At 33.4% G+C, this 288,358-nt stretch overlaps 21 protein-coding genes across 29 annotated transcripts; 7 read left to right on the forward strand and 14 right to left on the reverse strand.

Moving 5' to 3' along the window:
* Positions 1-17,566: 17,566 nt before the first annotated feature.
* LOC124544250 (cysteine--tRNA ligase, cytoplasmic) lies at positions 17,567-23,456 on the reverse strand. Its single transcript, XM_047122723.1, has 12 exons — positions 23,303-23,456; positions 22,997-23,194; positions 22,541-22,807; positions 22,240-22,456; positions 21,696-21,906; positions 21,122-21,354; positions 20,535-20,768; positions 20,294-20,429; positions 19,688-19,893; positions 19,098-19,275; positions 18,437-18,633; positions 17,567-18,257 (listed from the first exon to the last, which is right to left on the reverse strand). Exons 2-12 carry the CDS (start codon positions 23,176-23,178, stop codon positions 18,132-18,134), a joined length of 2,187 nt encoding a protein of 728 aa, XP_046978679.1. The 5' UTR covers positions 23,179-23,194; positions 23,303-23,456; the 3' UTR covers positions 17,567-18,131.
* A 630-nt stretch (positions 23,457-24,086) lies between these two features.
* Positions 24,087-30,681, forward strand: LOC124544179. The gene is made up of 7 exons (XM_047122639.1): positions 24,087-24,333; positions 24,923-25,093; positions 25,252-25,565; positions 25,748-25,901; positions 26,223-26,340; positions 27,114-27,247; positions 29,722-30,681. Exons 1-7 carry the CDS (start codon positions 24,211-24,213, stop codon positions 29,821-29,823), a joined length of 1,116 nt encoding a protein of 371 aa, XP_046978595.1. The 5' UTR covers positions 24,087-24,210; the 3' UTR covers positions 29,824-30,681.
* Positions 30,682-31,652: 971 nt separating this feature from the next.
* LOC124544465 (intraflagellar transport protein 88 homolog) lies at positions 31,653-43,179 on the forward strand. The gene is made up of 19 exons (XM_047123031.1): positions 31,653-32,117; positions 32,498-32,637; positions 33,428-33,554; positions 33,635-33,739; positions 33,825-33,938; positions 34,008-34,111; positions 34,194-34,303; positions 34,508-34,626; positions 34,917-35,077; positions 35,235-35,490; positions 35,574-35,814; positions 35,905-36,070; positions 36,155-36,257; positions 36,528-36,638; positions 36,952-37,060; positions 37,620-37,715; positions 40,105-40,176; positions 41,674-41,716; positions 42,954-43,179. The coding sequence occupies exons 1-19, from the start codon at positions 31,905-31,907 to the stop codon at positions 43,075-43,077; spliced, it is 2,514 nt and encodes an 837-aa protein (XP_046978987.1). The 5' UTR covers positions 31,653-31,904; the 3' UTR covers positions 43,078-43,179.
* Positions 43,180-43,487: 308 nt separating this feature from the next.
* LOC124544069 (branched-chain-amino-acid aminotransferase, cytosolic) lies at positions 43,488-52,620 on the reverse strand. Its single transcript, XM_047122487.1, has 8 exons — positions 52,435-52,620; positions 48,877-49,047; positions 48,289-48,498; positions 47,768-47,998; positions 46,396-46,579; positions 46,145-46,267; positions 45,585-45,739; positions 43,488-45,230 (listed from the first exon to the last, which is right to left on the reverse strand). Exons 1-8 carry the CDS (start codon positions 52,453-52,455, stop codon positions 45,042-45,044), a joined length of 1,284 nt encoding a protein of 427 aa, XP_046978443.1. The 5' UTR covers positions 52,456-52,620; the 3' UTR covers positions 43,488-45,041.
* A 1,123-nt stretch (positions 52,621-53,743) lies between these two features.
* LOC124544070 (succinate dehydrogenase assembly factor 2-A, mitochondrial-like) lies at positions 53,744-55,315 on the reverse strand. The gene is made up of 3 exons (XM_047122488.1): positions 55,106-55,315; positions 54,895-55,028; positions 53,744-54,482 (listed from the first exon to the last, which is right to left on the reverse strand). The coding sequence occupies exons 1-3, from the start codon at positions 55,121-55,123 to the stop codon at positions 54,212-54,214; spliced, it is 423 nt and encodes a 140-aa protein (XP_046978444.1). The 5' UTR covers positions 55,124-55,315; the 3' UTR covers positions 53,744-54,211.
* Positions 55,316-55,561: 246 nt separating this feature from the next.
* Positions 55,562-116,665, forward strand: LOC124544223 (cytoplasmic dynein 2 heavy chain 1). Its single transcript, XM_047122688.1, has 77 exons — positions 55,562-55,692; positions 56,182-56,318; positions 56,549-56,713; positions 56,874-56,973; positions 57,068-57,197; positions 58,030-58,163; positions 58,475-58,719; positions 59,176-59,275; positions 59,389-59,528; positions 59,633-59,854; positions 61,141-61,284; positions 61,621-61,839; positions 62,476-62,661; positions 63,071-63,199; positions 63,574-63,719; positions 64,081-64,233; positions 64,721-64,933; positions 65,338-65,590; positions 65,836-65,979; positions 66,101-66,282; positions 66,364-66,479; positions 66,792-66,937; positions 67,258-67,425; positions 67,796-67,954; positions 69,238-69,350; positions 84,782-84,995; positions 85,116-85,361; positions 85,460-85,830; positions 86,191-86,332; positions 87,611-87,730; positions 88,079-88,273; positions 88,649-88,881; positions 89,391-89,567; positions 89,870-89,993; positions 90,082-90,189; positions 90,524-90,680; positions 91,488-91,695; positions 95,887-96,061; positions 96,152-96,304; positions 96,917-97,098; positions 97,375-97,477; positions 97,719-97,835; positions 98,304-98,443; positions 98,779-98,902; positions 98,988-99,101; positions 99,431-99,638; positions 99,834-99,919; positions 100,606-100,743; positions 101,321-101,498; positions 102,029-102,194; positions 102,861-103,059; positions 103,135-103,349; positions 103,426-103,522; positions 103,869-104,005; positions 104,437-104,646; positions 105,056-105,269; positions 105,788-105,888; positions 106,076-106,232; positions 106,884-107,029; positions 107,258-107,451; positions 107,544-107,653; positions 107,761-108,033; positions 108,401-108,553; positions 108,900-109,019; positions 109,104-109,296; positions 109,996-110,138; positions 110,563-110,703; positions 111,158-111,256; positions 111,442-111,586; positions 111,651-111,874; positions 112,133-112,256; positions 112,502-112,626; positions 113,631-113,747; positions 114,458-114,593; positions 115,125-115,250; positions 115,466-115,605; positions 116,442-116,665. Exons 1-77 carry the CDS (start codon positions 55,656-55,658, stop codon positions 116,607-116,609), a joined length of 12,267 nt encoding a protein of 4,088 aa, XP_046978644.1. The 5' UTR covers positions 55,562-55,655; the 3' UTR covers positions 116,610-116,665.
* LOC124544489 (laminin subunit beta-1) lies at positions 75,684-82,109 on the forward strand. The gene has a single exon (XM_047123073.1). The coding sequence runs from the start codon at positions 75,736-75,738 to the stop codon at positions 81,085-81,087; it is 5,352 nt and encodes a 1,783-aa protein (XP_046979029.1). The 5' UTR covers positions 75,684-75,735; the 3' UTR covers positions 81,088-82,109.
* A 2,395-nt stretch (positions 116,666-119,060) lies between the features above and the next one.
* Positions 119,061-134,461, reverse strand: LOC124544077. The gene is made up of 8 exons (XM_047122495.1): positions 133,958-134,461; positions 126,083-126,304; positions 125,571-125,758; positions 124,971-125,138; positions 123,236-123,365; positions 122,791-122,925; positions 122,547-122,652; positions 119,061-122,180 (listed from the first exon to the last, which is right to left on the reverse strand). Exons 1-8 carry the CDS (start codon positions 133,963-133,965, stop codon positions 122,022-122,024), a joined length of 1,116 nt encoding a protein of 371 aa, XP_046978451.1. The 5' UTR covers positions 133,966-134,461; the 3' UTR covers positions 119,061-122,021.
* A 602-nt stretch (positions 134,462-135,063) lies between these two features.
* LOC124544273 (transmembrane reductase CYB561D2-like) lies at positions 135,064-140,103 on the forward strand. Its single transcript, XM_047122748.1, has 2 exons — positions 135,064-135,497; positions 139,432-140,103. Exons 1-2 carry the CDS (start codon positions 135,273-135,275, stop codon positions 139,945-139,947), a joined length of 741 nt encoding a protein of 246 aa, XP_046978704.1. The 5' UTR covers positions 135,064-135,272; the 3' UTR covers positions 139,948-140,103.
* A 3,795-nt stretch (positions 140,104-143,898) lies between these two features.
* On the forward strand, positions 143,899-145,078 carry LOC124544172 (S-phase kinase-associated protein 1). The gene is made up of 2 exons (XM_047122628.1): positions 143,899-144,130; positions 144,210-145,078. Exon 2 carries the CDS (start codon positions 144,210-144,212, stop codon positions 144,696-144,698), a length of 489 nt encoding a protein of 162 aa, XP_046978584.1. The 5' UTR covers positions 143,899-144,130; the 3' UTR covers positions 144,699-145,078.
* A 1,192-nt stretch (positions 145,079-146,270) lies between these two features.
* Positions 146,271-147,890, reverse strand: LOC124544173. The gene is made up of 2 exons (XM_047122629.1): positions 147,485-147,890; positions 146,271-146,606 (listed from the first exon to the last, which is right to left on the reverse strand). Exons 1-2 carry the CDS (start codon positions 147,799-147,801, stop codon positions 146,372-146,374), a joined length of 552 nt encoding a protein of 183 aa, XP_046978585.1. The 5' UTR covers positions 147,802-147,890; the 3' UTR covers positions 146,271-146,371.
* Positions 147,891-151,329: 3,439 nt separating this feature from the next.
* On the reverse strand, positions 151,330-154,536 carry LOC124544420 (mitochondrial ornithine transporter 1). Of its 2 annotated transcripts, XM_047122953.1 has the most exons (7): positions 154,329-154,536; positions 153,691-153,771; positions 153,355-153,599; positions 153,125-153,271; positions 152,439-152,571; positions 152,000-152,197; positions 151,330-151,913 (listed from the first exon to the last, which is right to left on the reverse strand). In XM_047122953.1, the coding sequence occupies exons 2-7, from the start codon at positions 153,758-153,760 to the stop codon at positions 151,792-151,794; spliced, it is 915 nt and encodes a 304-aa protein (XP_046978909.1). In that variant the 5' UTR covers positions 153,761-153,771; positions 154,329-154,536; the 3' UTR covers positions 151,330-151,791. The 2 variants fall into 2 exon arrangements, with proteins under 2 accessions (XP_046978909.1, XP_046978910.1); XM_047122954.1 differs by lacking the exon at positions 153,125-153,271 and having other exon boundaries at positions 154,329-154,530.
* A 1,393-nt stretch (positions 154,537-155,929) lies between these two features.
* LOC124543994 (histone-lysine N-methyltransferase Suv4-20) lies at positions 155,930-160,945 on the forward strand. 2 transcript variants are annotated; one of them, XM_047122314.1, is made up of 3 exons: positions 155,930-156,403; positions 156,499-156,828; positions 156,906-160,945. In XM_047122314.1, the coding sequence occupies exons 2-3, from the start codon at positions 156,508-156,510 to the stop codon at positions 158,679-158,681; spliced, it is 2,097 nt and encodes a 698-aa protein (XP_046978270.1). In that variant the 5' UTR covers positions 155,930-156,403; positions 156,499-156,507; the 3' UTR covers positions 158,682-160,945. The 2 variants fall into 2 exon arrangements, with proteins under 2 accessions (XP_046978270.1, XP_046978271.1); XM_047122315.1 differs by having other exon boundaries at positions 155,930-156,157.
* Positions 160,946-161,900: 955 nt separating this feature from the next.
* Positions 161,901-162,887, reverse strand: LOC124543996 (RING-box protein 1A). The gene is made up of 5 exons (XM_047122316.1): positions 162,657-162,887; positions 162,512-162,539; positions 162,253-162,374; positions 162,088-162,173; positions 161,901-162,012 (listed from the first exon to the last, which is right to left on the reverse strand). Exons 1-5 carry the CDS (start codon positions 162,747-162,749, stop codon positions 162,000-162,002), a joined length of 342 nt encoding a protein of 113 aa, XP_046978272.1. The 5' UTR covers positions 162,750-162,887; the 3' UTR covers positions 161,901-161,999.
* A 1,909-nt stretch (positions 162,888-164,796) lies between these two features.
* On the reverse strand, positions 164,797-172,831 carry LOC124544473 (proton channel OtopLc-like). Of its 3 annotated transcripts, XM_047123044.1 has the most exons (12): positions 172,662-172,831; positions 172,141-172,269; positions 169,932-169,986; positions 169,554-169,667; positions 168,868-168,985; positions 168,707-168,794; positions 167,852-168,060; positions 166,562-166,996; positions 166,028-166,240; positions 165,700-165,923; positions 165,228-165,423; positions 164,797-164,981 (listed from the first exon to the last, which is right to left on the reverse strand). In XM_047123044.1, exons 2-12 carry the CDS (start codon positions 172,262-172,264, stop codon positions 164,799-164,801), a joined length of 1,959 nt encoding a protein of 652 aa, XP_046979000.1. In that variant the 5' UTR covers positions 172,265-172,269; positions 172,662-172,831; the 3' UTR covers positions 164,797-164,798. The 3 variants fall into 3 exon arrangements, with proteins under 3 accessions (XP_046979000.1, XP_046979001.1, XP_046979002.1); XM_047123045.1 differs by lacking the exon at positions 169,932-169,986 and having other exon boundaries at positions 172,662-172,829; XM_047123046.1 differs by lacking the exons at positions 172,141-172,269; positions 172,662-172,831 and having other exon boundaries at positions 169,932-171,361.
* Positions 172,832-173,454: 623 nt separating this feature from the next.
* LOC124544476 (proton channel OtopLc-like) lies at positions 173,455-185,371 on the reverse strand. 5 transcript variants are annotated; one of them, XM_047123050.1, is made up of 14 exons: positions 185,347-185,371; positions 180,148-180,251; positions 178,528-178,689; positions 178,294-178,455; positions 176,849-176,963; positions 176,463-176,565; positions 176,011-176,127; positions 175,468-175,919; positions 175,290-175,389; positions 174,768-174,940; positions 174,575-174,689; positions 174,342-174,496; positions 173,890-174,036; positions 173,455-173,681 (listed from the first exon to the last, which is right to left on the reverse strand). In XM_047123050.1, exons 2-14 carry the CDS (start codon positions 180,249-180,251, stop codon positions 173,508-173,510), a joined length of 2,079 nt encoding a protein of 692 aa, XP_046979006.1. In that variant the 5' UTR covers positions 185,347-185,371; the 3' UTR covers positions 173,455-173,507. The 5 variants fall into 5 exon arrangements, with proteins under 5 accessions (XP_046979006.1, XP_046979008.1, XP_046979007.1 ...); XM_047123052.1 differs by lacking the exon at positions 185,347-185,371 and adding an exon at positions 180,649-180,738; XM_047123051.1 differs by lacking the exon at positions 185,347-185,371 and adding an exon at positions 180,645-180,729.
* Positions 185,372-241,682: 56,311 nt separating this feature from the next.
* LOC124544400 (proton channel OtopLc-like) lies at positions 241,683-258,392 on the reverse strand. Its single transcript, XM_047122932.1, has 15 exons — positions 257,995-258,392; positions 257,079-257,246; positions 251,102-251,174; positions 250,773-250,820; positions 249,999-250,149; positions 249,419-249,524; positions 248,554-248,703; positions 247,398-247,551; positions 246,579-246,775; positions 245,642-245,807; positions 245,031-245,162; positions 244,844-244,940; positions 244,135-244,290; positions 243,345-243,594; positions 241,683-242,878 (listed from the first exon to the last, which is right to left on the reverse strand). Exons 1-15 carry the CDS (start codon positions 258,145-258,147, stop codon positions 242,558-242,560), a joined length of 2,322 nt encoding a protein of 773 aa, XP_046978888.1. The 5' UTR covers positions 258,148-258,392; the 3' UTR covers positions 241,683-242,557.
* An 811-nt stretch (positions 258,393-259,203) lies between these two features.
* Positions 259,204-265,583, reverse strand: LOC124544375. Its single transcript, XM_047122895.1, has 8 exons — positions 265,411-265,583; positions 263,792-263,962; positions 262,953-263,290; positions 262,128-262,299; positions 261,146-261,241; positions 260,970-261,068; positions 260,539-260,750; positions 259,204-259,862 (listed from the first exon to the last, which is right to left on the reverse strand). The coding sequence occupies exons 1-8, from the start codon at positions 265,564-265,566 to the stop codon at positions 259,634-259,636; spliced, it is 1,473 nt and encodes a 490-aa protein (XP_046978851.1). The 5' UTR covers positions 265,567-265,583; the 3' UTR covers positions 259,204-259,633.
* A 6-nt stretch (positions 265,584-265,589) lies between these two features.
* Positions 265,590-268,100, reverse strand: LOC124544374 (solute carrier family 22 member 3-like). The gene is made up of 2 exons (XM_047122894.1): positions 266,442-268,100; positions 265,590-265,763 (listed from the first exon to the last, which is right to left on the reverse strand). The coding sequence occupies exon 1, from the start codon at positions 268,084-268,086 to the stop codon at positions 266,473-266,475; it is 1,614 nt and encodes a 537-aa protein (XP_046978850.1). The 5' UTR covers positions 268,087-268,100; the 3' UTR covers positions 265,590-265,763; positions 266,442-266,472.
* A 733-nt stretch (positions 268,101-268,833) lies between these two features.
* LOC124544376 lies at positions 268,834-273,712 on the reverse strand. The gene is made up of 6 exons (XM_047122896.1): positions 273,191-273,712; positions 271,578-271,725; positions 269,969-270,061; positions 269,767-269,865; positions 269,477-269,691; positions 268,834-269,116 (listed from the first exon to the last, which is right to left on the reverse strand). The coding sequence occupies exons 1-6, from the start codon at positions 273,262-273,264 to the stop codon at positions 268,885-268,887; spliced, it is 861 nt and encodes a 286-aa protein (XP_046978852.1). The 5' UTR covers positions 273,265-273,712; the 3' UTR covers positions 268,834-268,884.
* Positions 273,713-279,172: 5,460 nt separating this feature from the next.
* On the reverse strand, positions 279,173-281,155 carry LOC124544433. The gene has a single exon (XM_047122973.1). It carries the CDS (start codon positions 281,115-281,117, stop codon positions 279,180-279,182), a length of 1,938 nt encoding a protein of 645 aa, XP_046978929.1. The 5' UTR covers positions 281,118-281,155; the 3' UTR covers positions 279,173-279,179.
* Between the last annotated feature and the right edge of the window lie 7,203 nt (positions 281,156-288,358).

Raw genomic sequence — 288,358 nt, forward strand, 5'->3', positions numbered from 1 at the left:
ATGTAACGCCAAAGACGAATATACTATTTTATCAAAGATTTATTTACCAGAACCTACATATGAACAATTATACTTAACTAAGAGACAATTACGGCGGTATTTTTCATTATTTTTTACATACAACGTTTATACATTTTATAGGTATGTACTACGTTATTAATTTACTTACTTATTTTGTTAATAATCTTTTAAAATGGGAGCTAAATATGATAAGCTGACGACATATGAGGCTATGGAAATGTTTACTACTTGTAATGCCTTAGTCGTATTAAGTATGTTTTAGTAGCTTTTAAATGCGTAATTTTTAAACAAAAGTTATTAACATGTTTTAACCGATTTTTAGTCTTGATCGTGCCCTATGCGTTATAAATACAGAAATATATTATTGAATGTGAAACACGCTATAACATAATATCAAAAATGGAAATAATTTTAATTAAAATATTATAAATAAAATGAGTTTCGACACGTGACATTATATTTATGTTCACACTTAAAAAGCCCGAGTAAACTATGTCAATATGTCAGACACATATGTTGGACGACCTTGACTAATGCACGAAAGTTGAATAGCAAATCGGCGTATCGTGATTTATAGTTGGAGTCAGAACAAATATTAGCTGGGCGAGCGCTGAGCGCCAGGCGCCGAGCGCGCCGAGCGTGGCCGATGCAACAGCCCACGCATTTTTTAAATCTCGTCACATCTACTTAAGTAAAACGACTTTAAAATCAGCGATTCCCCGTTGAAAAAAAGAGTTAATATTGATCGTAGATTTCTCGTCGTGGGGTGCAGCGGCCGGCTGAGTCACCCCACGGTTTTTTAACTCACCCTAAGTTATATTTTTTGTAAAGCCCCCCTCACCCTCCCGGCCCGCTTTAAAGGATGAGTAGTCTCTATGGAAACGGCTCGATCTAATTTATAGCCGGGAGAAAGTACGAATTGCTTAATTAAGAATTTAAAATGTGTCTACTAAGCAATTAATTAAAATTTTCGAGTCTGCAAATTTCGAGCCTACGACATTTATCTTCGCCTCGTAATAAAACTCAATTCTTACTGTTGAAACTGGAACTTAATTAAAAATAGGAGCGCTTCTTGTATATTAACACCAAATAAAATACACTTATAATATAACGGTCGGTACATGAAATAGATGCGAAGATCAATTTTAGGGATATAATTAATTTCGTGCAAATATTTTTGAAGATAGATATTTTAATATGTTTCAAGTTTTTATCGCTGGATTAATCGAGTGACGTAGACGGTTTATGAATACGCAAGGGTTGTTTAGCGTGGGTGAGCTCGCAGCGGTGAGGGCACGCGCGGATACACTGTGGGTCACGAGTCTCACGAGTGCGCTGGGAGCCGGGGGCAGACGCAGCGCGGGCGCGCTCGGCAGTTGGCGTGTTTTAGTGAGATTCCTACTGGAAACGCCTGCGCAGATACTATGTCCAATTTTGGTGAGTTCATTTTTATTATGTTTTAAAAAAAGGTATTAAGCACCTTCCACTAAATCAACATAATATTCATACGGATATTTGTACAGTAATCATCGATTGCATAAACAACATTAAAATTTGTTCACAGTTGGTTCTTAATTTTTATTCAATATAATTTTTTACTTTTTACTTAATAACAAAGATACAAAATGCTTTTCAGGTCAACGGTGAGTCCACATACGATTTATTTTTATTTTTAATCATCTAAGTAACCACATTAATCAATTATATCCATTTTCATCGCATTATAATTTAATTTATTCCTTTATGTTTTTCATTGTCGGTTACTATAGTTTTATATGAACTACACGTTTCTGTCAGTTTTGATAAATGATAGGAAACCTAAATTGTTTTATCTGTAGTTGTTTTATGTTTAATACACTATTGTTTAAATAAAATATTTTAAGTATAAATTTAAAAAGAATTATACCGAAAGTAAAACTATGACCTTATGACCTTATTAATATTACAGGCATTTCTTTGTTTTTTATTCCAAATTAAGCTTTGCTTAAGTTTTAGGCTTACAACCCACCTACAAACCTACTGGCGACATGTTACAAAAGATAATTCTGAATATGCTAAAACTAAATATGAAAATTGTACCTACATTTGTAACGTCCAAACGACGACCGAAAAGTGCGCAATGGCATGCTATGATTTATGAGATTTGTAGTATATAGGTATACTACAAATCTCATAAGTAGCATATTTTGCGTTCCGATCCCTTAGTATTGCATTTCATTATTTAAGCTTAAATGGATTCTTGTAATTTTGATTATATAAGTTGTGAGCCAGTTAAAAAAAATAGCTGGGTCAGATAAACATTTAAATGAAAGTAGTAACACCAAATATAAGGAAAAAATGGAGAAGGAGTTCATTTTTTTCGGTTGACTTTTAATTTAATGACATGTTCTAGGTACCTATACAATTTTTAGAAAAAAAGAACTCAATCCGTTAACTTTTATCTCAAAAACGAAACTGACATACACAAATAGCCAATAATATAGTCAAGCCAGCGTATAAGTTATAGCCTTAATAGTTTATGGGTCATGACTGCGACATTTTTGCTGGTTTTGCCGATCTTGATAATTAGATAGTGTGGGTAAGGCGAAAAAAAACAATGGCGACGATGATGCCTAATGAGCCATAAAGAAGAAAACGATACGTAGAGCAAGGCGTAGACAAAAAGGGCGCGGCAAGGGTGAGGAAATCGTGCAGGGGAGGCGCGAGGAAATGGCGGGAGAGCTAAATTAATTTGCGCGCTCCCGCCAAACAAAGGCACGCTAATGGAACGCGGCGAATGGAAAAAATGCCACCGTCCGCTCTCTGGCGACTTATTTTTTTTTCAAACACAACCTTTGACTTTCCCAAATGAATAACATTACACCCGTCGAAGTTTGTCAATGGGTGCTTTGTTTAGATTTAATGATGAACATTAAGCTATATTGGTTTGAAAAAAATGCTTATCATTTTTTCTTTGTGAAACTTTGATTTTGAATTTTCATTTACCAGCAAGTATTTTAAATACAGATTTGATTTATTTATTTTAATTTCGATAAAAGTTTTGTTCGAAATAGCTGTTACGACTTTATACTAACTGAATATTCATTGTAATTAATAATCAGAAAACTATTTATTATATGACTGATGTCATTCATGATCATTAGTAACTACTACATTAAAAGTTTTAAGTTGTGCGTTGAATAAGTATAGTCATTACGGTAAGTCCCGAGGTTCATGCATTATCTCGCTATCGGAGGAGTCGCCAGCTACCAAAGTAATGAGCGATGTTCATCTAAATGTACTAAGTCACGGCTCTCCATTTTGTCGCGAAATGATATTAATGCGTCCCCATTAGCTATGCTCGTGCGATTTATGAGTGCCCAATTAAAAGTTGAGAGCGCTGAAGACTTAAAATTAGTGGAAATTTCGAAGATTTATCAAGACATCAGCGTTGCCTCGCGCAACGCGAAACTTCCCAAATTTAAATTAGAGACGATTTTTACAGCTACCTCCCGAAGGAGGTAGGGGGGTACTACCCTTTCCTTATAACGAGGAAGGCCTCATGCATTTTTATGTGCTTCTTTTTTCGCCGGCGTTTTAAACAAGGGGGTGAGCATGGGGAGGCTGAGGGTGAACTTTTTTATTCGCGTCTTGATAAGTTAGGGTTGAAATTAGACGTTCGAGTTTCGCTCGCGGAATTCATAATGACTAAAATTAATAAGTTTTCCTTGGAGGGTTCTTGGAACTGCGATACGATCGAACATGATTTTCTACTTGCGAATTGGTTTGCGAACTGAGAAGCCTGCTCGGGGTAACTAAAATATCAATAATCAGCAAACAGTGGGATGTTAGTTATGTTAATGAATGATACTGTGTAAAAATATTCTGTGTGACGAAAAGAATCGTGATTGGAATCCCTAAAATGTACTGCACAATAGACATAATATTTTAGCTGTTGGCGCATTGACGTTAAAAGACATGATTTCTTTCAGTGCAAAGGTCTGTGGGCATTGATGACCACTTACCACCCCGTGGTCCATTTGTCAGTCGGCCTACCTATTTATATACACTGAAATTGTTTATGTTAATTAAATCGTTGGCGTAAGCACAAAATAAACATAAATAATAAATACTTATTTTATACAATAATTTATAACCAATACAGGAATTACAATTAAAACAGTATGAAAAATAAAAGAATAAACATATTACCTTGGAATATAGACATATATTCGCGTTGTTTGCTTATAAAAGCACGGTAAAGGTGTTTACTTCAAACCAAGGATGCATGAAATCTCGGACACTAAAGAACTGGCGGATAGCGTACAGGAGAGTGAGCACATGGTGACACTTGTTGATTGTGTGGCTGTGTGCGGGCATGCGCGTTCACACACGCTCACACGTTCCTAACTCACACTATAATTCAACTGTCGTTAGTCGAGATTTGTAAGTACCTAGTTGTTTTCGTTTTAGTTAATTTAACAATGCGACCCGCCTTGATACTAAATATACTACAGAATTTGTTTATTTAATATATCACATTATAACTTCAAAAATTTTCAGTGTTTCTTTACTATATTTTCCATGTATTGTATACAAAAACCTTCCTCTGAATCTCTCTATATATAAAAACAACCGAAAACAATCGAAATTCGTTAAGTTATTTTAAAAATCTAAGCATAGATAGGGAAAGACAGCGGTAAGCGACTTAGTTTTATAATTAATGATGATAATGATTACCCTGTAAGTAGTGTTACTTCAATTGCGTAAATAATAATCATTTTTTAATCATGTGTACTTATATAATTGATTCTAAATTACATTTTATGATCTATACGTATAGTAAAATTAGAGTGTTTGTATATAGCATTCAAATAGCCCTTTTTACTCAATGCATATATACACGGTACATATACCAAAAAAAACATTATTTTACCATTTTTGTCTGTTTGTCGGTCTGTTTGTTCCGGCTAATCTCTGGAACGGCTGGACCGATTTTGACGACACTTTCACTGACAGACAACTGATATAATAAGGAGTAATTTAGGCTACAATAATATATATTTTTTTATCCAAACGCGTACAAGGTCGCAAGCACAGATTGTCACAAATAAGTAGATATCTGTTTATAGTAGCTTTTACAGCTGAACCACTCAATCGATTTTGATGCAATTAAAGCTTGCACCTCAATGAAGGCATTTTTAACTAACCTTTAAAATTTTGTAATCGATAATATGTTGATAAGGAGTTTTTGGAGTTTAATCATATTAATTTGACATAAAATTATCACCATTATTTGACAAACTATGACCCCATACAGTGTTGGCATACTTTGTCAAATAATGGCAATTTATAATTTTTAAGTTATTTGCTACAAATTTACGGATTATTTTATTGATTTCTTATAAGTTATTATTAGAAATAATATGACATTGCATTGAGTTTTATGCCAAATTGATCCCAAAATGATTTAAATAGGGATTGAAAGTGGAAATCCCCTTCATTTATTAAAGATGCTATGATGATGTATGATTTACAATTTACTCTTAGAAACAATAATAAAATGTATCTTTATGTATGTATTAATTATTAAAAACAATACAAAACAAATAAACATACTTGTAGCTCCAATGACACTATGGCATCAGAGCTAATTACGTTACTATTTAATAACAATATTCTCAGTCCTATGTACAAAGAGACTGATGACTTACAGAACAGGCCTGTTCTAATGGTCACCTATAACCCGAATAAGGCCAGTGAAAAATTACTAATTAATAAGCTCATAATAAATCGAAAAGAGAGAGATGCGTGTCATGGAATCGAAAATTTGTGTTGCGATCTGTACACAAGACTATTATAATCTAATCATTTGAATAATTATTTTTTTATAATTTAAAATTACTTTAATTCTCGTCAAAAACCGCATGTCACACGGGCGAAACCGCAGCATCAACTAGTAATACATTAACTGCAATCATATGATCACCGTGACATTTAGTCATTATTATCAACAAATTAATTGCGACTTATCGATGTATACTATGTATAGACTTCGAGTAGGATTTCAGCAATAGCCGAGCAAAGGAAGTTCATTAGGACAATCAATCCGGGCCGAAGCTGCGCGAAGGAAGGGCCGCGCGGCCTATTATAATTCGCGTCTAATAACGTCGTTAACAACGCACATTAAAACAAAACAAACAGTGGAGAAGCGCGGGCGCGGGCGGGCGCCATCCTTCCTCGAATCCGTGTCATTAATTTACGTAATGCGTAGGTACGCGCTATCCCCAAATATTTAAGAAGCCTCCTTCGGGAGCGCCCGCTCCTCCACTATTCCTCCCGTGCCCCCGTCCTCCTCCCACAACTCGCCTGCCGAGAATTATGGCGGCCGCCTTGTAATTATATTTTTTAATTTATCTTCCTTAGCGAATACAATGGAGGCGCCACCCCGCCACCGAAGCGCTTCCTTCTCATGCTGAATATTGTATCAGGCCGCTGAAAAAAGGAAAGAAAGCTTTAATTACAAGCGAGAGCGCGGCCGACACTACGCGTTAAATATTTGATGTTGTCTCTTTCTTGTCCTCTCGCCGCCGGCCGCTCCGCGGTCCGTCGTCAATAATTAAAACACCTATCAACTCATTCCTCCTTCACTGACCCGTCATTATCTACTTCCTGAATGGAAAAAACTGTACAAATAAAATGGATACCCAGATATCATATTTATTAATTTACTATCGTTTATAATTAACAGTTACCGTTAGTTATCATATCCCTACTGTTAGCTTATATACGGTTTAGTTACAGGTAAAAAGAACTTACAAGTATTTAATTGTATAAATTAGAAATATAATTTAAAATTTAATATATGTCTCGATTATACAATAATTATTGTAAACATTTGGTAAAAAAAGCATCTTGACAAAATAAGTCTAGGTACTTAGAATCAAAATACTGCTTATAGAGTATAAAAATAATTTGAAAGAGTTATAACTGAGGTTATATAGACGCGACGCAAGAAATCTTGTAAACTGATTTATGTCTAAACAACAGTCACAAATTAAGGCGGATTCCGTAGCGCGGACACCGGGAGCTGCGAATACTTAACGCGAGGAGACAAAGTATAAAGTAGCGACCCCCATCCACCCACTGAAAAACGTCTCTAATATTCTTTTAGAAACGGTGGCATTTACGGGCTATATTTTATCCTGAATTTGCATACGCTCCTTTTTTCTTTACCCGTCCTCTATTTTATGGGTGAGTATTTTTTCATCCGAGGGTTAAGATACAAAAGGGTAAAGCGCGGGAGCCGCTACGATAATTAAATTGCACCGCCGAGTGTGCGAGTGCCATTAACATCTCTGCGAAGCGTTCGGATTTCAGGCCTTACTACCATATGAAAAGAAATGCTTAAAATAATTGGTTACAATTTTACTATAAAAATAATTATATTTTAGAAATGTTATTAATAAACCAACGTGAAATTAAAGTAATGTGAAAAATACAACTTGTAAAGTCTTGATGACTTGTAATATGAACTTAGTTACATGTAACGTCGTCATAATATTTAGAATTGATATATTTTAACCCGAATCAATACTATTCGACATAAACGTGCTATATGAATGCTCCAATTACCAAATATGTTACAGCAACTGTTGTTGCTAAAATAAACTCACACATTCGATGTAAATCACTTATGAGTATAATGTAAATGACACACTAGATAATAAATTTAATTAGATGAATGTCGCTGAAAAAAAAATACAGACGAATTGATAACCTCCTCCTTTTGGAAGTCGGTTGAAAATATCACTTTTTATCTTCAATAAAATATAACTCTTGATGAAATTGACTTACAAATGCTTTATGTTAATTGCTGACCAGTTCCAACAAAATAAGCTGAACAAGGCTTTACCTGGTTGATCTATATGATGAACTCATATTTTATTAATAGATTTGCTTGGCCTTCCTTTGCCCGGGACTGGATTTGGAAAAATGAATATCCTTATAATTTTTACTTTGACATGATTAAAATATAATTTCGAAGTCTAATGAAAATAACCGACAATTACGGGTTCAAACGGATTAAGTAGGTAATGCATTCAAGATACCAAAGTTATCATGCCAATTATTAAATGTCATAGTTTATTGGTCTTTGCTCCTCATGTTATTGGAATCAGGGCTATTCCTGTATGCCCTGGACAGTTGTTTCATAACGCGCCAAACTCATATGTTTGAAGAAATATGTATTGTTTCACAAAGCACGATCCAGTGTACCTACGTTGTGTATCTGAGTGCATCCCAATTAAGTTTTGAACACATCCATTGAATGAGAGAAGACTATCACGTTCCTGTGCTGGTTCGGAATATCGTAAATCCGTGGCCGAATGGAAATTAAACGTTTACAGTTACAATATAATAAATAGTTTACTAAAGAGAAGACTATTAGGTAGGTAGGTACATAATTTTATAATTAGGGAAAAGGAAAGCAACTTTAAGTAATCAAAAATTACTAAAAATTCTAATTAGTAAATTGTTCTTTTTAAGAAGGAATTGTTTCATAAAATTAGTAATAAATTTAAGTGTTAGATTTAACTTCGGAAGGAAATTATGTATTCTGTCAGTCGCGATAATAATTTAACTAACAAATTAGGAGAAATCTTACCCTGCTCTAAGTCAAATTACCATAATTGCTAATCAAATGTTGTAGGAGCGGCCGCGGCGTTGCTTCGTACTAATTACGAATTCTAATTTTCTCTCTTGTTTCACAGGCCTTTTGAATTTGTAAAATATTGCTGTTGCTTCGGGCTATTAAATTAATTTCAATCTTTTGGGGAACTTTAAGCAAGAATATTTATTAATTAAAAGTAATCACAAAGTTTACTTAAGTATTCACTATTCTTTAAACTTAATTAATGTACCTAAATAATTAAAAACAATTGTTTCGGGAATTTGAAGTAATAATAGTAAGCGCTAATTTCATCAAAGAAAGGGTAATAGTAAACGTTAATTTACTAATATGCAGAAATTCACTTCAATGCAACAGTTTTTGTGTCTTAAAACATATTAGTCTAAGAGCCAGTGATCGGTAGACTTACGGTATAGTAGCTAACTCCTTATTACTGTAAGGTATACTGCTTCACCTGGGAAATTGAGGTTCACTATTTCCATCGAGGGCTCTTTTGAGTGCACCTAGGAGTCGAAAGGCATTAAAATTGACTTTTAAAACGTGATCGCAGCTTGTCTGCCGATTTGATATCTTAAAATATATTAGACAAAATGTAGAAAAAATGAATGTGTCTACAATTATTCTTATTCCAGTTCCTACTACATATTTTATATGCCGACCACTGGCTCTCAGTCTTTATGTAAAACATGAAACGAACAAAGTCGAGAATATGAGAATATTTCACACCGCTTCAATTTCGTTTTAATTAGCCCTATCAACAAAGAAGAATAATACATTATCTAATATCTTACACATATTATTCACATAGTAGTAATGAATTACTTACTGTTTAATTATCAAATTCTTAGCACCCCCCATAGTATCATGATGATGTATGTGATGTAATTATCAAATATTGCCTTTTTGAAGTTTCTTACATACCAATTATCGGGTTACGGTTAATATGTATTAATGTATTCTCCGATAAAGATTCACATGTATCAATCACTGCGCCATTTCAGTTTTTAGCCGTTTTTATTATTACGGATTCATCAAACAATGCATACATGTTATGCATGCTGTGATCTTAAGCAACTCACTGAAGTTGTTGTTAAAAATAGGAAGTAAAGTATATTTAAAGTGAAATGCATAGTTAAAAGGAATAGTGTTGTATTCACTAGATGAGTATCTAAAATTCACATATTCTTGCTACTGATCAAATATTCTTCCGCCAAACGGTAATAAGTAGTATTGTAGTGTAATAACAGGAACAAGAAACATCACAGCTTCGAAGGTAAGTGGCACATAGGTTACGACGTGAGGAATGTTTTATTATATGTATCTTACAGTGTCAAAATGCTTCAAATGCCACTTGTAAATAATAAAAAAAAAAATCAAAACTGTTTGGTGATTTTAATAGCTAATTGCATTAAATATGTAAACGATCTCTTTTTTAATATTATTATGTTTGTATCTTGGAGTCGTAGATTTCAGACTTCATTGAGTCGAAATGTGCCCTTGTTCTTGTATCGGTTATTTCTCTACATAAGATTCTAGATTCTTTGCCGGTTAGTTTAGATCATCTCTACTTTGATTCAATTTTAGGTTCCCATCCAGACTCTCTTTGGTAGTTACCATCGGTGAACTCTTCACCAGTATTACCAACGCGCCTTTTGCTGTCGTCAGCATAAAATACAAAGTATTTCATTTTACGCGATATTGCAACAAGAGCAGAGATGGCCCAGTGGTTAGAACGCGTGCATCTTAATTGATGATTGCGGGTTCAAACCCAGGCAAGCACCGCTGATTCATGTGCTTAATTTGTCTTTATAATTCATCTCGTGCTCAGCGGTGAAGGAAAACATCGTGAGGAAACCTGCATGTGACAAATTTCATAGAAATTCTGCCACATGTGTATTCCCCAACCCGCATTGGAACAGCGTGGTGGAATATGTTCCAAACCTTCTCCTTAAAGGGAGAGGAGGTCTTTGGCCCAGCAGTGGGAATTTACAGGCTGTTGTTGTTGTTCATATTGCAACCATTGCATAGGATACGCTATCGTGCAACTGTAGCTCTAAGATACGTTTATCTTCTTTTATTGGAATAAAGAATATCAATGGAATGATTTAAAAATAGTTTGAAAAATAGATGAGCGAAATAGGACCCAATTATTTAAAGGTAAAGCAAATATTAGACGCTATAGTACAGTAGTAGTTTGACTATGTTTTTTAAATAAGTGGTTCCAGTTATTTATGAGATCCTGTACAGGTTATAGTGTGTTTAGAAGTAGTAAAATTGAGGTCTGTCAGCACACCAACCCTTGATCTGCCTCAGGGATTTACATTCGTCCCTACAGACCGGAATACCAAAGCTTGGTTTTCGTTGGCGACAGGCAAGCAGCATGCTGAATAGTCTGCCAAATCCGTCCCATTCAGTGTACAAATCGGAGAATAGTAAGTGAGAATAGAAGGATAATTATGGTGTATATGATGAGTTGCAGTAGCCGCAAATCATTTCGAAGTCTATCCTTAATCTAGATAATCAGATTCAGATCAGATAATAAAATTTTAAACATAGGAATATAATAAATATTTTTATCGTAAATACAAACACGTATTTAGAATTACTGATCTTAAATTTCTTTGAAGTTTTACAAGACATATTTCCATAAGATCTTTGAAATTTAATAACATTAAGAGTATTCGAACCCAGTGTTGCGTGATTTTTTAATACTCTCACAAGCCTACTTACACAACACCGGCTCCAATTAAAAGCGCGACAGGTTTAAAAGCAAAGTAAAGAAAAATATGAGTAGATGGGGAAACATGCTCGTGTTTACGGAAACCTCCTCCGGCAAATATTATCGCGAGACGAGCGCGATCAAATATTCAGAGGACGCGCAGAGGCGGCGGCGGTGCGGGACGCAACCCTCTCTAACTTTCAAGCCCTTCCCTTAGCACGCCCTACACTAATTACGTTTAGAGTTCTTAAGCGAAATTACTTAGGCCCCTCGCCACCCGCGCTCGCCTCGCGACCCCCTTCCGGAAATGAGGCGCGCTGGAAAAACAAGAGGAAAGCGTTATACTTATAATGCGCTCGCTGTCTCTGTGAACGTCCCAAATCTGGGCTATCTCTAAGAGATGTTGATGTAATGATTTTTTCATTGCGGTTGCTAAGTGAAAAGCAATTAAAGCACGGGCGAGTGATCTCCACCCCCCTCCCTGCATCTGGGGGCCGGTATCCCGTCCCATCTTGAGACTTACACAATCAACAAAAAAGGAAATTATATTAAACTTGATTTTCTGTACTTAGCATTTTAATCGTCGTCTTTAAATTAAATTTTACTACTCAATGCTTAATCTCTCTCAATCTAAGTTTAGCTTTCCTGGTAATTAATTTACTCTTAAGGTAGGTTCTTATAAGTTTTTATATAGTTTTTTACTCTAGTATCGATAATAATAAGTAATAATGAGACGACACGATATCTACTATTTAACTGACTCTACTTAACATTCTAGGACATCCAACTGAACGATATTGCTGGCAACTGTCATTCAAGGGAGATTAATACCGTAGGATGTATTACAATGAGAGTGCATTGGTTCTCTCTACCTCTACACTTTTATAAAGCATTATGAACAGAATCGTGGAGTCAAGATGTAGGGTTTCGTACGATTTCTGAGAAAGAGAAGTGTAAATACTGCCAACTTTCTAATCTAAGCTCTTATTGCGAATTTCTTGAGAGAAAAAAGGAAAAAGGTTTTATTAACCCAACCGTTGGAACCTAGGACCTCGAGATCTGCTAGCATTTAATTTCACATCCAGACCTATGTTATTTAAACAAAAGAATACTGTACATTAATGTTAAGTTAAATATCCGACATATGATTTAATTTAATATATCATAATAACGTTAGGAAGTAACAAATCGGTAACTCTTGTAAAACCTTAAACATTTGTTAAATTAATAAGAAATAAATTGACAATTCGTTTTTAATGTTATTTTAAACATAATTATAATTACATATTGTATTACAATTATAGTTTTATCATATAATCGATTTTGTACTTTCAAAATCTCACTACCCTGTGAGCATACGCTTCCGCACCTTTTATCTGACAGATTCACTTTAATTTTGTAATTTTCATATTTGCCTCAAGACAAGAAAGCCAGGCAGTATTCATTATCTAATCGGAAGCAAGCGTCAACGTGAACATTGGAGTGTTTGTCATAGATTCAAAAGCGCTATATAATTTCCTGTTTAACTTTAATGGCTTTGATGTTACATATATAAACAAATTTTAATTTTACGGAAAAATAATCAATTTTATATTATTTAACAATTATATCATGTTACAAAATGTAAAAGAGCATTAAGTCAAGCTCAACTTTTAGCATTGCCACTGTTTAATGAGATTTAAATAATTAATAAACGAGCTAAATTTCTTTTTTCAGCAAACGGCAGGCGGTAGGGGTCGCGATGAAAAACAAGTCATAATTGCAACCCTGCCCGCGAGGAATACTGCTGATTTAGCGTCTCCTCGCTTTAAGCGCGCACAAAAGCAAAGGGAGACGAACATAATTCATAAATAAAGACATAAAAATTGTCGTTATGAATCTTGATACGAATATTAATTGGTGCTTAATTTTCTATTTAATAAGGTATCATTGAGAAACTTTTGTCGAAGTATTTTTAATGGCAGTTAAAAAGTCGCTAAAAAAACTACTTGTCAAAGATGTGTTATCGAAACGACCGTTACATTAAAATTCACATGATTGCTTCTGAATTAATTCAATTTGAAATGTTAATAACGAATGATTCCGCAACTTGAATTCCCGTAAATTCAGTTCGGTGCTTCCTTAAAGAAAAATAACATTATCGCAAAATCGGTACAAAATTTGAAAAAGGAACAATTTAGATATTCAAATGATTGACATCTCGCCAGGCGGTCAACCGCTACGCGCCTCGAATTTTTGTAAACTTCGCCCCTCTTCATGCCAGCTTCCGCAATCCATTGTTGGCAAGTCTGACCGCGATCGATTTGATTGTGATCACATCTAAAACTATTTAAATTATTTTCCGTTTTTAATATATTTTTTGCGATTCCTTGGGAACTTCCGTTATTATAATTATACGTTCAACGAAGTCGATTTGGTTGTTTTTGCTTGAGTAATTTCATTGTACTAAATTCAGTTACTTTTGGATAATAACGCCAACTGCATAAGGTTTAATTATTATTCATGCCATAAACCAGTGTATTATATACAACTGTACATAATATTGTTAAATAAGTAGTTTCATATAGTTTTAATTTACAAATATTAAACTTATTATAATACTTATTTGTAGGTTGTTTTTTGTATTCTGAATAGGTACATCAGTAGGTATACCGAAATTATAATTGAGCAATAGCGTTATTTATTTAAACGTCATCGTGAAAATTAAACGTTCTCTTTCAGAGTACATCAATTTATATAATAATGGATCGCCAATGATCGATAATTTGTTTCACAATTCTATAGGCACATGCAGCTTTCATTAGCTTGTTTTGCACCGGCGCCTAACGAGACTAATTGTAAGAAACGCAATGCAGCACAATTTAAGCACTGTTAAAATTAACGTGTTCACTAACTGAGCTATTACGGCTCTTTTACTTAACCTTCCCGAGGGTTTTTAATATGTCACATAAATAAGTGCCATTCAAAAAGATTGAAGCAAATAAAATAAATAATAATAACAACGTTAGGTGATCTTTTTCATTGACAATTTTTATTTATTAATTTATACTTTTATAAGTTCGATTCCTAATGACTCCAAAAATAAAAATCTCGATTTTGCAAATCAATCAGTATTTAATATGTAAAAGATGTACAAATTTGGTAAATAATTATCCTATCAATTAGATCATACGAAAAAAGTGACATATTAATCCCATTCCTAATAAGCTCTAAAATAGAGGCATGCGCTAGTTGCAGATGGCGGCCAGCGCCGCAGCTCGCGTGCGCTACTTGTGCCACCCTACCAAAACACTATTGTCGTTCCCCACTTACAAAAAACTCACCCAGATTGTTTACTTCACTTTTTACCTTTTTTTAAACTTCTGTTCACCTTTTTATGAGTATTTTCGTCGCGGCGCACGCGGCTACCGCCTTTATACTTTCCTCGATGAAGCGTTATGCGTCTCTATTGTGATCAGATATGTCGAAGTAATTCATTTTTAATGTTTTGTTAATACAGATAATCGACGGATTTGTCGAATCCACTTTATCAATTACTTGTTAATTTATTGTATTTTAATGTTCATTATTATTTTTTTTCACGTTTAGTGGGATAATATATGTATCTACCTAATTCATAGTATGAAGGAAGAAGGCATTATTGTTTATGATTTGGTCATGCATTGATAACTTTAGGATTCGACAAGATCAATGGTAAATGCACTTTTATTTCAAAGGTATGTGTATACATACAATACAGCTACTGGTTTAATTAGATTTTACCAAAAATTACCGCCTGTGAAATTAAATGAATCTTTAAAACTATATCCCTACTTATATTTTTTTTGTTTGTAAAATTTTAATTGCTATAGATCTTATTTAAATTTTGTAAAGATCTGATGATGAGTTGAGGAGACAGACAACAGAAATGTTCAATACCTAATCGTCAGCATATCCATACAATTTGAAACTTGCACAAGTATAGACAATTGATATTTTGTATTCCGAAACTTGACTCATATGCTTCCATAATTGTATGTTGATGAGCGAACACAATATGGACAGACTACAAGTGAAGTCGTATAATTATGGTCAGACCAAATTATCGATGACTTCGTCGATGCCTGACAGGTATTTTGCCTGCCTAATATATTTGCAAATAGATCAGAAGAAAAACAAAGATTTATCGCACTATATTGATGGAATGTTATGAAGTTTTTTGTCATTTGTGTTTTAGTAAATAGTTTTTATAGATGCGACGCTATTACTCTACCCTACAAAGGATGCCCAAATGGATCCCTCCTGAATTCGGACGTCGATCACATTCGTTTCACCCAGCCCACTTCACAGAAGACATTATAGAAAGGATTTACGTGGTCTCCGAGTCACTAGAGCAGCAAAACACTGCGAACTATAATAACTAATTATAATTGCAATTAATTTAATTTTAATGTGTTTCAGTGTTTTATATATTATGTCATAAGTACTGTAATGACTATTGTATGTTCTAAAAAATACTTTAAAAAAAAAAACAAAATCTGACTTACTACTGTAAATAAAAAAATTATATTATTTTAAGGGCCTAGGGTTAATCACAAACTACTTACCAGTAAAGTAAAGTAACAGCCAGTAAATGTACTACTGAGATAAAGCCTCCTTTTCCATTAAGGAGAGGGTTTGGAACATATTACTGGGTTTGAACCCGCAATTATCGGTTAAGATGCACGCGTTCTAACCACTGGGCCATCTCAGCTTCAGCTTCACTTCAGCTCAATCACAAACTACTTACCAGAGAAACTTACTTTGGCAGCGCAGCAACCACTAACTTTAATTTATACGTAAGTGTTTTAAATTTCACAACATCTCATGTTCGTATTTCGATCAATTGTTTTGATTAAAAAGGAATAATATGTTATTTATGTTTTAACATTTCGTGAATAAAAAAAAATAGAATATTTAAAACTGGTATAATGATAAAATTACGAAAATATATTTTGTATCTATTTTTAATATGAAAACAGTTGTACCTAAGTATTATGTTATTACTGTCATTAAACAATAAAAATGGAAATAAGTTTCTATTTCAAGTTTTTTTTATAATTTTATAAAGTATATAATTTGTTAATGCAAATAAATAAAGTATAAAAATAAGCAATATAGTTAATTTATTTTCAATACAAAAAAAAAAAAAACAATCTGATATTTCTCTAAAACACTATTTAGTTTAAATAATAGTTGTGTATAATATAAAAGCATATAATATGTTGTATTTTTTATTCAGATACTTAAAAGTACATATTTAAATATACACTGTAAAGAGACCACTCCCAGCTTCGCACGTGTGCAATGCTGATACAAAATGCTGCTTTTTTAAATCTGTAATATCTCCGAAAACATTTATTTAAATTACTTGGTTGAAGTCCATATTGTTTAATATTAAATGCACAATGTATTTAAGGTACGTAGTTGAATAAGGAATAACAGTGTATCACTTAAAATCGCTTCATAAATAAGCTTTTATTTTTCGTAAAAAGGATAAGAAATGGTTATTGTGGGTGTCCCTAAGAGATAGACATATACTATATCTTTATTGTATACCTTTTGAAAATGTACAATACTGTAGAACATTGTTGTGATCTATCTCTTAGGGCCTGCGTTTACAATTAGAGCCCAAAAAATGTGTTTATTTACATCACATAAAAAATCTCTAAAATGATCAGTGTTTCTCTACTATATTATGTATGTATTACACATATAAACCATCCTCTTACAGCACTCTATATCTTTAAAAAGTCCGCGTCAAAATCCATTGCGTAGTTTTAAAGATGATAGACACCAGGAAGCGACTTTGTTTTACATCTTGTATTGATATCGAAAATTTGTTTTAATCACTTAGAAATAAAATATTATGGTGAAATATTTATCTTCGTAAGAAACAGGTAAACAGTCTTAAGTACCATTAAGTTTTTTTTAAGTAACTATTTTGCTATATTTTGTAAAAAGTATTAATATTTATTTCTGATGATCATAGGTATTGTAGACGATAACAAGAGTATGACAAAATTGTTTACATAAAAAAGACCTAATGGTCGAAAACTTAACTCCTTGAACTTCTTTATATATTATTAAGTTAGTAATCCAATTCTCTTTTTTTTTAATATTATTTAAAAAAAAGAGAATTGGATTGAACTATTGACAACAGGATGCTTTATTAATTTCGCAGTAATAATAATAATTTATTGAAAGTATTGTTAGATTTAAATCAATTTTACAAATATAATCCAATCAGACGAGTAAAATAGCACCTCATTTCAAAATAAATGCAATATATATTTTTTTGAAAGTATGAAAAAAAGTTAAAATCATATTACTATTATAATTACAAAGCCGAGATAGTTCTGAGGATACAAACGGATATTAACTTTTAATTAATAAAAAACGGAAAATTTGTGAGTAAGTTTTAGGGGCTTCTTTGCATTTTTTTTAATTAAACGTAAACAACCATGGCTCAGATATAAGTTATTCTGCAATATAGTATGATGAAACAAAATAAAAAAAAATTCATTAAAAATCCTTTCAATAGCCCAGCGGTGGAATTGCCACAAGTAATTACTAATATAAAAAAAGTAATGTTCATAATACAGTCTACACATCAGTAATAACTGACGGCAACATAAATAAATATTAATCATAGTATTTTAGTTTAGATCATTGGCAGTGCATCCCCAATGGCCGGTCCGGTCGTCAGCAGGCTTTGACTGATGCAAGGTATTCATTGTACTTCTTTTCTTGAGCTTGTTGTATTTTTTGCAATTTCTTAACTAAGCCCTTACTTAGTTCTTTGCCTTCAATGTCGTGTGTCGGCAAGCCCTAGTAAAAAAAGATTTCATAAGTTCAGAAACCATTGCAAACCAAATCTTCAAGAATAATCAGTTCTTCATTAGGCATCATACATTAACTTTTAAATTATATAAATATTTATTGTTTCTATTGAAAAAAATAATGTAGTTCTTTTGTAAAATTATCTGAATCCAGATTTAATTTCTCACCTTGTCATCGAACTTCGAATACTTGTCGGTTTCCTTCTTAAACATTTCCGAAGGCGGTATTTTCTTCAGCTCCTCCTTTGCCCTTTGAGCCTCCAATAACTCCTGCTTTTTTCTCAGTTTTTCCGCCTCCTGTTTCTTTTTCTCCTCCCTTTCTTTCATCAATTCCTCCTTACTCACGAGTTTCACGACTGTTCTATCTGAAACAGAATATATTACACATTCAGATACAAATGTTACGGCTAGCGTTGTTTGCATATTCAACTGAAGGGTGTCTCGTTGGGGGTTGTCCATTAATCACGTGAGGCTTGAAAGGGGGGGGAGGGGTTTGATAAAAATCACGAAAATAACACAAGGAGGAGGGGGGTGTAGTAAGATATCTCGTGTATTTATTTTTTCATCTAATGCGCGATTTTTAAACAAATATGGTCCTTTACTTCAGAATAAAATAAGATTATAGTTTATACCTGTATTTAAATTAAGATAATATTCAGAAAATTTTAAGATTCGTTGTAGGTACTAAAAATACACGTGATGTTGAGAAAGGGGGAGGGGGGGTGGTCCTAAACCTCACTACGTATCACCAATGGGGGAGGGGGGGTTAAAAAATGCTAAAAAAAGATCACGTGATTAATGGACAACCCCTTGGCCGCTCGCCACTGACCCGGCTTGTCCTCCAGGCGCACGCCCAGTTCGGGTAGCACGTCGTCGCGCAGCGCGTCGCACAGCGCCAGCACGCCGCCCGCGCCCCCCGCGCCCCCCGCACCACCCCGCGCCGCGTCACGCACTTGCGCGCGGAACGTGCTCAGAGCCTCCAGATACGGCATCACAACCTCCTCCAGCTGAAATACGATTCGTTCGTTTCATAATCGTCGAGAGGTATAGTACGACACAAATTAGATGTAGCATCGGAAAATGCAATGGAATGAAAATAAAACCGATTACATACTGCCGATTTACACAACCAATAGAAATAGCTCCCTATCGCGCCATTCGACGCTATTCGTCGCTATAGATTCACACGTCAGAGAAAGCAAGTGCATGTACATCGACGCGTCAAATTGACGAATATATTGGGTCATATGATATTACAAGTTATTACGTTTACGCAAAGATCATATTCGCGTGAGAAATAAATATTGAAAATTTGAGGGTAGAGTACTCAATTCGGATGTGATCGGTTTTACGAATTTTGCCGATGCGACATCTAATTTGTGTCGTACTATACAATCGAAACCAGAACGCAATACTCACGCATACGTCGCCGGCGTCGTAGACCGGGAAGCCGATGAGGCCGCGCGGGCCCTCCACGGCGCCGAACACGTGCAGCACGTCGGTGACGTAGCGCGCCGCCGCCGCCAGGAGAGGCGCGCTGCGCGGCGCCGTGCTGCGCAGGAACACGTGCGCAGCGCCCACAACCTCGCGCAACGCGTCCAGCGCGGCGCGAGTGTCGATGTTGTCTGGACACATCGTTCATCATTGCACGTTCGTTCAAGAGTATGGATTATTGATTTGAGTCGAGATGGCCCAGTGGTTAGAACGCGTGCATCTTAACCGATGATTGCGGGTTCAAACCCAGGCAGGCACCGCTGATTCATGTGCTTAATTTGTCTTTATAATTCATCTCGTGCTCAGCGGTGAAGGAAAACATCGTGAGGAGACCTGCATGTGACAAATTTCATAGAAATCCTGCCACATGTATATTCCACCAACCCGCATTGGAACAGCGTGGTGGAATATGTTCCAAACCTTCTCCTCAAAGGGACAGGAGGCCTTTAGCCCAGCAGTGGGAATTTACAGGCTGTTGTTGTTGTTGTTGTTGTTGTATTGATTATTTATTTGTCGTGTTAAATGACTTACCGCACAGGGCTCTATGAACTTGCTCCTTCGCGTTGCTGAGTTTGGCCGAAAGGAGCTGCTCTTCGGGACCCCACGGGCCGCCGCTGCCCTCGTCATAGCCGCTTCGAAGGGCATCTTTTACCGTCAAGAAGAACTCCTGGAAATAAAAAATTACATTGGATATTAATTTTATATATAATTCTGTAACATATTCGTTTATTACTTAATTGTTCAGATAATGAGATGTATTGATAATCCTTACATTAAACAATTTCTCAGTCTGTATAGCCATCTCCATTGTATTTTCTGAGTAGTCTAGAGTCTCCTTCCATCCATGCAGGAGAAAAGCAAACCGTAATTGTCTGGCGGTGTGACGTTTTAATGCTTCAGAGATGGTTACGAAGTTCTTTAATGATTTCGACATCTTGCAGCCGGCTATTGTAAGATGTCCCGTGTGAAGAAAGTACTTAACCCAGCCGGGTTGGTCGAAATGAGCCTGAAAAATTGGAAATTGAGAAATCCATAATCGAGATATACAATTCAAACTGACACATTATAAACACTCATATGATGATGAATCTCATGTTACAAATCCAAATATAACAAATACTTTATTTTTAGAAAATAATCATATCTCTGATATTTATGATCACTATTAAATAATTTAGCTGGAAATGAATGCTGATATGAATGCCTAAAGTTTGTTATAGATTGGTTGATATTCCTAACTTCATAGATTTGTAGCCTGAATTTTAACCTTCCCCAATAATGAGGCTATTATTATATTTATGTCCTCTTTATTAGGGAAGTGTAAATATTAGTAAACATTACATTTACAGAAATACATACCTCACTTTGAGCTAATTCATTGTCATGATGCGGAAATTTAAGATCAACTCCGCCTGTATGTATGTCCAAGCTTGAACCGCACACATCCGATGCCATAGCTGAACATTCAATATGCCAGCCTGGCCTACCTGCACCCCATGGAGAATCCCATGATGGTTCACCAGCTTTACTACGCTTCCAGAGGGCAAAATCATTTGGGGATTTTTTTTCAGCTGTATCATCACTGAGATCACCTGAATTACACAATTATTAATGCTTAAATTATATAGCTCATTTCATCATTAAGAAAGTTCTTTTTTTATATATATTTAGACAATTGGTAAAAAAGGCAACCTTATGGTAAAAGGTCACCAATGCTCACAGATATTGGTATAGTAAGAAATATTAATAAATTCTCACATTGCCAATACCCCTCTAACACTGAGAACTGTTATATCCCTTGGCCTTGCATCTACAATAGTTCACTCACCTAATCACTCAGCACTATTGCTTGGTGTAAGAATATATGATTTGAAAGTTTTACCCACAGTTTGCACAAAGCACTACCAAATAAATAATAAAATCGATACCTTACCTTCACCTTCCTGCAAGGATTTTGTGTCTCCATAAGCTTCAGGTACTAATCGGGCATAGTGATGCTTATCCTTACTGTCAAACTCACTAACATTGAAATAAACAGAACCATTTGATTCATAAGCTAGACCATTGTCAATTATCTTCTGAATAAATGAAACTATTTGTGGAATATACTCGCTAACTCTTGTTAAGACATCTGGAGGTAAAATCTGAAATATGAATGAAACCATATTTGTAAAATTAACATACCAAAAACTTTTATATATCTATATGAAAGTAACCCATATAGATGTTTGATAATATATGAAGGTATTTCTACACTAAAGCCTATCCTTAATAAAAGAGATTTATACATATTTTTACACCTGATGTCTTCATAGGATCACCTCCTAAGACAGTCAGGTCATATATTTTCTAATTCAAAATAGTTTGTATAACAGAGTATACATTGCAATGATTTATTAAGAATATTATAAGGATATAGATTTATTAGGGATACATTTTAATATTATCAACTCAATAATATAGGGATTACAACTCACATTAAGTGCTTTCATATCTTTATGAAATTCATTCTCCCAGTACTTAGGTAGTGCAGTAAAAATTGCATTATCTTTAACCGTTGAACCATACTTATTATCCAACCACTCAGATATTGGATCTTTTGCTGATTTCAACATTTCACATTTTGCTGAGTTAATTTTTTCGCTGTCATTCAATTCCACAGCCTCTTTTAGTACCTTCACAGAAGAGGCAATGCTGTAAATAAATATTAATCATCAAAACTGCCATATTTTAGTGGAAGTAAAACAAACTAGAAATATTTTTAAAATTCTTTCTTACTTATCTAGCATTTTTTGCATTGTATTTTTCTTATCTGGATCTGCAGTTTTCTTTACTACATCTTCATAAAAGTTAACAACTGCAGTTGCATCATCTATGGTATCATTCAAGTTTTTGATTTCTTTCAGATATTTCTCATACAAATAATTTTGCCTTGCTCTTCTTATTATTTTGTCATCAATATCAGTGATATTCATAACATATAAGATATCATACCCAAAATAATTTGACATAACACGTCTCAAAATGTCAAAAGAAATATATGACCTGCAAGAATAAATACCTATAAATAATTTTAACACTACAGCTACTCAGTATTTATGACTATTTTAAATTAATAAAAGCAAAAGGAATACTCCTCAAGTTATAGAAACTCTGTATCTCTGTATCTCTGTAACTCTGATCAGAAAATAAGACTACAATAATGAATACATGAGGCGCTATCTTTCAGCTCACCTTGCGTGTCCCATGTGGGAGGCATCATAGACGGTAGGACCGCAACTGTACCAGTTTACACGATTGCCATTTGAACTCACAAATTTCTCTTTCTGCCGTGTCAGACTGTTGAACAATTTTAACACAGGTCTTTCTTCCCCAGTGGAAGGAGGCGACCAACTTGGCTGAGTTCTTTTCGACATTTTAAATAATAACCACCTAAAAATTACACAAACATATGACAAAAAAAACCTGAATTTTAACAGAAAAAAATAGAATTAATAGTACCGTAACTTAGTATGCACTAATTAAAAATATGCCACGTACTTAAATTTACTTAAAAATCAACCACATCAGAATTTCACACCGATAGTCCGATATCTATCCAAGACCAATATGAAATTAAGATGAATAATGAATATATGATAGCTTTAATATTTGTCACTTGTCAGTTGTCAGACGAACAATTGAAATGTCAATTCGGAAGACACGTTTTGTAATTTCGGTTCGGAATGATTACTACAAAAATGCTGTAGGGCATTGTATAATATGTACAAAATAAATATTTTTTTTTATATCTTGAATGTGAATTTTGAACTGAAAGTTCAAATGTAGCAATTGAATTTTTATGACTAATATATTCCCTATCAATTAAAATATGTAGTAATTATGGTTTTTTTAAATATAATATCATCATCAGTATTATTTAATCATATATTTTATTTCTTTAATGATATTTCGAATATTAATTTTTTATACTTATATGTATTTGACAAAATGAGAGACTACTTACTACTGTTTTTGCACTCTGCATAGCTTGCTTATTGCTTAGTGCTACTGTTGGCTGGATATTCATTCGTATTTACGTATTATAGATGTGTGCTGGTTGATTGTTGTTTCTCTTTCTGTTTGAGCGTATTTTATATGGTAGCAAAAGGGATAGAGTGTTCGATCACTGTACATACATTTATATCATAATTATTATTTTATTTTTAACCTTATGACGACGGTATATAATTCATATTTCAGTGTAACATAACTTTGAGCAAAGTTTTTAGTCTACAATTTACAGGTGTGTGTATGATAATAGTTATATACATATGTGTATATACTAGGTACGATTTTATAACATAAATAACAAACGCGTTTATCCACTGAACTACTTTGTATAATTTTACTACGTTCTTGTATATTTTAGTTTTTTAATAATCTCATACTAATTTACATCTTATAAAATGGCTCTCTGTGTTTGCAAATGCTTAAATGTATCTTTAGAAAGTGATAATATTGAAGAAATTATTGATATCGGAAAACTGGATTTATCTTTGACGGAACAAAGGGATATTTTTTTCAGTGAGGTACGGTCGGTAAACATGATTTAGCCTTGACTTCATGATGGGCTTTTGCTTCTTATAGTTAAATAATAAAGAGTTTTCGTGTTTATTAATATATATGTAAGCATCTAGACTCTATACTAACAATAAAGTAAGTATATATTTCAAAGAAACATGAAGTTGCATTCATAAAACTAATTTTATTTTAGTAAATGATTGATTCCGTTTAGTATTTATAAAATATGATTGTAGGCATGTTATGTAACATTTGGATTGTTTACAAGATTCGATCTATGATATTTATGAATGCCACTTTATATCTTTAAATGATATAAAAAGTGCATATATTTTCTAGACACCTACAACGCATTTATTTATTTATTTGAAAAATAAAGCTGATTATATATGAGAACAGTATGCATTTTTTTTCTTTATTAACAAATTAAATAATGTACTCAAAAGGAGAAAAGGCTAGTTGTATGAATCAATTTTATATTATGCATTATTTAACAAAATTTAAAATTAACATATGAATTGCTTTGTATTGTTAATACTACGATTATGAGATGTATGATATGATAAATATAATAAATTATTAATATTCATGTTTCAGAAGTTACTATCATGCACTTCCCAATCACTAAAAAGCCATGTGGTTCAGCCGGCTTTGATTGGACACCGCATTGTTGGTCGCTACAATATAGAATCATGTCTTGCATGTGGGCAGACTACACATGCAATATTACATGAAAAGAATACAGTTCTAATTTTAAAATCAATTCAAGTTAGTATAAAACATATTGGTACAATAGATAATAGAGTAGTAACAACTCTTTGACATTTATGCTGAGCTCAATAATTAAGTTAAACATTTGTTTTGTTAAATGAATTATGTTAATTAACAACATTTTACTTTATCTAATGCTTAAATTTATTTTGTAGACTTCAATGGAAAACATAAACAACTTAAAAAAGTCAGAGAATTTCTCACCAGTATTTAATTTATTAGTGCCAGAAGTAACAAACGATATTGAAATGAAAGAGAATGTCGATACAAATAATCAACTAATTAGTGATAAAAATGGCTGCTCTCCATCTATACAAGTGATTGGAACACTTAGGAAACAACTTAATCAAACACTGCAATCACAATTAGAAGCTATAGAAGAAACTGTAAGGCAATTCAGAGATCAGAAATATGCAGAATATGAAGCTTACAGGGAAAGGGCTCAGAGAGATCATAAAATTTTGTCTAGGTAAACAGATAAAATATATTATATACAAAACTAGGTCATTAATTTAACATTATTTTTATCTCTAATGATTTATGAAACTGGTGGTTTGGTTTTAAATATAATGTTAACAATGTTGATTTATTTCGGAAATCAAATTGTTTATAATTATTACTCTAACATTTGCTTATCTTTGTATATTACAGTATTGTAAGTAAATCACGCAGCAATGCTGAAAAAGATAGTTGGGCAAATAATTCTAACTTAGACAACGGACCACCCTCACCTCTTCTACCACCACTGCAAAGAAGGAGATTATCCTCAATTAAAGATGCTAAAAAGTTTAATCAAAATGTGAAGGTATATGATGAACATAAAATCTCTTTTAAGTACTTGTCATCAGTGATTTTATATTTTATTAGCTTTTTATATTTTATTTGGCATTAGCATTGTAAGGAATAATTCTTGTAGTATTCATTTGTATGTGTTACAATGTCACTTGAAATTATTAACACCTTACCTAAGCACTATACTTATACAATTATTATTATTGTCTCAAAAAAGACTTTAATAATCAGAACTATGATGTTAAATCTATATGGAACAAAAATTCTTCAAAATTATGCTGTTAAATCTATATGCAACAAAAATTTTTCAAATTAGTATTTTTATTTATTTCAGACTTCCATTCAAGTCCCTCACGAAGAAGATTCATTAGATGCTGAGGATATTTTTGATTTAGAAGGAATGGATTCTAGAAACTATATGGCCTCTGACCAGGATGATTATGATTCTGACCGTAAGTCTCAAAATATATTCCTCTTACTATTCATAATCTCGTAATGTGTTCAAACTTATAGTACTTTACTAACAGTAGAAAGCTAGGTTTCATCTATCAAAAAATCCACTCATCACAGCTTGAAACTTTAGTTAAATTTTGTTTCCAAATTTAGCTGAAAATCAGGAAATAGTGTCTTGGCTTGAGTAGGAGGGTTATTTTAAAATGGGTATCTTGGTGAATTATTAGCTTTTTATGCAAATTCTAAAAATAGCATACTGATTCCATGATCCAATATTTGACTATATTAAGATAACTACATGTTTAGTTCTATAAAATATTTTACTAATTTTAATACTGGAAAACTGGGGGCACCATTAAAAAAGTAAATTTTCCGAGATGAATTAAGTTTGTTTGAAATTTTTAATTTTATTTAAATATGTACTAATGGCAACAACAGCCTGTAAAATTCCCACTGCTGGGCTAAAGGCCTGCTCCCCCTTCGAGGAGAAGGTTTGAAACATATTCCACCACTCTGTTCCAATGCGGGTTGGTGGAATACACATGTGGTAGAATTTCTATGAAATTTGTCACATGCAGGTTCCCTCACGATGTTTTCCTTCACCGCTGAGCACGAGATAATTATAAAGACAAATTAAGCACATGAAACAGCGGTGCTTGCCTGGGTTTTAACCCACAATCATCGGTTAAGATGCACGCGTTCTAACCACAGGGCCATCTCGACTCTAATGGCAAAACAAAGTTTAAATTGAAGCATCTCACCTAACTTTCAGAAGGAAGTAATGACGAGGGCATACACATTGTGCGATCTCGCGGCATCCCCGACGCCGACATCGCCCGCTCGCTTCCTATTAATATGCCCAAATTTCCAACGGAACGACCGTCAGTGAGGGAAGTCGACGACTTTGTGAGTGCCATTGAACTATTATAACAATCAACGAACAAACGATTCTGTATATTCAATGCAGCAATATATATATCATACTTCGAGTTTCTGTAATGCTCAAAGTCAGGCTTTAATTGGAATGGCCACTACTACCAATCTGTAACCATTCGGATAATGCAATTAATGATCAATGGAAGTTTAGATACATGTAGAATTACTTAAATTAACTTCGTTCAGTCAGAAACTGGAGGTTACTTCTTATTTTTTTTTTGTTATTGTGTTTATAGAGTTGTAGTCAAATAAAATACATATTAGCAAAGATTTAAATCGTTAGATGCGCCCTCACCTTAAAAAACTGTGGAATAATTTTTACAATACGTGTGTTGAGAAGTCGCTTACGATGGCTTACGCACTCACACGAATACGCGCGAAGTACGGTCAACAAATTCATCAAATTGTAAAATGTAAGAAATTAGGTTGTTAAAGGAAATAATTTGTAAAAATTACAAAAATGTATTTTTTGCAATTTTAACGTTATTAAGAAACACTTTTCATTTTAACAAAAAAAAAAAAATTATAATTGTACTATAAAAAAATGTATTATAATTTTATTGTTATTGCATAATATTTATTCTCCATGAAATAAAATCAATTTATTATACTTTTGACTGTTTGTTCTCTTAACATTTTTATGAATCTGATGAAGGCGTACATCAGCGTAGCATTTAATTACAGACTTTATTAATTGTATTTTATGGTTCCAAGTTGCTGGTTGGTCTAGGCAGAACAAACTTGACTAAATTTCGTAGCTAACGTTCGTGTATCTTGCGGAAATCTAAATAATAAAAACGTAATTTGAGAAAGGTATTTTCAATTATTTAAATTTTATTCCAGCACCAAATAAGTTACTCTTGATTGAACAACTGAACCATTTTTAATAAAACGTCCATAATTTACTAAGCTACTAGATTTCTAAGAGCAAAAATATATTTTGACGGATTAATATTACAAAATATATTACGGTGCAATTTAAAACATTTTTTGTAATATAATATTTATAAAACATAAAATGCCGACGCTACCACAGGATTGCCGCGGTAAATGTCCATTTATAGATGATCCCTTTCCAAGCCGCTTCCGTACTACTTCCGTGTATCTAGTTATATTAGTTAATAGAATGGTACTGAGACAATAGTTTCATCTCTGTTAATTACATAAATTATGCCATACTACTTTCTCTGTCGCACAATTTCTTTCATTTCGTGGTCTTGTCGGACATCGGAATAAAATAAATTCAATATTAAAATAAATAGTTACGAGTGAAATGTTACGCCCTGGGCTTTATTAGTATTTCTTGAGTTGTGATTGCACTTTCGAAAGGCACATGACGGCATTTTGCTATTTTTTTTGGATTATAATTAGCGCATTAATTACAATGGATGACGTCTGACTGTCACTACGTATAAATGAACACTGATTGCGAATGAGTGAGCTGACTCATTTGAGTATTGACACATTTTACAGCGGTTATACTATGGCAGGGGCGCATCTAACGATTTAAATCTTTGCATATTAGGTAATGCCGAGCTATTTAAACGATTACGTATTGTCTTAAGAGAGGGGGTGAATGACATATAATATTTAAAAGTAAACTAATGACATGTAATGTCTTTTTAAATGTGTCTTATTTTATTCGTAATAAATTGATATAAATAAATAAGCAACACCATAGAATTATGGTTTTATTACGAATAAAATTAGACACATTTAAAAAGACATTACATGTCATTAGTTTACTTTTAAATATTATATGTCAGGTAAGACATAAATAGTGACTTTACGTGGGCCCATAACGACCCACAGTCGCCAAGGTTACGTATCGATGTCTATCGGAATGATTGAATGTTTGAACAATAATTAAATTATTTTAATTAAATTTAAAGATAAAATTTGTAACCTCCTTAAATTAACTTAACTATATACTTTTAATATTGTCAAATTTTTTTTTTATTTTTCTTATTTTGTTAAAATATTTGAGTGCATTATATGTTTTATCAATCGGTGGAAACTTCGCTGGATAATGTGATATCTATTTATTTATTTTTTTATGGTATAGGTTGGCGTACGAGCATATGGGCCACCTGATGGTAAGTGGTCACCATCGCCCATAGACATTAACGCTGTAAGAATTATTAACTATTCCTTACATCGTCAATGTGCCACCAACCTTGGGAACTAAGATGTTATGTCCCTTGTGCCTGTAGTTACACTGGCTCACTCACCCTTCAGACCGGAACACAACAATACTGAGTACTGTTGTTTGGCGGTAGAATAACTGATGAGTGGGTGGTACCTACCCAGACGGGCTTGCACAAAGCCCTACCACCAAGTAAATCTAAACTGTATTATGTAATTTGATTATATGTTATATCTGTTTGTTTCCCAAATATTAAATAAATAAATAAATAATAACAAGAGTTTTGTGGTGTGCGCAGGAGGAGCCGGGCGACATCGCTGCGAGCATCAAGGCGCTGGCGCGCTCGGTGCACGGCGACGTGTTCGAGTTGCCGCGCCCGCGCTTCTCCACGCAGATCTAGCGCCGCCGCCCGCCGCAGCCGCGCTCGTGAGGACGGCCATACTGCCATACTGCCCACGCATTGGTGCTTTTGATGTGATGAGTGAATGTGAAATGTGATCAGTGACCCTAATATGGACAGCTATGCTAGTATGACTTGACGCCGGACGGCTGAATTATTTCGATGATCGATGTCAGTAATCGTTTGCGATCGACGTGCCATGCGCTGTGGACGGCCCGGTTACGTTCATTTCTAGCTTTATATTTCATCCTAGATGTGTAGTTTTATTCGTGCGACAGATCCAGATTTTATGATAATAATAAAATTTATTCGTGGTTGTAATCTTGTAAACTTCCATAGTACATATGTAAGGACTAATGTAGCGTGTAAGCAAGAGGCTATGAATGTTGTTAAAAACAGAATAGATAACATATAAACCAAATAATTTGTTACATACCGACGGGGACGCGACGTCCTCGCTAGAAAGAACTGATTTGTTTAAGTATATTTTGAAAACTCATTTGTAAATTACAATAAATATGTTATTTGTCATTTTATATATAAAAATAATTAACCCTAGCTCTCAGCTTTATAATGTAGACGAACAAAAGTCAATGCTGTAACAAGGTTAATCAAAATTGACTACATGACACAACTAGTTTAATGTTTCCATTAATTATTATGAGATCTCTTAGAAATGTCGGTTTAATGAATCGAAAAGTACAGTAACATGTGATAAGTAACTAGTTGTATGTAAATGTAATTTGTAACACTTATTACATTTATTTTTCAACAAATCAATGTAAAGATTTGTTCTAGCGATTATGTACCATCCATTTAAAATATTTCTTATAATTAATTATTTTAATAACTAAGAATGAAGAAAATTCATTAAATTTATAAATACAATATGAATTTTTCAGTCATGTAAAAGAGAGTACTTGAATATAAAAATGTATCGGGATTAACCTTGTTACGTGGTAATGTGTATGAATCCTACGTGACCTTGGCGATACAATCTTTGTCCCGTTGGCACAGCTAAGGATTGAATGCACAGCCATCGAGCAAAGGATTGAATGTGTATGAAAGTGTATGTCGATGAACTTGTTGAAAATAATATCTATGTGTATTAAAATTAACATCTAAGTCATATCTCTGTTATAGAATTCAGAGTTTTTTTATTAATTTTTACGTCGTGTTATCTTAATGATAAGTGAAAAGTGTACAAAAATATTAATACTTGCATTTCTTACTAGTCTTTTAGGGTCACGAAATAAATCATAGTTGAAAATTGTTTACAATACCCGAATTGTTTATACAGTAAATATAGTCGTTCTGTCATCATGCTTACTTAAAAATTTGTAATAAGTTTATTTTTATATTCGATATATTGAATGAGTACAATAGGACAGGAACGAAACGAGTTAGCGTCGGCGTTGTGTATTAGTTTGTGTACGCTTCGTTTGTATGAGCAGTTACAGTGTATGTTTTATGATCAGTGTCTTCCAGTAGCACTGTACTATTTAATCATTTTCTCTAGTATTTTTTAATGTAATAGTGTTTCAGTCTTTGTCAATTGTTTTACTTTCTATATAATTTTTTGTTTCTTTGGAGTGACGATAACGAGATGGACTTTGAATGTAAGGAATAGTAGTGATCATGTAATAAAAATGACAGAATAAAAACGTCTTTTCTTTATAATTATAGTGGTAAAATAATCTAACTTTTCACAAAAAAATAGCGATTTGTTTGAAATAAAACAAATAAGTATGTTTTTAATAAAAAATATAAAAACACATTATTTGAACATTAAAAATGAGCCATAATAATAATAAGAAAAACATTAACTTAGATAAATAATTTATTTTTCACAATGCTCGATGAGTTTTCTTTTTTTGACAAATGGAATGGACATTTCTCGAATATGTGGTCGTGCGAAGCTGTTGCCATGTCTTTTTCACGACTCGTTGCTATGGTTACGGCGTCACAACAATAAAGACGAACACTGCCCCATGTGCACGACACGAGTTCAGAACTCATTGTGCACAGAGAACATAGTGTGAAAACTTCAAATTGTTGCAACATTTAAGCTGGTATTTATAATGTTAGGATCAAGATACAGTGCGTCGAGGCCTGGCCTCGACAAACCGCCGCGTACGGCTGTGGTGATCGACGACGAAGATGAGTTGTACACAGGATTCAACGACGTATCTCCAGCATTGGACACGCGAAGTCTTCGTGAAGATCAAGCATTTCAACAAACGATAAGAACTCCTGGAATCGGCCGGCAGATGACAAGTCGAATGGGCACTGGGGTTAGTTATATTTCTGTGCTATAAATGATTTTGACTTACTATCTTCAAACGACTAAATATATTTCAGCCTAAAATAAACTTTAGAATGATTTACGCAACTATACGTTTTTTTTTTTCTACATATCTTCGAATTTGCTTCTAAAATTGAGTCGCGTTCTCCTAAATTCAATCAGTAGTTTTATATGATACGTGCACAGATAAACATTTTTACCTATGTTATGTGTTATGTTACTGTGTAAACTTTTGTTTTATTGTATATGCACTAAATGAAATATTTACTGTTTATGTTGCATTTTTATTTACTGATCACAGACTGATGTTTCTTCATTTTTCAAAATAAATTCTATGATTTCGTTTCAATCGTTCTGACGATCGTCCAGGTGTTCCGGCTGGGCACGGTGAGCATGCGGGGCGGCTCCCGCGCGGGCACGGCTTCGGCGCGGCCCGTCACCGCCGTGCGCGCCGCCGGATACACGTCCACGCGAGACGCTCCCGTCAGGGACGACAAAAAGGAGGATAGGTGAAGATAGCTTCGCCGAATGTTAATGACATATTAATATGGCATGAATTTATACTTTCACATGCCTATGTCTAGGAAGCTGTCAAGCTCACCTTTCAAATCCACAGCAATAGAGTAATTTCGGTGATGAAATATATATAGTCTTAAAAGCATATTATTATTTTATTATACTAAAATAAAAAGTCGTAATTTTTTAATCTACATCTCTCGTGATCTAAAAACACGAACCGCCATGGTGTGACGTAAGTACGGCAAATCAGGGTTAAGTTATTAACAGGTAAACTCTATCTATCAACTTTAACTTCAAGGATTTACTCTAACATTAAATTAAAAAAAATCAAAGTGAATTTTATTTGTACGTATTTATTTATTAAAATGCAAACCGCATTTGTTAAAGCAGAATACCGGTCGTATTTATGAATATGGACTGTTATTTATACAGGTGTGACGTCACCAAAATGACTAACACCGTTTTTTGCGGGCATAAAAAGGTTTAAATTTTAATTTCATTTTCGGGCACGAAAAGGTGTTTATGTTGCCAAAATATTTTTTTTGTGGATTTTTATGAGGATATACAACATTTTGAAGTACTATTTTAAACACCGTAGAATACCCTATTAAAATTTAAAATGGTGATAGAGCGTTGGATTGTCCTTAAAAAGTTCTTATTGCTCTCTTGTCAATATTAATAACGTTTGCCACTCGAACAGTGAGCAGACCATTTATTACAGACCAGAAATTCCGCCAGCTCTCTAGCTACTACAATAATGATTTGTTTGATTTTTTATAGCATTGAAGATAAAATAAGGCAAATGGAAGCTAAAATAATGACTTTGGTAGAGGAGTCGTGTGTGCTAAGCGCGCGTCCCAACTCTGAAGACGAAACTGACACTCAAAGAGAACAAAATATGAGTCAGGTAAGTTAAGTGATATAACAAATAAATAAACAAATTAATTTATTATATTTGTAACTATATATATAATTTTCCATTTACAGGCATTAGCCAAAGCTCAAGAGGCATCTACACTCGAAAGACAGTTGATACGAATACAGGAACAAGCCAACCTTGGCGATTCTCATAATTTAGATTTAACTTTCGCTGTATGTAACTACTATTATAACCCATAGGTATAGGGCGTGTATGTGAAGATAGTATATAATATAGTGAACTTTTCATTAATTCCAGGTGCTCTGTAATTTAGCCGACCAATATGCTCTAAACGAAATGTACACAGAAGCTCTCAACACCTATCAACTTCTCACCAGGAATAAGGTGTTTCCACACGCGAACAGACTAAAGGTAGTTTATAAAATTCCGTGATGTTATCTGAATGTCTGATCCATATTTTGAATTTTATTCAATTTTAAGGTAAATATGGGAAATATATACTTCAAAATGGGCGAACACCCTAAGGCGCTGAAACTTTACAGAATGGCTCTCGATCAAACGCCTACAGCAGAAAAAGATCTAAGGTATACACATGCTTATTCATATTGTTTGTACCAAATATATATAAAGTAAGTCTTCGTACAATATATACATTTTTGACTTTAGAATGAAAGTGATGCACAATATAGGATTACTACTGGTGCGAATGGGCAAGTTTCGTGATGCTGTAACCAATTTTCAACATATAATGCATGAACAGGGTGATTTTCAAACAGGTAACCAACGATTTTCCACATTTTTAGTGCTAAGTGATAATCTCTAACAATATAAATAAAATATATTCGTTATCTTTTCCACCAACCCGCATTGGAACAGCGTGTTGGAATATGTTCCAAACCTTCTCCTCAAAAGGAGAGGAGCCCTTTAGCCCAGCAGTGGGAATTTACAGGCTGTTGTTGTATATTCGTTATCGTTTTTAGGCTTACATCTCGTATTATGTTCGGTGGCACTAGATGACGCCGAAGGTGGCAAGGCGGCGTTTCATGCAATGCTCGACGTTGAGCCGCCCACTTATCACCATGATATTGCTATCGACGATGTGAGTTTCATATAAACGTTCACTTTTATGGTTAACACCTTGTGGTATGTTTAACAATGGTTAATACCTAGTGATACTATAATTAATTTTAAACAAAACTTGTAAACATATAACGCTCATTAAAAAATACAGCTTACCTACTATACATTGTATCACTTTTCTTTCTTCTGTCAAAAGCTTTACTTCTTTCGTGTAGTAAATAATCAATTAAGGCGATAGCACAGTTTGCTATTATATGTGTATATTTAAAAATGAAGACTCGAGCAGCGCCTTAATTATGCTCATCGCAGGAGAACGACGCGTACGAGTGCGTGGTCCGCGACGTGGTGCGCGGCGACCGGCTGTCGCGGTGGTCGCGCGTGGCCGCCGCGCACGCCGAGCGCTGCCTCGCGCTGGCCGCCGCCGCGCTCATGCGCCCGCTCGCACGCACGCACCGCGATGACGACTCTGGGTTTGATTGACTACTCATTATTTAATTCCTTTGAAAATCCTCTAATCTGTTAAATATTATCTGTGTTTAGATTTCAACTTAAAACATATATGTATTATAAAAAATATCAGAACTTTTGGATTTTTTAATTATTGAATTCCTTAAACCAACTCAACAGAAGCGCCTCATGGTGTGTGGAAGCTTTACGCGGCTATTCCGGCGGAGGCGCCGGTTCTCGCTTAGAACTGGGCAGTGCCTTGGCAGCACTGAGGAGCGCCGCCGGAGCTACTGGAAGTAGTGGTTCCGGTTCGACGGGTGCGATAGCGGCCGGGACGCGCGCATTGCAACGATTGAAAGCTGTCGCCCGTGCACATCCCAACGACCGAGTTCTACGCGCCGAAGCCAACACCGATGCGGCGTTCGTTGCCTATGCGGTAAATAATTCATCTTCAAGTTGGATTAAAATGTACACCGTATGTCTCATTCAACAGTTTCATCAGTAGAACTTGTTATCTAGCTGGGCAAATTTTCTGAGGCGCACGCGCTAAGTGAGGCGGCCTCCCGCGACGACCCGTACAGCTGCGCGGCGCGCGTGTGCAGCGTGCTGTCGGGGCTGGCGGCGGCCCGCCTCGCCTCGCCCGCCTCGCCCGCCTCGCCCTCCGCCTCGAGCGACTCGAGCGCCGCGCGCGCGGCCGCCACCAACCTCGTCGCTGCTACTCATCTTGATCCCACTGACTTGATAGCTATGCACAATTCGGGTGAGTAGATTTGAGTTACTAAATGATTCATATTTTATTTAACAAATTCGGTAACATGGGCATAGCAAATTTATTTTCATTACAATTTAGCCCTTGCGCTTGAGCTGTCCGAGGAGGTGGAGGGCGCGCAGGCGCGCTGGCAGCGCGTGCGCAACTCCACGGACGCGGGCGCCACGCTGCGCGCGCTGGCCGCCGCCGGCCTGGCGCGCACCGCCCGCGCGCACGCCGAGCACGGGGACCTGGCCGCCGAGCACTGGTAGGCCGCGCTAACTGATCGAAGGAGCTCCATACGTCCAAAACATATGTGCAAAAACGTCAGCTACGTTTAACATTGTTATAGGTACAGTATAATAGGGAACTGGGACGTCGGCGTGTCCTGTGCGTTGGCCGAACTGCACAGCGAGATGGGGGACACGCAAACTGCTAAACATCATTACCAAGATGTAAGTTATTTCGCAATACCTCGCTCACTAGTGAGTTCAGCCACATTATTTTTTATAATCTATGTATATACCTACTATAACATTTTGAGATTACTCACACGTACTCACACAGTACTCACACGAGCGAGACAACAGTGTACATATACACACTGTTGTCTCGTTCGTGTGAGTACACATAGTATTTACGTATGAAATATAACAATTGAACAACACTGAGTCGGCTGAGTAAAAGCCGACGCGTGCAGCAGCCTGACGCGCGGAGTGCCGCAGGTGGAGGCGGCGTGGGCGAGCACGGCGGCGCTGCGCTGGCTGGCGGCGGACGCGGCGCCCGAGCCCGCGCTGCGCCTGGCGCGCCGCGCCGCGCGCCTGCAGCCCGCCAACGTCGGTGCCCTCACTCGAACACCTGATATAAAACCTTTTTTTTAACTACACAGCTTGCACCTCGAGGCCCTAATGCCAGAGCTTCGGGTCTGAGCATGTCGAATCGTTCCTAGTGGGTTGTGTAACTATATAACAATAATAAACATAACTTCTTAATTGCTGCTTTACAAATATGTCGCTATTTAGTCATCTTATTTTTAAAAACAATGGTGATGATTTGTATGATTTCGCTGTCTTCTCAGTAACTATTCAATAATCTTCATTTAACAGCGTTCGCTTTCAAATGATCTTAGGTTTATCTGATTCCTTGCAGCCAGAATGGGGTCTTCTAATGGGCAGCTGTCTACGCGCCAGCGGGCGTTATCAGGAGGCTCTTGCCGTGTATAAGAAACTGAACGCTAGGTTTCCGGACAATATTCAATGTAAGTTATCTTTTATCTGATGAACCATGCCAATTTTTAGCCATGTGATAATATTAGTTAAAAATCTTATGATTCTTTTATTTTATTTTTTAAATAAATAAATATGAGACAACATCACGTAGATTACTCTGATCCCAAAATAAGTAGCTAAAGCACTTGTTTTATGGAAAATCAGAAGTAACGACGGTACCACAAACACCCAAACCCAAGACAACATTAAAAACTAATGATAATCTACATTGACTCGGCCGGGAATCGAACCCGGGACCTCGGAGTGGCGTACCCATGAAAACCGGTACACACCACTCGACTACGGAGGTCGTCGTTCTTCTTCTTTTATTAAAATGTAGCTCCTGATAAAACATAGCTAGCGATAACATATTCTTTTAGATAATTGCGATATAAAAGTCCTAATTTTCTCATTTTATAATATAAAAGAAATCTTACAGATATCTAAATCTGAATCAAAAAACTTTATCTTGAAATCAGTCTTATTTCTTGAAGTTTGTTAAGTTTTCTTAATTTGGTAAAATACTTCGAAAGGCGAAATTTTCCTTAGGCTTGAAGTTAATTGTGAAGCTGTGCGGAGACCAGGGGTTGGCCGAGACAAGCGCCTGGAGCCGGGAGCTGCAGCGACGCAAACAACAAGAGAGAGGTCAGACTCACACACATGCACATGCTTACAAATCTACCATACAACAATATCCTATCCATTTCACCCTGGATCTTCCCATTATTACGATATATTTATCTCTTAGATTTCATTTATACAACAAAATATGCTTTATTCAAAGACCACACTACAAGCAATAGGCTTTTTGATTGCTTTTTAAAATCCATTTTATATTATTTAGTAGAAGTTAAAGAACCCAGTAAAAGTTGTTTTTTTTTTTATTTCTAGTACATATTTTCCGAAAAATACAATATTAAAAATTCTATATTTAAATAGCGCGCAAAAACGCTACTTGGATAATATGGCGCTGCAATGGGGTCGGGACGTCACTTTCCTGTATTTTAATCCGTGGTACATATAGTAGAAAAGCAAGGTTTACAAGAAAGTGACTTCATTATAAGCCCGGCCAATCAGGATCGTTTTGTGTCACATGACAAACGTTTGGAAAAAGGCATTTTTATTTATGAATTTTTGAATAAATTAAGTATTATTTTCAAGTTTCGTTTGTAAATAACCATTTTTAAAGTTATAATATACACTGATTACAATAATTCACAATTTATTTTTCGCATTGTCAAATAGCCTATTATGATTCGCCATCAACCAATGTCTGTAATGTAAGGTATCCTACTTATTATACATATATCTTAAATATCTGTTTTGTTAAATTTTATCATGTTAATGTACTTCAAAAATATTTGACAAAACCCAATTTATATATTTACATCTAAGATTTAAAAGTATAATGTAATATTACATACAAAAACGTTGTTCAATATTTATTTAGTTGCCATGTTACACATTAAACATACGTACGAGTTATCAATAAATCCGTCATGTTATAATATTTACATCTCGCAGATTCTATCGGCGATGTTATAAAACGATGTTTTGTTAAAGCGATGTAAACCAGCAGTTGTTTTTGTTTAAATGGTACAATGGCATCAAAAGTGAGAACACTATCTCCAACTTTGAACCTCGATAACATTAATTTATGCTTATGTGACGTAAATGGACTCCACTAAATGTTCGCAAAATTAGGATGTTGTTTAATGACGTGCTAATATTTTATTGTAAACTTTACGCTTTATATAATAACTGTAACATATATAATAAAATATGTTTTTAGAAACAAATGCTCGTATGTAAACATAATATTATAAAATTTGTATTATTCTAGTATATGCGATGTGACTCGTTTGAGTTTAGTGGTATTTATATTTATGAAAGAAATCTTGTTTAGACACAGTGAGTTGTTATGTTTGTGTTGTTGTTGATAAGTGTTTACCAAATTATATTTCAAGATCTAATTTCAGTGCAACGGTAGTACGGTAGTAACGGTATAGTACCGTTCGAAGAAAACGTATTTGAGGCAAAATTATTTCACTGCTACTAGTACTTCAGCTGGCGTAACGTGTTGAAGTTATAATAAAGTATTTTAGGTAATTGTTTATTTTTCAAATGAGTAATTTAAGAGACTCTTTCAACTACGTCGCGTTCACGCATTGTGTAGATGTTGATAGCTAATACAGACCGTTTACATAACAATTTATATTTTCAGCGATATTATGCATGTCCGCGAAATAAACATTTTTTTTTTAATTATAAATGATAACGAATGTTATACAAACAGAAAAAAATATAAGATTGGATGTTTGTGTCGGTAATAGATCGTACGACATGGAAATCCGATTTCTTAAGTAATTAATATTATTAGTAAAAATAAAATATCCTAAATATTAAAATTATAAATGTGAATGATGTGTGTTCGACTGCTTTTCATGCTCGAAGCATTAGACAGACACGAGGGGTCGAAGGTTGGACAGACTCCAATAAAATTTAAAATATATGTCATTTATGTACTTACGTCATATTTTTAACCGACTTCTAAAAAAGGAGGTTATCAGTTCGACATGTATGTATATTGTTTTTTTTTCGAATTTAATTATATTTAATATGATGATCCTATTAGGTTTCCAAGCACGTGTGCTTAATATCATAAGTGTATGTTTTTATGTTTGTCCACGAATTTCTCGAAAAATAAAAGTCGTATTGAGATCCTTTTTAATCTAAGTTGAAGTGTACCTACACTTCAACTAAGAAAACAGTGTAAGTTTCATAAAAATCGGTCTAGTAGTTTCATAGATGTATTTTTTTATTCTAAGTTCACTAGCTGTTTGTAATGTTAAAGTCGGTTTCATTTTGTCTATATATATGTCATAGTATACTAAAATTAAATTCTTAGGCCGAACAATGCGAGCAGTAGCATATTATATTTAAAAAATAAAATAATTTAGAGCAGGTGTTTATACATAGACTTTAAATAATTATAAGTGACACACGAGTTTGATTGCTTTTTACAATTTCACAGTGCCCCTGGCGTCGGCGGACAGTGCCTCGTCACGGGCGAGCCAGTCGCCTGTTCTGCAGACACAGCTTCAAGGTTCAATCATTATGACAACTTTTATTTATCTGCTCATAATGTCAATTAGGGAAGTGCCAATATTAAAAAAAAAATAATGCCCCCAGACGTGGACAGCACTAATGGGCGGATATTATCTATAATTCGGTTATCTTTTTTAGAGGCAATACTCTGCTAGCCTTATAAAAATTTAGCAATTTTTGGTCAAACAATTAACTTAGTAATAAATGAACACCTAGACTCTGCCTAGTTAACCATGCCAGCTATTAAGTTATCTCAATTATGTAGAAAACATTGATGAACTGATTTTTATCAAGAATATAAGTATTTCCAATTTCATCGAACATAATTTTCTATGTTAGCAAAGTTAAAACATTTAATAAGTTATCCTGAATCGATTTGTTTATATTTTAAGCAAAGACGTTGCGTCTGATATCAGAAAGTAATTACAGATGTTTAATGTGCTCATAACTAACCATAAATAAATAAATAACCAGAAATACAATATATGGGACACGAACCCTAATATAGATAGATAAATCGAACTGGATATAACCAGTTTCTTGTTTCCTTAACGTTGCTATGATAAATTGCTTTAAAATCAATAAAATTGTTATTATTTACGTAGATAATGTGTAACAATCTTAAAAACACTTTGTGGATTTTTAATATTTACTAAAACGTAATACAAGGAAATGGAAAAGAATAACGTATAATTTAATATTTATTTGATTGAAAAGAATATGCTTGCGCTGATTAGAGTGTGGTCCGGTTACATCTGGTACGCGGACCTGAGATAAACGTAACTCGTTGTTATCAGTTACTAATAAATATGGCTTGTCTTCTAGCAGAACAATAACCGATAAAACAGGTCACCTTTTCATTCTAATGTATTATTCACATATCTTCTGCTAACTCGGACTTGGTCGTGTAATACTAACGCTTACTGTTTTTTTATATGTTATTAAAAAAAAATAGACAATCGTTTTTTATGATTCTTTCACTTTTATCTGTGTAATTATGGACATCTGTTAAAAGTGTCCGTTACATTAAAAGTAACTTCTCCATCTGCCAATATTTGATGAGTAGTTCAGAAAGCGTGTAAAGCAATTGGTACTGTGCCTAAGCTTTTTCCGATTGTGTTCGATTCCGATCGTCTACTTCCACTAAATTATTTCTGACTCAAACAAGTGTCCTATTTTAAATAGCACGTCGTGACCGAAATCGATCAGATAGAAATAAGCAGTGAAATGAAATGTACCATAAAACTTTTAAAATGGTACGATAGTGTTCGATGATGACTTATAATCATATAAATTATTCAAGGGATATATTTTAATTTTTTTTTGATACTTTCCGGGTGAACACTCCTGATCGTTAGTGGAAGTGGAGTCCAAACGCGAAGACGACCAGTCAGTAAGAATGTGCTGCGCTAGTCGCCCTTGTCATGCCAGCCATCAAGATGCCTCTTCATGATAATAAGATGGAATAATATTAATGCGAAGCGTTCGTCCGCAGGAGCAGCGCGGGCGGAGGGCGGCGCCGCGCGGCGCGCGCGCGCGTGAGTGTGCGGGTTGTTTTCTTCTGACGATCTTTACGATATATTTTGCGTCAGTTTGCATTATGGGGCGTTTCATGATAACAGAGACGTGCCTTGTTGACTTTTACTGGCGTGTTTCTACCTATTTATGATAGCGAAATTGTAAGACTATGTAGATAGCTCATGGTCGTAAATGGAGAGCCCAAAAGCTTTCATTTGATTATACAACAAAAATGCCTTGAATTTTGATATTCGAATCATATGATCTGTCGTACCACAGGTATATAATATATTAGTTAATTAGCACTGCACGCATATTCACGATTAACAATTGTTGTATAAAATAAAGTTTATAATTTCAAAAATACAATATAAAGTTATAGGTCATTTTTCAGTATATTTTCAAACTCATTGCATAATTTTTAAAATCTAATTCGAAATGACATTTTGTTATTGACACGAACATTACATGAGCACCAGTGATAATATTTTACCTACTGACCCTTAATGTTTATTAATATACAATTTCTAACTAATGTGCAAAACACGGATAACTCTCACTTAGAGCGTGTATCTAATGTATTGCGTAATCTATACTAATATTATAAATCTGACATTTTTTTTTGTGTTTGTGCGCGTACAAAAGAACCTTCGAGAACGTTTAAAAAAATCTTTTAGGATAGGTTACTTATATCTATCTATCCACGGAAGAAAGATATCGTCATACCTTTAACCGACGTAATATGAAAGTCGGAAGCAAACAATATAATATGAACATTATCCTTTTACTTTACTATTTATTTCTAGTATCCACACATTCGACGGTTAGATAGAACTCTCGCTGGAATCAACCATAGCACAATACCTACTTCGGCTGGGTCAAACCTAATTAATATTAAACATTTTCATTCACTTAACAATACCTAACTATGAATTTGAATAATTACTTTATATCGTAAATTTAATTAATTAAATAAATGCGCAGTTAGGGACTTGCGCAGCTTGACTGAACGTGATCGTAAATTACCAACTACGTCTTGTTATAAAAGAATAAATGATTTTTTCGTCACAAAATAAATGTTAAATAATATTCATTGTTTTGCTTTTTCATTGCACCATTGCTGTATAAAATACTTTTATTTACTCGACTACAGTATTATAATTGCTAAGTAAGTCCTTGAGGGAAGAATAAAATTAGTAAACAACTTCACTGATAAATAAAGCGACTATAATGATTTTGATGTAACATTACTTGCAGTAATATAAACGAATCGTACGGTCAGGAGAGCATGCAGCCGCTGACACGGTCCCTCACTCGTACCGACAGCAAGAAGAAAACTCTGGAAGATTTTGATGACGACCTTCCTCTACCCCCCGAGTGAGCACGGCATCGCATCACACAAATTTATATACGAATTTTATAACTTTACATACGTATGAATAAAACATTATTACACATAAATCGTTTAAATTATGGCTTCCCAGACATTATATTACAAATTAATTGTGTAATCAAGACAATAATAATGATCTACATAATAGATATATACTTATACGAAATGTCTCAAGATGATACATCTCTAAACAGCAATATTTTGGCTTAAACGATGACTGGTGGAAATGCCTGTGTCAGTTGTGATTTTTATCAGTGTCAATCTGGGCGATGGTGACCAACTACCACCACGTGGCATATTCGTTCTATTGATTACCTTAAAATAACGATAAGGATTTATTTTTTAATTACGTTTGCTTTTTACTTGACTTAGTTCGATGAAATAATAAAATAAAAGGCTGCAAGTATACATTCATATATTTATAAATATACAATAAAAATGTACAGATTCTTAGACTAGATAAAAAACAACTATAAATGAAAAATACAACTATTATTACTTTCTAACGACCTATGAGGCCACTCTTTAAAACATAATCATAATACTTACATACCTTAAACAAATATTTAAAATTGTATGTTATAATAAAATTATCCACATGAAAAGCTTACAAAGGAGTATAAGGTATTAAACTCCCTTGGGTGGTTCAACAATGATGATTTTTATAAACTTCAAAATTGTTGTCTTAGTTTAGTAATATATTTCATATTTATAATTGAAAAGGCTTATTCTATTTCCAATACTAGATGACCATAACCGTCCCGGAAGATCGAAAAATAAAATTATATTTTTATATGAAAATATCATTAAACCAGGTCAATTGTTTGAGTAAGATTACCATACAATACGTTAAAAAATACAACAGTATATATAGGTATTGCAAATGACACTACAAAACTGTAATCGTATAATCATTCGATTACAATTTATTAGTGAAACTTTTTTTAAAGAAGTAGGTAATAAGTGTTCGAGAACTGAATTATCAATTCATATTGTTTTTTTCTAATATTTGAATATGGAATTGATAATACTTTACAAATTGTTTACTAATTTTCTCGAATGTGAACAAAATACGATCGAGTTAATGAATCGAACTCGACGCCCCGATAACAATAATATTAATATTTATTAAACGGGAAAGTTAAGATTATTTGACGTGTTGTTTATTGAAATACGAGATATAATTGTTTTTGTTTAACGTTCTTATTATTTTAATAACAGCATATTATAATTTTGCCTTAACCCGAAAACGAATAACATGTAAAAACAATTGCGTAATATAAAATGCTTTCACAAATTAATTTTAAGACTTTAATGTATGAAGAATATGTTTCGTCTTCACACATAAACCAAAATGACTTTCAGTGACTATCACATAACTTGGGTAATTACCGCATTCAGTATAGGTATTCGAGAATCGCACACGCACACTAAGCGAATCTCATTGTTCTAAAATCCAGATTTTCCTAGCTCTCATATTATTTTCATTCTTTTGCTAAGTTACTCTTAGTAATGCTAACTTAATGGTAACATGTTTGAACGTAGGTAATATTGTTTTAGAGTCTATGTTAGTCGAAATTTTAACATAAGTTCACCCGCTGACCCGTAGACGTAAAAACAAGTAACTCATATACAATACAACATAATTAAATAATATTATAGTTGAATTATTAATGAAGCAAATATTTACAGAATAATGATAAATAATGGAGTTTCACAGTACAGCACGCAGATATCATTCCACTTCTTCACGTTCTCTATCCTCTCGCCAAAACGACCTTCAAAGTTATCTTAAGGTTACATAATATACGAATGGTTCTCGCAAAACGTATTACTTATAGTTTTACGAAGTTCGACACAATTCGATCACTGTTTATTTCACTAATGATGAAAACGATCACTCAAGTTAGTTCGAAGTGAGAGTGCACAACGTTTTCGTGACTTTCCTCGTACTATGATATAATTTTAGCGTACGGATGGTCTATGTGGCCATACTGAATAGCAAGAAGCGTGTCCTTGAGCCGTTGGAACACAGGTTGAGACTGCTTCATGGTGGGGATAGGGATGTTGTCGTCGAGGTAGCCCACGTTGCTGATGGGAGTCACCACCACCGCCGTACCCGCGCCGAACATCTCCAGCAACTGTTTCATATGACAAAGAATTCAACTATATTATAATGTTAATACATATCTGTCATAAATATAAGCTACGCCAATAGCCAATAGCCCACTACGGACCTATCCGGTGGCCCGTGTATCGTTTCGAAATCGAGGCTATATAATATCTGATAATATTCTTACCATGGTTTGAGATTGTAAGTAACATATCGTACGGAGTCGTTAATTTATGTAAAAATATCAAATTATTTACATTGACGGACTAAATTATCAAAACATTTAAAATTATTTATTTTTAATAATTTGCTAAAATAAATTTTAAAAAATCGAAATACAAGTATTAATTATTTAAAAAAAACACATATTACGAAAACTTACCCGTCCTTTGCTATTGAGTTCGATAAGCCGTTCCATCGTGATTACCTCTTCCTTTACAGTCAAGTCTTCCCATTGGCTTGCCAGCTCTAAAATCGACCGCCGAGTGACTCCGGGTAAGATGAGTCCATTTAAAGGCGGTGTACTTAATTGTTTATCTATATAAAAACATATGATATTGTATTATAGTCACTATAAGGATAGGTACTAGTTTTATGTAACTATTTATCAAAAAAAAAACAGTGATCAAATAATTAAAGATAATGAAAATTTAGACTTTTTAATTATTTATTATATTCCTAAGAGATCAGTCTAGAAAAATAAAATGATGTTAGCGACCACGTTTATTGCTTCAGATATGTAGCGAGAATATACTGGTCATAAGGTCAGCGTGCTATCGTTACGATAACATGACAATATGTAGCGTCTTACACGGATAATCGATTGTTGACAGTTTGACTCGTTCCGTTAAATGAAATGATATTAACATCATCGGTATTCTAATAACATTAAATTATTATTGCAGATAAAAAGTAAAAGGTGAAATATGAATGATAAATTACCTCCTTGTTCATTTATATAGACTATAAATATATTCATGGCTCCAACTTCTGTTAGTTCTTTATCCGGCCCAAATAGCCATAACACTTGTTGATGACCTAACTTAGCCGCGCGCGATGTCACCGCTGCAACAAAATAAATCGCTGTTATATCAAGCACTACAATCATAAGTACAAAAGTAAATCGATACAGTAACCAGATATAAAGCTGTAGATCCTCAGTTCTACTACGTTGGTTTGTCGAATATAATTACCTATAGTAGGTCCATAGTTTGATCCAACTTTTCTATTGCCCACTCCGCCAGGAAATGCTCGGACGACATTCGGGTCCGCGTAAATAGAGACCGCTCCATCGCTGCTAGTTTTGTAGTAAGCGCTGACCGGACTCAGAATTGCAAATAGCATGGCCGAATCTGGCTCCATTACCCCGAAGGTAGGCTTCAAAGAACAATACACACTTCAAATTTGCATTAGTATTTGACCAGCTTTGGCCTTTCAATGTGAATTTAAGTATTTTAATAAGACCAATTTGAGTATTTGCAATTATTTCCATTAAATTATTATTGATAGGTATCAGTATATTTATTCTGGTAGGTAACAAAAACTATTTATTTAACAATCAAATAATGAAAAATATTAAAATACAAAAGGTATTTTTTCCACACAATATGGAAGAACGAGTACGACTAATATACATATTAGGTGAATGCAGTCGGGCGGGCGGGTAGCAAAGTCATACGCAGCAGTTATTTTATAATCTATCCATAAACATGAATATTGCTAACCAGAATATATGGAAGCATATCAAATCTAAATAATTGCACTACCTTAAAGTAATATCAAATATTGTGTAATTGTAATTTGCGTAATCATATAATATTTGCGTTTGTTAGCTCCCGTGGGCGTTGTTATAAAATCATAACGTAAGTAAAAGTACAAATATTAAGCCCATGATTTAGAATCGAGATGATAAGGCAAAAAAATATTAGCCTGACTTTTATATAAACACGAGCAAGGTCATATGCCAAAATGATGAGAAGAATGGCATATTTTGCTGTTTTTATCTTTCATTAAGATAAGAGAAAATCTTGGAATGAAAATGATAACTTTATTTGCCACCTTTATTGTATTTATGTTACAAATTGTGTACTTATATAATTCATTCTGATAAGAATTTGGCTAAATAAACGAAAGATATTTTACGCAGTCATAAACTATTCCTTTTTTAATAATGAATGAACAAATACTTAGTTATAGAGCATGGGATGATCGTCTGGCAGATAGAACAAATACATTGCTGATTGTGACGACGATTTCCAATAATAATTTGAAGCGTGTCGATAAATGAAAACATCACAATACCAACTGCATTTTTGAAGAAAATTGTGAGAAAGATGTCGACTAATCTAGCATGTGCAAGTTTGGTGGATTTGGCGGATGTCGCTCCTAAACCTTTCACTATAATGCCTTTTGTATTATATTTCAAACCCGACTTGTATGAATGAATAAAGTAGGACTTATTTACTGAGATATTTGCTTTGTTTTCAATAATATTGTCTAACAATTAGTCCGACTGTAGGTTGCAAACGCTTGCTCGGTAGAAAAAGTAATATAAATGAGTCTCACCTCTGTTCCTATTAACGTGGGACGTAAATACAGAGTGGACGATTCGGAGTGTGGTACCCACTCTTGGTCAATTTGAATAAGACGGACTAAACATTTAATTAGTTCCTCGCCGTCGAACATCGGTAAGCCAGATCGCTGAGCGGCTAAATTCATACGTTCCATGTTTAAGTCTGGTCGAAACAATCGTATTTTATCATCAACGCCTCGATACGCCTTTAGTCCTTCAAATAACTGAAACATTCAAATAAATTAATAATACTAAATAATCAGCATTTTTATTAATTATATGTGAAATAATAAATTAAAATGAATTTCGGACGTAACAAATATTATATTATTATTTACATTGCATGACTGACGGATTTTACATTAATCATGCACTTTCTGTTACAAGTATTATAATCACATATTTAATAAACAAGCGTTATAATATTGAGATTGAGTTCATATGAAGATTACAAATAAACATGTTTGTTCGCTCGATAAAATGATCTCTATGTATACCGGAGATCCCCACGTACTTGTATAGCATAATGTAGAGCTTTCGCTGCGGGATGTATTGACAAGTTTTCGAAAGGCATAATTTCCGGTTTCTGCCATCCGCCCAGTTCCTTAAAGTAGTTTATTTTGAGCATGTGATCTGTGAAATATTTTCCAAAACCTAATTCACTCGCTTCCGGCTTCGGTTGTAATTGGTATGGAGCTGCTAGTCTCACTTGAAGATCGTCATACTGCAATAATACAAAAAAGTTTTTTTACCGATTTATTTTTATATTTACATCAATTGATTTTCGAGTTTTAAATAATATACAAGTGTTTATATGACGCTTGGATTATAAGTAAATAACGTACATATAAAAATCAATCGATTTTTTTACGTCGTAGACCACATATTTTTATATTTCAGAATTATGTAATTTATGTTATAAGTTAGTGAAGTTACTTAATTAAACAATCATTTATAAGTGGAAACACAAAACATGTGTATGAATATGTTATTTCTATTAACGTAAGTACCTACGAATTTATATGTTTGCATATAAATAACATATCAATCACTTAGTAATCAGACTGTTCACGTAATGCATGAGTAGGCATGTTCTATATACCTTGAAAGAAAATTCTGGTGTTATTTGAGGGCGAGGTGTAGTTTGCGGGGCTGTTACTGCTTCGGGCTCTATTTGCGCGCTCTCTTCCAACTCCTTGTAGCGCAGCAAAGAACTACAGTATCTTACTGTTTGTATTTTGTGCTGGTTTTCGTAAATCCATTTTACTAATACCTGAAAGAGATTTTATCTATATATTTAGAAAACTTAAAAAGTGTTGATAATAATATTTATTGTCAATGTTTTTTTTATTATCTATTCATAATGAACAGTTTTATGTAATCAGAACATTAAGACTCTCTGTGTACATATATTAGAATTATATTATTTATTGAATACTTCCGTATTTGAAAAAGGTTAAAAAAATTTTAAACAGTATTAAAATCCAATTAATACTAATATCCGATAATACCTATATCCGAAAAGACAGACGAAAGATATAAGGAGAGATTAAAAAAAATCATCACTTAAATGTTTGCATTGTGTGTATATTACCTTAATTAGTAGTATATTTAATTATAAAACTTGAATCATATCTCTGGTTAATATGTGTTAAATATAATCTGCAAGGTACTAACACTAGCTTATATTTGTAAATGTAAGAAGCTGTTACCGTGCTATAAATAATCCTACTAGGAAAACCCCGCTATATTAGATATCTGCCACTCATGAAAGATTTTTATCAACCTGATGGTACCTGATCAAAACTGTTGTAGTTCGTAATAATTTTTTTTTTTAATTAAAAATGATGATATGTGTGGTTTGCGACTATAAAGACATAAACAATGGCAATGTTCTATTTTAGTGTTACCATACTTACTGTAAAAAAGAAACAATTACTGTTGGAATATAGCAATTAAAAAAAAGGAGTAAAATTGACAAAATTTCATTGTCTTTCGACAGAACTCCAGATGGCTGATGATGTATAAATGTGCCAAAGAATTCAGTTTAAACATGAAGTACTTAGTTTGACAATAACTTTATAGGGATCGCAAAACGCTTTCTAAAACTGATTTGAGCACGCAAGTACTCAAACTAAAATCTTTGTTCTTCTTTAATAATAATACTTAGTATTTTTTAATTAGCGTTGTATATTTTATTACTACAAATAAAAAATCTTTTCAGAGCTTTAACGATCATTTTAGTAGGTATATATAAAGTCAAAATTTTCATGAACGCTGGAATAACTTAAGAAATTCATAAAATTAACTTAAGAATATTTTTCTTTGTTGCATAATTTGTTATAGACATTCTCTTCTTAGTTTCATCAGTTACATGATTCATAAAGGACAAAAAATTCAAATTCAGCGTTAATACTATGTAAATAGTGCGACTAAATTTATGTTTTTAGTACGTGAATTTATTTAACCTAAATTTTGTATAATTATCACTAATTTCAACTCATGGAGTATAATATATAAATTATTACGTAATAGTCCTACTCCAACATTTTACATATACATGTTACTGCTAGCACCCAATACAGCCTTGTGACGTACATATACATAATATACTAACTAATCAATGACAATTTCGACACACTTACAACTCTACTTATTGTTATAGTAAAAAATTTACTTGTTGTGAATTATATAATTAATTTAAATTATATAAATTTAATTAAGTATAATTGATAACTTTAATACAAAATTACAAATATTTTTTGTAATTTCAAATTTAGTTTGTACTATTTTTTTCTCTATAAAGCATTTCTTATCTACTTTTGACTTATTAAGCTAGGTAAAAGCTTTATATAATATTCGTATACCTACATCTTGTTAATCTTCATCCATATCATTGACTTTTATGCACATCTTCAATATACATATATTTTCTAATAGGACGAAAACTCAGTTTTTAATTATTGCATAATCTTATAAAAAAGATTAGTGACGACGTAACTCGAAAGGTTGTACATATCGCACTTAGCCTGATATGACAAGTAAAAAGATCAAATTTCATCATTGGCTTTCTGGCGGTGCCATCAATTTTAGATAATGTTAATGTTAAGTATCTAATTATTATATAACCTACAAAAGCCAAATTAGTCATAATGTCCTAATTTCGAACTTCAAGATGAGTCCACGCACACTTGCTTTATTTGATTTATTAAATTATCCTGTCATCACAACGTCTTGAGACGAAGGCACATGCTTCGTAAGTAGTCTATAGGTATCTCAAAACTTTTCCCATCCAAAAAATCATCCAAATCAATTTTAATATTATCGTTAAATTTTCAAATGATAATTATTTATAGTCGAATTTTGAATATTGGGCGAAGAACTTATAGTGTTTACAAAATTAAGTTTAACCATTTTATTTAAAACAAATATTTTGCAGATTCAAACGTCCGTTTTTATTAAGGCTATACCTATTAAGTCAGTACTAACTAATAACTATCAATATTTCTTTTCAGCAGATAATAACGTTGTGTTCCCGTATCAGTTCAATTAATCAATCCACATTATAATGACGATCACTCTTATTTTGTTTGATAATTTGCATTTCTATGATATAATAAAAAAACTTTTTAAATAAAGGTATTTATTATTAATTTTTTTCAATTTTCTGTAAACTGTAAACAACTAAAATTAAATTGGTATTAAAATCATTCCCCTATCAAAAACTTAGGTTTATTACTATGTATGATAGAAATGTAACAAAGTTAAAAACATCACATAATAATACATTTCTATTACGTCTATAAATACTGAAATCGAGTTGCAGTTGCGAACTATGAATTCACATATGATTACTATTCGTAATTGAAAACGGAATGGTTTATAAAGGCTAGTTTATAAGGCTACAGTTTTATAAGACTCTACATATATTAAGGAAAGCTCAGTCGCAGAGCCCGGAGATTCGGATTCTCAGAAAACCAGTAGGAAAAGCTATCGGTTCTAACTCTTTCCGCATTTATTTTTATCGAATTACAAGAGAGCGAGGGAGAGAGAGAGAGATTGACTATATCAGTGAATATGTAGTGCACTTTAGTGCCTATGTCGAAGTCAGCATTAAAATTTCGTTTTTATATACTTAAATTTAAAAAAAAACTACTTTTCCTCCATCGTTCTACCACTACGAATGTTTAAATTGAATCTTAGCCTCGATCATTCCTTAAAGTCTAGTCCTAGACGATATTTAACGGGTTTATTTAAAAACGGTAAGTAATCGAAATGTTTTAAGACCAAAACAAATTTATAAAGCCACCTATACCTAAGTTCTAGCTCTTAGAATTGGTAAAAAGCAATGTTTATATAGGCTCATAGGTGCATAATACTAAGAATGCGGGTAGTGAAAAACTGTGGGTGTCGTGCGTTTGGGCCTAGGGGTGTTAGTAATAAATTAGTAAGGCGCCCCAGGTCTTTCAAAATCTTTTTGATAGGAGGGGATATCGTCAGAACACAATTTACACCCCCGTTCTTGTTGTGCTAATGGCTACTTAATATTTATATGATTTTTTTAATTATTTCATCTAATTTTTCTCATCGTTTAAAGAAATTGTATTACTTTTAATATCGCATTATATCTAAAATTATTTTACAAAAAAGAGTTTCATACCTTGCTACGACGAATAGGCATTGTATTAATCACAATTGTTATTGTTCACTTAAAATTGTCACGCTTTATCAATACTGTAACACCAAAATTGACAGTCAAATTCCAGAAAGAAATTTTATTAATAACTTTTCACACCGTTTAACTTTGTAATTTCATTAACAGTTCTCAGTTAACTGACTTCACTTGATCCACAACGCTAATATATAAAGAGCAAAAGATAAGATTGCGGGCTGACCTTTGACGTAGTCATTCACAATCAACACAAATTATAAGACATCACTTGATAGCTCAGCAAAACTCATCAAAATAAAGATTATGCACCAAGTTATTTATTCAAGGGAATAATGTGCGCACAAATGATTACTGAACCGCACCAAGCCCGACTGCGTACTTGCGTAGGTCCTATAGGTGCCGACGAGGGGTCGAGCGAAATGTCTGTATTAGGTCATCGATGTTCATACACATTTTAATGAATATGTTAATATTTTTAGCGAAACAAGGTTCATTTGCGTTTTACATAAGAAAATTCGGGGGCCAAATCAATCGAACGAAGTTTGTTACTGAAAATCGTATTGTTATTCAATTATTACGTGAATATGGTAATTGTGACATTTCCAATTGGTTCTAAATTATACATTGAACATAAGTCCAAACATTTAATAATAAATAGTGATGGTTTTAACAACTGACGAAGCAGGCTTGAAGAAGAAAATGTAGGTACTATTTTTTTAACAAGGACTACAAAAATTCAAAAGCCTGAATTTTTTTCCTTTTATCCGTCACTGGTAATAAATATTTGTGAATTTAATGAAATGAAACTGATTTGGATCCTATGTACAAACAATATATTTAACAAAAGCTAGGATTAAGCCAATATTTTTAGGACATTCACAGTGACAACAGTAAGTCAGGTAAGTAAATTGTTATGAAGATAAATTTACTGACTTTTCCGTTGTATTCAAATACTACTTTTAAGTTGTATTTTGCGATTTTAAGTACATACGTTATTGCATCAGTTCAATGTTAAAAGTTGTTTTTTTATAATTTTTTCTTGAAATTGGAATGGGCTATAGTTTTATGTGCTACACACACTAACAGCAAATATCCAATCACCGATAATTTGTTATTGTGCTGTGTCCCAATGTGTCGATTGATTAAATTTATATAAGAAAATACATATTTCCAATATGCACAATTATGAAGATGCACAAAATGCGCACAAGTATCCTATTATATATAAAACCAACTATATAGTAGTTAAGTATTATTGGTTTTATGCCTATATTTTATAATCAATAAAAAATAGACATACAATTTTATCTTTATGTTTTTATTATTCTAGAGTTCTAATTACATTGTACTTTAATTAACATTTTTAACTATGATTGTTATATATTATTATTTGTCATTCTTCAAATTGACTAACAAATATGCTTAAATAATTTAATTTGCCCTGAAACCAAAGAGTATACAAACTATTTATAGAAGTATAAATAATGTCACAAGTTAATAAAACAGTTAAAAAGAAACCTTTTAAGATAATTGTTGATATTTGTGCCCTTAAGTTGCACAAAAATATCAACTATTATATATATAACAATAATTTGCTTCACATTTTCAAGAAAATCCACTGCTTCTATTCTATTTAATGATAATACTTTATAAACATTATTAAAGCAATTAATTTAAAATTCAACATTTACTAATATGTAATTAATTGATTTCTAAACATAATCTAAGTCTAAATACTATTCAAGTATTTTCAAATAAAATATTATTAATAAAGAGGTGGTTGTGAAAGAGCATTTCTATTTTCGTTCTTTGCATGTTTCTTTAGAAGATCCATGACTTCATTATCAAACTCTTTTGGTGTTGGCTTCTTTTCAATGATCCAGTAAAATATATCCCAATCATTGCTGGGAGAATTGATGAGACGATCATACATCATCGTTTGGTTCTCTGTAAATCCATCCAAATGCTTTTTAGCAAAAGTACTCAGAAGAAGATCATTCTCCAACATTCCTCTTTTACGTGACTGGTAGTGAAGTCTGAAAAAAGAAATATAACCATATATATATATATATATATATATATATATACGTATATAACCACTAGAAACAAAAAGACATTGTAGATGTGCTACCCTATGAAAAAATAGTATACCAATAGACAGTAACACTGGTAAAAAATATTTACCATCCCTTATCAATTTCTAGGATCTATATATATCTATATGTTATGCCTTTAGTTCCACTGGCCCTGCTTAGTAGGTTGTATGATGAGTGTGTAATACCTATCCTATCTCGACAAACTCCTACCACAAAAGTTTAATATTTTAACAGACATATTATATTCATGTGTAAATCTGAGTATAGTATATACGAAGTATAAAACTTCGTACAAAATGACGACGTGCGTAATAAATAGTTATTTGTAAAATAAATAAATAGATATTAGTACCTGGCCTTCCTTTTTTCTAATGTTTGTGGTTTTTCAACATCATAAACAGGAATTTCCATGTAAGTCGTGTCTACATGTTGTGTGGTATCGCTTGAAAGTGTAAAAGCTTGTAATTTACGAATAGCGTTAATAACCTGAAAATAATTATGCAGAAAAAAAAGGTTAAAAGAAAATAGTAAGGTACCAAATTAATATATTTTAATATACATACTGATCGACCGCGCAACATAGTGGAATAATGTAATCACGACAAATTATAGTTCTATAATTGATGCAATATGGATATTGGATACCAGGCAAAGAAAATCTTTAGAAAATAGAACTAAGAGAACTGTAATTTTCACTTTGACTTTGACGTTAAATTTATATTTGTTATTGACTTTTGACTTTATTTGTTTTTTGCTTTATTGCCAAAGCAAAAAAAAATGTACTGACCACTGACGACGAATACATTCCATTTCACTCTATTTTTAAACATATATCATATATGTTCCAAAGAAGAGATATTACATCCTTTTATTTTAAATTATTTATTTCAGATTAGGATAAATAACAAGTTTAACCAGCATATGTATCTAAGTAAAAATTTACTGAATTTGGACACAGTAACTTTGGAGGATGTCAATTGTCATTATGAAAGCTTAAACGTCAAACAACCTTTATTTATAAGCCGGTTGCTATGACAACAAAGTAAAAACATTTAACTTTTAAGCATTAATGTAATGGATTTGTGATCGATCGGCTTCTATTTTTGAGATAAAATGAGCCTTGTTCGTGAATTTATATTAAATGCAACAGGTACATAGTATTTTGTATCGCTAAACTTTATATTACAATTAATAAGAGCACTGTTATATTAGAATAATGCCTTTATTTCTGATATTACTCTATTGCGTCATAAATTTATAATTACCAAAGGTTAATTTCATTATTAGTTTAAGGTCTGTTGAAGAGATGTCGAAATTAAATATAGTTTAAAGTAAACTCTGGAGTTTTATAGGAAGGATTTGACTTCGTGGTAGCTCTTTCTGCGAGCCCATCTACCCAGAAGTGAGCCACAGTAAATACAGGCATCAAGTACTTAAACATTTCAAATTTCAAGGTTGATGTCGTAGGAGTGGACAGTGGTGACCACTTGCCATGAGGTGGCCTACGTGCCCTTGCAACTCCAATGCTATTAAAAAATACAGTATTAATACCAAACCGGTACTAAAACTATATAAAAAAAGGAACTAAGCAATATATCATATTTGAATGTTATTCAACTATTTGAATTATATTTTTCAGAAAAATTCTTTTGCGTACCAACCCAAGAAGTTAAGGAGAAAAATGAAGAAGCTCTAATGAATTTCATTCATAACTCTCAATCACTTGTACTACAGATATTTATTAATAATGGAGAATCACTATTATTTTTCACCACGGTTAGTTATATAACCATTTTCTTAATATATATATGAGTTTATGGCTATTTATGTTTTACAGGGTTCAACTTCAATTCAGTAATTTAGTCATAAAACTGTAACAGACAGATAACTGACATATTTATAATATGAATGTAAAATATATATATATATATATATATATATATATATATATATATATATATATATATATTTGTTCTGTAATAAATATGCATACTACCTTTTTGCAGATTCAAGATGGTATGAAAAAATCTATAATATTTTATAAAACATCTGCACAAGAATTAACTGGTCCAGATTCTCTTAACAATATAAATATTATCACTCTAACTACTGGTGCAGCAGAGTCGTTGTATCAAATTTTGAGACAAATCTACAGCCCTCTACTTGCTGTGGTAAGTATTGCTTAAGACATTAATATTTAATTTATCTTTAATGATTATAAAAAATTGTATCTTACTCTTGAGAAATGAAGAAAATACAAATAGAATATAAGTATTGATTCTTGTCTTAATATATTTTTTTAATCACTGTATAATTCATATGTTTAATCAGGGAGAAGATCTGTATTCAAATAAACTTCAAAAAAACCTCTCAGATTTGCAGGACAATTTGAGAGTTCTAACTCATGGCAAAGAACATGAAAATACAAAAGGTAGGTAGGGAAGATAATTTTTTGTGCAATTAGAATCTATTGATATCATAATTATGAATACAGATCTATTAATTTTGTAATATTCACATTACAGTAATTTTGTCTATTGAAGATGAAATAGACTATTGGAAAACAATGGGACAAAAAAGAGATGCCAATAGGACAGAAAGAGAAGCAGCATCATCATTTTGTGTACTCTTTGAAGATGTTTTTGAGGAAATTAGGTGAGCAATGTTTTTACTAATTAAATTTCTGATTCGACTTCAAAAAATACTTTATAGGAGGCATCTAATTCTTCTATCTTCCAACACCAGCTTGCTGCAATCCAAATGCAATTTGATAAATTTTCCGTGCCTATCAAGAGCATACATTTTCTGTACGCAAGATATAAGAGAAGAAAGAAAACAAGAATGTTAAAACTATACTAAATAAGTTTAATACATTTTTGTAATTTCTCCATATTATTTGTAAAGGCATTTAGTGACTCCAAATTCTTGTTAGATCTATGTTTGTCTTTTAAAACTATAAGGCATAAGTTATGCTTAGTCCTCTTATTTATTTTAATTATATTCACAAATCTATGCAAACAAACTTCAGCTCTTTATTATAGCACAAACCTTGTTTATACTTCCATTTTTCCCATTGGCAACACCTCGTGAAGTATCCGTTTTATTGCCTGTGGACTATACGAAAAATCAACTAACGTGCACAATTTAAAATCCAAATTTCAAATTATAAAAATAACTCGAGTCAACTTTCGTTTTTATGGGTTTATAACCTTGTTTTACCACCTTCTAGACTATTTTTTTAAAAACTCTTTAGTACTCTGTAAAAAAAATTAAAAATAAAAGCCTAGGCTATAATTTTCGCCTTAAATAATTAAACGAGAGAATTTTTTAAATATCCTTTCTTAGCGATCACATATGCTATGGAACCACTAACTAACTAACTAACTAACCTTACGAATGCATTGGTTTTAATATGTAATTAAGTAATATATATTTTATTAAGGAGGTTTTATTTTAATTCATTTCTGGTAATTTAATCTGTGCCTAGATCCTTACAAACCAGTATTATGCAAGAAGTTAAGGATTCCGCTGAGAATATTGCTGGAATATTAGACGATGTTTGGAGGTATACGGTGCATCCATATTCTGAGGATAGAATGATTCATATTTTTGATATTATTGGTAAGCATAGAAATTGTAAATCCATTATCACAGTTTGCCAACGAATGCCAAAAAATATATTTTATAAAATACTTTGTTTTGATGTATTTCAGAAATATATAAAAAAATTAATGCGATCAAACTTCATTAAGTTCTTTTTTTTTCATTTATTTGTGATGAATTGTTATTGTAATAATATTGATGTACCTTAAACTAAGATTTTCAGTGTTATTCGTTCATTAGGTATTGATAGTCTACATGTGAATATATGTATAAACAGAGTTATAATTTTAAAATGGATACAATTTTATAATAATCCTCTTTATTTTAAGGGCATGTTATTTGCTCGGTTATTCAAAAAGCTGTATCGCAAATAGACCCGTGGAAGATTTATGATGGGTTTAAAGATAATGAAATCCTTGTGCTCATGACGGAAGGACTTAACGTTGTACAAACGTGGATCAGTGCTTGTAAATCACTCACCGATACGTATTGGCCGAACTATGCCTTACACCCCTGGAAAGGAAACGCGTACATACCAAATTTCTGCGTTAATTTTGAAACAAGACTAAAAGAGGTAAGGTATAAACCGTACGACAATGATGTTCTAGTAAACAGATATGTTATTAACGCGCAAAAAGTGAAGACTAGAAAACGTCTCAATTAGGACGTTTGCCTTTAGTCGTTATACGCAGTAATACATCATAATTACGTAGTAATACGTTTTGCATAATTAAAACATTTAGTTATCCCTTTTACTTATTGTTTTTATCAAGCTATACTTTTTTCTTGTAACGAAATGTAAAATAAAGAGTCCCCGGCGCGGCACACTTTTTTCTGTTGTTTAGTATGGATACAACATATCTGTTTTTTAGAATATCATTGCCGTACGATGTAAAAATAAAAAGTATTTAAGGCCGGTAAAGCTTAGTCAATGGTAGAAAATCTGACGTGTTATTTTCTCTGAAGTAGTGGTGTTTCAAGACAGTTACAATAAAAAAAAATACTACACAAATATAATTTAATTTTTCAGGTACATAATATTAGATCTACTTACAACCAATTGGTTAAATTACTAACTGAGAATGAGAAAATTGAATTAAATAGTCATCAATTTTTAGAGCCTTTCAAAAGTAAGTTATCATTTCTGTTTTATTTTTTCATAGATTTTTTACATTTTTTATGTTATATATATTAAATTAAATAATATACATGTAATTTTTTAATGTCATTTTTTTATTATTAGATATTAACGTTTGGATTTATAACGGTCCGAATCAGTCGTGGGAAACAGCGGTTGCAAAATTTTCGGCCAAAATAAGACCCGCGGAATCTAAAATAACGGAAAAACTGAAACCGCGCATGAACAATACTTCTACTAAACAGGTAACATTAAACTATAAATGTGACCTGTTATAAATTATTTTTTGCTAAATTATTTGGCACTTGATTTATATATATGGGTACATCAGTTGCTGTCTAATTTGCAGATGCTGTACGAGTTTATTCGATACAAAACGCTCATAAACAGGCCTCTAGTGAAACACGCTCTCAGCAATGAGCTTGACATGTTCGTCAGCTCCCTCCTAGCGATGCTCAAAACGATCCAGAGCCAGATGGACTCGGACGAAGTAAATGTGCCGATGTATCAGCCGGCGGAGATGTCGCCTCTCGTGCAGCGAGTGCAGTGGGCTAAGCAAATGGAGGCGAAGGTTTCTTTCTCTTATTTTTTTCCTCCATTCAGTTTGCATTCGAAACAAATTTGAAATTAAAAATTAAGACGTTGAATAAAAGTCTATTCGATATTTAAAATTACATTTCATTTACTCTATTTTGTAATCAAAACATGTCCAATAATAAAGGAGAATGCCCAAAATACTATGGACTTTAGTATCGCCACAAAATTTTTTGTGTCAACTTTAATTCATGTTTATTTTATAGTGATAATGCTACAGAAACATATAAAAATAAAACAACATGGCTAAAACTCCGGAATTAATAAATATAAAAGTATTATTAATAAAATAAAAGTAGTTGTTAAATCTATATTAAGGTATGCTATGGTTTAAAAATAAGCCCAGCAGTGACAGCTGTTGAAAGAATGAAAGAGAAAGAGTCAGATGGAGAGAGAGAGAGAGAGAAATAAAACAATTAGGCAATATACAAAAATTATTTTATTTCATATTAATCATTTATATTCTTCAAAAATATAACTATATTCTTCAAAAATGTTATCTAAAAATTGGGCTGGTGCATTTACATCATTAAACGTACGCGCCTGCTGATCTCTTGGTTTAATAGCCGTTTCTCTGATGAAGTGACAGGTGGGTTTTCACGTCGTTCACAATCACTGTGGTTAAATTATAAGTCACAAGGTAAACTCTGCAAGGATTAAAAGTATAACTAAAGCAAAGGAGTCTCAGCCTCACAATCACTTTAGCTTATACTAACACCAATGCTGTTATACACGTACTAAAATATTACCACGAGCTTAAAACCACAACAACAACTACAAACAATGAAAACAGTTACTGAGTGACATATTACTCGTGCTGCCAGACAGAAGTAAAAGTTATTATCGATTTAGTTATCGATTATTTATTTATTATCTGTTTATAAATTGTATCTAAATAAACAAAAAGTCTTTTTAATGCATATTGCATATATTATAATAGTGTTATGCATATTTTAAGTATTTTTAGATAAAATGTAAAAAATTCTATTATATGTATATTGGAAATTAATTTTAAAAATAAGAATCGAAACTCGCAACGTCATCATAATCGGACTGAGTTGATCGATTTTATAAATATACAATGTAGACGAAACAACTACTTTTTTTTTGGTTTGAAGTTATCCGGAGATATTATAATGTCATCATATTTAAAATAATTTGTTTAATTTTACTTTATAATAACTAAGTTTATAAAAAAGAGACACAAGAAGATTTTTTGCGATACTATTATTGGGCATTCTCCTTTACTATGTGTTGTGTCAGGTGAAGGAGGTAGTGATTTGTATCGAAAATTATCTCGGCGAATTCGAAAACAGCGAGGAGGTGCTGAAGCTCGCATCTCAACTTCTGAGAGATCTCAAAGCTACATACACTCAGCTGCACGAGGACTGGTCCAGGGATATCCAGGTAAACTTATCTATGGATTCGACTACCTCCATGGTCGAGTGGTGTGTACACCGGTTTTCATGGGTACGCCACTCTGAGGTCCCGGGTTCGATTCCCGGCCTAATCGATATAGCATTAGTTTTTTATTTAGTTCATTACCATTAGTTTTCTATGTTGCCTTGGGTCTGGGTGTTTGGGGTACCGTCGATACTTCTGATTTCCATAACACAAGTGCTTCAGCTACTTACATTGGGATCAGAGTAATGTATGTGATGTTGTCTCATATCTATGGATACCATCGAGGAGACCAGAGTTGGGCAATAGATGCAAGCGTACCCACGTTCGGGCTCTCGGCAGGCGCTCGTGCGGGACGAGTCGGCATCGGCGGGCGACGGGCCCGTGGTGCGCTTCTCGCGGGAGGAGCGCCTCATGGAGGTGCGCTTCGAGCCGCGCCTGCTGCGCGCCGAGAGCGAGGCGCGCGCGCTGGCCGCGCTGGCGCTGCCGCCGCCCGCCGCCCTGCGCGCCGCGCTCGCCGCGCTCACCGCGCCGCTGGCGCACGCGCGCGCGCTGCACCAGGCACGTATAGTACGACACAAATTAGATGTAGCATCGGAAAATGCAATGGAATGAAAATAAAACCGATTACTGCCGATTTACACAACCAATAGAAGTAGTTCCCTATCGCGCCATTCGACGCTATTCGTCGCTATAGATTCACGCGTCAGAGAAAGCGAGTGCATGTAAATCGGCGTGTCAAATTGACGAATATATTAGGTCATATGATATTACAAGTTATTACGTTTGTACCTACAAAGATCATATTCGCATGGGAAATAAATATTGTTAATTTGGGATAGCGTACTTAATTCGGATGTGATCGGTTTTGCGAATTTTGCCGATGCTACATTTAAGTTGTGTCGTACTATACTGTAATCAGTCAGTGGTACCCGGGCTATTTGCGAGCCAATCTGTTCGAGTCCACAGACAAACAAACAGTGTATTCTTTGCTGCTTTTCGGTTCGGAGGGTAAGTGAGCCAGTCTAACTCCGAGGGACCTTAGAACCTTGGTTGGCGACACATTGGCTGGATAATTTAGGGATTACATTTGGTATCGTCAATATCTTTGGGCTATCCTGATTGTCAACCGTCGAGGAGTGCATTTACCATCTACTATACATATATACTTACTATTATAACCTAAAATAAATCCAGGTGGCGTCTTTCCATAATACGTTGGGGGAACGCATGATCCCGTCGACGCGGCCCATGATGCTCCAGGCGGCTCTGGAGCTGGCGGCGCTCGTGCAGGATGACCAGCCGCTGTACTGGCACGACGAAGAGAAATTGGCCGACTACACTGAACGATTGAAACGAGTGGTCCTTAAACTGGAGGGCCAGGTACGTGGTGCTCAAAATTGTACAAGCAAATGTTGCATATTGATTCAATCAGAAAGGCAATCAATTTGATTGCCTTAAAATAATTCGTATTGTAAAGGTATTCCTAGTCATACACTACTATGTTTTGTATATGTGTTAGTGTATTACTATGTAACTTATATGTTATATTATACACTTATATGTATTAGTATGTAAGCCTTAATTTAGAAATAAAATTTATTATATATTTATAATTTATTTCTATTTTAAAACATTTTAAAATGGTTTGTTTTTTTTTTAATTAAACATATATATTCCTTAAAATAAAACCTTGAATAGTTACTACTCTATTACTTTTCTTATTGAAACAATTAGTTGTAAAGGTTAGCTTTTAACAGTAAGATGTTTGAAGTCGTCTTTTTAATTTCAGAACACATATTTAACGGGACAACATTTATCTATCAGAAATATAATAGTAAAACTTATGGATACTGATCTTCTCGCCAGGCAAAGTGAATGGAAGAAAGGGATAAAAGATATCAGGGATATTATCGAAAAGGTACTTGTTTTACCCCATTGGTGACTGTTTTATTGTTATATGAATTAATTTCTTTTTAGAGTCGAGATGGCCCAGTGGTTAGAACGCGTGCGTCTGAACCGATGATTGCGGGTTCAAACCCAGGCAAGCACCGCTGATTCGTACTCGTACTCGGCGGTGAAGGAAACCATCGTGAGGAAACCTGCATGTGACAAATTTCATAGGAATTCTGCCACATGTGTATTCCACCAACCCGCATTGGAACAGCGTGGTGGAATATGTTCCAAACCTTCTCCTCTAAGGGAGAGGAGGCTTTTAGCCCAGCAGTGGGAATTTACAGGCTGTTGTTGTTGAATTAATTTCATTCAACAATATTTGTTGCTTACTGTCGACAGGTGGAGGCAAATGGCTACAAGAATACTGATATGTGGCGCTCGCACTGGGATTTTCAGTTGTACAAAACACTTGAATTTCAATACATCAAAACGCTACTAGCTCTACACAAGCATTTCCCTAAAGTACGAGTTGATATGGTTTTGCGGTAAGCTGAACATAATTTAGTTTTCATTATTTTAATTGTTAGCCCTCAGTACTGCATTATAATACTAGCGACCTACCCCATCTTCGCAAGGATGCAATACTGATGCTAAATATACATCAGAATTTGTTTATTTACATCACATTAGAAACTTCCTAAAATTAACAGTGATTTACTATATTATCCATGTATTATATACAAAAAACTTTCTCTTGATTCACTCTATATTATAAAAAAACCGCATCAAAATCCGTTGCATAATTACAAAGATCCAAACATACTCGCACATATCTATCCCATCATGTCTATCCCAGACAGCCGTAAGCGACTTTGTTATAATCAATGAAATGATTATTTGTTCCAGTGATCGAACCGTCCGCCTGCAACCTCCGCTGGAAGAAATACGCGTGCAGCACTACAGTCAGCTTCGCCGGCTCGTGTCGCTGCCCAAACACTTCGTGGGCCTGCGCACCAACATCGCCGACGAGAAATCTATCTTCGCATCCATCGTCGAAAAGTAAGTGTCCCACGTACCGAACGAAGGTTTTTATCGCTAAAGACTAGCAAAATTACCAAATACGTATTTTATCGTAAGATCTATGCAGAGCCTCGAAATTCAGCAATAAAATATATTTTAATCAAGTAGGCTTTTACTAACACTTATGAATCGTCATTTAACAAACTATATTAAATGAAGTCTCCTTAACCTAACGTAACCTTCGATTCGAAAAGCAGATTCTAAAATCGACATGAAACTCAGTAGTTACTCTTTTTCAACATTTAAAAATAAAAAGACAAGCTGCTTAAATACAATTATAAATATATACAATACATCCTTCCTTGGTGTCAAGCAGTATTAGCTCGACGCTTTTTAATCATCTTTGTAATCTCGTATTGAATAATACCTAATGGTTTGAATTGGCGAAACGGCAAAGTTAAAAGTATCTGCGGATAACGAGTAGACGTTGGTCGCGTACGCAATACTGAGGGCGGCGTGGGCGCAGACACGGCTGGCTCGGCAACCGCGCCGTGCGCGCGCTGGAGGCGGCGCTGCGGGCGGCGCGCGGCGCGTGCGCGCGCTGGGCGCGGCGCGCGGCGCTGGCCTGCGTGCGCGACCTGGACGCGCTGTGCGCGCGACACCTGCGCCGCGTCGCGCACTGGGAGGACAACTTCAAGGCCTGCAAGGCGCTCGGACAGGCGGTGGCCAAGATGACTTTGTGAGTTCCTCCACCCGTAGCTCTGTATATCCATTAATATCGATTCCATTGACTTCACTTTTAAATTTAAAAAAAAAAAACATTTAAACCATTTATTTTTCTACACACATACATTACATAGATTATACAGGAAGAAAAAAAAATCAATTTAAAGAACACAGTGTAGGTAGCAAGGGGCTCATCTCAGTATAAGCTGTGCTTATGTACAGCACTGATTATCAGATGGCCCCTGACTATTGGGTAAACATAAACACATGCTAAACATAAATAGTGTGCTGAATTTAACAATAAATTATAATGGGCCATATTCATATTATGTTGGGCCTCATCTGTTATTAAGGATAAAACGAAAATACATCATGGTTGATCAGTAGTGCAAACTCATGAAAACATTCACTTTTTAGTGACGATGAAAAAGTAGAGTGGATAACTATCGGAACGGCCACGTTACGTCGAGAGTTCGAGGCCCAGACGCGCAACCTGTGGGCGTGCCTCATGTCGTCGTTGCAAGCGAGCTGTCGCGACGACGCTGTCGCGTTGGAGTCCTTTATGGCCAACGCTACGGTCATGCTAGAAAACAAGGAAGTGCCTAAAAACGCTCAAGATTTAGCTGAAATAAGTTCCAAGCAGCAGGCGCTTCAGGAGCAGATGCCTGAGGTGATCTGCTTATACCTCACGCACCGTTATAGTACAAACGCACATACAAAAAAAATATATATTTTATAAATTTCAATAATATAGTAATACAAATAAACTATATGTTTGTATAGAAAGATAATGGAATACTAAAAGTTATGTAACGTGAAACGATTATTACAATATTATTAATAAGATACACCACACTATATGATATATAAGGTAGTATAATGTAGTGTAATAATTGTTAGCATTTATGATTTTAGATGGAGGAAAAAGTTGAGGATCTAAAAAGAAAGGGATACTTACTTCGGACCTGGGGTGGAGATTCGTCGTTCGATAACACAATACGAGATTGGGAAAAATTGCGCGAACAAATTCTTAGTCAACGAGAAATGTTCAACCATCAGGTACATAATAATAAAATTAATGTTTAAGACTCATACACGTGTGAACTTTTCAGATAAAATGTAACCATCAAAAACTGTCGCTGTCTCTTCCCCTCAATTCCCTTGCAACGTCTCTCGCCAGGCCGAAATAGTGAAGAGCAGCCTAAAGGGGTCCTGGGAGAACCTGCACGGCGAAGTGGAGGCGTGGGTGTCGCGCTGCGGGCGCCTCGAGCAAGCGCACGCCGACATGCGCCAGCGCGCGCGTGACGCCCTGCACGCCGCCGCGCATGCGCAGCGCCTGCTCTCCGCGCGCGCACAGCTCGCGTGAGTGACACCTCCCCCCCCCCGCCGCGCCCCACGACCCCCCCCCCCGCCACTGCGGCTGACGTACTCGTTACTTTGCAGGGCCGAGTGTGAGAAGTTCAATATGAAACTGGATATTTCGGACACGTGGAGCGAAGCGGAGACCCTCATGAATGATCTCTTGAACCTTTGGACCGTGCTGAAGGAATACGATGATGGTAAGTGAGTCGCTAGAGATGAAGATATGTGGAATACTCGTGCTGGGGTGAACACAATTTAGCAAACTTTTCTACAGTGAATAATATGTAGGTAGCTCGGTCAAGAAAGCAACTAATACTTTCTAAGCGTCCATTCACTGCTCTGTCAATCGACCAACTCAATTATTCGCCCTATTGTTATTCTTAATAACATAGACTGAATGCCTCAAATAATTCTCATATTTTTTTGACAAAATGTATATTATTATTTTTTTGCAATTAAGCAAGTAAAATGTATGTAGTGTAATGTTAAATAGTTTCTGTATTTTGTAGAGTTTGAAGAGCTGGCTGGTCAAGAATGGATAATTTTTCAGAAGAAACTTCACGTTCTCGACGACTTCGTAGCCAAGTGGAACAGTCAATTGGAACCGTATACCACAGTCACCTTATACATAAAGCAAGAACTTGAAAACTATTTGGTAAGATAACTTATATTCCCCTGTTCTTCTATCCGTAAGTTTTATATTTTTACGAGCATTCCTCTCCGGCTTCGCACGGTTGCAATGCTATGACATCACAGTAGAAACTTCTAATTTTTATTATAAATGTTTCTTTACTAGATTGTCCATATATTATAAATAAAAACCTTCCGCTCATATCACTTTATTTATTAAAAAAAACCGCATCAAACCGTTGAGTAATTTCAAAGATCTAAGCAAAGATCTAATACAGACACCGGTAACCGACTTTGTTTTATACAATATAATAATAATTTATCATTATATTTTGTCGTCAACAGGACCTGACAACAGCGTTGAAGTACCTACGTGGCACAGATTTTACCGAGAACCACTGGCGAGAAGTGTTTAGTCTTATAGAACTCGAATACGTCAAACCGGATGCGCTACTAGTAAAAGATTTGTTGAAAGTTGGTCACAATATCAAGAAACAGATGAAGACGTTGCAGGTTCTTAATATTTAATTAAATACGAGTATATTAGTGCTCTTAATCATGGTATTTATAAGAGTAACTTATACGATACCTTGAATAGTCATACTAAAATTAAAAAAAAAAATTTGATTATTTTACTGTCGATGGCTTAAAATACAGTAGTTGCAGAGCTTTTTGTAAGTCTGTCTGAGTAGTAGAGTAGTGACTACCTCTTACTAACCAGATATTCTGCTGCCAAACATTTATACGCAGTATTGTTGTACTCCGGGTTGAGGGTGAGTCTTATCTACATCCTAGTTCCCAAAGTTAACTTTTCAACATAACTTATGTATGAATTGCAATAAATTGTTAAAATAATAAGTTCTCACGTGGATCAATGAAATAGAAAATAAGCGCGGCGGCTTCGAGCGAGGCGACCATCCGCAGCGCGCTCAACGAACTGGAGCTGTGGTTCGCGGGCGCGCGCCTCGCGCTCGCGCGGCGCGCCGACGCGGCGCAGCGCCCCGTCTGCATCGTCACCAATTACAAGGAGATCATGACCAAGGTGAAGTCTAACTATTTGTTTAGGATTTCGAGACGCTTTTCGATTTTATTCGATTTATAGACAGGTATAGTACGACAGAACTTAGATGTCGCATCGGCAAAATTCGTAAAATCGATCACATCCGAATTAAGTACGCTATCCCAAATTTTTAAAAATGTATTTCTCATGCGAATATGATCTTTACACAAACGTAATAACTTGTTATATCATATGACCTAATATATCCGTCAATTTGACGCGTCGATTTAGATGCACTTGCTTTGTCTGACGCGCGAATTTATAGCGACGAATAGCGTCGAATGGCGCGATAGGGAGCTATTTATATTGGTTGTGTAAATCGGCAGTAATCGGTTTTATTTTCATTCCATTGCATTTTCCGATGCTACATCTAATTTGTGTCGTACTACTGTGTCGTACTTTCCAAAATTGCAAATATCTCTCACCCCCTTCTAAGACCAGTGTTAAAATAAACTCGTAAACCGATTTCAAATATTAAATTGCACGCCGGCTTCCTATATCAAATAGATATAATGAATTCCGCAAGAATGTACGAAATGATAATTATCAATTAAATTTTTAAGGCTGATGAAGCAATTTGTTAGGCGTTCAACAAAAATAGGTCAATGTTTTCAATTGATTTCACAAAAAAATCAAACACTCATATGATGGCCAACTATTGCTTGGGAATCGTGGGAGATGATAGCCCATGTCAGTTTAATTCAAGAAAATCACTTAAAAGACATTTTTTTTCCTGTTCAATGTTAATAAAATACGTACATTTTTCAAAAGTGTATTATTTTTATCTTTGAAACTAGAGCTGATAGAAAAAAACCAGTAACATTTTTGATATGAGATATGACCACATACAACAACAATAGCCTGTAAATTCCCACTGCTGGGATATAGGCTTCCTCTCCCTTTGAGGAGAAGGTTTGGAACATATTCCACCACGCTGTTCCAATGCGGGTTGGTAAAATGCACATGTGGCAGAATTTCTATGAAATTTATCACATGCAGGTTTCCTCACGATGTTTTTCTTCACCGCTGAGCACGAGATGAATTATAAAGACAAATTAAGCACATGAAACAGCGGTGCTTGCCTGGGTTTGAACCCGCAATCATCGGTTAAGATGCAGGCGTTCTAACCACTGGGCCATCTCGACTCTTGACCACATAAGGCATAGTTAAAATCAGGTCTAAAATCCCCGGCACCAAAATTGTTGTAGGCCTGTGTAATTAGCGGGCATTGGCGGTGGGGTAGTAAACAGTAGAGTGTGGGGCAGGTGGAGGAGCAGCAGTGGGTCGTGTCGTCGGCGGGCGCGGCGGGCGGCGCGTGGGAGGCGCGCCTGGCCGCCGCGCTGCGCCTCGCGCGCGCCGCGCACCACGCGCAGCGCAGGTAAGTGCACACTTATCACAAGATTTACGTTGACAATGTTTTGGTTAGGTGCTAATGTTTAAAAAGCTATATTTCAATGTGAATTTTCTTAATTCAATACTAGCTGAACTTACCGATTTTCCCGTGCGAAATTTATAAAACACAAACTACCAAGTTAGTAGATGGTAGAGTTTCATAAAATCCATTCTTAGCGAGATACCAATTGTGCCACCGTTTGCACTCTTCACTATTTGTTTTCTCCGATTAACCTGATGTTGACTGGGAGAGAGGGCCTGGATTTCATCAAGTCCGCCTTTGGTACCATGCAATTACTGATACTCAATAATAATCTAAATTGACCAAAAATTATATTATATAAGCACGCAGCTTTGATAAAGGTTATAAGAATTTTTCAAAACATCACTCTGTACCATGGCATATGCACATGTAATATGTATACATATAAGAATAATAATAAAGAAATCGTTATTCAACCTTTTCGAAACGTGTCGATAGGTTATAACAAATATGAAATTAAATGATGAATATATCCTCTTGGCGGATTTCGTCCATTGCACTTCGAATGAGTAATGAACGCGACATAACGTATCGAATTGCGCAAGTCTGTGCACACTATAAGTGAACTTTCTTTTCCTTCGCTCTCATAATTCGATGCCTCATCTGACATGATCGAATAGAGTACGGGCACAGAACCAGCGGCTTAACATGCCTCTAAGGCACGGGAATGCCAACTTGCACAATATTTTTAAAAGATATTTTTCATTAAGCCTACATGTTGTCTTTAACTTTTTTAACTTGAATATTTTTGTACCAAAGAAAAAAGCAGTTAACATTTTTGATTACAAAATGTTGCTGAAGTATGATGTGATTCGGCGTGAGGTTTTATATCCGTTATTTATTATCGTGTATATCCTGCAACGAATACAACGGCAATATAATTTCCAAATATTTATAAATAATTTGGGCTTTGATCTATTTATCTGATTCATATTGCTCAGACGTCTCTATATGAATGCGTTATGAAATATATAAATTCTGTTCTCCTGCCTCACTCAATTTACTCAATAACTTTGCTCAGCTTAATTAAAAATTTCGCCGTCGCAATATATAATCTGTGGAACATACATTTATACATTTTAAATATTGTTATATTATTTATTTGTCAGTTCTAATCGAGCTTCGTTCTCATCTCAATATAAAGCTATTATCAATTACGTAATCATCTAAATACAATTAAGCAAGATGAATATCACATGTTGCTGAAGAAAAAAAAAACTTTAGCATATGTTTTTAATCTTCCTAACGTTTCGTAGGATTTAGGCTTCATCCATATTTACAAAGCAATATACAGGTTGTGTACATGGAATTTACAAAATTATTATGATTAAAATAGTTATTAATACACTTATTACGTACATAATATCCATTACCGACTTTACATGGGTACAAAATGGGTCTACATAATTTTATACTGAAGGACAAACAATCAAACAAAACATGTGTTTTGTTAGTAAAACCTTCACCTCGCCAAACACTTTACTCAAGTTTCATTATCTAGAAATATAAAATAACAAGTCCTGACTGACTGACGTAAACTATTAAAGTTTGGGCCTTGAAATTTGGTGAGTAGGATCGATATATTAAGTAGACACCCATTAAGAAAGGAATTTTGGAAATTCTACCCCTAAGGGGCTTAAACATTTGTTCGTCATTTTTTAAGTTAGAAACATGAATATTTATTTTTGAAATACTTATTAAAAATGAGTAGTGATATATAAGCGTTGCTGGATATTGTACTCCTAAGGGAGTGAAATAAGGAATAAGGGTTGAAAGTTAGTATGTAAGAAAGTTTTTTTTTAAAGTAAAAACATGAAACTTTAATCTTGGCCTACTGATTAAAAATGAGTAGATATCCTAAGGGCTGAAATACACTCCAGTATATACAAAGAGGTTTTACATCAACATAATAGTTTAAGTTAATTTGTAAACATATTCATATTCTACGCGCAAAGCCGCGAATAAAAGCTAGTTACAAATATTCGCAGAGTACAAACATAAAAGCATTCGTTTCTATGGTTAAGGAAAGAAAAAGATAAATAATCAATATAAAAGCAAGCATTTTTGGTACTTACGTAAATTAATTTCTTATTATAACTAAAAATCAATAGAATTTGTTCTATATTTTATATATTTTCATAATACGTCGATACTCAATATTTTGTAATTGTAATGATTCATAAAGCTCGCTAATAGCAACTTACAAAATGAAAGTTGGATTTGAAACAGTAACAAACGAAATCTGCTTTGTATTTAATAACAATTATGCACTCGGGTGTTCACGTTCTGTTGCCACGTGCTGGACAGATGTGTCTTTTCGGATTCAAAGTAATATTAATCCTCTCTAAGATTTGAAAAATAAAAACAGTAATCAATATCTATAAGCGTAAACTTAGTTGATAAGTGGTATTTTTATACAGACATTAATATTTGTTTGTAAGTTAAATTAGTCAAAGTTGTTTAGTTTACCAACACGTCTACCGTTTATTTATTTAAAAAAATATTTTATGACTAATAACATTATGTATGTAAATGATACTTATAGTAAATACTACTTGTATAAGTATCTTAAAATTTTATAGTTATGATTGAGGTACACACTACAAAATTATCAAAATAGATGCCCGTTAATATTTACGTATTTCAGCTATTGTGGCATCTCGGCTCTTTATGATTCTTTACTAAGTGGTTATTTACTGTAATTATTAAAATGCGCTGAGACAAAAGTAGAACTTTTACAAGTTCATGAGAAGAAGTACATTTTTATGTAGTATTGACTTTGTTTAGTATTCTTTACTAGTATTACAACACGATTTAAAACTTATAAATTGTTAGCTAACATTCTAAATTAAACAAGTTACAGTGTGCAACGATATAACTTTACTTATCTCGATAACCCACCATTCAGTTCATTGAACTGAAATGTGGATTTCATACTTCCTAGTCGACATCCAAAATTAGGCGACATGCAATAAAGATAAAGATAGACCAGGCAATGAAACATGTCTACTAAACGAGACCCATGTGAGGCTCTGAGCTTTCGTTATATGTATGCATATTTGAGCATTTTTAGGAATTATTGATATGTATTCTTTGCCTATTTAGACATGTTAGTTCGTAGTGGTTTGTTTATTTTAAAGTTTGTTTGTTAAGTTGTGTGCAAGTTTGTTGCTAATTAGTTTTTTGAATACAACCGATCGTGCCTCGAACCCATTTCAGCGTCAACGCGCACGTATACTTTTAAGCTCACTTGGTACTTCATATTTATCGAACTTATCGTTGTCCGTCTATCCATATTGGTAGCTCACAAACGTTATTTTTTATATCACTAATATACTACATACATTAATTGTAATTACATATAAAAATATATTATTCAATATTACCACGTCGTAATAGTTTCCTAAAACTTTGTCGCGATATAATTAATCATGTTTTTTACTATATCCTGTGAATATTTTAACGAGCCTATTAAAAACTTTCAGATATTTTTAGCTGTGTGCAGCTTTATTTACTAAAATGATTTAATTTTTTGTTTATTTGAAACAAATATTGGAAGACAACGAATTCATTAATTTTAATTTTCATTGATATACCGAAAATTATACGGATAGCGCTGTAAATATTGTTCAGATAAACGGATCGGTCAACACGATGTTTAAAATAAACTTATTGATGAAAAGGGCGGCACTAAAACACATGACGCTATAAACAAACAATGAATGACTTTATTAAATTGAATACACATTTTACGAGCATTTGTGACTAGAGATACATAGTGTATATTAATATTAACAAATATGTATTGTATAGTACAGTCTAAGTATTAAGATTAAGAAACTTGGTTAGGTACTGAAAATCGCTTTATTAAAAGTAGTAGGGTACAGTTAACAATAAAGAATATAAATATAATATATATGCCAAAAAAACAAACATTTTATTAGTTATTTATAATATTAGTATAGATTAAGTTAAATATAAAATAATATTTGCCAATTTTATTTTATCGTTTAGTATTTTTATTCTTAAGATTTGAAGGTATGACAAAGCTTGATCAGTAGCCGCCAATTTATCACCACTGAACTTTGACACCGTAACCGTATTTTAAGATGAACCCTTATCAAGACAAAAGCGTTCATTCACATATATAGATGACGCACTCTACAATATTGTAAAGAACGGACATTCATAGCGTAAGAACATTCATCATCACGTGTACAATAAACTCATTAATGGTCCTATGTTAAAAAAATCGTATCCCTGACAAAGTCTTAATGTATACGCGTTGTTAACATAATACAAAACATCTTAGAAATTATTCTTTGAAATCATTTAGGTTCTTTATATGTCGAATATTATACATACCTCTGTGTATGTGTGTGCATTGTAATAATAGTTACCGCTTGTGGTTAAAATTCTAACTTTTTATTTAATAACTTATTTATCGGTCACCTCCTTTTATAATATTTGTAAAATATATTTCTGAAACATATACATTAAAATTCAACAATGTTATTAGCTAAATGACTGCTTGCTTAAAAGGACCGACACTATCAAAAAATGATATAAAACATTCAGTAGATATTCCCTTGCCATATAATAATAAATCCATTATACATATTTTGTGGCCTCACTTCATTTTTGTTCTATTCAGCTTGACATTGATAAAGGGTTATCAGCTACACTGTCGAAATTGTAACAAGTTATCTAAATAGTTAGAAGACTAAAAAAAATAATTTGCTTTATAAGTTATGTATTTGAAACATTTTTACTATATATTTTCACTATAATTCATAACAAAAACTATATTTCCAGTAGTTAATTTAGATAGTCTCAATTTAATAATTCAATTAATAAGTCAAAGTGTTAAGTTACCTTATGTCATACGAAATTCGACACCGTATTGTGGACACAATTTAACATTTGCAAATTACGTGTGTGCCTTAGTGACCCAGTTTATTTTGATCTTTAATACCTTTCGAATATAATCAACAACAACCTGTATATTTCCCACTGCTGGGCTAAGGGCTCCTTTTTGTTGAGAAGGTTTGGAACATATTCAGTCAGAATATACCTATCGTCTCCCTCGTTACTTAAAGCGTAAACTGTAAACGTATGTTCAGTAAAGTGTTACTAACTCTTAAAGTTCACTTCATTAAACATTTTGTGTGGCTAAGTTCATACTAAATAATGTATCGGCAATCGCATAGAATAGCAAAGAGACAAAGAGATTATAGATCGCAATACCTGGATTTGTTTACTTAGCTGGATACAACATGTAAAGACATTTCTATTTATCTAATTTCTATCTACGCATTTTATCGATTCCTGTTTTTCTCTGTATTGGAAAATGCATTTCAAATAATTGAGGCCAGCTAGATGATTTTCTTCATGTTATTAAAATTCAATAAATATGGCCTCAAAGAAGAAAATATGTTATCTCAAATTTGCCATTAATTTGTAGGTATGAGAGTTTGTAGAATGAATCGCAAATGTTTTATCTGTGTCGGATGCGGTGAACGGAAGGCCGACGGCTGTCGATTCGTATATCACTACCAGCTACTAAGTCCGAAGTTACAACCCTTTGAACGCGTAATGTGACGCGATCATACAGATAAATATTTATCAACATATACCTACCAAAGTAATGCTTCCACTGCTATTATACAAAAAAAATATTGATATTTCTTATTTTAACGTTACAATAATTAAGGGCTATTAATGATTAAATCATACTTGTGATTAAAACAAGGGTACATCCCAAAAAGCGGCTTTATTTTTGTTGCTTAGTGCCCATTTCGGAGAACGGCACGGGCGGGCGCGCGGGCGGGAGCGGTCGTCGCCTCACACAGGGCCGCATTCTACTACCTGCCATATTTATCACATTACTTGTTTTCACAAAGTATGACTCATTCTTATTCAATAAATATTTACTCATATGGCACAAAATCGAGATTAGGTGTAAATTTAAATTGCATTCCAAACAATAAATTTAGGACATTAAAGAAATTAATCAATTATTTCCATAACCTTATCATTCCTCTGCTTGATAGTCTTTTGCCATTTCTAGAATGCATCATTGCCAAATAATTATTTTTTTATTAATTAGGGCAAAATTATCAGAATCATCTTATATGTTCAACCTTTTTTTTAAATATAAATATTTCGACATGCGTTTAAATAAGAATAAATTGATTGAGTCTGACCCTGTGAAATAGTAGAGCCGACGGGTGAAGTACGCGAGGCGGGGGAAGGGTACTGCGCGAGAGTGGCGCGGGTGGCAGCTCGGCAGTGCAATAAGCGACGCGCGGAGAGCTTGGACCGCGCTATGGCTCTGCGCGCCGCATTGTTTATTCTCCCCGTGCTTATAGCCGGCGGAGACGCTGTGTATAATAGAGACCGCGATCGGCAACGTGCGGATCCGAGACTTTTAGACCGAGCTTGCGAACTTAGCTCGTGTTATCCTGCTACTGGTAATCTGCTTATCGGGCGAGAGGCTCGACTCTTCGCCTCTTCCACATGCGGTAGTTACGAACGCGAACGTTATTGCATTGTGTCCCATCTTGAAGATCGAAAGAAATGTTTTTGGTGTGATTCGACGAATAATACAATTAACAGTCCGTTTTTAAATCATCGGATACAAAATATAATTTATAAATATACCCCTGGAACATTGAGAAAATCCTGGTGGCAGTCCGAAAACGGAAAAGAGAATGTAACTATTCAACTTGATATGGAAGCTGAATTTCATCTTACGCATTTGATAATTCAATTTAAGACTTTCCGTCCGGCGGCTATGTTAGTGGAACGATCATTCGATTTTGGCAAGACTTGGCGGGTTTATCAATACTTCGCACACAATTGCGATGAAGCTTTTCCGTTCGTGCCGAAGCACACCCAGCGTACCTTGACAGAAGTTGTTTGTGAATCTCGTTACTCAGGTGTCGCACCTTCAAGTGAAGGTGAAGTGATATTTAGAGTATTACCTCCGAATATTAATGTAACCAATCCGTATTCTGAAGAAGTACAAAATTTGCTACGTATGACTAATTTGAGAATTAACTTTACGAAGCTTCACACGCTCGGTGATGATTTACTTGACAATAGAGCTGAAATTCAGGAGAAATATTATTATGCTATATATGAAATGACAGTTCGTGGCTCTTGTTCCTGTTACGGACATGCATCGAGATGTTTGCCAATGCCCGGAGTTGATTCCAAAAACAATATGGTGCACGGACGCTGTGAATGTACTCATAATACGCGAGGGCTGAATTGTGAGTATTGTGAAGATTTCTATAATGACCTCCCATGGCAACCTGCGGTTGGTAAAACTTCTAACGCATGTAAAAGGTGTACATGTAATAATCATGCCACGGTATGCCATTTCGATGCAGCAGTGTACAATAAAACAGGGAAAATAAGTGGAGGCGTCTGTAATAATTGTCAACACAACACAATGGGAGTTAATTGTGAACGTTGTAAGCCTACATTTTTCAGGGACCCAAGTTTGGATATACAAAGCCCTGACATCTGTAAACCCTGTGATTGCGACCCAGATGGCACGACAGATAAAGAAGTTTTATGTGAAGATGAAACTGATCTGGCTAATAATAAAACCGCTGGACGTTGTTTGTGCAAATCTAATGTCGACGGAGCTAGGTGTGACAGATGTAAAGATGGATATTGGAAGTTTGATGCTCAAAACCCTGAAGGATGTGAGTCATGTACTTGTGATAGACTGGGAACTGTTAACGAAAGGGGATGCGATCCGATAAGTGGAAATTGCTTCTGTAAACGGCATGTAACGGGAAGAAATTGTGATCAGTGTCTTCCAGAATTTTATGGTTTATCTGAAAGTGATGATGGTTGTTTATCATGCGATTGTGATCTCGGCGGTTCTCTCGATAGAGATTGTGATGTTATAACGGGGCAATGTAAGTGTCGCCCTAATGTAACAGGACGTCGGTGCGATCAACCCATACAAAACTTTTTCGTTGGAGCTCTTGATTCTATTATATACGAGGCTGAATCAAGCCAGTGTGACTCTCAAATAGATGATAATGCTATACAGAGTCAGCTTTGTCATGTTGTTATCCGAGAGAATTATCCAGATGGAAGAAAAGAAACTTGGACAGGACCTGGTTTTATGAAGATACCAGAAAGCAGTACATTAGTATTTGTAATTAATAATTTAAAGACAAGTATGAACTACAATGTTTTAATCAGATATGAACCACAGTCACAGTTAAATTGGGAAGAAGCTACAATTTTAGTCAAACGACTATTACCTATTGATACAGAATCGCCCTGTGCCAATGTACGACCGGAAGATGATACTATATTTACAAATCTGCCAGCAAACCGACGCAGTGTTTTAGTTCGACCTTCTGTTTGTCTTGAAAAAAATAAGGAAACTGAAATTCGTATATACTTAGGTCGACAAGATGGTCATAGTACAAATGGCAGAGCGTCTGTTCTCATTGATTCCATTGTATTAATACCTTCAGTGGATGATTTACCATTTTTGGGTAATGGAAGCTTAATGCGAGATGAATTTGACCGCTACAACTGTGGCGACTCATATTATTACGACCTTAATAGAGATAACATACCTGAAGTCTGCAAAAAATATCATGCAAGTATTGGATTTTATATAAGAAATGGGTCACAATCTTGTCAATGTGACCCATCGGGATCAAAAAGTCACCAATGTGATCCCTATACTGGACATTGCCAATGCGTAGAAAATATTGTTGGTGCAAGATGCGATCGTTGCGCTCCTGGAACATACGGATTTAGTAAGTTCGGTTGCAAACGTTGTGATTGTAACAGTATAGGCTCACTTGATAATTTTTGTGATGCAACCAGTGGTCAATGTAAATGTAGAGCTAATACTTATGGCAGAGCTTGTGATTTGTGTCAACCTGGCTATTTCAATTTTCCAAACTGTCAACAATGTGATTGTAATGGTCATGCTATTGAGTGTGATGATAAGACAGGAGCTTGTAAAGAATGTAGAGATTCTACTGAAGGACATCGTTGTGAACGATGTGTTGAAGGTTATTATGGTGACCCGCGACTTGGTGTAGATATACCATGCAGGCTTTGCCCTTGTCCAGGCGTGAAAGGAGACCCAAACAAAAGTAGCCACGCAGACCGCTGCGAATTAGATCCTGAAACAAAAGATGTAGTGTGTGATTGTAACGAAGGTTATGCTGGTCTACTTTGTGATGTTTGCGCTGACAATTATTATGGAGATCCTATTAAGGGTACTTGTGAAAAATGCGATTGTAATGACAACATTGATATAACAAAACCAGGCAATTGTGACCCATACACAGGCAAATGTTTACAATGTTTACACAATACAGACGGCGACCATTGCGAGGTATGTGAGGAAGGTTATTATGGAAATGCTTTAGAAAAAGCTTGTTATAAATGTAACTGTTCTGTATTAGGCACAAACTTCACAATGGGTAATTGCGACGGTATATCAGGACAATGTCCATGTTTCAATAATGTCATAGGTATAAATTGTGATCAATGTACAGAAAATCACTGGCGGATAGCCTTAGGTTCCGGTTGTGATCCATGTGAGTGTGATCCGATTGGTTCTCTTTCACCTCAGTGCAATCCTTACATTGGTAAATGTGATTGTAAACCTGGACATGGAGGTAGGCAATGTGATCAATGTCAAGAAAATCATTGGGGAGACCCTAATGTTGAATGTTATGAATGCGATTGTGATTTATATGGATCTGTATCACAACAATGTATGCAAGATAATGGATCGTGTATTTGTAAACCAGGTATTGGTGGATATAAGTGTGATATGTGTGCGAGAGGTTACCTTGGTGAAGCTCCAGACTGTTACGCTTGTGGAGAATGTTTCGATAGTTGGGATCGCCTAATAGGAGAAATGCGTCTACAAACTGAATACGCTATAGGAAATGCAAGTAAAATAAAAGTTGTTGGTTCAACCGGAGCGTATACAAGAGATTTTGAAGAAATGACCAAAAAATTATCTGATGTTGAAAACTCACTTCAAAGTGCTAAATTGGGCCAAAGCACAGTTAAAGAATTAGTATCAAATATATCCCAATTACAAGACCAGTTAAGTGAAGCAGAGAAGAAAGTAAAAGAAAGCAATGAAAACCTTAATGCTGTAACTTCAGATATTAATCTTGGCAACGTAACTTTAGACGGTTTAAGATCTAGTATTGATAGCTTGAAAACTAAAACTTTTGAGTTAGGTAATAACGCTACAAAACTACAAGAAGCTAATTTAGAAGGTGCCCTTAACTTAACACGCGAGGCAAAAGACAGAGCCGTCAAAGCAGCAGACGAAGCCGAAAGTGTTCAAACAATTATAGCCAATACGGATAGGCAAATTAAAAATACTGACAGACTTATAGAAATGCAGTATGCTAATTTCAATAATACCCAAAACGAAAATGATAAAAAATTAGACGAGTTACATCAACAACTATTAGATTTAGAATCACAAATGCCAAAAATAAATGAAAAAATGTGTGGTCAAGATAGTGACACTTGCGATATTTGTGGAGGAGCTGGATGTGGAAAATGTGGTGGAATTTCATGTGATCAAGGAGCTATAACAAAAGCAGAACAAGCATTAGATTTCGCAAATAAAACAGAACATAGAATTAAAGATCATGAATTAACTGCTGAAGATTTATTCAGGTCCGTATCTCAAATTAAACAAGATACTGTTGCTGTAAGGTCTAGAGCAAAAGATTTATTTAATAAAGCAAGTGAATTTAAATCATCAGCTGAACGAGCGACTAATGAAAGCCAAGAACTTACTTCAGAGTTAAAAGAATTTTTATCTAAAACAAATAATACGCCTGAAGATGTGAGGCAACTTGCCACTGAAATATTAAATTTATCAATTAGCATTGAACCAAAAGAGATCACAGAACTATCACAGCGTATAAATTCAACCGTGTCTCAATTGACTAATATTGAAAATATAATCGCTGAAACGAAACCCGACCTCGATAGAGCCAAAGCACTAAAGCAAAATGCAACTACAGTCAACAAAGCAGCTAATCTAACCCTAGAGATGGCAAATAAAGTGTTAGATGCCTTGGATGAAGCACAAGCTGCTCAAGACGCGGCTGAAAATGCTATAGATAAAGCAAATAGCGATATTGAAGCTGCAAAAAGTGATTTAATACCGATAGCATTAGAAACGGAACAAGCTCAGAAGAAAGCTAACGAAACTATGGACGAAGTTGATGGCCTCCGCTCTCGGCTATCCGACCTACAGAAGAATATACTCAAAATTGAAAGTGATGCAGACCAAGTCAAACAAGAGGCTAATGATGTTGTTAACAGAGCTGAAGGAGCTGAACAAAAAGCCAGACAATTAAGACAAGACTTTAAACAAACTAATATATCTCTTGCCGAAAGAGCTAGTCAAACTTCAAACTCAAGAGAACGTGCTCAACTGTTACTTAACAGAGCTACTAAATTGGCAAGTGACACACAAATGCAACTTAAGCTTTTAGCAAACATGGAAGAATTATATAACGATCACAATGAGCAATTAAATGATTTAGAAAAGGAAATAGGCGAACTAAACACCCAAATGAATTATTATGTATCCGAGATTACTAAACGATCTGACAAATACAGGTCTTGTACCACGTAATTGATTACTACTCGCACCATGCACTATGATGCACCACGTGCATAATATAATTTAGTGTTGCATTAATAGAAAAATCAGTAAAATCTCATCAATCTGCATTTATTAGTTAATTTGTTTGTGTAACAGAAATTTACTGTACTATTGAGTTATCATTAACAATATATTTTTTATTTAAATGTTTATTTTGAAATGAATTTGTAACAATCAACATAGGAAAAATATACTTTATAATAATGAAACATCACATTTGATTGATGCACTATTGACATAATAGTTCATTTTATAATATTTGTTGAACAATAAATTATCAGACTCCAATTCTTATACAATGTAAATTTAAGTTAATCAAAAAAAAAAATGTTTTTTTTTTTAACGTTTCTATATTTTAACGAGTTCGTTTTTTGTTTAGCCATATAAATGTTTGTGATCTATAAACAATCGATATATAAATGTTTGCTGTTTGCATTTGTTTCGTCGCTAGTATACTGTAGTAAGACAGGAATGCCAGTTGATATAATATTCTTATAATATATAAGCGTTCAGTAAACGTATTCCAAAGAAATATGAGTAGTTGTCGTAGACTCGTGTTAATATGTATAAAAGTAGATTAATACATGTTTTAGGATACAATTAAGTTTAGTCATGAAAATGTTTGATATAGTTGGTAAAACTTTTATTCAAACTAAGATTCTATAATGTAGATACAATATTGTACTGTTTCGTTATTTTTAAATAAATATACCTTAAAATATATTTTTTATGTTCTGTTTCGATATGATAACCATTATAAACAAAATATTACGAGGCGCATTTACTTAATTATAGACTTTCGTGTAATAGTTCTGTAGGGTGAAAAGTTAGCCTATGTTAAGTACATTTATTTTATTTTACTATTTTTGTGAGAACAATTTTGAAGAGGCTTTTTAATTATAAATAACATTTTCTGTAACATGAGAAGTCATGGACATAATCGACACCGTCACAAATTGTTAGTTTGTAAATAAATAATATCATTGTATCTATTACGTGTGTTTTTATTTTCATTTATTTACTCTTATTTAATATATTGATCGATATTATATTTATAATATTTTTCTTTAAAGACGCAAGTTCATATATTTTTTATAATTTAATTAAATTATGTTATTAGCATTATCATATGAATATAATATAAAAAAGTACTATACTATTTTTTTTATTAACAGTAGTAAAATCGAATCAATAAATACCATAATTATTCCCTCATTTTATAAATATCAGTTAATAATTTGTATTTAAATCCCGCTAAACATAACTTTTCGTGTACCTACCCATCCTGACTTAGTAGAGATAAAAGAGAAATGAGAAACTTATAATATATGATAATTTATAAGTAATGAGATGTAAACATCGATCAACCCATCTATCCTAACCGATATATCTATACTATAAATATAAAAGAAACTAGCAAATCAATACAATTTATAATTTTTTAATGCAATCGAAATACTCAAACCAACTTATTACATCCGTAATATGTAAACTAGAAAGATAATATTCATATTTGAAGTGATTTTCAAATGCAGTCATACAATTTATACTTATATAGATGTAATATAATAATTTTAACTTTCAATAAACATTAATAAAACGATACATATGAAGATACAAAATGTACAACAATAAAATATTAATCGAATGTGATTATCATTCTATTGCAGTTTTAACAATATTGTTTTGAATAGAGTCAGACCAAAGAAAGAGATTAAGCACCTAAGTCATTATATTACATACCTAATTTACAACAACAATAATATTACATTCACACTGATCGACTCTTATTATATTTGTTGCGCGAGATTTACGATGAATGACAAATTATATTAGTGTAAATGACAAATATGTTCTACATTAAATATTAAAGATATTCAATATATATTTAACAATAGAAATTCGAAATATGTATTCCGAAGTATACTAAAAAAATGTTGTTTCCTGTGAAAATGCGGTAGAGGATCTGACATTTACAATTCGAAGCTCTCCGTGTTGAATAGGGTCAATTCGAAAGACCAGGAAGTTCCCAACCAGAGGTGAAACATCAACAACAAGTAATATGATATTACACTGTTGTAAAATAAAATACATCAAACGTTTTCACCTTTTTTAATTGAGAGCCGAAATTATGTAGAGTGGGTGTTCGCTACATATTTAATTTAATTTGCAAATTAACTATTCAAAATTGCTTGAGTTTTATTGACCTAATTTTTTTTATGTCTATGGTGTCCTTAATGTTCTTGATATGCGTGTAGCATACAAGAAAATAATTCATAAGTCTTAATCAGGTAGTGTCTTCTTTTTAAACAGATTAAATCAAGTGGATTCTGGAATTTTAGACATATTGTAGTAAGTTATATGCGAGAAAAGGCCAAGTAAGCTCGAGTCTAGGGTGGCAAAATTAGCGGGCAGCAAATTTTGCCGTTGTTGAGGTATTTATGGTAGTCTTCATCTCTGTACACACCCATCAACGCCAAAAAAGCGAACATTCCTCAGCGAAATCATAAAACCACCTTATTTATACCACTAATACATCATAATATCATTTTTCAGAGCAGATAGAGGTCGTAACCTCTTTATAACTTAGAAAGAGCAAAGTTATCAAATACGTCTCTGGTTATATCAATATATGGTGTTCCTACAATAACAAAGAAAAAACACATACAGATTATGACAAATTTTATATTCTGTACAGCTTTTCATTCAAAATACATTTATAAATTACAAGATGACGCCCACGTTTACGGGGTTGCTACATTGTGACCATAAAAATGTAGACTATATCCTTCCTTGGAAATGAAACTTGCTTCATAAAAATTTTTATTAAATTCTCAGTGGTTTGGCGTAGAAAGAGCGACCGACAGACATAATTCGTTCATTTATAATATTAGCAAAAACTTCATCAAATAAAAGGGACCATATTAAGCTGTAGTATAAACAACTTCGTCAATCATTCAAACACCATAAAAAATATATTATTAACATTTTTGACTTGTTTATAAAGTAATCAAGTCTATTAACTCAATTGGTGAAATGTATGATACAGTATCATATAATTACACACTCTCAAACGAAATATAATTGACAAAATACCTATCCAACTCGTATACTAGTCGAATGGCGACTGATGAAATTCCCCCTGAGGACGATGTTTTGTAAAATGTTTTTATGACCTGCTAAGCTCACTCTTTTGTCTACATTTTCTAAACCCGTTGGTTACAGTCGGCGCATTGACTTATTACATACATATATACATATTTTATTATTTTTTTTTTATATGAGACAACATCACATACATTACTTTGATCCCAATGTAAGTAGCTAAAGCACTTGTTTTATGGAAATCAGAAGTAACAACGGTACCACTAACACCCAGACCCAAGACAACATAGAAAACTAATGATAATCTACATTGACTCGGCCGGGAATCGAACCCGGGACCTCGGAGTGGCGTACCCATGAAAACCGGTGTACACACCACTCGACCACGGAGGTCGTCACATATGATGTTGTTACTTGATAAAATCTGTTATTTGCATAATTCCAAAACTTAAAAGTACATAATTCAGTTTATTATTTTATATTAATAAATGCTATAAATATTAAGATATAAAATAATAGAAAAATTCAAAAAATATAAATATAAAATCGTTAATTGCAGATGGTTATATTTGGAACCCATACTTAGTAACGCTGACGGGGACCTAGGTGTAAAGTTTCGAAAAGTGGACCAAGGTTTTAGGCAAGTGGCACGGATTATCGAATCAGATCCTCGCCTTTCATCACTACTGCAGTCTACGAGACTTCAGGCGATGCTTGATACTATATCCGAGCAATTGAACTCCTGTCAGTCAGCGTTAAACGATTACATTGATGTAAGTCTCATATAACTCTTATGATTTTACGCTTCAACACTTACTCATTCGGTTTCAAATGAAAACATAACTAATTTTATTTTGTTTGTCAATGTAATTAAGTCTTCAATTATTTTGCAGGATAAACGTTCAACTTTTCCAAGATTGTATTTTTTGAGTGATGATGATCTACTAGAACTACTGGGGCAAGCACGGGCGGGAGCTGAGAGTAGCGAAACTGTAATGCAGTCTCATTTGAAAAAGTTGTTTCCTGGTATCACTGGCGTTCGTGTCGGCCCAGGAGGCCTGTCGGTCACGTCTCTGTGTAGCCATTTTGGAGAAACGTTTCAATTAGACCATCCCGTTGATATCGACTGCTCTGTTGAGGTATATCATTATAAATTCGTAATATTATTTACTACAATTTTGATTTCTCATTTATAGTAATTATACACAGATTTAAGTTAACAAAACACTTATAACAGGTTTGGCTAAAAAATTTGGAACAAGAAATACGTTCATCGCTAAAAAACATGGCATTAAAATGCTTAGTGGCAAATTCTTTACAAGATCAGGATCCATTTTCGCTTCCGACGCAAATATTATGCTTAGCGCAAAATATTAGATTCACTGAACAAGCGGAGAGGGCGATTACGTCCAAAGAACTTCACAAGTTAAAAGATACAATTGAAAAAGAAAACCTGTATTACGCAGCAGCCGAAACCGAAGATGAGTGTGAGAAATATAAGAAGCAAGCTTTAATATTGCAGTGTGCATATTATGTGTCGATTGTGCAAAGTTTAATTAAAAGTAATGTTGTGACAACTAGTGATTGGATTTGGCAGAAACAACTCAGGTGATGCGGTCTTTAAACTATATACATATAAAGCGTGTGTTTAGTGTCTGCTGCGACATCACTAGCGTAGATTTTAATTTTGACAGACTCATTGTTTCATAGAATCGATCGAATAGATTTCTGTTTATGATATTTCAAAAGATACAAGCGATATTTTATAGATTAGACAGTAAATAATTTTAGAATCTCAATTAACTTTATCTATATTAGTTCCTCCCTCTTTTTTATGCATGCTATACCTATTTACCTTCACTTTATGTATATTATTAATTTCTTTAATAAAAAATAGAACTTACCAAATAATCTTTATTGTATAATGAATTAAATTGATATAAATATACTTATAAGTAATGTTTCTAGATTCTACCTACAAAACAGTACGGAAGTCGTAGCTAAAATGGGCTTAGCTCAGATTTCATACTCTTATGAATATCTCGGCGTAAATACTGGACAATTCGTGAGAACGGAAACTACTGATGAAAGCTTTCTTATTTTGACTCAGGTGAGTGTTATCAGTTTAAATGAAAAAAATAAGTACGTAGTTTTTCGTTGTTATCAATAATACAGTATATCATTAGCTCCTTTTACAAGTATAAAACGGTTATGTGTTAAGAGAGCCGAGATTACTAAGTGGTTTTAATATTCACCCATTATTGCGGATCCAAAACCAGGTGCACAACTGATACGTGCTTAATTTGTGTATATAATTCTCGGTGGTAAAGGTAAACATCGTGGCATAAACTGCATATCTCTATTTCAATGAAATTTTGTCACTTGTGTTTTTACCAACCCGCTTTGGTAAAGTAGAAGTAAAGAAGAGAAAGGTTTAGCCCAACAAAAATAGTCTAAAATACATAAACTAAAAGTAAACTTTAGTTCACTTTTAAATACATATAATTGCTAAGTATTGGCATAATTAGAACAGTAAATTGAATCGAACTAATGCATGTATGTAAGGTGATATCCAAAGTGCGTTTATTTAATTTTTAAGCTCAATTTTCATGCCGAAATGTCAATGCCGAATCATTTCTGTAAGCAATTTCTAATTTTGAATTTTAAAAATATGTAATCTTATTTAATAATTAATTGACGATTTTAAAAAATATATACACAATTTAATATTTGAGGCCAAGTACAAGTTGAAACAATCAAATTATTTTATTTCTCTCCCGAGTAATACTGCAATAAAAATGTGACTGCATCTATCATTAACGATTACACATATAACGTCGTTATATACCTATAAACGAGTACATAAAATTAAGTGCTGCGTTGCCGCTTTTACGTGACCAACATGATGGACCATACTGAGTTGAACGGCAGTTTACGGAACGCACCTGACACTTCAAAAGCTAACTAACGAATATATCCATAATTAAAGTGGGAACAGCTTATTTTTCGTTAAAAAATATGTACAATGTCTGAAAATATTTTTTGGACGTGCTTTATAATTATAATACATAAACCTTTCTATCATTATAGTTCGATTTCTTCAACTTGCGTTACAAATAACACGGGGTTAGATGAATCATCGGCTAAGTGCCCTTCCCATTTTTTAAACAAATGCAGCGTAATCGACTCTTTAATAATATCTTTTAAATTTATGGAAAGTTAGATGCGTATAGTACGACACAACTTAGATGCATATAGATAGCATCAGCAAAATTCGTAAAACTCATTACTGCCAATTTACAGAACTAGAAATAGCTCCCGCAAGTTGTGTCGTACTATATAGATTACAAATATTTTTCGCATTAACTTTTTATCTGTTTCTTTACAGTCCTTACATCTGGGATTAGTGGGAAATCCTATCGGGCCCGCTGGAACCGGCAAAACGGAATCGGTTAAAGCTTTGGGATGTTTATTTGGCCGTCTGGTTTTAGTCTTTAACTGTGACGAAGTAAGTTTACACCAAATTAAGTTTTATTAGTATATGAGTAAGGTAATGTATTTAGTGACAAGGGACATATACCTGTTATTGAGGAATGCTATATAATATTATATAGTGTCACGTTTATGGATAGTCATGACTAACACTGCAACAGGTCGTTACTTTTTACCTCTCTATATTGTAAAAAAAATACCTATACCTCTCTATATTGTAAATAAAATGTATAGCTAAGGTAGATGTCAAACTGAGAGAGAAAGAATTATTATTTTTTTTTTTCAAAATGACGTTTTTAAAAACAGTTTATGATCACTGTCTTGAATATGAATATAGTATAATAGATACCTCTATCTGCGAAAGGCAATGGATGCCGAGTGCATGGGCCGGCTGCTGACCGGGGTGGCGCGGTGCGGCGCGTGGGGCTGCTTCGACGAGTTCAACCGGCTGTCGGCCGCCACGCTCGCCGCCGTGTCGCACCAGCTGGCGTCGCTGCTGGCCGCCACGCGCCGCGTCGACCCGCCCGCCGACCGCACGGCGCTGCTCAACGGCAAGCAGGTCACAGGCGACAATAAACAATACCTTCATATATACTGTTATATTACAATTATTTAAAATTTGTTTGTTAAAATTTAGAGGGCTATATTATAGCCCTGTATAACATTAATAATTTTATTATTAATTCCGAAGATTACGAATTTATAATTAATTTTGAATTTCTACTAAACAGCTTTAGTATCCCTGAATTCTGATTGGATTTAATTTATATTGTAAACTTTTTACTCGAAGTATACATGCAACGAAACAACAACAGCCTGTAAATTTCCCACTGCTGGAATAAGGCCTTCTCTCCCCTTGAGAAGAAGATTTTGAACATATTACCGAAGTATAAATAGGATGTGCTAATTAAATGAAAATCATGACATCCCTCAGGTGATCGTTTCGGAATGGTGTGGCGTGGCGGCGACTATGAACCCGGTGACCCGTGGCTATGGCGGGCGACGCTCGCTGCCCCCCGCGCTGCAACACGCGCTGCGCCCGCTCGCCCTGCGGCCGCCGCCGCGCGCGGAGCTGGCTGCGCGCTTGCTGGCCGCGTACGCCGCGCAGTCGCACCTGCAACCCGAGCGCCTCGCTGATGACTTAGACGCAGTCTTCACGTTGTCTAGGTCAGACCTCGGATTCGTCTGTTGTCTTTTTATGTAAATCAATTCATTGAAGACTTCACGTTGACTTGATGTTTGACATTGCTATATTATAATATGTAGTGGTGAACGAAATTGAATAATTCATTGTATTGTTTATTTTCTACTTTTCTTCTTAATTCAATTTAGTAGCTTCCACCGGCCTCAGGTCTGATCGGTTTATAGAAACATAATATAGGTTACATAAAAATACTAAATCATTATGTATTACGATTTGAGCTGTATAAATAATTATAATGTATAAAAATGTATAAGAAGATATCCTTAAATCCAATTTTTTTATCCGACTATTATAAACTTTAACATTATATTTACTAACATATTTTATAGCGTTATATATCTATATTTTTAGCGTTTTATATTTTTCGGACATCGGTATATCAGATATAGTAGACATTCTTATATGTCAAAAGTATCTATATTATTAGTTATAGTTATTTTATAAGATAATGTTCACGAATCTTGTCACCCAGCACGCTGCTGAGCGCGCAGCGGCACTACGACTGGGGCCTGCGCGCGCTGAAGGCGGCGGTGGGCAGCTGCGGCGCGGGGCTGCGCGGCGCCGCCGGCCCGCCCGCCGCGCGCGCCGCCCTGCGCGCCGTGCTGCGCCTCAACAACCTGTCCAAGCTCACGCGCCACGACGCCCACTGGTGCGCGCCCCCTACACTCATTCACTCATCTATCCAATCTTTATTTATTTATTTTTTACGCTGGAAAAACGCTTTACACGCTTCCCCCACGTGATGGAAAGTGGGGGGGGGTGGGACTCCCCGGTTTCCTGAACGCCTAGTGCGCCCAGGTCCGCCGGGTTTACCCACTAAAAAACCAGTGGTACCCCCTCCGTCTTTCGGTGGGCGCCACGGGATCGCTTACGCATGCTACCGCGACAGCACTTATCCAATCTGAGTACTTATGTTATTTTTTTTTAATTCTTACATGATTGACTTTTCAGTTTTGAAAATATTTTGTCCATGGTTTTCGCTGATGTACCGGAAAAGGAAACGGCTACAGACCCTCTCTATATAGCGCTCGAGAATACGGTCGGTCGGCTCGGCCTGGTGAATAACAAGTTCCAGGTACGACTAAATACTATATAGTAATAGTGACATCAAATATTATAAGATTCGTTAGTACAAGTGTAATATGATCTTTTATATATTGTAGGTCCAAAAATGCATGGAGCTCTATGAACAGTTACAGCAACGGATGGGTGTAGCGATTGTGGGTCCTCCGGGATCCGGTAAAAGCACTATTCGGCAAATATTAAAAAGTGTAAGTGTTTAGGATTTTCTTTATGACCTTCATTAAATAACCATTGTCTTCCGTATTTCTGTTGATTAAAACATTTGCAACTACTACTTTAGTATATAATTATATTATTAAGACTCACGTTTCACTTTTACGGCAAATTTTTGAAGTGATAACGTCTTATGGGAAGGCGAACCCCTCCGTTACGTAACGCGTTACAGCGCCAACCGGTCTGGCTTTCTTTCTCTGACGCACACGGGAGCCCTAACCGTATTTCGCACAGTTAAGCTTATCTATTCTATCGCATCCCGAGACACACGTGTATTTTTAAATAAGTTATTTTTATGTTATGTTTCAGGCGCTGACACAACAAGGTAAAAACATAGTGGAATACGTAATATGCCCCAAAGCGATGTCCCGCAGCTGGCTCCTCGGGCACATCGAGCTCGACACGCGCCAGTGGACCGACGGCGTCATTTCCGCCGTCGCGCTTGAAGTCGCCAACCAACCGGAAGGTACCCCGAGATATCGTATTGCTGCCATAATCACGTTGCTTTGCATTCTGAAACTTATAAATGCCATCAGCCTGTAAATTTCCCACCGTTGTTCCAAGGCAGGAGGCCTTGGAACAACGGTGGGAAATTCTCCCTTTGAGGAGAAGGTTTGGAAAATATTCCACCACGCTGTTCCAATGCAAATTGGTGGAATACATATGCGACGGAATTTTTATACAATTAGACACATGCATGTTTCCTCATTATGTTTTCCTTCACCGCCGAGCACGAGATGAAATTATAAACACAAATTCAGCACATGAATATGCAGTGGTGCTTGTCAAAACTATTTTAAATTAATGTTGTCTTAAATTTTCGTGATTATTACACATTTAAATAAAACTAGTTATTACGGATTTTAATCGCGTATATTAATTGGTATCTTGAGTAACGTTCCGTACGTTACTCAAGATACCAATTGAGAAATCGTTGGCGGTAGTTGTTAATAATATTTCCTTTGTTCTTCAAATAGACAAATGTCACCTTAGTCTACCCGTGACCACGAACGCTGTAAAGTGCTCGAAACGTCGGGATGTCCAAAATAATTAATATACGCGATTAAAATCCGTAATAACTAGTTTTATTTAAATCTATTTTAAATTATTAGAATCTTAATAAGTTCCCAATAATATATAATTATACAATCTATTGAGATTCCCACATTAAAAGAAGTTTATATATATTGTTTGTCTTCAAAAAAATACTTATAGTCAGATGGAGGTTGCAGAGAATTTGCTTTTTACTTGAATTGGGTTAATTTTGATTCAGACGTGTGGTCGTGGGTCGTGTGCGACGGCGACATCGACCCGGAGTGGATCGAAGCCCTCAACTCGGTGCTCGACGACAACCGCCTGCTGACGCTGCCGTCGGGCTGGAGGGTTCAGTTCGGGCAAAACGTTAACTTCATCTTCGAAACTCACAGCTTGGAATACGCCTCGCCTGCTACGATATCGAGAATGGGAATCATCCTCTTTAGGTATTATAGTTATTATGCTATTATAGTACGACACAACTTAGATGTCGCATCGGCAAAATTCGTAAAACCGATCCCATCCGAATTGAGTACGCCATCCCAAATTATCAATATTTATTTCTCATGCGAATATGATCTTTGCACAAACGTAATAACTTGTAATATCATATGACCTAATATATTCGTAAATTTGACATGTCGATTTACAAACACATGCTTTCACTGACGCGAGAATCTATAGCGACGAATAGCGTCGAATGGCGCGATAGAGAGCTATTTCAATTGGTTGTTTAAATCGGCAGTGATCGGTTTTATTTTCATTCCATTGCATTTTCCGATGCTACATCTAATTTGTGTCGTACTATACGTGCATCGTTGGCCTGAGACCCTTAGTCATGGTGAATAAAAACTCTGCGTAGTATGCGCAGACGCCGGCAAGCCCTCCGGGCACGTGATGGGGTCTAAAGAATGTAACCCCCCCATCACGAAAGGTAAGGTGGCCCTCGCTACTCAGACTACCAATAACGTCGGACGACACCAGGCTGAGGAGGAAGCTGCAATGTCAACATGAGCGCAGACTTCAGCTTCCTTCAGACGAATATCAACCACTGCGCCGGGGCTCAGGATCTTCTACTGCAGTCCATGGCGGAGTGGCAGGTAGAGCTGGCGGTGGCCTGTGAACCCTACTACGTCCCTCCCCTACCTCACTGGCTGGGAGACTTGGACGACACCGTAGCGGTCCTCACGAGGAGCGGAACGGGCCCCCCCCTCTCACTCATCGAAAGGGGTTCGGGCTACGTAGTCGTGGGGTGGGGGGAGTACGTCGTTGTCGGGACGTACTTCTCCCCTAACCGCAGCCTGGCTGAGTTCGAGACCTATCTCGGCTTGGTCAGAGCTGCGGTGGCCAGGCAGTCGCCGAAACCGATAATGGTTCTCGGCGACTTAAACGCGAAGTCGCGTGCCTGGGGTAACCCTGTCACGAATCCGCGAGGGAGAGCCGTCCTGGTGTGGGCCCTGCTCTCCAACCTGTCCCTTCTCAACAGGGGACAGGTTCACACCTGCGTTCGCCATCACGGGGGTTCCGTGGTGGACGTTTCGTTCGCCACTGCTGTCGTAGCACGCAGAGTGGTTGATTGGAGAGTGGAGGAGGAGGTGGAGACTCTATCGGATCACCGGTACATCCGATTTGAGATCTCCACTTCTCGCAGGCCGGCGGAACCCCAGAGGGTGCCGACCACGTTGCCGAGGTGGTCTCTCGGCCAGGTCGATCGAGAGCTGGTCAAGGAGGCCGCAATCGTGCAGCGGTGGGGTTCCGCAGCGAGGAGGGAGGGCGCCAGCGCAGAGGAGCTGGCAGGCCGGATGCGCAGTTCACTCAAGGAAATCTGCGATGCGGCCATGCCTCGGACCCGGCGCAGAGTTCCACGCCGACACGTATACTGGTGGTCGCCCGAAATCGCCGACCTTCGGGCGACGTGCTGTCGGGCACGGAGGGCCTACGTCCGCTGTCGAAGACGCAACGGCCTCGACACGGATTTGGAGGGACAGTTGCTGGACGCCTATCGCCAGCTGAAAAAAGAGCTGCAGCTGGCGATACGCAAGGCCAAGGAGAAGGCCAGGGAGGAACTTCTGGCGGGCCTCAATCGAGACCCGTGGGGGCGCCCGTACCGCGGTGTACGCGGGAAGTTCCGCACCCAAGGCGCCCCCGTCATCGAGACGATGCCACCGGAACTCCTCCTTCGCCTGGTTGGGGAACTCTTCCCCCATCCAGGCGAGCACGTCCCTCCGCAGATGGCGCCCCGCTCCGTGACCGAAGACCCAGTGGTTTCACCACTGATTACGGAGCGGGAGATGGAGATGGCCCTCGGTCGCTTGAGGGCCAGGAAGACGGCGCCGGGTCCGGACGGGGTTCCAGGGCGTATTCTGTGCGACGCCCTGGAATACCTAGGTGCAAGGCTTCGGGAGCTATTCGACGAGTGTCTGTGCAGCGGGCAGTTTCCGAAGCCTTGGAAAGAAGGGAAGTTGGTCCTGTTGCCGAAGGAAGGTCGGCCGTTGGATTCCCCTTCGGCATACAGGCCAATTGTGCTGCTGAACGAGACGGGAAAACTCTTCGAGAAGGTCCTCGCAGCCCGTCTCGTTCAGCACCTCGAGGAGGTCGGTCCGGGTCTCTCGGAGGCGCAGTACGGATTCAGGGCGGGCCGATCGACAGTCGACGCCCTGAATGCCCTGAAGACTCGGACGACGGAAGCGGTGGCCCGAGGGCAGGTCGTCCTGGCTGTGTCGCTTGACGTGGCGAACGCCTTCAACAGTCTCCCTTTCGAGACGATACGGGAGGCACTCCGATACCATGGGGTGCCGACCTATCTGAGGAGACTGTTGGAGGCGTACCTCCAGGACAGGGAGATCCTCTGGGTGGGGGTCGATGGGAGGATCGTCCGGCATCGAGTGGGCTGCGGCGTTCCACAGGGGTCGGTCCTCGGCCCAATTCTATGGAACGTCGGTTTCGACTGGCTCCTGCGGGCTCCCGTCCTTCCCGGGATGGGGGTGTTGTGTTATGCTGACGACACTCTCGTCACGGCGATTGGACGGGACTTCCGGGAGGCGGCTCGCCTTGCCGAAGTCGGAACGGCTCTCACCGTGGACCGCATGGGAATGCTGGGCTTGAGGGTCTCCATATCCAAAACGGAGGCCCTCCTCTTTCACGGTCCACGAAAAGGACCCCCACGAGGGTCGAGTATCACCGTCCAGGGGACGGTTATCAAGGTGCAGGCCCAGATGAAGTATCTGGGCCTGATTCTGGACGGACGATGGAGCTTCGGGCAGCATTTTGTTCATCTCGGCCCAAGGCTCATCAACGCCGCTGCCGCTCTTGGTCGCCTCCTTCCGAATGTGGGAGGGCCGGGGTCGCTATGCCGGCGTCTTTATTCCGGCGTAGTGAGGTCGATGGCGCTGTACGGTGCCCCGATCTGGATAGACGCCCTCACCGCTAAAAATCGGGCTCTGCTGCGAAAGCCGCAGAGGGTCATAGCGGTGAGAGGCATCAGAGGGTACCGTACGGTGTCGTGGACTGCGGCGACACTTCTCGCGGGCGATCCGCCCTGGGAGCTCCAGGCGGAGGTGCTCGCGGAAGTGTACCGGTTCCGGGTCGAGGCGAGGGACCGCGGCGACCGTCCAGGGTCGGCGGAGATCGGCCGGATCAGGGCTCTAGCCCAGCAAGCCCTGATCGCCCGATGGCAGGAGGATCTGGGGACTCCCACGGCGGGCCTAGCGACAGTGGAGGCGATCCGTCCCCACTTGAGTCGCTGGGTCGAGAGGAAGCACGGCACACTGTCGTATAGAATGACGCAGGTACTTACCGGACACGGATGCTTCGGTAAGTACCTGCACGGGATAGCGCGGCGGGAGGAGTCACCCTCCTGCCACGAGTGTGGTGCGCCAGTGGACACGGCGTACCACAACCTGTACGAGTGTGCTGCGTGGGGGCCCCAGAGGCACATCCTTGCGGCGACTATGGGCGGAGACCTCTCGCTACCGAGCGTTATCATCACCATGCTCGGTAGCGAGGTGTGCTGGTCAGAGATGCGCTCCTTCTGCGAAAGTGTCATGTCGCAGAAGGAAGCAGCGGAGCGGGAGCGGGAAAAAAATGCCGCCGCTGACTCGCTCCGCAGAAGACGACCGGGGAGAAGGAAAAGGCGCTACGCGCATCTTCTCTCTCCGCGTCAATAGGCGCCGTAGGGACCAGGGGGGTCCCAGTACCCTGGGAATCTCCCCTAGCTGTTGAAGGCCCGTATAAGCGGGCCGACCGTCAGGGCGTCACGGTAGCATGCGTAAGCGATCCCGTGGCGTCCGCCGAAAGACGGAGAGGGTACCGCTGGTTTTTTAGTGGGTAAACCCGGTGTGCTTGGGCGCACTCGGCGTTCAGGGCTCCGGGGAGTCCCACACACCCCCCCACTTTCCATCACGTGGGGGAAGCGCGCAAAGCGTTTTTCCAGCGTAATAAAAAAAAAAAAAAAAAAAAAATGGTGAATAAAAACTATTAAACAGCAAGCGCATGCAGGACTGTCGTTTGAGACCGGCTTAACCCTTCTGAAAGTAGATTGTAGAAAAAGAAACGCAATGCATCGCACTAAATATTTATTATTTAAAGAGAATCTAAATAAGGACTGTTAATACTTTGTTATTTCTATTGTTTTACAGTGCCGAAAACCATTGCTCGCAAGAAATTTTAGATAGATGGGTACAAAGCAAGGAATTTGAAAATGATACGGCAAAATCAGCTATTCCATTTTTGAACCTAACCTTAAACAAATTCCTAAAGTGGTTGACTGTACATCAAGCTGACGTCACGACGAAAGATTGTCACATGCCTTTGGTAAATTAATATATTTTATGTTGTATGTTATTATACAAATTTAATTCATGATACTTAAATTGATAACTAATATTCAAGATTTTGTTTTAGGTAAGACAAATTTTATCGATCTTCGAATATTTAGCGCAAGAAATTACTGTCAAAAATAGTCCGCAAAGTGCAGAGGATATGGTTTGGTCAGCCGTACAGCTCAGTACTATGGGAATCATAAAACAAGGCGCAATCGAGAGTTTCTATGAGGAGGTATGTTTAAATAAAAAAAATCATACATTTATATGATTACATGAGCTAAATTAAGTTTTAGTCGCTTCTGTTACTACCCTTACTTATATAATACTAGCTTTGCCCGCAACTTCCCAGAAAAATATATTGTTGTAGCCTAAATTATTCTATGAAATCAGCACCAGCTTTGTTTGCCAGTGAATGTCCCGCCAAAATCGCTTCAGCCGTTCCAGAGATTAGTCGGAACAAACAAGCAGACAAAAAATTGTTAAAAAATGTTATATTTGAATATGTACCGTGTATACATACATTTATGCACAAAGTAAATAGCGGTATTTTTAATACTAATCCATTTTTTATAAAAATAATATTATTCTAATTTTATATGACGACCTCCATGGTCGAGTGGTGTGTACACCGGTTATCACGGGTACGCCACTCCGAGATCCCGGTTTCGATTCCCGCCGAGTCGATGTAGATTACCATTAGTTTTCTATGTTGTCTTGGGTCTGGGTGTTTGTGGTACCGTCGTTACTTCTGATTTCCATAACACAAGTGCTTCAGCTACTTACATTGGGTTCAGAGTGATGTATGTGATGTTGTCTCATATTTATTTATATAATATTCGTGCAGCTGGAGATGCCGCTCTCGGCAGGCGGTGTGGCGGGCGGCGTGGTGGGCGACGGGAGCGGCGCGGAGTGGGCGGAGGGCGTACTGCTCAGCGCACGCATACACGCGTGCGAGCCCGCACTGCGTGCCGCCGCGCACTCCGCCGCGCACGCCGTCATCATCGGCCCGGAGGCCAGCGCCAAGACGTGAGGATATCAATACGTACTAGCAGAACATGTTGCTAATACTATGGACTTTATTTTATATTTGTGTATACAATAATATTAAATTACTTACTTCATGTTGGTTGTTATTGTTTATTATGTTGTCTTTCACCTGAGAACAAATACTAACCTTTACGTATAGGTTTTTTTTTTATATATGTGTATAACTGTTCATACACATATATGAATCAATGAAAAATAAGGCCCTTTTATAAAATCTTATTATAGATGTAAGTCACTAATAATTTTTTTTTTCAGTCTCTTAGCAGAATATCTTCTAAGGGAATCCAACTCCACTATAATAACAATCAACTGCACTCCACATCTAGAACCGTCGGACATCATTGCAGAGCTAAAGCGGGTAAATAAAACCAGTATATATTTATTTTAGTTTGCGAAGTTGAGGAGTATAAACAAATGACTTCTTTAAATGAAGTATATGTTTCATTATGACTAATACTATATTTCTTAAACAATTTGATACTAATAACTGTCCTCGTTTAACGACTCTGTTTTAATGGTAGGGGAAAAAAGCACGCCACATCTTACGTATAAATTAACGTAATGAAATGATTTAAAAATAATAACTCTGTATGTAACAGAAGAACGCAATAGGCGGCGCGGGGCGGGGCGCGGGGCCCGTGCTGCTGGTGCGGGCGCTGCACCGCGCGCGCTGCGACGACTGGGGCTCCTCGCCGGTGCACTCCTTCCTGCTGCAGGTATTGTCAAATAGCTCAGTATTTTATGTCATATGTTATAACAGTTATCTGTCCTCGCGGGATTGGAATGGGTAGCTAGTATACACAACAACGACAACAACAGCCTGTCAATTCCCACTGCTGGGCTACAGGCCTCCTCCCCCTTTGAGGAGAAGGTTTGGAACATATTCCACCACGCTTTTCCAATGCGGGTTGGTGGAATACACATGTGGCAGAATTTCTATGAAATTTGTCACACGCAGGTTTCCTCACGATGTTTTCCTTCACTGCTGAGCACGAGATGAATTCTAAAGACAAATTAAGCACATGAATCAGCGGTGCTTGCCTGGGCTTGAACCCGCCATTGTCGGTTAAGATGCACACGTTCTAACCACTGGGCCATCTCGACTTATAGTTAGTATATCAGATTTAAATTAAATAGTATGTATCAGTGGTGGCATTAATTTGAAATGGTACCGCTGCGGCCAGGTGATACAGCAGCGCGGGTTCTGGTGGCGCGAGGAGGGCGCGCCGCAGTGGCAGCCCACGGGCCGCGTGCGCGCGCTGTGCACGGCCGAGCGCCCGCCGCCAGCGCGCCTCGCCGCCGCGCTCGCGCACGTGCTCCTGCCGTGAGTGACGATAGCTTGTTATATAACATCTGACGACGGCTGTCTCCTGATCACACGATCGATCATTATGATTCAAACGAACTATACAAGTTTTTTAAAGGTTTCGTCAACACAAACATCAGAATAATGCAAAGTTATAATAGCTGACCTTAAGAGAGTCATTTAATAACTCCAATTTTCGATTCGCATCCCAAAAATTAATCTTGGTCATTGGAATTATTTTTGTACAATTTTTTTTTCCGTATTCTAAGAAATCTTTTAATAATTACATTTTTTTTTAATTCAATAGGCATTTAATTCGTTTTCTAATCAAAATGTATTATGTTTATTTTTAGTGAGGCTGACGATGATGAGCTACTCGAACTATCAAGAAGTTACCTATCAGAGCATGTTCCTAAGAATATAACGGAAAACGATATCTCTAATTTGTCTCGTGACATGATATCATTGTACAAAGAGGTGGGAATGTCTCTTGTAAATTTACATGTTCATTTAAAATGAAATCAAAACATATGTACTAAAAGGATACTTCATTAAATTTCAGGTATCAAAAACTTTCGACTCGAAATCACATTACAGATGGAACCCGTCTCACCTCAAACAGTGGTGTGAGAACATCAAATGGTTTTCTCCAACGGATTTACAGCAAGTTGTCACGGTAGTAATATGAAATAATCCACTGTATTTTTTAGCAACATCATCATCATAGACTATCTTGCAAATTATTCTGTTTCACTACGTGAAGTATTCTTTCTGAAGCGGTATATCTTAGCTCTTAATGACATAACCGAACTTTTCATTTTTTTAGGAAGTTAATACATGTAAGTTTACATATGTAAATATATTGACACTGAGCGCAATAATGAATAAGTAGTTAGTAATTTACACATAGACTATCTATTATTATAAATTAGTTGAATTATTATATCTAAATCGACCAACATTTCTACGTCTGTTAATTTTTTGTGTAATTATGGTTTTTTTAAGGCTTTGAATGCAATGGCGAATATAATATTCAAAAACAGATTGGTCACGGATGAAGAAAAATCTGAATACATCACAATGGCGCAAAATTATTTTAAAACTGATAAAAATATATATTTCATACCCAAACTCCGCAACGATGGTGTTTATTTGGTACCCGTGGACTACAAAGAGTGGTATGACAACACTCAGAAATTAATCAACCAATGTTGTAAGTTTATCTTTACTAAATATAATATATACTAACTATTTTAAAAGTTCGCAATTTTTTGATGATTATATTAAATATACTTTTTGCGACTAAAATCATAGTTTCGTTTAGATTGAAACTCCGAAATATAGATAATACTATCAACCAATATTGTATGGTAAGAACTTTTTTATTATATGGTAATATAATTTTCAGTGACCGACGACGAAAACTGCTTCGGTGAATCTGGTATAGAAGTGTGCGCAGAATTGTCAGTTTTGATTCCGGTCATCGCACTGGCGGTGAGATGTCTATTCTATAAATCAGTAGTGGGTACAGAGTCGGATTTAAAGGTCTGGAGGCCCGGGGGCTACAAAGCAGTGGAGGCCCTAGACCAACAGGAGCGTGGATACCCTAATAATTATATTATAGATTAATGAGCTTTTCTTATTTCAATCAGTAAGCTATGATTTATTTCCTTGTATCGGTAAGTAAGTAGTAACATTATTATAATTTGACTATATCTCGGTATTTGTTACAACAACAACAACAACAACGGCCTGTAAATTCGCACTGCTGGGCTAAAGGCCTCCTCTCCCTTTGAGGAGAAGGTGTGGAACATATTCCACCACGCTGTTCCAATGCGGGTTGGTGGAATACACATGTGGCAGAATTTCTATGAAATTTGTCACATGCAGGTTTCCTCACGATGTTTTCCTTCACCGCTGAGCACGAGATGAATTATAAAGACAAATTAAGCACATGAATCAGCGGTGCTTGCCTGGGTTTGAACCCGCTATCATCGGTTAAGATGCAGGCGTTCTTACCACTGGGCCATCTCGATCATTTGTTAACTTGCTGAAAACTATTGTGGCCCCCACTCATGTGGAGGCCCCAGGGCAGTTGCCCCGGTTGCCCTTCCCCAAATCCGGCCTCGAGTGGGTAAGGAGCGAGCACCACTGAGGGTCGGTTGCCGGTTACGTTGCAGCTGAACGGCGGCGGCGCGAGCTGCGCGGGGGGCGCGGGCGCGGGGCGGCGCGCGGCGGCGCGGGTCGCCGGCGCCGCGGCGGGCGCGCGCGTGACGCAGCTCGACCGCGCCGCGCTCTTCCACACCGCCTTCAAAAACGTTCGCCTCTCCTGATACTTACACACACTCGATGACTCCCCACGAAACATCTTTATTACAGTCCTTCATCATGATCGTATGGCATTACTAAAGCTGGTTGGAAATCAGATTCTGAGAGAGTTGATATGTGACACTGACAAACGTTAACATATCGTAAAGATGGAAAACGTTAAAAATAAACAATATTCATCATATTATTTTTTGGAAATAGTATATTTATAAATACATATATAAAAAAAATTACTATTATTTACCAACACAAAAGATCCCGTAACATTATTTTTTTTATTTTTGCTTTCTCGTCTAACCATTTATATGTGTGTTTACGACAATAAATGCTTCACCCCTTAAGGGTATTATTTTTTAAATTTACAAGATACTACAATACATGCTAAGAATAGCATGAAAAATTAGTTTAACCCCATACGGTGTTGCCACTCGTGGTCAAGTAAAAAATATTTAGTAATGAGAAATGAAATGTATAAATTGATTTATTTTATTACCGTAACAGAAATAACTCACTCTCTTTTAGAGAACGACATTTAAATTTAATAATTTGTAAATAATATCACATTAGGCGTTGACAGCGGCAAGTGAAGGTACCCGGACGCTAATAGTGTTGTGCGAGCCGGTGGTGACGGCCGACCTGCTGGCGTGCGTCGAAGCCTTCCTGAGCTCAACCTCCATACATGCCCTGCCTATGAACATCATGCCGTCATTTGGCCCAGCGCAGCAGACGGAGCAAACTTTCATAAGTAAGTTCAAAGCATGTATGTCAGTTATTGTTGTTTCAACATGTTTTATTTTTAAGGGAAAATATATGCAGGAGCCTTCGAATTAACGTATTTTATAGTATGAATGTTTTCAGTGACAGTCAATTATTGAACTACTTCGAGATATGTTGTGTGATATTTATAAGTATACTAGCGACGCGCCCTGGCCTCGCACCTAAACAATACTGATCACATCAGAAACATCTAAAATTATCAGTCTTCCTTCACTATATTTGCAATCTATTATACATAAAAACCTTCCTCTCGAGTCACTCTATCTATTAAAACGAAACTGCATCAAAATCCGTAACGTAATTTTAAAGATACAAGCATACATAGCAACTTTGTTTTATAATATTTAATGATGATGATATAAGTACTATTACTTTACGATTGTTTATCGTAACTTTAATATAGTAATTTCATGTCTCGTCTTTGTAAGTTTCTCTATCATTGATACAAAATATTTATTAATAGTGTATTTTACTTGAGTGTTTGATACAATATTTCAGACATGAAAAATAACTTAGGTATAATGATCTGCTTGGACAAAGACCAGGATAATTTGACCGAGTTGCTAGATTCCTATCCGCTGCTATACAACAATAACTTTATATGCTGGCTCTCTCATTGGTCGGACGAAACCTTGAAAGACATACCGGCACTTCTGACACAGAGGTACATTCCGTTGTTGCACACTGTGTGATCACTGCACCACGTTGCGAGCTCAGAGGTAGTGTATCAGCACATTACGCACGTGTATTTGAATATTATTTCATGTGTGTGTGTGTGTATGTTTTAATAATAAAACTATATATATGCTATAATTATGTTTAGGCTTCGCTTTCATCTTCACCCGTACAGCTAAATAGTTTATTTTGAGGCGTAATATTATTTTTGCCTTAGATATCCCATAAATTTGGAAATATAGACTATAGTAATTTTATTAGATTTAAATAAATTCGGACTTGATAATGATTCGCCATTATATTTCTCAATCCCTTATTAACCTGATTATTTCTCTCATGACATATGACTTTTTTTTGCAGAAAGATTCAGCCTAATTATTCCATTCTACACATAACACTAAAATTTTTTTTAAACTAATCATAACAAAAAATGTGAACATTATAATTTACACGTTATTATAATGCATTATAGGATATTCATTCATTTACATACATCCTATGACATATCTCCATGTTGGAGGGTGGAGGGTTATTTATCAATTTCAGTTATATTAATATAGGTTATAAATTGCGTCTGTTGTGTTAGCATCATCCAATTTATAACTGTATGTTAATAAATGACTTAGCGTTAAATAAAATATGGGATATTTTTTAGGTTGTCGAAAGAGAATGCTCTAGAAATGTCTCAAGATGATATGAAAAGCATTCCAGTACAAGGGTTCGTTGATATATACAAGAGTTTAGACGCAGAACGAGTGCGTACACCCTCTCGGTATATGCATTTTATAAAGACGTACTACAAAATTTTCAATATCAAAAAACAAGCCCTTCTACAACGACGCGATACCTTATGTGTGAGTTTAATGTGAGACAAGTTAGCGATGTATGGGCGTTATTATGGACATTTATAAATACATTTAAATCGACAGGCGGGAGTTGAAGCACTTCGGCGCGCTCGTAGTGAGGTAGCGACGCTGCAAGACGAGGCAGCGGAACAAGAGGTGGCGCTGTCAGAGAAACAGGCAAAAGCAAACCAAGCTCTGGACCAGATTGGCGCCACGGTGCGAGCTACCACTGATAAGAAGGAGGAAATGTATCAACTGAAGAAGAATATTGAATTGGAAAATGAAAAATTACAAATTCAGTGAGATACTTTTGACTAACATTCAAATAGCTTATATGGGTAAGAATTATTCAAAAATCGATATTTTTCTTCTTAGAAAAAAAGAAATTGAGGAAGAATTAGCTTCAGTGGAGCCAGTCATAGCAGCGGCCCGGGCGGCGGTCGGCGACATAAAGCCCGAGTCTCTGAGTGAAGTCAGTGGTTCATTACTACTTACTTCGGCATAGCCGACACTAATAAAGAAGTAATTGTATATTAAGGTGGATCTTATGCCACGGAACTCGCGACGAGCATGTGTCTCTGTTCACACTTGGCGGTTAAATAAGTCGTTCGCGAGCATATGTCTGGATATTTATTCGTAGTAATAATATAGTAAAAATATAAATAATTGCAATTGTAATAAAATTATTTCCTCATTATATTATACAAGCTCAGTTGATCTTATTGCGTAATAAATAAAGCGTAATATACGTTACTTTCACAAAGTTATTATCAAATACATTAAAAAAGGGAGAATAACAGTACATACACGAATGCTAGGTGCGCTCCCTGCGTGCCCCTCCCGACGTGGTGCGCGACGTGCTGGAGGGCGTGCTGCGGCTCATGGGAATCGCTGACACGTCCTGGCACTCCATGAAGAGTTTCCTCTCCAAGCGCGGCGTCAAGGAAGACATACGGTAGCCTCTCGTCATTATATATGATTATATATACGTATATTTAAAGGACTCCTTAGCCCGTGATTTCCTCAGCTCCAACAACGAATTACTTAATTGTAAATTATATATATATATATATATATTTTTAATAAATATGAGACAACATCACATACAATACTCTGATCCCAATGTAAGTAGCTGAAGCACTTGTGTTGTGGAAATCAGAAGTAACGACGGTACCACAAACACCCAGACCCAAGGCAACATAGAAAACTAATGGTAATCTACACCGACTCGTCCGGGAATCGAACCCGGGACCTCAGAGCGGCGTACCCATGAAAACCGGTGTACACACCACTCGACCACGGAGGTCGTCAAATATTTGAAGTAAACATTTAAGTTATAAAGTATGAAGGTCCATAATAAGCTACTACCAGCCGCTACGCTCACAGGTGCCTGGACGCGCGGCAGATCAGCCCCGAGGCGGCGCAGTCGGTGGAGCGGCTGCTGCAGCGGCGCGGCGCGTCGTTCGAGCAGGCGGCGGCGCGCCGCGCCAGCGCCGCGTGCGCGCCGCTCGCCGCCTGGGTGCGCGCCAACCTCGACTACGCGCGCGCGCTCGCCCGCGTGCGCCCGCTGCAGGACCGCCAGCGACACCTGCACGGGTACCCACGCGACTACGAGTCGTTTGTATTGTTATATATTAGTATTGAGAGTCGAGATGGCCCAGTGGTTAGAACGCGTGCATCTTAACCGATGATTACGGGTTCAAACCCAGGCAGGCACCGCTGATTCATGTGCTTAATTCGTCTTTATAATTCATCTCGTGCTCAGCGGTGAAGGAAAACATCGTGAGGAAACCTGCATGTGACAAATTTCATAGAAATTCTGCCACATGTGTATTCCACCAACCCGCATTGGAACAGTGTGGTGGAATATGTTCCAAACCTTCTCCTCAAAAGGGAGAGGAGGCCTTTAGCCCAGCAGTGGGAATTTACAGGCTGTTGTTGTTGTACGAGTAGTTTCCTCGCTTGGAGTCTCACTGCCCTAATACGATACGCGGTCTCCGAGCAGGAATCTCAAACGGGCGGAGGACGAGCTGGCGGCGCTGTCGAGCGGGCTGGCGACGGTGGACGAGCGCGTGGCGGCGCTGAAGGAGCAGCTCGGGCGCCACACGCGTGAGGCGGCCGCCATCGAGCTGCGGCTGGGCACCGCCGTTCAGACCATCGGCGCCGCCAGCGACCTGCTCGACCGGCTCGCGCACGAGTACGACTCGTGGGAGACTGATGTGAGGGAAACCAGTTATCAATGCGTAGCTTTAACCATCAGTAGGAATTACTTACTTTGTGTCATTCTTATAGTACGACACAACTTAGATGTCGCATCGGCAAAATTCGTAAAACCGATCACATCCGAATTGAGTACGCGATCCCAAATTATCAATATTTATTTCTCATGCGAATATTATTTTTGCACAAACGTAATAACTTATAATATCATATGACGTAATATATTCGTCAATTTGACGCGTGGATTTACATGCACTTGCTTTCTCTGACGCGTGTATCTATAGCGACGAATAGCGTCGAATGGCGCGATAGGGAACTATTTCTATATTTCTATTGGTTGTGTAAATCGGCAGTAATCGGTTTTAATTTCATTCCATTGCATTTTCTGATGCTACATCTAATTTGTGTCCTACTATACCTATTTATAAATTTTCTCAAAAGTACTCTAAGAGTACTTGTACTTTAAAGTACTAAGTACTTTAACAAATAAGGTTTAACCTTAAAAAAATTGTTGCAGCTGCAAAATATTACAATCGAAATATTGGAATTGAGTCAACGATCGCTGTTAGCGGCTGGATATCTCACGTTCCTGCCTGACCTGACCGAACCGCAAGCTCGGTAATTGAAAAAAGGAATTTATATTTGCTATCTAGACTAATATTTTCTTTATAATATCTTTAGCCAATTTATAAACATATAAAGGTTTTTTTTTAATAACATTTAACCTCTTTACATCCAATCCAGATTCCCCATCACGATGTAAAACATAACAATAATAATATAACAATGTGATGTTGCATTTCAGGAACTACCTTTCAAAGTGGTGCTCATTAATAAACCTCGAGGATGCATCGTTCTCACTGATAAATTTCTTGTCAACTCCTGAAAAGCAGTTAAAGTGGGAAGCAAATGGCCTACCTTCAGACCAATCTGCGTTCAAAAATGCCGTTTTCATTGATCAGGTAATTGGATATTTTTTATCGTATGATATGTATCGTAAAAAAGATTTTTTGTTGAAAATGTATCGTATACATATCTATTTTAATCATCTATAATAATATTTGCACGTATCGTTACTTATATAAATAATATAGCATAATACAGAATTATATTTGCAATATATTTACAACAATATTATGTGTATTCACAGTAACATTGATCACTTTGATAAAATCAGTGATAATCATTGTATGTGCACTAGGAGTAAGGATAAGCTTATAACGCCAAGTTTCCGCCTCCGCAAAGTCAATAAATCCTTCTTGGGACAAGGTATCCGTTTCTATAATAAAATTCCGCAGACATTTTTAACTTTGCCGTTTAGTAAATTCCAAGCAGTTCCAACCAATTTAAAACTTCCAAGCAGGATATATTAATTCAAATAATTGTATTTAATTAACATGACTTTGCATTTTTTAAATGTTAAAAAAGAGTAACTACTGACTTTCTTGCCGGTTCTTCTCGGTAGAATCTACTTTCCGAACCGGTGGTAGCTTCACTTAATTGTAAAATGACGATTCAAAATTGCTTGTAAAATACATACTTGAATAAAGTTTTTTTTTGATTTTGATTTTTTGATTATATTTAAAATTGTGTTACATCTATTATTTTTGCAGTATTTGGAGCAGTCGTCGTGGCTGACGCCGCTGCTCGTGGACCCGGAGGGAGAAGCGGAGGCGTGGCTGCGCAGCACGCTCGCGCACGCGGACTTCGTGCCGCAACACGAGCCGCGCCTCGCCACCGCGCTGCACCTCGCGCTCAGGTACACGTTTTACATTTGATTTCTGCTGAAATTCAATTAAATTTATATGCTCAAAATTGATTTACGCTGAATTTGCAAAATACACTTTGAACGACTACGAACGCTACGCTGACTTTATTTACACAAGAACCGAGAATCCAATGAAACGAGAACCCTCAACGGTTCTGAATGAATGTCGATCATGTCCTATTGAAATTCTCTGCCTAATTCTGTCAACATATTTTTTAGATTGGGTCGCACCCTCGTCATAACGGAGGTCGAGTGCATAGAAGAGTGGTGGTGGGCCACGCTGCGCGGCGCGGCGGCGGGGCGCGCGCGCGTGCTGCTCGCCTCGCGCCGCCCCGCGCTGCCCGCCGCCGCCCCGCACGTGCGCGCCGCGCTCGCGCCGCTGCACTTCACTGCGCGCCTGCACGCGCTCGTGGGTACGTGGCGCTCAGCACACACAGCACCGCTCGCTCGTCACCGATATGCCCAAACCGTAACGACATTGTAATGCTTGTACATGTAACTCCAGATCAACTGGTGCACGGCGCATTTTATAAACAAAATCCAGATATGAAAGAAAAATCCAAGGAAATTAAACTAACGAAGGCCACGCTGCAGAAACGACAGCTCGAGTTGCAGGTGAGAAAACTCACCTGCATTAACAAAATATCGACAGTGTTACTAATGTATGTAATACCCGAGAGCTGTACAACGAAGAGTGATATGATTTTTTAAACGTCTGTCAGGAAAACCTCCTAAGAGACCTGTCGGGCAACGCGGACATACTGCACGACGCGAGCCTGCTGGCGGCGCTGGAGAAGACGCGCAGCACGAGCGCCACCATCTCGCAGGCGCTGAGCGAGGCGCGCGCGCTCGAGGCGCACACGCGCGCCGCGTGCGAGGCGTACGCGCCCAGCGCCGCGCGCGCCGCCGCGCTGGCGCTCGAGGCGCGCCTCGTCACCGCGCTGCCGCCCGACGCGCTGCTCGACGTGTTCGTCGGAGCCGTCGCGCGCGAGGAGGTGCGTGCAGCACACGTACATACGTGTCGTGATGTCGTCATCGATGTGCTGTATTACTATTTGTGTAGTATGACAAACTATGCCGATCAATACATTTGAGTTTTACGTTTAAATAACATTAATTAATTATGTGTGCTACTCAACACAATATTAAACATTACATAATAATATTTATTTATTTTCAAGCAGGACGTTTTTTGAATTTTATTATTTATTTACTAAGTAGGATCTACATTTCAAACTGATCTACGATCTATGATTCAAACAACATGGCTCGTTGCCATGTTGTTTGAATCATAGATGGAGTGGAGTATATTTCTTTATGCGAATAAAATATCATAGGTAATTAATAGGCTTATGATTTCAGAATAATCCAAAAAATATAAATAATGACGAAGTTGTAAAGTACTTCACGAGACGAATCATAGAGCGCGTGCTGTTGAGCCTGCACAAGAAAGACAAGTATGTCGTGGTTATGCATCTCTTGCGCCAGGTCTACGACAATCTTATTCCGGAAAAGGTAATTCTTCTTACAAATACTGTTTCTTTTAAACAATTATACGTTGTCATATCAGTTAGTAAGTTAGTTGCACGTTATTGAAACACGTGGACACTAACCGAAAGTCAGAAAAATTTGTTTTTTGAATTCGTACTGTGGTGAAGAAATCTGCATAAATATGGCAGTGTGGTTGAATCAGTTGTAAAATGACTCCTTACAGAAGAAACCTTTGTCTGGTGGAGGCATCGGTTACGGGTTCTATTTATTTATTTATAATGAGTAAATTTCTTACAGATAAATTATTGTATGTTTTATAAATCTCTAAATCTATGTATATTAAAGTTATATTTTTTTGTTATCGTTGCAGCTTTGGCAAATATTTATCGGAAACTTTAATCTCATAGAAGATAAAGATCTCGTAAGAACAATGAAAACTCAGTTCCAGTGGTTAACAGACGAGTGTGTCAAGAGAGTTGCACAAATAAAGGTATTTCTACCATTAAATTGTCCATTAAAGTAAATCATCATACGGTGCATTATGTAACATGCCTAAAATACGAATCATGACCAGCTTCAGGATGAAAATTTGTTTAATCGCCTCTCCCTCGGGACATCCGACATGTGGCTGGAATTTCAAAAATTGGGAGATCTACACGTGCTCAGTAAGCTTAATCTGGGACCGTTCGAGTGCGTCGTCGCGGTGGCGGCGTTGCGGCCGGAGAGCACGTATCGGGCCATCGTATCCTTTGTCGATCACGTGCTAGGTACGGAAACGGACTAAAACTAAGCAACAGTACTAATGAATTATTACTATAGTCTGTTCGCGTTAAGAATGCAGTGAGTTGTCATTGTTTGACCAATCAAATCTTTTTAAAAGAAGGGTAAAGGTGTATGTATATTTGTGTTAAAATTCCAACAAATTATATTTGTATTAAAGACTAAGTGTAATTAATTTAAAAAGTATTAAGTTAGTAAGTAACACATTTACGTAAAAAATCGAAATTAAGTCATTAATATTTTAATCACTATTACTTACACTACTACTATCGTCGTTAGTGTTTATAATAAAAGAATTTTCTGCAGCGAGTTCCATAACATTATCTAAATCCCACATGGCAATTTCTTCTTGTAAGACGTGGTGGCAGCATTTCTCGCACTTTTATTTTTACAAAGTGGTGTGGTATTCATTTTTTTTTTTAATATCAGTTAATAATAATAAAAAAATAATTTAAATTATAAAAATATCAGTTAATAATTAATTAAATCCACAACCATCACGTTCGAACGTATGTCTTTACCTGTTCAATGTGAACTTGACTTTGTAATTTGAAAAGATTTGATTGGTCAAAGGTGCCGGTGAACAATGACAACTCACTGCATTCTTAACGCGAACAGACTATAGTTACAAGTTACCGAGATCGCTTTCGGAGTGAGAGCCTTTAAGTGTGGGGTGTGCGGCGCAGGCGCGGGCGCGGTGTCGGGCGCGCACACGGCGCAGCGCGCGGCGCAGTGGTCGCGGCCCGCGCGGCCCGCGCTGCTGCTGGCGGCGCACGCGCACGACGTGCTGGCCGCGCACGCGCACGCGCACTCGCGTACGCTCACTACGGTAACGTACTTCGGATATCGAATTTTCGATTTTTAAAGTAATTCATAAATTACAATTTGTAGAGTGTAAATTCTTGGATGGTGCCAGAATTGTCGTTAGGTCTTACGGCTTCCGTTCGAACTCTCGACTTAAATGTTAACAGTTAGTTACAGCGTTGAAATAAAACTAGTTATAATGGATTTGAATCGCGTATATTACGGTCATTCTGCGTTCGCGATCACCACCGTGACCACGAACGCTGTAAAGTAATCGAAACGTCGGTATGTTAAAAATAATTAATATACGCGATTCAAATCCGTTATAACTAGTTTTATTTCAATGTGTAATAATCGCGAAAATTTAAGACAACATTAAGTTACAGCGTGAAACAATAAAGAACCTTTTTTGTTTTCGGCAAAAAAACCGACTCTTAATTATAACTCAGGTGGGCATCGATGAAGGAATGAGTGTGTGGGAAGCGGCTTTGGAAACATCTCGAGGTGGAAGCTGGCTCGCTATAAGAGTCGGCGCTTCGCCATTTACACGCGATCTGTTATCATTCGTTGTTGCACTGTCGAAGAGACCGGTAAGTGGATCCAAAACACGTTTAGTTCTAGTAATACGAATCATAAGCCGATAACAAACCCCGAAAAAGTGGAATTATAAAATATGCAATATACATATCGCACATGGCTTATGACCAATTTTTTTTATGGTATAGGCTGGCTAACGTGCATATGAGCCACCTGATGGTAAGCGGTCACCATCACCTATAGACAATGACGCTGTAAAAAATATTAACTATTCCTTACATCGTCGATCCGCCACTAACCTTGGGAACTAAGATACTGTGTCCCTTGTGCTTGTAGTGACACTGGCTCACTTACCCTTCAAACCGGAACACAACAATACTGCGTACTGTTGTTTAGCGGTAGAATATCTGATGAGTGGGTGGTACCTACCCAGGCGGGCTTGCACAAAGCCCTAAAAACATAAATATGCGCGAACATAATATGTAACTCATAAAATTTATATTTTAGGCGAGTGATTTTAGTGATGATTTTCGATTATGGATACTGGCGGAAGATCGAGACATTCCATCGACGTTAGCCACGAGCTGTGTCAAAGTCATCCTAGAAGTAAGTGCAAAATTTAGTTCATTTTAAAACCACCTACCAGCTTATATTTAGAGAAAATTGGAAAAGCATTAAAATATTTACAGCTAAGAAAATTAGAAGTACATGTTTGACAAATGCTTACTAATTTCTAACAGGGTAAAATGACACGCTAACTTGTCGTTTGAAATATGAATGTCCATGTGCAGTCCCCGGAGGGCGTGAAGCGCAACGCGTGCGGCACGCTGAGCGCGTGGACGCGCCTGCGCGCCGACGCGCCGCTGCTGCGCCACCTCGCCGGCCTCGCGCTGTTCCACGCGCTCGTGCAGGAGCGCCGCGCCTACATCCCGCACGGTGAGCCTCGCGCGCCGGCCGCGTGCGCGTTGCGCTGCCCGCCGGCTCACGGCCCGTGTCGCAGGGTGGAGCCAGTGGTACGGCTGGGAGTGGGGCGACGTGAGCGCCAGCGCGGCGGCGGCGCGCGCGGCGGGCGGCGACGACGCGGCGCGCGAGCTGTGCGGCGCGCTGTACGCGGCGCGCGTGGAGCGCCCGCGCGACCGCAGCGTGCTGCGCGCGCTGGCGCGGCGCTGCCTGCGCGAGCCGCCCGCGCCGCCCGCGCCCTGGCCGCGCAGCGACCGCCTGCAGGTCGGTGCTCGACACTCACTGTTTCTTGTAGATTGCAGCTCATTAGCAGAATGTAGATATCTTCCAATTGTTTAGATTCGCTGACATCCGTTTACAATATTCAGAAAACGGTTACGTATAGCACTATTGTTGACGAGGCGTAATTAAAAGTGTTTTGGGGTTTTCGAAATCTGTAATAAAGACAAGGAGTATAGCATATTGTAAAAAAAATACTCTCAGCTTTTAGATTATTTAAACACTTAAAACACATTTCATTAGGACTACGTAACAGCAATGGAGGCGCTGCCCGATATCGACTCACCGGAGCTGCTGCAACTGCCGGCCAACTGTCGCGTGGCGTGGGAGAAGAACGCCGCCGACAATATCATTACAGGCTTAAGAGGTAAAAGGTTTTTACATGAAAAATATTTTTTTCGCAATATACTGAACACTGCGAAATTAATTGTATTGTAGAGTAATTCGTATTATAATGCCACTCTATACCAGATATTTCGAATTCAAACTGTGTATATACAAAGTATCTCTTACAAAATACACGTTTAGTTTTGTTTGATGTGATTTGATATCATCCTAACGGGTTTTGGCTACTTCAAATCTTATAAAAATCCATTTCATTTTACTTTACAGAAATAAACTCGACCGTGAGCACTAAAGTGAGTAATGATGTAACGCCCGTGAAGACACTTTTATCGCTATGGAAGAAGATGATGTCCGGAAGTCCTCTCATTAAAGCCGACTATCACGTCGAAAAGGTATACTCCAGTCAATAATTCCTACTGATGGCCGATTTCGGTCACGACGTACTATCAACGGAAAGTATAAAGATATTATAGTGTTGAAGTGCATGCGCAAGCGCAGGTACACTATTCGCTCTTATATTAAGTGTATTGGATGGGACAGGACTTCGACACGGCGAAAAGTGATCAGAATAATGTATGTAGTTGTTCATGATATTTGCTTTTTTTTCAGTCATGGTCGTAAGATCGTCATCATGTACCTACTTACAGTTTACTGGCACCTATTTTTATAAGCAAGCTCGTTTCAAAGGCGAAGGGTGACCTAAATGGTTGTCAGACGTATCTCTGTATAATTATTTTATTGTAATTTATGAATAAACTGGCGACCCGCTCCGGCTTCGCACGGGTGTAATATTGATACTAAATTTACTATAGAATTTGTTTATTTACGACATTACATTACACACTTCTGAAATTATGAGTATTTCATTACTATACTGTCCATGTATTATATACAAAAACATTCCTCTCAAGTAATCTCTATCTATTAAAAAAACCGCATCAAAATCTGTTGCTTCATTTTTAAGATCTAAACATACGTATGGACACGTAGCGGTAATCGACTTTTTTTACTTATTAATTAGCCCTGTGTCAAATTGATGTATTTAATAAAACACTGTAAACGTATATTTTTCGACGACCTCCATGGTCGAGTGGTGTGTACACCGGTTTTCATGGGTACGCCACTCTGAGGTCCCGGGTTCGATTCCCGGCCGAGTCGATGTAGATTACCATTAGTTTTCTATGTTGTCTTGGGTCTGGGTGTTTGTGGTACCGTCGTTACTTCTGATTTCCATAACACAAGTGCTTCAGCTCTTACATTGGGTTCAGAGTGATGTATGTGATGTTGTCTCATATTTATTTATTTATAAAAAAAATATTTATTTTTTGTTAAGATACACTAACGGTTTCGTTGTAGTGTAAGTTAGCAATAAAATATAAGACGTTCGTCGGTGCAGGCGCGCGGCTGGTGGGGCGCCGTGTGCGCGGCCGAGCTGCTCGACGCCGCCCGCGCCGCGCGCGCCCTGCACGCCGCGCTCGCCGCGCGCGCGCGAAGCCACACGCCGCTGCACAAGGTTACTACACTATTATAGTACGACACAACTTAGATGTAGCATCGGCAAAATTCGTAAAACCGATCACATCCGAAATTAGTACGCTATCCCAAATTATCAATGTTTATTTCTCATGTGATCTTTACACAAACGTAATAACTAGTAATATTATATGCTTAGGTCATATATTCGTCAATTTTATATAGATGATAAAAAATCGTGAAGTTAATACCTGTTGACTTCCAAGCAGGATACATTAATTTAAATAATTGTATTTAATTAACATGACGTTGTATTTTTTGGATGTTAAAAAAGAGTAACTACTGAATTTCTTGCCGGTTCTTCTCGGTAGAATCTACTTTCCGAACCGGTGGTAGCTTCACTTAATTGTAAAATGACGATTCAAAAGTGCTTATAAAAGCCTACTTCAATAAAGTTTATTTTGATTTTGAATTTGATACGTCGATTTTCATCTACTTACTTTCTCAGGTTGAACTGACGCGAGAATTTATAGTGACGAATAGCGTCGAATGGCGCCATAGTGAACTATTTCTATTGGTTGCGTAAATCGGCAGTAATCGGTTTTATTGAATTTGCCGATGTTACATCTAAGTTTTGTCGTATTACACATTTTTAACTTAACAAGTTTTGTTCCAATCAAATATCTCACGTCAATTAACCCGTTATTTGTATGAAGTGCGATTGAAAATATTACAATGCCGAATAAATAGGTACCGGACGAGTGGCAGCTCCTGTGGTCGGGACCGACGGCGCCAGAAGCTTACATCAAAGAATTCTGCCACCGAGCGCGCGCCGCCGTCGAGAGGGCAGGCGGGTCTGACTTTGGCGAGGACTATATGCCTGCAGGTATATTCAATTTTCTCTTATGGCTGCATATTATTTGTCCTTGCAACACATTTTATCTACTTCGAAAAATTACAAAATATTTACTACTTAACAGTAGAAATTAATATTCATCTAAACAGGTTTTCTTAAACAAAAACCGATAACGATGTTGTTACCGTTTTAAGATTTGCAATTTTATGTATGCATATTGTTCTCAAATAACATGGATGTATTAAAGCAAAGCCGGTAGCGGATTCGAATGAGTTCATCACATTGTAGCTTACTTCTCACGTGTGCTTCATTTCTCTTAAAAAAACCCAATAACATAACAGTGAACGTCATTTCATTGTTTATTAATTTAATCCGTACATTTATTACAATATTTTTATAAGTAGAGTATATATTGTAAACGTACTATTTACACTATGATTTTGATTTGTTAAAATCTTGTTAGGTATGTTTCTTGCCATAAATTATTAGTACTTTATTTTGGTATAGTAGACGGGTTCTTTGTGTACTAGTAGAATAATAGCACTATGTTTGGTCGAACAGAGGTCGACTTGCGGCAGTTCTTCCGGCCCGCGCGCGTGCTGTGCGCGGCGCGGGCGCGCGAGGCGGCGCGACGTGCGTGCCCGCTGCAGGCGCTCGCACTCGTCGCCAAGTGGGACGCTCCCGCCGGTGGGTGTCTTATATGCTAATGCAAGAATTGTCACTTAATATTATGTTAAAATTTAAGATTTACAGGGTTTATAATAACTCAATTTTAATCCAGAGTTGCACTGTGCTGACTTTAACTGCAATGAGATCCAATAGCTTTAAGTGGGAGGAGACCTTGGGACAGCTGCGTAATATGTGCGGTGCCTCATAGCGCTTTACTGTGGTTGCATGTCCAGCGGAGGCGGGCGGCGAGGTGTGCGCGCGCGGCGTGTCGCTGGGCGGCGGCGCGTGGCGCGCGGGCCGGCTGCGCGCGGCGCCCGACGACGCGCTGCCGCACGCGCCCGCGCCGCCGCTGCTGCTGCGATACGTGCCCGCGGTAACGTCGCCGACCGATACTTGCCGATCGAATACATTCAATGATTTTTGTTTATGTGTCACTTCACCGATTTGGACATGACAAGTGACTACATCACTCTACTTAATAATAGTCACTTACTATGCAGTCCTATTTAATGGAATCCAGCTATTAATATTCTTGAAATGTTTTTTAAGTTTTCTAAGAGATTATTGGAATAGTGGTTAAATTTTTCACAATTCACAGTTAATTTATTACTGTAATATTAGTAATTAATTTTAGTCCCATGGGGAGGGTATTCTACGGTGTTTAAAATAGTACTTCAAAATGTTGTATATCCTCATAAAAAGCCACAAAAACTATATTTTTGCAAAATAATCACCTTTTCTTGCCCGAAAATAACATTAAAATTTAAACTTTTTTATTCCAGCAAAAAACTCTGTCAGTCATTTTGGTGACGTCACACCTGTATAAATAACAGTCCATATTCATAAATACGACAGGCATTCTGCTTAATTGCATTTTAATTATAAAATACGAGCAAATAAAATTCGCGTTGAGTTTTTTAAATTATAGTTAAAGTAAATCCTTGAAGTTAAAGTCGATAGATATAGTTTAGCTGTTAATAACACTGAACTGACCGTATTTGCCGCACTTACGTCACACCATGGCGGCTCGTGTTTTCGATCACGTGACATGAACATTAAAAATTACGACTTTTAAATTTAGTTTAATAAAGTAATAATGTGCTTTTATAACTCAAAATCAGAATTTTAAATTTATTTCTATATAAACTTTAAGTTTTATCAACTTTCATAATTTATTTTGCATCACCGAAGTGACCTTATTGCGCACAGATCTCTGGTGGAGAAGCGGCCAGCGAGCACGGGTTCGAGATACCGCTGTACACGAATGAATTTCGCGAAGAAGAGCTAGCACGCGTGAGCGCGCCGCTGCACGACAGCTTCCCGCCGCGCGCCGCCCTGCTGCACGCGCTCGCGCTGTTCGTCGCGCCGCTGCACTAAGAGCGCATTCATTGTACTTATGAAGTTTCTAGCAAAGAAATTAAAGAGAATTTCCTTAAAAACGCAAATGTTTTATTTCATAGGAATAATAAATACAATTTACACAGAATAATGTAATCATCTTAAATGTTCGAATTATTATTATCTCAAAATTAATTTGGCTGTTCCGAAGTGAATCATATACCATTTCAAAAAAATAACTTTAACTATAAAAGTGCGGAGAAGTTCTATATATTGTGTTTAGAGTATAATATAAATCTGTTTAACATCACTTGCAAAGTTTAAAAAAAATGTTATAATGTAATTTTTATATTATTTCAAAAATTTATAGTTAAATAAAAAAACAATCAATCTATAAATATACAATACAATAATAAGAAACCATAAGAATCCTTAACATTTTTAAAATATTTTTATTATGGCAATAATATAGCGACGAAATATGTAGGGACTATACGCTAAGCACACACTAGAGTCTCTACTCTGCGTAGGAAGTGGAGATTATTTACTATAAGTAGCAATGCATCTGGTATTTAAATCTTATAATAAATAATTACCAATGCTATTAGTTTTACTACTTTACTAAATAATCGGTCTTACCCCAGAGGCGCCATTACATGTCCAATAACGGTATCGTCACATCTGGTCTTATATTTTCAACCGACTTCAAAAAGGAGGAGGTTAATATCAATTCGTCTGTATTTTTTTTTATGTTTGTTACCTCAAAACTTTTCACTGGGTGGAGCGATTTTGATAAAAATTTTTTTTGTTTGAAAGGTAGTGCTTACCGTGGGGTCCCATTTTAACTTTATTTCTTTCCGATGATGGTATCCGTATGAAAACGACATAAGTCTTAAATTTGCATTATGTATATGCGCGACAAATAGGTGAATAACTGAAAATCACGTTAACCAATTTTGATGATTCTTTTTTTATTATAAAATATATACTTCAAGGGTAGTTTGGTGAAAGTTTGGTAAGGTTCTGAGCATAGGATCCATGACAAAGTAACGGAACGGAAGGAAATGGAAATAATTCTGATGAGCACGTTAGCGATACTCGGTCGAATCTTTTATTTATAGGTTATTTGGATATTTGAAACACCTTCCGTAATGTGGTTATGTTTATGTAATTATCATAGTCGAATATTATAATCAACTAGCTACCCACCCCGACTCGTACGGGTGCAAAACTGATACTAAATATACTACAGAATTTGTTTACTTACATCACATTGCAAACTTTTAAAATTATCAGTGTTTCTTTACTATATTGTTCATATATTATTTATACAAACCTTCCCCTGGAAACACACTATCTATTAAAAAAAAACCGCATCAAAATCCGTTGCGTAATTTAAAGATATAGGGACAGAGAAAGCGACTTTGTTTTATACTATGTAGTGATGGAACTCCTAAACGGCTTACAAATTACAATTACGGTAGATATGCGGCAGAATTTCTTACTATCTTTACTCAATTTTTGTGTATTTGATGTGATGTCATATGATGTACGACAAATATTAGCTCTTTTTCAAAGTTTTTTTGCTGAGGTCGATTACAGCTCTTTCGAGGGATCCTTGTAGTTTATGCCGCATGACGTATGAAAGCCGCATTTCCGAAAGTCTATTTTTGCTATATTCGCAAGTTTCCTTTGAAATTGTCCTCGAAGTAGTTTCTCACTCATATAAACGGCACGCTAATTAGTCTACATCAGCTTTAGGTACTTAAAATCAAAAAATAAATAATAATTTTAACAAAAAGAAAAACCTGTTTATTTATTTATTATTAGACTACTTAAAAGTTGATTTACGATTATATAATGTTGTTATAATTATTGTTATATTTGGGAGTCGGTGTCAGCTAAGAAAACCTTAAAGTATATCTATTAAAAAACAATACGAGAATACTTTAAGAAATATGTTTGTTACAAATTACTGTTTATAATGGGTCAATCAAAGGGCCCGTATCACTTCTTTCTTTTGATTGTTGAGGCGCGAGCCCATGGCTGATACCGGCTCCAAATATAACAATAACTATAACTACATTATATAATCGTAAATCAACTTTTAAGTAGTCTAATATTTTTCATTTAATTTTCTTAGGAGGACTCTAAAAAATATGTTCAATACGCAATTATTTTTATTACTTTTTAGTGCATATTTATTTGTTTTAAAATAGTGTTTTGTTTGAAGTCGTTTTTCTTTTTGTTAAAATTATTATTTATATTCAACTCCGTACACCGTATTTTAATAAAAATATTAAGGATACTATATACATAAAGCTATGATATGAGTGTACGGCATCAATCACACAACAGTTTATTTGAGAGCTTTACTTAATATCACCGAATAGATTAAATATTATTAATATATTTATTTTTTAATCCACATATTTTTCCAGGTTTCGAGTAAAAAAACCATTTCCAACTATAAAGTCAATAAAACAAAAATAAGTTGAAATATTGTTTTATTTGTAAAAACATTCTTCTATAAAGTTAAACATCATATTCACTGAGCCGTGACTAGAACATTGGTCATGCTCATACCTTAACTACAATTAACTAGCAAGGAATATTTTACATTAATATAGACTTAACTTTAAAACAATATTAACAATAACGATTTACTTTTAAAAAAGTACATCACAGACAGTTCATTGTTTTGAGGCACTGCTTTGTATATTCTTGCATTTGTAAAAATTCCAATTCATAGCATCCAAACGTTTATACATAGTGACATCTATGTTATTATTCCTATTGTGATTAATTTATATTGCATTAAGCGCTCTTGGACATTTTTCAAGTCAGTTTATTTCAAAGAGTTTTTGATCAATATGGCACAAATAATAGTTTCAATCATAATACTTTTAAAGTCTATGATTTTAATCAGCTCTCAGATTTAGTAAGCTGTAAATGCTAGTAAAAGTTATTTTTTTTTTTTCGTAGAACAATTTGACTTATGGAAAAAAGTCTATTCAAAGATCCGACAACCAAAATCAATGTTTGAGTTTCAGGAATTACAATTGCAAGTTTATTTTTAAATCAGGAGTTTAATTATTATATTAATCAAAAATTATTTATAAAAAGCCCTCTAACACGAATAAAATTTAAAAGACTAATTGAGCCTCAAATTAAAAATAACGTAAGCGCGCATTAGAGACTTTTTATATGTAGTACCTAAATCACAAATAATCAACCATTGTTTACTAAAATTACTTGACATTAGCTGCATGCAAGCCAATCATCATCCTAGCATACATATTTTGTTATTCAAAAATATTATTTATGTTCTTTTCTTATTTAATTCGTATTTATAAATATAGTTTTAATATATATTCATATAGATACAAATAATTTGGGAAGACAAACATTACATCAATAAAAATAAACACAACTATAGAAATAAAATGTATAAATCTCCGGCAGCGTAAACCTTATGCAACATTTTATATTGACAAACTCTAAGATCATACTTTAATTTTGTTATCGAAGAAAACCATATAGCAAATGCTTTATGATTCTACTTTTCATAAGAACTTAATAAAATCTTACGCTCACATAATTATAGAGAAATATCATCTCAGATCTGTCTCAAGATTCCAAACATCACAAATGTTATTATTACTCACTTGGTCATTTAAAGACCAAACTATTAATAAAAAACATACTATAAAAATCGTGTATAAATACTATAGAAAATCTTATAGTACATACTATAAAATCAGAACATAAATCACTTTCAAGTAATTACATTTTAAAACTAATATCGCGTGTGAGCCAGTTTAGCTCTTTTTAGGGGAAAAACAGTAAATTTAATTTTGTGCAATTTATGGCCAAATGCTATCAGATTCCTTCCTTCCTATAAAAATAGTTCCTTCAAATAAATTGACAAACTCTGACGTGCATGTATTTTAGTTGGAGTTTACATGGATACCGTAAACTTCTAACAATATAGTATGTGTATTAATTAATTGTCCATATTTTGTAACATATTCAATTAAACTTAAAGTTTATTCGAAAATGGAATTTTTCTTCATAAAATAAAGATAATTACTTGAAGTATTTCATGCAAGGGCAAGATTAAATTTACACAAAATGCAGGTGTGTTTTGCAGATACACCTTATGGCTTATATCACATTATAAGTAAGATTATGTATAGCACTTACTATAACACATTCCTACATACCTACAATACAAATCTACATATTTGCCCAATGATTATCCTCCTTAAATTATTGAGGATTACAATGATTATTGACAGCACTGCTTCATTAATATTAATACAGTTGAAAATATTGTGCGATTGATATTACTTGCATTGACTTATTATTATTATTGCTTCCTTTATTGGATCTCAATGAACTCAATAATTATATATTTTAAAAACAATATTATTCCAATAAAATCTTAATCGAAAGTGTGATTAAATGTAAATAAAAAACAAACAATTACTCATCATGTTACGTAAAACAATGAAAATGACAAAAATCTCTAGAAGTAAACTCTAAAATTACTTACGTGTTTCTTTTATCAAAAACTACGCCGGTTATTTAAGTATGAAATATAAAATTATTTTTAAAAATTATGTTAAGATTATGGCAATTTTATACACTTAGTTATAGTTAATATTTGTAAGGCTAAAAGATAAAACCAGATAATGAGTGAGGTCTCAGGTAGACTTTTTAGGCGTTTTTTATTTTGTATATTGTTCAAAAAGAAACAAAAAATATATTGCTAGAAGCAGTTCCCTTGATGCATTCAGAAACCAGAGCTGAGAATCAGTTTATCTTTAGTATCACATAGGCTTTAAAAATTTATATAAATTATTATTTATATAGCTTTCGCAATATATTAAAAATGATTAGAGCTTCAGCAGCCAAAGGTTCATTATGTATTGACTTTCAAGAGATAGTACATTGAGCAATATTATTTTTGTATTATTACATTATCTAATAGTAACAAAGAAACCAATTTTATACACTTAATTATATTCTATGTATATTTAAACATAACTTCACCTAAACTATTAAGTAATATCGCACTTATTTAAAAACAATTTGTTAAAAGAAAATAAATACAACAATCCTCTGAATCACAATAATCATGAAGGTCGGTTATTGTAACCAACACTCCTAAAAATTCTGCAAAGGAAAAAACACTCATTCTAAATAAAAATGGCAGTATACTTAAAGTCATGAAGCACCGCACTATCACTAACCTATTTGGAGCACTCCACTGACCAATATTAATAAATGCTTATAATCTCGATGAGTAAATTGAGCAATTGTACGTATTATTGCACAGCGATACAAGGCACTTTAGGTGTGTGTGTTGTCTGATCCTGCCAGGTAGAGATGAATATTTTGACACTTTGACTTTTCTTCTGTTACACACTGTGATGCAAGGTCCGTTCAAAGCGTGACGTCATTCTGTTGCTGCACGGCGTTGATGCTCTGCACCACGTTGATGATGAAGGAGGGCATGTTGTTGGACGCGCCGCTGGCGCTGTTCTCTCCGGCTCCGAGAGCTTCACTGGGATTCCTATTGCTATCAGTCCTGTTGTTGTTATCCTAGACGAGGAAACACGTTTGATGATATAATTATATGTCAATAGAAATAGTAAACGATTTTTTTTTATTAAGTATATATACGGTGCTGGACGGTAATAGTAATCTAAGTAAAAAATATATCACAGGAAATTAACACGATCTCATTGGTCGAAAACTTAATCCATGATATTCACTATGGATTTTTATAATAATGTCGTTTCGAAGGTCGACGAACTTATATGGTATGTTGGAAAATGAAAGTGGAAATATATTAATAACGTCTTAGTAATGTACAATCTAGTTATAAGCAAATCATATGTAAATGTAAGGTTTGTTTATTTTCTACTTCCATAGTAGTAGGCTATTAATAGTAGTATTTCGACTGACCTGTCTGGCACAAAGCGGCGCAGGTCGGGCGGGCACCAGCAGCCCCGCCAGCTCGCCCGCCGCAGTGGCGCCGCCTACGCCACCAGCGCTCGTACTCGTAACCGCACTGTAAATCATCGAAACGTTTATAATCACTACAATAAAAAAAAAAGAAAAGGTATATTCAAGTTTTCGATATTGCATATCAATAAATCTACACACATACAAGTGTCTTTATTATGGTAAATAAGTATCGCGCACTCACTTCCCGTTGTCGTCGCGGTGCGCGGGCGACCACGTGCTCTCCATGGTGTCCTCGTCGTGCACGAACGCGTCGCGCTCGTCGTCGCTCGGCAGCGCGTCGCCCGCCCCCGCGGCCGGCACCCCCGCGCCGTCGTAGCTGCAAACGAGTCAACTGTCAGCACCGCTCGGCATCAGCGACATCAGTCGAACCGATATTTTGATTGAATATCGATGTTTGCATCCGATTTTAAAATTTCGATGTCAATGCGTAACGAGCAACATGGGTATTACGGTTCACACTGAGATAGTGATTTTGAATATACGTACTATAGCAAAATTAGCATTAGCTTTTTTTAGAAGTTATGGTCTATTTATTTGTCAGATGTCATCTTATGTATCTATGACACTAGTCTTTAGTAGCATGCAGTACTCGCGGCGTCGCGCACACGAGAAGCGAGGGTACTCACGGCGAGGGCACGTGCGGGGCGCGCACGTAGTGCGGGTTGTTGTACACGCGGGCGGCCTGGCTGCCGGCCGACTCGCGCGCCTCCGACACTCGCGTGGACGGCGCACGCTTTATGAAGGGCCACGAAGATTCTGCAGAAAATAATTCATAGTTATATTTTATAGCAAACATGCTATTTTTAATCGCACCCTTTGGACTGTAACGCAATAGTTCGATCCCATGACACTTGTCCCACTAGAATTGGGTCAACGTATACGTATACTTGCGTGTGTTCAGCAATGGGCTTATAATAAAGTTATCATGACTATTATTTAGATATTTTGTGGCTATCGTTCCACTAAAATAACCTTTTACAAACGCATATATATCACTTGCTATACTTAAAGTTAGTTCTTACAACGTTCAAATTTTTTAAAACAATGGGAACCTTATACTAACATAAATCTTAATAAATATTATAATACTTTATTTATCAAGTTTATATGTTGTCAAACAATGTGGCACCTATTACAGAATGCAAATAATCGTCGTATGCAAATTGATTTTGAAATTATCTCATACTAAAGTAACTGTTGCTGGGATAATCGGAACCAGCCAAGCCGAAAGTTATTAATTACGAGTTTTTACATAGAGTTAAACTACTTATTGCCGAAAATAAATTAACCCAAACTTAAATATAAATGAAATAAATCAATTATAAAATTGAATTGCATCGGATTCAAGGTTAGATTCAATCAGCGAGTGAGTTGGACATGGGATGTGGATGACGACCGCAACGAACTTGTGCATTAATTAGGACAAAAGGTCGCCCCGGCATGCGTCATAACTAACACTCGGCCACTGATCGCACTGTTTACGTTTACATGCTTTGTCTTAATTAATCGTTTCATATCAAATCCCAGGAATTTTGTATGATCTTTTGGAAAAACCTGAAATAGTATGTAATGCGTCACACGACCTACATAAAAACTTTACATTACAAAACTTGTATGCTTATCGTAAATAATTTTAAAGCATTTTAGATAGAAAGAAAAGTCCATGAACGATAGAGAACTTTATAAATTATGGTGAATTGAGTGTAACGCTTGGGTGCAGACAGAATTATAGCGATACCGCCAACTGCGTCATCTGCGCACCATATAGATTAGGTTAGCAATTACATTGATATTGATAAACATTTTACGATATACAAGGATGTTGCACATCATTATCTACATAGTGGTCGGAAACATTATTTTAGAATGCATTTAATTGTGCTCATTGTAAACAGAACATTATATTGATGTCCTGACGTAGTACGACGTACGACCTGAGTAGAGTCGAGATGGCCCAGTGGTTAGAACGCGTGCATCCTAACCGATGATTGCGGGTTCAAACCCAGGCAAGCACCGCTGATCCATGTGCTTAATTTGTCTTTATAATTCATCTCGTGCTCAACGGTGAAGGAAAACATCGTGAGGAAACCTGCATGTGACAAAATTCAAAGAAATTCTGCCACATGTGTATTCCACCAACCCGCATTGGAACAGCGTGGTGGAATAAGTTCCAAACCTTCTCCTCAAAGGGAGAGGAGACCTTTAGCCCAGCAGTGGGAATTTACAGGCTGTTGTTGTTGTTGAAAGAAGAGTAAGCCAACTGCGCAGAACAAATTAACGTGCAAAAGTATATGCAGACGTTACTTAAATCGAACACATATACAGCACTGTAGTATGTGGGAGGCAGCTGGCGATAGTCACCTTCACCGTTGTGCTGCGTGCAGTAGTCGTGCAAGCGCGGCGGCTCGGGCGCGCGCGCGCTGTAGTGCGCGTCGTACGCGGGCGGCAGCTCGGGCGCGCTGGCCGCGCCGCCCGCGCCCGCGCCCGCCGCCGCGCCCGCGCTCTGCGACTGCACCGACGTGCGCATCGCTGCCGAGAGAGTATTCATTATTATTATTTTTATATTGTAATAATTGTTACATGGAAGGGTAAGCAGGCACCGGATTGTAAATCATCAAACAAACCAACGTTCACAAACATTGGCGCTGTAAGATATGTTAACCATTCCGTACCATCTAAAATCTAAAATGTTACGACCGTTGTACCTGCTAAGCCGGAACAGGAAAATATAAAGTGGTATTGCTGTTTGGCGGTAACATATACATATAACGAATTGACCTTCTTGACCAAATCTATAAATTTAATATAAATTAATGAATAAATTCTCGTTTCTACTACAAATGTTTAAAACACTAGTGATTTATTGCATCACTTAATTGTATGCTTGAAAACTTGTGGCTAAGAAGCCTTCATGTTTACCAGGAATAGGCGAGAGATAACATTGCAAGGTCGATTACTCACAGGCCAATATCTTATAGGTGTAGGTGTTGCGGAGCAGGCAGATCAGAATGGCGGCGACCAGCACGAGGAAGAGTAGCAGGCCGACGGCGACCGCGACCCACACGAACACGGACGGCGACGACGCATCGCCGCGCCCGTCGGGCTGCACGCACTCCGCACTCACGTCGCCCCGCAGATCCTCCACAAGCCTGCGAAATATATTTTATTATATTGGAAATATAAATAGCTATGGAATAAAATACGAATCATTCCTTGAAAAATTATACCATATAGATATTGCGTTATGCATATCTAAAAAATATTTAGAATAAGAAATAATATATCATATACAATTTAGTATTATATATATTATTATAACATGGATAGATGTTTTAAATTTGTTTTTTTTAAAGTGCTGTAATATCGAATTGGGGCACAATCCTATAATGATATGTATACAGTGTGGCATTAAATAAATAAATAATGCCAACAATGAAATATCTTCAAAAATCATGAATAAAGATGAAACTTACCCTTTGATACATGATCCACACTCCGCGACCGACTTGATGCAGGTAGAGGGAGCTCGCGATGGGTCGCGCTTTAACAGCTCGCAGTTGAGACATCTCCGGCAGACGAAAGCATCAGAGACGCAATAGAAGCCGCTCTGGCACTGGTCATCGAATTGACACTCTATGGGCTGCCCACGCGCGCCCACGAGCAGAGACAGCGTAGCCGTATAGGCTACTAGTGTCCTGTAACAGAACAATACACGTCATGAAAATGTTGAGTTTATAAATAAATTTAATGCATATGCACCTTGCACTAATACGGCCGACCTACCCTCATAAAACAATACAACGTTATAACAGTAATTCATCAGCTCTAGGCTTAATATGACTATCCTCTGAATATCACTATGACATGAAAATTTATTGCGTGTAAGTAGTTCATTTGAATAACAACAAATATTTAATAGTTGTATATTGTAACATTTTTGGGTTATCCTTTTAAAACGAAGTTAGTAAAAATACGACCATTAGTTTACTAATAATTACAAAATATATTTGTGCAATGAAACAAAAGAATTCGATAGCAGCTGATATTGTTATCACAAAATGCAAACCCTTATAAATCCTGACTACTGACAATAAATAATGAAATCAAATCGCTAAAATACGTTGAAAGAACATTCTAGTAATATCTACTATATTCTATCAGCCATCAATGAATGATTTACAAGAATGTATGTGTGAGTGCATAACTATGTAACATAGATTAAAACAAGCGTTAATAAAATACTTCATGTATTATTATTTAAACCTAATTATAATAATTTATAAATAAAATTGATTCTTATAATTAATGGAAAAAAGAGCAATTTTGAATGAGCTGTTTTTAAAAATAGTCTGCTAAAATAAAATCCGACTATAAGTTTCTTAATATATTTTTATTTTAGTTCTTATATATCCGATTTTATTTCAATGATTGTAAATTCAAATGTATATTATATTCATAGATGTAAATTGCTCAAGAATATATGTTTTTAATTGACAAAAAAAAATACCTTTCAATATCCGATATTGGAAAAGATAAAAGTTGGTGCATATCGGATGGAAAAGATAAAAGTTGGTGCATCCTACAAGCGTTAATGTGTATAAATTATAAATAGTAAAGTCGATATCGGTGCTGCAAACGAAATAAAACAAACGCGGTATAAATAGCACGCATCTATCGTAATTGGTTTAAAACAATATAGCATGGTACGGTCAAGTGTATCGTCCGAAGCCCGAGCCGGCTTCGATGACGCATCGAATGGGGCGATAATGATAAAATGGTCTGATCTTCAATACCGTTCGCCTTATCTGACAATTATTACGCTTGCTCTCTTAGTATTCATTGCTAATATATTAATAATTTCTACTAAGCCTTACGTTTATATGTCAATTGATAATTTATTATGATTAATCAGTGCACATGTACATTATACATATTATATGTCTGCTTTGTTTACATTAAGTTTTGTCACATTTAATAACAATGAATTAACTAAATTTAAATTTACCAATGCCTTATTTAAATTTGTTTAAGAACCTTTAAAGAAAAACCTTCCCGATTACTTGGTGTTAGGGCTTTGCAATCTGTCTAGGTTGGAGTCGCCTACTCTTCGTATTATATTCTACCGCCAAGCGGTTATAATAAGTTAATAGTGTCGTATTCCCTTTAAGGGTAAGTTACACAAATCACAGGGAAAAGGCAAGGCAAGGGAGCACAACAGGGAAATAGCAGCTCCAATCCGAATTGGTTATGATGTAAGAAATGGATAAAAATTCATAAAAAAGTTATAACCACACAAAAATATCTGATTCATATTGTTAGTGTGACAAAACTTACAAATGATCAGCGAGAATCTTCACAGAAATAGACTATATATAGTACAATATTTAACTTATCATTTTGTTGTCAAGTTGTCAAGTGACCGTGAACTGACAAATGTACACAAAATTTGCAGTGAATTAGTAAAACGCTAACTAATACGCTTAAAATGAATACACCAACCGTTTGTACAGGTAGCAATCGAATTCATATTCTATTAAATCTATGTACATAAGGTTTTTTATTATAAAAAAAATAACTGAACAACATAATATGTCGAAAAGTTTCTAGTACATAATATACAATTACGTCGTTGGCCATGTGAGTTTTACTTATATATAGTAAATATTTTCTCAAAAACTATAATATATAAAAAAATGAAAAATTTATTTAGTCATATTATAGTAACTAACCATAACAAAACTTGGCTAAATAATGTTACTAAGAAGCTAAAATCAGTATTAAGTAGGTACCTAGTTAGTATTACAGTACATAACTACTAGGTACACTAGTATAAAATTCAGAATGAACACTAATTTTTCGATTATATTGAGTATGTCACAAGTCATTTTACCCATATTAATCTTTTCATAAGCCCTACATATATGGGATGGGATATGTAAAAAGACTAAATTATTACTAAACTCATACAAATAAACTATATTTTAAATAACTAGGATTGAATACAGGCAAGTTGCTTCACCCAAGTTAAACTGAAACAGTTTTAGAAAACATGACTAACAGAAGCGAGTATCGGCCATCGGAAGATGTGCAAAACAACAAAAAGGACGATAAGAGAGAGCAAGAGATACATCGGCGCATGCGCGAGAAGGGTTCTAACGACGATCTGCTTATTCATTGCACTATTTTAATTTATACTAAAATCACACGTGTCCCTTTTGCGGATTGTACTAAAACGGGGGTGATGCAATCACAGTTAACTTCAAAGGAAAATTTAATATACTACGAATTCAAACTCACATTGTTAAAAATACTAGTAAACGACAATACTAATTCAAGGACTACACCTTTAGATAGATATCCAAAAAACTTATGCTAATTGGTAAAACATACCTGCCAGTCGTTAACCACGTAATCGTCGTCATCTGGATAGACGTTATCAACAAAAGAATAATGTTTTGCGAATAGATCTATTGTGTACTAATAACAAACAACAGTTTAGGACGACTACAACTTATTGAAAAGAATTTAAGACCCGTATTGTTATCGGTTAAACATGTTTAAACATGTCACAGACATCCACCGTAAAATTTCACGTTCCCTAAAAATACGATTATGAGATTATTATATTTTGTAGTCTTACAAAACATTTGAATCGACCGATTTCAATTTGAAAACAAATATTTTTTTGTTTAAAAAATATAGGTAATTAGTTAATATTTTATAAATAAATTACCTAAGAGCTTACATAATAACATCTTAAAGATCAGACTTTTTCTTTTATTGAGACAAGTCTAATAAGGCTATATAACAGCAGTATACTTTACTATATATAGCAATAACTATAGACTTTCATAAATTAATGATAATACCGACTTTTGTTATCTTCCTTTGAAGCCAAAAGGATTGCTACCTGTGGGTGAACACGGGAACCGCTATCTGATAATGTTAAAACAGTTTGACACAAGTCAAAACATGAATTTCAAGAAAAAAAATGTTGTATATTACTGAAAACGTTTATGATAAATAATATTTTAATCCTTTGATTTAAGTGGCGGTTATGAATACGAAGGAGTAGTTTCATTGTTTTCGTTGTATTTTGCAATTTTTTTTTTATAATATCTAAGTGATTTCTTTAATTTATCTTTTAGGTAACACACAAGAGTTATTAGATATTTATAAAGTATATATTTATAATCTGTTATTTATGTTTCAAACGGTAAAAATATATTAAAAAATAAATAAAATTCCTAATTTCGACGTCATCGTACGAATGGTAAACAGCGATCCCAAAAACATCTATAATTTGAAAATACGTTCTATTGAAAATGTCCCTAGAAGAGCTAATTAAAAATTAGTATTATATAGGTTAATTGTAAAAATATTTAAGATTTTTTCTAACACGAATTTCAATTAGTTTTCAAATATTTCTTTAAAACGATAACTAATGGTTGGCAAGTAATAGATACATAAATAAAATAATAAATTATCAACATAGGTATCGTATGTTTATAATATGTAATTACCTATATATTGTTATCTTAGCTTCCACCTCTAGCCTAAAGCTCTAAAGGCTCTAAATGGATTCTGATAATAAATACAGGTTATAATTACGATTCGTTTTCGTACTCTAAATTCAAATAATAATATTGATCTGTCAGTGTAATCAGGTATTACGTGAATCACTCGTCACGTGTGGCTAACCTTGAGAATCAAAATAAAAATGATCGCATTGTACGATGTAGGAGGCATGGTTAATACAACTATGAATCTTAATTTCCAAATTACATTAGTTAATTACGTCTCTAAATTTACAAATAAAAAACATTATAAAAATGAACTATAAGCTCTGAGTGTATTCGATTAAGTTTAATAAACAAAGGGCAACAAGAATCGTGTTAGGACAGTCATAAAATTTTGTGCAGTGAAAGAGACAACTGCAAGCCGGTTTTCAATCCCGCGGTGGACACTCACCAAGACCAAGTGAGACCAACGACTAAGGTGTATGAGTCATCGCATAAAGGATTACCTGTTCCTGGAAAGGCTATCAAAACGAGGCAAAAAAAAAAATGATTCAAAATATTATAGCCGTTAGTCGCGATCGCGCTGTTTCTATACGCAGGAGAGCCTTTCAACTATATGGCATGATATGACGCAATATTACATCATATCATAAGTGTGTAAACATTATGGGTATAATATTAACATGTTAAGGATAACATATTGTTGTTGTTTATACCTTTGACGGTTTGATTCTATATATCGGTAGCTTTTCTAGCGAGCGGTGATTAAAATGTTTAAAGAAATTAATTATTTACATGCCTTGAAGATATCAACGACATTGTTCGCTATGATCATAATCATTATTATCATTATTATTAACAATCAAACTCAAGCTTCACTATTTAATTTATTATGTAAATGAACATGATAATCAATTAATATACCTTAATAAAAAGGGTCTTTGTACTTACTATGTATGAATCGAAAAGTAAATATATATTTATATTAAATAGATGCATAATATAAGTAGTTTGTTAATTTCAAATTAAGTATAATAAAACGGCAGAGTAAGATAGCCATTGGAAATTAAAATAAGTACTAAGAAAAATAATAATAAAAAAACTTAGTGTGATTTTTCGCAAGATACAGACCGTTCAAGCAGGAACAAGGTTGAACCCTCATTAACGGGAACGGTTTTTGGACTATTTTGATTTCTTATTTGTTTTTATCCCATGCAATTACTTTTTGAAAATTACAGTTGATCCGTATTAAATTTTCTTTACAATTTTATACAAACAACTTGACTCCGTGTAATACAAGAATATTTTCCAAATTCAGTCGAAGATTTTTTCGCTCGAAAAGCACTCTTTTGCCTCGCATCATTAACCTTTAAATAGATTTGAAGACGGAAGATTAAAAATGTACCTAATTAGTTGCGCTGGCGATCTGCATAAGTAGTTAAGCACAAAAGGGTATAATCTACACAATTCGTTAATGTTACTGTAGGAATTTCTCCTATTACTATTATATTGTGAAAATATTCATTACAACAGATATCGGCAATGTTTTCCTCTGCTTATCTTCCTTTGCAATTGATCGATAATAATTATTATTAAATATTATTTATGTAGTCCGGGGATACAAAGATATAACAAGCTGTCAAGATGGATCAAGCTTTACAATTAAATAACTATATCTATAAATGAGATCTCAAAGATTTGCTGAATACATATTTGATCAATAAATTGAACTTATTCTTTGTGAACCTTGTAATACGTATAATAGAGTAAAGCTAGTCTAATCTCACTAATCAAATGATTAATATTCTTAAAGAGTGAGATAAAAAATGAATGTATATATTTTTTAATGTCTACATATAAATAAATTTCCTCATGACGTAAGATGGTTAAGCCGCAAAACGCCCTGCATTGAGTATGGTCAAGAAAGATAATATTCTAAATTTACGACTATGCTAAAATTGTATTTCTCGAAAAAAAGAATAATAATTACGGGGACGCTTTCATTTTTGTCCAAAAGGTAAAATATTAGAGTTCATGGACGATCGAAAGTACACCATGCGAACTAAATGATCGCCTATTGGCTATTTTATATTATACAAAAATTATTAAAAATATTGTATTTAAAATAATTGTGTATGCTGTATATATATGTATGTTGTGTATGACACTAATGCGACTTTATTTTTTGTGGGTAATAAATAATAATAAAGACGCCGTGTCGTCGCAAAATAACGTCAGATAAAACACTCTTGTCACAAATGTGCATCAGTTTTTTTGATTGTGTGTAATGTTTAGATAACATGGAATAGACAAAGCTTAATAAAATGAGTACAAGATTATATATAGTATCTGTATATTATGCATATACATTGTTATTTATGAATATAATTATTTAAATAAACATAGCAAATTGAATATTGTATTGTCATTTTTTTTTTAAATATATTTAATATGCATGAGTAGGTAGCAATTTTTAAGTTTAAAGCAGATAAAGATTACACAAATTAGCATTTTGGATGATCTTGTAATAGGCCGCTATTTCATATTGTAATGGCTGAATGTAAAAATACTATTTTTAAAAAGCTTGACAAATGGTAGTGACGTTACTAAATTTCTGCAACATGTAAAGATTCCAGAAGATATTTCACCGATATTGGAAGGTGTATTTCTGTATTTAATATAGAAGTTCAATTTGAACATAAATCTACATTTAAGTTAAATGGTTCACTAATTATATTACCTTATTAAACATAAATAAGATAATAAACATATTACATGTAATTGAAGTTGAATCTCGGGAATTAAATAGACCATTACTAACTTGTTAACTTTGAAGTATTATATTTATGATTTTTGTTTTGAATTCTAAAAATTAAAACACTATCTATATGTAGGTAAATGCACATAAGTTTAAGCTTGCTTTTTATCACAAATATATATATGACATTAAGATGGTGCCATGCTTCTTGCTTGTTATTGTCTGAAGATTTTCTAATAATTTGTCGACCAAACAAGTGGCAGAAGTTATTGTATGATGGAGAAGATGCTACAATTTTATACATGGATGTCATTCCACTTATAGAGACTAAGTTCATAATTATGATTCATGTATATTTGCAACACTTTGTTACATAAAAGAAAAATTAGAGGATATACTTTTAACATTATCTTCTAACTTAGAAAATACCTAATATTATTTAATAAAGAGGTTTAAAATTTCACATTATTACTAAAAAATTGTGTGCGACTAGTAATATACTAAAGATACCTACCTATTTTAGTTTATTTTTTGTGATGTTTACTTTTTTATATTACAACAAAGCAAACACAACACTAGAGCTTTATTATATTATTTTTTATACAGTTAAATTAAAATTGTATACTTTATATTATAATAATATGTTACTTTGATAAAATTATTTTCAATCTGTACACAAGGCTTCATATACATATATAAGAGTTACTTTCCTTAATGCATATATAAATATAATTGTTTATGTAATATAATTCAATCAACAATTCAATTAATATTATTAGTATTCCTCTTTTCAAATTAATATTAAATAATCTTAAAAATATATATTTAAGTTACCGAAGTAGTTTTATATTATACAATTTAAATAAAATATATACTATTATTTGTTTTTTTTTATTTATTTTTTTCATTACTTCTAGTTGATGATTTGCGTCTAATAATTCGGAAAATTTACTATATTAATAAGACATTAAGCCACAGTACAATATATTTGACTTTATTTGATTTATATCCTTACAAATTATTGGACAAAATATAAGTCAGACTTAACTTTTAAAAATAAAAGTACTCACCGTATCATATTCTTCTGTATCTTCTATCTTTTTAATAAAACAACACTATTCTTCTAAAAGTCATAAAATAAAAGTATATAGTTGATATTTTTATTGAAACACATTAAAATCGACTATTTTAACTGAAGTAGAAATAATATATATCACTTTTCTTGAACCAAATAAACTGTTTACTTAAAGTTGACCGATACAATACACTTCTAAAGAACTTCAACTAATACTGAGTCACTCAGAGGCGGCTGGCGGAGTGTCGAGGAAAATAATTTTCTATCGCAACGCAAAAATAACAATAAAATGACAACAACCTGTAGCATTGCAAGACAGGTCGAGACTTGCTCGAATATCTTTATCTCTTTTGACATTAGAGTGTTAAAGCAGGACAGACAAAAACAAAAATTGTATTCGTTTTAGCATGTGTTTTATTTAGTTGACAAAATTTGTATTATTATTTTTGTACATATTACCAAACTCACATATTTTTATAGAGCGAAAAATTTAAAATTCACTAAAATAAATATATTTCAACAGTTCTTTCTAAAAATTTTCAGACATTATACTCACTAGATACGCCATAGATATTTTGTAGTTAAAAAAATCTACTTTTGCCTCATTGAAATAATCTAATGAGGGACAAAAGTTTGTATGAAAATTCGTCAAAATTGTTTGTAAGAAGTATAGAATATTTAGGTTCATGTTAACATATTACTTTAGCTGTTAAAGATTTTGGAGCAGTTTGTAGATGGAAGTTTCTCATTGTTCCAATTTAAGCAATAAGAAAATCAGTATTTGGGCAATCATAAATAAAACATTATGAATAAAGGACAGCTGTTCAAGCGTTATCCAAAATTTATTATAAGGGTGAAATAAGGAAAGAAAGTATAGCATATTCTTTAAGTTGAGCACTAAAATTCGATTTTGTGTTTTTGTTTCATGTATATGAATATTCAATGAAAAAAAAGTATATATACCTAGGTATATATTATTTGGGAATCTAGAAAAGTTTGTTATTTATAAGGCAGATTACTAATTATTATTTTTTAAATCTAGTAACACCCCTTATTGATTTCTTGTCTTTGAAATTTGAACTGCAACTGAGTGAATGTTCATTATTGGTTTGTTGGCATACAGTCATTTATATTCTGTGATTCAAGCCTCGGTTATCACTTATCAATTTTAATAACACTGATAGCTCGGAAAGGCGGGTAGTCAGTAGATAGTCAGTCCCATTGGAAATATATAAATTCATCGATCTTCGACGTAGAAGTATTCAGACAATACGAACGGAGAATTTGATTATTAAGAGAGGCAGAATTTAATGGAGATACCGAGTGCTAGTACAACAAATTTGACCGAAATGCCTTCAGCTGAAAGAACATCGGAAACATCTCACCTCGTATCTGCGAATAATAATTCTAAACCTAGTTACTTGAATATTTTGAGCAATATATGTGCGCTTTTGTTTACGGGGATAATATTTTATTGCTGTTTTAAGAATGGAGTATCTTTATTCTCATTTCATCCTACGCTGATGTCTTTAGGGGTAAGTATTTTTATAGTTGATTGCTAATATAAATATATGTCCATGAGCAAACCACCCATTCGAATAAATAAATATAATTGTAATTTAAAACAAATATAATTGTTAATAATTTTTATTTTAAAAGTATACATGGATGTATATAAAAGATATCTATATCTATACATATAATAAAATTGGAGCGTCTGTTTGTAATACTAGAATAGGCCTTTTTTACTCCATGCATATGTATATATACACTGTCTGTTTGTTCTCTCTGGAACGAATGGACTAATTTTGATGGGACTTTCACTGGCAGGTAACTCATATAATAAGGAGTAACTTAGGAACGAAAGGAGTAACTTACAATATTTTTTTCTTAAATTCAAACATGTACAAGGTCGCTGGCACAGCTAGTTATTTATATATTTCAAACATAATGGGTATTGCTGTATTTGAAGTTGGTACCAAAACTACTTTCTAAATTATTTTGATCATATCAGTAAGAAAATCTCACAAATAGCGACTGGATTATATACATTTGCATAAATAACATATATAATGGTCATGGCATCATTTATTTTTAGATCAACTGATATTTGTTGTTAGATTAGTTTTGTAATTCCATCAATATCAGCTAAAATTAAATACATGGCACTCAAGAATTTCGAAGTCAGTAGCTGCACAACATTTGAATAAATAAACAAGAGCATACATAACAGCACCCCAGTTTAAATTAGTTGCCCTATTGCCTCATTAGAGGTGGACCAAACATGGTCTATGTACCTACTATGGTATCTAAAATGTTCAATAATTTCATTAATTGTAATGAATAATTATGTATATAAAGTGTTTTTTTTTGAAAAATTATTAAATAATTATTTTCTAAATACTTGATGATGCTATGAAAGAATATATAATAATATAATTTTGATATCTGTCATATAAGTATGTTAACATAAGAAGCCGAAGATTGGAATCTTATGACAACATCTTCATTGTATTGGAGTGTTTCCTCGAAGACTTTAATTTGGCTTAGTGGGATTCTGCATTTCTTAGCCAATCTGGATTGTATTCCAGCCATCTTTCGGTTTACCTTTTTTAAATTTTAATCTAGAATCTCTTTTAGTAAAGATTCACTACTGACTCTTATATCTTTTATACATTTAAAAAAATTAAGTGTTCAATAAAGTAATACCTGGTACATATAAAAAAACCTTTTTTTAATTTTTTTGTCTGCCTGTGTTTGTTCTGTGTTTGTTCTGACGGGACTTTTTCTGAAGGCTGAAGAAGTAAGGAAGGATAGCTGAAGAAGTAACTAAGGCTACTTTTATTTTAGAATTAGGTATAAAATAATAAAGTCACACTGTAATGCCCAAATACTCTCCAGTATCGCCCGCAGCCATCGCGCATGCCGTCACGTCGGTTGCGCCCACCATCAACTTAATATTACTGAAGCTGTCTATTACAAAATTAATAATTTATAGTAACATCTTCGAGCTAAACATTTTTTTAAATTCAAACTCGCTCAAAGTTGAATCTTTTCCTGTGACGCGATATTGTATGGATACGCTATCGTGCAAACATAGCTTTATTGGATTTGATGAGGATAATATCTCGTTATCTAGTCCGTGTGCCGTAATAATAGGTTGGGGAAAAAGTTTCTTCGTATTTTATATGAAAATTCAAAAAGTTTTTTTTACAGTTTATTTACATTTGACTAAAGTATGTAGGTGCCATTTTGTTCCATAACTTTTTGCCGTCTTGTTGGTAGTGACATGATCCCATTGCTGTAAAAATTTTGGGGCTTCTGATCGAAAAACTGCGACAAGTGGTTTTGGCAGTCCTCTCGTGATGTTACACTGCCTAAGGAATTCTGCAGAGACCGAAACAGATGAAAATCTGAAGGTGCAAGGTCAGGACTATACGGCGGATGCATTAATACCTCCCAGCTAAACTCTCGTAATTTTTGTTGAGTGGCTAAAGATGTGTGAGGTCTATTTTCTATTACGTTGTCATGGTGAAAAACCACACCCCTTCTGTTGATCAATTCTGGCCGCTTTCTCTCAATTTCTTGCTTCAATCTCATCAATTGTTCGCAATACAGTTCTGAATCGATGGTCCTGCCGGGCGGTAACAGCTCATAATGAATGATGCATACACGCAGCATTACCTTGTTGCGAGTTAATCCGGGTTTTGCCACAGTCTGTGAAGCTTGACCGGCCTTTGACCACGATCTTTTTCGCACGTTCTTGTCGTATGTGATCCACTTTTCATCACCAGTTATCAGCTTCTTCAAAAATGGTTCGGTTTCATTACGTCGTAATAAAGAATCACAAATGAGTACACGGTTCATTAGGTTTCTTTCAGTGAGTTATTGCGAGGGCGTAGTGTTTATGTCAAGTCTATAAATCTTAGGCTACTTGTTGGGGAGAGCAACGCGTCTGTAAACTTAGTTGCGGGGAATTTGTTATCTACTTTGCTGGATCAGTATATCCTTTATAGAATTCAATTCAGGCAGTCCGCAAATCAATTGGACATGTTTGCATAACTGTTATTTTGAGTAACATAACATATATCTAATATATATGTATAAATAATAACATGTATAAAATGAAATTATCTAATAACAAATTCTCTCAGTATTATGTATATTCTTCCATTGTTCACATTCCTGCGACTCATATGATAAATTCATATGAATATGATCGTAAAGACGACCACGACATTCATTGTGATGGAATAATATGTGCAATGGGTATCCTAATTTCAAATAAAGGATTATGGTTTGCTTTTATTACTACTTTCTGCACACTAATTTCCCGATACTATTTTATTTAATAAACAGTAATTACGACGACAGATTTTTTTATAAGAGCAATTGTTCGTAGTTCTTGACGCTTTCATCCGATGGGACAGTACCGTACCGTAATACATATCCTATATTATGAAGCAATACATAATAAAAGCAATTATTTGTTTATATTATAATGGACTAACTTATGTATGTTTGCTCGGCAAAATCTTTAAAGTCTTTATGTATTTATCTTTAAACATAACAGCTGCTTATTGTTTTTTCCAGTCCTATTGCATGAATAATCCAAACTAACGAAACATCTCTTTATGACAGTAGTACGATATATCGTTTAACAACACTAAGGCATTATGGCTTAGTTAATAAATAAAGTGTAATTTTTCCAATAAGAAGTCAGGAGGAAAGTTTCATAAATAATCAACAGGTCACGAAATTAGTAGCTTCGTGATTTTTAAAACTAACTAATCAAGCTTTAAAAAGGATATTATTTTGTATAAATTCAAAACTATTTTTTATATATGAGAATTTAATCGATAACTGCCACTTTTCTGGTAAAACTCAGGTATATGATCTTCCCAAGGGTGCGTATCGCATCACTGACTAACGACAATCGCCTATGTGTCCACTCATAAGCTATAATCGTCGAGGCAGACGCTTTCTCTGAATTGCTGTCGGAATGTCTATGATCAGCAGTCGTCTTTCGAACGACCGTCGTCGCGACGGTTTTTCGGTAGTTATGATCCCTAAAAAGATTTTGCCGGGGAATATCAATAATGCCTTCCACTCAGAGTTCTACTGGCGTTTCAGTGTCAATTAATTTGGGGAGTCCCTAATGGGTCAACGTCATTCATTGTCTTTAGATCTTTATCTTAATACAATAAATGACGGTCATGGCGCTTCTTAGGCTAAAAACGTATAACTCCTAATGTAGATTTCATCAATTTTCCGCGTTCATTTGCAGATATATCCAATTAATAACTGTGCGTCTTTTTTTTATCAACGTTTTTTTTATTTTAATCGGAACAGTAAATGGCATTACACTGATCAAAAACTACTCATAATTGAATTTTTTTTTCTATTATTTAATTACTTTAAGTACTAAAGTTACACTTTAATGTAAACAAATAAATCTTTTATTTTCAGTGGCTGATATTTATGACTTCTGCTGTGAATGCTGTTACTCCGGGAGACCTGGCAACTGAATGGATGCCCATAAGGCTCAGAAGTGCTCGTCACTGGGTCTTACAATTAGTAGCATTACTATTTGTTTTCATTGCATTTTTTGTTATACTTTCAAATAAAATTATCAACGACAAAGAACACTTCAAATCTTTACATGGAAAATTTGGATTAGCTTCTTTTATATTCATGATCTGCACCAGTTTCGGAGGCTTAGGAGCACTTTATAGCCTTAAACTTAAAGAATACCTCGCTCCGATTTATACAAAATTAGTTCATGCATCTTTTGGTCTCGTTACATTCTGTTTAGGTACTATTACAATAATACTAGGCACTTTTTCTGCATGGTGGTCATTCGGAGAAATCTTAAGATACACTTGTCTAGTACTTGTGCTCTTAATTATGCTTTTGACGGTATTAAGACCAAGCCTGAAAATCTATTTTCGCTTGAAAGAAAGACTTGGTTACAGTAATAACTAACTTATTTAGATTAAGGAAAAGAGTTATAATATATATTATACATCAAATAGATGCTCTACAAGATTCATTTTAAAACCTAAGAAGTTTACTTTTTGAAGATTTTATGTTTAGGAAAATTATATTTATCAATTTTAGATATATGGTTTTTGATTGTTATAGTTGTTTACTTATAATACACTTGGAGTCATTTTAGGTTAAAAAAAAAAGAATTTTACTGTATTTCTACAATTTTGTTACCTAAATTAAAAAAACTTCCAAAGAATTTAGACATAAGAATAATTATATCGAATCTTAGAAAAAAAAATCATATATCATTAGTCATGCTTAAATGTACGCAGTTTAATGCGGATTATTTTAAATGCTGTGATATTATAATTTCACTAGTGACGTAATGATTGAACTGAATTCAAATTATCTTCTCAACTTTCTTACAATATCCGGAAACGTTTCGGTTGAATTATTATTGAACATAAATTATTTGTCCCAGTTTCAGTGAATTTAATAGTACTAAATAAATCTTAAAAAGAATCGCTGTTGCAACTTATAATAGCTTATTACGTAATGGTTTATTTCTTAACTTTTATTTCGCTCGCTGGAGACATTTTTTTACACTTTCTATTACATCTGGAAATAATTTACGATGCCTTGTACTTCCCACAGAAGAAATAAATTTTGTTGCTATTTTTAGACATACGAGTCTAACTTTCTGTCAATCCTTAAGCTATGATATTTACTTTTGTATGTTGTTTATATTATTAATGTCAGTGAAGAAACTGACGAACTGTTCAGACTTGAGGATTGTTCTGGGTCCATCAACGATAATTTTCATATTGATGAGTTTTAGTCAGAAAGTCACAAGGGTTTATATGCCTCTAAAAAGTGTTAGGTCTTCTTAACAAATAACTCTCAGTAGCGGCCTAGCTAATTGTAAAAAAGGCCTCCCAATGTCTAATAAAATAACAATGTAGGTGAAATTTGTACGGAACAATTGCTTAATTGCGACATTAACAAATTCTGTGCAATTGTAATGTCACAAGTGAATCACAACTTGAATAATAGTAACCTGCTCTTATATAATAGTTGTTATTATATCTGGCTTCTGTGTAACATTTTTTTTGTATTTATAGGTCAAATTTTGCGAATTAATTTTAAACTTAGTTTACATAAATGATTAAGCTGATGTTTTGCACCACTTTTGGTGAACCAGCAGATATATTATTTTTTGAGGCAAATAGAATCATATATATATATATATTTATAATTATTTAGATCTGATTTATTTTATATGGATAAATATTTATAGCTATTTCATGTCATAATAAACTCGAATGTTAATGTGTGCATGTAACATAATGATTTTATTAAAATGTCTATCTATGTCAGTTGTTATATCTTATAAGTACATGTTAAAACCTTGATAGCATATTTTTTTAGTGGATGTATAGTTTAGAGCTTCAAATGAGATAATATTCTCTCATTTAGTAATAATGTACTTAATTAACGCATGTTCTTGTTTTAGCAAGATCTTTGTTTGGTCTGTGCTCAATACACAACTAATGTGTGCCAATTTCTCAAATATGTTTTGCACAAATGCTATTTTTATGTGATAGTTATGTTTTTTTAATGTGTATTTTTATCAATATATTTTATTACTACATAGATATTTTATAAAAAGTATAAAATTTTATAAAATACATGTTTACTCTTGTCTATTTACATAAAATAATATTATACTAAAATATATGGAATGCAAATGAATTATGAAAGGAGTCTTATTATAAAAACACCATTAATTATTATCTTAAACGACACTCATGGAAGTCTAATTAATCGACTTCAAAAAAGAGGAGGTTATCCATTTGTCTGTATTTTTATGTTTGTTACCTCATACCTTTTGACAGGGTGAACCGATTTTGAAAGCTTGTCCTTCCCGTGTGGCGGGATAAATGGACTTATAACTTAAAATCACCAACCTATTTTGATGATTAATTTTTCATTGGAAAGAATATATTTCAAGGGAAGTTTGGTTAGGTTCTGAGCATGGGATCCATGACAAGTATCGGAACTCTTCAATTATGAGAAGCAAATTAGCGATACTCGGCCGAATCTTTTATACGGATTTTATTTGGATATTTGAGTCACCTTTCCGTGATGAGGTTATGGTCAAGTAGTTTTCATAGTCGAATATGATAATCAATGAAACTGCTTAACGGCTCATCGTGAGGTTGAGATATGTGGTACAATTTCAGTCTTTAGTCAATTTTTTCTGCATTGCAAAATAATGTGTGACCTTATGATGTACGACATATATTAGCTCTTTTGTAAAGTTTTTTTTACTAAGGTCGATTACAGGTCTTTCGAATGTGGTTTAAATTAATGTGATGGTTACATTTTTATTAGCAGTGTAGTACACATATTATATCAAAGTAAATAAATATCTGGTTGTATAAAAAAGTCAGTTTGAATAACATCAATATGTCCAAGAGGAATGTATAACTCCATTATTAAACTACACCTCATTTTAAAATTAAATCTTAACTTCGTAAATGCCCTGAAAATCATAGCTTTAAAGAATATTTTCTTCGCGAGCAAACTATTTTTTAATTTTGGGTGCGTTTGTAAATATTCAGCACAAGTAAATATTTTTCTAATGATGAAATGACTAGTGCAATACCACTAGTACCAAACGATTTCATTTTTCAGAGCAATATAGGGAACAGCAACAGGGTTGAGAATGTGTTTTTTTATTTCTAAAGCTTTCAACCGTTGAGAGCTTTAGAAATATAAAAAACACACTTATAACAGTAGTATAATAGTATCAAGGTTTCAAACTAGAACTTGTGTAAATTAAAGTTACTATTGATTTACTTTTCATAAATGAATGTGTCTTTTGTATTATTATTGATGTGTTGTTAAAATAGGCATTGCTTATTTCGTTACTGAAACATTTAGATGATATCGTTGGTTTGTTAAATCAAAGCAATTTTTATTTTATTCGATCGATTTAGTATTTAAAAAAAAAAACTAATAACTCTCACTTTGCACGATTATAAAATATAATTAAATATAAACTGATTTCGACCATTATTGTTGCAACGCTATTAAGTACTATAGAATAGGGAAACTCCATATAGGATAGTATATTAAAAATCTAAAACACTTATTTACGGCAAAAAATGCGGTTTCAATGTCAATTTTAATTTTAGCATGAGAACAGATCTATATGTCGTCACTGCTGTCTGTCACTGCCCCTCTGATCGTACTTTTCCTCGCTGGCTTTCATACTTATCCATTTTTTCTCGACCTTTGAGATACTTTTTGTAAAAAATGAAAACGTACTATCGATATTCCGCAAATAAGCTATGTTGACGTATGTTTTGTGCCAATTTGTTCATCTACTTCAATAAAGTTTTCAAATAAATGGTTTTTGACTGGACCATCTAACACCAAACTGAGATAAAAGTTGTTTCAAGCTGAAAAGAGGAATCTGGAGTCGGCTTTGACAAACCCAACATCCATTCTAATTCGAAAAACGTTATTAATTTTCGTTTCAATATTCAATTTTTTACAACTATAACCTCAAATAAGTAGTCATAACAGGAGTGACGTCACTGAATTAGGGTTTTTGACCGTTTCACGTTACTTTAATTCGAATATATATAAAATACAAACCTAGCAGTTTAGGCCACTTAGGGCCTCCTTTTATATTTTTTTAACATTTTAATAGGAATTTTTTAAAAAATATTATATTTGCATGTTCCCTATTACACAAAAATGGACATCCTACATGTGAGTTTTGTAGATACCTAGCGACTTTCTATGGAAATTAAAATTATTATGTATATTTATAAGTCATATTCATTCATTTGTGTTTTGAGAAGCACATGACAATTTTGATTTTAATTTTTTATCTAATGGCAAGTATTTTATGTCAACATTTACAACGTTTATACTCTGTGAAATTCGCCAGTCCGTATTTTATACCGCTTACAGTATTTCGTCTGTGCTCTGTAGGAAGTTTTTATACTCTTTGATTTTGTAGTTTCCATTACATGACACTTTAGTATATCGGAATTCGCATATAAATAATTTGTTCGTTAAGAGGTAAAAATTTACTGGTTATCACAGAAGCGCGGTGTTAAATTCGTTTTTAAGATATTATTCTTGTATATTAAACATAAAGGTGAGCTTTACAACTATTTTTATAAATAAGATGGCGTCTTGCGGAGTAAATAGCATGCATTATATTTACCCTTTTACAGATGCCGAATATTAAATTGCAGTCGTCTGATAATGAAATATTTGATGTTGATGTAGAAATCGCCAAATGTTCGGTTACAATTAAAACTATGTTAGAAGATTTGGGTATGGACGATGACGAGGAGGAAGTGGTCCCTTTACCCAACGTAAATTCCGCAATTTTAAAGAAGGTAATTCAGTGGGCAACTTACCATAAAGACGATCCTCCTATACCAGAAGATGACGAGAACAAAGAAAAGCGAACTGATGACATTTCATCTTGGGATGCAGATTTTTTGAAAGTTGATCAGGGTACCTTATTCGAATTAATTTTGGCAGCTAATTATTTAGATATAAAAGGCCTTTTAGATGTCACCTGCAAAACAGTAGCGAATATGATTAAGGGAAAAACACCTGAAGAAATACGAAAAACATTCAACATCAAAAATGATTTCACAGCAGCCGAAGAAGAACAGGTTCGCAAAGAAAATGAATGGTGTGAGGAAAAGTAATGTAGATTTCAACCAATGTATTAAGTCTCGATCCATCTAGAAGTATAGGTGTAAGCTTTTGACCTAAGGATGCTGTTAAAACGAGCATTACTATATCTACAAATTATTTCAGTTAATATAAAAACATAATTTACTACGGCATCTTCCTCATCAACTTTATCACATTAAAATTTTTAAAGCAAACTCTTGCATGACAAATATTAATGTATAACCCATGAATGTTAACTCACATTATCTATTTTAGTTTCAGGATTCATTTAATGTATAGAGAAGTGATCAATGTTGTGTGTAAATTTAGATTTTAGTTTAAATCTTTAATAATAATTAAGGCTAGAAAAGCTTGTGATTTGGTGTAATTTAAAATATATGTTTTAAATGAAGTTTTTATTTATTAATTGAATTGATACATAATAGGGTAAATCACTTGCCAGTGATTGAAATTACACTTTGCATTAGTAGACTTCTATTTATATTATCACAAAAACAAAAGAATAAATACTAAAATACCTTAATACTTGAGGTATTTTGTACCATTGTGTGTATTTGAATTTTTTTCTTAGGTAGTGAGTATTCCCACAAGGCCTTGAAATTTATGAATACTATTTTAGAAATAATGTTTTATTAATCTTCTATGTAATTTCCATTATATTAATAGAAATTATATAATAGGTTACTTACACAATAAACTAATCATTATTGAGGTAGAGAAAATTTGGTAATTATTTTAACGGTTATCACAAAGTTGCACAGGTCAAAATAAACTGTACAATTCGCACATGGCCATTTTCTTAATTTCAGCTAAACAGTGCCAGCTATTGCTTTGAGAAATTGTGTAGACAATATGGCTAATGCTCTAAAAACCTGAGGTTCTTACTCAGAAAGTGTTAAAATTATGACAGTATATTTATTTTAAGTGTGAAAAGTGAATAATTTTTCAAAACACCTGTTTAATGTTGACAAAAAGAAAATTACTCAAAATTTACAGTGAAGTTTCTCGAAAACAAAAAATGACAAGCGATGTTTAAAATACCATGATTATGTTGAAAGATGAGTATGCTTTTAATGTATAAGACAATATTGTTTCAAAATATAACAATATTGTTGGTAATATTTTGTTGTTTTGTTTCTCTCTTAAAGTTTTTTGTAATTTAATGATCTGTTCTGTCTGTTAAAACTGAATTATAGTTCCATAATAATCAAATGAAATTCATTATTCCCCTTAACCACCTGAGTTGTTGATCTAATGGATAGCTATAAGGCTGCAAAATCCAAGTACACTAAAAGTCATAGGTTTTTTTGTAAGAAATCCCGGGCATGGAATTTAGAAGTTTGTGCACTCTCATATCTTGCGGTCTTTCTGATCGTAATGACGTCCCATTATGAGCGAGATATAAGTGCATCTGCCTTTGGTATAGCATTGTTGTATGTACCCATTGATAATAAGTTGCTTCTGACATTGTCTTTTCTGTAATTTTGTTAAAATTTAAAGTGCCTGCATTCATTCTGTGTACATATATAGTTTCCGTTTATATTAAAAAACTTAAAAAAAAAATAAAAAACATTTCGTAATATGTAGGTAATGTATATTTATTTAATATGTAACAATACAAAACAATAAGTATTAAAATTCAACATTTTTTTTATTATATCTACAAGAGCAACCGTATATTATTTCAAACAATAGCACTAAATAAATCGTCATGTGCTGAATAAGTTTCACGTATAAAATAGTTATCAATGCATGTAAGAAGAGGGCTATTAAATTTCCGCAGGTTCGTCCCACACGAAGCAGCACCAAGTATAAGGCCGACGATAAATGTGAATATTATCATGATTATAAGCGTGCATTGGCATTTATTTTGATTCCATAATAATTCTTTACCTAAAAGGAAAAAATCATAAATTGACCTAAAAAAAAGAAACAAAATAGTCTTTAGTGTATGATTATGTAGCGGCCAGTTACTATGAGGAATATTTACTAATAAAATTAATGTTATAGACTAATAAAATTAAGGAGAAAAGTATCTGAACTATTGGCCTCTTCACTGCAATTTGGCGCTTGTAATTTCATCTATAATTTTATGTCCACATATAATGATCGCAGAATCGTAAAACTTGAAAAACTTTGATTAACAATTCTTACAGAAACTATGGTAAAATTTTTAATCTTATAATATAATTTCTAAGACAACTCTAGTAGGTAACAAAATTAATTAATTATCAAAACTACCAGAACTTAATGCTTTTTCAATGACTTCATAACTTCCTCGATTTAAGAGCTACTATTATATTACTAAAACTAAATAAAATAAAAGGAATTCTTACAGTTTCTATAAGAATTCCTCAGTTATTTCTCGCTCAACAATATTTTTATAATAGCACCGCCGGCTTAGCTTCCTTCAACTTTTTAATTTTTAGCAAAAAACTTATGTAGCTAAATCAAAGTATACTTAAAAATTCGCTGCAGATCGGGTCCGCATGACCAACGCTACCTTAGCGTACCTTACCCTAGGGTATTCCTATTACTTAGGGGCATGTCAGTAAAAAGTGATAACATTTTTTCCATCTTAATCTCATTGACTGATTATATGTAAGACTATGATTTTATGTGGTTAGATTTTGTTGTCAGTTATCAGTATTTATGATAATAACAAACAAAAAAAAAAAATCAAAACAACATTGATTATTCTAAAAATAGATTAAAATATCGAGTTTTCGGGTAGCATTTGGAATGACCAATAAAACGCTAGCTATTTTTCATAAAGAGATAAATTTAGTTGATCTACCTGCAACACCGTGTATTATCACAAAGTAACTTATCGGTTTCATCTAAAAGTCGTTGAAGTTGCTGTTGAGCTAATGCAATGACAGGACATTTTTTGTGAAGAATGTTTGCGACTTCCACTTCTGTATCTAAATCGCAACTGCAACTTGCAGTATCTGCAGTCACTCTATCGCTTCTTGGCGATTCAAGCAAATCTTCATTTACATCTTCTCTTCTAGCACTTGAGAACGCTTCTAAGGACATTCCATTTCGACTTTTCTTGTACGATTTTCTTGTGTAGCTTAATATATTTTGTATTTGATAATTGTCACTCGTCATTTACCAAACTTTTTATATGTTAGTAGATAAGTAATTATTTGTAAAAAATAAGTGTTACAATTAGCTATAAATTACTGATTCACTTTAATATTGCGTTTTATCAATCAACATGAACGCTGACTTTGCTTCGAGACACCAAGTAGGTATGTATTTATATACCACCACGATGTTCGTTGGTCTGTAAATTGTCATTAGAATTATATTTTAAAATTAAAATTGACATATAACATATAATAACTCCATACAAAAAATTCAAATAATTTTATATATATTCCTATCTCAAAATACAAGCATTTTTGTGGAACAAATCGTTCGACACTCGTTATTTTTCCGACGCGTTCGATTAAAACCCACGCGATTGGGCCGCCAGTGCGAGCGCTACGACCATCATTTTCCTTTTTGCCTTTACGTGATTGGACCCCTGAAGAACCGCCATACTGGTAATAATATAGTATACAAATATGAACTAAAATTACTTAGTTACTGTGTAAATCTTGATCGCGTGGAATGGTGGAAAGAATGCTCGCAAAATTTTTCCCTTGAATCGCAATTCCGATCCTCTGGGCAAAAACGAACCAGCCTTCCTGTCACCAGCGGAGGCGAGGTGTTATACTTTTGATGAAGCTTTTTGCACAACTACTCCAAGGACCAAGCGTTTCGACAGCAAATGGCACATAAAAGTAATTTGATATAAGACATGAATATTTAGAACTTTTTTGCTACAGCTTTTTCTGCAGCGGCACCGGCTCTTAATTTTGTTTCTCGGACATGAGACGGGGCCAACGTCGCATAAAGCATCCTACAGAAGAACCCGTCCTCATTCCCAGGAAACCAATGTTAATCCACCAGGTCTTTTACCATCATCACGACTAATTCCACGAGGTGAGCCTCGTTAGAGCAGGAGCGTCGATATTGGCATGAGCCCTTTTTATTGTGTCATTAAGAGAACCGGCACAGTGGTTAGAACACGTGCATTATTAACCGATGATTTCGGGTTCAAACCCAGGCAAGCACTACTATATATAAGTGCTTAATTTGTGTTTATAATTCATCTCGTGCTCGGCGGTGAAGGAAAACATCGAGAGGAAACCTACATGTGTCTAATTTCAATGTAATTCTGCCACATGTGCATTCCACCAACCCGCATTGGAACAGCGTGGTGGAATATGTTCCAAGCCCTCTCCTTAATGGGAGAGGAGGCCATTAGCCCAGCAGTGGGAAATTTACAGGCTGTTACTTTAATTTAAGAGAATCGTGGCGGAAAAGCCTGCCTGAACTCCTTGGACAAAAGAAACCATGTAAACCGAAAGAGTCCACCTCCTTTCCGCTCGGGCATCTGTGCTCAGAGCACAGCATTCCCAGTCGGAGACCAACCGATATTCGGAAACATTCATATCTAAAAGTGTCCCAAGACTTTTATAGGGTAATTAATTCAACCAGTGACTTGACTCTTTAGATGATAACGCTAGAAGCTTGTTAAATTTTGTGTCAAACTGTGTAGTGTAGCGTGGACCAATGACGAATCCCAAAGTTTTTGTCTTAGGGATATCATCATTAGGGCACTTTACCTTCCAGGTCTCTTATCGCCTCAGTAATATTCATGATTTTGACTGATTTTGATTTTAGATTTCTTTTTTAGGGTTCCATAGGCTACTAGGAACCCTTATAGTTTCGTCATGTCTGTCCGTCTGTCTGTCCTGGCTCGTTCTCTGCCGTTTGAGAGATGTATACTGATAATACAAAAATTGGTTTTTAAAATTATCGAAAAATAATTATTTTATACCCCTATATATTTATATATATGTTTTAGACCCCTCCCATACAGCGAAAAGTTAATTTGAAAAAAAAATTCGACTTACCCCATCATGTGGGGTACTGTTAAAAAGGTATCTTTAAATGCAACAAAAATTGTCTTGAAACGATGTGGATCAAATCCCCAGTCTCGAGATATACTGATACAATTAGATTTAAAATAAAATAATACAGTTAAAATTAGAGCGCCATTATCTTTTGAAATACTATTAATAATAATTCTGAAAAAAAATAGTTAATAGTAAAAACATAGTTATTTTTATACAACTCAACGAACTTATGACGTGCAGTTGCACTAAATGGTAATGTATGGAAATAACTACCTACAAACTATGAAAATAAGTAGGAATGTTACATACCTACATACAGAAGTGGGCCAGGGTAGAAATAGAGATTACTAAATTTTCAGCTCATAGCCCATCTTATGGCTACGGAACCCTTTCATGTGCGTGTCCGATACGCTCTTGGCCGGTTTTTAGAGCTTTTTTAAGGATGGTGACTAATAATGACTTCTAATATCATATGTCCTAATATATTCGTCAATTTGAAACGTCGATTTGCTTTCTCGAGTGGAACTGATGCGATAATCTATACTCTATAGCGATGAATAGCGTCGAATGGCTTGATAGGGAGCTATTTCTATGGGTTGTATAAATCGGTAGTAATGGGTTTCATTTAATAGTGGTGGTAATGCAGGGTGATTGAGCCAGTGTAACTAGAGGCACAAGGGACATATCATCGTAGTTCCCAAGGTAGGTGGCGTAAGGAATTATTAATATTTCTAACAGCGCTAATGTCTATGGGCGTTGGTGACCACTTACCTTCAGGTGGACCACATGCTCGCTCGCCAACCAAAAGCATAAAAAAAAACGTAATGGTTATCATTCAACATTAGACAATTAGTTATATTATTGCATTTTAAGAATTAAAATAAACGACCACAAACCACAGTAAGAAAATATGATTATCCTATTTCCTTATATTAGAGCTGTTTGGTTCAAAAACTCAGTCACGATTAAATTTGTGACGTTCATATGTTATGAGTCTGATAATAATAGAAAATATAAACAACATAATCAAATATTTAATCAAAAAGTCTTATCGATGATTCATCATGTTATTATAAAACAAATTAATAACGACGAATAGAAAGAAGAATAAATAGTCCGGGAGTAATAACATACATAAGAGACAGTGAAGATTAAAGATATTAATACATTTGAAGTTCATGTTTATTCGAATCCTATAAAACAACAACAACAGCAGCCTGTAAATTCCCACTGCTGGGCTAAAGACCTCCTCTCCCTTTGAGGAGAAGGTTTGGAACATATTCCACCACGCTGTTCCAATGCGGGTGGTGGAATACACATGTGGCAGAATTTCTATGAAATTTGTCGCATGCAGGTTTCCTCACGATGTTTTCCTTCACCGCTGAACACGAGATGAATTATAAAGACAAATTAAGCACATGAATCAGCGGTGCTTGCCTGGGTTTGAACCCGCAATCATCGGTTAAGATGCACGCGTTCTAACCACTGGGCCATCTCGACTCTCTCGAATTCGAATCCTATCCGATGTAGATATATTCCAGTGCAGGTGCAGTGCATTCTAATTTTTGCATTTTTGAGGAAAAAAATCTTGGAGTTTCAAAAATTACCTAATTATATTTGGGTTTGTATTGGACTAAAAATTTAGGATCTTTTTTAAAAAAAAAAGAAAAAAATACACTTTTTATTTGTTATTGTCTTTTTTTAGATTAGCATTTAATAATCACAAAATATAAACCGCTAGAAGTGCGATTTATATCCTCCCTCTTTTGTTTGTGTTGCTTGATTACAATATTATAAGACTTGTCTAAGTTTAAATACCACAATGGCTTTATTTAAATTTGCGCATTACTTAATAACAAAACACAATAATCAATAATGCGACGCAAATTAAATGAAACCGAAGCAAAAACTATCAATACGATTACGTTTATATTAGAAGATAATACGCCAATTAATGATCAGGGATTTAATGTTTATCATATTTCAACCTTGAATGATTAACTTTATCTTATTTGTTTGAATAAGAAATAAGGGCAACACATGTATTTAAAATGCCACTTAAAGATATAACAATTAATTTATTATTATACTGTAAAGAAAATATTATATGTAGTTTTTAGCCTCGTACTCAATCACCAAAGGACTGATGCATAAACTTCTTTGAATATTCATATACGACGAATAGAACTGCAGTCGCCGGTATTGTTCTTACTAGGGTTGGCTTGAGGCCGTTGTAAAGCGCCAGCACTCCTGATTTAAACAAGCGAACAATTTAATAGTGAATTAAATTATAGTGTTAAATTTTAAAAAGTTGTTTAGAAGAGTAAATAACAAACCTTCTTTTTTAATTATATCCATACCAACAGTGAGGAATTTCTGACTTTTGTTTGATATTTGTATTCTTGATTTTATAACATCAGATGGAAATATAACTGTCCACAATACTAATCCTCCAACAGCACCAGCTATCATAGTCTTTACGAAACCTATTTCATCCTTTGATTGACCGGGTTTGGCTAATAATTCTCTTGTACCTGAAAATTTTAATGGATACATAAGCATATAATTCTTATAGAAAAGATTCTTATTAAATTGAGAATTAAATAATTTCACTATCTTTTCTAGATGTAAAGGTAGTAACAGCAGTACTCTACTGCATTTATATGTAATGTAAGTAGTATTTGTATATATAATAGGCTAATAATGTGTAATGATAAGAGAAATTATAAGTTGAATTTTCTATATACATGTACATAATAAAAAAACATGACATACCTTCATATCCACCAAAGAAGAAAAAGTAACCTGGCATTTCCCTCATGATTGTTGGTACCAGTCCTCGGAATAAACCTTGTATTCCATATTGTTTAAATATTTGTTGAGTCAACTGTAGTGGAGTTATCTTCACCTAAAAGAGAAATAAAATTTAATAAACTATGGTATGGTGGGTAAGGTTTTCATTACTATTAATTGAAAATGAAATGTATAAAAAAATACAAATTAATCTTCAGCTTTTAAAAAAAACCATAAACACATGGTTAATATTGTTTTTAAATAATCATAACATTGAATTTTTGATTATATTTTTTACTATTAAAGGGTAAAATCGAGTTGTGGGTATTTTTGATGCCTTTAATAATATAATTGCAAACAAAAAGCATTATATATTTTATATCTACTATTTTCATGTAGTAAATTAGATAGAACAAAATGAATGATTAATTTTTATCTATTATAAGCTCATGTAGGATGATGCAATACAAGATGATTCTTATTAGTTGTAACATCTAAATTACTTTGGCATTACAACATTATATATTTTATTATTTTAAACAAATGAAATATATTAATTTTATTCAAACAAGATGGTTTAAAAATAAAATATAATATGGTTATATTGCTCAAAATTCAATTATTAATGAAATATATTTAATGAAATACCCAAAGGAGAGTCATCATACAGCTGTTTGTGAGCCTTGGATGTTAACTTCTCTCATTGCCTGCAGTTGACACTTAATTAATTCTGTTGGACACAATGTGAAAGATGAGAAAAAAGCAGCCAGGAATCCCGCCGATGCATTGCCCACCATTGAAAGTTCCTCAACACTCTGGAACAGCATATGTCACATAACTATTTTATTCATCCATCTACATGTAAATAATTTATAATAGAAAATTTAAATATTTGTACCTCAGTTCCTATCACATTACACACAAACTTTTGACAATATCCATAGGCTGCAAATAATACAGAATTCTCGGCAACATTTGCCATAATTGCAGGTGTTGTGCCTGCATACAGCCCTCTGATTATACCATCATTATGGAGTGTTTGTTTAAGGCAATGAAACATTCCCTTGTAAAGATGAGGAAATGTTTGCATCTTTACTTTCACTGTGTCCAGAGGTTGCCCGACATACACAACTGCTATCCCACCTGTTACATAATATTTTATTTATAAATATAAGAATAAGAAATGTATAATAACCAATATTGATATTACTTTGTTGCAATATTATTTCATTACCCAGTGATCCAGCTGTGAAGTCTATTAAGCCACTTTTTAAATTTCCTTTTGATCCTGTTGAATGAGCCATGTTGACTTAAGCTAAAATGTGAAATTAAATTAAAGATTTTTACCAAAATATGGTACATTGCCATTTTTATAATAATAATTTATAAATATTTTAAATATTTCATATTTTAATTTATTTTTTAAATTCGAAAAGCTTGTAAAATTGTGATTGAAAGTAAAGTTTTTATAATTTTATTTATTCTTTTGTAACAATGTATTTTATTAACATAAGAATTAACAACATTAAATGCTTAAATATATTATTTTGTATGATGTAATATTTAACAATATTATTCTTTAACCATAATAACTAATAAGAGCATTTATAACAAATCTTATAATATTTATTGACCGAATTAAATAATATTTAGTCACCAATGTGAAAAACTCATATTAAACTCTTTCACTTAAAGCTCTGATTGATTTATAAATAATTTTATTGGTACAGTAAGAAATTAGTAAAACAATAAAACCAATATTATCATACATTATAACTATTACACTTACATTACAATTATTTCATAAATTTTCGATAAAGTTAAGGAGGTTAATTGTAACTAAAGATAAGATTTTACAATGTGTGTACTTACTGTTATTTTGGACTTGGAAAACAAGGAACGTCCAAAATGCGAGTATTTCAATGCAAACAGAAGCTGATTTATTATAATTTATAAATTTAAATTAATATTTTTGTAATCAATTTGTTTATAATTTCGTCTATTCGCACGGTAATTTAATCAAAATGAATACGGTCCGAGCAGACTGCCGACTACACACAAGTACGTTAGTTACTTGACTAGTTGACTGATCAACTATCAAGTGATCACTGGACACTGACATCACTGATGAGTGATGATATCTGAATTGTCTGATTCTTATTACGTTTGGCATTTACTATACTCTATGATACCGTAATAGTTCTCTTATGTTGGCGGGGAGATCAATTATTTATATATATTTTTTATAATCCAACTGTTCGTTAACTGATTTTCATAATTCAATCGGCTATTATTAGCTCCTTTTAATTATCACTAGCGACCCGCCCCGGCTTTGCACGGATGCAATACTGATACTAAATATACTACAGAAGTTGTTTATTTACGATATTACCTTACTAATTATTGGTGTTCCTTTACTGTATAGTCCATGTATTATATACAAAAACCTTCCTCTCGAATTACTAATTAAAATAAAAACCGCATCAAAATCCATTGCGTAGTTTTAAAGATTAAAGCTTACATAAGGATGAATAATATATAAATATATTATATATTGCGCTGGGTTGACTATCCGCATTCACTTGTATCACATAAAATGCTTAATTAACGCTACTCTGTTAAATAGCTCTAAACCACACATTAGATTTTTTTTTTATAATAATTCATTGTCAGGTTTGCGGTTTGACTATAGCAGCACCTTATTCTTAATCTGCAAACAAATTGCTTCGGAATGCAAATTGTCTCGGATGGTAAGCTGAGAGCTAGACTAAGGAAAGGAAATAGGAATAATTTCTAAAGCTTTCTTTCTCAAGTGTCTCTCTTAAATTATATTTTCACAAAACATTTAATATTAGTTTTTAAATTTATCGGATGCCAATACATTTTGTTACCATTAATTTGATTGTCATAACTCTCAAATTTAGTTTGTATCAATTGCTTTATATCAAAAAGGGAAAGGATTTTTTACAACATTAAAAATATTGTGAATATAATCGCTCATTTTCTGTAACAGATATGCAACTGAAAATCTAGGAGTGACTGTTACCACACAATAAAAATTAAAGTGTCAAATAGGTAAGTATATTTTAAGTTACAATATTTCTTTTTTCATTAAATGTGTCAGCATGTTACGTATTAGTTAAGGGGCAAAGACTAAATTATAAAATTATAATTTAAAAATTTCTTTTCAATAATAATGGTAACTTTATCCTACCATCGTCGGTAAATGTATAATGTATATGTATATACATATTTGCATTTGTGAAGAATGCAACAAATTCAATTTAATTATATAAACTTGTTTTGATTGGAAGACTTTAAGACAGGTATAATATTTAAATATGAATAATTTAATTTTAAAACTTGAAAAGTAAAAAAATAATTTTAGTTTAAACAAGATTTAATGTTAATCTAGTAGAAAATACAGCTACGACTCAATCTTTATAAATGCTATCTGTATGAATGAAGTGCAAGAAAACATGGTTGTTTTTCAGCGTTCCTTTGAGTTTTTGAACATTATCTATATATTATTAATTTAATAATCATGAATTAATAATGAATTAATTAACGCAAATATTAACTTAATTTTTTTGTTATGAATGAATTATACGAATAACCTAGAGTTTTATTTTAAGAAGTGTTAAGATAGTAGAGTTGTTATTTAAAAAAAACATGAATTTTAAGGACTTTCAATAATTTAAGTAAGTGTCCGTAATTGTAGAATGTATACCTTATACATATCATCAAAATTACATTACGATTATGTGATTGTTAAAGAGAAAACGGGAGAAATTTTTTGACGTGTCGCTTTTTTAAGTTTCGTGTTCGTCCGCCATATTTGTCCTTTTATAAATTTAGTGTTTCGGTTTGGATCTAATGCTTCGTTTCCTTACATGATAATTAATTTGCAGCTATGAATAAATTTATCTGATTTAAAAACCAGACAGGCAAGTTATTGTAGAGTTTAGCAAAAGGAACTAATTTGTCGTTTTTAACACAGTTATATTGTGCCAACTACAACAGTCGCGTCTTTGTTTTCTAGGTGTTCAGGATGGTTGTTGGATCCGCAACTTATCCAGGGAGGCAAGTGCTCCACAAAATGCAGCCAATGGGCATGACACCTCGCGAATTGTCTGAATACGATGACCTAGCTACGGCACTTATTGTGGATCCTTATCTTGGAATTACTACACACAAAATGAATATTCGCTACAGGCCTTTAAAAACAAATAAGGAAGAACTAAGAAACATTATCAAAGAATTTATTCAAACTCAAGATTACAATAAAGCTTACACAAAACTTGCCAATGGGGAATGGATGCCTCGACATTTTAGCAAAAACAAACATCAACAAAATAAATTAAGAGAACATGTTAGTTATTTATTATTGCATATTAATTTTAGCTATTTACCCGTTAAATCGTTTACATTTTACTTTTTTTTTTTCAGATATATCGTTATCTTCGAGTATTTGATAAAAAAGCTGGTTTTGTGATAGAGCCTTGTTATAGATATTCACTCGAAGATCGTGTAGGAGCTAAGATTTCAACAACAAAAAAATTTTTTAAACATGAAAGGATTGACTTTTTGGTAGGGTGTATTGCTGAAATGACAGAAGAAGAAGAAAAGCAGTTGCTGCACCCAGGAAAGAATGACTTTTCTGTAATGTATAGCTGTAGAAAAAATTGTGCTCAGTTATGGCTAGGGCCTGCTGCTTATATAAATCACGATTGTAGGCCTACTTGTACATTCGAAGCTACCGATCGTGGTAAGGCCTTTGTTCGTGTATTGAGAGACATTGAGATTGGTGAAGAAATAACTTGTTTTTATGGAGAAGATTTTTTTGGTAATGGAAACTGTTACTGTGAATGTGAAACTTGTGAAAGAAGAGGCAAAGGAGCATTTTCTGTGCAAAATGAGCATAATGATGAGCAAGCTACGAGATACAGATTTAGAGAAACTGACAATAGAATAAATAGAACAAAAGCAAAGCAAACACAGAAATCTAGTTGCAAAAATTCAGAAAAAACTCGAATAAGCAATCGACAAGTTTCTAATATAATATCTCCACTCAGTATGAAAGAAATGAAACAAAAAGGTTTGACAAAGTATGATGCAGAACTGTTAATAGCTCAAGGGTGTATTGCTGATGTTGTTGATGGAGGTGTTAGTAAAGAAGCTCAAGGTAGTCGAGAATCCTCTGCTTCAAGCCGTGGTGAACGTTTACGTAGAAGAACAGATAGTGGACGTGCATTGAATGGCAGTACCACAACCGCTGCTAATCAGAGTCGAGCCACACAGTCTCGTCGATGTAGTATTACTAGTTCACGTAGTAGTCGTGATTCTCACTCTGGTATAGTTTTAAGAAGTCATAAACGTCTTACTGAAGCTTGTACTCAATCAACTTGTTCAAAGTTTAGAAATTTAAAAACAAGTTCTGAAAGCAAAACTGGAGTTACTGAAAATATATTCAAAACTGAACCTGATCAAACTAGTATAGAAATAAATAATTTGTCTCTGGAAGGTAAACCTGTTCATGAACCTCAAAAAGAATACTGTGAATCCGAGTCACAGCTGGTTACTTGTAGTGAATTAGAAATATTAAATACAGAGAATACTTGTGATATGAAAGAATCTCTGCAGCAGAATATTGAAATGCCTTCATTAGTTAAAACAGGTACATCTGAAATGCAGAATTGTAATGCTAAAGAACATGCTGTAGAAAATATTAAATGTATGAGTGACAACACATGTGTAAAAAGCGAAATATGTGATTTTAGAGAAAATGTTAATCCAAGTGAGTCGAAAGATAGTAAAATGAGTAATAAGCATCATAAAGGTGAAACTTCTAATCGAACAGAAGAAACGAAAAAAGAATCAGAGTCTGGACCTCCATGGCTGGCAGATAATTCAAATAAAAGTAGTGAATGTCCCTGCACACCACCACGCAGGGGCTTGAAATTGACTCTCCGTGTGAAGCGAAGCCCGGTGGTTGAAGAAGTTTTGGAATGTGGAGGTACTGTAGAAGCTCCAGAATATGAAGTTTTAAGATTAGAAGGCGTGGATCCCGAAACTGCCAGGCGACTGAAAAAAAGACGTAGATCGAAAGAGCGGCATCGCAAACATAGCCCTATCCGTCCCCTGCCTCCTATGAAACGCTTAAGATTAATTTTTGGTAATGAAAGTCGCACTATCGACTTGCCCTCTGCCATTTCGGCAGACTGACAGCCACATTATTCTTGTGGTTATGTTTCCACCGTTAATATTCAATTATTAGTTTAATTATTGTCACTGACTAGGATTATTTTTATCTAGTATTTATTTTGTGACGTAAAGTTTGAATTGATTGAAGTATTGTGATAGCTAACAAATTGTTTTAATTGAGGAGTCATTGAAAATATTTATTAAAAAATTAAGTGTTATTTCATTAGCACAGTCACAAAAACAGAAGTGGCTAAATTGAAGGAGTCCATAGAGAAATTATGACACAATATGCTAGATTTGTATTATTTCTACTGGATCTATACACATAAATACTTTTATCAACTAGATTATTATGATGAAAGAATAATGTTTTGTAAACAGTACCCTTTAACACTTATATTGAAATTTACTTTCACTTGGCCAACATAAACAATTTTTTTTTCTGTGGACTATTATTGTTAGCATTGTTCACTTTTTTAGTTTATATCATTTAACAAAAAACACAGTTCTGTATTTTCTTTTATCTATTCGACGGCTTATACACTTACTAATAGAATTGTGGATTTTGCCTATTTCTATACATGGCCTGCCAAGTTATTTAGCTGCCTCAGCTTGGCCGGTCGTGGGTTGAGTATGGCTAGTATAACATGATCCTGAATGTTATTTATTCAGTATACTTGTTTAGGTTTGAAATTATCTAAGATATTTAGGATGTGTATATTGTTAATATGTATAGTTAAAATTGACAAGAATTCAGTGAATATTGAGCTATAAAATTAAGGATCAAAAGTACTGCCGGAATTACCCTTATTATGTAATTTATATTAACTAAATTTTACAGTTATGCTAGTCTTAAACATAATTATGGAATCAGGTAAAAAGCTTTAACATTGACCCCCCTCCCCCTTCCTATTACAAAAACATTTCAAAATTGTGTACAAGAATAACAATTTCATTAGTATGCAGCAGTCTTATAAATTGTTAAAAAAACTGAGTTTTACCCAATGGATTATGAATTTATATAATATACTATTTTTTTAAATGCCACGGTATAGTCACTTTACATATATTTCATTTATGTTGCTTTTTATTTTCATGTGTAATTCCGGCCTAATAAAATTTACAGATGTTGAAAACTGTAAATGATGCGCATAGGAAGTCATTTAAATAGGATGTATTGTGACTTCATTATTCTAATTTGATTTAATAATTTTTGGACTGTATTGTGAAGAATCTGTCTGTTTTTAAATTTCTATTCAGGACTATATTTTCAGAAATTCGATACGTTTATAAAATTTTCCTTTAATTAAGTCCAGAGTGGCCTTGATTAATTTTTGTTCTCAGCCAAAGCTAAAAATATACTTAAATATAAGATAGTAGATATAACATTTGTTTAAAATGACCTCCAGTTTATTAAATGGATTAAAAAGTGGTTTATAGCATTTCTTACTTTTTAAAAAATGGATTGAATATCTAACATGGGTATGTACTTTAAAATTGTGTAGCAACGGTATTTGAGTTGTAAATATAATAAAACGAATAATATACCACCTACTTTTAAGCTTAACATTTACATGACAACATTTCTTTATATTGTTATTATTGTAATTGCCAAAACTGACACAACCTCAACTCGTCTAAAAATCGAGATTTTAACACTCATATTCATATATTATAACAATGGAACTTATAGATATGGTACATACATTCCATTATTGGTAAAATTAAGGCACGTTTGACTCTGTTTTTTATTGTATGTGTCCTAATTATTACTTTAAAATGTGAAATAAGGGCAATATTGTTAAGATTAAATGCATTGTTTTTAATAGTTAAATTCCGATTTCATTCATGATGTATGCTTAAATAATTAGCAATACTATTTCACATTAAAAAGTGATTAACTTTTCATAAGAGTATTGCTAAATCACATAGACCTAGTAATCCTTGTATTGGTAGTAAGAATAAAAAATATGTGGATAGACTAAACCACATTGAAAAATAGAAAAGTGTAAATGTATTAAGTATATTGCTACCTTTGATCGTGATGTCAATTTCAAAAATAATAATGCGCATCATTTACTAATACCTTGTAAAAACAATTTGGTGATGTATTTATGTAAAATAAACATACTTATCTGCTAGTAAGAAAACTAGCTTTTGTGATATTCCAAGATGGAATAGTATATGTAAAAATCCAGGTTAGATGAAATAATTGCATCTTGTTATCAAATTAGCTATTATGGAATATTTTCATTTAATTATGATAATAAAATGCCTCGACTCTTTTCTTTTGCTTTATTTTGAAATTACTGTATTGGTATATTCTTCATATTGTTTTAAAGAAATTCTTTGGAAAATTTCAGTCACTAGTAATATAATATGGTATTAAAAAAATCACTACTGTTTGATTAGTAGTAGATACAGCCTAATGCCTATCGCAAGGCTGAGACTATTTGAGAAGTTATGGAGCTTGTATTACCACATTGCTCAACTGTAGGATACCCATATGGATTTTAATCCGCAAAGGCAGGAGGGACTTGAAATGCAAACTCTAATGATACTATCAGTGGTGCGGATACAAATCCGCAATTGGTAAGGTTTACGTGGTTGAAATACTGCCTTATTTTGGCTTGATAATATGAGAAATTCAATATTACTTTTTTAATTTTAGGGTTCTATGAAAATATTTGTTACTTATTTGTGACACAAATAATGGTCATATTTTATTTTTCTTTTATTCTAATTTCCTCTTGGTTTAGGGTCACAACCATTTCTTCAATTTCACTCAGAGGTCTGTTAAAATATACAAAGTAAGAAATTGGATACGAATATTTAGGGAAAGTTCTTTTACCGAATATATTGACGAAATATATGGATAGTATAATAACGCCATTGATTGATATACACCTTGTCAGATTGTCACTTTTTTTAAGACAATACTCTTGACTGACACAATTTTCCTAAATATTTCATTCACATTGGTTACCTACCTTTTGTCAGAATAATATATATTTTGTGTCTATATATTATTTAAAATTATTTGGGAAATTGTCAAAATTGGAATTGTAAATGTACATTTATTCTAAACAAAAATTGAGCAATAGAAAGTCTGGGTCTGCAAATTTTTTCTATCAAAAATAAACATGTTTTTAGTTTCATTTTTACTATTTTTAGTTACCATATTTATATTACATTATAATTATTACAATTTGAAATATTTGCCAAATCAATACCAAAACAAAAATTGCAGGAAATTTATTGAAAAACTTATTTTGTAAGACATTAATTTGCTCATTAGATTCAAAGGTAGCACAGTCTTCAGCAACGGAGAATCTGGTTTTAATGTCCATATCTGAAAAAAAAAGTCAAATATTATTTCACAATTAATTAAAATAATATGAATAAAATCAATTAAATATATACATACTTTTGGAACTCCCACTCCCTATTATCTAGAGGGCATACTTGTCGAGTTTTAAGCCATCGAGAGATACAATGAAAATGGAATGCATGCTGAAAATTAATAAATGTTTTATTTCAAATTAATATGAAATGTTAAAGAATTTTGAAGCTTGCTATTTTAAAAACTTACATTACACACTCCCCAAGCTACTGTGCATTCTTCACTTGTAGCAGAAGCCTGATTAGCTTGGCATTCTATGCATAAATCCATTATGTGATTTCGGCAAATGGCACAATTGTCGACAACAATATCTAAAAATATGTAAAATTGATTTATTGGATTTAAGAATGTTAAAATGTTATACTGATGAGATTTCAAAATTAAATTCATTTCAATTGAAAAATATTTGAGTTGCTCAATAAGGTTATAAATTTAGTTTATATCTTACCCCATGCCCATAATGCCACAGCATTCCACTGAAAAAAAAAGAAAACATTCTAACATTCACTTAAATCAAGATAACCATACGATGTCTTTACTTATTAAAAAAACAATGGAAGGCATCACAGTGAGTAAGCGCTAACGAATGTTACCTTTTTGACTTCAAATCTTTTTTTGTCACCTTTACCACTACTAGAAGAAGCCATTTCTACTTCTTCTTCGTCAACATCCATAGCTGAAGCCATTTTTTTTAGAAATACCTTATTTTATAATAACAAATTTATCTTAAACTGCAATTTTATTGGTTCAATTTTGCAGTTGATTGTAGATTGGTTGACAGTTGACTGTTTAGTGTTACTCGAGACACTTGACATTCTTGACAAGTAATCATTTTTAAATGTCAAAGCATTTTATTATAATAGGCAACGGTGCGTTCTAATGTATAAAAATAAGTAGTTCAAATCTTGGTTTCGAGTTTTTAACAATAAAAAAAAGGTTTTTTTATGTGATTCATCTTATCATTGTTTTTGTTTCTTTTCATTAATTAAAGTTGAAGTTTGAGAATACTTAATAATTCGATTTTTGCTTTAAGAAAGAAATGATTATAAGAAAATAAATGAAAACAAAAAATAAAGGTCTAGAATTTTTTGAATTTATAATTTTATCCAATGTCTTTGAAAATTTATAGTTTTTACAAGCTATTTTTGCTTTTTTGCTCAACATTCCTTGTCGACACTTTCTTAGGCTTACAAAAAACACCATATCATTAAATCATTAAATAAATCCATAAGATTTATTATGTTTCCACATAGACCCATTCTGACGACATTATTTGAGAAGTGGTTTTTATTCTGCAGACCATAAACAGCATCGCGTCAAACACATTATATAGCTGTAAAGTTAGTAAATTTACACATTATTCATGTTTTAAGTTGTAATCTAACGAGTGGGCGCAATATAATTATTATATTTTACATCGAATCTAATTGATAAAATGGAAAGAGTAATTACTGAAAAGACTCTTAGAAGATTTTCACAAAAAATCATTCACTTTAAGATAAGAATCGTTGCGTTAAAGTTTAACTTATGATAAAAACATACATTGGACTGAAACCTAAAAAGGTATACATAATTAATAAACAACATTAAAATTTTATAAATTATTTTCACAAAAGTTCAGTGCAAATAAACAAAATAACTTTTGAGTTATTAAAAGTATTATCTGTTTGTTTTGTTTAGAGATTACCGAATTAGCACTACGAAAAGCTATTGACTGTTAAAAGTCCTATTATGACCAATCATGCAATCAAAATATTGCAAATTCATTTCTTGGATGACGATCCTAATGAGTAAGCTAATTTAAACAAAATGATTTGAAAATTTGAATGAATTATTTGAATGACGTCAAGTTTCCGACTCCGAAAAATCAATAAATCTTTCTTGGGGCAAGGTATCCGTTTCTATAATAAAATTCCGCAGACATTTTTAACTCTGCCGTTTCGTACATTCAAATCGTTTGTTAAAAAATACTTTGGTAAAAAAGGCATATTATTCGATACAAGATTTTGTAGATAATAAAAAAAGCGTGGAATTAATACCTGTTGACTTCCAGGCAAGATACATAACATACATATATAATTATATTTAACTAACATGATTGTATCTTTTAAATGTTGAAAAAGGGTACCTACTGAGTTTCTTGCCGCTTCTTCTCGGTAGAATCTACTTTCCGAACCGGAGGTAGCTTCACTTAATAGGCTATTTGACAATGCGAAAAATAAATCGTGAATTATTGTAATCAGGGTATATTATGAGTTTAAAAATGGTTATTTACTAACGAAACTTGAAAATAATAATTAATTTATTCAAAAATCAATAGATAAAAATGTATTTTTGCAAACGATTGTTCACGTGACACAAAACGCTCTTGATTGGCCGGGCTTATGATGAAGTCATTTTCTTGTAAACCTTGCTTTTCTACTATATATACCACAGATTAAAATACAGCAAAGTGACGTCACCGACTCCATTGCAGCGCCATATTGTCCAAGTATCGTTTTCGCGCGTTATTTAAATATAGAATTTTTAATATGATATTTTTCGGCAAATATGTACTAGAAATAAAAAAATCAACTTGTACTGGGTCCCTTAACCTCTACTAAATAATATAAAATGGATTTTAAAAACCAGTCAAATAGCCTATTGTTAAATGACGATTCAAAAGTGCTTGTAAAAGCGCACTTGAATAAAGTTTATTTTGATTTTGATTAACAAGAAAAAAAAAACAACATCAATTATGCCACATGATAATTTTTTAATTCAATTTCATCACTGACTGTATTACACTCTTTTTTTCTTTTGTAAGAGTTCTTCCATATTTCGTAAAAACACACTGTTGCTTGAAATCTGTAGCACACTAAGAGTGGCACAGAGACATGAGTTATGAGAGTCCAGGCCCAAACGCCGTAAAATTCCATCTGAAAAAAATGGCACAGTTATATATTTTATTAATCGGCCTTATTTTTAAGATAGAAACAGTATGGTATTTTAAACTGTGTTACGTTATTTTTAGAAAGAGAACACTTGTAACTACTTTCTTTACATCCAAATCTAACTCGTGGATGTTTCAAATTTATATATTCGCTATTTAATTTATTGTAGGTCGAACTCATTCAGGTTCGGTGTGTAACCGAATTTTTAATAAAATATATTTAAGTCAACACCTGTAAAGGATGAAACTCAGCTCGTGCATTCTTCACACGGTTGAGAAGCCAGAGTGCAAAGTTACCAACGAGTAGGAACGTAACAAGTTGTCGCCCTGGACGCTCCTCGCTTCTTACGCAACGTCTTGACCAAGCATCCAATATAAGTAAAGTTTGGCATGAGCTTTGTATTACGGCAAACAGTGGAGCTATTATCCTGTTATACAAAAATAATTATAAGTTAAAAAACTTTGATTTTCTAATTTTGAAAAGACTTATCAAATAATTAACGGAGTTGTAAAGCCTTTTAGATACATGTTTTGACAAGTTGTAAATTATAGAAGTGAGCCGAGAAAACACATTAGTTTTAAACATTTGTTAACATCGACATGGGTTCCAAGTATTCGGGTATACTTGACTACCTCTACTAAAATTATGACATTTAACGGGACATTAAATAAAAAATAAATGAAATAAACAGATATGATACAACCTAGTTGCGCGCCTTTCCTCTGAAAACCGTTGTATTAGAAAACTAGCCCCAATGATTTGGAAGAGATAATACAAGTACACTCCGCACTGTGTGACGAGTAGTAGCGCATGTTCTAATGGCATCGAAGTCGTAGCTAGACGTAATGTAAGCGCACGCATTCGCTGCATGCATGCTCCTGATCCCAATATCATGAATATGAATAACAACGTCTCCCAAATGTTAATCTAAAATATAAAATATAATAGACTAAATAGGTTTACTTAAAGTTTAAAGTTATCACGTAGTTATAATAATAAAAATGAAATTTCTAAATGGCTCGATAAAATACCTGGAGTAAGGCGAGTTCAACATGTTTCTGTTTTTGAAAGAGACCGTTAAATAGCATTAAGCTGACGATGGTTCCAGCAAGCACCGCCACTCCCATAAATAGTCCTTTGTGAGCGCTGCCGCAGTCCACGGAAAAATGATTGTTGGATTTCACTTTGCCATAACACTGTTTTTCATCGAGTTTTCTATTTGAGTTATTAGAGCTTAAAGTTTTCTGAAAAAATAGTAGGTATGTCTTGAGGTCGTCGTTTTTGAAACAATATACATATACTGTGACTATGTAGTCAATTTTATGTGAATATATTATATACCTATATGTTTAAAAGGAAACGATTTTAAATAACCAATCAAAAAGTAAATGATACTCTGCCTCTCTGCTCTGGTTCAAAACCTTCAAATGGATACGGCAAATACTTATAATGGATATATGATAAATAAATTGTTCAATCCATTATCTTATTCAACCGTCTAAACTGTACAAAATAAATACAACAACATTTTTGAGAAATAAATAATATAAATAAAAATGATTTACCGATCCTGGTACAGTGCAAATATCGTTCCATATAACCACTATTATTATGGAACACAGTAGGCTATATTCAACCCCGCAAGGTCTCAAATAAGGATTCATGGTTCTAATTAAAGGTGTTATCATGTCCGAGACGTTACAGCTCCACGCTTCTATCCTAGCCGTTAAGTTTGCATGAAAGACTTCCTTGTGACCTGTGAAATTTTCATTTCCATAGGCCTCGAGAGACGTGTTATTTAAAATGTTGTCGGTCAACACTAATTTTGCAGGTCCACTTATATTTGTATATCTTAAAATAGCTGGTTGGTTATATGCCATTGCTACGATGTCATCTCTCGTTTCTTGTATAACGACGTTAAGCCATTCGCATACGTTAGTAGCTATGAGATGCATCAAACCAAATCGATCTAATACGACGCCGCGCATTGGATCTAATAACTAAAAATAATATTTCATTCTATTATTTATTGAATCATGTGAATAAGATTAGGTAAATTAGAACCATACTTAAAGTAAATATAGGAATTCAGTTAAGTTATCATAAATATTATATAGTATTTATACATAATATCTTGAGTGCATCAGTAGATACTTTTGAGAAACTTGGTATGTCGATAACATTTAATTAAGGAATTTTGTAAGGAGGACACTTTTTGTAAAATATTTTATTTTATGCTACTATATGCGAGAAGAGTCGAGATGGCCCAGTGGTTAGTGGAACGCGTGCATCTTAACCGATGATTGCGGGTTCACCCAGGCAATCACCGCTGATTCATGAGCTTAATTTGTCTTTATAATTCATCTCGTGCTCAGCGGTGAAGGAAAACATCGTGAGGAAACCTGCATGTGACAAATTTCATAGAAATTCTGCCACATGTGTATTCCACCAACCCGCATTGGAACAGCGTGGAATATCTTCCAAAACCTTCTCCTAAAGGGAGAGGAGGCCTTTAGCCCAGCAGTGGGAATTTACAGGATGTTGTTGTTGTTGTTGTTGTACTATATGCGTAGTTTAAGCATTAAAAATTTATTAGATTAGTTTAGTAGTGGTCATTGAGTCTTATATCGAATATGTACATATTTGTAATACATCTTGACGTCGTTTTTGAAGGAAAACATCATAAAACAACCTCGGATAAAGTTGTGACATATCTTTATGCACCAATCCGCAGTGGGGCAGTGATGCAAAGTAAGTTCCAAGCTTTTTCCTTCACAAGGGTGGAGATCTTTGTCATGAGAAAAGCAGTTTATGCAATCATATTAGATAATATAATATATATTACTATTACTCACGTCTGTGTAGGAAAAAATGAAAATCGTCTGAGCAACCATAAAAAGTATCCTAAGTGCTGGCTTTAAAGCTACTATAACCAACTGACAATCGCCTGACAGGTCGAAATATTCGCCAAATTGTAAGCATGAGTAAATAATAGAACCAACACCAAACCCAGCCACTCCCATGTGCAGGTAGAAACTACCGTATCGTATCCGCTTTGTGTTTTCTGAAATATATTAAATAAGTTATCAACAAACGGAAATATTAAAATGATTTTTTTTTTGTAATGCGTAATTGTACTTAAATTTAAATCTACATAATTTGAATACTACTTATTGCGTTTCAGTGCTTTAAAACCTGTATGGTAATATTATTTAATACTTACAATATAATACTTAAATTCTGAGCGAAGAAAATTGATAAATAATAATTAAATAACATTTTGACAATATTAACTCATTCAATACAATTTCCTTTTTTCTCTATAAGCAGTAACTCTACATATCTTTAATGTTATAATTATAGTAATCAATGTCTCTTATAACTTCTTGTAATTTCACAATCTTCATTAATTGTGATTTTTCGAATTTGTTCTTGCTAAATAGTTCTGCTGAGTTTAATTGCCCACTAATGCTAGATTCTTATATTTTACGAACTGTTGGGGTTAATCAGTAACAGTTCATAAAATATTTATTGATAGTTATCAAGTTACGAGTTAGCAATTGATTTTTTTCATTGTAGTGACGCTTTTAACGGCACGTAACGCAAATTACTTCTTGTAAATAAATGTACCATCCGAATCCATAATCTAAATAATTTATTTACATATTACGAACGATATTTATCACAAGAAGTGTTGTTTTATTACTCACCGTTCTTTTTTATTTTTGTTATACGAAGATGATAGAAAGTGTAGGCAAGGAATAACATGCTGACTACGTATAAGTACATTGTAAATACCTGGAATGATAATAAAATGTAAAAAAATCTTTAAATTGAATTAACCCAATAAATATATATTAAAGTCACTCACGTCTGATGTAACATTTGTGTAGATTTCATTTTGTATTGTGCTGGTCACAGGTAATGCTAGTCCTAATACTATTAATAATTTTGCATAAAACGCTGAGAGAACTACTGTCATTGATTCACTGAAACAATGTGATATATTGAACTAATTAATGTAATTGCCTAAAACAGAAGGCACGGGAATTAGTTTATTACGGATTATACAAATTATAATGGACGAGCAGGTATTGAAGTTTTACTATGAGATATCATATTAATTATGGATTTAATTTATCTCATAAATTGAATAAATTAAAACTTAGCGATATTTACAAAAATATTCGTTTTTGTTACTAAGTTATAAGAAAAATCGTCCTAAATGAACCGACCCTCTTCTTGTTAATATTATAATTGGGTTTAAATAAGACAAAAAAAAAAAAATACAATACAATATTTTTTTATTGTATACTTGAAACTGCTAATAAAAAATATATGAGATTAATGCTCCCTTTTTGTATTTCTAGATACTTATAGTGATCATTTAAATCAACATAGCTATTGCATAATATTATTTATAGTATAGGTAGGTACTAGATAAGTGCTAAATATGCCATGTTGATAATCACATTAGCGAATCTTAACAATATGTTATCAAAAGTTTGCCAGTGCCGTGGATAAAAAATTGACGAAATTAAAGTAAGATATACTCACTCGCCGTGTGAAAGCTGTTTTGGTCGAGAAGGCACGGATATCCGGTCAACACTTGAACTCGTACTGCAAGGTAACACCACGCTTAAACGCGGCAGTGAATAGGGTGGGTGTTCACTGAAATATATACAAACAAAAACCAATCATTCCATACAATACTAGGCGTAAACGTGGAAATACAATTAACTAATTGACAATATTAAACTTTTTAACTCTATAAATAATATCTATGTAAACCTCTTTCAACAAAAAAAACATTCTAATATTAAATTTTTAGAATAAATAAGGTATCTATATAAAATTACAAATCGAGTTGTTTTTTATTTTTGCTAGCGCTTATCGACTAATAGTGAGTTTAATGAAGCGCTTCGTCGGACTCACCTTTCATCCTCAGGCACAGAGAGCAGCGGCTCCGACCTCTCACGCCAATCCTTTACTGCATTTTGATTGGATTTCTCTTTATTTTTAGACATCGTTTAACTTTAACCCAATATTTTTATTTTAAAGGTTTCATTTACTTGCTTTAGAAACTTTGGAAAAGTAAAAATCAATAGACGTATTTTGAAATATTGATAAATCTCTCGTTTTAAAAACATATAAAAATCGTTACACATTGATGTTAAATCTCCCAGTGATAATGATGAACTGTATCGAGGAGGTGTTATGATGACGACAGTCCATACACGTACATACGTCGGTATGTAAATAATTAGTAATTGGTCATAATTTGTAATAAGGTTACTAAGTGATTATTGTTGACAGTCGAAATACTTTTTAAATCTACGAGTATGTCATTAAAGGGAATATATTTTATGACGAGTGTAAATAAAAACAAAAATCATTAAATCCATATCATTTGGGATATTATTTATCATACCTGTTGGGATATTTAGTAATTGTACCTTTATAACTACAAATTTAGTTTTTTTAATATAACGCAGTGAATAGTTATCTTTCTTTGATATGTCTTAATTTGAAGATGAAACGTATTCTCAATATACTTAACTTAATTTTAAACAGCTTATTTTATAAGCTTGCTCGTATTAAAATATATTTATTAAAAGTTTTAAGCGATATTAATTGCACTTTATATGCATTGGTTTGTAGGAAGATGTCCTTACGGCTAAATAATTAGCACTGTGGTGTCACTTTCAGACGGCCCTCCTAACGAGGAACATTCGCCCCTTCCCCCGCTTCTTATCTTCAACACTACGCGATTAATTAGACGTCTACCTCTAAGCAATTCTTTGACCTATCCCTTGATCTATCTTTACTGGCTTAATTTAAGACGTAAAAGAAATATCTTGACATAAAATAATAATTAATAAATAATAATCTATGGTGCTTTTGTGTGAAATATATATTGAAGTTATATATAGGTATACCTGTCGTTTTAGTGGTAAATGTCTGCGTTAGGTGCTAAGGTAATTGTATTTTTTTTTGTAATTTTAATCTTGTTGAAATTACGTGTATATACCTCTTTTATCAAATGTTTATGTTTTTAATATTAGTCTCTCGAATGTTTGAATATTTTATTTAAATAACATTGAAGGGTCCTTTAGCAAGCTCTGTGGTTAATCAAAACAAGATATGACTGAATTTTATACGATACCTTCCGGTTTTCTCACTGTCGAACGAGTTAGTAATAAACACAAATTAAGCACATGAACATTAATTACTGTCCCAGATTTGAATCTGTGACCTTCACTTAAATTATTTTAGATAAGATTTTCAGCCTCATCTCGAAGATTATCTTTAAATTTGCAGATAATTAAAACTAAATTTCTTAATCTAAGTATCTACTAATGATATTATTATTGTTATTTTTTTAAGAGATGTATAATATTTAACCTGACCTGACCTCCAAAATATTTGATTAAAAATTATCTTTTGCAACATCACATATTACTACGATAAATTAAAATTATTAAGTATAAAATTTAAATGATTTGCAAATTCGTTATAATAATTATACATTAATATATAATACAATGCAGTTACGTTTACATTTATTTAAGCATTTGATTGGTTGTACGTATGAATGTAATTACAACTCCGATTAAAAAAAAACCTAGCGTTACTTTTATTCATAAACTTGTGTAATATTTGTTTGTAATAATGTTTGTAGTAACAAACTACAAACATTATTACCTTTATTATCATGGTAGCATTACGTAACGAGGGTGAAATCGCGCGAAACAGCTAGATAGATAGATAGTGGAAATCGTAGTAACAGTTTATGTAGTTAAATAATTTGCCGTGATTTTATGGTATATATGTATGACAAAAGTTGATCAAGTAGTTTTGTGTCTGGGCTCTACATTTTTTAAGGGTCCATTTACGGAAACAAATATTTTTGAAAGTAAAGATACCATTGCGTTTCGATTCAATATGATATACATACACACAAAGGCCTGCGTACTGTATTTTGTTCAGGAACATTCAGGTTATTACTTTCTAAAGATTATATGTAAATTATTATTTTACATATTCTAATCGGCAAAATCAGACGCTACGGGTGTAAATATATGGAAGATAATATGAATATATTTTTTTCTCAATTAAGTTATTGATTCAATAAGCTACAAACCGTCCGTATCGGATTTTCCTTTCCAGACTAGTGCTCGTCTGCCGATGAGGATGGTAATGGTGATGCGGCCCGTGCTCGTAATACGACGGCGTAGATGCTGGCTGTTTACAGCTTCTTTCGTCATTTTCCCTTTGAGTTGTGTAAAAAAAAAAGCTATATCAATTATACTTATCTAAATATCTTAAGACAATTAGTCTGTTTGTTGCTTTTTCACGGCCAAACCATTGAAACGAATTTGAAAAAAAATGTTATAAAACAAGCTTGGATTGTATGATCAACTAAAGTGCGAACGGAGCCGTGGGCGATAATTAGCATTAAAAAAATGAGAAATATACCAACATACGTTTTAAAACATTATACTTTTTCATCATCACTTTTAGAAAGCGGCTATGGGCGTATCAGTCTGTGTTTGTTTGTGTTTGTAATCCTTCATCGTTAATAGCTGCGGTTACGCTCTACGCCTGCTATAAGGTTTTTATCTTTGTTTTACTTTAATCACGATTTAACGAAGGTTTACTCACCTTTCTTCTGCTATTAAATGCTCCATTAAGTTATTATATTATTATACGTATTAGCACAACATCGTAGGATCACGTGGGTGTTGTACAGAAGATATTTTTGTTTCTGAGCTGCATTTTCAGTTCAAAGCACCGAAAGTGATATTTGTATCTTGAATATTTAAGATCAGTATATCCCTCTTATCTTTTCGAGGTTTAGGTGTTTTATAAAAACATCAAAGATAACATTCCGTGACGCAATACCTTACTAATATTTTTCGAATGTATATGAGGTTTTATATTTTTATTATATCGTGATCGAGCCATCTGTGCAGGAAATTACAGTCAATAATAACACAGTGTACTCTATAATCTCTTACTTTCCTGAGATATCAGGCGCAGGTAGTTATGTGCACTGATGGCTTTACATGCTCTCCTAATCACGGATATTTATAATTATATGTCAAGGCATAATTGAACCAATGACTCAAATCTACTTTCCGCCACCTTATAGACTAACCACCAAACAGACGGTTGAATCGTTATAGCCATACATATTATACATGTGTGCGTCATTTTTAGCTGTTATATTTAATATATATTATTGTAGAAAATTACGTAGGCATGAAGTAAACGCAAACAATTAGCGAGTATTGTTGCTAGTTGATGGTCATGACAAAGGGAAGCATTCGATGCGTTAAATGTTTCGTCACGTTATGCGGAAATTTGACCAAACAATCATTTCAAACTTCACCTCGATTTGCATTTTTTCTTTCTCGATAAAATGTTAATGGGATAGTAAAACTTATTGAAATATTTTAATCATGGATGTTTTTTGTGTTTTCTTTATTTTTTCTTAAATTTAAAACATCAAATGTTTAAGTAAATAGGTTTGTTCTTAAAGCTATTTTTCCAAATTTCAAAGAGGCAGATCGTTGAGTGAAAACGGTAGAATATCGCCAAGGGCATGGAAACGTGCGTGATGATTGTCCACGCCCACGGGCCGTAGAAGTCAAGATGCGCAGGCCGGAACTCCGCACGATTCTTTAAAAAAATAAATGTTACATATTATTAAAAAGACAGAGAATATATTTACTGATAGATAATTAAAAAAAAATCAGAATTATAAATAAATAATGATTCATTCAGAATGATAGATAAAAACTTTGTGAGTATAAAGGATCTTTTTCAAAGATAAATACAATAAAAAAAATAAGGAGCACACTCAAAAACATATATTAGTATAAGAAACCTTTTCTAGCGTGTTGATTGCCCACATAGCCATATTTGCGACTAGTAAGAAAGTAACAAGTTGTCTTCCCGGCTTTCTTCTTCGTTGTTCTGAAGTTCCGCTCCGCCGCCACCAAGCGTCAATAATAAATAGAGACTGCAAGATTGTCTGTAACATTATCATCTTTTTAGCTACGGCATACGAGGAGTAGAATATGACAAAGAGCAATATGTTTTAAAACAGTTTCTTGAAATAGAGTACAAAATGCTAACGGCAAAGGGCAGCCACGATTAATATTGGAAACAGAAAAAAATATAAAATAAAGCCATATGCCAAATTTTATACGGCTATTTTATAAATTCTTAATACATAAATAGACCATGCCAGATGAAGTATTATTAAGATTACGCTAATACGAAAATGGTCGTCGAAATGTTTGTGGTGTTAAATAAATTAAAATACATATATTTTACTTGGTTTAGAGATAAGAATTCAGAGAAGAAACCAGTGAGTCCAGCTCCATTGCTGTAGTTCATCGTATGATGACAACCGATGAGACTGAACATGCAATATACAAACATTCCAGACTGCGCAAGAATCAACAATGACGTATCCAATCCAAGAACAGCTGGAACAAATACAAATCACAAGCTATTGATATTTGAATACTGACATGCCATATAATGTATATATTTATTGTTATTACCTTGTGATTTTCTCTTATATGGCAGCACTCTCATTTGTTTCAGTGCAATTGCCACAGCTAGTAAAGTCAGCGAGTACAATATCAACTCGCAAATATTTACTTCAAATATTGCATCCTAGAAATATATGTAAATTTAATATTTCTATCAAGTAAAACGAAATATAGTCAATTCTAAAAATAGACTTAGTCTTACATTGACTGTATTCGGATTGCTTGCGAGTACAAAGAACATAATTAATGATATGATAGTAATAACGATAACAAGTATGCCAGCAAATAATCCTCGATGTGCGTGCGAGCAGTCTACTGAGAAATGGTGCAAAGCTGTTCGACTGCCGTGCGGTGAGCTTACTCCTAACATACCCGCTGAAATGTTAATAAATAATTAAACAAATGAAATATACTTGGATATACTGTGCAGTGCATTGAGTCGGATGCGCTTAGCTTATTGTATAACATTTCGAGATGGGTTCTAACTTATTCTTATTATTTCCATTTAAACTGCACATTATAATAATCATTATATTTTAAAAATTCCTTAATAGAATTTATCACTTGTAATGAAATTATAGAAATATGTTTATTCATATATGGTTATATATAAGTTCGGTATAATTACACGATCGTGGTTGTCAGGTTAGTATGGTTCTACGTATCTCTTAATAGAATAAAAAAATCATTATTATAAAAAAATATATAAATAAAAGTATTTTACCAAATTGTTGTAAAATTTTTTCAGGAGTTACTGAATTATTGCGAGATTTGTTTTTATGGTAGCTAAATTTTTTTTCACAGTCTTCAGGGGTACATTTTACCTGCAAATAACCATAGATTTGTTTGACCTTTAATTAAAGTGGCTCTAAATAAGCTATAAGTATATGATTTCTACATACTTCTTTCCACATTTCGTAAAGAATAACAGCACATATCAGCGAGTATTCAATAGTGCATGGAAAAAGAAACGGTGATGCATTTTGTACCAACGTTCCCATAATATTAGATCTTCTACATGGTAAATTCTCCGTCTTATTATAACTGGTGTTGGGTTTTGTAATCATTGTATGTTCTAGATGGTTTATCTCGTGTTTCGTCTCCTCGACGAGAACATACAACCATTCGCACAGGTTTGTGGCTATCATATGCATGAATCCAAATCTCTGTATCATTTTGTGGCTTCCGGCTCCAATATCCTTATTTGTCAGAAATATAAGTTGCATCTGGACAAGAGTTAACGCCATGCGCAAAGCAGGCGTTAGGGCGGATAGAAATGATCGGCAGCGATCTGTCATTTCGAAATATTCTCCAAATTCCAAACCGCTGTAAACCATTGAGCCAATACCAAACGCTATTAAAATAAAATAAAAAGTTAACACTTCATTGATTATTAATCATGAAACTAGTAGTAGTTCCACATTACTGTGATACATAATGTTTACCTATAGCTCCCAGCCTCAAGTAAAAGCTGCCATAGCGGGAAATAGTTTCTTTTCGTTTTACTTTTTCAATAGGCGTTGCTTTTCCAGTACCGTTTTTGTCATCTTTGTCTGCTACATCTGTCGATTATGAAAAACAATTGCCATAATTGCTTTACTCTGACAGTCATCAAAAAAACGATCTTGTGTTAAAATTTTATTTAAATTAAGTTTTTTGTTGGCCGTCATACATGTGAAGAATGGATAAGCAACAATTATACGAATGACTGGAAACGTTAGTGGAATTCAGACTAAAGAAGGTAATCTTTGCAGTGGCCATTATGCAAACAAGATGTGATTTTAATGTCGCAGTTTTGTTACGCAAATGTTACTAATTACTGGAGCTTATATCTTGTGATTTTTGTCATTTAACTTAACCTCAGGGTGTATTTAGAATAATACATATATTTACTCACCGCGACTATTTATTATTGAGTTGAATGCCTTTTCGCGAATTAAATTCGCATAAAGGAATATTACAAACAATAAAGACACGAGGTAGAGATATAAGTAAAAACCCTGAAAAGAAAAAAATATCCCATAAAATTTTAAATTTAAAGCACAATTTATCCATCGTTCTCTTAGAATTTTGTTCAGTCATTTAGTCATGTTGTGGGTCCAGTGTGATAAATGATTGAAGGCTCATGGCACCTAAGCCAAAAATTGTAGATAATTATATCAGGGGTTTTGTTACTTAAGATTTTAAGGTGCGGAGAAAAATTGCTGCTGCAAATCTTAAACTGATTCTCGTATTGTCCTTTCAATGTAGTAATAAATATTTTTAAAAGAAAAGTATTATTACCTGATAATATGCGTCTGGTACGCCATTTGCAATAACCTCAGTTACAGGAAAAGCTAGTCCGAGCACCACGAGTAATTTCGCATACAACGCTGATAATGCTTTACTTAAGGCTTCACTATAAATGATAAATTTACAGTTATTTATTTTCAAATATCTTAGAAAAGGATGTGTTTATAGGACAATGACCCAAAAATTGTGGCAATTTACCCCCTAAGTACACACTTTAAAGAAGACAATCCTTAAACTAAGATGACGTCTTAAATATTTTATGTGATTTAAAAGTAAGTACCTAAATTACTTGATAATATGAGAAAAATAATGTGAAAGACACCATAAAAGTGGTCTTCTAGGTGTGATTGTGGTGGTGATAATTTAAACAAATCTCATGAAAAAAAAACCCAAACATAAACTTTGGGATCAAGTAACTATTGAGTATGTAACATTTGTATCAATCTGAGTGCAATCCATATAGTTATGAAACTAGAAAATCTTATACTCAAAATAATGTACTGCTCTCTAACAAACACGAAAGTTTGTCAAATGATTCGCATATTCTTGTATCTCTCTTTGTAAATGTGTATACAAAGGCGTTAAAATAATGAAAAGTCTATTTATATCAATAGGTGTATGAGTATAATATTGAAATAACATTAATATTTTAATTACAATTTGCGCGAAGCATTTATAGTGAATGCTCATCGAAGCATTGTCAGGCTGTCTATCTATTAACAAATAAAGGGTACGCTTTTGAATGGTGTTGATGCGTTGTAGGTCGCTTGTATTGTCAGCAACATTATGTAGACATGAATACAATTTACTATAATATATATAATAGAAATAGGTTACGTTTATATCATTTATTGTGAGACTAAATGAGTTTTTACACCTTTTTCCTTGAAAATTTAATTCAATCGAATATTATCTATTGGGATTTTATTAGAAATGATATACTGTAATTTACTGAAAGAAAAAAAACACATATTGATCTCTCTTAGAAATATGACATACCTACTTAGACATAAACTTTTAATTCTCACTCTTCTCTTAATATGACTAAACGAATAAATAAAAACATAAAGGTAAACAGGGTGGAACTTAAAATAGTACAATTATGATTCGAATGAGATTGCGGTCGGTAGAACATGTGTTAACTGTTTGTAAAGGCTGTGAGAAGAGCCGGTGTCGTTTGCATTTACCCCTCGGCTTGTCAGTTCTGACAGCGTCGGTCTGATTTATGTTCTTTCGACTGATATGATATATAAATATTACTGACTCGCATATTTTTTACAAATTGGACGTAATATGTTTATATCTATCTATATTTGAGTTCGTACATATGTGTGCGTTGATACGAAATGTCTGTAAAACGAGTTTGATAAATTGTAAGAAAATATTAAAATTTATAAACGAAGGGATGTTTTTAGTAATAATCATAAAGGGCTTACTGTCCCATGACTTCAGTTGCTGATGCTGGTGGCTCGTGAGTGGAAGCGACTGAGGTTCGGGAATGCGGCGTCATTTCAGACAAGAATCGCCTTTGTGTTGCTGCGCATAAAGCTAGTGCTTGCGATGGTCGGCGAAACGCTGCTATTATTGCTGAGGGACGTCTAAGCAAATGACAGATATTGTTAAGAAAATAGGGTGAAGTTAATGTATTTACTTGTGGTTTTTGTAGTTACCTTGTATTGAGATTAGCGGCGAGCTTGGCATCTATGTCGTTTGACACGCGGCGGCTGTTTGGTTGCGAGTTCGAAGTTTGTAAAAGTGATTCAACTCCGTGATTTAACATTGCCTTTGTGCGTTCCCTTAAATGGCCAATATCAGAGTATGAAGACTCGTCGCTATTGGAATGAAAAAAAAATAAAAATAGTATCAAAAATATAACATTATAATAGTAACATATCTGTATTTAATTAAATCTTCGTTAAACGGACAAAAACCAAATAGATTTTTATCAATAACAATTACAGGACAAATAAAAAAATCTGTTAACTGGAAATTATTTCTTATGTAAACGTAGAATATAACTTCCTTTGCAGCTTAGTTTGAGTATCTTGGAGTTTATATAGACCAGTCAAGCTTGGAGCGTATTATAGGACACAAAGCGGTCTATCAAACGTCATAAATATTTTCGCAGCTTCTGCACCGTTACTGCACCTAAATCCCTCTTTGTGCATGCATTTCTTACATCTATATCTTTTAGAGGATGTTTGAAAACATTCTATTGTAAATAAATACTATAAACAATATTTATTTTATTTTAAAACATTTACCCATTGGAATTACAATTCAAATGCTTGATTTATTACGATATTATTATACATAGATTATTAAACAAAAACAATTGTTGCAATTATTTAATTTCCTTTCTATAAAGTCAATATGCATATATTCTAATAAGGACATATGACATAATATCTAAGTATTGTTTATTTATATTTTATCTCAAAACGGGTCAAAATTATTGTTTGAAATATAAATAATTTTATTAATTTTGCTAAGTATATATTTATATTATACTTTGCTATATTTTTTAAAATATTTTGATAAGTTAACATTATTATTGAGAGCACACTGTAACATAAAATCTGGAATACTGCTTTGTATTGAACTATTTCGACAGCGAGACTGAGCCGCGAAATCTCCAAAATGTGTATCTTTACCGGAAATGTTTGAATAAACTTCCACATGTCCGCATCGTTTCTCTTGAATTTCAAAATATTTTATTTTGATATTATTTGCTTTCTAAAGAAGGATTTCATTATTTAAAGTTATCACATAAATATGCAATATGATTCTTTATTTTTTATCTTCATTTTTTGAATGAATTTGGTTTGGTTTTGATCTGATTGACTAAATGTCTCTAAATCAAATTATTTGTGTTTCGTAAGAATAAAATCTGTATTCTACATATGTTTGAGTTATAATTTTTCAAGAATCATATTTATAAAAGTCCAACAAGATTTATAACGCATAAAATTCTGTTATAAACAAAGAAGTACGCGTGCAACTGATCTAGCAAAAGATAAGCGATAAACCTCAACGAGAAGACAAAGAACTTAAAGGTAATTTAAAAGAAAACTTTAATTAAATTGTTTGCATGCATTAGCTTTGTGGTCGCGCTCTAGACGGTAAATTAATACAAAAATATTAATTGCATTTTTCTTTTATCGAAAACCTCGTAGTAAAACAATATATAATTACACAATGTTCATACCTTATCTTACTAAACGTTCGTGCATGTGACAGATTCTGCATTAACAGACAGTTTCATATACGTACTAATATAATAATCGTACCTGTCATTGTCGTTCTCTTCTTGGACAGTGTCCATGTCAGTGACGGTAACACCCGGACGCGACTCGCTCGCCTCGCACAGTGGTACTCGTTTGCCCGGACTCATCTACGATGACAACATTACAGTCTGGCCTTGCTTACAAAATACACGTAGATTATTACATTCTTAATACTACAAAAACATTATTGCGAGGCAATATTTTATAATGTAGGTTAAGACTAATGTATTCTGATGAAAATTAAGAGTAAACAATGATATCTGCAACGAAATTAAACAGCAACATACCTATCTATTAAATGTATACTAGATTTTTTCCGGCAGTATTTTTTCATTGCCCTAATCTTGCGAAATTCTGTAGCGCTCGGCGTTAGTAATTGAATCGACACGGCACAACCAAATTGCTTTAAACGAATGTTTTTATTTTTTCATTTTTGTTCCTCTAAACTTTATATCAAGCTAGATTACTACGCATATCGTTATGCTAAGACTAGTACGTACCTACTGAGCGGTAGCGTTTATTCTCTTTCCTCAGATGTATCACGCAACCTTATCAACCTTAAAAATGAGATAACTGCTAATCGTATAATATCCACCTGCTCATACAAACTAACTACTTCCAAAGCCCCACTTCAATTCATCAATGGGTTGAATAATATTAAAATCCAAATGTTATACAACGAAAATATTTTATCTGTATACACTGTAAAGAAAACAGAGAAGGAAAAAGGTGTTGAACTGTGTTTTCTTTGACTATTTATATACACGGATTCTGTGTTCTGTAGAATACATTGATACATTATACGTTAGTGTAAGTTTCCTTGGCTGGTTTCGAGTTAAAATAATGTCATGACATAGACTCAAATTATCAACTTTTGTAAATAAATATTAAAGAAAAGTTCTATTAAAAGCAATACAAACGTTTTTCTTTATTAAAAACAAAAGATAAAATTAATGTTAGTTGTCTCTGGATGGTTCTAGGGGGAAGGGGATTTAGTATAGTTTTAATGATATGAACAGACGTGATCTTAGGTTTTGTCTGTTTTAAGAGTTAATATACATATATAATAGAATGAGATTCAATCCATGTTTAATATTAATCTGTTAAGAAATGTTACGAAATACTTTACTTACGTTTCTCGAAGCAATTCTTCTAAATGTAATATATAAAAATACAAGAAATAATGTGAAATTTAGTTTTGAATGTTTATTTTAATAAAGACAAAGATTAAAGAGTAAGTTTGTTTGTCTTGTGTCCGCCGGGCGGTCCGCTCTAAGGTTGTTAGGTTGTTGAATAAGTTTCTGAATTAAGAGAACTGAAAGTTTTCTCATCTCGAGATTACAGCAAAGTGTTTACCGTTTGGCTGTAGGATGCGGCCGCGACGCCGACACCCTCCTAGTCATGTCTCTTACAGCGCTCACTCGATATTTTAAAACTCTATTAATGTTTATATTTTCGTGCGCTATCTGTAATGGCTATTTAAAATATTATTAGTTTTTTAATTACAATTACAACGTCATATTCTAATTTTGTAAACATATATTTTTAAATTGCCTGGATAAGTGTGTAAAAATGAAAAACAAAATGTTATTTAAAATAATGTAACTTTTTTGATTCATTATTAATTTTATGTAAATTCCCAAATATAATTATGTTTCTACTCTTTGTTATATTAAAACTGATAAATCGGTGATAATATAAATGATTATTTGAATATCTACTTATAATATCGACATCGTACTTCCCTAGGGAAAACATTCTTGGTATTTTCATAAAATATTTGCGTGAGTGTATCGCACCTGATGCCTTAGATGTCGCTGCACTCTAAACTGGCTGTGATTTACGTAAACAAAAAGCTGTTTCGAAACATTGAAGTGAAAAAGTGACACCACTGCCTTACGATATTCATAAAATGGTGTAAATTTATTAAACATCTAATATAACTTAACTAATAAATATAATGTGTTTGTAAATGAAGTCTTATTTTATATATATATTTATGCTCTTATTATTCATTTCTTTTGTCATTTATTAATATTTGTATTTTTACCTTATTTTCTATTAGAATATCTTAACTAGATTCAATTTTATTAATAAAATGTATTTTTATTTAAAGTTATAAGAAAATAAATCTTGCAAATTTTTAGTTACTCAGACATTGAAATAGTTGTGTGTGAAATATGATTTTACTTTTTTTAGTGTCTGTGGTTTGAAAATCTTTCAAATAATATATTTATTTAAGTTCTGGTATTATTTTCACTTTAAACATGTTATATTAATGTACCTAAAATAGATATACATAGTCGGGTTTGGAAAATAAATCTTTCGATGAATTTAGAACTTTTTGACGGAGACCAAAAACATAAATTTTGTTACCATATTGTACTCTAAATATTTGGACAATTACCGTGCTAAATAGTCTGTGGAGTTTATGTAATGAAAATAATCATGTCGTAATAAATACCTATATATTCCAAAATTTTATTTTATTTACAAATTTTTAATATATGACATTTGATGATAAAATCCAAATGCACTCTACGTCAACATTATCAAAAAGATTGATTCTATGGAATATGCAGATTCTACGTGAAGACAAATATACGTATATTTTTGATGAGTTCAATCTGATCTTGAAATAACTCGATGCTAATACTTGTCCACAGCTCGATGTGACTGTTTATTTCCACCAGTTGCTCGAGCATTGAGCATTGCAAACAAATCACTCTGCACCACTTAGTGCCTTGCGTCGTGATCTGTCTCAATTTACGCCAGTTATGCTATTTGCTTGTAAATATGATATTACGATACTTTTGTATGTATTTGTCCAAAAACATACGTCAAATACACTTTATATTCTATTGAAATTGTACCAATTTATTTACTTATGTTATATCAAGGCCATTTTATAGAATTTATACCTTTTCATTTGGATTAAAATAATATTTATTTATTTATAAGACAAATTATTTACTTTTACAAGTACCTCTGAATCGCCAAATGATATCAGCTAATATGATTGTTTTAAGGAATACAATCTATATAAAAAGTGGTTAGAATAAGCTTAGTTAACTAATTACTAGTTAACTTATTTACTTCATGGGTTACTCATTATCAATGACTATCTTAGTCGGTTTGTAAATAACAGCTACGATTGATTATCACACTTAGGTTAGGTATGCTTGCACGGAAGATAAAATATTGTACAAGTATGTGCGTTATCACTGGTGCACTTTCCATGCCTATCTCTTATAAAACCCAATCGGACGGCAATCCGATCAAGCGCAAGTCTAACAACTTTTGTAGTTTCCGAAGTACATAGTTCATAACATTGTCAACTTCCGAACACCATGCTGCTGAGAACATATTCACAAAAAAAAAAAATAATACCTCTATGCAAATAATTACATCCCGACCCGGTATTATAATTCGGAAGTTAGACAAACGATAGTCGAACTACCTTATCAAAATCCTATTCGGCTATGTATTATATGCAATATTTTTACTATAAAAGTATTTTGAATCGAATTTAATGAATACGAAATCAGGTATTTATTATGCAATAACGTATCGCATGATATTGGTTTGGTGTCTATTAATCCTACAAATATACTGGAATAAAAACAAGAATTTTCGCTAAACATAACCAGAATCACATTAGCAACATATACACAAATTAAAAATATAAATAATCGGTGTTGGACTGTTATCATAATATCATTTTTATTTATACATATATTATAAATATGATTATAACATTGACGCATTCGTTCAATAATGTAGAAAAATCATTCCGAAAACAGTCGAGCACGAAGCATTCCTTGATAAATAAAGGATATCATATTATTAATAAGAAAATTATTACTTATTATTATTGGTTCTCCGCTTTGTAATTGAAACTGAAATATTCCAGTTATAATTAAAAAAAAGCTATCGTGAAATTAGCTGTAACTTGTATCATTAAATTATTTATTATCAAGTAAGCTAAACGGAGATACACATGTAGCTTGTCCGTGCTGATTTTATTATATATTATTATTCTATCCTTTCCTAGTAAACGCCCAAAGGACTCAACTATGCATTTGATTTGAAGCAAACGGGCCTAAAATTTCGGAGAACTCGTAGCGAATCATTGGTACATACTAGCAGCCCGCCCCGCCTTCGCACGATTACAATAAGATAGGATAAAAGTAGAAGCGATGATTAGTAAGAACATATAAAGTTGATTACGACTTTCTCGTGTCGTTTTTCAGTCAAAACCTTATTAAAATCCGTTGATTGGTTTAGAAGAAGTATATGAAGACAGACATATATAGAATGCGACTTCGTTTTATAGATATACATTGTAGATGTAGATACCAGCTTTTTCTCATATTATTTCATGTTTCTTTTTAAATGGAAAAATATTCATATATGATCAATTTACAAACATTTAATGAAGATTGAACATTGCGAAGATTTAATTCAATTTGACTGAAGCGTAGACCTAAGCAAGTTATCTTCGTTACATGGTCTGCACGTTTTACCGTAACAAGAAACGTTATTTGTCGATGGGAATATATTTCTTTGCATCATTCAAAACTAGGAATATTATTGTTCGAATTTTAATACTTTAATTTGATTTGTATTTTTACTGAAATTGGTATTCTTTGTACACGTGACTTTTATTTTATTTTGATAAGATGTTAAAATTAAAATCAAGTTTTGTAAGCAACGAAGTATTGAAAAATTTTTATCAAAATGGACGCTACAAATTCTAGCCTTTTTATTCTACTATGTTCTTTTAAGCATAATTTATTTAATTTTTCGTATATCAAATATATTATGAAGTATTTATATTAATGTAACTTTTCGATATAATATAAATTTTCGAAACTATTCTACAAAAAAATAGTTGTAGGATAAAAATAATTTATATTTTAATATGTTGCTGTTGTTAAACTGAATTCGTAGATGAAATAATCGAAAAAACACGAATGTGTACAAAATTTTATATTCATTTGAATTAATGAATATGTAGGTTATATATCCTACTACCTTATTCCATCTATTACTTTATTTGACTTTAAAATAAAAAAAAAATATTTTTTTTTGATTAACAAATATATTAAAAAATATCCTTATAGACATAAATACATATGTTCAAGTAGAACTTATTTATGCCTGTAATGAAGTATTAAAAATAATTAAAAAAATAATTACCTGAACTAAACACAGAATAACTTTAAAATAATTAATAACAATGTATCTCCGAAACACGGAACGCACATAAAAACCTTAGCACGTCACAACATGTGGATCTTTCGTTTCATTTTCTACTGAGATTCAGTGATATCTTTACGTCGGAAGTCCGTATGCTAATTACGCTACGAATTTATATAGCACGATTCTCATTGGCGTTTTATTAAATAATTTTGTTTAGTTCTGTAGTAACTATTAGGTATAATCATTTATTGAAATTATGACTGAGATAAAATAACGACTGTGTTTTGTGTTGTTCACTATAAAGTTTGATAGAATTTAAAATAAACTGCGCCGATTTAAAAAATACAATTTTTCGACAACTCTATTCGGTGTTGACAACGCTGAAGTGAAACGGCGACTTACAAAGCTTCGGATTTTTCGACACGCGACTAGCTGGTCAGAGGACATGTTCAAAGAGCTTTGCTGTCCACCGCAGTGTTATTGCGTGTCACCAACCTGTGCCGCTCGTCTTGTCTAATGTCTACTTTGCTCTGTCTTTCAGCTCATTTATATCTTGCTTCATAAATTACGTTACAAAAATACTCTAAATGATGCCTGCTTTGGAACACAAAATCTTAATTATAACGTTTTAAATGGATTTATTTATTAATCCCTCCTTTTGTAAGCATTCAAAGCATGTTTTAAAATAAATATATACAAAGAGCGTTGTGGCGATGCCGCGAGAAATTTATTCTGTAAAATGAAGTTTAAATTTTTGACTCCTCTTTGACGTTCAAAGTTACCCGAGTTAATTCAATTTATTGTCTCTCTTAAAATGAAACTCTGCCGTAATGTTATTTGTTGGCTTCACCTACGCTTGTTGACATGCCCCAAAAAGCGAGTGCAGGAGCGCACCGGCATGGCTAAGTGATTCGATACACGTTCAATATGTTTCATTAGGGAGCACCGTGCTCACTTATTCAATCATATCGGCAGCGAGGCGCGCTTGCCGCCATCCGACGAAGCCTATGCAGCCTCTCTTCGTACTTCACTCTATTCTTACATAATCAGTTTTTCCGGCTCAAAATATTGTACACTCAATTTCAGGAAGCGTATTGATAAATAATGTCTTCCGACGGAGCCTCAATTGCGGCTCTTTACGTCGTATAATATTGTGGTATTTTCAATGGCTTTTATTATATGAAGATATTTTATTACACTTAGAAGAAACAATATCGAGCAATTAAAAAGCAATATCACGAGGAACTGCTGTATTCATTTTTCCTTCCCTCAACGGGCTTCGAATGCGGAACGTTTCCGTGGCGCCGCTTCTGAGAAGGAACCACTTCTCGAACGCTGTCTGCGTCCTGTGTCACAGGAAATGGTAATTACCGCCTAATCTCGCCCGAAGCGTAGGGCGGCCCGACGTCCGGATATGAACTTCCGTTATGAACAATTTAGCGCGCGAAATTGGACGACGCTACGTCCTGCATTCACCTGAATCAGATGATGCGACATACACGTGTCTATACAGCTCAGAGCTTGCACTTTGCAGTCATTGCGCCCCATTCATTGCTGCGATTTGCGCTCACGAATAAGTTAACGCGTCCAGCCTTACTGAATATGAATGTATGAAACCTTTTAAAAGCCCATGTCTAGGAAATTGGATTTTCTCAATTTTAAAAGCGTAGCTTATAATAGCTGTATAACCAATTTGCATAAATTAGGGGAACATATTGATAGTAACTATTTTCTTTTTAGTCATTGTAGTAGATTGTTTTACCTCAGTTTCTTTCCTCCAACTGAAGGTTGCCGGGAAGATATTGCTGTTTGTAGCGATGAGGCCGCTTCTTGTGTATCTTCTTGAAGGTGATCTCCATAAGGTAGATCTATGTATGTGTTTACGGTTTGTACAATGAAGAGTATTTTGATTTGATTTTTTTAAAAGAAACACAGAACATTTTATAAACAAAGGTCTAAATTTATATTAATTCAAAATACTAAGTAGTTACAAAATATAGATATTATATTATTACATTTAATAAAAGTGGCTAAGATACATGAAAATTTTGTTAAAGAAATACGGTGTTCGCGGAGCTGATTTCTTAGTCGAGGGTTGTGATTGTTAAATCGATCTGCCCATTCTTTACTAGTATACATATCATTTGATTTGGAATGCACAGTTGTTATAATATTATAAAAATACGTTAATGAATATTGCTCATTATATTATTAAGATAAGAAATTATGTAGTTGTTTCAATTAATTTACAATTGTAACAGGGCTATGCGAATCATACAAATGTATAAGCTTAATATATTTTCCATAATTGATCAATTTTATTTTGCAACTACTTAAATCTAATTATTTTACTGTAATTGATGTGACTACATAAATCAATTACAATTAAAATATCTATAATTTACATCATATTATTTTTAAATATCATACATACATAAATCTTTAGTTATGATAGTTTTTGTTTGATGTTTATTTATTTTCTATAGCAATACATTAGAATCTCTTCAACTTGAAATAAATGAGAAATCTAAATAATAAAATATAGAAATATATGTAACCTATTTAAAAGATGTGTCGATACATTTGGAGTTCATAAAAATATGTATTTATAAATAAAGTAACAAATCTGTGACATATGGGAAAACAAACAATCTGAGGGATTTTGACAATGTGGAGATAAAAAAATAACATAATTGAAAATGGAAGTTAAAAAAATAGAACTCTTTCATAGTTGTTCCATTTTTTCGTCTAATATATTTAAATAAAGAATGCTTTGATTCTTATAGAAATCCGATAAAAAAGGGTTATAATTAAAAAAAATTAAAATAAGTTAATAAAAGTTAAATATCTAAGTAAACGATATTAGTAGAGTTATCTGTTATTGTACTAAAACTATGGCTTTAAAGATAAGTAGATTAATTTCTGGTTTTAACCAGGAATTAATACTTTAAAGAAATGCTAATCTACGTTTGATGTTACTAAAATAAAAAAGCATTACGCTACGAGGTTCTCTAATTTTGTTTCGGAATTGGAATCATTCGGAAATAAAACATGCAAGAACTTAAAAATAAAGCCAGTCACAAAATATAAGGAAGACGTGTTCATTTAAAAAAAATACTTAACTTAAACGCAGAGAAATAAGGAAATAAAAAGTGAAATAAAGCATGTGTATATTTTAAGATTTGTTATACTATATATTTATTATTATTATCAGAGTTACTTTTTACTCTACATTAGGAATACATTCTACTTTGAATACCAAACGTTGACACAAATGATGATCACAAATCGACTGTGGCTAATGATCGCCATTCATCGTGATCTGCATTGATATGGAGCTATTATTACTTGGAACTACAAGCCTCGACCATCGGTCAGACATTTGTCAATGCAAGTAGACTGATACCTACTATCTCAACCTTATCGTCCAATCAAAGACCCATCACGTATTATATTATTGACCAAATTCCCCTACAATATACACACACTATAATATGTGTCCTAAGAAACATAGTTATAAACATCTTTTAATAGTTTACTAATCCTCCTTTCTTCTGTTAGGATACATTATCCTTCAATATAATGCCATATTCAAAGGCTTATGAAATAGCTCTTTAATTAAAATATCAAATAAAATAAATGTAAATAAAAACATCAGTAATACGATTTAAAACCAATGAACGGGCTTAATAAAACGTCGATTAACTCGCGTAATTAACTTATCGCCATGGATGATGCGATAAAAATCAGTGCAACAAAATGGCAGTAGTCGAAATGCAATGAAATTGAGGAAAATGATTTTGATATTCAGAGAGCGAGAAACGAACGGGCGCGGCGGCCGTTATTGTCGGCTCCCATACAGCTTCCAAATGGACTGCGTTCGTTCAATTTCGATACTTTTACAACACAATAGGCGAGAGTAAGGCGTGTGCGCTCACCTGTCAAATTAAAAAAGCACTTGAATATTCAAAATAAACCAGGTAAAGTGTATATGGAGATAGTATACAGCGGGAGTTTTAATTTTTGTGAAGGTAATTGAATTCCATTCACCATTGGACACTAAAGTTTGAAATAAAATTTTATTATAGTCCTTTTAATCCATCAAACAGCAAAAAACGTAAACGTTTCAAAAATCCATTCTGATGCACTTTAAACAACTTTCTACAATGTTATTTAGATTGTTGAAAACAATATTGAATGAGTTTTTGCTAGTGCACTTAATGTTCAGTAAAGTTTAGTAATTGAATCAGTTGTTCACCATAGAAGACTGACACATTCTGACTTTATTCGGGAGTAATAGGGCATTTCGAAAAAACGATCATAATATGTACGCGCAAACATTCAGAAACTAACCCAACACTTATCTAGTCTCACGCCATTGTTTAATATTGTTTTTAAATGGATTTTATATATTTCTGTATAATAGTATGTCATCTTTTTATTGTGTAGGGATGTAAATACTACATTTTTAAACAATTATTATATTATGTGGCAAATATTTTAACTAAAAATAAGAAACTAAAATAGAGTAAATATTATTCACTTAACAATTTTTTTCTCACAAAAAAAAATATTATATAGTTGTAATTGGGTGTGTCAAAGCTGTCGGGTTAGCTAAGATGTATATATGTAGGAGTACATAAGTAGTGGATCATGCTCGATTGGGAGATTTAGAAAAAAACGAACAGATGGAAAGAATTGTCTAAGTTAATGGAAAAAAATGATTATTAATATAACTTCCTACTAAAGGAATTGAATGATTCATTGCAATTCCACGTTGCTTAGTTGGAGTTAGAGGTTAGAGAGAGAGTTAGAGGTAGCCAAATTTTCATGCATACAATAATGAGCAAGATATATAAGACATATATATATACGAGCTTAATCAAATAGTCTGTTTCATTTGAACTATTATTTAATAAGAATTTTGAATGTAAAGCTACCTTGGTTTGGAATGTAGATTCTGTCGAGATGAAAACTCAATACAGCCTCTTTTCCGCCATTTCAATTACGATGTTATGTCAATCAAATAAACATAAATTTATTTATAGGCGAAGTTAAAAATATCTAAGTGGTTTTACTTTTATCGGTCAAAGGATTTATTGATCATTCTCTGTAGCAATATACTTTAAAAATATATGCCATGACTATGAAAATGACAAAATATGTTACTTTTTTTTTAATGAACTGTGAAGTATAGTAGAAGACGGAAAATTAACTGTACTGGTCACCTTCGCCATGCGCGCCCCATAGATGCTTACGGTGTAAGAGGAGCTGGTAGAGAATGCAATTTTTTGGCTGTGATTTATCCAAAGCATTTGATCGTGTAGAGCATGAAATGCTTTTGTACCAGCTAAAACATTATGGTGTTAATAGTAAAGCTCTCAATCTTATTGTATCATGCTTGACTTCAAAGAATTGAAGGTGTCTATTATTTATTATTATTTATTATTTATTTATTAGGTTTGCTAGCAGTTGTTACATTTTAATGATACAATTTATTAATTTATATACTAATTACTTTCTAAATGTACAACTATATTAAAGCAAACACGACATGTACGATTAATATATACATCCTGTTTAAGTGGTTCTAATTTGATAAAAATGAAAAAAATGATCACATGGTAGGAAAAATTAAAATTATTACAATTACAACTATTAAACTAAAGTTAAAACGATTTTTTACAATTTAAAATTTAAAATAAATTGGTTATTTAGATTACAATATCATCAATTTAATAATGGGTTAACAGTATTCAACAATCAATCTCAAATAAAATACAACAATAAAAATTTATAATATCTTAAAATTAAATTATATTATGGCATGCATTGATAACGAAAACAATTAAAATAATTTATCATTCAATCATAATAATATTGTTCCATAAATCAAATAAAAAAAAAAAAAAAATAGATTATTATAACGTAAAATTTTGCATAAATTAAAAATTTGAAATTTGGACATCAATAAAATATTAGACGCTTTTAATTCTGTCTATGACTAGGTATCGGAACTTTGGGAGGCTTACAATGTTTAAATCTATTGAATCGCTGAAGTCATTGAGCAATTTGGACATTCGAGCAACTGCTGAGTGATTACCAAAAACGGTTTTCCGCCGTGGTGCGGAGAGAGGTTTTACTGGGTTACGAGGGTATCTGGATGGTGCTCTAAAGTTAAATTTGGATAGTAAATGGGGACAGTCAAGTTTGTTTCTAAAGATTTTATATAAGAATATTAGGTCTAATAAAGTTCTTCTGTTTTCTAAGGTCATCATGTTAAAATATTCGATTCTCTTTGCGTAAGACGAAATTTGTTTAGCAATACCCTCCGTGTATGCTAAGTGCCATAAGAAACGCCTCTGTATACGTTCTAGCCTCAGCTGATGGGTGGCATAATGTGGTCGCCAGACCATACTGCAGTATTCCAAATTGCTACGTACAAGGCTGTTATACAAAATAATTTTGGTCTTTACTTGTTTGAAAATCCTGCCATTCCTTAAAACAAAGCCAAGCATTTTTGTACTTTTATCAACGACATGATCAATGTGCAGGATATACGTTAATTTCTGATCTAAAAAAATGCCAAGATCCTTAATATGGGTTACTTCCGTTAGTCTCTCGTGTTGAAGGTAATATTGTGTCGGCAAAATGTTGTGTTTGCGTGTAAATTTTATGTGCGAACATTTTTTTATATTAAGTGACATGCCATTAGTCTTAACCCATTCGACTATTCGATTAAAGTCCATTTGTAAGAGGACTGAGTCGTCAAGCGAATGAATAATTTTTGAGAACTTCAGGTCATCAGCATATAGGGACGGTATGGAGTATTTAAAACACGTTACGATGTCATTAATAAAGATATTAAATAGTATTGGCCCTAAATGGGAGCCTTGGGGTACGCCTGTTGCTATCATGTGTTTGTTTGATGTGTAACCATTAACTGCAACGCAAAAACTTCGGTCACTTAGGTATGAAGAGAACCATTGCAGCGATATTCCAGAAAAACCATAAAGCTCTAGTTTCTGTAGTAGAATACAGTGAGGTACTTTATCAAATGCCTTCTGGAAATCTGTGTAAATAGCATCGACCTGTTGTTGAGAATCAATAGCTTCACTTAGATATTCAGTGAAGTTCACTAAGTTCGTACTACAAGACCTGCCCGTAACGAATCCATGCTGATACTCTGAAATGAAACGTTTCATATACACTTTTATATAAGGACATACTAAGGATTCAAAAATCTTGGCGAACGTGGATAACATAGATATTGGTCTATAATTTTGCACTAAGTTATCTTTGCCATCTTTATGGATAGGTACAATCCTAGCTTTTTTCCATGAAGTAGGAAATATTCCAGTTCGCAAAGAAGTGTTAATAATTATGTACAGCGGAAGGGCCAAGCTGGAAGCACAGTTCCTAATCAGGATAGGCGGTATGTTGTCAGGGCCAGAACCTTTTGAGATGTCTAAGCTAGCTAGTTTATTAAAAATCGTTTCAAGGGTGATTTCTGGAAATATGAAGTTGTCGCTGATACCTGTCATTGGAAGAAGATGTTTTGAGATATATTCTTGGGTTAGACGTGTGACATTTTTCGTCGGCTTGTATAGTGTGCTAAAATAACTAGAAAATAAGTTGCAAATTTCTTCTCCAACACTAGTTGTGATCGTGCCGTCACTCATTGATGAAGGGTAAGAACTTCTATTGTTTCTCTTACTTTTAAGGAAAGACCAAAACATTTTAGGGTTTTTGTGGATCTGAATCTCAATGTTATTATTATGGTTATTATATGCGTCTTGAGATAATTTTCTACAGCGTTTACTGATTAACTTGAGTGATAGATCATCCATTGGGTTCTTATATTTTTTTACGCGTTCTAATAATTTGTGTTTTTCTTTAAGTCTCTTTTTTAAACTGTGACTAATCCAGTTGGGATAACTATCTTTTTTAACATTTTTTAGTGGGACAAATTTAGAAATTAAGTTTTGTAAAGTATCGTATAGAAGGCATACCATTTCATTGACGTCAGAACAGGCCTCCAGTACCTTATACCAATCTAATTCATCTAATGATTTAATGATAGAGTCAAAATCAGCTTTAAAGAAGCAATATTTTTTTGACGTGTTACTTTTTAGTGTATTATATTCAATACTAGGGATGCGAATTTCTAAGGGAGGATGCAGCGAATCAATATTGCAAACAAAATTATTAGACAGTTCCACGTAGCACTTAGGAAAGTTAGAGAGTACAAGGTCTAAGATTTTATTTTTATTATTAATGATGGTATTAAATTGCTGTAAACCATTTTCTGATACAAAATCTAATAATAACTGCGCAGCAGGAGGATAGGGCTTAAATAACGAATTTTGAAACATATTCCAGTCAATACAACTCAAATTAAAGTCACCCACAATACAAGTGTACATGTCATGTTGCTCGGCTACGCGATTACAATTATTAAAAAAGTGCTCAAGAATCGGTTTTTTAACGGGTGGTGGAAGGTACACAGCGCATAAGACTAATGATTTGACGCCTTTGAAGTTTGGAATTTTTAAAGTGATCCAAATATCCTCAATATCGCTTTCCCATTCATATTTTCTACAGGATATTAGATTTTTATTAATACCGATAAGAACTCCTCCACCATCCGTTTTATTGCTGAGTTTGCAAGAGCTTCTGTCTCTTCTGTAAACATTATATCTGTTATCAAACAACTCACTGTTTAATATTGAGCAGTTTAACCACGTTTCAGTCAATACAATTATGTCGAAATTATTAACAGAAATATTACGGTATACTTCGTGGGTCTTAGTTTTTAAGCCACGAACATTCTGATAAAATATATTCAAAGCTGAGAATTTTAACAATATAATACCAAACTCATGACAACACTTTTAAAAAATTACCGACATTACTTTAACGTATCCAAAAACTCCATGTCCTTAACTATTTTGAAATCTGAACTGTCATTTTTCCGAACAAAGATACGCCCGTTCCTTATCCATACGTATCTATAGCCCTTTTCCTTTGCCTTGATTCTTGTGGCCGCATGTAGAGCTTTGTTTGCAGGCGATAAATGTTCCATAACATAAATAGGTTTCTTGATTCCCCCGATACCTAAATGCGATGTGTTCAATTTGTCATTTGGGTGCGTTTTGTTAAATTTGATAACAGATGCTAGGAAGCTGTCTCGAATATTCATTGAGCTAAACTGAACTACAATAGATCGTGGCCGCGGACTTTGGCGATTAACTTTAGCTACTCTAGAACAACTTAATATTTTATCTACGGACATTTCTGATCCAATAATATTGCCCAATTGTTTAATAACTGTATTTAAATTTTCGTTTCTGATTTCTGGAACACATTGAATCTCTAAGTTTCTTTCCCTGGCCCGCTGTTCGAGATCGTTAATACGGGTGGTTAAATTAGATAAATTTGTTTGTGCTTTTAAATTCTCGTCCTTCAATTCTTTAATTAAAATTATATTCGATTTATGTTCTTTAATAAAATCATCATATTGGCTATTTATAAAGTTGATTGACGTTTTCATTTCACCGAGTTCGTCTTTGATTAGCTTGAGCTCGTCATTCAAAATAGACTTCAGAGATAATTTCAACTGAGTAAGCATAACATTCATTTCGTCTTTGACAATTTCTTTAAGCATATCGCGGTATTCGCCATGGGATAAGACACTGTTAAGTTCCGATGCAGGTGGAGAGGAGAGAGCCATTCTCTTTGTAGATCTTTTAGTGATGTTGGCATTATCGGGTACTCCTGTATTGATCGTTTTCGTGTGAACTGGTGTATCCTCGTTATTGCCTTTTGATCGCTTAGGCGTACATGTTGGGCAGTTCCATTCAGATATAGCCTTGTCTGATATCTGTGAATAACCAGTAGCTTGCAAGCAATTTGTGTGATAGGCGTTCTTACAACGTACACAACACAAATACGATTCACCGTCTTTATGGTCTTTGCAACAATTCCAATTTAGCTTCGGCATTTTATAATGTTAAAATCAAGAATAATAAAGAAAAAGTTACAGCCTCCTCGAGGATTGAACCTAGGACCACCGGCGCGTAAGTCTACGCCGGCAACCGCGAGGCCAATCGATTGTTACTTGCAAAGGTGAAAAAGGCGAACACTCTATACTCGCGCTCTTCGTCAGCTACTCGTGAGTGCAGAGGTTAATGACCGCGGTGCATGACCATGCAGAATGAACCAGTAAACTGTACACATTAAACGTATTCAACAAAAAGTATCACTGATTTATAATAACAAAATGAGTGTCACATACGCACTTTTTTCAAATTATTCAATTGTCTTTCGTAGGAACTACAACACAATGTACTAATTATCTAAATTCCGGTGATTTATTCAATATTAAACGTATTATTAATTGGGAGACACAGGATGTATGACCGACGACTTACGGCGCTAGCCGTGAACTGATGATTATTCGAATGATGATTATTCGAATTTCTGGATGTGTATTGTTCCAAGAATGAATTTTGTTTGGTATAGAAAGTTAACAAGTTAATTAGGACGATTTTAACAATACGTTATCTAAGTTAGTAGTTCTGAATTCCAAAAAAAAATAAATGCGTAGTGATTGTCTTACCTAATGTAAGAAGGCTTACTTTAAACATTAGTGATTTAAATGTAACTGTATTTTTAGGAATCACTTTAGACTCGAAGCCTCAGTAGAAGTCTCATTTATTGTCTATGGTGACTAAAATCCGAAGTAGAAAAAATAGATGATAATTTTCGATTAGTACTTTGGTTATTTTCATAGGATTACCTATGTTTTATGGCGTTTTACTTTTGAGTAACATTATAGATAAAAAAAGATCATCTATCCATATTGGTGTTTGAGACTGACCTCGGGATGTTTTTAATAAAGACAATTGCTTAAGAATATGATTGCAACCATATTTTGTAAATTTATTATAATATGTGTAGATTTTGAATGAAACCCTGACGACCATTATATATGTGGAGGATAGGTAGACTTATACCATCTTGTTTCCGACCTTTGAGAAGTCAATAAACAAAACCTTTCATAGGGCACGGTATTCGTTTCAATGATGAGAGTCCACACTTATGTTAATATAATGTCAAGAGAACATTGATAATTTATTTATTTATTTATTTAGGCACACAAACATAATATAATGCGGGTCACATTTGAGTTACAGTCTAAAATTATTTTTAGCTTGATTATATTCTTAAACACGTGTACACGGCATACTCGTTAAAAAAACAATATTTTAGTCAGGTGCTACATTAGTTAGGTACAATTCATGACTAATGAATAAATAAGAACATATAAATTAAATTCAATTACTTAGTTGCTGATACAAAAAAAAAAAAATTAAATTAAAAAATGTTTAAATTAAAAATTACATTAACAAACATTAGAAATTAATTTAAATCACATTCATTAAGATAACAATAATAAAAAGGAGCAAAAGATACATTAGATACATTCAATAAAGATTGTGTAATAAGTATAATTAAAAATAATAAATAAATTGTCAAAATTAAAATACAATTCAATAAAAACTACATGGAAATTAAATGGCAAAAAGTAAGAAAGAAAAGTCATTGGAGAGTTAATCATTGAATCGTCGATATAATATGCCTTACCCTATTTTTAAAACTAGTAAAATTGGGATCAAATATATCTAACATGTCACTGTGTTTTGAGGGTAAATCATTGTATGTGCGGCAGAATCTAACAATTGGATTATAATATGATGTATTATTGATGTGAACGCTGAGAACTATTTAGAGAGGTATTTAAATGTGGATGACGAGATCTAAATTTGATGTTGAAATTAATGAGCGATAACAAGGCCGATGAGTCGATTTTAGAATGAATTATTTTGTGCATTGTGTAAAGTTCATTACATGTACGTCTTTGTTTCAGCGTAAGCATATTAAAATAGCTAATTCTATCTTCGTACTTCGGTACAAGAAGAAAATAAACCTTTTTTGAACGCGTTCGATATTGTCATTGTGGATAGAATAGAAAGGCGACCATATTGTCGAGTTGTACTCTAAGATGCTACAAATTAAAGATCTATACAGATGAAGAAGGCTACAAGGGTTTTTGAAGTTTTTTGCGAGTCTATAAATGAAACCGAGAATTTGAGTACTCCTCACAATTAAGTATACATAATGATCGCAAAAACGCAATTTTTCATCGAAAATTATGCCCAGACTAATACTGTTAAGACTATGTTCAAAATTGATTCGTTGCCTCCTATGGCTAAACGTAATGACGTTGCACTTATTTACATTCAGCAACATATTGTTTTCCTTGCACCATTTATCCACACTATCCAAATCTGATTGAAGTTTTAAAGCATCTTCGACATTATTGACAACAGAATATATCTTAAGATCGTCAGCATATAATAAACAAGGGCATGTCAATCTCTCCACGAGATCATTAATAAATATAATGAAGAGCAAAGGACCTAAATGGGATCCCGGTGGGACACCGGAAGTAACTTTAACTGGAAGAGAAACTTCTCCCTTGATTGCGACTAACTGACTTCTATTATTGAGGTACGATTCCATCCAACGTAGTAGGTCACCATGAATACCATATTGCCTTAACTTCATGCACAGTATTATATGATCAACTCTATCGAAAGCCTTTGAGAAGTCAGTATAAATAGAGTCGACTTGCGATCGCTTGCCAAAAGCACTGCACAGGTAGTTTTTGTACTCCAGAAGATTAGAACATGTGGATCTATGTTTAATGAATCCATGTTGTCGGGGAGAGATAAAAGGTTCAACGTGGTGATATAGCGCATCATAAACAATGGATTCAAATATTTTTGCTAAGCAAGACAATATACTAATCGGCTTATAGTTTTCGCAACGAGATTTATCACCTGACTTATGTATCGGTATGATATGTGCAGTTTTCCAAGCAGATGGGAAAATACCTGAGTAATAATTATTTACAAGACGAAAAAGCGTGAACTTGGTATTTGTTAATAACTAGGCGTGTAATATAACTTTAGTTTTTACTTATATACTTCTTTGATATATTCAGTAATTGACTTTTAGGTAGAATCAGCCATCTTAACGGGTGGTTGCTTTAGATTTAATTCAATATTATAACATTACGATTCCTAAGAGATCTTATAAGTTTACTTGAATAATAATTATTTTGTATATGAAGTTGACTTTTTAACAACGATAGCGTTAAATTATCACTACCACTACTTTTTAATAATATAGTATATTATACTATATATTGTTCTCTTATGTTGGTGAAAATGAATAGGAAAAAATAGTAAGGGAATACGGACAAAATGACACAGTCACCTTATTTAAAATTGGCGAGTATTAGATACATCCCTGAGCATGTAAAGGGTCACAGTCGCATCGCAGTGACCAGTTTAAACGTGTTGCGCGCCTTTAAAAGTTTATTTTACAGATTAGATTAGAGGTTTTTGCCTATATTATAGTAAATTATTTGTTGTTATTTGTAATTATTTCTATTAAAATCGATGAACTATTTCAGTTTAGTTAGAACATATAAAGTTTTTAAAAACACGACTTTTTGGTTTGACGTTCGCGTCAAACCAACGACCACAAACGATTTATTTGTGAACTGTGATCTTAAGAATTAGTATTATCATTTTGTCCGTAATATATGGATAGCATGGTTTTTGTGATTAGTTACATTTTTCTTAATATACATTTTGTTATAGTTCCGACTTAATTAAAAGACTGTTTTATTAATGCTCAATAAAATAAAGATCACCATTAACGATTGAGACTGACTATAATACAATTAAATAAATAATTATGATTAAAAAACAAAACACCATATTATTTTGTCCGTACTTCCCCTATTAGAATAAGTCATTGACGTTTTATATGCTTTTGTTTCATTTCAGGATAAGAGTATTAACTCAATTCTTTAAATACACATAAAACCAATGTTTTTATATGTATTTAGAGAAATGAGGAAGATGAAATTTAGAGATATCAGGAAGGCGAAAGCGGAAAACGCACGCTTTTTGGTTTCGCCAATAATAGCGCGTTGTACTAGAATTGGCAGATGGTACTCCATTTTTCGAGGCGATATAACGTTAATTTAGTTTATCATCAAATTGAGGTGTTAAATGTTACGCATAACATGCATGCAGACGGCACTTTTTTTAAGCATCAGATGGTCGGGGTTTGTTTCAAGTAGTTTCATTACATGTTGTCTATCAAAATTTGACCTTCATTTAATTTTTTTTCCTTTTTTTGACAAATAGTCACAAAAATTAGACACATAAAAACTTTAGTGATTGCATCGCTCTTGAATTCCTAAGGTAACTTTTCCAATAAAAAACGAGGATAGGCAAGCTAGAGGATGGTACATAATTGGCCTTATATGTGTAACCTTTTCCCCTTATTATAATATAGGTTTTTAGATTATTTGGTTCTTCTTGAATAGTATATAAAATATAATAAATATTCATTTGGTTAATATCAACTAGGCAATTTTTCTTAAAGCAATGTACATGTTGAACTTTAATTGTTCAACTTCTAAAATTTATCTGAAAAGCTTAATATTGCTTTATTGTTTGATTTTTCGTGATTATTTCGTATATTTTTCATTTTTAATATAAATAGGAGGGTAACACTTACTTATTATGAAAACTACCATTAGGTAAATAAAGTCTATCCTGGCCTAAGAAGAATCAGCGTCAGTTTGTAATTGTTTACAATAACGTAATATTACTAAGAAATAAGCACGAAACAAGGCGGCTAACGAGCATTCAATTTCTAAGGTCTTACATGGAGAACTACTGCCAACTGTCTGTGGCTAAGGATGGGTGTCATTGCTTTAGAATTTCCAGAATTTGCCGGTTTTTCCAAACTGATGGATCGCTTGGAAACCTTCATGAAAAGATCCTATACATTTCTTCGAACCTTCTGCTTTCAACACTTGGAGAGTAACACACGCTCACACTCTTAAGCTCTTCCAGTGTTGCAGTTGGTTGTGAGTATATGACTGTGACGAGTGGTGACGGGAGTCATCCCACAGGTCCGTTTGCCATTTAATTCATAAAAAAAGATCGTTTCTGGTAAATTGTTGTATAACCGTATGTTTTACCCCACAATTATTTTACAGACAATATGCGGTCCCTCAACAAGAAGGAAGGAATTCCTTCGATCATGATACAGCCACGTGCTTCGGTGTAAGCAAAGATTTAACGCGTCTTTCTTTCTTTTTTCGTCTCCAAAAATCTAACTCATTGAGCATCGTTCCGAGCTCCTAAAAGACTGCATTGATCAATCAAAGAGGTGCCCAACAAGGCCTTTACTTAGACCCATATAATTATAGGTTTGTAACTATCACCTCCTCGTTCTTCAACATAATTGATAATAATTTTTAGTTTAATTGACACCTGCGGAGGAGTAAAAGGAGAAAGGCTTTAGCTGCTAATTTGGATATAGCAAATGCCTTAGATTGTGTATGAATCTCTAGTTGTTATGGAAGATTGTACTAATATGTCAATATTCAACTTTTTATATCCTTTCGCTCAGTAAAAAAATGTTTAAGCATCCTCCAACATACATTCGAACAGGTTATAATCCGGTAGTGGAGATCGGTACACGGACATTGAGGACATTGACGCACATCTCGAGTTCCACAGATAACAACTCAATGGTACGATCAAAGGAAAAATTTCATAATGTCTCTTCGTGATAGGAACTCCATACCAACTGGGAGTCATTTTTAACTTCAATTATATTTTTAAGATGATAAGTTACAAGGTCTTGCACACGTTCTGTAATTCATGTATGATGATGAGGTTGTGCGGTACTCACGGCCTCGCTTCGTTGGGTGCCGCTGAGTGTGCCACTACAAGTCAGCAGATTGGATGCGGTCTTTTTTTTGCATCTTACTCATGGGGGGAGATTTGTTTCTCGCCGGATGATCCGAACGTTGCTGCTGACTCTATTGCCGATGTGGTGCTTCAGGGTATGGAACTATTTATTCCTTACTCTGCAGTACCTATCGGTGGCAAGTCCCAGCCTTGGTTTGGTCGCTTCTGTAAAACGGCTTCACGCCGAAAGTGGGAACGCTATCAAACCTGGGCTAATGCTTCTGCGTCTCGTGATGTAAATACCAGTGCATTCAAAAAGGAATATAACTCTGCCTCTAGGTGCTTCAAAAACGTGATTGCTAGGGCGAAGACGGAGAACATTGGCAGAATTGGCGAGAGACTGGTGCGCCTCCCTTCAGGTACACGAGCGTTCTGGTCTCTCGCTAAGGCTGTCTTAGGGAATTTCTGTCAGCCTTCTTTTCCTTCTTTGCACAGGGACGGTGAGTCATTGGCCCATACCGCGAAAGAGAAAGCTGATCTTTAAGGCTCTTTCTTTGCGTCAAACTCGACTCTGGATGACCAAGGAAAGTCTCCACCAACAATTCCGCGGTGTGATACCACGATGCCGGAAGTTAAATTCCGGCAAAGTGCAGTTCGTAAAGCACTTATTTCCTTGGATATTCATTAGTCGAGTGGATCCGATGGCATCCCTCCAATCGTGCTAAGGACATGTGCTCCCAAGTTGGCGCCGGTATTAACGCGTCTTTTCCGGCAATCCTACACATTTGGCGTCGTTCCAAATTCCTGGAAGACAGTTTTGGTGCATCCGATCCCTAAAAAAGGCAACCGCTCAGACCCGTCCAATTATAGGCCTATAGCTATCACCTCCTTGCTCTCCAAGATAATGGAGGCCCCTATTAACTGCCAGCTCCTGCGGTATCTAGAGGAGAACCTCTAGATACCGCAGGAGCTGGCACTAATCAGCTGATTAGTGACCGCCTGTACGGTTTCCGTCCGGGTCGCTCAGCCGGTGATCTTCTAGTTTACCTCACTCACAGGTGGGCGGAAGCAGTTGAGAGCAAGGGGGAGGCATTAGCAGCCAGTTTGAACATAGCGAAGGCTTTTGATCGCGTATGGCACAAAGCACTTCTTTTGAAGCTTCCTTCCTATGGGCTTCACGGGAAATTATGCAACTGGATAACCAGCTTTTTGGCAGATCGGAGCATCAAGGTCGTTGTCGACGGTACATGCTCTGACATGAAATTCGTCAATGCTGGTGTTCCAAAAGGCTGCGTTCTATCACCCACTCTGTTTCTTCTGCATATCAATGATTTGTTGCAAATCAGTAATATTCACTGCTATGCAGACGACAGTACTGTAGACACCTTATACACCGGCCGAGCTAATACTTCTCGGGAAAACGTTGAAGAGAACCGGAACAAACTTGTGTCTGAAATCGAGTCTTCGTTAAACGAAGTCTCGAATTGGGGCCGGCTAAATCTAGTCCATTTCAACCCCAAAAAGACGCAAGTTTGCGCGTTAGCCGTTAAAAAAACACCATTTGTCGTATCTCCACGATTTGAGAACATCCCGATAGCCGCTACAGGTAGTATCGGAATACTTGGCGTTGATATTTCGAGCCTCGTTCAGTTCCGCGGTCAATTGGAAGGCAAAGCCATATTGGCTTCAAAAGAGCTGGGTGTGCTCAGCAAGGCAAGACAGTATTTCACGTCGGCCCATCGCCTAAAACTTTACAAGGCGCAAATTCGGCCTCACATGGAGTACTGCTCTCACCTCTGGGCGGGTGCTCCCCAGTACCAGCTCCTTCCATTTGACCGTATCCAACGTAGAGCGGCTCGAGTTATCGACGATCAAGCCATTTCCGATCTCCTTGATCCTTAAACTTTACGTAGAGATTTTGGATCACTCTGCATCTTCTACCGAATTTTTCACGGGGAATGTTCCGAGGAATTGTTCGGATTAATCCCGGCTGCTGAATTTCACCTTCGGAAATCTCGTCAAAATTCGAAGTTTCACCCGCACCACCCTAATGTCCGAAAATCCACAACAGCGCGATTTCTTAGACATTTTCTGCCTCGCACAACCACTTTGTGGAACCAGCTTCCGCCGGCGGTTTTTCCGAACCGATACGACGTGGGAACCTTCAAGAAAAGAGCGTACTCCTTTCTTAAAGGCCGGCAACGCACCTGCAAGCCCCCTGGTGTTGCAGATGTCCATGGGCGGTGGTAGTCACTTTCCATCAGGTGAGCCTCCTGCTTGTTTGCCGCCTATCTCATAAAAAAAAGATATAGTTGTTATACTAGAGCCTCATGTTGAACACAATCAAACGCTTCAGATAAATCACAAAAAAAATCCTAAGTCATCTTGGGACTTCTTAAGCTACAAATATATTAATAAGAGAGACTCATCGTAAATTCAAATTGTTTTCTAAGTTGTCACCGTTGTCTGTTAAAGTAAGCTTATAATTGTTTAAGATATTATTTTCAAAAATGTTTTCCTGAGGATTTGGTCTTTAGATGTTGGTATCTGAATAACTGAAAGCTTTTAATATTCCAATTTATTTATTATTAGATCAGAAAATAAATAAAATGATTAATAATTGAATTTATAAACTTTACAAAAATACCAAATACATCGACAGTTTCATTATTATTTGGTGAATTAAACGTTCGTGGTCTTAAAATTTCAAAATACATTTGTTTGAAAAGAAAAAGGAACCATAGTAGTCAAAACAAAAAAGGACATCATAATTTAAAAAAATCTATTTATTTATTTACGAGCCTTGGTATATTTAACAATTAAAAATTTGAAAACGTATTGTTATTTTTTAATATAAGTTCTATGAGTTCCAATATTACTCAATGTTTTCAATGTTAGTATGAGATTGAAAGTAGTTGTAATTATTTTAAATAAAGTGTCGTTTAAAATATTATGATTCTCTCTCTCTCTGGAAGTTAAGTAAGTGAGATTGACCATTACGTTATTTTTACCTCAATACGACTGATGGTAAAAGAAATATACAATATCTTTACAGGATTTATCTTTCAGAATTTCCGGAAATCTTTTTCACATAAGTTTCATCATCCCGTTCTTTGTATTTTCTTAAAGTTTTCCTATCCTTTATTTTCAATGTAGTGCGTAAAGTTGATAAAGTATCACCTGCGCAATTACAAGTACTGTACAAGTAATCTTTCTACACTGGTACAGAACCAATTTAAGAATTACTATTGATTAATCTCTGTTTAAATAAATTAAGGCTTTTAAAAAAAAGTTAAACCGGGCATTGAAATAAAATTGAAAATGCACTAAAATGTTAATTTATCAACTGGGCTTTCATTAAAAGATTTTTATGTATTACAAAACTTAGTGAACTTCATCACTTGTCTTCCAATTTTATTTAGGGCGAGTGCCGGCTAAGAAAGTATTTTTGCCCTTACTACAAGTAATAATTATCTTAGTATGGGCATGGTTATTTAAGTTAAATTTATTGTTTAGTAATAGTATGCTGCTCTTATTTGTGTGAATACATTCAGTGGTGTCGCAAATTATAATTCAGAAGTATATAACACCGAAATACATTTGAAATTAAAAATGAAAACAAACGAATACTTTTCTTCAAATAATTTGAAGTATAAGTTCGGGAAATAGGCAAATGTATTTACGTTGAGTGATAAAAACTGCTTTATTGTAACTAAGAAAATACTTCACCAATTTCCATAGAAGTAATTCAAATATATATTAATTACATGTAATTTCATAAAGTTATCCAATTCGGTCTAACCATTTGGGGGTAATCGACGCTTAAAGTAAGACATATGTGTTGAACATAATATAACTCAAATAACTTGGCAGTAGCTTGTTAGTGACGCCAGTCTGCCTGAGTATCGACCACTTATCAGATATTTTACCTCAATATTTAGTATTGTCGTATTCCGGTCTGAAGGGCAAGTGAGTCAGTGTTACTAACAACTACCAGAGGACATAGTATCTTAGTATCTGAGGTTGCTGTAAATTTTAAGTATCGATCATCGCAAACACTTTGTAACACGTGTATTCTTTAAATTTTAAAATGATTACAGTAGTCTTCTGAGGTGAGTTTCGAATTTTATTTCATTCAATCATTATTTTTCTTCTCTATTAGTTTCTAAAACGTGTTTTCGTTTCGTAGCTCGATGTGGGTGCCGAATTTGAATTTGTATCGTTTCAACATTTAAATTTAGAGCAGAGAGTAATTAACAGTACATACTGAAGGGACTTTGATAATAGAATCCGACTCAATCGTTGTGTGCGGTGCATCTGTATCATTAAATTGCGAGCCAATGACTGACCATCAACGAAATGTCGCGTTAGTACTGTCCTGGAGCCGTTTTTGGTCATCTACTTAAGTCATCAGCTATAATTTTTTACTAGCATTTTGAGTTTGAATTGTCTATTAATTTTGTTTAAGTTCAGTCAAATTACTTCTATAATGTATTTATATCAATACGAATTTTAATAGTTTTACCATGAAACATTAAACAGTAACCATTTAGCACCACCCCTAACGATAATTGATAAAGACTGTTGTTTGTTTTCAGGATTAGGAGTTATAAAGATTAAAATCTCTTTACTGATTTAGAAGTCCTCTGAATCATCTCTAATACTTTTTATAGAAAATCTAACAATATAAAAATCTTGAGATTGATATCATCAATTAAATTGCTAATCGTTGTAAGTCTAGCAGTAGTAGTAACTAACTGATAAAAATATATCAACAAAAAGTCAAAATAATGTATCAATATGTAAGTATCAGATTTTTGAAACTGAACAGAACTTCGAAATAGGCGTACTTGAATGATTACTTTGCAATACCTTACCTTGCTAACGTTAGGTTCGTTGGTTACTTGGGAAGAAATCGACCAAATGCTCTTCGTGTTCAGAGTCTTTTTTTCTAGTTCCTCAAATACTCAGTGTTTATGATTCGTATTATATTAAGGTTATCGGATGAAATCGTATGTGTAATAATAGTTTGAGTACGAATGGGTATTTGTTCAATCTTCTATTAACCTTCATTATATATATATATATATATATATATATATATGTTTTAATAGTTGATCGTTAACTACAATATTTAACTTTTTACTTAAAAACTGTACTAAAATAACATGAAAAGTATTCCGTGAAATTTATAGTTTATTTAATTCAAACGTCCTAAGTAAGATACATTTCCTTTTAAATGCTTTTTTTATATGTCATTTCTTTCGCAACACTGGAAAAACGAGCCTTCATGTTAACTAGCACATTAAGCATAATAAGCTACTTTTTATGTGAATATTTTCGGATTCGGTTAGGTTTCTATTAATTTTAGAACGACGAAAACACGTATATATGGTCGACGCGTGCACAGGCTGCTGGATCTGATGCCTGTAGCTGCTTGAAGCATTAAACCTGCACATTCAGTATACAAAACAGTCCTCACCACATCTTGATATGGTAAATTGTCTCGTTTCAAAAGTTCGTTTTCTAACATACTTCTCATAAATCTTACACGTAACATTCTCTCTAAATTTGTTATGTTATAGTCATGCTATGTTTTCCTACTTCACCAATGATATTTGGATAGATTAAACTGTTTTCATATCGGCAAAAGTGACTTCCGTTATTTAAAGTAGACTCCTTAAAAGGTGTATGGTAACGATTATCCGTTGTTAAATTTTCTTTGGCCGTAATTTGTTGGCCAATCAAGTTATTCTGAGAGATTACCAAATTAAGACAAATATTAGGTGACAACAGAACAAGCATCTATGTACTTTAACATTGAACAATTAAATAATAAATTAAGGTAAAAAGATTATACAAGTATTATGAGTTCAGGTCAAAATAAGAAGCATGGCAATAATAAAAATAATAACACATAACTAGGAGTGAATCAAAAATTCAATATATATGCTGAAATTTCCAAAAGGGACATTATTGACTGCAAGTTGACTAGCAAATGGTAAGCCCATTGTCCATAAAAATTGGCTTCGTGAGCTTTATTAACCATTCCTTACTTCACCAATACGCCAACAACCTAGGGAACTAAGTTGTTATGTCCCTTGTTGTTTGTTAGTGTAGATACACTGACTAACTCACCTGTTAAGATGGCATACTCATAGCAACAATACTCGGTATTGGAATACGTGTTGTTTGGAATTAGAATATGTTATGAGTGAGCGGTATCTATCCAGACAGGCTTGTGCAATTCCGTACCGCTTAGTGCAGTCTGGGTGTTCTGGTAGTACAACAATCAGCATGAATCGTCAAAGCTAAAAATACTAAACTTGTATAAAGTGAAATTCTCGACAGTAAAGAAATTGTTTTTATTATTACACCTATTGATTAAGAGCAATAAATTTGATATTTTTGAAAAATTTACACATTAGGAATAGGATGTTAATAAGCTCATTAATATTGCTATGTTTAAGCTCACGTGCTAGGTAGCTTTGTTAAAAACATATTAAGTTTAATTGCAGGCAGACCAAAGCTTAGCAAAGTGACAGATAAACTTGCCGGCTGTAGTTCTGACTTCGTAATTAGTTTATACAGATAGATACTCGTATTGACAAATCGGTTGTTCCTTTCAGTCTAGATTCTATTCTTATTCAAGGAAGCAAGTTTATACACGATAGGTACTTAAAAACATTCTATGTATGTGTATATCGTGAAAGTAATATATTTCTTGTCCAGCAATACCCAATAATTGGAAATTAGTAAAAAAAATAATGTAGCATAAAAACATGACATGTAGCTTCACAAATCATCATCACGTAAATTTAAATATAATATTTTATTAATTATTCATTAAAACCATTTTTTTTATTTAAATATGTAAATTGAAATATTAATTAATTTGAAAAACGTATCAAATATAATATATACGATATTATTAACAACAATCTTTGGATGTATCTTTTAAGCAATACAATATGAGCATAACCCTATTAAATGTAATTTAAACCTATAATTATAAAATTTAAAATGATTCCTTGAATGTTCCTTGTTTGGTAGCATATGTTATTTGCACGTCTTCTGCAATACTTCTAAAATATATTCCTTATCTTGTTTGTTATTTGCCAACCCATGGAAACGTTATACACTTCTCGTTTCTTCAGCATGCGGTCAGATCTTTTGAGACTCCCTTTTCTCATATATTAATTGAAATACGAAGTTTCAAATATCTTGCCTTATCTCTTCACACTTTTGTTTAAAAAATATTAAAGAACTGTATCCTGAAATTACATTATGTTAAGTACTTTCTGGGGCGGTAAAACGATAAGATAAGAACTGCTTAGACTCCAGAGAAGGAAGAACAACAGTTCATGGCAAAAGTGATACATACGACACCATAAAAATATCACGATACAGTTTTGTTTGGCTTAAAGTTTGTAACTATTAGTCGATGCTGCGATATAATGATTACTTGCGTTGTGTAATATTTTTACGCGACAAATTAAAAAGTTAATACAAAATAAAATGATCTACATTTTATCCGAACTATACTAATAACCGATTCATGATATTTCGTTTGAAATAAGTTATAAAATAGTTTATTAAATCGCTGATAAAAAACAAATGTAGTCTATGACGTGTCAGAGTCTGCTGATTAGTTTTGATTTAGCAATTCGTGATGGATCTACTATGACTATGATTGCTGTTAGTATTCGCGTGTTCTTGAGGCATACATTGTTAATTATTTCGCATATTCTGCCAGCTAGCTAGAAGACCTACTTCATCATAATTTTCTTAGTTATTTATAAAATAATTATTAGGCAGATGGTTGTTTTTTATATTAATTGCGCTTAATGTATGATCTTACGATTTTATTTGGTAGTCTTACCTTTGCTGGTGTAGTTGTTGTCCCTTCTCATCTCTTCTCTCTTATCTTTTATCTCGTCGGCTTCGTTGACCTAATTTTATAATGTATACACAAAAGTGATATATAAACAATAATTGTGATCTTCAAAATTTGAAGCAATGTAATTTATTTCAATATTTATAATATTAGATGTATTGTCGCTTCGTTGTTTTCATTAAATATAAAATAAATTCAAGTAAATTAACTTGGTGGTAGGGCTTTGTGCAAGCCCGACTGGGTTACCACCTGCTCATCATATATTCTACCGCTAAACAACAGTACGCAATATTGTTGTGATCCGGTTTGAAGTGTAAGTGAGCCAGTGTAACTACAGGAGGCACAAGGGATATAGCATCTAAGTTCCCAAGGTTGGTGGTGCATTGACGATGTAAGGAATAAAAGTAAAGAAAAGTAACAGCCTGTAAATTCCCACTGCTGGGCTAAAGACCTCCTCTCCCTTTGAGGAGAAGGTTTTGAACATATTCCACCACGCTGTTCCAATGCGGGTTGGTGGCATACACATGTTGCAGAATTTCTATGAAATTTGTCACATGCAGGTTTCCTCACGATGTTTTCCTTCACCGCTGAGCACGAGATGAATTATAAAGACAAATTAAGCACATGAATCAGCGGTGCTCGCCTGGGTTTGAACCCGCAATCATCGGTTAAGATGCACGCGTTCTAACCACAGCTCATGTAAGTAATAGTAAATATTTATTACTGCGTCTTTATCTAAGGGTGATGGTGACCACTTACCATCAGATGGCCCATAAGCTCGTCCGGCAACCATATAATAATATTCAATTCCATATAATAAATAAATTGGATGACAACGAAAAGTATATACTTGCTATTGAAAATTGTAATTCGGTAAGTGTTAAGTTTATTGTTATTTTAAAATTGTATTTATCAACATTTCATGTAATATAATAATATTTAAAGAAATAGGGAGATGGGTTATTTAAAAACGGTCTTTTAAATGTATATTTAATGAAACAATTATTTCTTGTTCATATTTAATATCATTTAATAAAGGTATATTAGATATCAACAATATATATATTTAATATTGTAATTTTAATATATAAATAACCATTAAGTTATATTTCAAAATACATAAAGAAATAAAGCTTAACATATAACATGTATACAATAACTACTAGAAGCTAAACATATTACTTTTCTTGTACTAAAAATTAAATTAGAAAAGTTAAGACAGAAAATATAATTTCGGATTTAATATTAAAGGCACAATGAATTCACAATAGTATACCGTCATAGATTTACATAACAATATCGCTGAGCTTCCCTTTAGTAGAGTTCGTCGCATTCCAGAGGTTCGGTCGAAGTTCACCGCACATTTTGCAGGTTTCGTCGACAACGAACCAATTGTAATCACGGTTTCATCGTCCCGAAACCCGAATTATGTGCGGTTTCTTCTTTAGTTTTCTTTCATGAAGTCGCTCTTCGAGACGGATTATATTATATATGCTAATATGTACGTATAATAAAAAAATAATTTCACACAAAAATCAAACGGTAAAATTAAATAATATTAACACATTTCTAGATATTACATAAATGTATGTAGTGCTTAAATTAACAACAGTTTTTATTACGAAATATAAAAAAAAAACAATTCTTATTTTTCTTAACACTGTACAAGGGCCCATTGCAGTGTAATCATTTTAAATAAAACCAACAAAGAATTATGATTTATTCATCTAAATTTTAATTATGGAATGAAACGGGCAATTAATTACTTAGGCAATGGTCTGGCTTAATAAACAAACGGCTTGATGACTGACTCACTCTCTGCGTTTCCTGTTTCTCAGAAAATAAAATATCAAAGTTGTTTTAAATGTTAATATTAATTAACACGAAATAACATATATTAATACAATGTATATTTATTGAGAACAAAATTGTTTTGATCTACCTAAATGTTATGTATCATTGTCTCCGAGAATGTGTAAATAAAGGAAAATCAAATATTATTTCATCTTTACATTATTACCGTATGTTAACAAACGCTTAAGCATTTTCTCTCCGAACAGATGACCAATTGTTTGTGCTTCCATAGCGGCAGCCGCTAAAAGTTTTCCCATTTATTCAGTGCTCATACGTCAAGCGACGCAGCGGTAGCGAGGCGGGCGGGCGCGGCGGGCGACGCGTTCCGGCGTGATAAGGCGGGTGAGTCTATTGTCGCGGCGTTGGCGCACGTTTCCTCCGCAGCCGTCGAGCCTACCCGCATTGTTCGCTCTGTAATGAACAAACTTATTCCCGAGGCTAATGCTGCAAACGCCCCGCCGACTGCCGAATTCGCTCACTTTAACGTTATCTCCCTCAATTGTCGTGTACCTCATTCTCGTAACTTATGACGCCCGACGAACTATAATAGTCCGAAACCCATAGCCCTAGTTTTGTTTGAATTATCTTACCATTCTATTGAATGTATACTCATATTAGCATAACATTTTGAAGGATTGTTTGAGAAGGACCCGAACTATTAGCGGTTGTGACACTGTTTTAACGATGTGTAATGTTACGCAACCTATTCCTATCGACATATATTGGTTGATGTAATTTATTTAGAAAACTTTACGGAAAATTATTTTCTTCGTAAAATATTTATGGTATTAGTAAGTAACTTCAATAATAAGCAAAAGCAATAAGATTAAAAAATAATTCTAGAACATTTAGCACCTTCGTGAAACACACGCACACTAAGAGGGCGTCAAGTATTAGGTACCCCTTCAACTTCAGGGGGACCTTCCCCTGCCTACTGAACTTTTTACGAATATTATGCATTCACAGTGGCGCCAAAATTTCTTATTCATTCGAATATATTCAAAATTTTCTAATAGTAATAGCGCCTCTCAATAGCGAAAAAAACGCGTCCTGGCAATAGCTCTGAAGGGAGAAAATCGCATTTCGATCGAAAAGAGGGCAAATCTTTTATGTAATATCAGATTGTCATCGCGATTATTACAGGCAAATAGAATACGCCGGATCAGTAAGTAGGTTATCTTCTCGCTTCCTTTGGCTGGAATCACTTTATTGGATGTTGCGAGGTACAACCTACTTGTTTTATTTTATGCTTGGTCATGTTTAAAACATGCTTATATTTATTTTGATTATGTTTACAAAACGCTTTATGATTAACTTAACAAAATAATAGTTCAATTTTGTAATGTTTTACAGGCCTTAAGAACAAAAACGTAGCTAAGAAAATACAGAATGCTGTAATGTCAAACCTACAAGAATCACACGTTTTCTTTCGACGCAAACGAATATGAATCAAAACTTTTATTGTGCGAGGGGTGACGCCAATTTGCTTCATTTTTTTCCCGGAATATTTCTTAAATTACTCAATACAAATTGTCTATGACGAGATTGTTATCCCAACTTTATAAGAAAACTCTGTCGATAGCGAGAAACTCTGTAAAGAAAAGTAAGTATTTAAAAAAATTTATAACATATTTACTTCGATAATGTTAAACGTATACAAGAGTTAAGTCTTTATTTAACTTGTGCAATATTTACTTAAAGTTCGACTTAAGAAGGCAGTATTTATTGAATGCATGTTACATGAAGAGTAATAAATTTCTTACGAAATGATACTCATCAGAGATAAATCTGTCTATAACTTATCTAATAAATTATGAATAGAAAAATACGAGCTATACAAATGCCTACTGCCTGACACAATATTATTAATGCAAATGCAAGAAATGTTACCTGAGTAATAATTTTAATGAAGTGAATCGTATATAACTCAGCTTTGATTGCGTCGTGAGACTGTTAGTGCAGCGAGTACGGGAGCAGATGCGCGGAAAAATCATAGATTATTAGCTGACTCCAGACGGTGCGACATATTCATATTTAAATGTCACCTTGTGAATGCACCCGGTGTTAACTCATGTGTATAATACACATACACGTACAAGCAGTACAAGGAAGCGAAGCGGTTTATAGGAAATCCTGAAATTTTACAGATGTGTTGGCTTTACATTGCTGTAGCGCATTAGATATTCTGCTTCAGGAATACGACTAATTATGATGTTACCTTTTAGGAATAAATCAATAGTTTGTTATTTATTTTATGACATTTGAAAATTATTTATCTAGTTTTAAGACAGAACGATCATGTCGATGAAATTTTGTCTTAGAATATCATCCTCCCAGAATCCCCTATAAATATATCTATGGAAGTATTAGATACATTTAATTAATTTATATTTGTATTTTGAATTTAAAAAGAATTCTCATTTGATAAATCGGAGGAGTCTGTTCAAAGTATTAGACGAAGACTTCGATATGGAAGCCCTGTTGTGAAAAGGGATTAAATTTTTCATCATCTTTGAGCTTATCTTTTAAGTATTTTTTTCCTATTTCAAATATTACTTTCAACTATTTCATTCATGCTTTATCGTAGATGTAATAAATAATTCTATAAATGTATATATATTTGAAATAAAAAAACGTTACAGATTATTTACTATACAATTTATGTTGTGCGTTGCTTTCATTATCTGTGTAAATTGTTTAGTTTGCAATGACTTTTAAATTTTATTTATCACATTTTAACGGAATAAATATGAACGCTATCTTTAAGTACAAAAGAATGTTACAAAAGGAACCACAACATTTAAGGAGTAATGATTTTACTGATAAAGTACCAGAGCCACTCAACCGCAACGTTTCATTGACAATCGAAACAAAATTACAAAGTCTAAAGGGATCCTCTCTTAAATTTCTCAACTACAACAAAGGGATAAAAATGTTGGCTGCAATTTCGCTGAGAGTCAACGCCTCAATCCCGCGCCGCCCCGGGAAGCTAAACTGAATTTATGGTTTGAAAATTAAACTCAAATTGGATATAGCCGAGTTATTTTTTAAGATTTACATTTGGTGATTAAGATCATGATTACACAATTACATAAAACGACATTGAAATATGAAAGGTAAGATATTCATTTATTCTCGTTTTTTTTTTTTAATTTGATTTTGTATAATTTGTGACATTGTTATTATAGTTAGATTATGTTTCATTTTAGTTTCACTTTTAAGGTACAATTATTTAATTGTATTTTGTTAAATCTATGCCTAATTCCTGTGAGATTATTTGAATACCGCGCATTACTTGCGCAAGCGATACATATAAGTACATATACTCGTATAAGCGCGTTATTCTATAGATTTGCCATACATCCTAATAGGCTTATTAGATATGGATACCAATTCGTTATAGATATGATTAAGTAGGGATAAGTAATAATTAATGTACTTAATTAGTTTATCATTATTATGAGTACAGCTATTGCGATACCTATTTTTATTTTGTTCGTATGTCGTCCATTTTATGTTTCGTCCAATTCTTTGTCAAATGACAAAAGTCAAATGTTTTAAGTTTCGACGTTTATGTCAATTATTAGTTTCGTTCTGTAAAAATGTAAACATCTCATTTTGTTCAAGTTATTATAATCACTGTTGTCTTACTTTTTTATTTTTCTATGTTGTTCCGATTACGTGTAAATCGGTATGAATAAACTGAGCATTACTATGATTGTATTGACAGTTCAAAGATAAGAAACTCTCGCAGAAACTGAAATTTTTATAAAGAACCATGCGGCGGGATTACTTTGATTTGTGATACAATCTGTACGTGCTAACACTAGTATTATATGAGAAACTTGGTTCACCATTTTTATGATTATATACTTTACAATTAAAATAAAATCTTATAAAATATCCTTATAATTAGAATATTCAATAAGTAATACAATAATTTCCACATAGTAATAGGTAAAATATAAATTATTTAAATGTTATATAATAAGAAAGACTAGAAATAGAAAGGAAGTTGAAAAGAAAACTGTTGAGATTACTTTTGTACGGAATGTTTACATTGCAGGCTTTCATCACCCTTTTAGAGAGGGTAAAACCTTTTACACATATTTAAAATACGCAAACAATACAGCGTTAGATAAAATACAAAGCCAAGGCTAAGGTGAAGTGGCCTTGGCGTTTAAATTGACATATAATATTAAAAAAAAACTTAACAGTGTTTTATAGATATGACATTAAAATTAGACTTAGAAACTAAATTTTACACAGAAAGAGTCATCAAAATTTAGAAAAAAAAAAAATATCGTACGCCTAATAAACATACATTAAACAGACGAATTTTTAAATAAAAAAAAGAAGCTAAAAACAACAAAACCGTAAATAAACTTTGCTAAGTCTTATCAACTTTTATCCTTCATATTTCTAAAGTAATATTCGCTTCCGATGCCTTTATCCCAAACAATCGCGTGCCAAATCACGTTGTACAAACGAGTAACCGGATCAAGGAAGATGACACGCCATATTTTAAGTATCGGTCGCGAGTCGGTGCGGAGACGACACCTGGAGGACGGGTCCCTTCTCCCACCCTCTTTATTGATATTACGGTCGGCGCATTAACCACTCCACGCGATGTGTATTGGCTTTCACGGAGCCTACAATAAAACTAGGATTGCTGCTGCGTTACTATAAAAATATCCGGGACAGTGTCTTTTAAAGCAGATCTGATGTGTGTTTTTTATAAATATTTTTTATTTATTTTGTTATTTTATCACCTAATTATACTGTAAAGGGCTATTAACTAGGCACAATAGCTAAGCAATGATTATGACGTCTATAAACTGTTTCAGTAAGTGAAATATAGTGATAACTTAATAAACGAATACACAAATAAAACTTTTAAAATGAAATGGTCACAAGATTATATTTATTCCATTCGAAATAAACCGTGAATTGGCTGTTAAAGCTATAAGTACGTTACGGGTATTACTGAGTTCTGAAGTAAAGAGTGCAGTGGTCAGACGCGGCGCATTGTACCCGGATCATGATAATGAAAGAGCTGCTCTATTAAGTATAAGAGCTTATATTCTGCGAGCAGAAATGGTCAGCACCGTCGATTGCCGCCTGTAATTGTGTCCGGTTCGTCTCCACTTTACCTCAGACGCAAATCTGCAGACTTCTTAAACTGTATCGCCGGTGCGCTATCTATTTGCAAATTGACTTCAAGCTTAATTTTATATGCAAAACAAGATGCAGTCTGTAGTTTGCTAAAGAATGGGTGTACGTAGTAAGTGGCTATTTAGTAGAACCATTGTCTTAGCATACTAGTTGGACCACCAGGGATAGAAGTTTGAAGCGAGACGCTGTCGTCTAACCGCGGACACCGCCACAACTGCCGAACTTAGTAACACTTTAATTAGTATTTACTACACTTAATAAGTCATGACTTGTTTGTAACCAGAGCGCAAAAACTTAACATGATATAAATTAATTAAACGCTTAACTCTTTTTTGCTCTTATAACTTCAGCAAAAGGGCGCAAAGAATGTATCGCTTTTTCTTAATAAAAATAAAACAATTAAAACTTCAGTTAAAAATAATAAAGAGGAAGATTTTAAAATACTTTCCCTTTTCGAAAAAAAAAAAATTGAAACATACTTGTTATTATAGTAAAGGAAATATAAGAAGTTATACTAACCAAAGCACATTAAATCGCATAAGACTAGGAGCTTGTATAGTAAATGTTTTATGAAACATTAGCCCGTAACAAGTACGTTATAACGTTATATGAAAATGGGAAAGAAAATACGTTGCAAGTATATTAGCTTTAGCACCGAGTACAACCTATTCGGGATTTCCCTGTAAAGCCGTTCTCAATAGATGGGCGTCAGGTAATAAGCTCAGCGATGGGCTATTATGATGTTAAGGGAGAAATTCGTATCACAAGAAGCCGGCACGATATCAGTGGTAACTTTTATGTAATGGGAGCCAGATTGTAGCGTGCACGCCGTACACAATTGCAATCGATTAGAAATAGCCGCCAGCTGCAAATTACTACAATTGTTCGCTGTGTCGCGTTTGACTTTAGACCTTATAATTTTCATTGCAGCTTTCTATTTTACAAATGTTTTATCTAAAGTTATTATAGAAAACTGTGTTATATTTTAACGACATATGTTTAATGATTAAATCTCCTAAAAGTTAGCATATAATTAAAAAAAGCTATACTATTATTCGTAAGTGCTGCGAATTTAAATAAACACTTTTATTTTATATAAACCTTTTCTTCTGTAACGAAATCGTAATGTTATTCTAAGTAGTACGGTGAGGACACTTTAACCGACGTGGAAGCTATATAGTGATACTATCCGTACCAGTTGAGTACATGGATATGCCTATGGGTCTTGCTTGTAAATAAGTAATTAAAGACTCCGAATTATATTCGGTAAAACCGAATTAAACAGTTATTCTAAGTTGATCTTTGTTGTCTCGTCAAGTTTCTATTTTTAATCAATAGGATGAACATTATATACGGAGCTAATCAGTAGCCGTGGAAATTCCACTGGCACACCTGGCCCTGATTTTTAACGCCTCTAAAAACCATCATCACTAGTTAACGTATTTCTTTTATAATCATGCACTCCATTCCAACTATCGTATTTTATATATTTATTGAAAGGTTACTTAAAAATCATTTAATACATGATTTTCATTTATATAAAATAAATTTCGTGTAATGAACGAGCTTGATATAGCGTTAACTTAAAATGAGCTTGCCGAGATTGTTATAATGTCGCCAAATTTAATTTAATAAGGTTCGTTTACATTTTACGACATGGCGACGTAGCCGCGTCGTTATTATCGTACTAAAATCAATTCACAAAAATTATATTTAAAATATATTAAAGACTTATTTGATGCAGACTATGACGGAAAAGGATTAGCTTTCATAATGTTTCATATTTATACTCGTTCTTAATGAAAAGTAAATGAAATAAAAGTATAATTTTAATTTTTTTTTCCCATTTGTTTAAATGCACATTTGTTATTTGTTGTCATAAGATACCGATGTACTTCATTAAGCGCCTAGACGGTGTATTTTGTGGTTCTGCTATAAGAGCGGGGTTTTTATTGGTAAATTTATAGAGCAACGTTTAAGAGCGTCACCGAGCGGGCCCTCGCCGCCGTACCGTTGTGAAGACATCTCGCTGTCCCTTTATTGCTTGCTTGAAATTAATGTCTCGACCTAACAGCGAAGGATTTTCTACTTTGTGGGAACGTTTATCGGATTTTATTACGTAAATATTTTATGAGGAAATGAAACAGTTAGGCGATGCAATAATATAGCAGCCATCTAATATCTCATTGCTTCTTTCATATTTTTCATAATATTAATATTGCATTTATGTCCCAACTTTATTTAAGTATGTCAAAGTGTGCACTCATTGCATTACTAATTTATATATAACGTTTTCAACTATTAAAGTTTAACAAAAGACTTATAAGCTGTTTGTAAAATATGTAACCAGTAAACCTTAACAAACAGCCCGTTTGTTAACATTACGTCCAGTTTACCGCTTCATGCACCGCGGAGGGGGTTGGGGTGCGGGGTGCGGGCGCGTGTAATTTTCAGATTAGTTTGTTCAGTAGCGAGTCGAGCGCTGCTTGCCCGCAAATATGCGGCCAATAATAATGCCCTACCGGCTGCCACGCTGGCGTCAACAGAACTAAATTCTTCTAAAACTAACACGTTTATTTAATTCTACATAGATTGACTCTACATCAAAACCCTTAATTAGCTACATTTTTCAGTCATAGCATATATATTGATTGAAATGGGTGAGATCTAAATAAAAGTATTAGGGATTTATATGGTATTGATAAACATAATTAGCTTACAAGAAATGCTTGAGTGCTTCCTCAATATGAATCAGTGCCACCCAGATGTTTATTATCAGTTTCGCTCGCAATAAATAAAGTCGTATTATATTCTTGAGCGGACGATCTCGACGCTCTATAAATCATTTTTATTGTGCTGTCGAAGAGCCCGGGTAATAGCGAAGTTCGAGGCTAAATTGGGTCGACTCCCACAATAAATAGATAATACTTCATTATAGATATATTTTCCTCTTAGTTAATCAATTGATATTTAAATTATACAGGTTTGTATGTTGTTATTTTAAACCCCTCTGTTTATTTTACACTATAGGCTAACGGTTGAACGCTTTTGAAAAACACTTTGCACACGGCTGGACGGACAAGCGCAACATTAGCTACAAAAGCATTTTTAAATTTATTCTGCCCCTACAGATAAAAATAGTAAAAATACAGTTATACGGTAATTTCAAGTTATTTAAAAAAAAAGAGCTAAAAGAGCCAGCAGCCAAATATATATTTTTTGAACCTACTAATATTTTTTTATTAGTATTAAATATGATTGAAATGTAAGTATAATATTATCTTTATTTATATTATAACATTTATGTTTACAAGATAAACATGTAATATAAAAAATACTCTACATACTTTTAATAAATAAAGTATAAAATAATATTTTTTTAATAATAAATAGATTAACCGAATTTAAAATTAACTAAGAAGATATATTTTATTATATATTATATTATATTAAGTTATTTGTAAGGAAAAGAAACGTAGGAGAACGTTTCTTTTCCTTACAAATAACTTTCGTATAATATTTTGTGTAAACAAGCGCAAATAGATTACTTAGCGCGTTTAAATGAATGAACATGGTTGTTACCTATTAAGAAATACGACTATTAAGAATCATGTATCAACAACTGTTTAATTAATAAAACATCTCGAATATAGGTTAATCAAAATGCACTGCACAGCCTATATAACTATATAGCTTGTCAGACTAATCGGTGATCATATTGATGTATATGAAATATATAATTTTCAGTAAATCCTTTAAATCAGCTTAATGTGTTTAGCGCCTGATGTGTTTACATAGCAATTACCTGTTATTGCAAAACAACTACGATCAATATATAAGTAAATTAAGTTACTATAGAATACAAAAGCTTTGTTTCTTGTTTTTGTTTTGATGAATCCAGAAAAATGAACGAACAAATAAAAACTTTCTATAATACCGGCCATTATATAATACCGTTTTGTTTTTATAAATAAAAATCAATCATTCACGCTTACGAATAATAGAGTACGTAAAATTATGTTATATTAATATAGACAATTCATTAGATGTGTCCAATTATAATTAACGGACAATGCAGAAAGAATGTCATTCAAAGAGTACGTTGCTACACGGCGTCGTGAAAACAATGAAAGCTTCGGCATTACTTCCGGTAGTTACTCCGCGTACTACACACTACGCCTCATTTCGTCCTATTCCTTTACAATGCACCTACAATGTAGACGATTTATGATTAAAGCTAGCCGTAAGAAATTGAGGTGATTTCAATCACATTTATAAAATTATAAATTCTGATTATATGATTTTATTGTAAAGTAAACTGCGAGATAATCTTATACATAACTAATTTATTTATTTATCTTATACATAAATAATTATTTGTTTAGTATTTTTAAAACAATAATGGATATTTTTCCAAACTTATAATTCTTAAGAGCCTCATTATTATACTTTTCTAAAGGGATAATATAAATTGCTAATCATTATTTTTGATTTATTTTTGTATACAAATTTTATGACCTATTTTATGACGACCAAAATTTTTAACATAAAAACTGTTCTTTTTTTTTTAAATACTGTTGGTCCAATATTTTATAATTTTATGCAATTGTAATATTATGTTTTTGATTCAGTTTACTAGCCCCGATATGCGACCGATATAAAACTGAGATATAAAAGAGGTTATTTGGTTTCGCAAGCAATAAAGCGGTATTCTTCGAGGACAATGGGAAATGCACTCAGCTGTACTCCTTCTGTGATATTCTGTTGTGTATAAGAATTAATGTACAATATCAGGAGTATTTCCTAGTTTTTAAAAGTAACTAAGCTTCTCAGCCATAAACAGGGAATAAAACATCTATGTATGGCTACATACACAGCGTAGAATCTCCGTTTTAAATTTGTTTCTATAAGGAAAATAACAATATTGTAAGTTACCAAATTGTGTCATATATGAACCCAAGTATCCATAGTTTCGTTTTGATGTGTTTATTATTTATATAAAGTACATTTCTAAAAGCGTTATTTAACAGTCGGAAGTAGGTCTTGAAGACAGCAATGAATTTGGATAATCTCGGCAAGTGCAAGGATCAGCGGGGGATTGCGGTGACAACAACACAAAGAGGAGGCCGTGACTAGCTCGTTAGGCAAAGGGATCGTCTGCAGACAATCAGCCTATCTTCGATACCACTATTGCTTACATTTAAAGCGCTACGTCCTAATTCCCTCCCGCAATATTCTGAGACGGTTATGATTTTACGTAATAGAGATAAATTTGTACGTTATTAATAAGTTGGCTTGATTTATATTTTGTATTATTATACGGGAGATTTGTGTTTCATAACAATTTGATAGATGATTACGTAAATACCACGTGGATCGTTAATAAAAATATTGAAAGCGCCTGACATACGGCTTCACAACTGGAAGATTGTTTGCTTTAGTCGATATTTCAAAAATTTCATGTTATATAAGTATAATCTTTATTCTCAATTGTGAAATATTAATATTTAAACATTTCCTGTATTATTTCCTGTATTATTGAGATAACTATATTTTGAAGTAATTAATCCTTTCATAAGTAACAATATATTTCTATATATATGTTGTATATACTTAAACGAATAGTGTCTAGATTAAAAACAGATTACAATAACGATTACAACAATATCAATACCTTCAAGCAACTTAATAATTACCTTCATTGAGAAGATTAAAATGAGTCTACTTGAAATGAACTTCATTTGTACGAGAGATCGTCGGGCTATAGAGACGGAATTCTTAAAAATTCTTACAATGCTACCTACGGGCCTCCTTATTAGACGGTCGTCGTAATTGTGGCAGACTTACAAAGTTAAGCGGTCGAAGGTAAGCCGCAGGTCCTTACGATCATAATCGTTATTTCGTCTGCAGACTTTATAAAGCGTAGTTGACGTACGCTGACGCGCATAGCCAAACGAAATTATTATTATTGCTCTCGAATTTGTTTAATTTGTTTAGCATGCGAACTATAAAATATAGTATATAGAATTAATTGAGTTCCAAATTCATCAAAAATATTTGAAATCGTTTTTCGTGCAATGTTGCCGAGGCTATCAGTACGTTGTTTTTTTGACGTTATTTCTAGTTTGAAAATGTATGTATGTGTTTTCATGATGATATATACATATATTATTCGTTGTTACAGTACTTAATATGTTACAAATAAGATGATTAAGTCATAAAAGAGATTCATTATTTACTACATCGCAAAAAATAAAGCTTTATTAATGTAAGAGTTAATAATATTAAATGATTAAATATATAAAAGTATGAATTAAAAATAAAAGAGATAAATAATATGAGAAAACAAATCGCTTTAAGGAAAATTTGTAAAGTAATTAATATTGAAAACGATTTAAGTTAGTACAGTAGATGACTTAAACTTAAACTAATGAAAACGAATAGAAAAACCAATTAAGTATTATCGCGTAGTTCATAAGCAATTCATTAGTCTCGAGGTTTACTAATTGGTTTGCAAATGAATTATTTAAATGGCGAAAGCAATGTAACCGGTCGGCAAGCTCTACGTACAATGACTTTTGATATTTTGCAGTAGTTTAAAAAAGTCACTCTAAATATTATGATGATGATCAATATTGAGATGCTGATTTGTTACTCTGTGTGTCATACGTAGAAAATAGTATGAAATGTCTTTAGGTCAAACATTAATGACGGTAATGATCATGATATTTGCATAATTTTGTCGTACAATGAAGTGCACGTTGCTCCAACTGATATGCAAGGTAGAAATTGGATGAAATGGCAAAGTTATCAAATCGCAGTATGCATGGGAGTGGTGCATCGACGGCCGTCTATTCACGTCAACGCGTCTCTGCGGCTCTGCCTACCGACTACGTGGTCACAATAGTCATTCAATACGAGACGAGCGAATTCAATCAATCAAGTGTATACGGTGTTCTAGCGTTTAATGTACTATGGAATTTTTATTGTTATCATTACATTATTAAATTGGATATACTATAAACGCTCACTAGAAAAAATAGCTGGTGTTTGTTCGTAGTAATAATTGTATCTCACAATTTCGGCATAATAATTTTTCACATAGATTACATTATCAAGTATATACAAAGAGATGACGTCAATATTTAAATTTATGCAAATTTACATTATTTATTTATTTTTAAATGCTGAACATGAACCATGGGATTTCTGAAAGATGGCATCTAGACATTTTGTTTAATAGGATTACTGTTAAAATTGCTGGCAACTTTAACAGTAATCCTAGCTCATAAGTTCATAGCATTGTAACCTACATCGGTTATTATCTATAAAGGTTATTGATAAATATGATGAAAATTTTGGATCGATGCAAAAACACTTATCACCTATATTATGTTAATATATCGTAAATTAAAATATACTTAGGAAATTTTGTAAAGGACATTGGAAATATAATAGTATTACTTTTATTTGTCGTAATAATTTAGATAGATTTATTTACAATTACATTTGTTTTCATATACAAAACCTTCAATATGCCTTGCTTCCGATATGAGTAGTTGATTCTTCTCCTTTATTTATTTCGAAGCAGTAATTTACGCAAAATATTAATAATTCTCATAAAGTGCGGTAATTTCATAGAGATGCCAGCAAACACGAAAAAGTTTGATTGGTTTCAAATCGCACGAAGTCGTGGAATCATCAAAACTCATTAAAAAGTAAAGAGAAAATATCGAAATATAAATCAAATATGGTGAAATTATCTTCAGCGTGTACCGTGTCTAATGTTTATATTAGAAAATTTATTTGGTATTTCCTGTTGATGGAAGATTGTATTATTTTTGAAATGACATAGTCAATAACAAAAAATAATATTAATTTAGCGATGATATTTCAAAGAAAGTAGATAAATGTTAACTCCATCACAAAGTATAGCATAAAAATATACAGTGTTCAGTGAATGAAAATAAAACAAGGGAGGAATATGCGTACTGGTCGTGGAGTGCCTCGCATGGACCTCTGTTTCATTACTAGATGACTGGACTGATGGTTTAAAACTGGAATTTCCCTTTGTTATGACATTTTATTATGTACGGTCTTGTGCTTGTAACACAAGTCCATACTTCCGATTTTTTTAACTGCAATAATTGCTAATTAATCTTTAATTGGCTCCATCGCTCTTTCTTTCATGATACACATTTTGAAGATTTGTGTTTAAAATATATTTTCTTTTATTCGATTAACCTATGCGATGTCTTTTTTTCTGTAATTTTTTTATGATTTTTGTGTTTTTTTAAAGTAGGTCTTGTATTTATATTATCAACTTAATTAAATTGGTAGACTGTCTAAATGACTACTCGATAAAATAAAGCCATGAAAAGTAGAGTTTGAAGGATTTACTTAATTGACGTATTTTATTAATGTGATCTATACAAGTGCATTAAAAAATCGTCATTTAGGATAGTTAATTAATTAATGAAAGTTTTTATTCACTATTGTAATGTTCAAACTTAAAAAAAAATTGTAATTAGTCTTTATGCGAATATTTATAATAAATGTCTGCCTTTTTAGAAATTAAAAATCCTGAACAGTTAATCTGATGTCAGCTTAATCGATTTCGATGACAACGTCTACTCTTAGTGGAGTTAACCAAACACAAGTGCACTCTTAAAATTCAGTCTCATATGTTTTATTTAAGTCTTGAATTGTAACTACGGTAACAAACATGCCATTGGCAGAGCAGGTAACCTAAAGTGTCTGACAGTTGAGAAAAACGAATGATTGACGACATGAAGTAGAAGGGAAATCAGGCTGTTTATGAAAAAAGTAAATTATAACGTATAGTATATAACATTTTATGTAGTCAAAGTACTGATCGGTTTATCTCAAAACTTTATAATATAGCGAAAGTTTGTGTAGACGCTAGTTGCTCAATCACGGCAGAACATGTGATCGAAGAAATTGGACTCAGAAACATATTGTTGTCTGGAATGGCACATAAGTAGTATTTTCACGCCAAAGACAGATGGTGGCGTGAATATATTTTAGTTTTGCAATTAAATTAACGGCTAGGAATAAATTATATCAACTTACTATTGCTTATTGTGTGCTAAGATAATGGAATTTTATCAACAATCAACCGACTTATCAATTCGAATTGATAATTCGGTTCTCGTTATGATCACGTTTCTAGATAAACTATATCAAATAATTTTGTTGTTTCTGATTAGATGTTTTTTTCAAAATTGGAACAGTAAGTCCGTTCCAATATTGAAATACGAAAGCCGAAGGGGGTGTGAAGAATGAGTTTTATAAATTTTCATGTAATGTATGTAAAATCTAGAGAATTATCCGAGAAAATGTGTGCATTTTAGATGTTCAGTGAAGTCGTATATTATCATCATCTCATTTCTATCTTTACAAAGTTTAAATTGATTATAGATTGAATGGAGTTGTATGTTCAGGAAATAAATAAATAACATTTAAGAACTGATAACTAGAGATGAATCATCACTATTTTCTAAACGGCGCTGTCTTCTATGAGTTTTGTTTATAAGAACCCACCCTCGTAATCTCTCATTTCACGAATGTCGTTGCTATTATATGTGTATATATCAATAAGAAAATGAAAAAAGTACACTGATTATTGTAAAAATAATAATATTAATTCACTATAGGTAAGCAAAGAGTTTAAATTTTTATGTTAAATAATGTTTTTTTATGCTTTTTAGTATTCTTTTTTAACATAATAAACACAAAAATCCACCAAACAAAACTGGTCTGAGAAAATATCTTCAATCTGTAATTTTTACGTATTTTATTTTCATAAGATTCAGCATAATGCCACATTTTCTTAAAGCTTATAAAATTAATGAGAATCATTTTTTTACTAAATAGTCTGGCAAAGCACAGCACCACCTGCTATAGACATAGTGGACTATCAGGTATCCTTTACATCGCCAAAGAGCCACCATCATTGGTAATTAAATGTTGTGTAACGCGTAGTTACTCGTTGTAACCAACGAGTAACTACTCACCCTTAAAACCGAGACACACCTATATTAATCATTGTTGTATGGCGGTAGAAGGTGTTATAATGTGTGGTACCACCCGCTACACAAAGCTACCACCAAGTAAATGATGATGTTAAGGTGCATTCGTATACTGTTATTTTTAAACAATTGGTGTTAAATAAATTGATTTGTCGTACAGTTTACTTAAAATGTTGTATTCTGTCTCACTGCAAACAGGAACACGACAATGCCAGTTAACTATTGCTGCTCGAAAGCAGAATATATGATGCGTAATGAAGGTGGTAATTACTCAGACGGGTTTGCCCTACCACTAAGTGGATATTAAAATACCTAAGATATTTTTACCGAAAATATGTTATTAAATAAGCAAATTGATTATAAAGATCTATTCCTGTTATTATTTTTTAGATGGTGGTTTTCTATATTAATGTATAATTACTTGACGTTTATGACAAATCGGCGTTCTATAAAGCCTGACTGTTACTATACAATTATTTCCGTAGTAATAATATTTATTAAGCAATTTAAAAAAGTTTTTATTGAATAAGTTGTATCTGATGAATATTTTAGAGTATATTTAATGCGTTATCCTTACCAATTATGAACCGATTTAGGTGATTCAATTTTTGTACCTCGAGAATGATTGCATTTAAATTTGGAGACTACACTCCTCTCCTTAGGGTGAAATAAGAGTGGAAAATGTGGGGTCTGTCACTTGTTCCTCTTAACGGCGCTATCTCATTTAAAAAACGCTTTTAAAAATGGAGATATAAATACTCTTTTATAGCAAAAAATAAAACCAAATTTAAACCTGAGTTAGATTTGACGTCGATGATTTTTAACTGAACAGCTTGATTTGTTATATTTGCTTCGCTCGCCCAAAACTAGTCAATTATTTACATTATTAAAAACTATTATATATTTATTTTTATATTATTTTTTCCTATAATTACAAGCTTTGTTTTTAGTTCTATTTCGTTCAGGATTTTATTTAAGTATTTATATATTATATTAGTGATTTTTTAAAGTAAAAAATATTAAAACGCTGTTTCCGAATATTTGATATGCTTTATATAATATTTGTGTTATTTGCGATATTATTAAAATGCACGTATTTATTGAAATTTAATTTTAAGATCATTTAATAAAACTGACTTTTTAATATATTCAAAATGGTATAACAAGTAAATTTTGTTGAAGTTAAAAAAATAATACTGCTGTATTATATATGAATAAGTAAGTTTATAATTAACATAAGTGAAATAAACATTAAGTAAATGTATATCCGGTGATTTAATAATATTGGTTAACGTTTTCTGTTCAACATAATAGAATTGCTTTTAATATTTTTTACAAACAAATATTAATTAATTCCGTCTATGGTACCATAGGCTTAAATAGGAATAAACCCCTGCCCCGACTCCAATATTGTTGTGTAAATACGGCGTTCATTTAGTTGCGGCGGGTTATTACCTAACTTTTATTTGATTACAAACTAGGCATCTCGGTCGTAATCTTTAATGGTTATAATAAATTGATTGCTGCTCGTTCTCTAATAACACTTTCGAATTATTTTATAGTGCATTACTGGTTTTGAAGTAAAATAATTTAAATGTATGTTCAAAGTTACGTTAAGAAAATAACCTTTAATTTTCATGTAATAGAGGTTTTTTTAATAAATTGTATATTAGCTAATTGATATTTATGGTTTTTTATTTAAATATTTCTTCTAATTCGGATTTTATTATTAATTGATCGAATCGTCAAAGCTATGTCTAATTTTACAGAAAAATGTCGTGTCTAAAATGTATAACAACAAATCATAAATATGTATATAAAAAGACACTTCCGTGAATCTAAAACTTTCGAGAAATGCTCCGGAAACAGTAACTTTTCACTTAATTTAGAATGGCTCGTAGTTTTTCAGACGTCATTTCCCAGCTGTTTATCGCAGGCAAATTCACGACTTCCCCGAAGAAATTGCTTTTTAATCAAATAAAATTCACTTACCCTCGAGGCGGGCGGCTAGGAACGTACGGGAAGATACCGGATCGGAGACAGCACCGGCCGCGACCGCTCCGTTCAGCCCTGCGACCACAACTGATATTCCACCGCTAAAACTTCCCTCTAGCGCGTCATCACTCACCCCATTTCCAACCGACCAATGATTCGACGTCGATTCTAGCGAAGCCTTCCGGTTTCAACCGAGTTCTGCCGAGCGCGTAGGGTGGCGATTGGATCTTTTAATCTGAAACGTAAATGCATACAAAAAGAAAATAAGTGAGCTGTAAGCTTCCGTGCACGGGATGTAGGCCGAAGCCGTAGCCGTAGCGCTAGTTCGTGCAACAGGTAAAGCTGCATCGCTCCGTCTACGAGCTCCGACTGTGATTCTTTTACGATCACTAAATTCTAAAGTACTCTGAAAGTGTACTAAGACGAAAAAGATATCTTTAGCCTTATATTAGAGAAGTCATTTAAAACTTATTGGCTTTGGCAATATTTTATTATTTGTTGTTTTTTATTTAATCATTCTACTCTAATATTTTATTACGTATCCTAGCAATCAAAAAGGAAAGGTGATTTTGTTAAATTATAAAATACTAATTTACAATTCAAATCATTTGTTTATAGGAGTCCGACAGGATTAAAGGGCAAATTTATTCTTCGGACAGGATTTCTGCTTATTATCCGAATGCGAATATATTTTTCTTTTCTTTATTTAAAATTCAATATACAGCACAAATTTTATCCGGATTGCCGTAGCGACTCATTTGGGGATACAAATATCGCAATGAACATATTGCAGTCGTTAAATTTTATTTAAACATTAAAATAAATTGAAACAGTCCCATAATCCTCTTTGATTACGTGCACCGCAAAATACGTATTGTGTGTAATTGAAATCCCTTCAAATGGATCGTTCGGTGGAGTGCTACGTGTGCCCCATTAGATTACTTGTTTAATTCTTGACCACTGGCGGCGCAGGCGGCGCTCGTAATCTAAGTTGTAAACTAAATCTTGGGGCGCGTCTCACATATCCCCCGTAAGCCTGGCTTGCTCGCTATTTGAATGTTCCTCGAACGACCACGAATTAGTATGCGCGCTCCATTCGGCCCAACGTCCCAATGGGTTGCAAGCACCTATTCTCGGCGTTCCGTTTATCTCTAATCCGGCGCTGAATAACATAAAGACATATTGTTGTACTAATTTAGAATTACATTTTTTTAGTTCTCTTTAATATTTTAAATTAAATTAATAGTTCTATTTAATGTTACGTTATTTAATATTTGATAATGTACTATTATCTATACGTCGTTTTATTGGAAAGTAGTAGTAATAATTATTGGAATAGCAGTAACATTACACATAAATTACAGTGATTTCAATTATAAAATGTATTTAAATTATTATAATATTAAATAGTGTAATAATAGTGATAAAGTACGCTTAGAGAATAGAGACCCAGCGTGGTTCAATTTGTAAGTGGGATCTTGGGATATGTTCATTTTGTGTATTACAGAACGAACGGGGAATGATTCCGGCGTCCGCCTGAATTATGTAAATATGGATTCAAATATATATTTGAGCGAATAAATATTGTGCTACTTTTACGGACAACGGGTAGTTCTGTTTAACAATAACAAACGTACCCGGTACTGAGGTTGTGATAATGTCCGGTGACATTAAAAAATGTTTCGCTTAACGATGCATGCGTTATTCTTTTGTTTTTATTTGTAGTAACATTGTTAGTAGCATGATACACTCAATGTGTTTATGAGTGTGTAGCTGATTCATAGATTTAGTTACTTTGACACTAAAATTAGGTTCTCGGTTATGTATGCTTTTCGTTTTATGGTTAAGTGTTTTAAAGATCTTAAATTCATCTGGATAATGTATTCGTTTTAAGAATGTTTCTTTGTTAGGTTTTTACTTGCTTTCCTTCCTTATAAATAACGAAATTCAAAGTATGTGTTGAAAATTAGGTATGTTATTCATTTTTGAAATAGGTTTAAAAACATGGGGCAAGGGAATTTATGTCATAAATTTTAAATTCAATTATTCTAAAAATTCTAGAAAAAATCTACAAGTTAGTTCAACAAATGCGCAATATACGTATATAGGTTACTGCACAGATAGTTTTATTATGTGTAATTTTTATGTATTGTGGTTAGTACGCGTGCATCTTAACCGATGATTACGGGTTCAAACCCAGGCAAGCACCGCTGATTCATGTGCTTAATTTGTCTTTATAATTCATCTCGTGCTCAGCGGTGAAGGAAAACATCGTGAGGAAACCTGCATCTGACAAATTTCATAAAAATTCTGCCACATGTGTATTCCACCAACCCGCATTGGAACAGCGTGGTGGAATATGTTCCAAACCCTCTCTCTCAAAGGGAGAGGAGGCCTTTAGCCCAGCAGTGGGAATTTACAGGCTGTTGTTGTTGTTGTTGTATGTTAGGTGCATTTGTCAAGTAGCTGTAAATTTTACGAATCCCTTTTTTAAAATTTCCAAAATTATATATTAGCTTTTGCCCGCGACTTCGTTCGCGTGGACTTCAGGTTCGTCCCGTCTAGTCTAGTAATCGCTTAAAATCGCTTCATAAATAAGCCATTATTTCTTGTACAAAGTAAAGGATAAAAAATGGTTATTGTGGGTTATTCCTAAGAGATAAACATATACCATCACGGACTTTTTTGTAGACCTTTTTAAGTTGTACAATACTGTTGTACATTGTTTTGATCTATCTTGTAGGATTCAGTCAGCGTTTGCAATGTAAGCGCAAAAAATGTGTTTTTTTACGACTTCACATTAGAAACCTCAAAAATTGTAGCCTATGTGTTATTCTGATGTATAAGCTATATTGTGGTAAAGTTTCATTCAAATCCATTCAGTAGTTTTACGTGAAAGAGTAACAAACATCCATACATCCATACTTACAAACTTTCGCCTTTATAATAGTAGTAGGATATAATCGGAGTTGAGTTAATGCATTAGATTGGTGGTAGTAAGTGTATACACCGATTGCAGGGCTTAGGCAATTTAAAAATTTGTTCTGAAGGCGTCGCCTGCCTTGTCTGTATTATGCGGGCAAGGAACGAGGCGGCCGCCCTTGTTTCAGGCCTATGAACGAAAAAGAATTACCTCAAATAAAAAAAAGAATTACCATTTTAGGTAAAAATAAAGAAATTTCGAATTTTGATTTTTTTGTTTTGTATATGGTATCAATTATTTTCTAAAGCTCGTATAATATTTATCTATGCACCTAATGATTTACCAAAAATGTTTACTAGAATTGATGGTTAATTATACTTATATACATATTACATTTTAATAAATTCTATAAAATGTTCTGATTCTAATCAGTGTAATATTTTTATAATGAAATGAAACGTAAAAAAATACCTGTGGAATCAAATAACCTCTTAAAGGTGATAATACATTAGGCATTGCCAATAAATACATTCAGAGATAAAGGTCTGGAGCTAGCGTCGCGTAACGCTCAAGGAAGCTTAGAACAAATTTATGTAAAATCTTCTTTAGCTGAACTTATAATAAGAGTTTTTAATGTTCTTTTCAAGATAAAAGTTGTCCTTTCTGAGATTGAGATAGTCTGTGGCGCTCACCTAGTGGGGTGGGGGCGCGAAGTAGACTTGATTGGAAACCCTATTCCATATTTATTATGGGCCTATTTTGTCATGTTTATTGACGCGCTTGGCGAGATATAGAACTCAGTTATTAGGTAACTTTCAAACTTATGCGGTTAAATAAAACGCCTAATACCTTTAAAAACCTTTAAAAACGATGCTTGTATAATCTGATCCATTTTAAATGTATTGAATGTTCTAGTTTAAAAATGACAAGTGTCGCGAGTAACACTTTGTTATTATTTGTTTTCTGATATTATTTTATCTTATTTGTAATCAATAATAATAATTCAGCATGTCGTACATACTAGAATCAACATCTATATAAATTTATTCTTATTACATTTATATTGCGGATATATATGTGATATGAAAAATTGTGCTTAAAAAATAAATGATGTTTAGTGTCAGCCATACACTATTTCGATTTTTGAAAATATTATAATCTAATGGTTACTACTATTAATAAAACAGGTTAAAATTATTAATTGATTTTTTAAAATAATACATGCGATGAGCTCGATATGTTTTAAGCGAAAGGCTTGCACAAACACTTAATGCGGGGTCGAAAGTCTATCAACAGGCGAGCGCCGTGGCTCGGAGACAGTACGGTCTTCGTGCCTCGTTTACTATAATTGCACCATTAAAATCGGCTTGGCTTTGTGAGGATAGAAAAACATTTAGAAACGGATTCAATTACAAATAATAGGGAATAAAAAACAATTACATTTTGCTACATATATTTGCTATTAAAATATGCTATTGTCAATATAATTTTCATATTTTCTTCGCATTGCGTTGCACTTTGTTTTGTTATAGTATCGATGACCTGTCATTTTCAACCCAATTTTAACTATAGGATATCAACCCAATTTTAACTATAGGATATACATTTTATGTTCATTGTGTGTTTCATGTATTTTGTGACTTCCTCAATCTTAACGCCGCTTAAACATCTTTTATGTGCTGGTAAAATATGTAGTGCGTCATTCATAGAATTGCCAGTTTGAGTTAGAGTTTGAGTTTTGCATTTTTAGTGGCAAGACCGAAAATTATCAATCGAGAAAATAACTTTGAACTTTATTACTTAATTTTTTTTTATGAACTATAATAAGCAATAATTGCATACTCTTATCCATAACTGTCAACATTTTGGTATTTAACTTTATTAATTAGAGGTTTCGATATTTATCGGTCAATCTTAAATTGATTGTTTTTTGTATTAAAAAATGTCTTTCAAATGGAACATCATATTTGATATCAAAGTCTTTTTATACTTTTACTGTTAAAATCGATCTTACCTCTATTGAATAAAAAAATAATCAGGCGAAGAGCGAACAATGCGCAAGCGGCGACTGAACTATTTCAAGGGGCCTTATTACAATAGTTATACGTTTACATATACCGATGTACGATTATAGCGTAGTTGTCGTCGATACACTTTCGAACGGGCTACAGGCTACAGCGCGCCTACGCATTTTATGTAGATTATCGTACTCATCATAATCATTAAGTCTTAATTTGCTTATCTTTTCTTTCTTATTATTCGTGTATTATATTGTACTGTATTTTGTTGAACATGATTATATATTAATAAAATTATAGCCTATCACTCAATAATTAATGAATCCAAATAATAACAAATATAGTGTGCCAGAACCAGTATAATTTTATGAAAACATTCATATAAATTTCTATATTAAAAAAAATCCATATTCAACGGCACTCGATTTTTGTATAGATAAAGTCACCAAGTTATCACGATCTAAGTAGAGTGCAGTGGGACGACAAAACGGGCCCGAACACGCCCGGAAGCGCCGTTAAAGGCATTATTATCCGGCCGGTCGCGCTGCAAATAAATCGTCTGCCGAGCGGCCGCTCTTTCGATTATCCTCAAATCTTCATTACACCGACATATGCTCTTCCCTTATACCTCTCACATGCGTTGTTTTATTTTCTTTTTCATTTTAGAAGCGATCTTTGCTGTATAATAATTACTATCACCGTCAAATTTTCTTTTAGCGAAAATATCTCGATTTCATCTAATTAAACTTTTTATTAAAATGGTTGTATATTTAGGGTTACTCTTATAATAACAAATTTAAAATTACTGTTTCATTCCAAAAAAATCAAAGTTAATATTGAAAGTTAAAAATTTAAGCACGAACTTTATATAACCTCCTTAAAAAGTTTATTAGTTATTTTTAATATTGGTTTTATTAGCTACTTTTTTACATGTTACGAATTTGAGCGTTGAAAAGAAATTCAAGCAATATCAAGTATATGAATTACGGAAACTTCTTGTTCGGAAACTTTTAATGAAACGATTGATGAGAATATAACTTCTTCCTGATTTAAATATATTTTAATAGGCAAAGAGTATATGATAAAATCTGTAGTGATCTGAATAATAAAATCATATTACATATATCTATATTAAAAAGCGACGATGCTTAATTATTGTTTTAACGGTAAACTTATTACACATAAAGCGCCATACTTGTAGTTCCGGAGTTTACATCGTTGCAACATGGGAAAACTATTTAGGACTGTGCAACTTGAGGTTGTAGTTAGTGCGACATAGTTAGAGTTTTATTCAAATGGAGGCAAAAGCTTGTGACAACCGCGCCCACCGGATATTGATTTACTGAGGCCAATGGAGCTCGGTTCCGTTGCAGCCTCTGATACACCACATAAGCTTTGTGCTGCGTTGTTGGTAATTAATTTTCACGAGGTCGCCCGCTGATATGATCAAGCGATATACTTAGAACATTGAATTAGGATCGTTAATGTCGTTTTTGTTTGTGATGTTAGATGATCGAGTTAATGAATTTTACAACGGACGTGCCTTTCATATTTTATTTTATAAATTAAGCGTACTTTATTTTATGACATAACATAAAAATATCATTGCGTATTTAATGTCAATATAATCATTTTAATGGTAGATAAATGTAAATAAGGTTGTAAAGAAGAGTATAACATTTAAGTCCTTCAATCAGAATATAGAATACTTTTATATTAAATTAAACTTATATAAATATTTAAATTAATTATTAGTTATGAACACATATATAACCTTAATTATTTTTCACATCCATCTGGCTCTGATGATCATAAACACGTTAATCAGATGAATCAGTGTAATGCTTCCTAAACGTTTGATATGGTATGAATAACATCAGAGGGTGTTACGAATGGATGAGCCGCGCGGGACAAAAATGTCGGTGTCGACTCTATTTCCCTTATAGTTTCCGTGGATGTGGCATGTTTGAAATTAGAATTCATTTTTCGTGTACATAATGTTTGTTTGTGATAAATCTAGATTTTATATTTTGAATCGTAGTATTGTATGTACATATTATAAATTTAAATGATTATTAATGATAAACAAGGTAAAATTTTAATTTTATATTGAAATATATGCTTGGTTAAAACTTACAAGAAGGACATTCCGACCGAGAGATATATAATTGAAAGGGAGGAAATTCTTATCTTAATGATATAATATTCATTTTTGAAGAAATTTTTAATAACATAATTGACTGCCTATAGTAAAATATTTAGATAAAGAAAAATACACTATAAATTTAGTTACTTTTCTTTATTAATATAAAATGTTAAGTTTTCGATGGTTGTATTCGCGTTTTGTATAGCCGCGATTATCAGTGGGAATCGGGTCGTACGGGGACCAGGCGCGATTCTCTCACTCGAGAGATCACCTGAAAGTGTACCACTTAATAACTCACATCCTCTCTCGGTTCACTGGGCATTCGTTGGATCGTCACATATCTCTAAATATGACCGGCGGAGCGTGGCGCGCTACACCGTTCGGATTAAGCGCATGCCATCGCTCGCGCTTTCACGACGACCTTGCTAAAATGTACTAAATGTTTACTAAAATCTTATTAAGAAAAATTATAACAGTAATAATAAATTATAAGGCAACAGGTTTGAGTGTAATTAACTCCTTTAGAGTTCTACGTTCGATGAACTTAAGTTATTTGTTTAATTTTTCTGACTTTATTTCACTCATTTCTCTTGTGTCTTGCGCAATCAAAAATGTTTTCCCCTTGAAACAAATAAATATGTAATATATGATTAATAAAAAACTGTAAGTCCGCTGCATTTTTTCCCTGGAATATTGCATAATGTTTTCTTAACAAGAACAAACTACGTGGAACTATTGAAGAGTTTAATAATATTCATTGGGTTCGGGCAATTTTCCGGACGAACGGCGACGCGTCTTTGATCAGCTCCGACTAGCCCGAGAAGTCAAATTGACGAAGTAACTATGGCTTAACAAGTCCTTAAAGCTATGATGCATAATTCGATTTATTTGTATCCCGAAGATTATAACAATTAGGTAATCATTGTTTTAAAAACATTAATTATAAAATTAATTAATAGCATGTCACTTTTTCTACTTCTTACTAGCTTACACGAGTAACGTGATTTCGATTCTGTTCGCGATTTTCTTCATGTTAAAAAATATATATCTTAACTGATCAATTGAAAGAGGCGAAGGCCTGTTTAATACGTCATATAGCTTCAAAATTAAGGGTTCGGTTGAGGAAGTAGGGTTCGTGTAATTATGCACGGCACAGTGATCACACTTGTAATCTATTAGGTGAAAATTTTCCAAAGAAAATCAATTGTACAGTGTATTTCAGCTTCATTGATTTCGGTTTTGGCTAAAACAATTTCACTGCTAGGAATATTCAGCTTAACAATAATAAAATGTAATTTATAAAATAGCAAGTCACATGACGGAGTTTAAACGGAAATACCTTTTACCTACTTTTAGATAATAAAACATATTATAACTCAATTTTGGTCAAAACATTTTTTCCCGTACAGTATTCTTCGTAACATATTGAATTTATATCAGTAAATGACAATTTTGATAAAATCAACTGGCGTGGGGTTGGAAAGTGGATTTTAGTTTATTATTAATTTATATTATACATAGAGATATATGCAATGAGTCAATTTATTTTAAAGCTAAGCGTTAGTATACAACTAATCGAAACCAATAATCGGTAAAATGAATTGTAATAATTTATTTTGAATATTCGAATTTGCCTTAGCATTGATAAGTTACGAATGGATAGTACGTTGAGGAAGTTGTAATATTCTTTAAGATAAATGTTTGCCCACAAACGAATACAAATAAGAGAGGCAATTAAGCGATTCTCGACAAACTGAATGATCACTTACCTTCGAAGCATGTCGAATACAGAGTGGAGCAATTGGTTTTTCATGTCAATCTGATCCTAAGAGCTTGTAGGAAACTACTCACAGGGCAACACTTGTGGTCAATATTTCGATTGTATTTGCTTCCGAGAAGAATCCGTTGAAGTAATGACAGATTGAGAAGTAACACTGCCTTGCATCTCAGTTCTCATTTAATATATAAATACACGATTGCCGGTAATATATTGAATTTTGTGATATATTTAATATTATGGAAACGATTTCTATCGCGTGTGTTGCAGATGGGTAACAAAGCGCGTGTGTGCATGTCACGGGTCGCGGGGGCGATGTTGTCGCGCCCTTCCGGTGCGCGGGCGCAGCTGAAGCGCCCACCGTGACCAACTATATGTACCATGCTCTGATAAATAGACTTTTAACACAAGTTTGTGATATCACCATTGAATTTGTAGTTTCGATTTAAGAATGAAAAATAAAAACGAATAATATTATTATACTAAATCATTAGATTATTAATTCGTTAGACGAGTTCATAGCAACAGTTACTGCATTGTGTAATTATGTGAGACAATTTGTTTAAAGATAATAACACTCAGCGGTATTTACCTTGGTTTGAGTCCTCAATCTTTAGTTAAGATTTCTGTGATCCAAGCCACTGGGCCGTATGTATATCGGTACAGCCAGCGACAATGTATAATATTACGTTGTAATAATTATGACAAAATGAAAAGGTTTATGCTATAGATTAATTAGGTGATATAGCACACAGGACTGGCTTTTATGATGCAATTAATGGATACAGTTTAAGTGTTGTGAAAAACAAACGGCGTATTAATTTAATAGTGACATGCTAATGGAGGCCAGCCACCTGAGCTTTTGCTTTAAAATGTTTTAATTACAAAATATATATTGTTCCTGGAAAATACTGATAAGTTTAAAATACATTTTACCTTTCAACCTTTTAAACGGGCAAATGGAGTTCATATCAAAGTGATTTTCAATTTTCCATACGCGAAGTAAAACAATATTAATTGTCTTTTAGTTGTGGGTTTACTTGAATGAAAATAGGAGCATTGAAATAATTAAAGTACGTATGTGTTTTATTTACATACTTAATGTAAATATACGGCACTATATAATTTTTCATTTGTTAATTCATAGTGGTTACTTTTTTATATACAATCAAATCAAAATAACTTTATTAAAGTAGGCTTTTACAAGCACTTTTGAATCGTCATTTTACAATTAAGTGAAGCTACCAAACAATGATTTTCAATTCTCAAAAAATATTTATACCATTTTTTATCAATTTCTAAAACCAAATATTTTTTTCAATTCAACATTCATTCTAATTCTTTGATACCGTCATCGAATGTTAATTGATCAGAATATTATTAATTGTAATTGATAGGTTACTTTTGGAGTCCCGTTTAGATGTAGACAGGCCGACAGTTATTTAAAATAAAAAAAAATAACTATACATACTTACTAATAAAAAAACGAAATAAGAACTAATATGTGCAATATGTAATCCAACATATTTTTGTAGTTGATTTTAGTAAATGCGAGGTAAGGCTTGGCATGCATATGTGTTCATTTATCAGATGGGAACATATATGCAGGTATTCTCTAATGTCGGTTTTTGTTTAAGATTATATTACTTGCAATGTTGTAATAAGAAACTATTAGCAGCTGTTAAAATAAATGTTGTGTAGTCATATAATATATTATAAGAAAACAAATTATATACTCAACTGAATACTTGTTGGTATTGGTAACTTGTTGATATTTTAAAGAAATGACATAAATGTTGATAATTAAAAACTATGCTCAACGAATATAGTCGACTAAATTTAATTTAGTATTTTAACGTTAAAGATGTTTCGCTGCTACGAAACTACTAAATTTTGGAGATCTAAAACGCACTTCGTGACTAAAAAAACAAACCAGAAAAGAAAAGATATATAATATGAGTTAACAATAATGCAACAACATTTTTAGTGATTGGGCTACCTTACTTCTGGTAGTCACTACCGTCCAATTTAGCAGAGTAAAAATATTATCGAACGAACCAACCCACTTGCATCGTCAATCAACTTTAGGAACAGAGATGATATCCTTTGTGCCCGTAATTATATTGGCTTACTCACCTTTCAAACTGAATCTTGGCAATTGCCTTGTAATTACAAGTATTGCTGTTTGACAGTGCAATATGTGATGAGTATTGGTATCTACACAGATGAGTGTAGTCAAAATTCTACCACTACGTGTGCAGTGTAAGTGTACTGATACTAAAATGGAGAGAGCGTAGAGTTGCATATAGATAGATATGTAGCTTGCAAACATTTAATTTAGACGCATAATAAATTAAATATGGCTATTCCTTAGTAATTTCAATTTATAATAAAGCGCGTTTAAATATGTATTTTTATAATGATTTTTTATGGCAATTCGTTAGCTTGTATGCAAGATTTTACAAATCAAAATCGAATCAAATATATTTATTGGTAATACACAACATACAAATTACATACATCAAAGAGGCCTTGTACCCCTAAACTAGGAAATCACGTATCTTAGGGGCAAGTCCTAATAAGTGGTTACATCTATTAGACTTATTGTTAATATAAAAATCTATTTTGGTTTGCTGTGCACTTTTTTATATGAGAAAATAATATTGCTGTGCATATATTTTGTGAGATAATTTGACTTAAAAACATAACAACGCTTATTGCTTTGCTTGTATTGACACAATTAAATGTACTATAAGATATGTACTACAGTTCAGCATTAGTTGTAGGTTAAGTCAACATGGATACAATTGGGATTTTGTATAACTTACATATCAATATTAATTATTGAGTTCAAAATTTTTAATTCGAAAAAATCTCGTTTGTAGTAAGATATCATTTATTGGATAGTTTTACTGAACTAACGATTTTGTTTAATTGTTATATACTGCATTAATTTATAGTAAACAATGACGATTCTTTTCATATTTTAAATCTCGAAATGATCGATCTAAATCGTCATTTAAAAATATTGCCAAAGTGAGATCGTTGGAGCATTTGAACACCTTTTATCGGGCTCTATTCACGTGATCAAATTTCGTCAATTCAACGTAGTGGTTATGTAGAGAAGATCGGAAACAATTAGACAACTGTGGCATTGGTCAGCCGAGCGCATATCCGTACTGGCGTTCTGCCCTAGTGATACATTGAACCTCTCCTCACACGCATTCTGCGCATACCTTATCGTGTTTGAAATTAAGTTCAAATTCGAATGACACTGACGTATATCGAAAAATCGCGGAATATTTGTCTCTGGTATTTAAGCGAGGAAAAATAATATTTGAGTGCGCGCTTTTTATGATTTTCAACTGCAATATTGAGACTAGTTCAGATAAAGATTTTGTAATATACACACACTGACACTGCTGAGTTATTCTAGCTATGAATTTTAATACCTTGTATATACAAATTATAGTTTAAAGATTGAGAAGTGTTGTGATATATAGATTTAACATGACCTCTCAACTGATATTAGGAGGCGCATTGGCGATGTAAGATTAATTATTGTATTAAACTGCCAATGTCTATGGTGAACAATTTTACCAAATAGACCCTTAAAACAATTAAAAAAATAAGATTGTAATATATTTATGTACTAATATCTTTTTTAGTAAGTATCTCCTTCGTTTTTCTATCCATACAATGGAATTAAAGTACAAACATTGGACATTTCGACCACTTCGATCCAAAAGCAGTGACTTTTGCCGATAAATTAAAATAGAGTAAAGTAACTTTGTTAATAAATTGTATAGGCAGTAGATAGGATGTATGTCCCGAGGTTGTTGCAGTAACTAGTTTGTATCTCGACTGCTTCGCTAAGTGCGTCCTGCCGGACCGGCCGAGTACTTAACCTAATATTCGGTAATTGCATTAAAGGGCAGCAGAATTAATTAACTGCCTCTTGGAGTTGGTTAGCTAAGACGCAGTATTGATACGTGCATTGTGTTTAACATAACTACGTGTGGTATACGCAGGCAACGCCATGTTTTACCATACTACTTGTGTATTTAATCATATTATTAAAAAGGATAGTATGCATAGTAATAATTGTAAGCGGTTACCTTTTCTTATATATAATGGCAATCGAAAATGAATAACTTGGTGGTAGGACTTTCTGTAAGCCCTTGATAGTTACAATCCTCATAATTTATTTCACCGCCAAACAGCAAAACTTACACCCTAAGATCGGTGGCGAATTATTTTTTATAAGAAATAATTAATATTTTTTTATAGAACTATGTCTACGGGTGGGCTATATGTCTACTTACCTAGATGTTATAAAATACACTATATACAGTGAATGCGCTGCCGAGTATACATCATTTGGACGATAACATATATAATATTACACAATATGTATAATGTTATGAAATATTTTCACCTGAATTATTATACTCTCTGACTTACTTGAATAAATTATTAATAAATATTGGCTGATATCAAATAATTAGATTAAGAAAAGGAAGCGACATATAGCCATAACATGGGGCACTGCATCACTGCAAATAAAAATAAATAAATATAAATGGATGTTTTTTAATTAGTCTGTATAAAAATATTTCGTTAAAAAATAAATATTCTACAAAAAATTTAATTAACTTATATTATATAACACATATTTTCACATTTCGCTATTAAATATAAAATTGGATTTTATTGTACATTTGGACTACTTGGCCAGAACCTACAATTAGTTAATTAAGCTATTACATTAATTTAAAAAATATACACTCAACTTAAAAATAGTCTTTATAAAAGATAACTCTTATTATTAGCTTAATATTAAAAGTAAAAAAAAACCTAATTTGTTCTAATTTACAAGCGCGAGCACGAGATGAATTATATACACAAAAAGCACATAAGAATTCAATGATCCGTGTCCGAATTTGAACCCGCATATTTTCTTAGATCTACTTGTTACAAACTCATATTTATAATCCTCTAGGCCATCCCGACTATCTCAGTATTAAAACTCCTTAATATTAAATACAATAATATAATATAATCATTAAATTACTTACTAATAGTAAGTCATTTCAAGATTATATAATAATGTATGCAGTCGCAATATGACAACCTTCATTGTCACTTCATATTTTTACATAATTTTATGTAAGTTTACCTTTTTTGAAGGTAAAAATAAGCTTAATTTTATTAGATAATTAATATTGCAAAACATATTTATTGAATAATACTATATATAAGACTATATAAGAACATAAAAAAACATCAAATGAATATTTCCGAAAAACATTAAATATATGAATTAGTTGTGAATTTTTTATAGTAATCTTACTAGTCCATATGAGCTATCATTTATTAATTTTTTTAGATCTCCTTCTAAGCAATGACGATAAAAATCTGACAAGAGTAAATGCAAAATATGAGGTAATCGGTATTACGTATCTTACGTATCTCAAGCGAACCTATAAAATTTTAAACAAATATATAGAAATTAAATCAGTGATCAGAACCAGGCTTATAAGCAGCGTTCCAGATATCAGCGAAGCAGACACTCGAGTGAAATCTATAGAACATAATGAGGGGTAAGCTTATGTGTCCAAGGATACTCCAGAGCACCTTGCCGTAGTATTCGTATCTCTCGTCGAGGCTTTCTGGTGACTTGTACGAGAAAGTGTTAAAAAGCCACATGGATACGTTAGCGATGAGGAGGAACATGAGCACTTCGCGCCCGGGCTTGTTTCGTCTCAGCTTCCGACTGTTGCTGCAACGCCGTAGGCCGTCCACCAACAACGCGGTTTGGAAGACCACTTGGATAACCTGAAATTATCACCATTAGAAATCATTCCATTTAAAAAATAATATACAAATAATTAACAATTTAGTTCTGTTATCTATGTGTGCGAGTGTTTTCGTGAAAGGACGGAAGTATGTAACAGGAAATCGGGAGCGCATTCTATTTTATTGACTATTTAAGATGACAGATGTCTCGCTTTTTTATAAATTTTGGTAATATGTTTATAACATCACCATGACTGACTGATTGTCAGCGTATGGCTCTGATGCTGATGGTATATTTGGGAGATTATTTTGAGAGCTAAGTTTCATTAATAAGAGTTATATTTTGATATTTGATTTTCATCGGTGTCGAAATAATGAAATTAGAACGAAAATAAGCATCTTTGTCTCCCGTATCATTAATAAATATATATTTTTAAATCGATTAAATAGAATAACAAACAAACAAACTCATCTGACTTGTAAATTAAGCATACATTTCACTCACCATTACAATAACGTCAATCGTCCTGACGACGTTCAAGATAGTAATAGTGGCCACCATCGAGAATACGGTTTCCATAAAGAAGGCTGGGAGACATATGAAAAGTAGAATGTCATCCAAGAGTGAAATCGGATGTTCATTGATGTCCAACTTTCTCGTCTGGTTGTAGGCTATTACAACCGCGAAGAGCATTACCGAGTGTAGTCCTAACTTTGTGCAGGCATTGAGCATGTAACCCAGTTCATAGAAGTCGCTGAAAATTTAATTAAATGTTTAAAAACGTTGTTAGAGTTGTTGATAAATAAAACTTTAATATATACTTGCATATTGCTGACTTATTTATTAAATAAACACATCATCATCAAACAAAGGCCAATGAGATTTTAGCTACAAGTATATTTGTGTTATGGAGGATGATGGTGGTGCGATTAACGTCTCATTAAGACGTGATTACTTACTTATCTATGACACTCGAAAGAAATGTAGTAATATGTAGTAAAATAATTTAAGTCATATTTAAAACCATCATAAAATTCAACTCATAATATTTTGTACAAGATCCATATAGGACGACAAAAAAACTATTTGGAGATGAAAACAAATCTGTCCCTCGGGAATCGTACGTTATTTCGGGATAAAAAGCCAATAGTCTATGCGTTATTTCAGACTATAATCTATATCTGTGCCAACTTTCATCAAGTCTGTTCTGGCGTGATTGAATCACAAAAATCCCAATTATAGCAATTATAATACGTGTATTAGTAAGATTTATAGATTTTGAATATTAACTTACCCGCCTACACTGCTGAAGACAAATCCAAGAATCAGTACTCCAGCCGTGATGACAGTCAATACGATGCCTAGAAAGAGCCCTTTGTTGGAAGCGTGGCAGTCCGCGTAGATAACGATGTTGCTCGTATAATCGTTTTCTTCACTCGCAGTGGGAATTCTGTAAAATCCTTTCAGTTAAAAAAGGTAATAAACAAATTTCCGCCTATTAAGTCTTTTCTATAATCAATACGTGAGTGTTGAAGGAGACGAGACGGTCTACTGGTTAAAACGTGTGCATGTACCAATAGTTGGAGGTTCAAACTTAAGAAATTTCCGTGTATTCAATTTGTGATCTCGAAGAAGGAAACCATCGTGAGGAAACCTGCCCGTTTTCATTTTCAAATTCAGCCAAATGTGTATCGATCAACTTTTATTGGAGCGTGGTGGAATTCACAAATTTCTCCTCAAAGGGCGCGGGGTAGTAGTTTACAGTTTTTATTGATATAATTAATAGATTTTTTGTTTTATCCTTATTGAAACAAATATAAGTCTATAATATAAGTGTAATATAAGTATAAATTGCCTTAAGATAGTTAATGACCGAGTAGTGATACTTTTAATTCCAATTAATATTTCGGAAGAAATGAGAAGAAAACTATAATTTAAATTTTTAAAGATAACAAAATATTTTAGAGAATAGCCATGTGTATTTTTTCAGTGTGTACACGTACTTGCAAACGGTAGTATTGTCTTCGACGCTCGATGTACTGTCGGAGTCTTCGTTTGAACAAGTTCCAATATGACTCCAGATTATATAGTATACAGCAACTATAAACAAATAAAATAAATATATCAAAACATAAGATTTATAGAGAATATATTCGTATATTACATTGAAACTGAAAACTATTCACTCACCAATGAGAATGTTGAATTCAACACCGAAAGGATACAAGTATGGCGAAAAATTTTCGGTTATAGATGTAATAGCGGGCGCTCCTTGACAATTTTCATTGTAGAGATCACTTATATCCCACAATGGCTGATGTTCTAAAAACGAAATATAATAATTATACGTATAATGTGTTATTAAACCTAGCTATATTGAAAAATTGAACGTGATTGCATAACGATAAAGTACTTTTAACGGAGTATTTAATGAGCCTAATCTAATTGAAAAGCCTGTAAGCTATTGAAATTGTACGTGATATTGTAACTCAAATAATCGGTAAGATTCTGGGAGGTAAAAGACCACAATATAAAGTCGACTATAGACTCTAGCAAGGTTAAAATTGTTGATGATTATCAAAAATTGTAACTAAGAATAAATGTATCGGTAGGCACAATATTTCGTACATTAACGCAGCAAAAAATATATCTGCGAATGCGCCAATATAGGTTAGGATTATTAATTAATTTATTTATACATCTCAATACATAACAATTACAACTTACTTATACTTAAAATTATAAATTGCACTCATAAATATAAACTAATATTTTTAAAGTTACGTATTTAAACAACTTACGATCTTTTACGAGGTTGAGGGGTGAGGTTTCATTTCCCGTTGTCTGATTTCCATACCTAGTGCCTGCGTATATCGTTAAAGCTAAAACGGTTTCGCGGACAATCGTCGATATCCAAAAGCAGAGACTACTTCCAATCATATGCATGAAGCCGAAGTGGGCAAGGCTCTAAATAAACAAATAACAATACGGTTTGAAAGATATACGAATATAATGTAATTTTACAATTGGCTGTGTTCGTGGTTTTATTTTTATTAAATTTTACTCTCTGTAATGAAATATCACCAATTTTGGTTAATGCCAATTAAAATTAAATAATTAACTTAATAATAATAAAATATGAAAACTAGTAAAATATGGTTTTATTTATATTTCATAATGGTGCAATACTTTAAAACAATTTTATATTTCATTACATGGTAAAAAACAAAGTCGTTTACCGCTGTCTGTCCAAATCTTTAACACAACGGATTTTGATGTGGTGTTTTAATAGATACATTGATTCAAGGGGAAGGTTTATAGGTATATATAATACACGTGATGTACTAGAGAAACATTGATAATTTTACAAGTTTAAAGTGATGTCTTAAATATTAATTTAGGACATCATTAATATTAATAAAAGAATACGTAACTTGTCAAACGAATCATTTATTAAATAATTAGTTGCATTTATCATATCATACATTTCTCGAGTCATTTATATTAAAAATGTTTAATTTTATTTTATTTTTGCATTGAATATTTAAAATTATAGATTTTCTCAGTTAGGGATCTGAATTTCTGAACATCACGGTATTTCCATAGTATCTACATATCGTAAATAAATAGGTATCTTATTATTTAATAAAACTACAAATTTATAATCTACGGACATATAAATTGATATTATTTGTTATTTTCAAAAATAAACTTTTAATAGTTGTCAAGATACCATACCTGCGCTCTCATTATATGAACATTTGAATATTTAAATATGAAGAATAGTTGTAGAAAACAGTAAAGTGGATTGGCCACATCGAGAATCACTTGCATAATATCGATGCAGTCTTGATTACTGATATTATCGTCGAAGTAATAGCTAATTTGCGCGGCTATTAGCAAGACTGAGTGTATTAAGTGACCTAACGCGAAACCTGTAATAAAAATTAAATTAATGTAATGAAAACTATAGCGGTATACAATATATGTTAATTAAGAGGATTCTTAAATTTTACAATTTATTTTATTTAATATTAAAGTTAAACATAGCCAAAAAAATGCATTGTGCTATTTTAAAAAATAAGAGATTATTATTTAAGTTATCAACCCTTCAACTTCAACTCTTTATATATATATTTATACATATAATTTATTGTCTTGACCAGCAAAATACATATAAGAAAATAGATTAGTTTTATTTCCAATGAGCTTATACGTATTATCAGTTAATATTATACATTTACGCATGTTAATATTTTTTGCAACTCGAGCTAGCATTTAACACATATTTCATACATAGAAACGATACAAATAAATCGTATTAATATAGAGTTATTATAATTAAATTTAATATAAGTGATTTCATGATACAGCGCGTGTAAATCTTAAAATAGTTATGTTTGATCATTTTTATAAATAGAATGCTTATTTCAAGCCTTATCATATGGTTATAAAGATTCAATACATAATTAAGATTATCGGAAATAGACTATTATTATCAGAGTCGTTGCATACTCTAATCAATGTTTTGTTGAATATGGCCAAAGATAAACTTACCAGCAGCTCCTAGTTTGAGATAAAAGCTGCCCGAGTGTCGTCCATGACTGAAACAGTAGTCGTGTTTGAGAGGGATTAATAGTGCGGGAGGAATCACTTGAGATATAGTACTTTGTGGCGTGCGATCGCCCGGGTTGTTGTAGCCGAACTCGTCCTGGAATGCCAAGATATTTACTTAATATGAATTCTCTTTAATTGTAAGCAAATAATGCCTGAAAGAACTACATGCGTCGGTTGAAAATCTACCAACGGGTAATCTACCAATCCTGGTGGTTTCTCTTTAAAACAGTTGCCATAGACTTTTATAAGCTATTGCCTTACTTTTTTGTGCTGGCGCTGATTTTGTAATTACGTTAGCTAGGTTATATATTTTGGAAAAACCCTTTTTCATTCGTTCGTTGTTATTTTAAAAATTACTAAGTCATTTTAATAATTTTTATTTTGCAAGTGTATCAGACTATAATATTTTGATAAAAGTTAACTATTAACTGGCGTATGAAAAATCGAGACTTAATGTTAAAAGCGCTGTAGTTTTTGTTATTACTTTATATCACGTACGGAACTTTATAAAAGAGGTGTTAAGCCCACGACTTTGTTTGCGTGGACGTTGAATATCAGTCGGGTACAGAGCTGTCAATCCATTTTCCGGGTTAAAAAATATTTATTTTGTATCATTGTATAAACTTTATGTGTCCGTACCGTTTCAGTGATGTCTGCGTGTACGTCATGCGTATCCAACAGACAGATCATATTTTCAATAATTGTGTTTTCGTTCATCATCAATATGATTATATATGTAAGTACGTATATCGTTATATTTCGTTACTAAGGCTTCAATTCTTAAAACATTCAATAATGAATAACAAGATAACAAAAATATTTTGAACAGACGGACGTTTAGACTACAGATATACTTGAAATTATACAATTTTATGCATAAACATGTAATAAATGTGTTATCAATCGCGGATGAAGAAGTCCCTTGTGCCTGTCGTTACAAAGGTTCGCCAATAATTTAAACTGGAGCACAATAATACGAGCTACTCATGTTTGTATATAGAATAACTGTGTGTAGAACCCACTGGATTTGCAAGCTGCACTAGTCTATGTATGTTGTTATTTGAAATCATACAATCTTACTAATAGTGAGCCTCACCTCTTGTTTCCTGAAGAACTCCTGTATCCTTTTACTATGAAGCCCTTTGATTCTTTCGTTCTTAAGAGCCTTCGTCTTGTATCTACTTATGTCGATTATTAAAAATAATTGATAAATAAACCCAATAGATAGTAACGTGATTGAGAAAATCTGAAAAAGAGGAAAAATTTTCACATTTAATAGTCACGTGACTTTGAAGACTTGTGATTTCGATTTCGTTCAGTTGTATATAATTGAAGAGATATTTGATAAGTAAAAGCAGTTGTACGATAAATATAGCTGCATATGTCGAGCGAAGAGCGATAACACTAAATTCCAATAAATATATCAAATGTAAGTGATTTTTAATTGTCTAAGGTTAATAAAATTTTCATTTCTATTATAGCATGACAAACAAATATTGATTTATAATCATAAACACATATAAAGTGCTGTCAACCAATAGATCTATGACGTCACGTGTCTTTTGCCTATTACACTGGGATTAGTCTTACAATACCGCAAGGAACCAAAACAAATATACAATTAATGCTTAGCTAAAGTGCACTTGATAAATGGACAGTAACAGTTTAGACAAGTCTGCATAAACCCTTACCAGACGAAAAACTATATACCGGAACCAATAAATGTTTACTTGATATCGATATTTATAATTTGTAGAATCGAAGCGAGGTCAATAATACTAATCGTGATTACTACGTTCGTGTGGAATAAGCTTAGTTAATTAGCTAATTTTGAAACAGCCACCGCTACGATCGCTGCACAGTTCATGGATGTATGTAATGTTGATGCATGTAATGCATTTCAGGATGAGTGATAGAAATAGACAAACAATGCCTGATATTATTATAAGTATTATAATTACCGGTGATAGTGGTACGTCGATAAATATGTCCGATACGTAAAAGATCAGTCCAAGAGTCACTAACAACACTGCGTACGTACAGCTCAGTATCAACGTGAAGTATTTGCTGAAAAATAAATGTTTAATTGAAATACTAGAAAAAGATTAATATGGTCTTAAGATATTTAATGGTTTAATTTTATTTATTTGAAATTTCTTTGTTTATACTTTTTTATATTTTAAGTAATAAGGCTGCATATTTCGATGTCTTCGATTCGAATACTGGGCTGTATCAATAAAAAGCAGTGTATATTTTATAGTATAGTTGTCACTATAATTGCCCAGCTTACTACTTTATATTGAGAATGGTTTCGAATCGATCAAGAAAACATCGTTTCTCAAATCAAATCTCAATCTCTTAAATTATTAAACAAAAGTTAAATGTAATACCCGGAGTAAAAGTGAACATGAAATCGAAAGTAAATGCAAATCTCCGAAGTACGACAGGTCGCTTGCTATTGTTAAAAGTGCCTTTAATTTTATTTATTAAGTTTGTTTTCTTTGTAACGTATTATAAAGATGTTTTTCGATGTTCTGTTACCTCGTAAGTCGAGCGTTTTCCTCGGGACTCGTCGGAGGCGGTGCCTGAGTTTCCACGGAGCGAATGGATTGCGCGTCCATAGTGACTACAGATCGCTTACGCGGAGTCATGCCCCCGCGCAGCTCGATAGGAGTTTGTAGACGATAATTATCTGAAAACCAATTGCTTGCTTTATAAGTATGATTTACTATTTATATACGTCATGTACACCATGACACGTAGTATATAGTTTCCTCTCGCTTAAATATTAAATAGAAGAGGTCGCTATAGTAATGGTCTTGTACGTTGCATTTATAAGTCTTGTATATTTACTATATCAGATTGATGTTACTATTACAGGCATTCATAGATGCTACAATTGATTGTTTCTCTTGCTATCACTCTCTCTTTAAATGCTTCTTCCTTTAGGCTGCGAAATAAGCAAATCTGTCTGAGTTGAGCACAACGTATGCTGTATATTCTATTCTAAAACATCTGACATGAATTTATATCAATGTTATGACGTTTTTTTGGTAACAATAGAAATTAATACAAGAGATAAACTGCATTCTATACATTAATACAAATCACAGTCATACAAAAAAGCGCGCGCATACTCACACACACAAGTACAGATACTCTAATGTTGTACTAAGACGCTCTTGATTTATCCGTATTAAAAGCAACGTATTCGTCTTCGCTAAAAGAGTATGCTTTAGCCCAGTAGTGGTTCATTTATAGCCTCCTACGTGTACGGTTAAAATATGTTAATGCAATGTAAAAAATAATACTTACTCATAGGTTTAAAATCTCCATTTCTGTAAATGCTCGGTGTGTTGTCAGCTGTATCAAAATTAAATTACATTAATAAATGTTTCAAATAATTAATGTATAATAACAGTGACTTTTGTAATTCGGCTTATATACGATAACGTTAAATTGCACAGTTATTGTATCAGTTTAGTTCAGAAATCAAAATATATTATAAATTATATTCAGTATAATTATTTATTAATTTTCAAGTTTATTGATCTGAATATATGCATTAATGATGATTTTATTGAAATACAATGTATTTAATATAAATGAATAATCAATATGTAAATTATTATTTTAATACTAACTAATCGGGGTAGAAGGATACGAATAATCTTCACGATTAGGAAGAATGAGCTTCGGCAATCTGTCCTGGGAGTCCTGTAAACAAGAGGTCCATTAGCCTGTACGGTAATTGTGTGAATATAAACTGAAAGCGTATTCCGATACACGGTGCACGCGCGCAGTTCGTATTTACAACGTAAACCGGACCTAAAAAATCATGCGTGAACATCGAAAGCCGTACAAAATCGGATTAATAACTTCATTAGTCGCTTGTTTCTCTCGATCGACACCACCCCGTATTTCACTATAATCCCATTACAGTGTTCCACGTTCTCGAAACAAAATTTTTGGCCGTTCGATTTCAGCAAAACGCTGAACGATGACATCCATTAATTTCGACCAATCAAAACTCAAACAATTCAGATAATTTCACTTCGACGGTTTTGTGTATAATTTAAAATAAAATAATGATAACTTATTTTCATCTACTCGTATCAGTTTGGTTACATTTTTATATTCTTTATGTATACGAAACCATTTACTATAAGAAAAAAAATAGTGACATAGAATAGTAAGTTATGGTTATTGTCATAAATCATATTGTGTAATTATTATGATAGTCAGAAGAGATAGTCAGTTTTATTGTAAGTTTTGGCTTCCACACCAGTGCCATTTAATGTAAATAAAAATAGAATCATTTTATTGAATTTCAATACAAACTACAAACTACTGATTCGTTCTGAATGTTTAAAAGTATTTTTTGAATATTATTTATTTGATTAAACAAAAAAAAAAAAAAAATTTAAGTATGCTCTTTTGATTCATTTTACACGATTAAAGAAGATACTGGCAAGAAAATTAGAAGTCACTCCTTTCCCACAATCAGTTTTACAGATTATTAATCAAATTATTATTTAAGTATATCGCATAGAAATCAAAGAATTGTGATATAACATTTTTTTTCTATCTATACAAATATTTATCGTAATTTATTAATCAAAGTCTTCTTAACATTGAAATTTATTAATTGACAAAGCTAAAAGTATCTCGGCAGTTTATTATGGATTGAGTTTGCGAAGCCGAAAACCGTATTACAAGTTTTTCTTGTTTACACAATGTTTGTCACTGTTTCTATCGAAATAATCAATGTTATTCTGAATATACATAATACTTTTTGTAAATAAACATGGAATCATGACTTATATATTAATTTTGAAAGCCATGTGTCTTTTAATACTTTATAATGTTGTAAATCGCGCCACGTGGTTAATGATAATATTGAAAATTCGCATTATGTTCCATCAAACAAAAATAGTCACATAGACATAATAAATCAAGAGGAATAAACAAACGACTCGCACTGCGATTATCGGCGCTTATCGCGATACTCAATTAAAATTTGATATGTAAGACGGACGCCAGCCATGCTATTAATGAACATTTCCATTGAGTATTTATGACATGGCCAGTTAACAGGCGCTGTGTATAATAAAAAAAATAAAGAGATTGAATTTTCATTAGGCGAGGCGTTGGGGCGGCACGATGTGTCCGCAGTCGGTATTTACAGCGGGGTAGAGAGGGTGTAGGGCGAGGGTGGCGAGCGGCCGGACTCAAAAGGTTTACAGTTGGCTGCGCGAGAGTGACCCGCCTCACAAACACGGGCCGCGTTCGCCGCTCCGTACTATGGAAGTGAGCCATTCGCGACAAATCCTTCGTATTTTATTTGTATCGTAAACCATACTTTCATTATTTATTAACTTGTCCTCATAAAAATGAAAAAAAAGGTGATGTGACGGTTTCTCGCATGAAATGCATTAATATTACGAATACTAAACAGTTAAAGACAAATTAATTCTTATGAAATATACGATGGTAATAACTTTAATAAAGCGATTCGAATAATGTAGTAATTTTTCGTAAATAAACAATATAAATGTATCGCTTACAAAGTCACGTCCATATAATTCTCATGGAAAAATTATTACAACCCATTGCGTTCATGTATGTATATGAATTCGCTGTTTAAACAACGGGCGATGCTTAAAATAAATTTACTTTGAAAAAACAACAAAATAAAAAAGTTTATTTTTTAAAAACAAGAATGACATTCTTGATATCTGACGAATTTGAAGCACGATAACGCTGTACTTGCTAGTTTATAATTTTTGTTTAATCATAATTAATTAAGATCGATTTTCAGATTTAATCGATAAATTCGATTGTGCCCTTGAATGATTGCTCGAGTTGAATTTAAGTGCAATATAAAAATTACAGGTGTAATTGACGTCATAGAATAGCTCGGAATGGAGATAAATAAATGTTGTATAATATTAAATGCTTCGTGATCTTTTCTCTTTTTTTACACTAAAAATTCGAGATGCATTTTTTTATATAAAAAAACCTAAAAGTGTATGTGACTCTCATTAAATAATAGTATACTAGGAATTCATTATTTTATATTAATAACTAAATGAATACTGAAACCAGTTGAACAATTCTATTGGAACTTTTCTTTTTAGGAACTTTATATACATTATGTATAAATTAATATATCATCGAGTTGATTATCCAAGATGAGAAAAGCCAAGATAAATAGTAAAATGTAGATCCTTAGTACCAAATAAAGCTAGCGTCATTTAGGAAAGTAAACAAGAAAAGTAAAAAAGAAACAAAATACTGTTTCAAAACAAATTAATATAAAGTAAAAAAAAATAATTACGTAAATCTAATCATTTTGATTTTTCTTAGAGTTCTCCTAACTAAAATAAAATGAAAAATATTAGACTACCTAAAAGTCGATTTATGATTATATAATGTAGATACAATTATTGTTATATTTGGAGCCGGCGAGAAATAAAATACAGACGAATTGATAACTTTCTTCTTTTTGAAGTCAGTTGAAAATATATAGGGAAACAGTCAAAATACATGACAAGATGTAGAACATAAAATTTTGTATTTTTTGTTGAGACGATTACCATTGATTTATAGAGATGAATACAGCTTATACAAATCAGTGGTTAGTATTATTTAGCTTTAAGTTTAATACTATAAGTATGTGATAATATGTGGTGCAATACTACTTGTTCTAAATATGAAACTAGTAAATGAAATATTGCATTCGAGAATAGCCTTATAGCTGTTATCCTACATCATAGACGTTTTACCGAATGTCAAAAATCGCTTATAAAGAAATATTATAGTGAAATATTTATTTCTATGTAAAAATGAAACGCATGCTCAACTTTTTGCTCATTACAATTCGTAATTTACTCTTCTTCTTTCTTAACAATAATTTTGATTTTTATAATTAAAAAGTAACTTTTCAGCAGTCCGTCGAATCTTTTCCATACGAGGTCAGGTCTCAGACTACCTCACATTATATAAATTTACATTATATACATATGTAATTTATTACTTCACATTTAATATCCAAACAACAGTGGACGGAACATACTTTTGACAAGAGTACCTAATACTGTTGGATAGGTTACTAAGAATAAGAAGATTCAAAAAATTAACTATACAGGATATTTAAAATTTCTATACACCTGTCTGCTATTTATATCATATATGTGTCGCTGTCACTCTTAGCCTTTGGCTCTGTACGCCATCAACCTTGGGATTTAAGATGCTATGTCCTTTGTGCCTGTAGTTACACTGGCTTAACCTTTAAATTGGAACACAACAATACAAGAATTGCTATTTGGCACCAGAATACCAGATGAGTGGGTGGCACATACCCAGGCGGACCTGCATAAAGCCCTACTGCCGAGTAAATATCAAAGACATAGTTGTATCAAAGAAAAGTAGGGCACGTATTTTTTTTATTGCTCGTGTAATAATTTTACTGCTATAGTTTAATTTTTGTCACTAGAAAATCGGACAAAACAAAAAAAAAGAAATTTATTGTGATGCTGCTTATAGATAATATACACCAAATTCACGGACGACATATCTATATATGTTGACATTTAAATTTAACATTAAAAATAAAGGAAATAGTAATGGCCCGTGAACTAGCTAGGCAATTTCCAACCATCTGTACATATCATCTAATATATAGCTTTGTCATCATGAAATAACAGATGACGGTGTATACTTTTTATATCGTATATTTTTATAGGTAAGTAGACCGGCATATGGGGCAGGTATGGATATGATAAGCAGTCACCACTGACCAATTACTTTGGTATAGTAAGAAATAATAGGCATTCCGTGTGTGCCACCAATGGAATACAACAATACTAGGCACTTCTGTTTAGCGCTAGAAGTTATTATGAGCGGGTCGTACCTACCCAGACAGACTTGCACAAAGCCCTACTACCAATCTAAGACTATTCGACAAAATCTGAACAATATAATTTAAATTCTGAACTTATTTGGATAAGATCTATACTTATAATTATACGATATTGTGGGTAACTAAAATGTTTATTTGCTTAATGTATTATTAGGGTTTTTTATTCGACGCATACCATAGTCATAAAGTTATTTTTTGTTTGAAACAAATATACACGGGGAAACAATATTCATCCTAATTATTGAGCTTCTTAAAAATGGCGATCTTAATAAATTAAGGTAATCTTTGATGTGATTAAGCAAATCGGATTGTATCTGGTAGTATTATAATCGAGATTAACATATTACGTAAGGTGATATATTATGATTACTAAGATTAAATATTAGCTTTAAACACGACGTGAAACACTGTTTTGTTGCTTGATTTGTTCATAATCCGTTTAATGTCTCGGGGAAATTATAATATTATCAAAAAATAATTGTGATACGCAATCAATGTTAGATAAATATGTTAGTTTTTGAGTTGATATAACGTCATGATTTAGCGCTTTCAAAAATAAAGATGACGATTTACGTCTTTTTATATAAATTTTTGTGCAAAATATTCTGACAATATTACATAATAGAGATGACCACTGGACGATTAGTAATATATTAAAGCCATTGTAAAAAAGCCATTTGTGCCATTGTAAAAAAATACCTATATACTAATAATGAAGATATTTTAATACTAAAATTACGGATAAAGTGTTTACATATAAAAAAATAGTTTTGGGGTGAGATACTTGATATACATATAATAAGTTTATTATTGTAAATTTAATAAAGGATCATACTTTTAATAAATGGTCATGTTTCACTCACAGATTTTATAAAGAAAACAATAAAAAGGAATTTAATAAATGTAGGGCGGATATTACAAATATGACGCAATAAATATTTTGTTATACATTCAGTAAAGTTTATTGATTTTAATTTATCTTAGATTATTTTATGAATTGTGTTGTATTTGTTTTTCAAATTGGCAACACCAACTTTTTGTCACGTGAATTGATTAGCTTAGTAGGAAATAAAGAAAACATTAAAATCATAAAGTATTATCAGTATTTAATCCCTTGTCAGGAAATTAATCCGTTAGGTAACTGAGTATTAAAATTTTGCGATTCGTTCTAGCGTTACTTTTACGGCAACAATACTTTTATTCATTTAATAATAAATATAATTAATTAAGATTTTCGCACAAAAAATAAGTATGACTGAATATTTTATATATGAATATTCTGAAAAGAGATGTTACTTGTTTATAAATATGATTAAGGTAATTTTAGTTTTACATAGATTTTATAGACGTAAGAAGTTTATGTAGTTAAAGTAAATGGAGTAAGTACTTCTTGATTATTTAAAATAGGTAGGTGGGCTAGCAAATGAGACAGCTGTTGGTAAGTGATCACCATACCGACCATTGGCAATGGCTTCTTATGAAAATCTAACCCGTCTAACACTTCTTTAGCTACAATTATTTGGTAAATTTCAAGGTGGTTTGAAACTAAGAAGTTATGGCTAAAGCAACGAAATAGAACAAAAGTAACATAATACCTCAGATCACTAAGTAATGGTAGTTGTCCCCGACATAAGGTTTTCATAATATATTTTCAAATTGTTGTTATTATTACTTATTTAAATAAAATATAAGCTTACAGTTCTTTCGAGATCAGCGTACATGACACTGCGCGGAGGCCGGCGTCGGCGACCAGCGGCGGCGGTCATCAGGTTGCCGGCACCAGGTCCCGGCTGGGACATCGTCCGCCGCCGTTCAGGAATTTCTTCATCTTGAGCTGACGTGGCATTCACCGAAGAATTTTGTACCTTTATCATAAGTTAATAATTTAGCTTCATTGGGATACTAGTTCCAGTAGCTTCACCCACTTGTGAGGACCAAGGGCGGATGTAAGGTGTCCCTGACAAAATGTTTTGAGTTTAAGGCGTAAAACCGCAACAGGGCGCACTTTCACATTTGAATTCGAATCAAACATTTAGGCATGGGTATCATTATCATTACTATCCGTCCCACTATAGTTTAAGCTATAAATAAGCTTGAATTAATTCTTTTGTTTCCAATTTGCTTAGTGCTGTTTAAGAAACCAATTGTTTGTGTTATATTATTACAATATAGATATTTCAAACGAGTATGAAGTATCTACAAATTAAATTCGGTTTTTCGAAATGCGTAAATTTTTAAAGCTAGAGGGGAAAACATTAACGATGCACCAATAAAACAGGCCCACTTGTAAATGGCAAGCTCTGCCGTGGAAAATCCCTAACGTAAATTTTGTCATGTAACTGGATTGGAATACGAGCTGCACGCTGAATTGTCTAGTGTAGAAAAACTTAAAAAAAGAAAAGAGAACTGAGGTCTAGCTGTTCTAAAAGTTGTTTATGCCACGTATGCATCGCTTAGCATTCCTTTCGGGCATTTCCCACACGTTCAATTACTGAATATTGATTAGATTTAAGCGATCATTTTTAATCATAATTAATATCATTTTGTAAATTTAACTTGATGCTACATACTTTTTTCTTACATGAAAGAAACAAAAAAATTCCAACTACTTACTCCAGGATCATTTGGATTATCCGATAAGTCTCCTTGGTTTTCCTCACCAAATTTCTCCAAGGAGGTTTCCGAGTGAAACTTTTTGTCACCCATGTTATTTCTATTCACAATGTCCTCTAACATCTCCTTCCTGGCTGCGTTCGAGTTGGACATTTCACTAATTATTTATAATTCACTACAACGTTTCGAATTACCTTTTAAGAGGAAACACAATTAAAGTATCATATTCACGGTACGTTAGAATTACAATTGATTGAATAAATTCATTGAAACAGATTTTCCTTGTAAACAATCAATCGTGCGATTCAGATCGCAAATAAAATGAAAAAAATATAATCCTGGTTATCTTCTTATCATTGAATATATATCTGTAATAAAGGCGTAATTACCGTATCGATTAACCCGTTACACTTCCTCCATTCATTTTATTTTAAATCGTAACTATTTATAAAGTAATAATAATATTAAAAAATATATTTTTTGATATCGACGGTATTATAAAATTACACGTTTTCCATAACAATGCGATAGCTATTTGACAATATTGTGCAATAATAAATTAACAATATAACGCCGCCTTATGATCGTAATCAAATTAATTAGGTAGATAATGCTAATAAACATTCGCGACTGCATCGATTCTACGTAACAAAGAAACGGAACAGTTCGACATATACTTTTATGCCGTGCCATTTGCTATCAAAAGTAATTATTATTATTAAATCAAAGATAGGGGACTAACCATAGTTTCACTATCGTATTACGCCAACTATTACTCGGAACACTTTACTGTTTAGTTCAGATTTCGATTTAAAGATGACGTAACGCTTAGTTTATGTTTAGAGAACTACCGCGGAAGTGATTAAGGTATCATTTAATTTTATCTAAAATAACTAGTTTGTAATAGTTCTGATTGAGTGCTCGATATATCCACTTATAAGTAATAAATGAAATATGAATTCATCAAGTGAAGTGGTCGTCATACTAATCTTGTTTTATAATGAATTTTATATAATTTTACAATTTTCATGGCACTCTTTCTAGATTTTATGTCAAGTTGAGAACATTAATTTTTTTTACCCTACCCAAAATATATCAACTTAATCTAAATAAAACCAAATTATAAATTTATAATAATTTATTTTTTAAAGGTATATAAATATATAAAAAAAATAGTTTTATATTTGAATGTGTTGTATAATACCGAAATAGATAGAGAACTATAATAAATTATTTTTAATAATAACCGATAAAGTGAAACAAAGCTCAAATATGGCGTCAATATTGCATTTTGAAATTGAATTTAAACCGTTGGATATCATTTCGTAAATAAAAAATAGTTTAATAGGCTATTCATATTCATAGCTATACAATAAAAATCAAATCAAAACAAAATAAAATATTGTGTCCGTATTTGTTTGTTACATACATAAATGAAATACATCGGAACTGCGGTATTTATTGCGTAATTGATTCTCATTCACTCCACTCTTTCTCTACACCGTATTTTAATGTTAAACCACGTTAAACTAACAAATGGCCTCGTTAAATAAACAAAAACCAAATATTGTTTAATTGTTACTCTGAAATTCGTTTTTAGGAAAAGTATACAATACAAATGAATATTAATATTTGTGTATTAGTCATTTAGAAGTTTGCTGAGCACTTCCTTCAATTCGAGAGAGAATTCTGAAACTGGTAACGCTAAATCTTGCGTAGAAGATGTTCCTGCTTTGAACTTTATGATATAATCTGAGGGCACAACGAATGGTTGCTTCTTCTCGCCGGGAGCTTCGAGAGACTTCAGGAAAGGAGGCATAGCCATATGCGGCCTTTTTTGTAGCCATTTATGGAACGCCTTCGTTGACCTACAACGTATGGATACGGTTAGGGCATACGGTTCGCTTGACATAGTTTCATAAGGTTACAAATCAGTATATAAATATGTGACATTCACTTGATACGAAATACAATTACTGTCTATATTATGTTTGTAATTTTATCATACTTTCATTAAATTGAAATCTATTACACATGCTGCATGCATGCTTACATGTGTAAGCATGCATGCAGCATGTGTAATGCATGCATATGTACATTGTTTGCGTATCTGCTTGTGTCTTATTGTTAGTGTGTATAAACAGATAAGTAGGTAATAAGTATATCTATAAATTGTACTTGTTTCTTCTCTTATTTAACCCTCTATTTGGGTGGGCTGAAAGAGATCTCTTCAACGGATACGCATGCATTTTATAGTTAGTTCTCTATGACATTCTATGTGTCTATTTTAATATTGGTATGTATTATAAAATATTGGAAATATTTGAGATTGAAAATACGAGCTACTACAACTCATCATACAGTAAAGTAAAAAAGTAAAGCGATGTGTAGGTCGATAAAGGTCTTCTTCTAAAAACTACACCTAAGGTATGGAAAAAATCCCCGTTCTTTATCGAGAGACCAAAGGCCCTTTAAAGAAGGTGGTACTTTAAGAAGATAATAAAATGTTAGATTAATATAGGTTTAACATTTAGAAACACTTACGTCAGATGCTGAATATCATCCCACACGCAAGCCATAGACTGAAGATCTTCTGGTATCTTGACACCGTGCCACATCTCCTTCGTGTTATTTTTAGGAGGAATGTGCTTCTTATCTTGCGGAAGACATGTGCCGAAAGCCATAGTATGCGCTGGGCTGGTCTCCGCGTGTACGTCATATTTAATCTGTCGTTTAAGAACTTTCGGACATGATGCCTAAAACAGGATTAGTGAAATGAGCAATAAAATTTCATTTGTGATGTTAGAATTAGTTCTTAAAAATTCAAGATATAAATTTCTTTACAAGAAAATATAATACAATCAGCACATTAGAAATAAGCAAGAAGAATACGATAATAGTAAAACTGCAAAAAAATATCATAACCGTGAAATATTATGATAAACTATAAATGTATTTAATCAGTTTCACGTTACCTTTTTCACGCCAACATATTCAGCGATAGATTTCAATACACAAGGTAGTATTTTCTGATCAAGTACCAAACCACGCGATGCGTGCTCGTCGAACCAAACCTGAAACATTTTACTTGAATATAATGAAACTATGAGCTTAACACTAGCTCAAGAAATTAGAAAATTATATGACGTACTTGGAACAAATCTTGAATATCTTCCGGACGTCTGATTTCGCTTTTGAATTCTACGTTACCCAATCCGACCCACCAGTCATAGAACTCTTGAGCGATCTGAATAGGTTTAAATTATTTTAATGAATTTTAATACCACTGAGTGTAAATCAGCAGTTGAATTTGCGTGTCCAAATGCCTACTCTATTTTCTTGCCTATTGTATTATATCTACTGTCTGGACTCGATGAGTGTATTTTATAATAGTAATCAATCCTCGGCAAATCTTGGTACAAAGGCAGACGATACTAACTTATTTGACTCTGAATTTGAAAGCAAAATAAAGAAGTTATTAACTTTATATTTCAATAAAGAGTAAGCGATATTGCTTGCGATAACTGAGTTAGAGAATTATTTTTAAAATCATACCGAAAAATAATAATATCTTGAGTGTTACAGGTAACATTATGTCTTGCACTAGCACGGAGAAAAGTTCTTAAAATATTGCTTATATGTAATTATAAGCAATATTTCTTGGAGACGACCTTTTTCTGTAGAATTATCGAATCAAAATCCATTTAGTAGCTTTTGAGACACCCGCAAATATATTGACCGACGCACTGTATTGAAATATATATTTTGACATTTATGGACAAAATATTTTTGTAAGTAACTAGGATTTGTTGTTAATTTATTACACTTTGGTAATGTTTATAAATTTGCCATTGCTCGGCTAATGCATAATGGAAGCTAATTCTATCACTCTGGTCCAGTTCAAAGTGTTTTTTTTGATCGTAATAAAAATTAAACACACGAAAATTCAAATGTGCTTGTCCAGATTTGATCTCAAAATCTTCTGCACAAATTCAGGTGTTCTAACCGTTGAACCATTTTCAAGTTGTTGGTTACTTATTGTTTTGAATTAGATGGATATCGCAAAATTCAATAACTCTACTATTATAATATATTAGTCTATAAACTTAAGAAAGAAAATTAATTAGTGTTACCTTAGTAGTCAATATTTCAGCTTTTTTACTAAATTCATCGGACGCGGAAACTTCGAAGTTTTTTTGTTTATAGTGAGATTTCCACTTGATCATATCAGTCTCCGATTTATTACAATACAACATTTCAAAATGAGGATTTCTCTTGCTTTTGTGACTGTGAGTTGACATACGCCTACAATAATAACGCATAAGTAGTGATGAATAATGCAATCATTATGAATTATCAGATCGGTAATGTATTGGTAATGGTATTATTAATTTTAATATTTTGTATGTATGCTCGTGCATAAATTATCTTATATAAGGCAATGATTGTAATATGATTGCATTAAAGTCTAGATATTTAATGTATTCATTTGAAACAATAACTATTTATATTAAAATTAATATTTTGAGTAATTTTCGAGTCCTGTTAATGTACAAAAAATATGCTTTATGTTACGTGTGTTATGAAGAATTAATTGCCACAAAAACAATTTGTTACGGAATCGACTCGGGAGGGTTTCAGATCGTTCTTTAGTTTTGACATCACGTTGGCAAAGCGATCCGGTACCTCTGCTCTTTTAGCAGGTACTTCGGTTTACGATTCGTGGGCACCGTCGAGTCCTACATGAGGTACGTAGAAACGCGTTTAGCGTTTTTTCAGCGGTATATAATATATAGATAAATTGCTTCAGGACCTTATATACTAAGTTAGAACAACTAAACAGTTTTTAAACGTATGTTAGCAATGATTTTCCGTCCTTCGTGCTTACAGTTAGTATATTCAATTAGTTTAAGTAAATACCACAAATACAGTTGAGGATATTGTAAAAATGATCTCACTTCTTTGGCTTCTCGCTCATTTGCACTTCCAAGTCGTCCAAGGTTGAAGCGAGTTCGCCAACACTAGATGGAGTAGACTTCAGAAGCTTAGAATGTCTAGTTAAAGATTTCTTCGATAAAAACTTCGAGAATGACTTAGACATAGATTTTGATGTGCTCAGCGATTTCGTTCTAAGTATAGATTTAGATCGTGACGGCCTTTTTAAGTCAGAAGAGGATGATGATATCGTCCAAACTTCTGATTCTTCTCCATCCGTTTCTTGATCCTCTTCTTCCTCTATGTCAACGTACATAGATGGATCAAAGTCACTCATTGAATATGACGGACGAATTGGACCCTTTAAAAAGAACAAATACAGAAAATGACATGGAATTGTAAAAAAAACATAAACCTAGACAATTTATTAAAATTTCAATAAAAAAACAACGCATTATATATGTTTCTTTAACGTATTTTGGTGAAGGGTATGCATCAGTTGGAGTAATTACAGCGACAAGATTACGTTATGGTCTTAATCCTAGGGTTGACAGCAAATTGATAATATTTGGTGTATCAAATACCCTTAATACTGCTGACGTCATCCTGCATTTGAATAGCACAATGATCTATAATCCAGTAGCACATAGGATCTAGCTTCATATCAACGGTAAAAATATACATTATAGGCGTACATAGGACTTAAATTATTTCCGATCTCAATTATACCATTTTATTACTAAGAGATATTTCAAATGCATTAAATATACACCAATATCCTATATATCACTAGCCAAATCCATTAATTTTTTTAGAGATTGATACCGGCAATATATAAAAGGAAAATGTTAAAAGCACTTACATCAGAAACGACATTATTACTCTGATAATAAATGTCGGAAGGTTCGAGGCTCGTTTCTGAACGAGGTTCGTACGGTTTGTCCCTCATAGACAACTTGAATATCTTGGAGATTCTGCTAAATATTTTTGGACCGACAAGTTCACGAACCATTTCGCCCTGCGAGTCCCAAAACTAAAAAAACAAATTTTATTTTTAAAAGTTTTAAATGAACTAATTTTTTAATAACCAATTGAATCATATTCTGTATTGAATATATTCTTAAAATCATTCATAACGTGCTCTACAATATTAATAAACGTATTACATATTTATAAATATATTTGAATTGATGAGCGATTAAATAGGTATGTAACGTATGTTTGCCTGTAGGTAAAAAATAAATGTCTATATAGTTCCAAATATATAATACCTAGGTTAACAGACACCAGTTAAAGGGTATGGTATAGGATACCCGTTGTTCCGGGAAATAAAAAGATTCTAATTTTAGTATAGTTATAGTCAAATGAATGGATTTCTGGTTCGGCGAAGGAGGGATACACTTCCGAGTAAGTTATTGATACTCTTCTCTAAAATGTAAGATTTCGTTATTTTGTATGATATGAATAATTTGTTTCAAATCTTATAACGCTAATGAAAATATTATTAAAAACCAATTGTAAGTTATTGAATGAGGAACTAAAGAAATATGTGTTTTACTGATAATAAGCAACCAATGGCTCCTTATGGTGGTGAACGTAAGCTAACACTTCTAGAGGCTTAGTGTCAAAATTTGGATTCCTATAAGTTAACTCGGCGTGCTTAATATATTTGTTGTTTATGTATTTTATGCATATTAATTAGGTGATAAAGTTTCCCCGATTCCAAGATCCTGGGTTCAGACTTCAGACTTCGGGTTTAAGGAAAAAAGACTGAATAATCATTTCATTATAAGATACCTCTTTTGTGTACATAGATATTAAATATAAAAATCGATGAAGATTTGTTGAGGTTTACAGCTATTTTTTTTCTAATTATTTCCTTTTGAATATAATTTAGTGGTTAAAAGTATACAAATGCCAATTTACTTTTATAATTATCGCTTTACTTCAATTATTATCTGTGAAAAATTATATAAAATCATTTTACTCTGATAAGGAACATCACGATAAACGGAATCAGAGGTCTTATTACTTTATATCGATATTTATTGCACATTATTTTGTCTTGCGATGTTTGTAGTTATAAACGTTTCACGCTCCTTGCATGCCCACCGCACACCGTTTTGTTTATTGATGATTAATATCGTAATTTTTCAATAAACTTTATCAGATATAAATAGATTATATTCATCTAAAACCGCAGGTATATTTAGCAAGGAATTATTAGTACAATACGTGTGTCGTGACTAATACTTTTGTTATATGTTTTATAGGTTATCGTACAAATATTGTAGTGAAACTTTCAATATGAATCATACACTGATTTTACTTTAAAACTAATTTTTATATTGAAAAATAATCTGATCTAATTTCGGGTCTAAATATGCAATGTATAGGTAAAATATTTATATATTTTTTTATCAAAGCTGTGTGTTTTTTTTCTATTCATTTATAATATTAAGATAATACAAAAATGAGTACCGTTTCATCTTTATATGACAGTTCTAATTCTCTTAAAACATTCTTCCAGTGAACTTTGACAGATGCTTCGTTTTGTTCGTAGCGAGATGGTTTTATCACTTTAAGATCTTTAGGTTTATCCCATGTTTTTATTAAGGGTCTTTTTCCACAAGGCATAGTATAAATATTCCTAGGGTTGAATACTTATATTTTTTCTTTTATTGGCTCTCTTATATCTGCTCGCAGTAGAATTATTTTTCTAAAGTTTGACTTACAATATCGATTATACCAGGTATCAAAATTTATAAAAATATAAATTGTAAATGCGTACTTTTTAGTAGTAAATTAACTGTTTCTTTAATATTTTAAAACGACTGAAAAATATTTACAATTATTAGATGTTCAATTGAATAAATTGTAAATCGTAATAGTTAACGTTTTATAATAATTATTGTTTTTTTTTATATGAAGATCATCGACAACAACTCATGAAAACGTAATTTAAAAAAAAATTTAAAAACTATGTTTTTAGAGCGACATCTATCGCGGAATTGTTAAATTGCTTGAAGTCTTTATACAATGTAATGCACTCAATTAATTCATAGATGGCAGTTCAGAAGTTGAAGTCGAGTCAAAGCGAAGTACTTCTGCTATCCTTGCATAGATGGCGCTGTAATGTAATAGTTGAAATTGTGACCTATTATTTGAGTTTATCAATTATATGATCTTAGATTATTTATAGGTATATCTAGATAGAATGTCACATTATATAAATGACTGAAAGAAACGAGCCAATTTCAAAATTTTGGTGTACGCTTGACACTCGCAAAACTTAATACTACTTTACTTGTGCGCGTGTACGTAGTGGCCAACCGTTGGCTACAAATTTGTCACATTTGACAATATATCTAGACATGAATAATTAAAGGTTAAAATTGAATATTTAGATGTTTTAGACTGCAAAATGATAACCAATATTACTATTAGAGAATAACTTTTATTTAAAAAAGTTTTATATATTATTTTCAGATAATAATAACAATATTTACTACCTTAATTATTTATTTAAAATGAATATACATTCTATTTTCCTATTCGTTCGGCATCTTCAAATGTGTCTGCTACTTTTAAGCCTCGTGTTTCAGGCTGTGTTAGTATTAACAATCCAGCTATAGCTGCCATTATTGCAAAGAGCATCGACGGAATCCCTGACCAATAAACCATTAAAGGCGGTGTTAGTGGTGCTACCACTGAACCGATTCGGCCTAACATTGAAGAAAAGCCCAGAAACGAATGACGATGTCTGGTAGGATATAGTTCTGAAGTAAAAAGATATAACGATGTAAAAATAACACCAGTACTAAATTTTCCCATTAAAAATAAAATCAAAGATAACACGAACATATTGTCAGGTGTAAAAGAAAATGCTAAACAACATATTGAACACAACATATAACCAGTAAACAGAGTAACCTTTCGGCCCAGTCTATCCAATACTAGAAAAGCTGTCCAATAACCAGGTATTTCAATAAGAGCTGTTAGCACATAATTCAAATACATATTTCCAGACAAACTGACCGAATTGATTGATAAGCCATAATAAATGAACGTTGTCGCTATCCAGTATACAGGTGTAGTACAACATCGACGCAACATCACAGGCGATTTTATAACACGAATAAATAAGGGTCTGTTACTAATATCAGATTTTTCTTTACTTAATTTTGGTATTGATGTAAGGAGAATCGTCATTGCATTATCGGAAATTTTTCTTTTATTTAATCGTGCTGCTCTCTCTAACACGGTCTTGGCCTCGCAATTTTTGTTTTTACTCAGTAACCACCTGTGACTCTCTGTTACAATCCAATAGTAAGAAAGTATCGAAAAGACGGGAATAAATAATGTCAATGTCAGCTTACGCCACTCGGGTACGGCTGCAGCGATCCCGCCTAACAATGCTTGGCCGAGGGCGAACATAGATGACATTGTAGCGCTCGTTGGAACACGATATTTAGGACCGACTAGTTCTGTTGCTAATATATACGCTGCACTGTAAAGTCCTCCTCCTATTGCTGTGTGTAAAAATTGTAAAACAACATACATAGTATAATTTACGGAAAAGGCTTTAACTAAACCCACTAAAGCGACATTGAATGCAAAAAACACAACTGAAATGCGACGACCGAAATAGTCAGAGACGAATCCGGCTAAAGGTAGAGCGATCATTGCACCCAGACTGTTTAACGTCCCGGCCAGTGCTCTGAGCCACTCCTGGCATTCCAGACCGAAATCGTACACAACCGTGTTCGTTCTACCATACACAAAACCGTCACAAGGAATAATCATGCTTCTGTTAAAAAGTTCAGCCGAACAAGTATTGTTCGGTAACGTAGTTGTGTTTAATATGGTAGCATAACGAGAACAATCTTCAAAGCCCGTTGATCTTTCTGGAATGGCGTTCAATATCCATTCGGGTGAATAGTCTGGAGGTTGCTGATCACATAACGGCACAGCACATCTGTACGGTAACCTCCCCGCTGTAAACACATAGTCGCCTGCCATGAAACCTGAAGCAGCGGCCGGCACAGCTAACAGTAATATATTGATCAATTGATACATTCCAAACTGTCCTAACTCATTATTTAATACCGTCTCAAACTCCATTTTATTATCACTTTCACAAACACCTTGAGTCATTATGAATTATTGCAACTTATAATGTAATTAATTTAAAACATTTCAGTCGTTCAATTTTGTTCATTGTATTCTTGTTTCTAAGTCGAACATGCTTTAAACGTCTGTATATAAACTCGTCGATCGTTATCTTTATACTGTAGGTTATTAAAATATATCTTCATGAAACGTCAAACGTTCAGTCACACGATCGCAGTGTCTAGTCAAAAACACAAAGTTATTGGTTTTCGTCCTTCAATTTTAATGATTTGAAAAACAATTGAATTCAAATTAATAATTCATTATGACATAGTTTTACATGTTAATATATTATACAATAGTATAAATTTGCAAAGCATTTTGTATTCAGTTCTTGTTTATCTGTTAATAATAGGACTGTTGCAATCTGTTACAGATTGATACAGTTTGTTTGTAGGATTTCATACTCTATGTTATGGGTAACTGAGATGATGTTACATGTAGTTTTCAGATACAATAGTATTAAGTAGGCAAAATAATCGAGCAAAGAGCAATCACTTTGTCAGTCGATATGATAGCAAACAGCTTGTGAGACGTATTAATATGTTCTGAATATAATAAATTAAAAATAATAAACTTAATGTTTTAAATAATTATTTTCATTAATTATCAATTTTTCATCCACATTATTTGTTAGGCAAAAAGTATATTAAAAAATTAAATATCGTTTTAAAGAGAAATTTAAAAATGTTTTTTTTTTGTTGAGATATCTACTACTCGATTTAATTGAATTAAATATTTAAATAGAATTTATAAAGCTTGAAATAAATTCCTGAGTTTCAGTTATGCATCATCATTGGTTTCGGCCAGTTCAGACAGCCGCTTGCGTATGTGGTCGATGGGTGCAGGAATGTCTGTCGGTGACGTGAGAGGCGGCGTCATATTTTGCTGTTGAAGTTCGAAGGTCAACCTCGCGTCAAGAACCGCGGAATCGAACATACCGAGACTTTTCAGGTAAGGAGCTCTACGATACTCGGGATGCTCTATCATCCAACGGCAGTATTCTTTGACACTTCTAGAAAGAAATTTTTAAAAATGATGTCTAAATATTAACTTCGTAATTGCACCTTCAATCTGAAAGATTTTTTAAGCTGAGCAGTGCGATTCCGTATAAACTCACTTCGTATCTCATTTGTCACACATTAAAGCCTGTCTTACCTTTTGTATCATTTAAATAATAAATTTATAAAAGTCTAATGCTACATTGCATATCAATTGCAGACATTTCATCGTTATACGATAAGTTTTCTTGTACAGAATAACACTTCAGCAATAAAACCGTACTCGATAAAAAAAAAATTGAAGCACATTTTTAATTCTCGCAAGAAATTATCGTAACTAAAATTGACAATAATTAAAAAGCGGTAAATATCACCTAAGGTTGGTTATGCCCTCCCAAACTGTTTTCAAAGTAACAAGGTCCTTCGGTACATGACGTGCCGATCGCCACATTTCTTTTGTTTCGTTCCGAGGAGCACGCCACTGCTTCCTTTTTGGAAGACTGCGATTGAACGCAAGCAGATGATCAGCTCGACGTTCCGCTTTTATATCTTTTGATATCTCCCGATCGAGAGCCGCGAACTTGGATTTCTAAAATTATATTTCTAACTTTACCCATCGTCTACGTACACAACATTATATTTATAAAAAATATTCAAAGATAACCTCTGGATTTTCAGTAACATTCGCAATTCGTTCTTCGACTGTGGGCATTTCCTTCGGAACAACTTGAAGACTGCGAGCCACATGGGTGTCGAATTCAACCTATTAATATATTATAGCTTTAGTATATATTACTATGTAAATGAATGTCTACATAATATAAGCAAAATGTAACGATAATAATGCCAATGGTAACTTGTGATACCTGAAACAGTTCCTTTATAGCTTTCGGTGTAAAAAGTTGTGACTGCTGATCACCGCCTAGTTGTTTCATGTAGTCACAAAAGTTTTGTGTTATCTGGGAAAATTAGAAATAAAATTTAAAAATTGTCATAGTTGCATTCTAAAAGATTATAATTTAAAGCATAAAAGAATACGTATTTATTTTAGGAACAAGATGGTTGTGTAAATTAAATTCATTGACCATAATTAAAGGCCTGCGCTTTGACTCGGTTCGTATCCTAGAAAGCCACTCTGAGTTTTTCAAGTACTTAGTTTGTATTTGCAATTCATTTTGCGATCTCGGAGAAAGTATCGTTACTCGCAAGGAAACTTGTTTGTCAGTAATGGAATTTCAAGGTTTTAGTGGTTAGGGTGGTTCAGGATACGAGTACATATACTATTGATTGTCTAAATACTATGCAAAATCGATAAATTATTTGATCATTACCCGTGAAGCAGATATTGGTTATTGTTTTACTTTACAGTGAATTTGTAAAAGTATATAGTGAAAAATTAGACGTAACAACATAACTATTTAAGTAAAGGCATAAGTAGTATATGTATTTATCTCTTCCTCTATGTTTTCTATAAATTATGTCGCTAAAAGAGCTAATGCTAAACCCCTTAGTTTTTATAATCAGAATAAAAACAATGGACAGATATTGGTTTTTATAACGTACGGTTTATTTTTATAACATAAATAGAAAAAGCATAAGCCGTTTTAGCTCAAATACATCAATATATTTTTCAATGATATGGTAAATGGTAAAATGTGATTTTCATTTCACTCAATAATGTACTTTGGCCCTTTTAGAAACAGAATTATTAATTGCAATTTGTTCGTATTTAAAGCGAGACAGAGAGATTAAAATTTTCCAATTTGGAAGTTATTGATATCGGTTCAATTTTCGGAAATTCAAATGTTGCTAAATGTTTTGGACTTCCCAGAATTCAATTCTATGTTTAGATGGGTTTGCTGTTTGTTTGTTCATTTATATATCGGTAGCTTCACATTTTGTAAATATTACATTGTTAAAAAAAATATAAATAGTATAATAATAATATTGGGACCATATTTAAATTATACTTTTATACGTTGATATTAATACTAATAATAATTTTAGGATCACCTACTCCTTATACATTCAACTGCCAAGCGGCAATAATTATATTATTATTGGTATTGTTGTGTTCTGGTTTCGAGGGTGAGTAATCCATTATACTTAAAGGTATAAGACATATATACATAATATATACATATATATACATAACATCTTTGTTCTAATCATTAATAGTGCATTAGGGTTGTTAATATTGGTTTTTTCTTACGGCCCCAAAGTCAATGGGTCTGCCCATAGACTTTGGAGTCGTGACTAAAACGTTTTAAAAAAAATAATGCACTGAAATTAATAAATTGTCACCGAGAGGAAATTGTTTTAACACACAAATTCACTTTTATTGGTGGCTGAGTAAGAAACAACTTTAATATTAAAGTATATCATTAAAACCTACTACCGGATACCTATCTTGTAAAAAATAAATTTTCTTAATAGTTAATCGTCTAAAATTAGTATTTTATATTTATTTTATACTCTGTCAGTCAAATCGTCAGCTTTTTTTACTAAGCTCTTTTCATCTTCCTTTTCAGGTTCAAGATAGTGCGTAGCCCATGTGATTTGCTCCCTGATTGGTTTACTTAAAAAGTCTCGATGAATATTCGGCTTGGCTTCTTCTTCATCACTGAAATTTAAATTAATTCAAATTTTCACATTATGTAATATTATTCTTTTAAACAATTTGTTAAGTTTTAATGTTATTTGGTGCGACAAGCTGATTTTAAAAAATAATGTACAGTACTACACTTTTTAAATTACACATACAAAATGTAAGAAATCAGAACACGATTTCCTTTTTTGATTTGAAATCAAAAAGTAATAAAACACAACATATTATATAACAGTATACGACAATATACTTTTTTAGTTATACTAAAATTTTTGTATGTTTTAGAACAGCTTATTAACCTCTGGTAAATTATCATTATGAATAAATGTTTGCGTAATATACAATAAATAAGTATTGTACCATAGTAAGTTTGGTGTTTCGGGACTCACGTTAAATCCTTTTTTAAATTTTCTTTATTTCATGAGTTTCATAAACTTACAAAAACAGGTTATGTTGTGAGCTTATTGATTGCTCCCTACTTTTTAATAAATCAAGTTCTTTTATAAATTTGATATTGATGTATAACATGTCATTCGGTAATCACTTATTACTTTCCTCTCTGTAGAATTTATATTACGTTCTTTAATTTAATCTTGCCAATTAACGATTTCTAATAATTGCAAAAATACCTTACTGAATAAAGTTCAATTTGGTTTTTAGGTAGGACTATTTTATATTAAATAAGTATATTTTTATAACCGAGTTATAATAGATAAAATATATATTTAATATTAATATAATGAAATAAAATATTGGCTAAATAGAAAGATGGCGATAATTAATATCGTATGATTTTTATCAGCTACAACGAAAGCAATACAAAATGATAAGATAAATTGTGTTGTACCTTTGGCCAGGGTCTTACTTACAATGAATCTCAAAACAATAGCAACATAACAACGACATTGTTTCTTTGCAGAGTTTGATAATTATAAACAAGTTATTATAGTACTGTAAATTTTCCTTTTAAAATTCAACGTTACTTTGAAATATAAACGGAGTATTAAAACTACACATACGAAAACTAAGTATAATATATTTTTTTTTCACTATGCGTAAAAAATATTTGATGGTAATTAATTTATATTCATAGGAATTCCGATTGAGTCGCAAATTATGTTTATAGCGTTCTGGACATTCCATTTGACTGTGAGTTAAATTTTGTTTATTAATTTAATGTTAACATAATCTATGTTTAATTCAGATTATTATTATGTTTTCTATAACGCATGAAATTGAACCCAGTCACTACCACTTCTTATGCAAGGTTGGTGGCGTGTTGGCAAAGTAAGGAATACTTCTCACGGGTTGTTTGTGAGTGGTTGTGAATATTGACTATAAGGTTATACAATTGGCAGTTCTCCTAAGAATTATAAAAACATATGTAACTGATTTCAGATTTACTTGCTAATCTTAGTGCTGGTACTTTATTCAAGGCTCATATTGAAACGCGCGACTTATCTAAAATATTATTACTCACCTTGAGATAAATTCGACGTCAGTATCAGAGTCCAACTCTCTATTTATAGTTATAGTTTTCCTGCTTGATAACATCAATTCTTTTACTACTCTACGAGTTTTATGCTCTGTAAATATGTTAGTAAAATATAACTACTTATTTGTGAAAATGTACAAAAAATAAATTAATATATTATGTGAATTTAATTGTGTCTTAAATTTATTTTAATATTCTCTTTATAAGGAACAATAGTCTAATGGCTGATTTGGAACGCTGTAGATCCCAAAGTATTGGGATCAAACTGGGTGGGACGATAAAAAAATGTTGAGTGTTTTCGTCAAGAATTTCTCATGAAATCCTAAAGTTTGAAAGTTAGCGCGTTGAGGATATGCACAAATATTCCTTAATACTGACGATGACGGTTTTCTCTTTATGACGAACGGCTATAAATACCGTCTGAAGCACAAGAAATTAAACACTGCCAGATGAGAAATTCTTGAAACGACAACCAATTAACTTGTTTTTAGCTCTCCGCTGTCATGCATTTGTGACTTAGATATGCAGCCTTATACACTAGCCACTAGACCAATGAGTTAAAAAAATAAAAATTCAGTTTATAATAACAATCCAAAAATACCTTCAATATTTTCTGTTTCATTATTTTTTTTAGATTTTAAGCTTATGTGCAATATATTACAAACGTTGTCACATAGCTCTTTCGGTAGAATTTCTGATAAAAAGTTGATGTCTTTTTCTTGCAACTAGAAACAAAAAGGAAGTTAACTTAACTGACACCCTGATGCTTTTAATATATATATTTTTTATTTTATTATTTTCAAAATAATGATAATTTTACTGACTGGTTCGTTATCAGATTCGGATAACGTGTTAAATACATTGCTCCAGTACTGTTTGTTACAACGAATAACTTCGGAACCTTCGAATCTGGACGGCTTAACTTTCACGATATCACGTGGTGCTTTTGCTTTACGGTAACACTTCTTACATCCACTCATATTGATAACTTTAATAGACTAATTAAATTAAAGCAATCAGTGCTTTGTTTATTGAGCCACATAGATTTAATGTCCATGAAAAAACATTGTTGTCGATATGTAGCGCGGACGTCGCGTAAATCTATTCGGCGTTGCTACACAACCGATCGTATTGTAAATAACTGTACGGAAATACCTGGAAACGTTGGTTACGGTACATGTAGGACATATTCCGTTTTTTATTTCGTGAAAATATATGGAATACTTCGCTTTACAGTGCAAAATTGTACTTGCAAAAATAATACAATATGTATTTTATTGATATATGTATTTTTTGATTCTACTAATATTTTATTATATGAGGGTTAGTTTCGGGTATTTGTATTGATAGGTTTCTGCGTAAACTATGCATTATGATATAGTTTGACGACTTATATATATGATATTCGACATAAACCGATTAAGAGTAATTAACATAATTCGTTAATACTGGATATTGTGTCATTAAAAACATTTCCTGTACACAAATAGTCCTTTACACATATGGATACAAGCTTAGTGTGAACCAAATGGTTTTTATTCCTTTTTTAACATTAAAATTAGCTTTTATATAATCTCGAATAAAATCGAAACCCATAAGCATTAGCTTGACTATATAAATATTATATTTATGTGTAAAATTATTTATATATGTATATATTAATGTACAACCCATAGATACTGTTTAGAATGTATCCAAACGGTCTCTTTTGTTTGTATGAGTACAATCTTTATATATTGGCTTGGATTTCAAGACAATAAAGGCGACGATACAAAATATGCGCCCAAAGCATCCCAAAATGTGGGTTGGTTGGAGATGGGGAGTGTTTGATCAATAATCGTGATGCGTCGTATATACTTTGTAAACTTTTCTAACCTAAAATTTGCATATATTGCATTCGGATTGGCTGGCGATATTTCCAGATAAGATTATCTCATATAATATCGGAATATTGAAGAATATAAATAGCGTTGACATTAGTTTGCCATCCATCAGTAAATTTAAAGTTTAATAAATTTAAATGTTATGTTTCGATATATTAGGTACATTTAAAACTAACAAAATATGTTTATAATGTTTATATGTGTAAAACCAGCTTTTTGTAAGACAGTGTAGACGTAAATATTTTTTTACTAACTAGATATTTAACACTGAATTTGAATAAATAGCATTTTATTAAGTGATAAAAATTTATTAAAATTATTTCTCTCGAACTCCAGTTTCGTCGTTTCTGCGGAGGATTTTCAAGTATTAAATTATTTCATAATATACTTCTTAACCTTACAAATACCATATATTAATCTCAACAGTTCTATAATTACGAGCATATTCATCACGCAAAACTAGGTGCTTTTTAATGTGTAAAAGATAATAGCATGAGATTGATGTGGAGTTTATAATAACGGAATATTCTTATCCTATACTCATCCATAGATAGAACAAACGCAAGTAGACTCGGTAAATTTATTCAGACTGCAATTGTGTCAGATTTCACTGGAAGTGCCGCTTAAAACAATATTATGGAACGGAGAAACGTCAAGTTATCAAAACACTGCTTAAAGTCCAGCAATAGCAAAATTGAAATAAATGTAACGGAATCCTCGAATAACTTCATAATAGTATCAAATAAGTCGTTTAACGTTGCTACTGAAATAGTTTCTAATTCAGTTTGAGACGTCAAACTTCATTTAAATTTACGGTGCCGTTTGGTCAGGATGCATTGCTTATTTAAGTTTGATATACTTTTAGTTGTTTGCTAATTTTTAATGTTTGGAAAATATTACAGACTGTAGTATGAAACGATTTTAATAATTAGTGTAAGATTTATCAAAGAGTCTGTCTGCCCCGCTCGATTAGTTGATAGATTTTGTCCGAGACATATTTGTTCACAATTTTGATTAGAATTGCATCATCACCAGAGTACATACATAAATTATATAAATATTAAATAGCTGAATGTATATTTCAGTTTTCATATAATATAATAATAAAAAAATATAAATTTACAAAAGTCAAAAGGTCCTAAAATATTAATTATAAAATAAAATGTTCTGTTGACCTACTCCCTCTTTAACCTTCTCATACCACATATCTTGTCGGTCTGACAGACTAACGCGCGTTTAGGAAGCGCGAATAGTAGTAATAGAAAGGCTATTACGGTTATATTTAACAACATGGCTAAATTTTGGAAACAATATGCATGACAACTTAAATCTTATTTCTTGACAAAAGAAGGCCTTATATTCAATAACTGGTGAACTTGAATCATGTAGAAGAGTTATTCTTTTTTTTTAAATTGTTAGCTGGGCGGGCAAATTGTGGCAACGGATGAAAAGTGAAATGATGACAAGTTTGCTACCTTGGCACAAATAAACATTAATCATCACATGTATTTGATAATTCCGTTATTGCATTTAATAATTTATGTAACTTTTGTTTTGTTTGATTTGATTCAATTAATTAGATTTTTATCTTACTATTTTACCAGTGCATATTATTGGTTTCCAAGGAATTGGTAATTGGCAACTTGTTTTAATATTACATTAACATATTAACGTTACATGGTTAAAATCATAATAAATGTTTACGAAGAAATTACCATTTGGGGATTGAAAGTGACATTTAAAATAACGCTTTGGAAAAGGAACAAGTTTTACCATTCTTGATATTTTGCATAAGCTTACGGTTAGTTAGGATAGCTCACTTTTCTTCATCTTAATTTCAAGAATCACAATAGCACAGCGCATTATTATAAAATAATAACTTATACTGGGACAATATATTTAATAATGTCTGACTATCTGAACCGTTGAATCTATTTGAGCCGTCTAATATACAATTGGTTAATTATTTAATTATTAATTATAATTATTTTTTGTAGTAACACATGATAAATTCCGATTTTTATTAAAATTATGATATCTTGCGTACATCTCCAAAAATAAGAATCTGTGTATAGTATTACGTACAGCTAGTTACGTATTTTATGTGTAGCAATTTCCTTTATTTTTTCTAAGCAATTATTGTATGATATGACACTAAAAGTTGTTTATATACATTGAGAATGAACCACTAAGTGCTTGCAAAATAACCTCTTGTCTTTTGTAAAGAAATAACATAATATTGAAAGAATAATCTGAAAGCAATAATGTATTTCTACTGTTTTATTTTTAGGTTTAATTAAGAGGGAATTTAAAAAAAATATTATATTATAATATTAAGTAATTAAAATAGTAAAGTATACTCTATTAAAAGAGCAAATAAAATCAGAGTGAACAAACGAACACGTGATTAAAATTTATAACCCATTAAAAATGTATTTAAAACTATAATATTCTTAATACTTGGTAATAGTGAATTTGATGTTCTAATTATCGCGTGCGAGGTAGTATCGAGACGCATTATATGTTTATGATTAACAATGTGCTTTATAGCATTCGCTCAAATAGTACGAAGCGTTTAATTAAATTATACAAAGTATGTCACTAATCTTCGAGCCATAATCGTAAGCTACGGGAGGAATGTCATAAGTCTCGTCTTGGCATTAACACGGCGTCGAGACGTGTGACGACTTAATAAGTTAGGTTGTTACCGACTTGTGTAAATTTACCTTAACGCCCGATATACCCGCTCACACCCGTCCCTACATTATTCTTAGCTAACGGTGTAATTTATATGATCGTACAGTACATGCAAAGTTTGTGAATTACTTTCAGATTATCGCAATAATTAAAAAGTCATTTTTCGATATAAATTTGAAACAACGTTACAGCCGTTTAAGATTTGTTTAAAAATACATATTACAAGATATCTGATTCTTTTATTGGTGGAGTTTGATACACACGCCTCTATAGCTAGCAATATACGCACTTCTCAACTATTATACAGCTACACAACAAAAATAATAACTTATACGGCGGTTACAAGTGTCAGCACTTGAAATGAATTTAGTAAGTGCTGAACTATGTAAACGTGATACGTCGGTAATAATATTTTAATTTACTGTGGATGTAAATGCTTTAGTAACACAAGCTTAGTTTTAAAAAATATTTGTAAATTGAAAGAGAGGAAATTTCTTTAAATTAACCGATATCTAAAAAAAACCAGACTTATACGATGAATTCAGTGACAGTTCTCTACACTGTACAAACATATTTAGAGACTCGTAACAACCTAAAAGATATAAATTACTCTAAGTTTCGTTCTGATCACAGAATTCCCAATAAACAAAATAAATTATAAGTATACGAGATGAAAATCACAAGTAAGTTTTTAGCTAACAAGGTTTTATCGCAAAACATTCCGTATTCTAGTCCGGAACTTGCGTTAACAAATACAGTATGGCAAACAAGAACAAATGAATATAGTTTAGCGAGAGACCGCGAAGGTACTGCAAGCAATTTGTGATCACCGGGACCGGCTTACATTCTCACCTGGTTAAAATGCCTACCTGAAATACGGAAAGTTAATTACGGCTGGGTTGCTGTACTTTAATTTATTGGTATTGTAATTTATTTACTTAATTGACGTATTTTTTTATATCGTTGTCTTAGTATTAATAAAAGGCATAAGGGCCATGTAGCATATTAAGTGAGTAAATAGCATATACATTGAAACAACGTTTGATAATCTTTTTTTTAGGTTAAAATATTAATGTCATAATGGTTTAGTATTTAATGTGATTTAGTTAAGGCAAAATGGAACAGAGTGGTTTTAGATTTTATTAGATCAATAAAATATTTTCTAAATAAGAATTATTTGAGATGTACTGAAAATTAGTCCGTTCAATTATATAAAGAAATCTACCTCGTGGCGGATACCATTACATAATCGACGTATATACCGTTCCAAAATAGAAAATTAAATTAAATTAAAAAACATGCACACAGCTATGACACTGTTTTATTGTTTAATTAATTAAATAAAATTAAAGGGTATTAACAAAATATTACAATATAAAAAAAAATACTAAAAATTATTGTTTGTAGTCGAAACATTCGTCAGTAAATATTTTTAATAAATTTGGATTTTTGTTTATCAATCGTTCTAATGATTGTTTACGCTTTGCTAGTATTTCATTTAATTCTTGCTTAGATGTTTTTACAGTTCTATTGAGGTTAATTTGCATTTCTTGTTCAAGAATATCTTGAACACAGTGACAACTACTTTTTGGCAAACTTAGGTCGTCTGAACTTGAATATTGAGTCCCAACAGAATGATGACTTTCTTTGGTTGCAGAAAATGGCAGCTCACTATATGCTATATTTTTAGGGTTAATAAAGTGAGGTGAAAATTTTATTTCAGGAGCTGGACCCAGAATGGTGGTTACTCTTTCGTAATTTTCTTTACTATAATCTAAATAGTTGGCTAAATTCGGAAATGAATTTGTTTTTATCCAGTTTGTACATTTCCTAGCTGGACAGTCTTCAAGACGAGCGAAATCGTCTATTAATAATGACTCCAAAGAAGACTCTTCATCAATTGATTCACAGGTCGCTTTAGGTGGTAACTTCACTTCATTTATTTTCTTTGGCGGAGATGGTTCGCGTGGAGAACGACATTTACATTTCTGTGATTCTAAATAACTTTTTATACCTTCATAACCATGACACTTAGCGTAAACATATTGTCTTCCGACTCTAAAATATGGTAAATCTACATCAGATGCTAAAGTCTCTCGACTTCCGTACGCTTGAGGAACTGGATCTGATAAATCACCAACTACAACGAAAGGATCTTTATCACATACAGTTATTTCCTGCTCAGGTTGTATAAAATGAAATACATTTGAGTCGATATCATCACTTTTCAAAATTGTAGTACACATTAATGGATTTCTTTTTAATTCTATAATTTGCAACATCATCATTTTTTCTAAGTCCAGTAAAAAAGTTGTTTGTTCCGGTAATAGTTTAAGCGAAAAACTTATAAACTTTAAAAACAACTGTAAGATTTTCTTAATTTTTTGTTCCCAATGTTTATTGATATCTGATATTCCTACATATTTTCGTTTGAAATCCTCGATTATGTGAGCTTTTTCTTGTAATATTTTACGTTTACTTAAGACTTCATCAGATTGTAAATTTTCTAGTAGTATTTTTCGGATTTTGCATTTTTTTCTCTCTAAGCTCATTATATACATAGTACTAGTAATTCTTTCCGCTTCGACTTGCTTATAAAATGCTCTTATCGCATCATTTCTCTCCTGAACGGCTTGCAGTATTAATATTTTATTTCGACGCACTTCATTATGCAATAAAAGTGAATAGTATCTTTTTAATTTTTGTACTTCAATGATATACCTTTTTTTCAAAATATTTTCAAGCTTCTTTCTCTCTTTCAACAACTTATTTTGAATTTGAATATTTAAATCCGATATAATATTTGCGTACGCTGTTTGTATTCTAGTATGTACTTCTGAATGTAAATGTTTTTCTAAATCTTGTAAAGATAATTCGTAAAACATGGATATCTCATGTTTCATAATATCGCTCTTGTATTTAAATATATTTTGAAAAATAGTTTTAACCTTTTTAAATACTTCCTGTTTTTCATGTTCCAAGATGTGTTCCCAGGACGCATCGTTGTCATGCACTAAGGTCTCTAATAATGTTAAAAATTTTGCCCGTTCCTTTTCTAAAACTTCATTACCAATGTCTAATATTCCTTCATGTGTCTTGCCTCGAGTAATCTTTGATGTAAACGGCGGAATTAATTTGATTATACCCACAAGAAGATCGCTGGGAGATTTCCATTCGTCTTTTTGGTCTTCATTTTCAACAAGCAATTCCTCTTCTGAAGGTTCTTCATCATGAACTTCAGATATACTATTTTCATCAAAAAATATTTCTGCGTACGTACTTGTTACCCTCTGACCATCATAAAGTGTGTTATTGATATTATGATACTCCATAAATATAAATTAATTAAAAAATATAATCTGACAGTAATTGTTTTGTTTGACATGAATGTCATAAATGGAAAAATCAAAAATAAACAAATCAATATAATAAACCTCCTAAAACAAATAATACTCCAGTATATATTTTATTATTACATATTTTATTTTAACTTGAAAATTTCCTTAAAAACACTGATTAATAACTATTTGAATAATAATCAATACTAACAAATTTATAAGATTAATTATTGTTTTGAATTGATTATAATTAAAAAAAAACAACCAACTATTACGGCATATATTTAATTAAATTTTCAGAACAAAATTTTATCATTAATTTTTTTTTAAATTAACTATTTGAAGGCTACATTGATTTTACTGGGTTTTTACTGATTGATGTATAATTCGTAGTTGATATAAATTTTGCGATTAAAATAGTTACCATCTTTTGTATTCTCTTTGTAAGGTATTACAGACAGTTGAAAAAAGTTCTATTGATATTATAAGGTTAAAAAACGAACTTTTTAATTATTTATATAGAATTTGAAATTTTTATAATAAGATTACGTCAGTTTGTATATTTGGTTTAAAGTTGGTTCTAACGAATACGTCTTACCTGTTATGACTTACGGTTCCGAAACGTCGACACTAACTAGGAGCCTAGTCCACAAGTTACTTATGTCGAAGAATCGATGGTCGTTGGAGCAGACAAGCCTTAGGCGGGATCAGAGTGAATGCGGAAGGCGGAGGACCTTGGCGCACTTTAGGAGTGATCTACAACTTAATTTTGGCATAATATTTTATATATACATAGCATTATATATATACACGTAAATGTTGATACAAATGTATTGCAAATATTTGCGAAATCATTTCAATATTTTATATTACAACGGTTTAACTTTTAAATTCAATATTATTTTCCTGAAACTTTTAACGAGTTTCTTCAATGCTAAGAAATTTAAATAACCGTGAAGGCAGTTTAAAGGAACGGTTTGGTATTCAAATGGGCGTACGTGTCGACAGCCTACCTGTGATTAGCAACGTGATGTAAAGCGGAATACCTTCACCGACAAATTTAATTAAATACTTCCTTGCACCATCCACCCACTGGGAGCTCGTCTTATCTCTCCAGCGCTCCTGAAGCACATTGTAAATATTCCCCGCTCTGGTCAGGAGACACAGACAAAGTATCATTTTACCTTCAGTAAATACTAAATATACCGGAAGCATTACTGGTATTGGATATTCATGACAAAAACGCTCGATTTCTTGCTGCAGACTACTCCGAACACGAGCATGTGATAATAAATTACGGATATATCTCGACTCCATTCTCATTACGGATGCGGCAATGTCCGTTGGAGTTTTGTCATAACTCAGTCTCGGTTAAAATTATTTCCGTTGGGTGTGATGAGAAAACTAGAGGTGGAGAACTGGAAATGTAAGTATTCGCGCAACAAGCCGTGGAATAACGACGGGACATATTTCATTCTTAACGAAGTTAAATTTCCGGCCAATTCCTGTAAGAGCGTGCGTAGCTGAGATAAAAACACTATGTTTAATATATTCGCAATATCGGTCGTAATAATTAAATATATTAATAAACCAAGTAGTGTTTATATATATATGTGTGTATATATATATATATGTATGTGTGTATTTGTATAATGTAATTCAATATAAGGATGGCTTTATGCATCTACTGTACGCTCTTTCTTGCACGTGCTAAGGTTGGCTGGTAGATAAGGCTATATAGCTTTAAGCCCGCCTTTTGCTCAATTTATTTTTTGTTAAATAGTTGTGCAATAAAGTGAATAAATAAATAAAGTATATATAAATTGTTTATATGTATGTTTAATTATTAAAAACAATAAGGAATACCAGAATAAAGTATGATAAATATATTTGATTGTTTAATGAATACTTAGAATGTTCAAATACGTTTCTGTTACTTTTTTCTCAGATAAAGATCTACCAACAAAAGTTAAGTGCTATATTGTCTAAACTTTGCAAACTAAGGCTAAGGTTTGACGTATTCGCAATAAAACAAGAGCCATATTTCAGAAACTGCAAACAACTTTTGGATTGTTTTCTACACATCATATCGGCAAATAAATCTTTCGGCTGCTTATCTGACGTCAAACTTAATTCCCATGCATAATTCATCGCGTTGATGCCCGGTGAAAAGGAAAAGTTTATAACTCCGAACAGTGAACGTTTACGACTGACACCCGTCGATTACTTCGTGAAAATTCGCCGATACAGTATTATGTACTTAATAACAAACTGATGAGACCGAAATGATGGCATCTTACTATGTTCGTTTCAAGTCTTTCATAATAATGTTGCAGATATAATACGTGTTATTATTTAAATTTAAAATCTCAAAGGCAAAGCTACATCTAAGGATATAATCGCGACGACGGATACGACGCGTGACGTCCCGTTCTATATTTCATACTTACAGAAACAAGTTGGTGGAGATTCTCGTTGGCAAGGACAGAGCGTGCTACGTGCAGATAAAGATGCCTCTTACATTGCCGCCTCTTTTCCTTCTATGTAGATATATAGATATTATTGTATATGTAAATATGTATTTTTGTCATTATAAAAAAGTAAATATGACTTTATTTATTTTACTTCATATATTAGTAAAGATATGTTCTTCAAATACGTGTAGTAGTAATGTCAGAATTGGATATTACTATAGACAAGTACCTAGTAAGGATTAGAATCTGCGACCTTCACATAGCAGTATCGATATTATAATTAAATTCAATATATAGATAAAAAAAACGTTATATATAAAATGTTTAATCCGATAAATCGAGAGTAATACTGTACATTGCAAGCCAGAAAATATACGCTCAATCAATATGTAAAGCCCCAGTTGTGAACACTTGACGAACTAGTCGATGTGAACGAGTTGTCATCAATCGAGTGCGAGCCGCCGCGGGATTGACGCCGCGCAAATCAATTTCGTGTAGCACCTGCTTTGCTCGTCCTACTGTTGATATTCCTTGCAATCGCCAAATTGTTGAACAATTTGTATGTTTTATACTTCTTGCATTTTTTGCATTTGATATTTTATAAACTCCTATTTAAATGTAGAAATATTGTTTTTCATCAATTTTATCTTTATTCTTACTAAAAAGTAGTAGGTGTTGGTACGTCCTTCTTGTAAAGAGCGGCGTTGCGTAGTAAAGACTCGACGGGGTTGTTTGATTAGACATAGACACAAAAAGTGACGTGAGCTACTTCATGCCAAAAAAAGTGCTACTCGCAGGACAAATTGTTATTTTAACTGTATGAAGTATCGCTTCTAACATGTGAACTCCTTCTGTTCCATTACTGTCCTAAAGCCAATGCTTCCCGTAAAGAGCTACATTCTCATACCAGCCCAGTCTGCTTGCGGGATTCTATTCATGTTTTTTTTTTTTTAATTTTGTTCTGCAATTAAGGTTAATATTTTTTCTTTTATATATTCTCATAAACTTATTTTTTTCTGAATAAAAATTAGGAATAATTTTATTGTATTTTATTTAAACGCTCAGCTCAAAAGTATAGCGATATAAAAGTAGCAGGTTTAATTCTGATCCCTCGGGCTATTATCCTCTTCTAACTCAAGCTTAGCTAACGATAATTGGAGAGGTAAATAGGAAAAAGGATTATTTAATTAAATTACTATTAAATATTTTATTCTAAAAATATTTGTGTTGCAAATTATTTAACCCCGTTTTATATTGACATTAATTTTCACTATCGGTTATTCGCCGTACCGATATAAAAGTTTTAATAATAACTTTAGTCACTTAAATTGAAAACATGAATATTTCCAAGAGCTTTTGAGATGCAGACCGACCAATTAGTGACTAATATGAATCGATCGAATTTTTTTTAGGATTTATGTATTGCGTATATTTTTTTTAGGAATTGAATTGATTCTATATGAAGGTATTCGAATGTTAATAGGAAGTTAATAATTATAACTTAGCCAGACATACTTAATTCTCTCTTTGATTCATATATAATTTAATAGCTTTTAGTGTCTTACACATTTTTTGAAAAAAAATTCGTGCCGCACTCTTTCATTCTCTTATGTCTTTATGACCACAAGAAAGAAAGATGGCGGGTAAAACTCTACCGTAACGTAATCTGTCCTATTTTGTAAATTGTGATTAAATAAAAATAATAATTAGGAAACCGGCACGCGTTAAATAAGATTCTGTATTGTATCCATATATACTACGACATCCATGTTTATCCACAAACCCACATTAGTGCAATGTAATATAACGAACTCCAAACCATTTCCTTAAAAGAAGAGGAAGTTTTGCATGTTACTGTATTATAGTTTTACGTAACGCGTTGTCCCCGTCGCCACTATTATAAATGTTCGATGTAAAACATTAAGTTTGGGCGAACTCAAAATATTCGGTTTGATTGTGAAAATTCGACTGGAAGGTGTGCGGTGCGGCGGTGCAAGCAAAAACTGAATGATAAACAAAGTCTGGCAAATAGTTGGACATACCACGCAACATATACATACACGTTGTGCTGGGCTTGTTTGTTTACGACATTTAAATTCAGTACAGCAAGTTACGGGAAAGAGTTTTAGCATTTGTCCGGTGCAGGTGAACTCACATACAGAATTGTAAATTTATTCGTATTCCTAGTTTTCTTAACGCCGAGGTCGCTGCCCGGCGCCGTTGTGGTTCTTTAGTTCAGATCACTTCCAAACTATGTACTGCTCGTGTTTTAAATAAATGCTAGTGAACATTAAAATCATTTATCTTCATACGTGTTTTTAATTCTAGAACATCAATTATGTTTGTCTTACCCTCGAGATGTTTGTTTTACATTAGTGTTTATATTTCTATTGAAGCTGCGTGTTAGAATAAGTTCAAAACATTCTACTCTAAACAAGATGACCTTTTAGCCTGGAAGACGGACTATTAAATAACAAAACGTTATCGTTTTAAAAAAATATTTATAACCGATACAAATAGTAGTATATATAATAAATATCAATTTTTACTAAAAATACTTTTAACTAATGACAACAGGTCATTTTTATTACTGCCCTGAATCCGTACGTGTAATTTATACGTAGCGTCAACGTCACAAAATAAGTAACTCTGCTAATTTTCGAGTCAATCGGACACAATATAGTTTCAGTGGTTTCGTAATGAATGGTTTTTCATTTCTATAAAATGTATGTTTCGATATATACATAGTTTAAAAATTAAAGTAATGTAAATAATTAAAAAAAAATACATATGGAAATGAATAACACATTCATTTCCATATGTTTTTTTTTATGCTAATAGTTGGCGGACGAGCATATGGCTTGATGGTAAGTGGTTACCACACTCCATAGACAGTGGCGCTGTAAGAAACATTAACCATTCTTTTCATCGTCAATGCGCCACCAATCTTGGGGACTAAGATATGTTGTTTGTAGTTACACTGGCTCACTTACCCTTCAAACTGTATAAATTATGAATATCTGATTAAGTGTTTTTTATTATATATACATATAAAATGCATTATGTTGCGTATACTCAGAATAGCGACTATCTCAGAGTTCGCTGTAAATGACTTAAAATATTAACAGAGCCGGCGTTCGTTTGCTTAATGCCCGCTCGCAGCCAGTACGTGTTACTGCCTTCAGACACGACATGAGAAGGTGTTGCTTATAATTTTGACGTTGTAAGATTGCGCTGTAATGTAGGGTAAGGGCTGGTTGAATTGCTGTATTTCCTTAATAGTTTGCATTTACCCCTCGCCGACAATTTGTGACAAGAGCGTGAGCTAAATTGTCGCCTGGAGGAAATAAACTAATTTACTTATACACGGGGTCCGTAAACGCGTTTGTTCAAGTACAAAGTAACTACCGAAGGATTGGTAGAATATTAACTTGGAATAATTACCGGCAAAAGTACAATTAGAATCTCACATTTGAATGTAAAAATGTAATTTAAGTATTTTTTATAGATGACTTACTTTTACATCAACACGTGATATAGGACATTATATATAGTCGTTTAGAAATATGAAAGTATAAAAGTATTATTTAGATACATAGTGGTATAACATAATTTTCATTTTTAGCAAAATTAAAATGTGTCTTTCACGGAGGCTCTTAAAAACACTTGTTACAAGCATAATGTTACAGGATTGAATTCAATGTTATTTATCTTGCGAGAGAAGCCAGAAAAACTAAGTAGTTATTATGTGTCTCAATTATTTAACAATATTAATCGTCTAGTTAAAGTCGGAGTATTTCTTTTCTCATTTGCTGTAAGGAAATAAAAAAAATGTTTATACGTATTATTAAATTTATATACGTTATATTCATTTAAATTTTTAAAGCTTAATCTTTTTTCAGCAATTTCAAATATTTTTTTTCAATAAATATAATATTAAAGAAAATCTACATAACTAATTATTTTCTCTTTAATAAAACTTAGGAAAGCTTCCAGCACACTAAATCACCAGAACCATTCCTTCCTCCAAACAGGCACGTATTGCGCCCTAAATCCTTCTCAACATTACACAGACAATTGCAGCCTGGAAGGCATTTTAATAATGAATTCTTTCACCTGGCACGTAGTTATATTATTACTGTCATTTTAATGAAGATCGTCATAAAATGTTTCATTGTGTCAAGATTAACGTGTCTAGTGTAACTTTCACAAATATATTGACTTACATATATGCTGTGAATGAAGGAATATTGTTTCATCTTAGGCAAGATATTTGTGGTGCAAGATATCGTTCTGGAATATGTTTGTTACAGACTCAATGTCTGTCTCAAAATTAATACTTTAAATTTACGCCATACTAGAGGAGAATTGGGTTATCATGAGTTAATGCAAAATTCAAAGTTGCACAGCTATCATTTAAGTTGACTTAAGCTGCTTCACACGTACCGACTTATTCGACAGGCGTCAATGTTTCGAAGGAAACTGCACTCGGTGTAAAATGTATACGAAGTGGATCGAAAAGGTTACGTGACGAGAACGATTTGAAAGGTTTAAGGTTGGTTTATGAAAAAACGTATCAAATTGACATCATAGAATCGGTATTAATTGTTTAAAACGTACGAATAATTAATTAAATATTTAAAATGATAGCGTGATGAAAGTAGCGAATGTCTAGTCCAGCAGTGAATTCCACTTCGCTTTAAAATAATATAAAGAAAAATAAATGTTTTAATATAATGGTAATTTTATATTAAATTACAT

The sequence above is a fragment of the Vanessa cardui genome, chromosome 4, assembly GCF_905220365.1.
Source record: "Vanessa cardui chromosome 4, ilVanCard2.1, whole genome shotgun sequence".
Classification (NCBI taxonomy): Eukaryota; Metazoa; Arthropoda; class Insecta; order Lepidoptera; family Nymphalidae; genus Vanessa; species Vanessa cardui.

What these genes read in the sequence shown, in the direction of transcription:
- LOC124544173 (XM_047122629.1), bottom strand. Translation starts at nt 147,801, where the DNA reads ATGACGAGTGACAATTATCAAATACAAAATATATTAAGCTACACAAGA. An exon ending in GATAATACACGGTGTTGCAG is followed by an intron (nt 146,607 to 147,484) that starts GTAGATCAACTA and finishes TCTTTTTTTTAG; the next exon opens with GTCAATTTATGATTTTTTCC.
- LOC124543994 (XM_047122314.1), top strand. Translation starts at nt 156,508, where the DNA reads ATGGTTGTTGGATCCGCAACTTATCCAGGGAGGCAAGTGCTCCACAAA. An exon ending in AAAATAAATTAAGAGAACAT is followed by an intron (nt 156,829 to 156,905) that starts GTTAGTTATTTA and finishes TTTTTTTTTCAG; the next exon opens with ATATATCGTTATCTTCGAGT.
- LOC124544223 (XM_047122688.1), top strand. Translation starts at nt 55,656, where the DNA reads ATGAGCCTTGTTCGTGAATTTATATTAAATGCAACAG. An exon ending in AGAACATGAAAATACAAAAG is followed by an intron (nt 56,974 to 57,067) that starts GTAGGTAGGGAA and finishes TTCACATTACAG; the next exon opens with TAATTTTGTCTATTGAAGAT. An exon ending in GACGGAGCAAACTTTCATAA is followed by an intron (nt 101,499 to 102,028) that starts GTAAGTTCAAAG and finishes ACAATATTTCAG; the next exon opens with ACATGAAAAATAACTTAGGT.
- LOC124544465 (XM_047123031.1), top strand. Translation starts at nt 31,905, where the DNA reads ATGTTAGGATCAAGATACAGTGCGTCGAGGCCTGGCCTCGACAAACCG. An exon ending in CTAAACATCATTACCAAGAT is followed by an intron (nt 36,258 to 36,527) that starts GTAAGTTATTTC and finishes GGAGTGCCGCAG; the next exon opens with GTGGAGGCGGCGTGGGCGAG. An exon ending in GCCGCGCGGCGCGCGCGCGC is followed by an intron (nt 41,717 to 42,953) that starts GTGAGTGTGCGG and finishes CATTACTTGCAG; the next exon opens with TAATATAAACGAATCGTACG.
- LOC124544070 (XM_047122488.1), bottom strand. An exon ending in TTAGAAAAAAGGAAGGCCAG is followed by an intron (nt 54,483 to 54,894) that starts GTACTAATATCT and finishes TTCTTTTTTCAG; the next exon opens with ACTTCACTACCAGTCACGTA.
- LOC124544473 (XM_047123044.1), bottom strand. Translation starts at nt 172,264, where the DNA reads ATGACGAAAGAAGCTGTAAACAGCCAGCATCTACGCCGTCGTATTACG. An exon ending in AGGAAAATCCGATACGGACG is followed by an intron (nt 169,987 to 172,140) that starts GTTTGTAGCTTA and finishes ATCAAAATGCAG; the next exon opens with TAAAGGATTGGCGTGAGAGG. An exon ending in AACAAAAATAAAAAAGAACG is followed by an intron (nt 168,061 to 168,706) that starts GTGAGTAATAAA and finishes AATATATTTCAG; the next exon opens with AAAACACAAAGCGGATACGA.
- LOC124544077 (XM_047122495.1), bottom strand. An exon ending in CACGCAGCACAACGGTGAAG is followed by an intron (nt 123,366 to 124,970) that starts GTGACTATCGCC and finishes TATTTTCTGCAG; the next exon opens with AATCTTCGTGGCCCTTCATA. An exon ending in GCCCCGCACGTGCCCTCGCC is followed by an intron (nt 122,926 to 123,235) that starts GTGAGTACCCTC and finishes ACTCGTTTGCAG; the next exon opens with CTACGACGGCGCGGGGGTGC.
- LOC124544400 (XM_047122932.1), bottom strand. Translation starts at nt 258,147, where the DNA reads ATGTCCAACTCGAACGCAGCCAGGAAGGAGATGTTAGAGGACATTGTG. An exon ending in ATAATCCAAATGATCCTGGA is followed by an intron (nt 257,247 to 257,994) that starts GTAAGTAGTTGG and finishes CTTATGATAAAG; the next exon opens with GTACAAAATTCTTCGGTGAA. An exon ending in TTCATATAATGAGAGCGCAG is followed by an intron (nt 245,808 to 246,578) that starts GTATGGTATCTT and finishes TTGTTTATTTAG; the next exon opens with AGCCTTGCCCACTTCGGCTT.
- LOC124544375 (XM_047122895.1), bottom strand. Translation starts at nt 265,566, where the DNA reads ATGCCTTGTGGAAAAAGACCCTTAATAAAAACATGGGATAAACCTAAA. An exon ending in GTAATAATGTCGTTTCTGAT is followed by an intron (nt 263,291 to 263,791) that starts GTAAGTGCTTTT and finishes TTCTTTTTAAAG; the next exon opens with GGTCCAATTCGTCCGTCATA. An exon ending in ATATTCAAGATTTGTTCCAA is followed by an intron (nt 261,069 to 261,145) that starts GTACGTCATATA and finishes AAAATGTTTCAG; the next exon opens with GTTTGGTTCGACGAGCACGC.
- LOC124544489 (XM_047123073.1), top strand. Translation starts at nt 75,736, where the DNA reads ATGGCTCTGCGCGCCGCATTGTTTATTCTCCCCGTGCTTATAGCCGGC.
- LOC124544374 (XM_047122894.1), bottom strand. Translation starts at nt 268,086, where the DNA reads ATGACTCAAGGTGTTTGTGAAAGTGATAATAAAATGGAGTTTGAGACG.
- LOC124544420 (XM_047122953.1), bottom strand. Translation starts at nt 153,760, where the DNA reads ATGGCTCATTCAACAGGATCAAAAGGAAATTTAAAAAGTGGCTTAATA. An exon ending in GTAATGTGATAGGAACTGAG is followed by an intron (nt 153,272 to 153,354) that starts GTACAAATATTT and finishes ATGCTGTTCCAG; the next exon opens with AGTGTTGAGGAACTTTCAAT. An exon ending in CTTCTTTGGTGGATATGAAG is followed by an intron (nt 152,198 to 152,438) that starts GTATGTCATGTT and finishes TAAAATTTTCAG; the next exon opens with GTACAAGAGAATTATTAGCC.
- LOC124544172 (XM_047122628.1), top strand. Translation starts at nt 144,210, where the DNA reads ATGCCGAATATTAAATTGCAGTCGTCTGATAATGAAATATTTGATGTT.
- LOC124544476 (XM_047123050.1), bottom strand. Translation starts at nt 180,251, where the DNA reads ATGAGTCCGGGCAAACGAGTACCACTGTGCGAGGCGAGCGAGTCGCGT. An exon ending in GCAACTGAAGTCATGGGACA is followed by an intron (nt 176,964 to 178,293) that starts GTAAGCCCTTTA and finishes TATCATTTATAG; the next exon opens with TGAAGCCTTAAGTAAAGCAT. An exon ending in AATTCTTATCTCTAAACCAA is followed by an intron (nt 174,037 to 174,341) that starts GTAAAATATATG and finishes ATAATGTTACAG; the next exon opens with ACAATCTTGCAGTCTCTATT.
- LOC124543996 (XM_047122316.1), bottom strand. Translation starts at nt 162,749, where the DNA reads ATGGCTTCAGCTATGGATGTTGACGAAGAAGAAGTAGAAATGGCTTCT. An exon ending in AAAGATTTGAAGTCAAAAAG is followed by an intron (nt 162,540 to 162,656) that starts GTAACATTCGTT and finishes TTTTTTTTTCAG; the next exon opens with TGGAATGCTGTGGCATTATG. An exon ending in TAGCTTGGGGAGTGTGTAAT is followed by an intron (nt 162,174 to 162,252) that starts GTAAGTTTTTAA and finishes ATTAATTTTCAG; the next exon opens with CATGCATTCCATTTTCATTG.
- LOC124544179 (XM_047122639.1), top strand. Translation starts at nt 24,211, where the DNA reads ATGGCTCTCTGTGTTTGCAAATGCTTAAATGTATCTTTAGAAAGTGAT. An exon ending in GGGATATTTTTTTCAGTGAG is followed by an intron (nt 24,334 to 24,922) that starts GTACGGTCGGTA and finishes TTCATGTTTCAG; the next exon opens with AAGTTACTATCATGCACTTC. An exon ending in TAATTTTAAAATCAATTCAA is followed by an intron (nt 25,094 to 25,251) that starts GTTAGTATAAAA and finishes TTTATTTTGTAG; the next exon opens with ACTTCAATGGAAAACATAAA.
- LOC124544069 (XM_047122487.1), bottom strand. Translation starts at nt 52,455, where the DNA reads ATGCCTATTCGTCGTAGCAAG. An exon ending in TGCCTATTCGTCGTAGCAAG is followed by an intron (nt 49,048 to 52,434) that starts GTATGAAACTCT and finishes AATCTCTTTCAG; the next exon opens with GTATTAGTAAAATGGATTTA. An exon ending in AACTCAATAGCAAAGGACGG is followed by an intron (nt 45,231 to 45,584) that starts GTAAGTTTTCGT and finishes CATATGAAACAG; the next exon opens with TTGCTGGAGATGTTCGGCGC.
- LOC124544433 (XM_047122973.1), bottom strand. Translation starts at nt 281,117, where the DNA reads ATGGAGTATCATAATATCAATAACACACTTTATGATGGTCAGAGGGTA.
- LOC124544273 (XM_047122748.1), top strand. Translation starts at nt 135,273, where the DNA reads ATGGAGATACCGAGTGCTAGTACAACAAATTTGACCGAAATGCCTTCA. An exon ending in CTACGCTGATGTCTTTAGGG is followed by an intron (nt 135,498 to 139,431) that starts GTAAGTATTTTT and finishes TTTTATTTTCAG; the next exon opens with TGGCTGATATTTATGACTTC.
- LOC124544376 (XM_047122896.1), bottom strand. Translation starts at nt 273,264, where the DNA reads ATGTTATCAAGCAGGAAAACTATAACTATAAATAGAGAGTTGGACTCT. An exon ending in CTATAAAGGAACTGTTTCAG is followed by an intron (nt 269,866 to 269,968) that starts GTATCACAAGTT and finishes ATATATTAATAG; the next exon opens with GTTGAATTCGACACCCATGT. An exon ending in GAGGGCATAACCAACCTTAG is followed by an intron (nt 269,117 to 269,476) that starts GTGATATTTACC and finishes ATTTCTTTCTAG; the next exon opens with AAGTGTCAAAGAATACTGCC.
- LOC124544250 (XM_047122723.1), bottom strand. Translation starts at nt 23,178, where the DNA reads ATGTCGAAAAGAACTCAGCCAAGTTGGTCGCCTCCTTCCACTGGGGAA. An exon ending in ATGAATTAGCTCAAAGTGAG is followed by an intron (nt 20,769 to 21,121) that starts GTATGTATTTCT and finishes CCAATTTTTCAG; the next exon opens with GCTCATTTCGACCAACCCGG. An exon ending in AGACTGAGAAATTGTTTAAT is followed by an intron (nt 20,430 to 20,534) that starts GTAAGGATTATC and finishes TTTTATTTCCAG; the next exon opens with GAGTTCTTCTTGACGGTAAA.